The following is a 257,500-nucleotide window of genomic DNA, read 5'->3' as shown; positions in this document are numbered from 1 at the left end:
TTGATGCTTGGCCTGTGATGGAGAGGTCGTCATTGGCGTCGCTATGTGTGCTAGGCTGCAGTCACTGGTTCATTGGCTGGCAGGTAGATAACGTCGTGGAGCCAAAAATGTTGGAGGAGATGCTCTGGTTGACGGTGTTGAAGGTCGTTTGCGGAGCGTGGTAGTAGCTATCGATAGCCTAGTCCTTGTGAGCTGATGGGGGTGTGAGACAGTTGTCGTTCAAGCTGCACTAGTTGCACCGTTGAGCGCCTTGCCTTGAATAGCTATAGCTTGTTGGCTACGTCGTGGTTATCGTGTGATGAAGGAGTCGAGCTACGCTTCTATAGTTGCTCCAGGATGGTTTGGTAGAGGCATGGGAGCCAAGTCACAGGTTGAGTTGTTGATGTTGGAACTGTATGTTGTTCCTGGCTACCAGTTCTCCGGAATAACATTGTATGTGAAAACCGTAGCTCAACTGAATTGAGAAAGGTCCTCTTAAGGGTCCAGAATTCAAACACGCCCTTGGCCTAAATTTTCTTGCAGACGCTTAGTAGTTTGTTGATCCTTGGTTCACTTGAAACTTGAGTTGGTGTAGCTAGGCTTCTATGTAACGTTGCACTTGTACAACTCGATTGATGGAGGAGCTTGCTTGCGTTGGCTGTGGACCTTTGGTCACCATTGTTGAAGTCACGTAGGAGTCTCTATTGCTCCTTGTGTGTCCTCGGCTCTCCCCTTGCATCGGGGCGTTGTGATGCCTTGGGAGCCGTCTAAGGACCCGAACTAAAAGTCTCTATCAGAAAAAATGGAGCTCCTCACAATTTTCTCATAGTGAAAGGAAACCTTACAAGGTTCTAGAACCATTCATGAAGATAAGAGAATGAATTGGACATAAATCTCCCAAAGAACCCACAAAACTTGAGAACACCATAACTTGAGCTTCATGAAGTGGACTGGAGAGCTTCCTCAACCAAAATGAAGAGGAGGATGAACTCTACAAGAAGAGCTAAAGAAGTAATGAAGGTGCCTCAAGGGAAGGGCTTATCATCTCGACAGATCAAGGGCTTGGGCTCTCTCTCATGAAAGTCTCTCACACAAAGAACCTCACGAAGATCTCACTCTTAGAGAAGGAGGATGCCGAAGGCTTAGTGCCTTGACAAGATGCAAGGGCCTGGGAGCACCATTGGCTCTGATACCATGATAAAGTGGGGAGTGAGTGAGAGAGAGAGAGAGAGAGAGAGAGAGAGAGAGAGAGAGAGAGAGAGAGAGAGAGAGGAGTCCACACGATATAGCTACTTGTACACTATGTTGTATTGTACATAAACATCAATATATACATGAGACCCCGTTAGGGTTAGTGTTAGGGTTTTCCATTAAGGTATGGTGCAATTTACACCATCCTTAATAGCTAAGCTTACTAAACTGGCACTTGAGAGGGTTGAGGGATATGCGGTACAAGCGACACGTCTCTAAGACCAATCTAAGGCATTTGAGATGATCATCCCATTTATAGTTGATGCATTAGCCATCAAGGAATACTTCAATGAAATCTCTTAGATACTCCTTAAATGTTGTGATCATCAGTCTCTGGAATGTTGCATGAGTGATCCCAAAGAGCATCATTAGTGAAGCATAGACTCCCCTTTTCATGGGGTAAATGTTGTTTTGTGTTGATATCCCAGGGCTATGGATATCTGGTTGTAACCAGAGAATCCATCAAGAAAGTTGTAGGCTTTTTTTCCTGCCATCCTTTCCAGTACATGCTCTGCAAACGGTAGTAGCGGATAATGGTTGTTTTGTGTGGCAGTGTTCACTTTCTTTAGGTCGATGCATACTCTAATATTGCCATTCTTTTTTAGCACAATGACTATGGGGGATACTCAGTCAGTATGCTTGATCTCATATAAATCCTGTGTCGATTATCTTTTGGATTTCCTCTTTTACAATTGTCGCATATTTGGGATCCATAGGGTAAAGTCTGCCTGATCGGTTTGACATCATCCATCATAAAAATTGTGTGCTATACGACTTCGAGAGGAACACCTTTCATGTTTGTTTACTTCTAGGCACAACAATCTTTATATTCTAGGAGTGTGATCAAAGCATCCTCCTCTGACTGGGTGAGATCGTCGCGTTGATATACCTTGCTTGAGGCTTTGCACCCTCGGGTGCCACGATTCACCTCCTTTACCTTAGTGAGACCATCATAACCTCTATGGCCAGCCTCTTCCTTTATCCGTTTGGCTTGCTTGAAGTGGATCTTACACGTGTTGCATTAGGGTAGGCCTTCCATAGAGGGGTTTGTTACAACTTCTTCCTCTACCCTCTTAGGTACTTGTAGGGTTGTTGCGGTTCGGGGGTTGCTTGATAACTAGGATGTATTGTGTCAGCTCTCTTTCCGGTCTTGAGCCTCTACTCAAATTTTTCTTGGCACTCATGTACAAAGTTAAGTGCGTCTAATAGGTGTTGTTTTTGGACCTAGGGGTCGAGGTATTCTAGATGTCCTCTTGATGTAGTCCCATTGGCTTGGAGATCCCAACCCATTCCTCCTCATTGGGTTTTGGTGGAATTGACTTACCACCTCGTAAGAAGTTCTAGCTCAAAGATGATGATGCAGCTAAAGTAGCCACCTCTTTGTTTGATCCATCTTGGAATATCAATTCATCTTGGCCCTTGCCTATCCTCATTGCATTCTTAGTACTTACACATGTGGCTTTGGTCCCCCAAGGGCCGTGTTGTGCTAGCCTTGTCCCATTTGGCTTGCTTGCGAAGTTTTTGGTTAACGGCCTTCGCTTGCAGTCTAGTAAGGACTTGTAAGGAGATAGATGATACTTGGCCACCTTCAACACTTAGCAAGTTGAGAGGGGTCTATAGTGAGAGTGGAGGGTCGTCTCATTAGACAATATGTGGTCCCCTGCACACCCTGAGCACAATGGTGCTAGTGCATTTGAAGTAGGTGCTACTAGTACCGATAGGTTATCCTTGTAGGGACAATCCTTGAGGAAGTGCGGTCCTTAGCACTTAAGGCATAAGATTGGGCTACCTCATGGCTATTGTTGTCTTGAATGGACGCTTGCTAGCCTTGACAAGTGTAGCACTGCATTGGGGGCTTCCTTGTTGTGATGCCCATATCTCTAGCCTTTTGTGAGATTTGGGTTGTCTGATAGACCAATACAATACGTATTGGTCCTTGTGCAACACATGATGACCTATGACACTGGCCTAATTCTGATATGGAAAATAATCCCCTCGGTTGGAGTCTTGGTCTTGAGCCTCCCAACAACAAGGCACCAGTGGAGGTAATGGAGTGGTTTGGTTCTGATATTGGATCGAATCGATAAGTACGAAACCCTGTGCTGCTATTTCGGCCTGATTGGGTGCATTAGACAGGTGGGTAAACCGAGTTCTGGCCTTGGTTGATAGGATTGCTGGTCCTCTAGGGATTGGCGTATTCACACCAAACATAGGTCTATATAGTGCGTACGATAGTAGAGGATCTCATAGGTGGACCTCTCGAAAAACTACGCTATCCACTTGGATCTGGCACTTGAAAGTCTCGTGGTGGTCATGAATCCAAATGATTGACAATCATTATAAAGTGGGTGCATGGTGGGTTAATTTCCCATGAACCCAGTGGGATCTATTTCCTTGAATACTTGCAGCCCCCCTTCCTAATACTTGCACTAGGATTCTCATGCCTTCTCCATTGACCGTCTGTAGTACAGGAGGGGGGGGTGCAAAAATGTGGTTCCCGCACCATATACAAGTGGCCCTGTGGGAGGGGTCCACTAATTCAATGGTATGAAGGTCAGATTCAAGGATCCTCACACACCCGACATGGGAACGGTGATGTGGGGCCGAGTAGGCCTAGTCTCGATAGGATTGGTGGTCCTCTAGGGATTGGCATATTCACCCCAAACATAGGTCTCTACGATGCAGCCATTGAGTTAAAGCACACCACTCGTTAATTAAGTCTGCTTTGGTAGTAGAGGGTCTCACAGGTGGACCACCTACAAAACTATGCTATCCACTTGGATCTGGCACTTGAAAGTCTCATGGTGGTCTCATGAATCAAATTTACTTCCAAATGATTGACTATCATCATAAAGTGGGTACATCGGGGGTTAATAGCCCATGAACGCGTTGGTATTTGTTTCCCTGAATATGGATTCCAACACCATAGGTGGGGTTGAAATTGGGAGTTGTGGGGCTCTTCATGATCCCTGTTATGCCGAGCAAATGGTTTACCATGTTTGAGGACTTTGATAGTCCAAACCTTCCCATCATATTGGCGAAGGTACCCCTTATTCAGGCTGCTATGGAGGGAGTAGGGGAGTGAGGTGGTATTGAGCTTTGGATGGCGTCTCTGTACACGCTCACTTATTCTTTAGAGCTAGATGTCTCCTCTTAGGGTGGTATGGACACAGAATAGGCACTAAGGACTAAAGCTCTGGAATGGACACACACGAACTAGGTAGACAACTAGATAGAACATTGCTATCTTTTATGTTCCAAGGATCCTACCAGAACTCAGGTGCAAAACACCATGCAAAAGCGTACCTAGCTATCCCCGACAATGATGCCAAAAATGTGTAGTCTAACGGTGACTCACATGTGGTGGTATTGTTGCCGATATGCTAGTGAGCTCTACTCCACCTGCCTCTTGATTGGGAGCAATTCAAGGGATTGTCGACCACTAGTGTTCTCATATAGCACCTTTCGAAGTATTGCAATGTGACTCCAAGAAGAAGAAAGGGGATGGAGAGATGTCGGGGGAGAAGGGGAAGGATGAAGGAAAAGGAGAGAGAGGGAGTGGCACTCATAAGGGCATTACAATGGAACTCAAAAGAACTCATTAAGAGAAAAGAGAGCTTGTATTCCAAACTTGTGCAAACAACAAGCGAAGACCAAAGTCAAAACTTTTGGTCTTATATACATAACTTTTGAAGTAAGGGCCCGCCCTATTATCTTACTTCCACTCTCTCTCTTCTCTCTTTTTACAAGTCACTTGGACCATATGGTTCCAAGGCATAATTCTACTCCATGATCATCCGCAAAATGTGAAGATGTCAAAATGGTGCCGCTGTAAACCAATGTGGTTAATAGCTTGCTCAAAGGATAATCTTGCAAGGCTATTGCTTGGAATGCTCCCCTAAAGCTATGGTAGATTTGAGACTACAATGATTGCAGAGCAAAGGGCGGGGCCACTGATGTTCGAGAAGCTGGTTCCATTGTTACTTCAACAAGAGGCTCGACAAAAGAAATATGATGGAGCAGATGACAAAGCCCTAACAGCTCAACACAATAGCAAAGGCAAGGGTAAGGATAAGCATGGCAAAGGCAAGCCCAAGAAGGAAAAATTTGATGACGAAGCAAACTCTTCAAGTGGACACAACAAGAAGAGGAAGAAAGAGGAAGGAAACAAATCTGACTACTAAAAGAAGAAGGGGGATAGCTCAAAGTTAGCATTTGGAAAAAAGAAAGGTCATTTTGGAGCCCTTAGAGAAATTCACGATTTCTTAAATTTTCTTTCCTCTGAAACAATAAAATATGTCATAATCTCATTGACATACGCTGCAAAATTTGTTATTTCTGACATCGCCGCCACATCCGGAGCAAACCAAAACCCTCGGAAGGACTTTTGAAACGTCAAAAACGAATACGGCTTCTGAAGGCTTCCGTATGTTAGATATAATAAAGTAGCTCAAGTATCCTCATTGAATGCAAACTCGATGGTATTTCTTTATTTTCCTTTTTCTGATCTTTTTAACATTACATTGGCCCTCCTTTGATTGATGAAGGGCTTATTTCCTTTTGGGCTAAAAGGCCCCAAAATGAGCTCTGATTTTTTCTAATGACGAGTCAAAACTAAGTGGTCAAAGAGAAACTTTTCTTGGTGGCATCTCCCAAATTGCTGAGATTAGGTACATGGACCCCAGCGTTACAATAAAGATCTCCAACATTGAAAAATGGTCAAAAGAGGAGTCAGAGACCTTTGTGATGGTGATAGACAATGATGAGTGTTTGGAGCCATCTTGGTACTTGGTTGGTGTTGCTAACATAGAAGGGGATTCTTCAACAAGACTTGAGGACTCAGAGTCTGATAAAGGCTACGACTTAGAGGGAGACAACAGATATCAAGAGATAGAGACCTACGGTCCTCGTAATTTGAATTTATGCTTGGAATATAACTTCTCGAGCATGCTGTTTAGTTGCAGATCTATCGAGATGGAGGACGGGTTGAAACACGCCCTGAGAGTATGGTGCCTAGAGGACTTCAAGCTATTCACCCCTCATCATGGAAACAATTAGAGGATATTGGTACTTGGAGTGCTCGAGTTTGAAGGTAGGCTCAAGGTAGGCTTGTGACTGAAGGAGGTGGTGCCATCAAGTGCTACCAAAGATGGACCTTTGTACAAGGTGGTGTGTGGATGTAGAACCGAACCTGGTGAAGAAGATGAAAAGCCAAAAGGCGACAACACCAAATTGGTCCACACAGCTACAACACGAGAGCTACTAAAACATCTTCATCGATAGATTGGGATCGAACCAAAATGGATCAATGAGGGGATTATAAGTTACCTCCCCATCTATGAGCCCCCAAATGAGTGCATTGGGGGATGTACCTAGGATTTGAGGGATTGCCACATGTGCAACATAGTGGCTGGGTAGTAGTTAAACAAAGGAAAACGCAAGAGGAATACCTAGAAGAGAGCACACCTCCAAGAGGGTAAACACAGGTGCTCTCCACGACTGGAGCAAGCGAGACTGCTCAAGGTTTCAAACAAGTACGGACTACAAAGAGGCTCGTATGACAACACCTACAATACATATCTACGTAATAGTACACACAAGTACGAGCCTATTCAAAGGAGCAAGGTAGGAATTTGCAATAGCAAGTTAAAGGAATCGCAACAATTTTTGAAGACCTCGATCAAGGCGGATTTGATAGGCCTACCTAGGATCAATGGCAACTTGTGACATGGCCAGACTAGGCTAGCCAACCCTCAAAGATACGTGCCCTCACCAAGGGGTTTGTGGGGAGCAGCAAAGTCGGATGGGGGAGAGCTGATTGGGTTAACCCAATTCCCCCTACCTAATCGACATTTCCAAGGAGGAAAATAGCCCTATAAAAGGGCTCCGTTGGAGCAACAAACAAGTAAAAAGGAGCAACAGATCAACCTCTTTTGGACCCAATCTAGGAGGAGAAAAGGGATCACTGGACAAGGAGTCTATGTAAGCTTAGGAGGAGCACACGTGTCAAGAAAACCAGATCAGAGGACCAAGACTCTACATGTCATTTGTATTATATCTGGGTTTGGACAAAAATATCTTGGATATCTTACTAGCTTGCACACACACTCATGGTTGTGAAGTACACACAAGTAAAGAAGTTTTGATCCCGTACTGAAACACTTCCATTGTGTAATTCTTGGGGACACTCTACCAGTCTTCCACTACGAGATATATATTGCCCATTGGTATCCATAGTGCACAAGGTTGAAAGAAAAACAATAAAAACATGATATTATGCAATCTAAAAAGGCAAAAATGAATGAAAGTGGACAAGATAAGGAAGTAAGAGATAACATGATTTATAATCAGTAACAAAAATCAAAAAGTACAAAAATGCCACAAGCTCATTTGGCAACAAACGTAACGTTTTGGCACCTTTTTAATATAGTACGACATAATTATAATGTACAAAATTGAAGACCGGACCTAAACAAATTGTAGGGATTGAAGCCAATAATGAAGAAATTCAATGCTCGATATGAATCTTCTAGACATAAATTTTACCTCAAGTCAATGATACGGTAGACAAAGTGAGCGATCATATATGTATATTTTACACACACGCACACTCACAGAGGCGAGCATGTATGCACACCATTTATTACTTGATAAGTTACATTAATCTCTTACCTTCACTTGCTTTCATTTCGTAGGTACAATTTCCTTGCTAATAAGTTCGTCATCGAAACTTCACTTTTGAATAGAACCATACAACGTCCTCAATAATCTGGATAATTCTTGAATCTAGACAAGTGACTATTTCTTTATAGAAGGGGATACAAAACATACTGCTACTAATATCACATATTCTTTAGAGTAAAGTAACCTATTATTCGCGTCTTCACTTGTACAAGATTAACCAGGCACCAAGGGATTGGTCAGTCTCAAATTCCCTGATTTAGGAGCTGTGGCAAGCAGCACAAAAAGAACCCCACATAAAAACAATTGGTCCCTTATGCCATGATTTCATAGTTTTTAAAAATATATCGTATAATTTTCTGCCTCAATTCAGAAATAATTATTTGTTTATGTCTCACTATAATTTCCAGCAAAGCACCTTAATCCATTAGCTCCTAAGCATTTTAGAAAGTCTTGAACCATCCATGTATCATGCACAATCACCAAGTCGATATCGATATAAATGCACCAGCATGAGCAAACTTTAGTGTATGGCCTCAATAAATTTAGCGCTTCAGTTGCATACAGAAAACTTATAAGACCGTTTACTTTTTGCAAAGATAACACACATAGACTGATCCACATGCACCACACTAACTGTGAATCCTGTGCTTTGATGTGCTTTTTAACCACCACAGCAAGATCCGCAAGCAGGAAGAGAATCTGCAAGATGCATCAATTAGTCTCTCTCTCTCTCTCTCTCTCTCTCTCTCTCATGCATCGATTAGTCTCTCTCTCTCTCTCTCTCTCTCTCTCTCTCTCACACACACACGCACGCACACATATATCTAGATGAATCCAGGAACATGCCCAAACTCATTCTCTAAAAACACAACATGTCTTTCTAAGGAAATCAGTTCGTGATTATTCTAAAATCACGGTGCCTTTTGACCAAACATATTGAAAGGTCGTGGTCGTCAATCCAATCAGCCTATCACCTGGAATGAAGAGTTGAACAAGGCTTTTAATACATTGAAAGTTTGTGTCAAGGACACACTTGTTTTAGCACTGCCCGATCCTACCTGGCCTCATATTTTAGAGGCTGATGCAAGTGATTATGCAATTGGGGCTGTGTTATTCCAAGAGTGTAGAGCAGTTGCTTTTGAGAGTAAAAAGCTTGATGACACTCAATATCGTTGGCCAATACTAGAAAAGGAAATTTACGTAGTGGTGTATGCTCTTAAGGTTTCGAGACACTGTCTTATATGTTTCTAAATTTGTTGTATTGACTGATCATGATTCAATCAAGTATGAAGTGTGATGGGACGGATTTGCGAGGGAGGAAGGCTAGATGGGCAGAGTTAATGATGTCATCAATCGATTTAAGATGGTAATTGCTATGTCATTTACAGAGATATCCTCTGATCTATTTCAATCCTTAAGAGGGCTTTGAGCGATTGAGAGATTTCCATCCTAATTGGCAGAAGTTCCAAGATGGGAGCTCCATGATTGACCAAGACTAGGGTATTGTGCAACCTAGGATACAGGCGTCAGGAGGTCAATGGATGATTCCGAATGAGTTGCTGTTCCGAAATGAAAAGATTTGTGTACCTGATTTATTCCAAGATTCTCTAGGAGTGTCATGATGCACCTAGTGTAGTACATCTAGGGGTACAAAGAACACATGAAACATACTTTTTATTGGCCTAAGATGCGGGAATTCGTTCAAAAAACTGTCATAGGTTGCCGAATTTGTCAAGTCACCAAGGCTGAACGCCTTAGAAATGCGGGTTTATTACAGCCGTTGCAAATCCTGGTAAAAAACGGGAAAGTATTTCCATGGATTTATAACAAGTGTGCCAAGAACACACCAGGGTCATAATGCCTTATGGGTTATAGTAGACTGTTAGACAAAGATGGCTAGATTCTTACCTACTCGATCAACCACTACAAGAAGTCAATTGGCTCAACAATTTGATGACCAACTCTTTCGTTTGTAAGCGTTGCCTGCAGACATAGTTATTGATAGGGATTCTAAGTTATTACGAGTGAATTTTAGACACTTGTCTTTGACAAGTTACATACCACTCTTAGTTTGAGTTCCTTTGAACATGCATAGTCTGCTGGCTAGACAAACGTAGTCAACCAAGTTTTGGAATATATGCTTTCCAAGAGACAGTCTTCATGGGAAAATATTTCAATTTGAATTTGCGCAAATCATTCAAGTACAGCTTTCAGTCCTTTCATGCTCATGTACAGATTCCAACCTAATGGTCGGATTCGAGGGAATCAAAATGATGCTGCCAACAAAATATGCAAGAAATGTTGCAGTTTGCCAAGGAGTCTATTAGACGTGCCCAAGATTGGGAAAGATTTTAATCTAATAGACATCGTTCTTTGAGAGAGTTTTCAGAAAATGATGTTATTTTTACAAGTTCCCCAGGAATCTAAGAGCCTAAGTACTAGAAAGGTTAAGAAGTTATGCCCATGGTCCATAAAAAGAATTTGACAAGTTGCATCTGAACTAGAATTGCCTCCCAATGTAAGAGTTCATCCGGTTGACGATTTAACCTTTGTAGAAAATAAACCTAAACGTAATCTTGGATTTCGTTAACATCAAGTCGAAATAGGACGATCATTGAATACAAGATAAAGTCAAAGGATCGTATTGAGGAGGATTCTACATGAAAGACATTGGCTAACCTCCAAAGACAGCTTCCGACCTTTCTTATGAACTCACGAGTGAGTTCTTGTTCTTAGAGGAGGGAGAGTATGTCATGTGCATGAACCGTATCTGACGTGTGCTTTAAGCGCACAGGACTAGCTCAAGAAGCCTGGGGTGGTTTGGGGCTGGTAGGCGATTCTCAAGTTGAGTTGCAAGGGGACCGATGGAATTGTTAGAAATGACCCAATAGAGGGTACGCATAGCAGAAGACTGATAGTATTGCCCAAGAGCTCACAGTGTGGTGTAGAATCACAAACTTCTTAAACTTATGTGCATAGATGTTTGCAAGCCAGTAAATAGACAATGCTTAGATACAAATATAGAAGCAACACTTATATTTCTGTCCGTCCACAAAGTAGGACAGGATACAATACCAAAAAGGTTCTCCTACTAGATGTCAAGCACTTCTAGATCTTTGAGCCTGCGTGCTCCACCTCGAGCAAATGTAGACTCTCTGTCTAGAGTGTTCTCCCCTGAATGTCAGCCTAGGTAGGCAGCCCTCCAAGCTCAGTCTGCAGCTCTTCCTTCACCTCTAGCTCCAAGAGTAGGTCTCCTGCTGCTCCTGTCTGCCTGTCTTTTGCTGCTCCAGAAGATATGATCTCAGCAACCTTCTGCCCTAGAAGACAGTCTAGGTTCAGCCTCTCCCTGGAGCTAAGCCTGCAGCAACACCTCTCCTTCACTTCCTGTGTAGAGGCCCAAGGATGGTAGATATGCTGCTCCTTTCTTCTCCTCCGGAAGCTGCTAGGCTGGATATGAAATGAGGCCCAGGGCCTCTCCTTTTATAGGGCACAAGGCCCCCTTGAACCAAATGACCAGCCAGCCCTAAATGGGCCAACTGGCTGGTCTGTTTGGGCTGACCAGTCTGCCCCCCCCAACCAGTCTGCAAACCGACCTAGTTGGGGCTGTTCTTGCCATAGGCCCAGGCACTCTGCCCACCTGCTGGCCCTGTTCCCGGCCTGTTGCAAACTCCATACAAGGCCCAAAGGCCCTGCCATGCAGGTGCCTTTGCCTACTGCAGATCCCGCCTTCAGCCAGGACACCAACAGCCCTGTCCTCTATCCGGTAAGCCTCCGTACAGCCCCGTACAGTGGGGCCATACCCTGCTGATGTCATTGCGCCCTTCACAGGGCCCTGTTGCAGGCTGTACACCTGCTCTGAGATTCCGTTTTGCCAGGCCAGATCCAAGGCTACATGCCCCTGCCATCTCTCCTCATGTGGGGGCTTACAAATGGGGAGGTGACCATTCCAACAGGACTAGGGTTCGAACTAGGGTTTTTGCTATTTTTAGCTGCACTGGGTTCGAGCCTATATAGGGAGCCCAGGGGTCCAATTTTCTGGGTGCAAGCTAGAGCTAGCTCAGCTCTTCCTTGCTGGTCTGAATCCTAGAACGCCTTCCGGACCCGCACCTGCTTCCTAGCATAGCCTAAAACCCAGCAGATGATCCAAGGCCCTTGGGTACAACCTGGTGGTATGAGACACCAAGTTGTTTGGGATCTAGTTCGGGGATGTGCCAGCAGTCAGTTCGAGGCTCGGAGGGGACGCCCCAATTCTCGAGTCTTTTCCTCACGGTGGACGTCATGGTTGGGTAGTGAGCAACCATCTATGTTGTTCTTATGGTCGTTTCTTTGTGTTTGTTTGCAGGTTTGGGAGTAGTGGAGGTTGTGCCAGGGGGAGGCTGTTTGGGTCGAACCAAATCCCCCTACCAGGTCAGTCCATATAGGGGCATCCAGTCCCTATAGAAGGGACGCCTTTGGTCCTCATTCATCATCCAATAGAGCAGCAAGTGCCCAACAGATTGAAGCAGTAGAACAGTCTCCCTTGGGCCTACACCTAGGGGAGGAAAAGAAGGGACTGAGAAGCTGCAGACAAAGCTAGGAAGGGCTGCACACCTAGGCTAATAGTTAGGGCATACGGTGTGCCACATGCAACCTTGCACTTCAGTGCAATGTCACGCACTGGCTACATCGACCAGTGCAGGTTAGTTCCCTAATAGGAGATTTTGTCATATGCTGTGACACCTTTGTGAGCCCTTGACCAGGGACAGTCAAGCACAAGCTACGTAAGTCAGTCTCTCAGCCTTAGGTCAAGTCAGATAGTTCGTCCTTGTTCACTGGTACCAGAGAACATTAGGGTAGTGTTTCCATCTTAGGATTAGCGATAGGTCTAGGTCCAGCCTAGGATAGGATCCCTTTTGGGCCCCCTCAAGGGTGGAACAAGTGAAGGGGAATGGGCTGGGGATGTACCAGGACTGCACCCTTGAGGGGCCGACAGCACTCTATTGCTGACCTCATGCCTCCACTGCCTCATCCATCCTGATGTCCTGCTTCTGCTGCTGATGATGATAATGATTATGATGATGTTGATGATGATGATGATGCCGAGATTGATATATGTCGACTATCGACATGACTATGTTCTACTATATTGTACTTAGGACTTAGTACTGCCATTTTGCATTTTTTGCATTCTGCATTGGTGTGGATGCTCGTTTAGTACCTCCACTACCACAGCTCATTGTATCAGGTTTTTCACAATCTCATAGACCCATCGGTCTTCCGAAGACTTTAATAAACTTTCTTTCTTTCTTTCTCTATCTCTCTATCCCCTCATCCTTCTCTCTCTTCCTCTCTGTTAGAAATGACCCAACAGAGGGTACACGCAGCGGAAGACTTATAGTAATGCCCAGGAGCTCACACAGTGTGCGGTGTGGGTGTGGAATCACAAACTTCTTTTCTTAATGTGCGTCACATAGATGTGCAGACTCATCAATAGACAATGAACCAACCAGATAGAGAAACCACCAAAATATATATTTCCGTACACAAATATGGACACAATACAAAAGAGACAGATCCAGAGTCCCACCAATGATGTGGTCCTCTGATCTTACCACAAGGTCCTTCTCCTATCTGCTGGCTATCTCTAGACTCGAGTCCGCGTGCTCCACCTCGAGCTTCTGTAGACTTTCCGTCCACATCCCTTCCACCTTGCTGTCTTTGCACCAGCCTAGGTGGGCAGCTCTTCCAGCTCTCAGTCTGCAGCTCCTTGTCACCTTCTTCACCTCCTGATATATAGGCCCAAGAGAGGGTTCCTTGGCTGCTCCAATCTGCTGGTTCCTGCTGCTGCAAGTGATACGAAGTGAGGCCTCAAGGACCTCCTTTTATAGGGCCCCAAGGGCAGGTAAAAATACCGACCAGCCTGCAGCAGACTGGCCGACCAGACTGGCCGACCAGTCTGTGGCTGGTCCAGCCCTATAAGGGCTCACAACCCGGGGCTTTTATGGCCCAAACTTCCAAGGACTTTGGCCCTCCATTCAAGGCAGGGGTCCAGCCTATATAAGGCATGCCTTCTGCCCACTGACAGCATATTTGCTGCTCCACGTCTGTGCCTGCACATCCTGCCATAACTGCACCTCTGCCAGGCCCTCTCCCAGTTCCGTACAGAGCCGTACACCCTGTAGATGTCAGCGTCATGTGATTGCTTTTTATTCCAGGTTCCTTGTGCTGGCTACTGCTTCGCCTTTTGCTGCTGCAGATCCATCCTAGCTCCAGGTACCCTCCATCTCTTTGATTCTTGCCCACATGGCATCCAATCAGATGCCCATGTGACAGATACTCAAACCCTAGGTTCACCCCCCCATGCTCTCCTCATATGGGGGCTTACAGATGGGGAGGTGACCTTTCCAACACCCCCTCTCACCGACACATATCGGCCCAATGCCAACGCGTCGATGACGATGCTCCAGTAACTCCCTGGTCATAGTCCTCTGGAACTTTTTGGTGTCGAAATCTTTTCTTGGCTTTTCATCCAGTGGTTCCTGCTCCACCAGGTCTGCCGCACACCATCCTGGTACACAGGTCCATCTTTGGTAGCACCTCCTGGCACCACCTCCTTCAGTCACGTTCCCGCCTTCGAACTCGAGCAATCCAGCCGTCACGATCTTCCAGTCGTCCCCCTCATAATGAGTGAACAACCTACAATCTTCCAAGCACCATGCTCTGAGGGTCTGTTTCAACCCGGCCTTCCAGGGCAAGGTCTGCAACCAATGAATATTTCCAGATAACCTGGACCATGAACTCTCGCTGAGTTCTCAAGCAGGTACTCTTCTAACTTCAGTACTCTTTGTCCACCACCTTCTAGCAATCTCCGTCCAAGATTTGAAGAAGCACCAATACTTCCCCTTCTGCCTTCGAAGAAGGCCAATTCCTTCCAATCTCTTATCACATGAGACAAATGAAGAGCAGAGTCTCTCCACAGCATGCTATAAAGGCTCAAATGCAGAATATCAAATACATACCAGACTGTTGTACTGCCTAAATGTTCGCTCTGAAAGCAAACTCTCATTGAGGCACCCACCAAGCGCTTGTGTAATCCTGTACTGTCCCCTTCTGAACTCCAGCATCCATCTGACCATGAGACCCTAGGGCCTTCCATGGAATCCACCCTCGTGTCAATGTCAACAGCCACACACCTGGAAGGTACCAAGCGCTCCATGCTGTCCTTCACCTTCACAAAGGCCTCTGACTCCTCGTCGACCCACATCTCTATGTCAGACATCCTCACTCTGATTTCTGGATCAACATATCTAACCTCAGTAACACTCGGTGATGTCACCAGGAACAACTCCTTGATTACCACATTTGCTTTGGCCTCTCCCTCTGAATCTGAGTCAAACTCCTTTTTGTTTTTCAGATCCGCCTTTTCCTTTCTGCAGTCCTTTGCAAAATGTCCTGGCGTATCACAATAGAAACACTTCTTCCTATGCTTCCTCTTCGAAGTCCCCTAGTCGTCAGAATCGTCTTTCTTGGACTTGCCACCGTTAGGCTTGCCCTTTCCTTTGCCAACGAAATCCTTTGCCAACATCGCCTTGTCGTCTTTGTCCTCGTTGTAGAGCTTCTCCCGAGCTTCCTCCTGAAGCAGTAACGGACCCAACTCCTCAAACGTCAGAGGTTTGGTCCTCTGTCCTGCTGTCACAGCCGTAACAAAGCTCTTGAAACTCCGAGGCAGTCTCCTCAGTACCATCAAGGCCACATGACATGAGTCTGTCTTCTGACCAATTGCTGCCAGCTGATCCCTCACCACCTTGACCTTCGTCAAATGGCTATCTACCGTATCTGCTTCTTCCATATCAAGATTGTAGAGTTGATGCTGAAGAAGCACAATCCGGGAGGCGTTGTCCATCTCTTACAGATCCTTCAGGGTGGCCCACACCTCTACTGACGTCTCGGCCAACTGGATATGTGGAAGAACGGAGTCCGCCGTAGTCCCTATGATTATTGCCAAGGCATGGGCATCTCTATCTTCCCAAGCTTCAAGCTCCTCTCTGTCTACTGCCATGAGTATCTCCCCTTTCCTGTCCACCATGTCCTCCGGCTTCAACTCCACTCCCGTGGTTAGCTTCCACAGCTTCCGAGCCACTAAATGACTCCGGATCTTCACTTTCCAGATCGGGTAATTAGTCCCGTCCAAGTTCCAAGACTCTCCAAAGTTAGGGATAGTGAAAGAGAGAAAACTGGGGGAGGAGGAAGGGAAAGCAGGGGCTGAAGAGGCTGTAGAGGTCGACATCTCTGCTGTTTATACCACACACCAAAGTCAACCAAACTCAATTTCAGTAAACCAGAACTCTGAACGCACCTGACTGAACCTGAGTCACCCTCCTTCTCGCAAGGGCACAATCCTCCAGTCGTGGAAATCGATTCCCTAGAGCTTCTGAATCAGGGTCGTCCTTCAACAAGGTCCCTGCCTTCAGGCTCCCACACCTGTGAGCCTCCTACTTGTGCTCTGATACCATGTTAGAAATGACCCAACAGAAGGTACATGCAGCGGAAGACTTTTAGTAATGCCCAGGAGCTCACACAGTGTGCGGTGTGGGTGTGGAATCACAAACTTCTTTACTTAATGTGCGTCACATAGATGTGCAGACTCATCAATAGACAATGAACCAACCAGATAGAGAAACCACCAAAATATATATTTCCGTCCACAAATATGGACACAATACAAAAGAGACAGATCCAGAGTCCCACCAATGATGTGGTCCTCTATCCAGAGTCCCACCAATGATGTGGTCCTCTAATCTTACCACAAGGTCCTTCTCCTATCTGCTGGCTATCTCTAGACTCGAGTCCGCGTGCTCCACCTCGAGCTTCTGTAGACTTTCCGTCCACATCCCTTCCACCTTGCTGTCTTTGCACCAGCCTAGGTGGGCAGCTCTTCCAGCTCTCAGTCTGCAGCTCCTTGTCACCTTCTTCACCTCCTGATATATAGGCCCAAGAGAGGGTTCCTTGGCTGCTCCAATCTGCTGGTTCCTGCTGCTGCAAGTGATACGAAGTGAGGCCTCAAGGACCTCCTTTTATAGGGCCCCAAGGGCTGGTAAAAATACCGACCAGCCTGCAGCAGACTGGCCGACCAGTCTGTGAGTGGTCCAGCCCTATAAGGGCTCACAACCCGGGGCTTTTATGGCCCAAACTTCCAAGGCCTTTGGCCCTCCATTCAAGGCAGGGGTCCAGCCTATATAAGGCATGCCTTCTGCCCACTGACTGCCATATTTGCTGCTCCACATCTGTGCCTGCACATCCTGCCATAACTGCGCCTCTGCCAGGCCCTCTCCCAGTTCCGTACAGAGCCATACACCCTGTAGATGTCAGTGCCATGTGATTGCTTTTTATTCCGGGTTCCTTGTGCTGGCTACTGCTTCGCCTTTTGCTAGCTCCAGGTACCCTCCATCTCTTTGATTCTTGCCCACATGGCATCCAATCAGATGCCCATGTGACGGACACTCAAACCCTAGGTTCACCCCCCCCAATGCTCTCCTCATATGGGGGCTTACAGATGGGGAGGTGACCTTTCCAACACTCTCCTTCCCCTTCTCTCTTCTCCTCCCTTCCTTCTGCTATTCTCTCCCCATCTCCAAATCTGCCCCTTCCCCCTTCTCTAGATTGGTATCAAAGCTCCGACTCTGGCACCTCTACTTCCCTTTCCCTCTTCTCTACAGGTCAACTCACCATCTGGAAGCCCCCATATGACGAGAGCAAAGGGGGGGTGGACCATAGGGTGATGTGGCTGCCACATGGGCAGCACCTTGGCTGCCATGTGAGCAGCATGCTCACAACAAAACAATTCATGCGGCTGCCACATGGGCTGCCATGTGGGCAGCACAATCAGGGAATGTACCTGGCTGTTAGGGCGGGGTGTGCACAAGGTCGCAGCAACAGCCAGCATGGAAACATGCCAGGAGCAGCCGCCAGATAATGTCAGGCAGTACAGAACAGGTGCAGTCACGTCAGCAGGTGTACGGACGGACCCTGCAGGCTGTACAGACCTGAAGCGTGGACTGGAAGAGGCCTGACAGAAGGCAGAATAGCAGATCCAAAAAGGCAGCACAATATGATTTGTTGGCCTTTGTGGCAGCTAGCCACTCTGGTACATCTTTTGCTTCCTCAAAAGACCTTGGCTCCACAATCTAAGTCAGTAATGCAAAGTTCACAATGGGATCCTTTGATGTTCATTCAGAACATCTTACCTCCAAACTTGATTCATGCAGCCGTACACATGCCTCCCGAAGGGGAAGGCTGGACTGAGGTCAAAAGAAAACGGAAAGGAAACAAAACAGGACCAAAAAAGCCTTCCCATCTACAGCAAGAGACCCCTGTGGTCACCAATCAGCAGCAGCCCGGTAAGGGGAAGGAGAAAGGGAAGGAGAGGATCAGCCAGCCTCCCCCTCATCCTTCACCCCGCCCCCCCCTCCCCCCTCCTCCTCGGTCCCCCTACCTCTCCCCCCTCTAGGATCCCCCCCAGCACCTTGGTTTCAGCCCCCCTCTCTCCCTCGAGCATGATCTCGAGGGAACCCCCCTCTGTCTGCGGCCCCGAAGCCAGCACAGACCTCCTCCGCGCCTTTCCCTCCTGGCCCGGTGGAGGGGAGAGGCCCTTCCCCGCAGATGGCCAGCACCACTCCAGCTTGTTCGACAGCCAGCACCCCTCCTGGTTCCCACACCCTCATCCTCGTCCCCACACCCTAGGGCAGCTCCTAGAGCTCTACCTTTGGAGTTTTACCGAGCAGGACCTTGGGATTATTTGGATGCAGCGGGTATTGGCTCCTTCCCTGCATGCCTAGACATCAGCATCTTCTTCCTCCGAAAGGGGGCAGAGGGTAAGGTGTCTATCCTTGCCTCCCATGATGGTCCTAGCTATTCCTTCACTATCACCAGTGACGGGAATGAGCAATGGATGAACGAAAATGTTTGGGAGACGATTCGAGATCAGTCCCAGGAGCAGGTGCAGGACTGGATCGGTAGCAGAGCAGCGGAGCTTCTTCAGCAGCAGTGGAAGGAGGGTGACGTTCGTCTGAGATGGCGCCACAGCGCCAAACGATTCCGCCTTTTGGTCATCATTCGACCGCCTCTGGAGTGGATCTACGCAGAAGGGCTCCGCCCTTGGAGGACATCAGAGGTAGCGGGCTTCTACAGTATTTCCTTGGCGGAGGCTTCGAGTTGGTTAGAGAGAGCTTACCACCATGGGACAAAGGGCCTCTCCCCTCTGTTGAAGGTTTTAGAGGATGGGTCTGATGATCCGGCCTCTCCTTCGAAACCCTCACAGAAGTGCCTTCGTCTGCTCCCTGGACATCCTCCGACCACCTCGACATCAACCGCAAGCAGACAGCTGTTTGTGGCCCATCTCCCCTCTTCATGAGTATACGCATTATCTCTTGGAACGTCAACAGGTTCTACTCATCAGGAACCCGCGGCCCCAGGAAGATGGTGCTCAGGCAGGAGCTCCAGCCAGCCTTGGTGGGAAGGGTAGATGTGCTCCTATTGCAGGAACACAAGCTTTCGGCTTCTCAGACTAGTACGTGTGGGAAGGTCCTCACACGACGCTCCCACACCTACTAGGAACCTTCGATTGGCGAGCAGGGGAGGAGCGGGGGTGTCTGCCATCTACTCCAGAGCAACGGTTCGTAGCAGGATAGTGGACCTGTGGGAGCAGGATTGGGACCCCATGGGGGATATGGCAGCTCAGGTAGCTCAGGTTCTTGCCGAGTCTAGTCTCATCTGCCAGAAGGAGGCAATTCAGGTCAGGCAGCAGTGGTGGGCGAAGGAGAGGAGGAGCTGTCTGGTGATCATGGGAATCCTCCAACCTGCAGGAATGGCAGCATCGATCTCCGCTCGCCGAGCCTGGATCCCACGTGCCGTACCTACTGTTGCTGCCAGCTCGCCTGGGCTCAACTGGCTATAGACGTCCCTCCAAACCCGGAGCGAGCGCGCAAGCCCACGCGCCCAGAGCGCCCATGGGATATGGGATCTCTCTCCAAGCTGGTGACCTGTATCATCTGTCACCTGGCTGCTTTAGATCAGGGGCTGTCTGTCTATCTCCTCTCGGCAGTTGGGGGGAACCTGAGAGAGGTTGTGCCGCAACTTCCTTCAGACCGAGACGAGGCTACGGAGGAAGGGGAAACGGGGCTGAGTCAGTGGGGCAGAAGTGAAAATCTCGACGGCTGCCAATCACCTCCTCTCTCGGGGATACACGCGCTGAGACCATGCTGAAGCAAGAGCTTCCACGTCAACAAGAACTTTGAGCATCGCTAGGTGATCTCCTCTAGCATGGCTCGGGCTCTAACCTCCTGTCGTCTGAGCTCCTCAAAGCCTGGAGAAGACTGCTGCATCCACTGTATCGAGGCCAGATCTCGTCTGAGACCCCCAGGAGATGAGAGGTGGCTAGGGCAGTTCACACCCCGTGGCATTCCTTTCGTGGTTGCAGGCCTTTTCTCGGACTCCTCGATTCACTTCTTCTCCGTCGTCGATGGTAGTCATCTCCAGAGCAAAGAGGCTGTGATCGACCCGTAGCTTCCCTGGGAGCGCCTTCGCATCATAGGGCTGCAAGGGAAAACGTGGCATATAGACCCCCTGATTATGCAGGACCAGGACTGGAGACTCTGGATTTGGGAGGGCCGGTCCTTGACACAAGTGGAGTGGGACCCAGGGGAGTGGCGCTGGCCACCACTGGAGACCTTAGAGAACCCTACCGCCTTCTTCTCATACAGTGCGTGTACTGGTAGGCGTGCTCTTGGGGCTCTCCAGCGCAGGCTACCCACACAGGCACATAGTTGGTATGCCCAAGGGATATCTCTAGTTTTTTTTGGTTAGCGAGGGCTGCACCTGAGCTAGGACCGGTCACTTGGGGAGCCGTTTGCTGGTGCAGCACCGAGAGGGGACATCACTTGGCTTATGAGTTCTCTAGGCAGGATCCAGTTTTCTTCACCACGCAGGCCACCTGGGAATACATGGACAGCTTCCCTTGGCATCTGACAGAGACAGATGCAGGAGCGATGACTCGGCACCCAGTTTGGGAGATCATAGGGAGTATTGTAGGCTGGCATATCTGGACTTCCAGATGCGCGCAAACCTTAAGAGATCAGGCTTCTTCTGCTACCCAGACCCTAGCGGACATTTGGAGCACGATCATTCACACGCTCAAGGGTCAGTGGGATCAGATTTAGGGGGAGTCCCGCGCAGGGAAGGAGAAGAGACGGCGCTTCCTTCGCGATTGGGACCATCAGAGCTGTTCTTCCAGCACTCTACTCAGAGTCTTCAGTGGCATTACTCCCCCCCACCGTGGCCGTTTGTCCACACTCCGATGATTATGCCCTGAGAGGCTTGTAATTAGTATTTTGTTACCACGGGCTGTATCCGTTTTGTGATTACCTTTAGGCCCTCTTGTACTCTCGTTTTCAAGTAATATAACTAGCACTACTTTTTGCCGGAAAAAAAAATGTAAATGACTGAGTTGACATTGGTTCGGATATGTCGGAGTGAAATACGGAAGGCAAGAGCTGTTCAAAAACTGGCCGACCCAGTCTGCAAAACACTCAACAGGTGTTTGCAGGCACAGACCAGGTCTGTCTCCACCTACTCAACTACCGACCAGGCCTGACTGGTGCTGTTCCTCCACTGACCTGCTGCTGCTGCGGTACTTCCCTACAGCCAGGCCTATAAATAGGCCCTGGCAGTGCAGGCCTTCTGCTGTCTGCAGCCCTGCTGCCACACTGACATGCTGCAAGCCCATTGCAGCTATGCTGCACCAATCTCTCATGCGGACAACCCTCTGAACAGGTCTAGACTGCTGCACAATTCCTGCTCCAGGTAACGCTACCTTCCCTAGTCTCCTCACCCTTTATTCTCCCCATATGGGGACTCAAAGATTGGTCAGTTGACTGTAGCCAGAGGTTATCGATGACAAGGAGCTAGTGGTACCAAAGTAAATACTTTAGCCTAGGGATACTTGCAACCGTAGAGGTTTCTATGAGTATGGAAGTACCTTCTATATCTGACTATCAATGCATAGTGCATATTTTGTCACCATCTTATTCAAATCTATGAGGAAGCTTTGCTGTTGAGGTCAGACTTCACTACAATGGTTATAAATTTTTTTATTTGGATTATGTGTTCGAAAATATTAGTGCAATGTTTATGGATCACTCTTGTGAATTCCTTGTGAGTTCCTGTTACAGGACTTCACACACCGGACCGTTATCTTCAACAAATCCAATATATTTGTCTTCATCAGTTATAGAGATATCTCTTTCCATGGTTTTCACCACGAGACTAAACCTTCCCAACTATGGTGATAGAATCTTTCCCGAGGATAGCCACAGCTGCCACATTTTTCAGCGCTCAGCCACATTCACATTAGGTGACAGGATATTGGAGGCTAGTGCATGAGGTGATTTCACACTAAGTGAAATTATTTCAGCCCGTATTCGATTTCCAAATTACATCCACTTGATCTTGATTATTAGCATGCCATACCAAAATGAAACGCCCCCGACATTTCCGTACCCACTAGGGATTTTACACCCTGCTTTCACTATCTCTGAACTTACTAAAGCAGCCACCTAGTATACTGACCAAATACCGCTCAAAGGGTTCCATCTGATGATGATGATTTTTTCTTAAGAGATGATTTCCTGGCTCAGGTTGTTAATAAGGAGAAAAAAGGGAGGAGGTAAACAGAAAAAGTATACTTTTCTTTGTTGCAGCAAAACAAAAAGCAAACATAGAAGCACAATATTGTAATACTTACTGTGATCAATACCCCGAACGTTATCTAAACCTCTTGGCCCTTGTTTTGGACCTTCACTGAAAGGACCACGCCCTGACCCACCAGGTCCACCAGAGGGTCCACCGCCTCCGGGCCCACCACCCCAACCTCCAGAAGTTCGGCTACTAGACTTCTTTCCGTAAGTATTCGATGCCTCCATCTACCGAAAGTGTAAGGTTTCATGCGTCAGGTCCCATAACATGATTCAGAAACTTACGAACCATATAAAAGACCAGAAGGGTGAAGAAACGCGGATTCCTCCAAAATTTTTAGGGAAAAGCTCTGTAATCCGATTTGACTTACGGAGAACATTGTCTTGACAAAAACGGCAATGAAATTCAATATGGCGCGGAGCACATCGGAGATGATGCTGAGCCTGAAGATTGTTCGCCTTGGTTTAACGTTTCCTTACAAGATCAAAACTAGTCGTCAGGCAAAGCAAAGATCGCAGTGCATCCACCGAAAAAAAACAAAGTTTACCGCGTTGACAGTAACAAAGGCGAGAAAGGATCAAATACCTCCTTCGATATACGCCATGTCGAAAACGGGAGGGCTGAATTGTGTTGCATGCGATAGAAGAGCGGAAGAGACGGTCTTTTCGAAGCGTGCAGAAGAATCCAGAAAAAATTAAACGCAATTGCATTGTATATTTCTCCCCCTATCAAAGACTACCGTCAAGGTCGGAGGTCGGTGGGGCCTACAAAAACAATCGGAAAAGTAACAAGCTGAATTTCATGCAAGAGGCCTGCCCTGAATGATATGCCCTTTGATAGTCTTTGCTGATTGGCTCTAATATGAAGGGCTTATGACATTGAATTTCACTATGTGGAGATTTAACTCTAAAAGGTTTGTTATATATGTATGTCTTTTGTTAGTGGAAACCCCATAGGTTGGTGTGCCTTCTACCTAGGGGATACTATGATGATGTTGGCTTCCTCTGTTTTGGAAGTTTGTGACAAAGAAGTCCACAATTTTCCCTAGGATGCTGCAATGTCTTCATTGCTTGGAATTGGTGGACGTAATACTGTGCTGTTCTCACTAGATCTAAACAAATGAGCTCTATTACAAGTTCTGCAAGCATGCCAATAAGGGTTCCCATAGCTTTTTTGCTTTGCAGTGAACGTGAAGAAGAATGTTAGTGGCCCCAATTGTCTTACCATTGCGAACAGTTTTTATTCAAATAGTGTTTGTAGTCCGCAGAGGTCCCAAGCATGTGAAGTCATGATAGTCGATATTTGATTTCAACTTTTTTTCTATGTTGGTATCTGCAACATCAACATGGACTTGAATGCTTTCACTCTAGATCTGTAACATTGTGTGATATTACAACCCCTAAATAGAGACCATTATATATGATCAAATCATGAACTGCCCCCAACTCAAGTACTTGTCACCCGTATGTTGTCACAGGTGTTGTGTCTGGTGAGTGTCTCACTATCCCAAGCTCTACTGCATCTAGCTCTGGCACTATGAGAGAATCCAATGTAAAATCTAGTAGGCCTACTTGTCTATCTCTTGTGCATGCATTAAAGTCACCAAGAAGAAGGATATCACCCTGCATGGAGAGCTCTATGATGTCATCATATATTGTCTCATATGGGTTATGTCCCTCTGTAGTGACCTCATGTGCATACGATGATGTATCTAGGGGGATATAGCACACTGCAATGAAAATTGGATGTGTATCTAGTAGTTGAATTCGTATCCACATATGTCGAGTGTGCTTCTCTCTCCATACCATAGATGTGAGTGATCTCATGTGTGATTGGAAAGGACAGCCACCCCTCCATACCCACGTACCCCACTGTCTCTCTTCATCTCCTTCCTATGGGCTAACTCCCAAGCACATCCTATCACTGTGGGTAGTCCTCTCTGGGCTCTCATGTGTCTCGGTGTAGAAGATCATGTCTCTACCAAGTGTGTTTATGAGAAACCCCTCGGGTCAGCAGACCAAAGGGTGCCATTGCAATTCCATGCTACCATCTTCAGGTTATTCTCCACCCCCGTCCCCAAGGGAAGACACCATCATGTGCTGTCCATTCCCCCTTCTCTCCTTTCTGTTTTTCTTTCTCTCTCTCGAATGATCACTTTGACATCTCGATAGACAACCCACTTTCTTGTTGCCATTTGGATACACAGCCCACTTTCTTTCTTTGCCATCTCGATACACAACCTACTTTCCTCCCTTTCTTACTACCATTACATAGACCATCCCCTCCCATCGATGCTCTTGTTTGCAAGAGCGTGAGATCATCATCTAGGAAAGTTCTATTGCCCTTCAATGTTGTCCTCATACTCATGAGGGTGGACCTATCTGCTGCCATCTGGAGCCTTACAATCAATGGCTTGGTTCCTTGTCCACCCTCCAAGCTATCTCACACGTCAAATTAACCACCATCTTAGTGAAAAGTGCTTCAGCATTTGCCATAGGGGAGAGAGAGAGAGAGAGAGAGAGAGAGAGAGAGAGAGAGAGAGAGGGAGAGAGAGAGAGAGAGAGGTCCATTAAGAGTCTATTCGTTAAGAGTTTTGTTCATTTCTCTTAAGTGGGGGGAGGGATATAGGAAGAAAATCACACTCTGTAGAGAGAGATACATCCCTACTTCTGAAGTAAAGCCTATCTACACAAACACAAACATAGACACAAACATAGGCAAGTGCCACAGCTTATAGGAGTAATAGCAAGGCACAAAGCAGCTAGACTACACATGCAACTCAACTACGCAAGCAATAATAAGATCTTTTGACACAAAGAGACAAACAACAACAAGCATCACTTTCAAAGCAAAGGGGGTCATCTTGACTAAGCAACAAGAAAGCTTAGAAGCCAAGCAGACTAACAAAACAACATAGACAAGTAGAGATGCAGGACACTCTACCATGACTAGCGACTCACGTGGGGCAACAACATGAGCTCAGATGGCTCAAGGAACTACAAAGAAGTAGAGTCTACTACAACTTTTCAACACACGACAATGAGATAACGACTAAAACAAAGACTCAACATACACAAAAAGACTTCGCCAAGCAACACATAGCCACCAGCCCACAAGCCCCACGACTACACAACACACGTCATTCTACATTAGACATAACTCTTACAAGTAGGCAACCAATAACACATAACACATCTGCACACTCAATAGCACCTAAGCTTCATGCAAGACACAACTAAGGTGCAACAAGCAACCAACAAGGCATCATGTGACTCTACGGACAGTAATTGACAATAGCTCAAGAGTCTAGCAGCTCCAATGATGCCCAAGCACAAAATCTCGACTAAGGGCTAAGCAGCAAAACCACAAGCACATCAAAAGGACTGACCAATAGACATCACACATCATGCAACTAAATGCAGCATTGGTAGATGCACAACGCTTACCCAACACATGGTGACTCAAGCTCACACAGAAGACAGACGCAATAAGGCACACAACTATGCATGATGGAACTAGACAAGGAAGGGATCGAATCTGATAGATTCTATTGGTATCTTACATCATATTCTTATCCCCAAGTTGGATCAACAACCGACACATGGCAAATGTCTTACCATAGCTTGGCTTGGTCGAAAATTCGACACTTGGCACACCTATCTACCATGTCAACATCATCTACCATGCCAAACTTATCAATCATGTCATTTGGCCACCTCAGTAGTGTCATGTAATCAGCAGCAGCTACCTCATCTTCCACACCAGCAAGACATGTCACTCTGACACATCACAAGTCAATGGAAGCAAAGCAATGTCATCATTGCCACATTAGTATAGTGACTCAGTAGCCACATCACCCCAAACACATCATTTGTTACATCATCAACTATGTCATCATTGCCATGTGGCACATAATGCTAACAAGGCACACTTACCTCTCCACAGGCATGCTGTACACTCTGCATGTGCACCCATCTAACACATCATCATAGTGCCACATCACCTTTTTGGCCCTTCCACATTGATCAAGTCAAAGTAAAATCGATCGATTTTTTAGCTCTATATGCTTGTTACCTCACATGCAGGTTTTGACACTTCATCACATAGTTTTTAGCCTTGACAACAGATCCACTTCTATTACATATTGAAGCCTCTTCACCACAATCTAATCCCCAACACCTAAAAGGAACAAAGAAAAAGAAACTATTTCTTGCTTTTCATCACTTGATGGTTGGTCTAGCATAGGTTAACACAGATTATTTTATCCATAGAGGAGACATTTGAATTTTTGCTAGCAGCCAATCAAAGCCATGCCCAAATTTTTTGCCTAGTTCCTACTCAGAAGTCAATCCCTTTGCTCACATGCAATTTCACATCATTACATGTCCTAAAACCAATCGTCTACAGATCATTGACGAGATTTCAGAGTTTTTAGAGGTATTGGTAGATTGTTCAGTGGGTAGATTGCACATCATTTCATTTTGCACTCACATGCTATCATTGTAAAGCTGATAAGTAGATTGTTAAGTGGGTAGATTGCATATCATTTCATTTTGACTCACATGCTACCATTGTAAAGCCTTATCGGCTTTTTTTTGGCATTTGTGCACATTATTTGAGCCTTGTAAAGCCTTTTAGGCTCTTCTTGACATCATTTATCCCACAAGCCTTATAATAGATTCGATTATATTGCAGTTCTGTCTTCATCAGTAGTTCAGATTGCAATTGATATAGATAGTGTTTTTCATAGGCACTTTGAGTACTACATTGCGTCATGGAGGCATCTGCTAAGTTAGACAACTCCGATTATGGTACATGGAAGTATCGAATGGAGACCATACTTGTACTTCATGATAAGTGGGAGTATGTAGCTAGATCTATAGTTAGACCATCTGGTGAACCCGCAACAAATCCCACCATTGTCGAAGCACAAGTAAAAGGCATTACTAGGTCCAAACCTGTAGTAGATCCTACCATTGCTTATGCAAGGGCAGGTTGGGATAAGATACATAAGTATGCATATCATTCTGATCAAGAAAAATGTGCAAGATGTCATGCTTGGACAGCTCAATACAATCAAGACATTCAAAGAAGCATGGGCTATGTTTGTAGCTCTTTATGAATTGAAGAACACTTCCAAAATTTTGACACTCCAAAACCGGATCAAGCCGATTTCTTGCAACAACAACACAATGAGTATGATCATGTTTATGTACTTAGGATCAAAGATTACAACAATCAAAAACCATGCTTATATACTCTGGATCTAATATTACAACAATCAACTTGTAGTAGTAGGAGAGACTGAAAAACCCACAGAGGTAGTTCAAGTCATCCTCAATGGACTAGGAGAGGGATACGAGAATCTAGTTTAGAGAATTGCCATTCAAAGATAAGTTTCAACACTTGAAGAAATATAATCAATGTTCCTTGGTCAGAAACTCAGGACGTAGGCCATCCAAGCAAGGAAAGGTCATTCCAATGATCAAGCATTCACGGTCTTAGACAGAGGCAAAGGAAGAGCATCTCAGAGAACTGGACATTAGCATCAAAATCAATGACAAAATCAGCATCACATCTTAGAGGAATTATTCCAGTAGAGGGATATTTTAAGGAAGAGGGAATGCATCCACCAACATGCTAGGCATTCAGTGCAACTATTATCACAAGTTGACATTATGCACGAGATTGCTACAAGAAGCAGTATGACCAAGAAGGTCAATCTGGCAGCAATAGAGAAAATTTTCGTGGAAGAGAAAATCATCGTGGTGGACATCAAAGTCATAGTCATTATGCCAACGAACCCAACACAATGTATCTTATGAGTGAGGACATGCGGACATAGTGTAGATTGACATTGATTATGGTTCCAAGGGGGAATGCAGTTACCAAGTTGACCATGCAGATCAAGATCCTTGGTACATTCATATTCTCACATGACAAAGAATCAATAATGGTTTACAAAGATGAAACCATTAGAAGGACCCAAGAATGTTATCTACCCTCCAGATAACACACCAAATCTAGTTTAAGGGAAAGGCATTGTCCCTATGAACAATTTTATTGATACAAAAGGATTGGTAAAAGATTTACTTTATGTTCTGAAGCTCTATAAGAATCTTTTGTTAGTTGGGCAAATGGTGAAACATAACTATAGAGTCATCTTTGATGGAGCAATGCACAATCAGAGACAAATTTGGAGGATATCAACTATAGGGGAAAGTATTCAAAGAAGGATGCTTGTTCAAGATTCTAGCTTCAGTAGCATGCCATATCAGCTCAACATCAGATGATGCCACTTTCTGCAATATCGCACAAAAGATATGGACAATGACAATTTCAAAAGTTTAATGCAATCGAGAAATTAGGATATGACACTTGGCATTCCTAAACTTTAGTTTCTTGGAAAATCGTAGCATGTTGCTTTGGAAAATAGAAAAGAGCCAATTTTGGGAGAAAAACCTCTCAAGCAAGAGTTATTCTTAATTTGATACATAAAAATGTATGGGGTTATCCACAGACATGTAGCATCAATGGTTCACTTTACTTCTTGAATTTCATCAATGACTATAGCAAATATTGGTGGGTCAATTTTTTCAGAGAGAAATCTAAAGTCTTTTCAAAATTTCAGGAATTCAAAGCCAGGGTAGAGAACCAGACAGGCAGAAAGATCAAAGACCTTAGATAAGTCAAAGGAGGTGAATACATGTATTCAACATTCATGAACTTTTGCAAAAGTAATGGCATTCAAAGACAGCTCCCATGTGTAGACACTCCTCAACAAAATGCAATGGCAAGAAGAATGGGAATTTAGCAGGTGTGCTAGAGTGAAGCATCTTTCGAATTAGTATTGGGCAGAGGAAATTTACATTGCAAACTACTTGCTTAATCAACTTCTGATCAAACCAATTCAAGGTATGACACCTTATGAGGCATTCATTGAATATAAGCCATGAATTATGAATCTTTAGGTATTTGGTTGCATAGCATATGCCCACATACATGATGATTATCACAGACGGTTGGATGTCAAGTCACATAAATGCATCATGGTTGGCTGCAGGGAAGAAGAAAGCATACAAGTTGTATGATCCCAACAACCAAAAGATCACAATCTCCAAAAATGTAGTGTTTGATGAAGAATCAGAACGAAAAACATGAAATACACAAGAGATGGTCACACTGATCACTCAGTTACAACAAAGGTTGATGAAGAAGAGAAAGAATTGCTAGAGGTTTCCTAGGAAGAGCAACAACTTAAACGGTCGACCAGAGAAAGCAAAACATCAGCAAGGATCACATATGCTCAAAAAGTCAAAGCAATTCAGATTGAAATCACCAATTATGCTCTTATGATTACCATCATGTTATAGAAGAGCTAGTGTACTTTGAAGATGCAGTTGATAAGCCAGAATGGCAAACTGCTATGAATGAAGAGATGGATGCTTTGTACAAAAACAAAACTTGGGATTTATGTGACCTTCCACCAAGAAAGAAGGCCATTGCAAGCAAATGAGTTTTCAAAGTAAAGTATAATCTAGATGGTAGCATTGAAAGATACAACCTTTATCTCTTTTTAGATCGAGGGACAAAGGCTGGTTCTAATCTTATACGTGGACAATTTGATCCTTACCGGTGACCACATCAAGAAGATCTCTCCTATCAAGAGGCTAGGCTACTCATGAAGGAGTTCAAGATGATAGACTTGGGATCTCTCTACTACTTCCTTGGGATTGAGGTCAAGCAAAACAAGGACACATAAGATTGAAAACCATAAACTCCATCACGCATAGCAAGGACTAGCTACTATGACATCCCCACTGACGTCATCAGCGCCCAATAGTACTGTCAAGAGATATTTGAGAAATTCGAGATGAAGAAATGTAAGGAGGCAGTGACATCGATGGAGGCCTGGCAAAAGTTGAGCATTCATGACTCTTCAAATCCGGTGGATTCCATCAAATATCAACAATTGGTGGGCATTTTGCTTTATCTAACCAACACCAAGCCGAACATCTCCTTTGCTGTTGGGCACTAGTGTCAGCTTTCTACCAAACCCAGGGAGAATCACTGAAAGGCACGCCTACGAGTGCTGAGGTATTTGAAGGGTACTTGCACATACAAGATTGCATACACCAAAGGGATTGAGTTAGACAGATTCTGTGACTCAGATTAGGCAGGTAACAGTGACACCAGGCATCTGGCAACATGCAACAATTAAGATGCAACAATAGCAACAACACCCCTTGGCAAGCCCAATTTATAGACTATCCAAGGGGATCAGCCTTCACTAACCAAGCTAGTCAGCCAACTAGTCAAGGGCTGGTCAGTCCAACCCTGGTAAAACCGACCAAGGGATCAACCACCTCTAGGGGCTACCAACCCCCTATAAAACAACCCCTTCCCCCCTCTATTCTCCATCATCCACAAAAGCTATCCAAGGCAATGTGGAGCAAGAGAAGACCCACAAAGAGTTCTCAATTTGTAGCCCAACACTTGCTAGTCCTTTTGTGCTCACTCTGAGTTGTGTTTACCCACTTCTTGGTGGAAGAATAAGATTTAAATTCTCTCGCTCGTGTACTTAGTTCATACTCTATTCTTGGAGTGAGGTATTCAAGTGTGATCTACATCATTGAGTGTGAAAAAGGAGTGCTTAGTTTGTGAGGTTAGAGAGATTCTTTACTCCATTTCCAACACATATTCCCCCTAATGTGAGCACAAAGTGGATCAGTAGAAAGAAATGCCATGGAGCTAGAGATGCAGAGACCACGCACGATACAGAGGGTGACTTGAGAATGTATGATGGAGATCAACCTATCTCAACACTCCTCATAAGGGACCGTTAGAGCTGAGGTATCATTCACATGGACCAACGGATACAAAGATCACGAGAGACCACACTCTTGCCACAACGAGTGAGTGATGACTCGACAAACATAAATACGAGACCTCTTTGCATCCCACCAGAGAGCCACCATGGAATTTTGTTATGTATTTTGAGCACTAGTTTTGAATTTTGAGCTTTTGAGATTATTAGCATAGCACTTAGCAAGGGCTTGGCGAGCCCTTTGCTAATATTAGCCCACAGTGGCTTGTATGAGTTACTTTTTTATTGTAATTTGTCTCATAGGCCCACGAGGCCTCTCGAAGACGTTAACATCTCTCTCTCTCTCTCTCTCTCTCCCTTTCTAATTTCCCCCTTCCTTACAAAAAGTTACATTGCAAAACTATGGAAAGCATGTGGCAATAAAATGATAAAAGAACAAAGGACTCCATCACAATGAACATCTATGCTCAAAGTCAAAGCGCATTGCACAACCCTCAAAAAATGCCAACCATACTAAAGCCAATTACATAGGAGAAAAAATTCAAAATAGAAACACACACAGCACTGGACCATTTTCCCACCAAAGCTAGATTGAATCATGACACCAATTCTGCATTTTGGAAGCTCTTGAGTGCTTTCAAGTTCTATTTTGGTTTCTTGCAATGAGGTTATTTCGTTGTCAATCCAAACTCGTGTACCAAATGACCAGCAATAGCTACAGGTCACATCTGTGAAGTTATGCCAACTTCATACAATGAGTAGCCTATTGGGCTACCCTCAAACCAGAGGACAAAGGTAGCCAAACTAAACTAAATGCAAACCTTACCATCACATTCGATGACAAAGCCAAACACTAGAGTCAGATTTGACATAAACCCTCTAAAGCCTACAGGCTATTTCTTGCAAGCTCCATGCATTCAAAATGGGCATTGTGAGAAACCCATTCTACATGGATTGGGCTAAAATTTGATAAATAAAAGCATATTACATGTAAAAATAAAAGTAAACCTTGGCATTCAACTTAAGAAAGACATGCCTGCCTTTTCCAATAGTCCTTCAACTGGGCCAAGTGAATTAAAATCTCAGCAATTCCCTGTTTGTTCACGCAGCTTGTCATGATCCATGGAGGTATTTTATTGATATCATTTTTCAACCGTTGTAAAAATCCCTGCATATTTTCCTGTGGTGATTTGATATTCCTTGTCCTCCTTTTGTCACATTTTGTAAATACCAGAGTCAACGGTATCTGTAATAGCCACATTGTGAGCAAGTGCCCTAAGCTCAAAATAAGAAACTGTGCAGAGTTGTTCATTTTCAAAGAATTTTAGAAAGGGTTCACCTGCCTTGTTGCTCGTAAGCCAATGGACATAGCCCAAATCTGCAGTTTTAGGTGGAAGACTTGCATCAACAAGAAGTAGGACTGATACTAAATCCTTTCTTGTCAAGAAATAACTCTTTGTGAAACTGTCCCAGTCCATGCGAACATTTGTAGGAGCTTTGGCATACCTGATAACAAGATGCAGCTCATTCAAAAGAAATGCAAAGTAAATAGACAGGCAAGCATCATTCACAGCTTTGCCAAAGCTGAATAACAAGCAAATATATATACTAGAAACTCTAGTAGTCAATAAAAAGATGCAAAGCATGTATTTTTTAAAGCAAGTGCATTGGCCCCATGCACACTCAATGTACTCATATTCAATTGTCTGCTTAAGAGTTGAGAAGAGGTTCTCTGGAAAAAAAAGAAAAGAATTGAGAAGAGGACAGAGGTAAATGGTTACCCGTATCCAGGCAAGTCCACTAAATACCAACTCTTGTCTATAAGAAAATGATTTATAAGCTGTGTCTTGCCTGCACAAAAGACAAAATCCAATAAATGCCTTTAGCTGAGAACAAACAAATAAGAGGCCAACAAGCAGAAGAGAAATATCAAACAGCAGACTGATATGATAGCCCGTACAAGCACATCTCACATTATTTATGATTAACTCTTCTCCTTGACAATGGAAAATATGCTTGATAATTCACAAGTTCGTATACTTGGGACAACTCTTATTCTTGGCAATAAATGTGTTCCCTACTTGAGTTCCGGGTGTAGAAATTGATAATTTAATGGAAGCAGTTCGGTGTACCAACAATATCTATTAGTGTGGGCAAGGTGATGTAAAGCATCTGTGTGCAACATATTTATTTTCACAAGCTTTCTAGTCGAAGGATTTATGACTTAGGGTGGCTACATGCCTTCACACTTTCTCAACATATAGTGGGGTGTGTGTGTGTGCATGCATGTGTGTGTGTGTCATGAGAATGACTTAGATGTATCTTCTTTAGAGGTGTTTCCCACTGTTTTTGATTTTTCAAAATAGTCTGTTTTCCAGGCTATTCTCATTGTAAAAAGCTTTTCTTATTATAAATTCAGTGGTTTCACCCAAAAAAAAAAGTGTGTGCTACCATTGGCTGATATCACGGTTGCATCTGTGTCTAAGGTTTTGCTGCCTCCCCCTTGGGTTTCTTCTCTTCATGCCAATCGCACCTGGTCTATGACACACTCCTCTTGGTGGTGACACCAAAGATTGCAGCACATTTGGATTTCTAAACTCCCTCTTTGGAAAAAGTTCTCAACAAAGGCTTCAGGCTCGTTTTCCCAGTGCTTGCTTTGGCAAGCAATTTTGGCTGTTTGGATTACATCCAGTAAGGCAGGGAAAATGATCTTCTTTTCATTGCGTTCCTTATTGGGCACTATGGAGTCTATGGAAGGACAGTAACCATCGAGTCTTTGGTGACCCCTCCCTGACTAATCATTTTATGATTGTCTACATGCGCAGGATCTAGATTATCCTGCCTTCTTGTCATATAATGATATCTTCTGATGCTTGTACTTGGTGTCCCTTTCTTTGGGAAAAAAAAAGTGTGTGAAAACCCCAAAATGGACTGGATTAAGTACAAAGTGATCCTCCAGAAAATACCATGTGGATGACCTTGCACCCCACCTGAGACTCCCCGCTCTTGTAGACTTTCAGGTCCTGAATGCCTTAAAATGCCCCAAGGGAGCCTTTATATTGGGAGGGCCGAATGCCCTCCCCCTTGCTGTTTTGGCTGACTCAGGGGGGACGCTGACTTGCTTCGGTGGCAGACCAAATGACCAACCAACAGGGTGACCTGGTCGGACCCCATGTTGGGCCTCATACGAGGCTTCTTGCATGCCTATAAATACTGCTCACGACAGTCCAAAACCTGTCCTATTCGGATTGCCAAAAAGGGATCACTAGACACAGCCCTACAGTAGTCATCCTATAGGGGGGATCACATTGGAACATTAAACATATATGGCTCAACTAGAGGCCTGCAAGCAGTCCCAGATAACGTTGAACAAGCTACCAATATCTGGACACTAGGCCCACGCTCTGTGTCATAACTGATGCATCTACCTGTTTTGAAGAGATGATGACAGACCAAAAAAAAACTTATCGACAGAACAAAAGAAGGAAAAAAATAAACTGTTGCACATGTAAGATAGCATGCTGACGTGCAGTGAAATTCAGCAAGGGCTACCACCTCAATCCACGGGACACCTCCTGGCCTTATGGAAGTCTATGGAAGTCCCTTACCAGGTGACGTTCCCTCCCATGTTCTCTCATTGAAGCACAATGAATACATTCTCCAACACATGCCAGGTAGACACAATGTCATGTGCTGATCCGCGTGTCACAAGCATCCATTGTCTGATGCCTGCGGACATAGCTGTATGCTGCTACTTGCACGCATAAGGATTCGGCCCATGATGTGAGCCCCACAAGTAAAGGTAAGAAAAAGCCCTTTACTCACGAACACATGCATCCAATTTAGATTACTTATGGCCCGCCAATAGCCTACTAGGGGCGGTGACTGGCAAAGGTTAACCCCCCACAAACCGCCAACCCTGAAGTTAGTTACAGGTCAGCAAGTTAGGCGCCCATAGTCAGCCTAGGAGCTTCTCAGCAAAATATTTGAACCCAGCCAATGTTAGAGTCCAAATGCTCTGAGCTGAACCTTGCACACACAAAATGTTTGAACAAAACTTATGCAATACTCTGCGTGCTTCTATTTGTATTTCATAGGCACATTCGCAAAATTTTTATCTCCAGAACCTAATGAATTCCTATTATGGCTTGGGCATCTGTGGGCTCACGTTGCAGATCCAGAATGGGACCAGAAAAGCTTGCTCACTGGAGTCCCAACGATTTTCGTAAGTCTACTATATATTTTAGTAAGTCTACTATACATCAGCCCATGGAGGAGATGATTACCAAGTTCTTGAGAGTGAATCACTTGTTTTGTGAATCTCTGTACTATGTAGGCGAAAGGATGTTTATGAGGGAACATAATTCCTTCGAAAGAATAGAGAAGCGGACATCGAACACGGAAATGGATAAAACTACCCGGTGCTACAGAAATTGAATTAAGAACAGGTAGAATGTTATGCACAACGAAGCGCATTCCGACCATGTTGCACCGCAGAGTGAGTGACCTCATGTCCTCCTAAACGAACAAGTAGACAGCTTATCTCGAATGTGAGCGGCAGGGCAAAGGACCTGGCGTTTTGGAAGTTTTTGCCAGATGTCTCTTTCGGACAAGCGCGTTGACGAGAGAAGACTTTCCCACGTTAGACCGTCCAACAAGAGCAAACTCTGGCAAGCCGTCTTTCGGGCAGTCCCGTTCATCGGTGCTGCTTTTGACAAATTCGGCCTCGCTCACCTGCGTTCGGCCAGAATTCGGTCCGATAAATATATTTGAGCACGCTAACCTCCTCAGCCCGCTGACGGAAGTCAGGCCAGGGGGCAGGAAAGCGTCTGTGGCGGTGTCTAGCGAGGAAGTGCCATGTTGAGCAACGGCATCAGAAGCAGCAGCAGCAGCGGAATGCAGAGCGCAGCAGATGCGCCTGGCGAAGAGTGTGCCGTGCTGCTGTGGTCTCACCAACATTCCGCCACTCGCTTCTTCTTTCAATCCCTTTGTTGCGAGCTTTGTTAATGGAATCAAGTTACAATAAATGATTTCAAAACAATGATGACTATCTTCTACATCATAAAATGGTAATTATTCTCAAGATTTGAAAATTTGGCCACGAGAAGGCACAAAATATTGAAAATTCATTAATTCAAATATATAAGTTATGATAATAAAAGTATTTTAAATTTTATAATATTAAAAATTCATTAATTCAAATATATAAGTTATGATAATAAAAGTATTTTAAAATTTATAATGCACGATTTTCAGTGTAATGTGTGTGTGTGTGTGTAGATCATGTCAATCATATGATGCTTATTTTTAGACTATAGAAAATAGTACAATATTTGAAAAGTATATTCATCAAAAGCATGCTTGCATCTCAAACATAGGTCGGATCACTTCATCTTCTTGGATTTTATGTGCATGCATCTAGACAAAACTTGCTCCATACTAATCCATTCATTTGGGTCGTTGTTTACCAACGGTAACACAACATGCAATTCTAGAGCATGAAGCTCTTGATTAAAATCATTAAAAAACCTAGATATCTATTTAAATAACCAGCCCAATGCATAACAATCTAAAGCTATGACCATGAGTTTGTTGCAATAAGCTATCCAACTGAAAAGTATGGTTCGCTTGCAAACCAAGGGAACTTTTTAAAAGAGACATGGCAAGGGTTTATCTTTGCACGAGTCTCCATAATTTAAAGATTTTTCCCAACCAGTCACACTTTTGACACCCTCACCCTTGGTCGATCGGTGAACCCAGTGCTCAGCGTTCAGTGTGAGTGGAAACTTTGGAGGGGGCTTATGGGCCAAAAATTGAATTGCAACATGTCAAAAGGATGCAAGGTCTCCATGAACCTTATAAAAAACAATGAAAGAAAATATGTAGACAAAGTGATAAGTTGTTATTGTTGCTCCATTGTTGCCACCATCAAAATCTCAGGAAAAAATAACCATGCGTGGCTGCTTTGTCAACCTAGAGGTCTTCAGCTTCTAATGGCTAAAATTCAGCTTATTCTTGAGCAAATCAGCCCCAGCATATAAGAGGCTCCCTGGCAATCTATGATAGTAAACAAGAAAGCTCTTCATGCCTTTTATGAGCAGCGGGCCGCTATGAATTGCAATGTAGAGAGCTCTAGCACTCAAGAGTTCAACATCTTCAGAAGGAAAACTTTTGGATAGTTTCCTTGATAGCAAGAATATCACCTTCAGCCAAAAATAATGTCTCTTCTGTAGCAAGAGGGGATGAAGCAGTCTTGTAGTCTCACAACTCAGGAAGAGATGGAACAAAGAGGCTAATATAAGAAAGCCACTAGGTTGTTGATGACCAGCCAACACCTCTGGCAGCAGCAATATGTAGGAGACAAAATAACAGTGCTTCAGTGAACCACAACCTGAGCAAATTAAACAACTTATGGGAATTAAATAAAACAACAAATATGTTGCTATATGCTGAAGAAGTTCATGGATTTGATGCTCCTGAAAACATTGTCGTCACGCTCATGTAAAGGTCTCCAAAGAACCGGTAGCAACAACCTCTTGACTGAATCTCTTGACTGAATAGTAGCATATGACATAGAGCCAATCTTATAGCCAGAAACTTTGATACTTTACTGAGAACAAATACTACCAAACACTGAAGGTTGGAACCAATGATGTACAGCTTTATGTAAGTCATCCAATAGAGATGCCCTTCAGTAAAACGAATAGGGAATAAGACATGCTACTCGTCCCAAAAGACCATGACAAAGACAATAGTTATTTGGAAATTCCAACAAGGAGATAGAGAACTCTTGTCGATCAACTTTTAAGAAACCTTTGACAGCAGGCAGGCAATGAACTAGAAGAAGTGTTGAACTTCTTGGAGAGCTAACACTCTTCGGTAACCATAAAGGGCTCCCATAGCTTCTCTTCCAAAAAAACGATGGAATAGCCCCAAACCAAGGAATATGCTTCCTGAAAAAAAGGCATAGCACTTTACCTCTCTATGATATCACTGATGAATAGCATATGCAAGTTTGAACTTCCTCGATAGATCTTGTGATAGAGTAGTAGCCAAACAAATACGCAAGCAAAAAACCTCCATGAAGAGACATAAAATATGCTACATTAAATTGAGTTAACAACTACCCAAAAAATTGCCACAGTGTAAGAGTTGGGGAACTAAGTAGAGACCAGAGCAATGGCTCCATATGATTGATTTTTATTGATGTGAAAAATATCATTTATTCTTATAAGATAATAACTATAATTGATAAAAACATTTACTAGGCGTAATTGATGAGCTTATGTAGACTTGCAAAAGGTATTCAACAAATATTGTCTACTTTTATAAACTCGGTGGGATGGAGTAATCACCTAAAAACATTTAGATTTTTGGGTAGCCTATGTTATTTATACAACACGTTATACTATGCTTTCATAATAAAAAAACAAATGGAGACGTAACCATGATTACTTGTATATAAAACAAAAGGAAACAATTTAGTTTTCATGGTGCTATCTTTTCATGATGCTAGTTTAAGAGCCTATCCTATAATGCATTCATCGTGATGTGAGTAGTTTAGCGATAGGAAACTTTATATAGAAGCATAGCATTATTAGGCATTTTTAGAAGATTGAGGAGAGGCCTTGATGAAAATCAAGGGGAGAAATATTGAGGGAATATATATGTCATAGGAGTAGCTTTTTCATATGTGATGTGTTAAAGAAATGTCTAAGAGATCATTATATTTGAGGAGACCTTGCATCTTGGAATACATATGTTGCAATGTTTGTTTCTAATTTGTCTTCTTTTACTTGGTCCTTTATATTTAGAGAGAGAGAGAGAGAGAAGGAGAAGAATTAAGAAAGAAATGATACGACCAAGAAGAGGCTCAATTGAGAAACAAAAGAGAACTCATAAAAAGGAAGGAAGAGAGCATTGCGTGGATGTTAATAGATTTTGGACTAGATCAATTTCATTTCCTTTTTTAATGACTAATGAGGGAAGGAAGAGAGAGGTACAGAAGGAAGTATTGCTAAAAAGAAAGAAGTAGCACTCTCCAATGTCTCCTAGATCTTAATATGATTCATGTTGAATTTAATTTGGTTTTAATTTCAATTTAGTCTCTTCACAATGTCGGTTTAAATTTAATCTAGATGTAGTTTTTGTTTCGACTGAATATGAACTAGACTTGGCCTTGATTTGAGTTTGATTGCTATGAAAAGGATGCAATGTTCTATCAAGAAGGAATCTTGAAGGTGATAGCAAAGAGTTGGATATATGTATTCTCTCCTCAATTCTTCTCAATCTATTTCTTCTTCTTCCATCTATATTGATATAATTAAAATTACAATTGAAATTAATCCATTGGAGTACTACTCTTTTTTTTACCAATGATAGTGAAGTTTGAATCAATTGCTACAAAACAGCTTCATGGTGGTAAATGTATACTTTTAAACCAGAAGGTAGTGTGAATAGAGCACCAGTGGTAAATGTATGTTTTTAAAAAGAAGACAAGCATAAGTGATGCTGCTAGTAGTTTTGCTTGAAAGATATGAGTAGTAAGAAGGAAGCATTCAACTCTTTTTGGTTCTTCAAATAGTAGGTGACAAAAGATGTAGAGTTTCTTTCAATTGTATTTAAATCATAGAAGAGGAAGTTCTTTTGATCATTTAGATGATCAAAAGCATTAAATTAAGATTCAATTCACCCCCAACATCTGGTTTGATTCATGTTCTTTTTTGTTATTTTTCAACTCTATGTTTGTATTTACATTTTACTGTATTCTAGATTCGAGCAAGTTTTGTATCAAATCAAATTTGTTATATAATTCAATTCAATTCAATTGTACTCCATCTACTTTGAATTTGGTTTTTTATCTCCATTTGGTCTGATCCATATTCAAACTTGACTTATTCCTTAATCTATTCTAGATTCAAAAAAATTAGGTGACATCAAGCTTTTTCTTGTTTAATCTATTAATGAATTGTTTTTATTTGATCCAGTCTTAGACTTTATCTAAATTTAGATCATGAAAACCCAAATTTGATTGTGTTATAATCTTGATCTAGTCTACTCTATAGTGAGATCAACTTATTTTGAATCTCACATTCCCTTGGTCCAGCATGGTTTGGAGCCATGTCTTGTCTAAATCCTAGATATGAGATAGACATGATAACAAAAGGTGGTTATCTATATAATTTTTTGGCCAACAAAACAAATGACGATTCCATTTCCACAAATTTGATGTAGTTTAATTTGGATGTCGCTCTAGTTTGATTTAATTTAGGTTTGACATTCGAATAAAAAGTAAGTGTTTTATTGATTAGCTTTCATAATGTTATTCATTGTAACTCATTTTTTTCTATTCATACGCATAAACAATACTAGCTAAATAAAAACTATAACATGGAAAGCCCATAGAAGTTTGAGATGATGTATATTTACTTTTATCAACCACACATTCGATTGGAATGGTTGTTATCAAAATGATATAGGCCAAAAATTGCGAGCAACACTCTCAATAGCGACCTAGTAAATGCCTAATTATTCTAAGTTATTATGTATTTATTTAAAGTTGGAATGAAATGATGCATGCTAGCATTTGGTAATTCCAACTAACACCCTCCTCCTCTCCTCTCTAGATGCTGATGAAGACAATGTGATATAGACTAACAATAGTGAGTCATTGACCTGGCCCTAACTAGCTTTCTCTCCCCCCCCCCCCCTCTCTCTTTCCTTATTAGCACATGATGTAGATTCAATCTCTTCTAATTCATTTTAAAGACAAATGTTTTAAATAATACTGTCTTGATTTGATTTCTCATAAAGTTCAAAGAAAAATTCAAAGACAAACTAAAGAGACTACATTTTTAAATAGATATTCATGATAGTATGCCTCCTTATGTGAGTAGCCTTCCTACTAGACTAGGCTAGTCACCATTGGACAGCTTGGTGTACATAGGTTTGCTCTCCAAGGCAGGAATCTTCTTTTGAAACTCCAAACTACAATCCTCAAAGTTCCAAAAAGTTTGAACTGCTTCACTGAATGGTGAAAGGCAATGGTCAAATTGTCATCCTCATATGAAAACTCTTATTCTAGGACAATATGGTTCTTGCCAAGGGATTTACTATCCCCTTCAAGCACTATCACTACCTAGGATAAGAAGTGGTAATAAATATAGTTTGCTAAGCCTTTTCTATATTTATTATAGCTCATTATAATTCAAGTCCTCAAGATTAAAGCCCAGGTTCCTATGCATGAAAGTTATATTAAGGAAAGATAAACTTCTCATGCTCTTAATGGATGTTAGCCAACAAATAAAAGGTAGCTACAAATTTAAGTATTAACATATTCTCTTCTCTCCCAAAAAATAGATTTGTGCAAGGTAGAGAAGGGCAAATTGGGAGGAGATTTAAAAATATTCTGAAGAGCCTACATCTATACTAGAGATCTTATCAAAGAAGTTCCTTGAAGACAGAAGATTTAAGTCTTGTTAACTAAGAGGGGGATTGATTTTTGTTATTTATGTTCATATTTCCTAAGGAAATGGCCAATGCAATAGGGGGTAGGGGCATTTTTTCCCTTTGTTAAGGTGTTCCCCCTAACCCCACTTAGAGGTTGAGTTTGTAGTGACCTAGTCACACCACACATGTTTTGATCCTTATTAGGGTCCTTCCAAGATTTTTGTCTCTATGACTTTCCTAGCTTTGTAATTCATTCTTATTGCTAAATTTCATTTCATATTCTTTCAGCTCTATTCTCTTCCATTTCCACATTTTGAATCAGGGTGGTTTGCCCTTACTTCCTGGCACGTCACCCACACCTATGGAGCAAGTCTATTGTAAAGAACTTAAAATCAATCAAAGCTAGTGTTTGAACTGAAATCACAAGTTAATCTATTATAGAACACAACATGTGCAATGAGAGCACAATCAAGCAATAGTTTAATCAATCTTCTTCATTTCCATCATCTTCCTTGATATCATCTTTCTCCATACACAACTTTCTTATCTTTTCTCCGCTTATCAAACTCATACATACATCATACCATATACCTCATCACAGATATAGCTACATCATATGCATCATCACATACATATCATATATATCAAACACTCCCCCTCAAACTCAAAATGAGCTTGCACATGATGATGAGCTCAAAGCACTTGTCCTCTCCTTTGGAATTGACTTTGTGAAGAATATCTACTACTTGATCATCGGTCTTGACATAGACCATATAAATCTCAACATTTACCACTTTCTCTTTGATGAAGTGGAAGTGCACTTCTATGTTTTGTGTGTGCACATAATGCTATTGATGTTGTCATAGTATATGACAACACTCCCAAGAATATATATCCCTGAACCGTGTACAAGAATTCTCAACCGTGACTCCTCACATGCTATAATAGTGGTGCCACAATACTCTGTGTGTGTAGACAAAGCTATAGTAGGTTGTTTCTTACTAGACAAAGCTACAGTTGGTTATCCCTTGCTACTCTAACTCACTCCTACACTACCAAGAGAGAATCCATATCCACTAGTGGACCTCTTGTCCATAATGCTTCCAACTGAGTTTACCATACATGATTTCCCTTCTCATACAACGATCCATAAGCACGAGTGGCTTTCACATATCACATAATTCTCCTAACAACATCAAGATGGCTCTTGCAAGGCATTTGCATTTGCATGAACACACTAACTATGCTAATACATATCATATAATTCTGCTAACAACATCAAGATGGCTCTTGCAAGGCATTTGCATGAATAGGCTAACCATGCTAATGCATAGCTCAAGTCTCTCGCCTAGTAGTAGTCAAGTGGCAAGTTACCTGTATACAACAAATATACTAAAACTCACAAAAATGACTATAGCTAAGCTTTCATTGGCCCTTTCATGGCTCTGTCCATATACTGGGTCCAATCCACCTTCTTCAAGCTTCTCCTAGAAGCTATGAGTGGCACTCTGTAGCTTCGTGTAGGTGAAGTGGACTAGTGCTCTCAAAGTGAGTTTGGATGATAGGGAGGAGTTTCCTCGAGGGGTAGTCATCAATGCAAGAGCGGTAGTACACAGCTTGAAGATACTTAAGTTGGGCATGCTCAACTCTCCATACTTGCAAAGAGAGTGTCATAAATAGACACAAAAGATAAAAAACCTCTAAGCCTTTTTTTTTCTAGAAAAAGGTTACTTTTATTAATGCTCAAAACAAACCATACAAACAGCTTCCAAAAGGACCTGAAGATGAAAATACAAAGGACATGTTGCTACCTCTAGCCCCCTACTTTACACATGTCATGGCTCACCACCTAGAGAGATTCCAAAATAGGAGCTAGCAACCAGGGTAGTGGTCTATACATCCGGCGAATACCCCTTACGGAAAGGGTGTAGAATGTTCTTGCCAACCATGCCTGGCAAAAACGCTCCCACCTTTCGGTGGTCACTCTCAAATGTAGAGTACTATGCTCCCAAATGGTGTGCAAAGTGAATATAATATCTTTATAGATGGCTACTAAGGTAGCCTTTTGAGAAATCGATTGGCCTCCCATCACCCGACTATGCCCGTCTGAGAAATTGACTGGCCTCCCATCACTCGACTACACCGAGTGACCCAAATGTTTCAGGCAATAATGTTGGATACTATCTCCCACACACTATCCTCTTGTAGAGGGGGTGGATGTGAACAGGCGGGCTGGGATGCATCATGGATCTCTATTCAAGAGACATGCTATCCATGTATCATGTATGTTGGTGAGACAGGATCATCCAAGAAGGTGTGCTCGCCCTCTGTGAGCCAAGCCACCATCCCCCCAGTGAAGTCTATGCTTTGTGTACTAGCCACAATCCTCAAGGCTATATCCACTGTGCAACTTGGTAGCCCCACAGGCAGTGAGATATCGTCTCCAAAATGCCTTCCGCACAGCCAATGCATCTTCCATCTGCCCACATCTGCTCTAGTCATGGGCCAATGGGTAGACCTCTATGAACTTGCAACCATAAGAAATAAGAAATCTTGCACCATCACTAGCTCATCCAGAGACGAGGCCAGAAGCGAGAAATAATCTCTCATGGGACATTGTGCTAAAGCCAATGTTGTTTATCAAAGGGGACCATGTAGTTGCCTCAAGCTATAGGCATCACCCAATACGAGTTGTGTAAGAAAGGAGACCTCATCCACCCGGTCCAATTGCCTTATGCGGGCTAGTTAGGACCACTCACTTGGATGCCACACAAAATCAATGAAGTGTCTGCCCTCCCAAAGCCACAAGCACCATACTGATCCCTCTGAGGTCGATAAAACTATGGTGGGATCAGTGTACTAGGTCCAGCTCAGGTGGCCCACTATCTAGATCCTTTGCCACTCTAAGTCCTCCAAGTCCACCCCTCTGCTTGCAGCGAGCCTCCAAGTCCCACCCTATAAAAACGAGATTGGCAGGATTTGAGGGTCTCACGAATGAAGCGTATCTTGAGTGGTACTCCCGTCTGTGAGAACTATCCAAACCTTTGTAAACCATCCCACCACGAATTGTGGATCACCACCTTGATCTCCAGCATCATAATACATGCCCCCCATAGGTGAGAAAGAGTCTCACAATAGGTATCCATCTCTCTGGGAAGCCATTACCAAGTCCCAAAGGATTGAGCTAGTCCACCATCCCACTGTGCCTAGCCAATGTGGGTTTGCAAGCCTAGCATGCACCCTTTGGGGTCTCTGACCTCAAGGTGCTAAATAAAAGTCTGTCTCTCAAAATCCTCTCTACAAGAAGGTCTAGCTTGAATGAGTCCACCAACCAATCTTTGGCAAAATTTGTACAGACTCTCATCAGTAGAGAACCCTTTCCTGTCAAGAAGATCCACCTAGAGGACTGCTGCCACTAACCACCTTTGCAAGGAGTGTTCCCAAGAAGCCCTCGCTAGAGGACGAGCTTCTCAAGCGAGAGTTTGGTGGAACTCTAGTATAATATCTTGCATCAAACACTCTCTAGGACTCGGCTGAACAATTACTCAGCCGAGATGTAATGCCAACTTGGCAGCCCAGATATCTCACCGTCTCCCCTCTTGGGATCCACCAAAATCCAAAATTAGCTCCCCAATCCCAAGCCTAGCTTGTAAAAACCAACAGATTTGGTCCAATTTATGTCGGCACCAAAGGCCTTGTAGTAAATGGCCAAGGCACCTTAGAGTCGCTCTAAACTAGATACAAAACCATCCACATAGAGAAATGTATCATCTACAAACTCAGAGTCTACAAGCTCCTCCTGGTAGATCGGAGCCCTTGTCCCCATAAGGCCAAGTGCCTGAGAGCACAAAAAGTTAACCGAGGGCCTCTGCTACAATAGGGGCCCAAATGACAACCTAGTCTCATCGAACAAGAAAGAGGAAAGGCCTCTCTTGTGTGTCCCCCAATAATTACCTACCTAGAGCTGCTTGGATAAAGGGATGAGACCCCTCTGATCCATATTTCTAAGAGTCCAAGTCTTTGTGTGGTCCCCTCTAAAAAGGACCACTCCACTCAGTCGTATGCCTTCTTGAATCCAAAAGAAGAATAGCGAGACACTGCGAGTCCTCCTTGTACCAATCCACTATAGTTTTCCTCCCAGAAGGTAAAGATGTCCAAGATGCTACGCTTCTAAACAAAGTTGGTCTGTGTCTCGTGGATGATGCCTGGGAGGTGGGGTCATAGACATAGGCTCAAGGCCTTGGCCAAGATCTTATAAGCAGTGTCAAGAAGGGTGATCGGCCTCCACTTGTGGATGCCTGACCTATCACCCCCTTTCAAGATCGGCATACCCATCTTTGGCTCAGGGAATGTGAAAGGGAACCGAAGTCAAAGATCTCCTAGTAGGCCAATCTGAAAGGAGTGGAAATATGCTCCCACAAGCAGCGAAAGAAGCTCAGAGTCAGGCCATCCTATCCATGAAACTTAGGGGTTGGAAGAGCTTGCAAAGCCTCCAAAGCTCCTCATCTATAAAAGACACCTCCAACCGTCTACTAAGACTCTGTATAACAACTGAGTGCTCCCAAACGACCTCTCTAGCTGAAAAACTCATGGTTGACATCTCTGACTACTAAAAGAGCTGTCGATAGAAGGTTAAGGTCATTTCTAGGATCATCGGTGTGGATAAGTCCCTGTGCATCCTTAAGTTGCTAGAGCTGGATCCCTCAAAATCAAGGTCCCATGACTTGAAAGAACTGTCTGGTCATCCTGTCGCCTTGCTATACCCCATCTAGCCCAAGAAGAGTGATAGGAGAACACTGCTTTATGGACCTCTAGATCTTGTAACTCCAATCGTGCACACTCTAGGCAGTCCCTAAGCCACTGAGATCTTGAATCTTGCTCCTTGAGTCACTCGATAGATGCTTGATCATGTCAAAATGCTCTCTCCCTCTCCTGAAGGGTAGATCCCCATCTGAGTGCTTAGTTCTATAGCTCCTAACTACTACATTAAATCCTATCAGCCACCCATTCTGCCCACCCATCCAGAGGACTATCCTTGTACTGTCTCCAAAGCTCCGCTATCACCTATTGTACCTCCACCTCCTAAAGAAGAACATCCAGTATATGGATCCCCTTTTGGGGGAGTCCACGATGAGGGTCTCAAGGTGAAGAACCGCTGGAGAATGATCCAACATCGTGGTATCTGCTAAAATGTCAGTGGAGCTACTACACAAGTAGTACAACCGAGCTCCCTATGTAGAATTTGTCTAGGTGCTCCAGCAACCCATCTTGACACTGCTATCCAAAGGAGTATTGTAGACTACCTAAAATCTTGGTAAACTCGAGGTCGCACCAAGGATCTTTGCTAATGATTGCAAAAATAAACTCCTCCCAAGTACCCCGATCCCTAGTTAGCATCTCTGCAAATGAGGCTCCTCCCTACTTGTCTTGCATGATCTCAAGGTTGTAAGTCACCTCCAACAATTCAAAGTTCCACCCATTAGGGGAGAAATGGCATCTCAAAAGGGCCTCCAATTAGTGTTTCCTAATTTCAAGGGATTAGAGAGGAATTTAAGCTGTACCAATGAGAGTGCTAGAAGGTGTGGAGCAATGGTATGTTGAGGTGGAGGGTGGGTAGGCCTATAGAGAGCCCCTATTGGTTTCTCCCCTTAGACTAGGGACCACCCAAGCCATCCCACCTCCCCTTAACCCATGTTTGACCCTCTTCCCAGGTGCACCTTCCCCACATGAGCCCAAATATTTTTTCAATGAGCTTGTGAGCCCTTTGTGGCAAGTTTTTCTTCCCCCCCCTCTTTCTAGGTCCTTTGTCCCCATTGTTCTGGTCCAGCCTACCATTCCCTCCATTTTTTAAAATTTGAGGCTACCCTCCCTTGCATTTGCCCTCTTCCCCCTCTTTCTCTACTCCCTCTTGCTCTGGCATGCTTGGTGCAACTCCTCTCTCTCTCTCTCTCTCCTATGCCTATGTTGGTCTTGCTCTGTCCCTCTCCCTCTCCCTCTTTTGTGCCTCTGTTGAAGCTGCATTGCTCTATGTAGAGTCCCATTCTTGCTATTACAATCTCTGCAAGCATGGTGAGGAGCAAGGCTACAAGACCATGCAATATTGTGACCTCTTGTGTCTTCCACAACACCATAAATGCATTAGATGAGTGGATCCCTTGCACCTACAGCTTGAATGATTGGATAGTGATGGAAGGATCGGACAAAGGTCCACATAAGCTTCCCAAGAGCAAGAGAGGTGATATCTTGCATGAGTGGAAGGGCCGCATCTTGACGTTCAAGTTTAGGAAGAAAGGATGGCTCACAAAAGTGCAACATGTCTACATGGGAAAAGATAGGCGACTACCTCCATCATTCAATCAATCTAGGATACCATCACACTGTGAGCCCTTCTACCTATGTACCTTTTTCACTTGTAAGTGTAATAAGTCCATTTGGAAATTTTGTGTTTGGTTTCTAAGAGCTCTTATTCATGGCAGATGTTTTCCCTTTAGACTTCAAGGAGTGGTAACAGTTGAGTCATTCATAGGCAAGTTCATTGCGATTCATGAGGATTTAGGTAAGCAAATACATGCAAGGAGAAGTTGGCCTCCTTGCATCACTCCAACGACATCATCAAGCCATGGCCGTCTACAAAGCATTACACCACCACATTTTCAAGACATGGATTGCAGCATTGTGGACTCAAGGACATTGCAATGGTACAAGGATAAGATTACAAAGAATGTGGGTATGGCCATGAAGTTCACATTTGGATTCAAATGGGCAAGGTTATCTTGGTTTATGCCTCTACACACTTTTGTGACGTGTTGAGAAGTGCATGCATAGTGCCAATTTCATTCCTCCCGCAACTTTGGAGATTGTTAACAATGTTTTTGACTAGTGCAGCATTAAATTTTTTGCCAAATCCTAGTTCTTGTTTCAAAAATGATGGACATTCAAATTGAGGTGTTATTTCTTTTGATGTTTTTTCCCTTTGAGTTCATGATAAATGTTTTCCAAATATTTTGGGGATTTTATAAATTGTTTTAATTTTTAGGGTTCTGATATATATAAAGGGGTAAGAGACATTTTTACATTACATTCTTAGAGAGTCGTAGAAACTCCCACCCTCAAAACTAACTCACTCCATCAATCTTGCTATTTGCCATGGATTTAGCTAGAGCTGCGTTCCATGATTTCATCTCGCGAACTGCATTTGTAGGTCACAAGGAAGAACTATTTTTTGTGTTTGATAGGACTTTAGATGTCCTAGGCACATATATGCAAGCCAAGGATGACTTCATAGATCTCATCCACTACATGCAAGAGAATTTCACTGATTTTGCATATACACTTGATGACTCTTCAAAGAGATGGGTTCCGATAGATTACATCAAGTATCTATTTCTAGATGAGAACCTAAGTTTGTGAAGTGCTTGGCCCGCTTTTGTGATAATCTTATAGAGGAAGGGTTTAGGATAGTAGAAGTGAATGACCTCCTAGAAGTGGGGATCATGGGAAATACAGGCAATAAATTCTTTTCATGGGAGATGACATTCATCTTTCTTCTCTAAGAAGGATATTTAGAGGAAGAAGCCTCATCGTCCAGCATCCCCTCTAGTAGAACTACTGATATCCTCATCCCTAGACTAGACTCTGACATGTACATAGAAGAGATTCTTGACCATGCGAGATAGGATATGGAAGTAGCTGAAGCATTGGCCCTACTCCAAGAGCCCCTAGCAAGAGTAGAGTAAGAATTTGCATTAGAGATTGCTGACCCAGAAGCAGAGTTATGGTTCTTGTCCCCCCTATCATTGATGGAGAAGAGTACGTATTCCTTCATGACATAGAGGTTCTTTTTGGACTACGAGAGGATAGAGCCCTATCTGGGTTCAATGTTGATGCAAGTGTAAAAGATCCTGGGTTTTTAGATTCTACAGACCAGACAATGGAAGACTCTCTCTTAATGATGCTAGAAGCTTCCACCTCCAAGATAGGATAGGAGAAATATTCCACCTCTCAAATGGAACATCACAAAACACCCGGATCCATCAACATTGCAAATGAAGAAGGGATAGAAGCCAATGACACTACAGTGGTAACTTCGAACAATGTTTTGTATTTTGATGCTCTTATAGTATAATTTGTTTTATTGGTCTTCTAAAGTTTGTTGAATTGGTGCAAGTGGCATTTGAGGACAACGAATTCTCATCTCGATGGGGTAATGTTCGTAGTGCATTTGGGCGAGATCATTCTTTGGCCCATTACCTGAGCGAAGCCACAGAACACCTCGTGGTCTTCCATAGTGCCTCATAGTCCAAGTCCTGAGGGTGGGCTCCAAGAGGGCTTCAAGCTTGGGTCCATCTATAGCCGCTTAGCTAGAGCCATGTCCTTGTCCATGACCATGATGCACTTTGCATTTATTGCACACAAGTTGGCATCCTCGAACAGAGGTGGTGACTTGCTCTGCAGCCTCTTGGAGCACCCCCATACCTCTTGTGCTGAAGTGCATGTCATTCTTGTACCCCTGTGCTATCTCTCATACCACATGTTAGAAGGGAGCATCTGGGATTAGATAGTTGGTGCTCTTCTATAGCAGTAGGAGTCAAATCTCCCTTAGGGACCTAGCTCCTGGCTTTTGTCTACATAGCTTCTTAACTCTTGGTGGAGGCCGTATAGGTACCCGAACATGGCTCCATGGCCTTTTGTCTGCTTTGAACTTCTTGCGCTACTCTTCTTTGCATTGATCCTCCTTTAAATCCTCCTTGCATGGCTGACTTGAGCTTACACCTTTTCTAATGTCCTTGTGATGGGGCTTCATCGGCGTTTGCTTTGCCCTGGCCCTAGGCGGTTGCATGCGCACAGGAACTATGTCCATGATGGGCTATATAACTGGGATAGGGATGATGGTACTCGTTCTTGTAGTTTGTTGAATCCTCTCCAAAAGCTTCTTGATATCGGGGAGGTTCTGGAAAACATTCTGCTCATTTGGGGGAGTCCTCTCATGGGGAGGGGTGACCTACCTCTCATGGGGAGAAGATATCAAGGTGGTTCTCTGATGGCTATCAGGGGAGGTCATCCCATGATACTCATCATGAAATGAATCTCTAGAGCCCTCCTAGGAGTTGGGGGTTGGCTCATGGGATTTTGGGGAGGGCTCATGGGAGTTGTTGGAGGACACATGCTCTTGGGACTTGGGGGAGGGCTCACGGGCAGGGGAAGGCTCATATGGAGGAGAATGCTCACAAGACTTAGGGGAGGGGACTTGGGGGAGGGCTCATAGGAGTCGAGGGAGGGCTCACGGGACCGAGGGGAGGGATCACACTCTTCGGAGTTGGGGGAGGTTCTCAAAAATATTTTGCTCATTCCCCTCATAGGTAAGGGTGACTTGTCTCTCATGGGGAGAAGAGTCAAGATATCAAGGTGCTCCTTTGACGGCTATTAGGGGAGTTCATCCTACGGTACTCATCACGAACTGAATCTCTAAATTCCTCCTAGGAGTTGGGGGTTGGCTCTGGGATTTTGGGAAGGGCTCACGAGAGCTATTGGAGGGAACATTTTCTTGGGACTTAGGGGAGGGCTCATGGGGAGGGGAAGGCTCATGCAAAGGAGAAGTCTCACGAGACTTGGGGGGGTCTCACGGGACTTGGGGGAGGGCTCATGAGACTTGGGGGAGGGCTCATGGGAGTCGAGGGAGGACTCACAGGACCCAAGGGAAGGATCATGCTCTTGGGAGTTGGGGGAGGGCTCACGAGAGTTGGGGGAGGGCTCATGAGAGTTTGGGGAGGGCTCATGAGAGTTGGGGGAAGGTTCACGAGAGTTGGGGAGGTGCCATCGAACCCAAAGAGTTTCATGTGCACAGATGCCATAGAGGTCATGGAGCTAGAGGAGGAAGGGCAGACGCGGCGTTCTGTGGATCTCATAATGTTCTTGACTCGTGGCCTCAAATAATGAGAGTTAGGGTTTTTAAAAACATTTTATATAGTCCCATCATCCTTTTAGACCCCTATTAATTACATTTAGGGTTCCATCGCTGCCCCCCCTCCCCACCCTAACCCCTCCAACTTGCCCCTCCTACCATCCCCTCCCCCCCCCCTTGCCATCCCTCCTACCCCTCCCTTCTCTTCCCCCTCCCTCACCCTACCCCCACCTTCCCCAACCTCCTTATCTCACACAGACCCTGGACTCCAAGAGTGAGTACACAAATTGTGGTCAAAATAAGCAAGATATTCATTTCATAACTGTATACAATTACATCATAGCTTCTGTTTCTAGTTGGACCCATTTGCTCCCTTCTCTCACTCTACCTTGCAACCAACGTGTGACTCCTTGAATCCCTATGGATGCTTTCCAAGCACTATGCCTTCTTTTCTTTGAAACACTTTGAATTGCTTTTGCAAGTTCTGATGCCTTCGCCTTTTCAAACTTCAAAGTCCTACCTAATAGTAGACATCTAAAAAACCAGTCGAACATCTCATGCAATGCATTGCTATAGTTGACACCACCACCATGCCTTGAGTTCTTGAAGTAGGCTGACTTAGCTCTATAGTGCGACTTCTCCATGCCTTGTGAATTCCAAATGGACAAAGGGCCACAATTCTGTACAAACCATGGTCCGTGTGCATAGAGAATATGATGCAAACAAGATGAGCATCATTTCAGCAACAAACAATTTTAATAAAGCAATTGCTAAATATTAAGATGGTAACAAGATTACCATGTAATGCGTAATGTTCAACTCCCCCCATTCTTTCACCATTAATTGCATAAACTCTTTCACAACTATCATGAACCTTTCATAATACATCCCATGGATTTGAACGTCGTGAACCAATTTCCTAAATGCATCTACCTTTGTCCATACTTTAGCTGTCAAAGTGAGGATGAGAAGCCTTATTGGTCATGCATTCACACAATGCTTTCCAGTATTCCCAACCCAAGCTACTTTGAGACAATGTATGTTTGTCTTTGTCTAGATTGTGGTTAGATAGGAATCTACTTGGCTTCGCTCCACCCATGGACACTTTAGTAGAAAGATTTTATGTTGCCCCATACATTTTCTTATCCTCCTTAAGTTTGACATGTACTCCATGGAATCCCATCTATGAGAGAAAATTCTCAACTTCTGCAATGCACCGTGCAGATACTTCTTGCAAATCTTCCCTCGTGCCATAGAATTTGACCATTGCTTGTTGCAGTTTCTCAACATCTAAGTAGACATCTAAGTAGACATTATTGATAGCATTCATCTCAAAGGTTTGCAAACCAAATTTATTTTCTCTTTGAATTCATTGTGCCCCTTATGCAATGGTACCCTCCAAGCATTTCTCTTGCACGTTGGTTTGTTTCTCGCCATGCACGCCTCAGAGACCAAGGTGTGGGTAGTGGCACTATAGACTTCTTATACTTTCCCAAAATAGCAGACTTGAAAATTTTAAAAATATATGTGTAAGTTTCATGACTTACACCGGAAGTATCACAAGTTGCAAGCATCTCCTTTGCATCCACAATGTCTTTGAAGTCCTTCATCACCTCTTCAACATCTTGCACACATAGGCGCTTGTGTCTTGGGTCCCTTAGTATCCCAATGCCATCTCTTGACTTTAATAAATTGGCTAGAGTGTATGAACAATCAATATCATCCCCGTTCGTTGTTCCCATCACATCTTCCATTAAGTTCCTGAAGAAGAACACAAGCAAAACTTAGTCGCAAACATTGTAGCACAAAAGAGTGTAATTTCATCGAACCATTTGATAACCAACCTTATAGCCAGATTCTCCTCTTTCTAGCACCACCAATGGGTGCCAATGCATCCATGTTATATAAGTACCTTCTTTTCCTATCCTTCAAACCCAAAGGTGTTTCTTTCATCTTTTGCACTTGTTCTTCTGCCTTCTCTCGTTCCTTCTCTATGACTCGTCGAACTTAGTTGTATATAGATCTTTCCAAGCCTTTTTTGGTTTCAGATAGCTTATAGAGTGACTCTTGCAATTTCTATTGCTCCAAGTCCAATGCTTTGGCTTTATCATGAAGATCCTTGTTCTACCTTTGAAGCTCCTACATAGAGTTATGCATTGCAGTAATGGTGCTATTTCCTAAATGTGCTAGTTGCTTTGCCTGGGCTCTCTGTAGCTCGCTTGCTTTCATAGCCACTATTTGAGCATTGTTCAACCAATTGCAATAACTAAGCAACCTCGCATGTCCATTTCCAACAAACCAAACTAGGTCAAGCATTGTATGAAAAGGAGGGCTCTTTTGGTTGGCAAGATCGAACGGATACAAGGATCCTTCTACCCAAAGGTCAAGATGCCTTTTTTCTTATAAACGAAGACTACGGATGTTGGAATCTCTCTCAATCCCAAACTACATGTGCTTGTATATTCAGCCTCCAACTCTAAGTGAACTTGGTACTTGTTGGATACGTCCTCAAACGGTGCCATGAATAAAGGAGTGTAAGGGAGGCATAGAGAAGGAGAAGGTGTGAAGAAGCAGGCTTGAAGGAGCAGCACACAAGAAGGGGGAGGGCAAGGAGGTAGAGTTTAAGCCTCTCGTGCAATCCCTCAAGAATATCTCGCAAGGTGCCCCATCTGTTTGCACCTCAGACACTGGCCTAGTAAACCTCAGATCTCCAGTCTTTGCCAAAGACGATCACCTCTGGGAGGGTATTGGGACTCTCTCTACCACCAGCCGGAGATGAGGAACCCCATCATCTATCACAATAGCCACCTCTAACTCCAAACGCTACTCTAGAATTGTGCGAAATGCCCATCTGATCAAAGGAAGGATGGCCCTATACTCCCTCGAAAGCCTCGGGAAGCAGAGTGTCATCGGAAAGCAGGGAACATGGTGAGTCAAGTCTATGTCCTGTATTGTAAATCCGTGGTACCAAGGGGTGAGGTGTACACTAAATGGGGGCCTAGGAGAATAGAGCTTCTCTCCACAAGAGCCAGAGCATTTCCGGGGAGCCCAAAACTAGAGGGGAAATACAGCCCGTCCATAAATGGTGACCTCTTGAATGTGGTCGCCATCCAATGCCATGGTGGCCTAGATCCATAGTCCCCCTGATTTGTCTCCTCGAGGGAGTAAGGCCCACTATCTTGGCAATAACTATCCTGTCTTATAGAAGATTCACTACATGCTGTACCTGTTGCTTATCAGTCGGTGATAGAAGAATTTTGACACCTGGGGGAGTCGAGGTTGCTGCCTTGGAGCCCCTCTACAGACCAGGGGTCGCCACTAAAAGCCCAATCACCAAAGAAAGCAAAAAACCTGCACCGCCCACTAAGAAAGAGAAGGTAGCTAGGGAGGAAGAAGATAAAGAAAGCTCTGAAGAGGAAGCTCTGGCACCCGTTCCTAGGTGGAGTGAGAGAAAAGCTCCTCCAAAGTAGATGAAAAGCCAAGAGCTCGCCCGCCCAAAACTGGATGGGAGTCTCTGCTGAATCCTCGGAAGATGATCTGGTTGAGTGTGATCCAAGGGGAGAGATGTTCTTGAAGTGAAGGAAAACCCTCCAAGAGAGGTGAATTAGTCCTGCTCCATCAAATACAACTACAACTAACCCCTTTCATAGTTCCATAACTCCACGAGATACAATCTTCGGCCCCTTGGAGGGTAGTTTTATCTTATCACACACGAGCTTTAATATTCACTATGGTAACCTCACTTTGTCACAAATGGAACGATGTGTGAACGAACATACACGAACGAACGTTGATCGTCAACCAACTCTCTCCACGAATGCACCCAAAACAACCCATTGCACAAATGGAGGCTCAGCGTGTCGGTAATGAGCGCCTGCAAATTCGCACGAGGCAATTGCAACAGCAATTGGGGGCTTTGAATAACCAACTCCATCGCTTAAAGCAAGAGAACCTCGAGCTTCAGAAGACGGAAGTCGACGTGGCGAAAAAGGTTATTCACGTCTCAAACTCGAGTTTATTCTCCGTAATACGTATGCAGCCATCCTTGTAACTCGTTGCCTTCAAAGCTAATTCACGGACGACCGTGATTGAAGTACTGCTGTCACAAATCAGGTGCAGTCGTTGCAAGAGCAAATCAAGACTGAGCGCGACAGATCCCATCGGGTATCTGCTACCCTCTCAAGCTACCGTAGAAAGAAGCAGATCATCCAGCAGGACCAAATTCGATTTTGTCCGGGGCTTGAGTGCTGTCATTCCTGTGGCGAAGGCCTGGCAAGGTACATAAAAATCATGCCTGCTCGGATGAACCAGATCAAACAGAATAGGGGAACTCAAATGCCTGTACTACGGCCCATGCGCTCAACCAATGAGCCGGTAATATCTTACCATCAAGTTTTGGGAGGTACGGATAACTGGCCATGTGAATGACCCTGTAAACAACTTGAAGCAAATACAACTGACTGAGCATTGCACGTAAGGAGTATTGTATCAAGAGAGTAAAGCTTCAGTGCATGCATCCCGTAGGCAAGCAATTTGATTCTAGCCTCGTAAAAGTACGTCCTCGTAAATTTGCAGAAGACGAGGAAGGAAAGCAAGTTTCAAGCCTTAAGTCGGGTGGCTTCTTCGTGAAAGTGGCGAGACGAGAATCAGAAATGTTACCTCATGAATGTATCACTGTAACCGACAACACAAAGACAATGGACTACCTAAGCATCATAAATGCACTGACGACAGAAAATGAGATGCTGAGAAACGATCTTCTTTCCGTGAAAAGGCTAGAAATCAAAGAGCTTGCAGCGCATCTAACAGACATAAAAGAATCGGCCAGGTTTAGAAGTCTCTGGCAGAAATCAACGGAGGGCGCTGTGAACGAATTTTCTAAATCGTTACAAATGCAGGTGGATCCAATAAAATTTTTGGACATGATCCGGGGTATGGAGGATGAAATCGCAAACAAAAATGTTGCTCTTGCGGGGTTAGAATGCAATCAAGCTGAAAGAGCAAGAGGCAGTTTAGCTTGCGTGGAACGTGATGCACCCGATTGGAATTGCCAGCTGAAAGAGCTGTTGAGAGCACTGGCTGCAGAAGTTGTACTTTTGAGAGAGGAGAAGCTGCGGTTAAAGCTCAAAGTCGACGAGCTGACCAAAGCATCTTAAACTGCAAGGCGCATGTTATATGTGCACCGTGTAAGGCCAATTTCTTCGCTTGATTTGCTTCTTCTCTCGATCACTCTTTTGGAATGACATTATATGAGTATGGGCATTGAGATGCATCTATTGCCGAACGTACTATTAAATATCACTATTCTTACAGGCACGACACGAGAATTGGCAGAGGGTGTGGGGGAGGGGGCAAAGGGGAAGGGGGTAATAAAGGGGCAATCCACGTGTCTTCATGGACACGTGTGCACGTCTATCCATGCAAGTCGAGAGAGTTCCAATGCAAGGTCTAAATACCAAGAGACCCCGTCCTCCCTCATAGGTGCTTGGCTTCTCTTGCCACCCATCCTCGCCACCAAGAGGTAGGATTTGCAGCTTCAATCTAGCCTCGCTTCCGCTTCAAGCCTCTGTCCATCTTGCCATCTGCGCACTTTGTTGAACCTTCAGGCCTTTGTCCTTGGCATCCGCACACTTCCATTGGCCACATTCTACTTGAAGAATTAGTTGTCAGCTACTATGATGCAATGATCCAACGCTCATCAGATTCTCGCTCATTTAACAGCAGCAGCATTCAGATCGTGATTGTAGATGACTTCTTGGCAGCTCACAATTGTAGACAGATTGAGGAGGAGTGGTTATGCAAGGAGGTGATTGGCCTGTGGAGGTGGGTAGATGCACAGGGGGGAGAGCAGGGTGGCTGAGAGTGAAAAACATTGTCGAAAAACTCCATAATCTGGATTAAATCACGAGATTACAACAGCTCTGCACGAACAATGATAGCAAATAGAACTCAGGGTGGGCAATGCAAAGGGGAGGGGTTGAGTGGGAGTGAGAGTTGGGGCACGGTGAGTTAAGCAGATGGAGTGAGAGAATCTAATTCATCCCTTGTAAACTTAGGAGCTCTATATTCCAAGATGCATGCATGCCAAGACACAATAACAAATGCAATGTTTTGTGAAGAGTAACAAATATCTAGGTAAATACGTTCTATCACCTTACTTGGCTTGCCATGACATCTTCTTAGTATGTGTAACTAAATATCACTTAAGTTTATTATGGTAATAGGCTCTATATGATGTACAAGTTTACAAAATGTAAAGTTTGCAAAAATACATTGTGTGACAAATGCTAGTATTAGAAAAAAAAAATGTATTATGGACTTGAAAATTGTCATCCTAAAACATTAAGAAACTATGAGAGCTACTATATTACTTTTGATGGCTAAATGGTGAGAGACAAAGGGAGGGCGGGAAGGGGGGGTGGTTTGGTAATCAACGAAGCAAATATCATTTCCTCTATTCTTTTATAAATAGTCAAAAAGAATAGGAAGTTCTCAAGCTTCACATTTTTATGGGTTCTATAGTGAAGGAAGGAGATTGAAATTCCCTTGTGAGAGGAGACTCTTTTACTATGAGTAGCCTACCCAAAAGATCCAAGATACAAGATCATGCATCTCAAAGTTCTTGCACCGACGTTTTTATAGAATGTCATTACTCCAAACAATTAACCAAATTGCCATACTCATGACATAAAATACAATCATTAGGGCAAGTGTGGATGGTGTCATAATCCATCCCAAACATTGCTAACATCTTCTTCGCTTCATCTTTGGAATTGGGCATGGTATTTGGGGTAGGCAACATATTCTGGAGCAACCTATTGTAATTTGCATATCCAAGAAACCTTAAGAATGAGATACTAATTAAAACAATTAGGAACAATATAATAAGAACGAGGACCAAGATACTAAGAACGAGGATCCAAATATGATTTGCACCAACCTCATCAAGGGTGAGACACTTGTGTCTGACCAGTAATACTTTGCCTATAAATTCAAGATCGAGAGGCAAGATCGTAGTTTTGTCATCCTCGCACCATCACACAAGATAGAAGTTTTGTCATCCTCGCACCATCATGCAAGCATGTTGATGCCAAATCTCACATCACGGTCTTATGCTCAGACATCTCACCTCCATCTCTTGTTGTGCCTCCAGAAATAGACTTCATGATGTTTGCCTTAGCCTTGTCGTCCTATAGAGGATCATTTGGCTTGACGTGTGGTGGTGGTGCACGTGCTCCCTCATTGCTCTCCTCATCTTGTATAATGATGCAAGATTAGTGTGTGCAATACGCACGCAATATAACTATTCATGAATCACTAAAATATCATTAGTTTGCCGATGATGCACTAGCATGATGACCAATATTCTCTTCTGGTGGCACCTCTCCATACATCTGCAAGTGGCAAATGACAAGACGACACTGATGACAAACCCCTTGCTTGCAATATGTGCAAGGACAAGGCAATCTCTCATGAAGCCACGGCCCCCACTCCACACTCCTGGGAGGTGGCCCCCCATCTGATGAGTTGTTACTACTCATCCTCTCCACCTAAACACATCCAAAACGACCCCCCTAGTCAAGTCAAACACCCAAATCCCCCAGAAACCCCCAAACCCCCCCTCCAAATCCAAAACCCTAAACCCCCTTAAACCCTCTTAAACCCCCAACACCCCCCCTAAATCCCCTCAAACCCCCCCAAACCCAAAACCTAAACCCCAAACACCTCCTAAACCCCCCTTAAATCTTCCCTAAATCCTCTCAAACACCCTTAAACCCCCCAAAATCCCCCAAACACCCTAAACCCCCAGAATCCCCAAACCCTTATTTTGTCATATGTGCATAGAGCAAGACCTAAAGAGGGGAGGGTTCAGGAATGCACATCACTAGCATGAGTCGACTTTGCTATCACCCACCCCTCATGTGAGATGCCCTACATGAATAGTTAGATACCATGTCAAGGCTTAAGGAGAGAACCTCACCAATGAAGAAGTCTTTTATCTCGCTTGTGAAGCTTCTAAATTTTTTGTCTAAGTACCATCGGGACATATCATGCTATTGTCGAAACATTTTGTTTTTCTGGAATAGACATATGTAGACATAGACAGTTCATGCTTTTGAAACATTTCATCTTTGTGGACATGCACATTTGTAGGTGGCCTTCTTGTGGACATATGTAACCACCATTCACCCTTTCTGTGAACTATCAAGTGTTGTTAGTATGTAACCATACATCTTTTTTTGCCCATGAAATGGAAGCATGACCAAGTGCAGGGTTTTTCTCTTGGTAAATGAATATATTAGACCAATTGTCTTTGGACCACATGTGAACGATGTTTACATCATCCTTGTGATACTAAAAAGTGTCAACGACAACCTTCATATAGACATTCAAAAAGTCCCTTAGTGTCAAAAAATCAAGACTATGAAAAAATCATTCTTTTTGCGCTGCACCAGACCTATGTGTAGATGCAAGATGTGTGGTAGTGTGCATCCCTTTGCAAGCTAAATGAGAATCCACTCTGCATGACTGATGAAAGCCATGGAGCAAACATCGAGGTTCGGCCATCATCTCTTCCAAAATGAACCCCATCCTTTGCATCATCAGCATGGTTCATCTAGATATATGTGATGCATGTTGTATGAGACCATAAGTACTGTCTCTTACCACAAATTGGCATCTACACCCATGCAGAAGGCACTGTTTTCTTTGACAACTTGCCATTCCCTTGCCACTTTTAAGTCAACAAGTAGTTAAGCTGGCGGCTCTAGGTGAAGTGTCACACGGATGCCACATATGCACATCAAAAAGATGGTGGTTGTTACTAGAAAATGAATGTTGGACTTTTTCTGACGACGGAGGTCCCTTTGTGGGCCCCATTTCCATGTGTGAATAGGACATGCTTGGGTGCGCTAGATTTATACTTACCCAACTTTGTCGCCAAGCTTATTTATACACCCATAAGTTGTTTATACTCTTGCTATAGCAAGCCATGTAGGAAAACGACCAAATTGCATCACCACTAGTTTGATTCAAATGCATCATAAATCTAGATGTATATTCTTCCCTTGCTCTTTTGTAGACGCGTACTTCCACCTCTTCTTCACTTGTTTAGTTGAAGAGGTAGTAGGGTTCCTATTTTATATAACTCTTGGGAAAAGCACGATCACTTTTCGATTCCCAAGGCTTTAATTCCCACACTGTTTTCATTTCTTTTTCATAGATACCTATTTAATTCTTTCTATGTTAATAGAGAGTTACCTTTGGATGGTTTTCCATTATATGTCTTCAAAAGCACGAAGCCATATATTTAGATAAGAACATCATTCAACATAGAGTAAGCCTAATACACCTAGCCTTGTTGATAAGAATTGCAACGGGAAACGCTCACAGAACCTGCAAATCCTTGAAAAACATAGCAACACTCTTCGAAAATATGCACAAGCTCTCGAAACTCATAAACGGAAGAGACAGAACAAGCGTGCTGGGTACAAACTATCTTTAAAGGTCAGTATGGGAAAAAACACTCTCTGTAAAATGTAGCTATAGGAAACTATCTCAGTGTCACTATATAATGACCATTCACAAGTCTAGTAAGTGTTGCTATATAGCGACACTTGTCTAAAGTCACTATATAGCAACACTTAACTAATCCCTCTTTGATTATCAATGATTAGTGCCCTGCATGTGCTAAATGTCGATGCTTAAGCATTGGAATAGGGCCCGTGTAAAGTCATACAAAAGCCTCTATGCTTTCCTCCATGCACCCTTTTACAAAAAGCCCATCCACCTTCTAGAATAGCTAGCTTTTTCTAAAAATAAAGCTTTTTCTAACTTTAGTTTATTCACTTAGCCAAGCCACTAATATTCCAAAATTCAAATATGTACATAAGCTTTTGTAATGTTAAAAATTAGGCATAAGCCTTATTCATTCCCGCATCACTGGAGTTGCGCCTACGCGCCCAAAATATGGCGGATCATGCTTGCCAGATGCCATCACCCAATCAATTACTCTTCTCCTGGCTTCACACAATCAATAGTAATGAAATATTTCAAGGATAAGATAACCTTGGAATTAATCATCACAATCAATCAACCTTTCAGTATTATAGCAATGTGAAATCAATAAATCACAAATGAATGGTGCACACATGCGACACATACCATCTCATGATGCACCTGATGCTACACATGAATAAAATCATATGGATGGTGCACACATGCTACACATACCATCATCGCGTAAGTGGTGCACACAATGCTACACACTCATACAGCCCGCAGTCGTATATCCAGCCATGTAGGAGTACACATGCATCACTACGGAACAGCGAGCACACATGCATCAGCTGCACGATAAACATGTTGGTTCTCACTAAACTAAATACCGAAGGATTAAATTAATGGGATAATTCCAATTCTCATAACATCCCTCTTGCTTGAAATAGCAATTGCCCTCAATTGTGCGACAAAAAAGTAGTCAATAAATCAGGGTATTGGCGAAAATATCGCTCGGGCATCCACTTAGCATCCTCAACGGGGTGGTTCTTAAATGTAAGAAGATAAATAGGATATGAGTTTCCATGTATCATTTGAGTGATTTGTTGATCAATGATCTGGTCTGGCTCTAAGAGCTGGGTCTCTCCTTGAAGCAATGGTGCATCGTCTAAAATAGGTTGAACTGGTGGGTCTCCATGGAAAGGTTTCAGGAGGTGCACATGAAAAGAATCATGAATTTTCAAATGGGGTAGTAATTCGAGCCGATAGGCATTGTCATTAATGTGCTCCAAAATTTTAAAGGGACTATAGGATTTAGGGGCAAACTTAACTATAGGGTGTGTCTCAATACTCTTAAGTCTGTGCTTCTCAATACGTAACATAACTAGGTCACCTTCAGCAAATAAAACTCTCTTTCTACCCTTGTTTGCATGTGCAATATATACAGCTTGAGCATGCTCGATATTCTTTTTGACAGTAGCCAAAATGCCAGAGAAATCTTCAGTAAATCAATCAGCAGCCTCTACTTGGTGCTTAAGGCAGGTCAATGGAGTAGGAATGGTCTTTCCATAGACAATTTGGAATGGAGATTTGCCTGTAGTAGAGTGCTTAGTGTTGTACGCAAATTGTAATATGTGTATAAATTTGTCCCATTTGCCTGGATGACCAGACACGTAAGCACGTAACATGTCACAAATAGTATTTTGTGTGACCTCGGTTTGGCCATTAGTTCGAGATGAAAAGTAGTGGAAAAATCTAAATTCGTACCAAGATTGTCAAAGAGCGTGGTCCAGAAGTTACTACAAAATTTACTATCTCAGTCTGACACGATTACTTTTGGAAGGCCATGGTGTATAAAGATGTGCTTGATGAACAAATGAGCAGCTTGAACTGTGGTCAAGGTCTTCTTACAAGGAATAAAGTAAGCCTACTTGCTAAATCTATCAATGATAGTCCAAATCATATCAAAACCTGAGCTAGTTGTAGGAAATCCAGTAATAAAATCCATAGAAATCTGCTCCCATGGGCCATCAGGAATTGGTAAAGGCATAAGTAAACCTTGATATTTGCCCTTGTAGCTCTTGACTTTTTTACAAATAAGACATTGTGCAACAAAAGTTGCAACATCAACTTTAAGCTTAATCTTGAATTACAGCCTGATACGTAGTAGCAATGCCTCTATGTCCCATGTAGGGTGGCTGATGTACCTCTTCTAGTACCAAGCATCGAAATGGTGCAGTGACACACAAGCGCTTTTTGTAGAATAGATAGTCATTATGAATGGAATACAAGGCCATAGGGGTGCTATTAGCTTGCTTAATCTTATCCCAGATTTTTAAAAAATCTCAATTAGTAGGATAGTCTGCCTTCATAGGCTCAAAAGGGTCTCCCTCGATGACTGAGATATTATTTATGCTAGGTCGACGGCTCAATCATCGACAACTACATTGTCTTTGCCTGGTTGATATTGGATCATCGGTTTAAAGCTAATAAAGGCAACCCATTTAATGTGCCAATCCGAGATCACCAACTAAGTAAGGAGATGTCTAAGACTTTGGTGATCAGTCTTAGTAAGTAACACGGAACCCATAAGATAGTGTTTCTAGAGTTTAAGGGCATGCACCACAGCGGCTAATTCTTTATCATACATGGAATAGTTTAGCTCTGCTGGTTTTAATTTACGTGACTCGAATGCAATTGGATGGTTATCTTCCATGAGCACAGCCCCTAAAACCCTGTCCACTAGCATCAATAACCATGACAAAGAAGGGTCTCGTAAAGTCCAGCATGGTCAAAACTTGTGTGTGCATCATTGCACCCTTAAGTCATTGAAAAGCTAAAGTGTGCTACTCACCCCAAGAGAAAGCACGAGTCTTACGCAGTAGTTCGGTCAATGGAAGTGCCTTGTCTGTAAAATTTATAACAAATCTGTGATAGAAACTACACAAACCTAGAAAAGATCATAACACATGGATATCTTTAGGCTGTGGCCAGTTTACTATCACTTATAACTTCTTGGGATCTACTCGAATGCCTTCAGCTGAAACAATGTGTCCAAGATATTCAATTTCAGGCTAGAAAAAAGAACTTTTCTCCAGGTTAGCATATAGTTGGTTCTCACATAAAAGAGAGAAAACAAGATTTAAGTGTTTGTCATGTTCCTCCCGACTCTTGCTATAAATCATGATATCGTCAAAGAAAACTACCACAAAGTCTTGATAGGGTAGGAAGATACGATTCATCATCCGACTAAATGTGGCAGGTGCATTGGTCAATCCAAAAGGCATAATAAGAAATTCATAGTGACTAGTTTGGGATCTAAAATCAGTCTTGAAAATATCGGGCTCAATCACTCTCACTTGATACCCTGACTTAAGATTGAACTTGCTAAAGATTGTGGATCCTTTGAACTTGTCGAGTAGATCATCAACTCTCGAAATGGGGTGTCAATTTTTCACTGTGATTTTATTTAAGGCATGATAATCGATGCACATTCGAAAAGTTCCATTTTCTTCTTGACAAGGAGAACGGGTGCCCCAAATGCTGAGCTACTAGGTTGAATTAGGCCTCTAGCCAAAAGATCTTCTATTTGGAATTGAATCTCTTGCTGCTCAGTAGGATTGTGTCTATATGGTGATTTACACGGTGGTGCGCTACTTGGAATAAGGTCGATCTTATGATCCTCAGGTCTAAATTGGGGTAGGCCAAGGGGTAAGTCTTCCATAAAGCAGTTGTCATAGGTAGCTAGAAAAGGATCCAAAGGCTCTTGCTTAGTTTTCTTAGTCTCAGGGCTAGCCTCAATCTTATTGACCATAACTAGATATGTCTTCTCACATTTGCACAAAGCTCTTTTAGCTTGAGTATGTGACAATATAGGCCAAGAGGGAAAATTCTTATTGCATTCTAGAGTCATAGTCTCAATGCCTTGAGTCACAGTAATGGTGCATTCAAGATAATCAGGTTTAGCATTATGATTGACGCACCAAGGCATCCCTAGAATGAGATCTTGCTCACGTAAAGGAGCAACTAAGAAATCACGGCTCTCAACTAATGGCCGTAAAGTCACCTCAAGATCCTTAACCATTTGCAAACAATTATAATTCGATCCTTGAAAAGCTGATTTGACTTTATATTTTGTTTTGATGGTTGCGAGCCCTACAATCATATGTAACAAAGAAGTATGAAAATAAAATGCACTTTTACCTGAATAACACTTACCTGAGGGGGTGTAGTCAGCATCTTCAGTGTCGTTGTCCTCATCCTCGCCCTCTTGCTTGAAAGATTTATCATGGGATCCATCATCAATGTAGTTGATCCGTGCGGAGTTGTTGCACTGACTATTACCATTGGTACGTCCATTGGTTCTCCCTCCATTGCCTCCGTTGTTGTTGGTAGCATTCTTTGCTTGGGTACCTGTCTTGTGTGTAGCAAGTGGATTCTTTGGACATTCATAAGAGTAGTGTCCCTTCTCTTTGCATTCGTAACATGTGACAAGTTCTTTGGTTCTTCGATTAATACATGACTTAGCAAGTTTCCGATTAGACTTACCATCATATCTACCAACTTTACCTCTTACACCCTCCTGCTTAAAGTATGAAGCATGCTTCTTTGCTCGAGGGGTGTGAGTAGCAAAGCTTCTTCTCTACTTTCTTTCTGACTCTAATGCCAAATCCATAGCATCAGAAGCTGTAGATGGTCGAAGCATACGTACATCAGCACGAATAGTAGGGCATAAACCCTCAACAAAGGTACAACATTGCTCCTTTCGGGACACTTTCTCAATAGTTTGCAATTGAAGTAGAGAGGAAATATATTTCTCAGTGTATGCGTCCACACTCTCAATATCCAACTGCCTCAATCTTCGCCATTGCCTGCGAGTATCCTCTTCAAATTGTGTTGGTAGGAGGCGCTTCTTGATTTTATCTTTGAATGCTTCCCATGTCTTTGGAACATGAGTGCTTTCGACAACCACACTCCACCATAATTGTGCACTGCTTGTCATGTGACTTGCAGTAAGTTTTACCTTCTCAATCTCTTCGTACCGTTCTCCCAAAAAGTATTGATTGAAAGAACTAATCCATGCAAGTAAAGCTTGTCCATCTCTTTTACCATCATATTTTGGAAAAAAAAAAGTTTTGCGATTAATCTTACTAGACTTCTTCTTATCACGAAGCTTGAGTGCTTTCAAGATGGCCTTTCCCATGTTGTCTTCATCGCTGGACTCATGTGAAGGAGTAATGTCATGATTTCGTCGTAGTGAAGTCTTCACATGTCGCTTCTTCTTCCTTTAATGTCTCGTCTTGCTTCTTCCACGCTCACTATCACTAGTATCTGATGATTTGCTGCTTTTACTTTTTTCATCATCTCTGTCCTTCATATGCTTTTTTATGACTTGAGTCATCTCTTTTAACACTCGATTTGCACGTTCTTAATTGGCTTTATGCGTATCGCACATGTTGCGCATGTACTCAAGTTGCTACTCAAGGTCCCGTGCATGATGTTTCCATGCATCCAGGGAATCTGATGCATGCATAGGTTCCTCATCCTCAATCGATATAGGTGGCTTCCAAGTTGTCATCACTTGGCATAGAGCATCTTCAATTTCTTAACGTTGTTGCTTCTCATGCTGATAGCGTTCTTGCCATTCTTCCTCAGTAAGTGTCATCAGTGTTGAACTTCTTCTTGACTGATGGTGATCGTTTTTCACATCTCATCATGATGTAGATCTTCAGGATAACCTATCTACGATTCCAACAAGTGAATCCATGTTGCACGGTACAAAGCAAAGCTCGTGTCTGATAGCACTTGTAGACTACCTCCTGCTCTTGTGAACACTTGCTGTTGAGATTCTCCTCTTCCCGTTGGGTTGCTCCCTTGCGCCTTGAAGGATATCTTTATGACTAGGACCTTCAAAGAATAGAGCAACAAAGTGACTTGACCTAGTGGATAGTCACCAATTGTTAAGCAGGACGAGCTAGAACAATACCGGGATGGGGGACGTCCCAGAAAGTTTTAAGAGCAATATCCCAAGGCTTCCTTGCGTGCAGCCAATGGTGCCAATGGTGCCTTCGGTGTCAGGTATGCCAAGGACTATGCCTTGGTTGCCGCCTTGGTTGTACGCTTGGAGGAGCTAGGGCACATGTGTGTGTTCGCAAGCTTCGACCCGTTTGCATACGGTCGACTTCTTTACTTGCGATTTTTTTCTTCGCCGCACGTTTCCTTACCTCTGATCCGTTCTGCGCTGTTCACTTTTGCTGCTTCGAACTTCGTTGCGCTCTTGTACACGGTGTCCGCAATCTAATGCGTGCTACCGTTTCTTGTTCGAGGATGCAGGGTGCGTGTGCTTCCCGTGTTATGGACGACGAAACCTTGGCTTTGATACCACTGCAATGGGAAACGCTCGTGGAACCTGCAAATCCTTGGAAAACACAACAACACTGTTTGAAAATACGCACAAACTCTCAAAACTCATAAACGGAAGAGATAGAACAAGCGTGCTAGGTACAATCTCCCCCCATAGGAGTGGTGCTCTCCTTCCACCTCCTATGTATTTATGTATATTTCTCAAAAAGCTTTTGAGCAAAAATCACACAAAAGCCTCTGTGCTTTCCTCCATGGACCCTTTTATAAAAAGCCCATCCACCTTCTAGAATAGCTGGCTTTTTCAAAAAATAAAGCTTTTTCCAACTTTAGTTTATTCACTTAGCCAAGCCACTAATATTCCAAAATTCAAATATGCACATAAGCTTTTGTAATGTTAAGAATTAGGCATAAGCCTTATTCATCCCCGCATCACTGGAGTTGCGCCTACGCGCCCAAAATATGGCGGATCATGCTTGCTAGATGCCATTGCCCGATCAATTACTCTTCCCCTGGATTCACACAATCAATAGTAATGAAATATTTCAAGCATAAGATAACCTTGGAATTAATCATCACAATCAATCAACCTTTCAGTATTATAGCAACGCGAAATCAATAAATCACAAATGAATGGTGCACATATGCGACACATACCATTTCATGGTGCACCTGATGCTACACATGAATAAAATCGTACGGATGGTGCACACATGCTACACATACCGTCATCGCATAAGTGGTGCACACAATGCTACACACTCATACAACCCGCAACCGTATATCCAGCCATGTAGGAGCACACATGCATCACTATGGAACAACGAGCACACATGCATCAGCTACATGACAAAAATGCTGGATCTCACTAAACTAAATACTGAAGGATTAAATTAATGGGATAATTCCAATTCTCATAACAAGAATTGTCAATAACTATTTACAAAGGTATTTACATTACAAAATACCTTTGTAAATAGTTATTATACGTAGTTATTGACAATTCTTATAAAGGCTAGCTTTGCCTAGTATTTACAAAGGTATTTGTAACTATTTACAATAACTAAAGGTATTTACTTTACAAAATACCTTTGTAACTAGTTATTGTACGTAGTTATTGACAATTCTTATCAAGGCTAGCTTTGCCTATTTATAAAGGTATTTTGTAACTATTTACAATAACTAAAGGTATCTACTTTACAAAATACCTTTGTAAACAGTTATTGTACATAGTTATTGGCAATTCTTATCAAGGCTATCTTTGCCTATTTACAAAGGTATTTTTTAACTATTTACAATAACTATTTAGTAAATAGTTATGGACATTTCTTATCAAGGCTAGCTTTGCCTTTGTAAAGTAAATACGTTGTAAATAGTTATTAACAATGTGTATCAAGGCTATCTTTTCATGAATTGCATGGGAATACCTTTGTCAATCCATATAGAAGACTTTATTATTTTAATCAAACCTTGTTCATGTGACTAAGGAGTCCTTAAGAGAGATATTAGTCTTTCTCATCTAAAATTCCTCAATTATCATTCCATAGTTGGATGGTAAAAATGTTTTAATTAGCATATATTTATTGTAAAATACCAAGCCATATATTAGAAAAAGGGCTTGAAAATATAGTAGCATCTTTTATATTGTTAAATAATCCTTGAAAATAATTATTGCTAAGGATTATTGTGTGTGTGTGTGTGTGTGTGTGTTTGTATGCGTTTGTGTATGCACATGCAAGTGCATGTGGGTTTGGTTGGTGTGTCTGTGTACACATGTGCATGCATGCATGTGATAAGAGATGTGTCTATGAATTTCTATTGGACATCTCTGATAAATCTATGTGCATGTGCGCATGTGTTTGCAAATATGTGAGTGAAGAGAGATGTGTCCGAGATGTCAAATAGAAATTCTCTAGCTTTGTAGTGTGTGAATTAGTTATCATATATGGCAAAAAATATACATAGGGTGTAAATAACATCATGTTTTGAAACACATATTAAATTCATATAATTGTAGCTCAACCCATGCCTCACTCTATGTTGATATTCTCTCCTAAGAAAAAAAGTCTTTAGAATCCTTACTATAGGCCTTCTTCAATGTGATTCATGACATCGAATTATAAGGTTATAAAATTCATTATTCACGATTGTTACAACAATTTACGTAACAACTCCAACATGTGCGCTAAATGCAACATAAAAATGTTTCCTTGAAATTGCACCCTGCGCCTATAGCTCTTAAGGCTTTGGAAGCTAAGGGAAGTCAAGCCTAAAGAAGATGTGAGACTCCTAAAAGTAAAATCTTTTAGCACTGGAACCACCATGATGCACTCCCTATAGAGAAATGGATCATCAAATCCAAAAGCAATGAAATTTGTTAAGATGGCTCTCTCTATAATATAGTTTATGCTATTGTTGTTAAGCTAACTCATGCTTATACTCACTCTGCTACATCTTATGACAAGCTCTTGCATTATGGATGTTTTGGGTTTTGCTTTATGCAGATCTCAACCTATGCTGCAAACTATGTTAAAAATCCTAGGTGTCAATGAGCTTTATTAAGTTTGAATAACACCATTTAAATTCACATAATGCTAGAAGTGTATCGAAAACATTTTTTATTCCTATAGAACTTTTCAGTACGAACCAACTCGAACTTTTTCACTACTAACTAGATAAAGCTAGGAACGCCAGTCTGCTTTTGCCAATAAGAATTTCTATTTTGCGTATGAAAATCACATTTGATATGTCATTAGAATGAATCTACATACTCCATTTTCCTTTCATAAATAACAGGAAGGTGGTCAAGGTAAAGTTTGGTCCATAGTGTAGAGAATGCTTGAACCTAGTTGTACTACTATATAGCACTTGTGGTGTAACATGTATGCATGCATTAGAATCAACGTGCCCTTGGTAATACAAAGCACATATCATGGTATGTTTAGGAAAAAACTAACTGAAACATAGTCACCAATGCAAAAGCAATGGCACATGACCATAAAGTGCAAAGGACTCTTGAAGATGCTTGTAGGGCTTCTTGGCCATTTTTTTGTGTGGATAATTTTAGAAGTGTTTCAATTTACTTTCATGTATTGTGATTTCTAGATGCATTGAAAATTTGTAAAATAAAGTCCTTGAGCACTTACAAAGTAGAATTTTGGAAAATACAGGCATGGAAGTTTTACTATGCTTACTTTGTTTAAATCTTTCCATGAGCAACAAAATAATTTACTAGCTTCTTTGGTATTTTTAATTGGATCACAAAGTAGGGCTACACTGATATTAATTTGTCTTTTGGATTCCAAAACAAATAGATGGAGATAGCTATGGTTGTATTTTTGTCACACTTGTTGCAAGAATCCTCAAATGCTACACATATGGTGTTTAATCATGTTTGCTCTTGATTTCTGAAAGCCACATGTTTATATTTTGTTATTACAATTTGAATCATGGATTTCTCATCATACTATTGAAGCCCTAGCTCACTGCACTGTATTTTGTTTCTAAATTTTGTTGTTATCACATTTTTGGTATTTTTGTCACTGAAATATTGATATTGTCCCTTTTTGAAAGGTGAATATGTACGGGGGGAAAGTACATTTTGGGAAGAGTTTATATGAGAGAGAGATGGACTTTCCATTAGGGTAATTTATATGGCTCAATCATCTGATGGTGAAATAATGCTATAAAACTATAAGACAAAGCACTCTAGACTGGTTTTTCTATTTGGATTTCTCTAAAATTCAAAAATGCAAAAAATTTGAGACCTAAGGTAGTGGATTTTGGCACAAAGAAATGTAAAACAAAGTTTTAAGGAATCTAAAAATGGCTAAATGTCATCTTATTGACTACTTCTAGATTCTACACTGTTTAAGAGATACTCGGCTCTGAACAGGGTTCTTTTTCTAGTGTACAGAAAAAGAAAGGAACTTGCTAAATCAAAGTAATGGGTTTATTTATGGAAAGCAGGGATGGATTTGGAAAATTGGGATTCACACTTCAAAATAATAGATTTTTGAAGGAGAACAATTTGCTCCACACACAGATTTTTGAAAAGCTTCATGCATGTAGATTTCAAGGCAAATTGAAAGAGGCTCAAAATTCAAGACCAAGTGAGAATGAGACCACGGTTCTAGGCACAGACTTTGAGATTGAGATTGATATTGAGGTCTAGATTGATTGAGATTCAGATTTAGATTGTGATTGTGAATGGGATTGCGATTGAGATACTAGAGGTAGAAAATGGGGGTCAAGGGGCGGGGAGATACATCTCTCTTCCTATGGGAAATGTATCCTTTAGAAAGGAGTGATTTTGGAAAAAAGAAACTTCACTCTTTTCCAGTTACAAATTGTTATTTTATGTGAAATCTCAGCTTTTCTAATGGAATGCCTTACATTCAATCTCTTTTTATCAACAAGATTCTAGTGTAAAAAAAAAAAATCAGTTCTTGCTCGAGTGGTTTATTCTTAAATATAGAAACTAGAATTTCAAAAGGCCTATGTAGCCAACTATGAGATTGCATGGCAAGATTGACATTTTTCATTTGGTTAAAGAAGTTATAATGGAGGAGCCTTTGGAAGCCACAACATGGTGAGGTTCAAGTTCAAAATGGAGGTAGCTGACAAAGAAATATGCATGGCACCAAGAATGGGAAGGTCAAGTGAAAGACTATTGGAAAGCATAATGAAGCTTTGGAAAAGGAGATCGATGAGAATCTTTTTGAAGAAAAAAGAGTGTGCATCGTCTGAGTGATAAAAGTTATCAAAAAGGAAAAATCTTGTAGTGCTCAAAACAATTCAAGAACAAATATCAACATAAGCAAGAAGAAAAGGTCCATGAATTAGAAGTAGAGTGTGTAGAGCAAGAGTCACCCAAAAGGAAGCACTAGCAATAATAAAAACTTGAGAATGAGATAGATGTTATGTTATGGAGACAAATCCATTTAGAGTATTCTTATTCACAAGTTTTTATTTTTATATTGTACGGAGAGGCTTGTACTGAGAAGCCACAAGAAATTCAATAGATTATCCAGGGACAATAAGGAGGAAACATTATTGTATTTATCATTGTATCCCAAAACAAAACATACACAAGTATTTGTTCTTGTAGTTTTTGAGTTCTTAAAGAAAATTAAATTCTTTAGCCATTTTAGACATGTTTGTAATGACGACCAAACTTCATCGTTGTATATATCTCTTCTTTTGCTTGCATTGATGAGTTATATAGACCATTTTAGGACAAATGTTTGCTTTGTCATGTACTGAAATTTGGACACCATTTTATTTTGATAAGCACAATTCATCCTTTTGTGTGAAACTTGTGAAGGTTCAGAAATTGCAATGAACCAAGCCGAATCTTGCTTGAGAGAGTACATGTGTGTTTTTCTAGATATATAACTCTATATAGAAGAGGTCAACCCTGATATAATTCTTTGTTAGTGTCATCATGCTAAACTTGTAAAATGCTTTCATCTAAGACCCAATCACACATTTTTGAAGAAATGCCACCTCTATTTTTGACAACTATAAGAAGATAGAAATAGTTCAATGGCATAATAATAATAAGAATACGAATCAGAGTAAGAAAGAGCATCAATAACAACAAGATCTTATAATGTTGGTGAAATCTTGGCTTCCTTTGTTGATTTTAAACTTGCTTTGTAAATGTGTTATAATGTACGACAATATTTCATCCTTTTCATTCCAAAGATAGTACTCTTTCTTTTGCAATGCTCAATAATGTCTCTGTACTCTCTACGACCACTCTATGTGGTCTTTGAAGGGGACGAGCATTTTCTGAGCGAAATCTTCAAAGCGTCCGAGCGAAGGAAAAAAAAAGCTTCCAACTATGCATAAATGTGGCAAAAATCAATCAGAAGAAAACATAGTTTCACTTAGAAATATGCAAAGTATTATAGCAATGCCTATTTTATACAAAAATCTTTAGGTGAATCTGTAGGAATGGTGAGAGCATAATGGGATGGCTTTTGAAGAAACCCACATGTAGAGTAGACTTCTCTATGAAAATTCCCTTATGATCCTTCTTACAACTTTTACTTAATAGGGGGTGACATTGAAAACCCTCTCTCAACCTATCTTCATGAAAGAGTTTCTTAAAAAAAAACTCATTGAAGCAAGCCATCCAGGTAGTTTCGCCAGCGAAACCCCTTTGAAGCAAGTCTCCCAAGGTAGTTTCGCTGGCGAAACTACCTTGGAGAGCACTTTTAAAAGTGACATAACTTTCATATCCAATGTCCAAATATAGTCAATAAACCACTCAAATTGATCGGAACACCCCATTTGAGCACATCTATGAAGTTATATTTTGGAAAATCTTCCATATATAGTATTAAATATTACATGTATTTTATGAGAGTGATATATAAGCCCAAGTTAATACTTATTTATAGTAATTTAAACTTCTTTAGAAACATGTCCATAAATATACTATAAAAACACTAAAAAGATATTGCCATATGATATAAATGTGTTAATAAGTAATTATATATGCATAGTATTATTACATTGAGAGTGATTATGAGGAATGTTTCTTAAAGGAATCAACACTTTTTTAAGGTAATAACAGGCGTACAAAGGGATGTCTCTAATAAAAGTGTAAAAACCATGTTTCCTAAAGAAAAACATTTTTAAAAATCTCTTGAAAAACACGCTCGGATAAACCTACTCATAGATTTTTGCTCGTAAAATTGACACATCCGTCTTTGAATAAGGGGCACATGTTCATTAGGATTTGGGATCTAAATACTGAGCTCATTGCAAATACGGTGTGTAATAAGTAAGCGATAAAGAATGTTAGTCTTCATTTGCACATTTAAAAGTAATGATCGATCATCAGTTTTAAAATTATCTCGATGAAGCAATAACATGAAATGCAATTTTCACGAAGACCTACCATCACAAAATTCAACTGTATTTTCCCATTCACATAGACAACTAGATTCCAAGAGAAAGCAATGGTAAAGTGATAATTAAGATCTAGGATTGAGGACTTGAAGAAAAATATATTGGCTTATTAGATTTGAAATAATAAAAATCTTACAGACATTTCTTGAACTTGTGGATATTCTCATGGTGCTTGTAATACTTGATTTTGTATTGACCTGCTTCCATGTTAGTACTTAAATGTTTTAAGTAGCCCGATGGTTGAAATCTGTCAGTTAACTATACCCAGTCTAAAGTGCACTAGTAGTGTGCAACAAATTTTAGGATAGCACGGCAGTAGTGTAAGGATAGTACGGTAGTAGTGTAGGATAAGTTATCGCTAGCAATTTCCAAAGGAATTATGAAAAGAACAAAAGACCATTGGCATTTTATATTAGCAACATTTTGTGTAAGTTCTATGCAAAAGTCACTCGCATATAGAGCCCAATAGGTCCCCCCAACAGGGAATTAGAAGGTAAACATATAAATTATTGGGCCATTTCTCCGTTGGATAATACATCTATTGCAGCAAAATAATCCTTAATTATGGTCATAACACCGGGGTTTAGCAAATAAGGAGACTACTGGCCAAAAATGCCTACGCTGTCGTAAATATCACTTAAGTTTATCGTCCTTCGATCCATCGCCACTGCTCGGCCAGGATGGTGAAGGTGCGCATGAACACTGCTGACGTTGCAGCTGAAGTGAAATGCCTACGGAGGCTGATCGGCATGCGATGTGCTAATGTCTACGACCTCTCAGCCAAGGTTCCTTTATACCATCTCATCTTTGGGTTTTGAACTCTTGCGTTCTGCTATAGTTTTTTAACGTTAAAATTTAGCTGCACCATCGATCACTGTAAACCGCTTCTTTTTCCACCGATTTCATATTCTTCAGTATTACTGCTCCAGTCTTGCAACCAAAAGAGCAAGCAACCTTTTAAGGAGTGAGGTAGATTTTTTTGAATGGCATTATCATTGCAAATGGGAAGTTAGAGCCAGCTGCAATCATTCTGAATCGCTGTGCTACTGTACATTCATTCAGAAGATACGAACAAATTGCAGGCTGTGATATATGAGAATAAAGAGTACTACTTAGGCTTTGGGTGGATTATAGAACAGCAGCAGCTTGATGTACAGGATTAAGCCTCTTCAGTTATGGAAAGCTCTGGTTGGCCCAAGGGCCTAAGATTAGCGTCTTGAATGCATTTTCAACCTGTATGTGCCTCTCTAGAACCCCCACTGGACCTTTCCCGTTTTTTGCCTGATCATTGCAACCATAGCGAGGGACAAAGCAAGGGTAAGCTCTACAAGACCTTGGTTGTTCAAAGGGTGAGTGACCTTGTTGGAGTATAGGGTCAATGCCCCACCTGTAAGCCCCCAAATGAGGAGAGCTCATGGGCTGACACCTACACAGGATTGTGGCTAGATGGATCAGTAGGGGGAAGGGATAAGGCTGCCAAGTGGGCAGCAAGCTGGTTGCCATAGCGAGTGACAAAGCAAGGGTAGGTTTCTACAATACCTTGGTTGTTTCAAAGGGCACGGCTCAAAGCTATGGCCTTGTTGGAAGTATAGCTTCAAATGCCCCACCTGTAAGCCCCAAATGAGGAGAACTCAGGGGCTTGATATTTACATAAGATCGTGGCTAGATGGATCAGTAGGAGGAAATGAGGCTGCCACATGGGCAGCAGAACAGATTCCCTCTTCATGTTATTTTGGGGCAGCTAGATGGCCGACCCTGACGCTGTGAGGCTGGAACAGTCCCAGGCACGAGCCCTTGGGGCTGGTGCAGCAGCAGCATCTAATGGGTGGCTGGGGCCATTTATAGGCCTCGGCACCTCTGCAGCTCAGGTCAGCGAGAAGATGCTGCATACAGTCTGCAAGAGGCGACAGACAGAAACAGCAGGGTGGCGCAACAGATAGGCAGCAGGCCTGGCATCCTGCCATGTGTCAGGGCGGCAGACCTGGTTGGGGAGCAGACAAAGTTGGGTGACGGACTGTTCGGCCAGTCTATCACAGGGTTGGCCAATTCCAGCTCAATATATATGCCTTCTTTGAAGGCATTCCATTCGTTTAACAGGTTGAGAGCTGAGCACCCCAGGACACTCCATCCTGCAGACCAGCAACCTGCTGCGAGCATTGTGGAGGGCTGGACTGCAGCAGAGTACCTAGGGATCAATAGTGCCTTGCTGGAGCCTAAGTCACTGACATTTGCAGCAGACCTAGGTGCAGAGCTAGACCTGTAAGAGAGTATAAGTACTGGGTGTTGTCTGCAGTACACATCAGAGCATACTTTTGCAGGAGAACCTAGAGCAGCTACTGAAGTCCATTGGGGACACACGGTGATGTAGGACGAGTCTACAGCTGAAGAATCAGAAACAGAGCCTGTTCGTGGTGGCTTACCTCAGCATATGTTTGGTGATGTTGTCACAGTTTTGGCTATATTTTGTACTTAGAAGACACGACCTGTATTTATGAGATGTGTCATGTCCATATGACTGCCATGTGGCACTTTGATGTTCTTGATGATCTGTGGCAGGGTTCTTAGTTTGTCATGATAGGGCATCTACAAATGTGCTGGCTTGGTTGTTCTATTGATGAAGTATTCTGATCGTGAAAGCAGGAGCTAACTTTGATGTGGACTATATGTTGACAGTATTATAAGTGTCAAGGTGTTCTAAGGCTGAAATTGCTGAATGTTTGCTATCTAACATGCTCCAGGCTATATCTCCTTTTCATCTTTGATAGATGTAGGACTCCAACATGGCCATAAAGTTCACTTAGTCTAAGGTTAGATGCAGCAACCAGATAGTAGCATGTCCATACTACACTAAGGCACGGGCCTATGACATCCCCTCGTGCTAAATTTTGGCAGGGACCATGGCTTGCTTGTATGATATAGTAGCTCGGGTAATCTTGGAGAAGTCCTGATCAAGCTAGATGGTCTTGTGAACTTCATGCTGCTTGAGCTAGGTGCTGTACCATCTTTGCCTTGTGCAATATTACTTTGGGCTCCAAAGCTCCACTTCATCAACTTCTTTGGAGGCTTTTCATCCTCCAGCATCTTGGGATGGATTTACACGCAGCTTCAACCAACCTTATTTGAGCCTTTGCTCAATGATCTGCAAGCCTAATTATCGTGCGAGTAAATGACATTTGCCTTGTGCTTATTTGCTTGCTTCTGATATGACTATTGGCTTTTGAGTTTGATCTTTGACAGACTCTATAACTTGCTCATAAGTCTGTATAATCTTATTTGCATGATAGACTTGTTTTGATGTGTGGTAAGAAGCGAATTGGATTGCCAGCCGAAAATTGCTTCATAAGGTAGTAAGGAGTTGTTTTGGTTGCATTCCAAAATCTGCTTCATAAGGGGTCCTTCCAATAGGTAGGAGAAATTCATCAAACCACAGAAAGACACATAATTCACTTTGAACACATACCACTCCACCTAGCCTAGTCTTTGAGGTGAGTTTCTCCACGGGAATCTAGTAGATGGTTAAGGTGTGTGCAACGGAGGAATCTAGAGATTCCAAAACCCCCAGCAATCCGCTGCCCTGGATGCTCTGTAGTGAGCACAAACTCCCTATTATGGTTGCGTGCTCCTCAGTCAGCTTCAGTGACCTCATATAGTGCTGGTTCCTTGGACAGCACCCTCCCGCAGACTTGTGCTACCCTACTGGCTGTAGGTATGCACCATGAATTGCTCCCAAAGATAAGGGCTGCTTCCAGTCTGAACTCGTGATCCTTTGGTGTCCCTTCTTGCTGCTGCAGACTGTTGTGCATTTCAGTACTCAACCGGAGTCATTTCATCACTGACTCAGACATCTCCTCTCTCCGCTCAGCTCACTCGATCGCCATCTACCATTCAGCCCACCCCTCCGGTTTGGGATCCTGAGAGGACCGGGCTTCCTGTTAAGATTGACATCTCCAGGTGTTCTGTCCTGAGTGAGGGCCTTTGATGTGGGTGTGCCCGCCCAGTGAGAGAGGTCTCAGTTAGTCCGTATTCCGGCTCCTTTTCGACCTCCACAGGACTCGCTCCTGCACAACACCAGCACCCACGAGACAGGGCCGAAGCGGGGGACAGAGGGGGACAGACCAGGCCGACCAACCCAGGCCGACCAGCCCCTGGCCGACCAGCTCCTGGCCGACCAGCTGGTCGGCCCAGTTGGCTGACCGACCAGCTGGTCGGTCTAGGCCAACTAGACCGACCACCTACCCTTGCCTTCCCTATATAAGGGCCCTCCCCCTCCTCATTTTGTTAATCCACTCCAGCAGCTCCTCAGGTCCTCAGCTACTGCCTGCTCCTGGCCGTCCCTACCTGAGCCCCATAGCTGCCCTGTTGGCTGCCCACGCTCCCTCTGCAGATCCCTCATCCCTGCCTGCTGCTGCCCCTCAGTTCAGTCCTCTTTCCTCCTACTTCTCAGCCCGGTTCTACACCCCATCTTCCAACTTCTCTCATTGCCTTGAAGTGCCCGCCTTGCTGAGATTCAGGACAGCAATACTCAGCCCTTCTACAGCCCCTCTTGTGCTCTTCCAGCAGGCTGTACCTCAGGTTTTGTATTGCTGTTATTGAACAGTATTTTACTCCTTTATGAGGATTGTATCCATGTTTTACGGCTCCATTGAGGGCTGATATACAGCAGCTATTTCAGGCTTACTGGTGTCTCTCACCTGTTATATTCGCTTTCCGCTCTATATGTTTTCATGGTATCAGAGCACCAGAATACTCTCTGATCTTGGAGCTCCTGTAGTGATGAAGTAGAAGGAGCTCGTCCTCGTCGGCAACTCTCTTTCCCGCTGACTACAGAGCTCTCTTCTTCCCCTATATATATATATATATTTTGCTGCCTTCCTCTCGTCGGCAGCCCCGTTCCAGATTTCGATCTGCTCACCAGCACCTATTCTCCTGGTCGGCTGTCCTCTTCAGCCCCTGGTTGCTGTCCACTCCCTGTTTCCAGTCATGGCTGCTGAAACAAAGGATTCTGCTCCGGATCTTCGCGTTCCCCCTATGTCCAGCTTCTTTCAAGAGTCCGACAAGCCTGTATGCATCCCCACCCTTCCTACATTTCCAGATGCTCGACAGTTGGATGGGACCAACTATTCCCTTTGGAAAATTCAGATGGCATCCGTATTGGAATCTTATGATCTTGCCGAGTTTGTTGATCCCGGGATCCCTCGTCCGACTCCTGAGGATGATCCACATGCTCCTCTTATCTGGGACAAATTGAATGCTCGTGTGCGCTCGTTCATCTTTCTCAATTGTCAACCAGGGGTTCTCAATCATATCAAGCACCTTACTTCTGCACGTGCTATTTGGGAATTCCTTGATGGCATGTATCTTCGCGTCACTCCCATGAAACGTATCTCCTTGGAAGTTCAGCTTCGTCGCCTCGATCCGGCTACTTCCTCTTCCATACGGGACCACATCAATAAAATGCAGAGCATGCATCAGGACATCCTCCATGCAGGCAAGGCTATCTCCTCCGAAGATATGGCTATTACTCTCTTATCTCATGTTATTACTGACAGTCGATACGCCGCATTCTATTCTTCTCTTATTACCTCTGGCCGCCTCAGCACCATCACTTGGGAGGAACTTGTCCCCATGATGATGGATCAGGAGGAACAGTTCATCAAATCCTCTGATGGCCCTTCTGAGGCTCTTGTGGCCCACCGTCCTAAACCTCGATCCAAGAATGCTCCGTCCTCTGCCGCTAGCCCATCTTCTTCAGATCCCTCCAGCGACCGTTCTGCTCCCAAAGGCAATTGCAATCACTGTGGCACTCCCGGCCATTATTGGCGCAATTGTCCCTACCGCAAACACAAACGAGCCGACGCACCCATGGCCGCTGCGGCTGATGCTTCCCTTACCCCCACCCCTGCATTTGTTCACCTTGAGCTCTTGAATTCGGTACCCCTTTCTGCAGTAGAGTCATTGGCTCTCCATAGTTCCGATGCTCGTGAATGGATCGTTGATAGTGGGGCTTCTCGGCATATGACCCCCTCCTCCTCGCTGCTCCAGGATCTCACTCCTCATCCTGGTCGTGTCTGCATCGGCGACGAGCACTCTATTCCTGTTCATTCAGAGGGCTCTCTTGATATTATTCCTGATGGCAAAGGGGGTAATTGATGGCAAAGGGGGTAAACACTCCTCTCGTGTTCTTTATGTTCCGTCTCTCGGCTTTCATCTCCTTTCGGTTCATCAGATTTGTCAAAACAATATGAAGGTCGAGTTTGAAGCGACCTCTGTTACCATCCGCGATCGTGCTACAGGACAGCCGGTTTGGACCGGCCATTCTACCAATGGTATCTACAAGCTTGTCGCCCTTCCCTCCCTTACATGCACCTCCCTTGGCGACCTTTGGCACTATCGGTTTGGTCATCTACACATTAATGCTCTCCATCGTGCATTCCGTGACTAGCTTGTCCTCAGCCTCCCTAACGTCGGCACTCGCCAAGGTCTCTGTCCCTCTTGTATATTGGGCAAACAACATCGCGAGCCGTTCGCCCGTCATGCCTCTCGCCGTGCCACCGTTCCGCTTGGCCTTGTTCACCTCGACCTATGTGGCCCTATGCAGGTTATGTCACTGGGGGGAGCCTCGTACTACATGCTCCTTGTTGATGACTTCAGTCGCTATTCTTGGATCTATTTTCTTTCCCACAAGGATCTGGCTTTCAGTTGTTTCCAGACCTGGCTGGCCCTGGTCGAGAAAGAATCCAACCACTCGCTCAAAATTCTTCGTGCTGATAAGGGTGGTGAGTTCACCTCTCTCGAGTTTGATCGGTTCTTGAGTAGTCATGGTGTCAAACGGGAATTTGCCAACACAGGTACCCCTTCTGATAATGGCGTGGTTGAACGTAAACATCGTACCGGCGTTGAAATGGCTCGGACAATGGTGACTCACAGTCAGCTCCCTCAGTCCCTCTGGGCTGAGGCCATGATGACAGCGATCCATACTCTTAACCGCTCTCCGACATCAGCGGTTCTAGGCATGACCCCTTATCAGGCTTACTATGGTTCTAAGCCCGATGTTTCTCATTTTCGAGTGTTTGGCTGTGATGCTTATGTTCATATTCCTAAATCTGATCGTGGAAAGCTTGATCCTAAGTCCCACAAGCTCTTGTTTGTGGGCTACAACTCCGTCTCCACTGGATATCGCCTATATGATCCCCGCCGCCGCATCATCTCCGTGAGCAGGGATGTCCTTTTCGACGAGCAGGTCCTTTCGCCATCCTCCGACTCTCCTCCTGTTCTTGGAGATCCGTCTGATGCCTCGGAGCCCTCTACCCCTCCACTTGCCTCGTCCCCCGTTACATCTCCTCCTATTCTCTCTCCTCTGCCTCCTTCTCCGGCCCAACCTCGTCTGCTCCTCCCTTGGAACCCCGCTCGGTACGTGTTCCGCAATGGCTCATTGATACTCTCCGCTCCTCCGGTCTTGAGGATCCCTACTCCGAACCGCACCCTGATGATGGGCCTCGTCGCTCTCATCGCCACCCCCCACCGTCCTCTTCTGATCCCCTCCATGTCAATTACGCCCTTATGGCTCGCATCCTCGCCACTCGCGAGCCAACTACCGTTCCTCAGGCTCTGGCCCAGCCTCATTGGAAACAGGCTATGGAAGCGGAAATTCATGCTCTTCTTCGGAACCACACCTGGGACCTTGTTCTTCGTCCCTCTCACCGTTCCGTAATCGGTGTCCGGTGGATATTCAAAACAAAGTATGCCTCTGATGGCTCTGTCGACAAGTATAAAGCTCGGCTGGTGGCTAAAGGCTATGCTCAACGACCCGGCATCGACTATGGGGAGACCTTTGCACCTACCGCCCGGATGAGCACCATCCGAACGATCCTTGCTCTTGCGGCCCACCATCAGTGGCCCATTTTTCAAATGGACGTCAAATCTGCGTTTTTGAATGGCGATCTTCAAGAAGAGGTATATGTGGATCAGCCACCCGGCTTCATTGATTCTCGTTCTCCTTCCATGGTCTGTCGCCTTCGCAAGGCCCTCTACGGTCTCAAGCAAGCTCCTAGGGTTTGGAATCAGCGTATTGATACCTTCTTCTGCCACCAAGGGCTTCATCGCTCTCTGGCTGATCCCAATCTTTATCTCTTTCATGGAGGACAGCTTCATACCTTCATCATTCTTTATGTGGATGATCTAATTCTTACTGGGAGTCATACCAATCATATCCTTGCCATTAAAGTTGCTCTTCAAACTGAATTTGAGATGACGGATATGGGCCTCCTCCATTTTTTCTTGGGTCTCGAGATTTGGCAGACCAAGAGGGGGTATTTTGTCTCTCAGCAGCGCTATGTTCACGAGCTCCTCGAAACTTTCCACATGGCTGACTGTGGGCCCATCACTTCTCCCATGGATCCCAACTCTAAACTCTCTGCTTCTGGGTCCACTGCTTATCCTGATGCCTCCCTCTACCGCCAGCTTGTTGGTTCTCTTATCTGGCTCCTTAACACTCGGCTGGATCTCGGCTTCTCTGTCGGCACCCTCAGTACCTTTATGCAAACCCCTTCGCTTTCTCATTGGCAGGCTGCTCGTCGTCTCCTCCGCTATCTTGAGGGAACCTCTACTTTCGGGCTCCTATATACTGCCGGTGGCTCCTCTCCTTCCCCGCTCACTCTCCGAGGTTGGAGTGACTCTGATTGGGCTGGCGACCCCGATTCTCGCCGCTCTACCACGGGCTATGTTTTCTCCTTTGGCTCTGCGGCTATCTCCTGGTCTAGTAAACGACAACCCACGGTCGCCCTATCCTCCACCGAGGCTAAGTATCGTGCCATGTGTAGTGCCACATGTGAGGCTGTGTGGCTTCGGCGCCTTCTTCTCGATTGTGGTTTTCAGCAACACGCTCCTACCACACTTTTTTGTGACAATCAAAGCTGTATCGCCCTTGCTCGCAATCCGGTCTTCCATGCTCGGACAAAGCACATCGAAATTCAGTACCACTACACTCGGGAGAAGGTTCTTGACGGTACCATTTTGCTCCTTTTCAGCACCACTACCGACAACGTCGCCGACATTTTCACCAAACCCGTTTCCTCTCCCCTTCTCTAGCGTCATGCCAGCTCTCTGGGTCTTGTGCCACACCCTGGAGCTGAGAGGGGGTGTTAAGATTGACATCTGCAGGTGTTCTGTCTGAGTGAGGGCCTTTTGTTATGCTCTAGCCGAGATAGCATGACCTCGGATAGATCGGTGGGCATTTTCTCTCAGATGACCAACTTTTGTAATAGTTAATGTGCATAATTGAAATGGTCAAGAGAAGTAACTGCCAAGGTCCTAGGTGAGGGTGGAATGGCATTGACTAGGTAGTTGTGAGTGCTAAGGCCTAGGTGCACCTTAATGTGCAATAATGCCAAGGGGCAAGTGGGTTTTAATGTGCCCCAAGAGAGGGGTAAAAATGGTGCACCAAGGGGAGAGGCTAAATTGATGACATTTGGCAAGGATAACTATCTAGGGAAATGAGGGTCTCATGGATAAGCATGAAAATAACGAAGGAACGATTTGATCTGACGATCTGCTATCCATGAGAATTGGCTGGGTGGAACAATCGATATGCCATCGCCCGTGAGCTGAGCTAAGGTAGAAACATGAAATTAGGCGAGAAAGATAAAGTTGCTTTACAGTTGGTATCAGAGCTTAAGGCAAGGAAAGAGATCAAGGGAAGAGCGACGAGCTAGGTGAGGGGAGGATCGTTGGCTGTCCGTGACGAGGAACCCTTGGTGGCGGAAGATTTCGATGAAGGTAAGGGTAGCGAAGTGAGCGTCAAGCAGATCGACGCGGGTCCATACAAACAGATCGACGGAAGCCCGTGAGGCGTTGACGAAGAGGAAAGCATCGATGGCGTTCCAGATTGTCAACGTGAAAGGCTAGTGGAGGTCCCGTAATGCGCTGAAATGCGATTGGCCTATGAATTGTGGGTGCTGGACTATTGCGATGGAGGTCGTCAAGGTTGACGATGTTTTCCCAAGCGGAGCTTGAGCACAAGGGACGTAGCGCAGGTGGGCTACTGTGGCTTATGAAGCATTTAATTAACGAACGGCTGAATATTGGAACAGGCTGTGCGCCGTTGACGAAACTAGGCCATACAGTTGGCAATATATGATTTTGGAGCGGATGATAGTCTAAGTAACGTGAAGGCGTCACGTCAATCAATAGCCCGCATATCCGGTCGCATCTCGCTTGCTGATCTGCAGAAGCACCGCCTCCGAGGCATTCGAAGGCCCTGCACAGCCTATTTGGAATGGACTTCGAAGGGAGACTGTACGTCTGAGAAAGAGCAGCCGGGATCGTTGCGAAACAACCAGGGAGCCCTTTCTTTCCATGCAGTTTTTTTTTGTTTTCATATGGTCCTGTTATTTCTGTACCGTAGAAAAGAAAAAAAAAAACCCAGGAAAGCAGAACAGAAGTGAAGGGTGTATATATTGGTTATTTGGGTTTTAGAAAAGACTGAAAAAAAAAAAAAACCAACCCCATCTTCCATTGTGAACTATGGAGGCAGAGGGGCAGAATTCTAGGGTGAATCCTAGTGAGTCTAGAGTGCAGTCTACACAACAGATGTCACATCAGGCAGCACCTACTTTGATTGGTAGAATTTCGATATTAGAAGATGCTTTACAGCAGATTATGAACCAGCAGCTTCAAGTGAATGCTGGTCAAAATGAGATCAGGGAGATGGTGCAAGCCTTGTCGGCTAGACCGTCTAGAATTGATAAGGGCAAAGCTCCAGCAGAGCCAGAGCCCAGTATACATTCCTTAGAGCGCGCAAGGGTCAAAGTGCCTAATATCGCTAATTATAGACCGGAGAAGTACGCTGGTCGGATGACCGAGCGCAGCTCTGATGTGATCGAGGTTTGGTTACACAAGTGGGAAGAAGCCTTCGCCATTTGTGAAATTAGATCCGATCTAAAGAAAATCTGCGAGGCCACACACCTGTTTATTGAGGCAGCGGACAGATGGTGGATAAAGCAACACAAGGATCAAGTTGCTCCAACCACCTGGGAAGGGTTTAAAGCTGAATTCAAGAAACACTTTCTTCCACTTGATGAAGAATCCCGAGCTTGGGATGCTTATAGAAATCTTCGTCAGAGGAGTCTGTCAGTGGCAGAGTACACTAACAAATTCAGGAAATGTGTCATGAAAATAACAGACCCTCTCCCTATGTCGGTTCAGTTAAAAGACTATATCTATGGACTGAACGACAAGATCAAAATGGAAGTTCGGGCTAAGTATGTGACTACATTAGATGAATCTATTGCAGTAGCCCTGAACTATGAGGATGCTAGAGGCAGATCTGGTGGATTTGTGCAGGCAGGGACTCAGTTTGAGCACCCGAGAAAAGGGGGATTTCAGAGGAAATGGATTTCAAAGACAAGTGTTTCGCAGCCAAGTGGCCAAACCAAGCAGGTGAAGCCGGTTGAGGGACTAGTAAAAACAAGTACCATCGTTGGGGTGAAAAGGAAAATAACTCCAATGGCAGCCTGGGCTTGGTCAAAGTCCTCGTTGACCCCTGAACAAAAAGAGAAAGCTAGGAAAGAAGGATTGTGCTTCGGCTGCCTTCAACGACATCAGTGGAAGGATTGTCCACTGAATAAAGACCGTCGCACGGCTAATATGATAATATCTGAATGCGACGTGAAAATGCAGGAGAGTCCCAATGCGGAACATATGCAGATGCAACTGGCGGGACCTTCTCAGAGGTTAGTACCTTGTTTGTTATGTGTATCTGTTGCTAAGTTAGTGACGAGTGCACCTGATAACATCCTATCTAAGCCCGCAGCAACGGGGTATACAGCCTTCAATGATACGGAGTTAATTAAAATGAAAGGGCAAGTGGCCAGTCATGATGTCATTGTGTTATTTGACTCGGCGTCAACTCACAATGTGATTAACTCCAAGCTCGTGAAGAGGCTGAAATTAAAAACAAGCCCATCTGACTATGCGTATATAGTCAGAATGGCAGATGGAAGTTCAACTGAAGTATGGGACCAAAGGGTTACCCAGTTGGAGCTTCGGATTCAGGGCTATGCTGAGAAGCTTGATTTTGAAATGACCAAGCTTGCTCATGCAGATATAGCCCTGGGAATGGCGTGGCATTCTAGGAAGAATCCAGCCATTGATTGGAAAAAGCACGTATATCAATTCAAGATGAATGATGTGCTTTATGTCTTGCGAGGTGAAAAAGATATACCTCAGGGACCGTTGGTTTCCGTGATGGAAATCAGAAAAGCTCAAGTAGAGTTTTTATTCCTTTGCACAGCATCGGTAGAGCCGGTGGATGATTCTTCGGCTAGCACTGATGTTACGCAAAGTGGTGAGATGGCCAAGCTGGCTAATCTTATAACAGAGGAGTTCTCTGAATGTTTTAGGGATGAACTACCTTATGGGTTACCTCCAGAGCGGAAAGTTCAGCATAAGATTGAACTGATCCCGGGGGCAGAACCTGTAAATAGACCTCCCTATAGAATGAGTTTTACTGAAGAAGCGGAGGTGCGTAGACAACTGGAAGAATACCTCAAGTTGGGGCAGATTCAACCAAGTTTCTCACCTTTTGCTTCGCCAGTGATATTAAAGAAGAAAAAGGATGATACGTTTCGCCTCTGTATAGATTACAGAGCATTGAATAATATCACTGTTAAGCACAGGTATCCGATGGCTCGGATTGATGATTTGCTAGATGCATTACATGGAGCCGTGATTTTCAGTAAGATAGATCTTAAGTGTGGCTACCATCAGATCCGGATTAGAGCCGAGGATGTGCATAAAACCGCTTTCAAGAGCAGGTTTGGTCATTATGAGTTTTTGGTAATGCCCTTCGGACTTACCAATGCTCCAGCGACCTTCGTCATGCTTATGAACGATTTACTACGTCCGTATATCGGAAAGTTCGTAGTACATTTTATTGACGATATCTTGATATTCAGTAAAAGTGTTACTGAGTATCGTGAACACTTAAGAATAGTGTTCAGTACTTTGAGGAAAGCCAGTCTTTATGTAAATAAAAAGAAAACTATACTGTGTATGGTTAGGCTTGAATATTTAGGGTTCATAATTACTCCACAGGGGGTAGAAATGGATCCAAAGAAAGTGGCTGCGATACTAACTTGGCCAATCCCTCAGAGTTTGATCGCGTTGCGATCATTCTTGGGATTTGTCCAGTTTTATAGAAGGCATATCAAAGGATATTCCGGAATAGTATCGCCATTGATTGATCTGACCTCAGATAAAGTACCTTTTATTTGGGGACAGAATCAACAAGAAAGTTTTAACACCATAAAACAAGCTGTGGTCTCAGTACCGGTGTATGATCCCCAGAAACCGTTGTTCCTAGAAACCGATGCAAGTGGCATTGCGGTAGGAGCAGTCCTCCTTCAAGAGGGAAGGCCAGTAGCCTTTGAAAGCAAGAAGCTTTCTCCCTCTCAAAGGAATTGGCCAACTCATGAATTGGAGTTGTATGCTGTCATCCATGCTTTGAAAACATGGAGGCATTATTTGTATGGTTCAGAGTGTGGATGTGGATCATGATACTTTGAAACATTTTTGTAAACAGCCTGACTTGAGGGGCCGCCAAGCTAGGTGGGCAGAGCTCATGCAGGAGTTTAATCTAACGATTCGGTACCGAAGAGGAAAAGACAATAAGGTTGCTGATGCGTTGTCTCGCATTATGCACAACCTGAGTTTCACGGTATTAGAGAGTGCTCTAATGACTGAGATAAGAGAAACTCAAAAGGTGGACGAGTTTGTCCAGAGCTTATGGCCTAAAGCTCATGTGTTAAAACCCGGGGAAAGTGAAAAGGATGACCTGGCATCCAGAAAAGGCCAAACTTATGCAAGATATACCATAAGGGATGGTATGCTAGTTAGAAATGGCAAGGTTGTAGTACCTAGTCAGAATGATCTCAGGCAGAGAGTCATTCGACAATGCCATGATAGCCCGTGTGCGGGACATCCAGGTGTCGAGAAGACATATGATCTCGTGAAACGAGATTTCTTTTGGCCAAAGATGAAAAAGCATATTCATGAATATGTGACACGGTGTTTCTCGTGTCAAGTAAGCAAGGCCGAGCGGGTGAAGCCACCCGGACTTTTACAGCCCTTGGAAATGCCACTAAGTGGGAGAGCATTTCCATGGACTTTATTGTAGGACTGCCTACAACACAAGGAGGATATAATTCTATCCTGGTGGTGGTTAATCGTCTAACCAAGATGGCTTACTTCATTCTGACTAGGGAGTCTATTAGTGCCCTGCAAGTGGCGGATTTGTTCATTAGACATATATTTCGTCTGCATGGATTGCCTAGATCCATAGTGTCAGACCGAGATGTCAGATTTACCGGTCATTTTTGGACAGCGGTATTTGAGACACTGAGGATTGAGTTGGGAATGAGTAGTGGGGATCATCCTGAGACGGATGGTCAGACGGAGAGAGTCAACCAGACTTTAGAGGATATGCTGAGGGCATATGTGTCATTGAGGCAACATACGTGGGACAAGTGGTTGCCATTGTTGGAGTTTGCCTACAATGATAGAAAACATTCCTCTACCGGGTTCAGTCCGTTTGAACTGAACTATGGTTATAGACAAGCAAATCCAACTATAGTTGGAGTACCTCAGAAAGTGTCTAGTGCCGCGAACTTTGTAGTTCAGATGCGGGAGATGCTAGCACTTGCGAGAGCTAATATCCGCCAGGCTATGGATCGAGCCAAGGTGTATGCGGATGAAAATCGGTCTATAAGAGTATTTAAAGTAGGAGAAAAAGTTTTTCTCAGAGTTCCTTCGCACTCGAAGTCGTTGACTTCAGGAGAGTGTGCTAAGTTATCACCTCGATACTGTGGGCCGTGGTTAATTCTAAAGAGAATAGGCAGTGTAGCCTATAAATTAGAATTGCCACAGGGGTGTAAGGTGCACTCGGTTTTTCATGTTTCGCGCTTAAAGAAATTTTTGCATACAGGTGACTCACTAATCGAAGGTGTGGTTTTGTTTCAAGAGATAGAGGATATTGCAAGGCGCAAACCAACAAGAATCCTGGACCGAGGAACAATGCAGATACGAAATCGGAAGATACCCACGGTGTTGGTTGCATGGCATGGTCATCCTCTATCGGAAGCTACCTGTGGGAATTCGTATACTAGTTACGGAGAGTATTCCCAGATTTCATCATCGAGGACGCTGATGCTTGAAGAGGGAAGGAATGTTATGCTCTAGCCGAGATAGCATGACCTCGGATAGATCGGTGGGCATTTTCTCTTAGATGACCAACTTTTGTAATAGTTAATGTGCGTAATTGAAATGGTCAAGAGAAGTAACTGCCAAGGTCCTAGGTGAGGGTGAAATGGCATTGACTAGGTAGTTGTGAGTGCTAAGGCCTAGGTGCACCTAAATGTGCAATAATGCCAAGGGGCAAGTGGGTTTTAATGTGCCCCAAGAGAGGGGTAAAAATGGTGCACCAAGTGGAGAGGCTAAATTGATGACATTTGGCAAGGAGAACTATCTAGGGAAATGAGGGTCTCATGGATAAGCATGAAAATAACGAAGGAACGATTTGATCTGACGATCTGCTATCCATGAGAATTGGCTGGGTGGAACAATCGATATGCCATCGCCCGTGAGCTGAGCTAAGGTAGAAACAGGAAATTAGGCGAGAAAGATAAAGTTGCTTTACACCTTTGATGTGGGTTGCCCGCCCAGTGAGAGAGGTCTCAGTTAGTCCGTATTCCGGCTCCTTTTCGACCTCCACAGGACTCGCTCCTGCACAACACCAGCACCCACGAGACAGGGCCGAAGGGGGGGACAGAGGGGGATAGACCAGGCCGACCAACCCTGGCCGACCAGCCCCTGGCCGACCAGCTCCTGGCCGACCAGCTGGTCGGCCCAGTTGGCTGACCGACCAGCTGGTCGGTCTAGGCCAACTAGACCGACCACCTACCCTGGCCTTCCCTATATAAGGGCCCTCCCCCTCCTCATTTTGTTAATCCACTCCAGCAGCTCCTCAGGTCCTCAGCTACTGCCTGCTCCTGGCCGTCCCTACCTGAGCCCCATAGCTGCCCTGTTGGCTGCCCACGCTCCCTCTGCAGATCCCTCATCCCTGCCTGCTGCTGCCTCTCAGTTCAGTCCTCTTTCCTCCTACTTCTCAGCCCGGTTCTACACCCCATCTTCCAACTTCTCTCATTGCCTTGAAGTGCCCGCCTTGCTGAGATTCAGGACAGCAATACTCAGCCCTTCTACAGCCCCTCTTGTGCTCTTCCAGCAGGCTGTACCTCAGGTTTTGTATTGCTGTTATTGAACAGTATTTTACTCCTTTATGAGGATTGTATCCATGTTTTACGGCTCCATTGAGGGCTGATATACAGCAGCTATTTCAGGCCTACTGGTGTCTCTCATGTTCTTGTTATATTCGCTTTCCGCTCTATATGTTTTCACTTCCCACTGGCTGATCAAAGCATTCGTGTGCGTGGCTGACCCACTTCGCACAGGAACAGGCCCGTTTCACAGAGGAGCAGGTGCTTATTATACAGCAGCAGGCTCGTCTCATTCAGGAGCTCAGGAAGGACATCGTAGAGCTCAAGAAGGAGATGTTTTCTTTGAGCATTGCCTCAGCGGGCACACCAGCAGCTGTAGTGGAGGCACAGATAGCCACCATGCAGTCAGCTATTGCAGAGACATCCAAATGGGTAGATGTGGTGGAACGGGAACCGGCGAAAGAAACCATTTCAGCTACCCTTTTGGAACAGCAGCAGAGGGTCAATAAGGCTCTCAAGATTAGAGTCCGCGGGATCCCACGGTCAGAGTTCACACCGATGGACGACGCCACCGCCTTAGGGGTTCCTGATCATGCTATTGTGGGAGCATGGCGAGTGGGGAGAGATCCCAACAGTGAGCAGCCTCTCATTATATGGTGTAGAGGCACTCAGGTACGCATGGTAGCATTGCGTCGCATATCGACTCTAGAAAGCTATGTCTCGTCCTGTGTATGACTCTGAGAAATTCCCAGGCTTTGACCAAAAGGTACCATCACAGTTCCAAATGGTGCAAGCGAGGGTCTTGGTACACTGCGTCTCATAGACCCCTGTTAGAATTATTATTATAATTCAGCAGTGACCAATGTAATGTAATAAGTAGGTTAGGGGCACTTTTCCCTCATTTAGAGGTTTTTCCCCCTAACCATAGTTAGTTCACTAACTACGGTTAGTGAAGGATAAGGTTTTGTCACTTAGACAAAACCCAACCCACTTTTTGTATTAGTCACTTCTTCTATTGCAAGCACTACGTTCAGCTCTCTTGCTCTCTCTCTCTTTTTGTAACATTTGGTATCAGAGCGAGATCCTACTTTTTGCTTCCTAGCCCGCAAGCTCCCTGTGCCCTGCTCGCAAGACCTTCCTGCTCCAAGCTGCCTGCTTCCGTCCGTACAATTTGTATGGAGTGATTTGGTACAGTAGCCCACACTTCAGTTCTCGAGGTGCCGTACACCCTGCGCCATACGTACTTGCAACGCCGTCAGGTATGTATAGCTGTACAAGCTCACGGAGCTCCCATAGTCCGTACATTTGATGTACAGTCGCCATACATTGCTGTACTAGTTCTATACATTTGTCGTACAACGACCGTACTTGCACGTGTGGACTGCTGTACTGCTTCCGTACACCTTACGCACAGCGACGTACAATTGTAGTACATTGCGCTGTACATACGTACACAGGCCTCCGTACATGATTGCGCTGGTTGTCCGTACTCCGTACAACTACCATCTGTACAGGTTTCTGTAAATCCGTACACGTACGGATTTTCGTACATTTTGCAGGCCCTTGTACTTTTGGTTGGCATCCGCACTTTTGTGCAGGTTATATTCTTGCAGGTACTCGAGCAGTTGTTTTCTGGCAGGCATTATCTGCAGATAGCCATTGTTTGGCTTAGATCTTGCAGAGAATTTGGGGCATTCTGTATTTGTGGGCAGACATTGCAGGTTGTCCAAAATTTGGGGCTTTTGCAGGCTGAGTGCAATTTGTGCAACATTTGGGGCTTTCAGACCATTTGCCCTCTTTTGTATACAATTTCCCACAAGAAATTGGGGCTTTTGCATTTGGGTTGCAATTTTGCAGGTAAAAGGGCATTTTGGAAGTCTGCAAACAGTTTTGGACTCAGTATGAGTCAAATTGCATACTTTTGCGACCTTTTGCAGATTCTATTTGCAGATTTTTGGGCATTGAGTAGAGCATCGTGGTGCACTTTGAGCCTTTGATAGGCTGTGACAATATTTGTCACTGAGGGCAGATTTTCTTTGGCAGATTTTATTTGTGCATCTTACATCCCAGGAAGGGATTTTACTTGTTTAGTTAGCTGTATTTCTGAGTTTATCTGGCAAAATGGCACAGAACAACGCAAATGAGGTGTTCGGGGTTCTCACACAGGAGGATAAGTTGGATGGCACCAACTACTCCTTGTGGAGTTTCATGGTTCACAATATCATAGTTGGCAGAAATCTTTGGGATTATGTCAATGGAGATGAAGAAAGAGTAGATACAACGCCTATACCTGTCACTCCTACAGCTGGAGGCAGGGGTAGAGGTACAAATACAGCACAGGTGATTGGAGCAGCCGCTCCAGGAGCTCCCATAGCAGAGTAGAAAAGATGGGACTCTAGAGATGCACAAGCTCTTTCAGTAATTTCTCCTTCTGTCAAGAGGTTCATTATACCTCATATTCGGTCATGCAAGACATCTATGGCAGCTTGGGTAATACTTGAGAGAATGTTTGCAGCAAGGAACGATGCCAGGGTTTCCTTTCTGAAGCGAGAACTTTCCCATACACATATGGAGGAGGGAGATTCCATGAATTCTCACCTCACAAAGCTTCAGGATCTCAGGGAACAATTGCTTAACATTGATGAAGTCATTCCAGATTCAGAGATGATCTCCACCACTCTGAACTCTCTTCCTGAGTCCTATCTCGGTTTCCACACCTCGCTGAATTTGTCATTGAGGGGGGGCAGCAATCCTCTCTCCTTTCACGAGTTGGTAGGACTTCTGTTGCAGGAGGAACAAACACACATAAATATGGCAACTCGGGCTGGCGAGCATGCTATGCTCTCCAAGTTCAAGCCCAAGGGTAAAGGGCAGCATAAGCCACATGCCCATCAGCCCACACATCAGCATAAAGCTGATTCTGGACAGCCTTCTTATAAGGCACAGGGTGATACAAACAAGCAGAAAAAGAAGGGCATCTGTCATTATTGCAAGAAGCCAGGTCATTATATTGGAGAGTGCAAGAAGTGCATAGCCAAAGAAAAGAAAAGGGATTCCGGTATGGCTGTATCAGATGCATCAGGTCCACATTGCCATGATGGAGGAGATGTTGCAGCCAACTTGGTTGAACAGCACTATGCCTTTTTGACTTGCACTTCAGATTTTTCAGTGGGTAGTTCAGATACTACAGCCACTAATGATGATGACCCATATGCTTTTTTGACTTGCAGTTACGATCCTTCAAAGGATGAATGCTCTTTCAGTGTTGATGAGACACTACATACTTGGTATTTTGATAGTGGTGCTTCAAAGCACATCACTTCCAAGAAAAATCTGTTTGTAACTCTGCATTCTTCACCCACCAAGAAGAAGGTCACGTGCAAATAATTCTTCTTATTCAGTGTGTGGAGTGGGAGATATTATTCTCACATCCACTGATGGCACAGATTTCAGAATTTCAGATGTACTCTATGTGCCAGGTATAAAGAAGAATTTGCTTTCAGTGTCCTCACTCAATAGAGGAGGATTTCAGGTTGTTTTTGATGATGACAAGTGTGCAGTCAGAGACAAAGAAAATGAATATGCTTTGAGGTTGTCTGGCACTTTGTATCGGGGTCTTTTTCAGCTTGATTTATATGAAACTTGCAATATCAGTTAGCACTCCCACTGCTGCGATACACAATGCGGAGTTATGGCATGCCAGGTATGGGCACATGAGCTATGGCAGCTTAATGACACTTTAGAGGCATGATATGGTTGATGCATTACCTCCTTTGGAGTCGCCTCCTCCTCATGCATGTGAAGGTTGCATTCTAGGCAAAATGCATAGGCTTCCCTTCAAGAACGATGGTGTACTGAAAGCTACAAGAAAATTGCAGCTTATTCACAGTGATGTCTGTGGTGCCATGAGGACACCTGCTTTTGGGGGTTATCTCTATTTTATTACATTCATAGATGACTTTATCAACTACACTTGGGTCTATGGTCTCAAAGTAAAATTAGAAGTGTTTATGCATTTCAAACACTTTGTGGCTATGGTTGAGAATGAGACAGGACTCAAGGTGCAGACACTTTGCACAGATCGAGGGGGGGAGTACATGTCTCATGAATTTGAGACATTTCTGAAAGAAAAAGGCATTATGCATTAGCTTACAGTGAGGCTTACACCTCAACAGAATGGCAAAGCTGAGCGGAAGAATCGCACCACCATGGAAATGGATAGATACATGCTCACAAGTAAGAAGTTGCCTCATAGGTTTTGGTTGGAAGGCCTCATGTGTGCAAACTATATTTTAAATCGGGCTCCTACAAAGGCTTTGAAGACAATCACTCCCTATGAGGCATGGCATGGGAGAAAGCCTTCAATGGACCACGTCAGAGTTTTTGGTTGTGTTGCATATGTTCACGTGCCTATGGAGTTCAGACACAAGTTGTCAGATAAGGCACTAAAATGCATTTTTGTGGGATATAGTTCACAAAGCAAAGGCTATCATCTCTACAATCCTGCCACACACAAGATTTTTGTCAGTAGAGATGTCATATTCTCTGAAAATTCTGCACATACAAATGCTGAATTTCAGATTCCGGCCTCTTCAGATGATGTGTTTGAGGGGATGCTTCCTATAGCATTTGGTTCCCCCGCTGAAAATCAGAATTTACAGCAACCTCCGCCAGCTCCACAAGTACAGATTCAGCCCCCAGCTGAATTGGTACAACCTCAGGGTGTGGATGAAGTTGTCAGGCAAGAAATTCAAGAGATACACGCAGCCAAAACAGTCCCGCATTGGTTGCTTCAGACTCTCAGGGAGAGTAGGCTTGAAGCTCCATTGCCTAGCAGAACTCGTAGTGCAGTAAGGCACATGGAGGGAGCTCATTCAGTTGAATCAGCTTATGCAGGTACTCTTCTTGATGAGGAGGAGCCTGAGACATTTGAAGAAGCAAAAGCTAATGTGCATTGGATGAATGCCATGCACGATGAGTTGCTGCAGTCCATTCATAAAAATTAGACTTGGGATGTTGTGGATTTGCCACCAGGTGAGAATGCCATAGGTACACGGTGGGTTTTCAAAGTCAAAAGAAAGCCAGATGGGTCCATTGATCGGTACAAGGCAAGGCTGGTTGCAAAAGGATATGCTCAGAAAAAGAGCATAGATCATGAGGAGACTTTTGCTCCTACATCCAGGATGACAACCGTCAGGTTAGTTATAGCCATTGCTGTAAATTTTGAATGGAATGTTCATTAGTTGGACATTAAAATAGCTTTCCATAATGGAGACTTGTTGGAAGAGGTTGATGTCAAACAACCTTCGGGCTTTGAAATTTCAAGAAATGCACTTCAGGTATGCAAGCTGAATAAAGCTTTGTATGGGCTGAAACAAGCCCCACGTGCATGGTATGCCAAAATTGATGCCTTTCTGACCAGCAAGGGGCTGCACAATAGTCCAACTGAGAGTACCCTCTACATCAAGAAGGATGGGGGGGATATTCTGGTCATCATTCTTTATGTAGATGACATGCTACTCACCGGATCAAATGAGGAAGTAATTGCAGATTTCAAGGCCCAATTGAAAGCTACATTTGATATGTCAGACTTGGGCTTGTTACATTTCTTTTTGGGGATCTAGTTTATTTAAGAGAAACGTGGCATTGTTATGTCTCAGTCCAAGTATGTTCAAAAGCTCTTGGACAGATTCAACTTGCATGATTGCAAGCCTATGTCCACTCCCATGGAGCCGAGGTTGAAGCTTACAATGCATGATGCGGGTGAATCAATTGATGTCACACTCTATAGTCAGGCTGTTGGATGCCTCATTTATCTCTGCAATACACGACCTGATATTCAGTTTTCAGTTTCTCAGGTGAGCAGGTATATGCACAGCCCAAAGATTATGCATTGGCAGGCTGTAAAATGCATCTTCCGTTACTTGCAAGGTACAAAGTCTTTTGGCTTGATGTTTCCCAGGGGGGGTGACTTGCAGATGCATGCTTACAGTGACTCAGATTGGGCTGGAGATTATGATACTAGGCAGTCCACCAGTGGGAATTGTTTCTTCCTAGGACATGCTTGCATTTCTTGGTTGAGCAAGAAATAGTCTACAGTGGCTACCTCCGCATGTGAAGCTTAGTACAGGGCAGCTTTCACAGCGACAGTTGAATGTGTTTGGCTGCGTCGTTTATTTGCTGATCTTCATCTTTCATTGGAGGGTTCTTCTCCGACTCTCATTGATAGTCAGAGTGCTATAGCAGTGGCAAAGAATCCTGTGTTTCATGCTTGCACGAAGCACATTGAGGTTCACTATCACTATGTCAGAGAGAAGTTGCATGCAGGAGAGATCAATATGATCTATGTGTCAACACATGACAATGTTGCAGACATCTTCACCAAAGCACTTCCACGGGAAAAGTTTGAGGCATTTCGCAGTGCCCTGAACTTATCTCCTTTTGGTGATTGATCATTTCCTTGTACATGACATTGGCACTGCAGGGGGGTGTTAGAATTATTATTATAATTCAGCAGTGACCAATGTAATGTAATAAGTAGGTTAGGGGCACTTTTCCCTTATTTAGAGGTTTTTTCCCCTAACCACAGTTAGTTCAATAACTACGGTTAGTGAAGGATAAGGTTTTGTCACTTAGACAAAACCCATCCCACTTCTTGTATTGGTCACTTCTTCTATTGCAAGCACTACGTTCAGCACTCTTGCTCTCTCTCTCTTTTTGTAACAACCCCGCCTCCCTATGTGGAAGAGCAGTCAGATGTCCGATGAGGGCTGATGATGAGGCATCCATCCCGCACTATTGCCCACTTCCCCTTCTTGCGGGCCGTATCCCGCTGCTGTAAGAGGACTCGTCTCTCCTCTATCTGTAGAGGTGTCAAGTCCTCATCCATGGATATCAAGGGGTGATCTTTGATTAGCTGTTCACTGCACGAGGCTGTCCTTCACGCTTTCGCGTACACAACACGATGCAATCGTCCATCGCCTCTTGGGACTGTACCATGCAATAGCTGGTATGATGACCAGTGTAAGGCTCTTCGCCAACAACTTTGATGTGAGACCCATCATGGCCTCCCGAGTGAACTTGACATGATACGTGAGTACAGTTGTCTAGTCTGCCAAAAGAAACGAGCTTTCGTTCATCAAAATGAGGAGGAATTATGGAACATTTTGTTTAGTAACAACTCAAGGACTTTTGGCGGAGGCTCCTTGAACGGCGGTCCTTCTCACTACTCACAGATACTCAGATTTGGCACACCTATGCCCGCATGTTATATGATATCCCCAATCAGCCCACTCCTGATCTCTCGCACATACCGCGACCCACCTATTGCTATGCTAATCACTAAGGAGGGTGTCAAGAACGTAGTAATGAAGCTTCATAATAGCCGAGCGAAAGACCACGAGGGTTTATGCACCGAGTTTGTTGCATACAGGATTGATATCCTAGCCTCAATATTCAATGAAGCAGTTTGCCTCGGTTTCCCATGCACTTGGACCCTCAACATTATCACACCTATTCACAAGACAGGGGAGCCCAGAAAAATACATGACCATTATGATCGGGCATGTCATGTCGAAGATATATGCCTTAGTACTTGACATGGAGGTCAGCCTCTATGCAAAGATGCAAGGACTTAGGGTAGAGGGGCAGGCACAGTTCCGGCGTGATCATGGGACCATGGACCACATACTTACACTCAGGAGTGTCATGAGGAGGCTAGGACGCGGAAGCAACGTGTATTGTTGCTGTGTGGATTTCTGCAAAGCCTTTGATATAGTGCCACGTGCACGTCTCATCAGGCGGTTATAGGAATTGGGCCATGATTAGGAGATTGTCTGGGGCTGTTATGGCATTATACGAGGGGGTTTCTTGTAGAGTACGGATGGACAGTGGATGGACATATGAGATCATGAGCACCATCGCGGTCATACAAGGCTGCCCCCTTTCTCCGACCTTGTTTGGCCTTTATATAGACGAGCTCGAGTCTTTTATGGGGACCCTAGGGGGGGTTGGATGCTCTCTTACTGCTCCTTGATCTAGATTCTATTATATGTTGATGACGTGGTGCTCTTATCTTCATCCGCAGAGGGGCTCCAGAGACACCTAGATGCACTATTGGCTTTTTGTCAGTCCCATGAGTTGAAGGCCAACTTGGGTAAAACCAAGGTTATGATCGTCAACACCTCCCAAGCTGCTATGCACAGAGAGCAGTTTACTTTTGACAAGTCACTGGTTGAGATTGTCTCATCATACACATACTTGGGGGTTCTATTCTCCGGCGCTATTTTCATGATAAGACTGGCGATGCAGGCCCACCTGAGTAGAGGATACGCCTCTCTTGCTCGATTGGAGAGACCGTGCTTCCGCTCACACTTTCAGGACCTACGGACCAAGGTTTGTCCTCTTTGACTTCTTGGTCCAGCCCGCAGGCATGTATGGCAGCCCTTGTTGGGGGCTAGACCTCTCCGATACAGAGTGGACTCGAGTGGAGTGATTACAGGTCCTCTTGCTATCACGGATGATCCGTAGGAAGCCATCGGTTCCCCATCAGATCGTTCAGGCTGAGTTCAGGGCATCTTCATTGCAGTTAGATGCGGCATTCTATACAGTGTGCACGATTATGGCTCTTGTATTGCAGGGCGACGCAGACTCCCTGGTTGGCGCTGTCCTCTTCTATGGCATTAGCAGCCGAGGATGATCATAGATGCTGGTATGCACACACATGCAGATAGTTCGAGAGATTGGGTTTCCACAGATGCCGCTGCCACCCTTCTAGTATAGCATTGACGTCCCATTTGTCCCGTTTCAAGGCAACGAGTTCAACCTGATCATCCGAGAGGACCTTCTAAGCTATACACATTCAAGTCCTCACTGAGAGAGCTTCTTGTGAAGCTCATCTTCTATAGGGATCACTGCTTGCGCATCTTCGAGGAGGGTTTCATTGACCCGCCAAGGTACACTCATATCTGCTTACCACACTCGCTTAGGATTGCCATTGGGCAGTTCCGTGTTTCATCACATCGACTCCTTATTGAGAGTGGACGAGTAGAGGGGATATGAGAGAGAGCCGTATCTGCACACACTGTGACTGACATGAGATCATTGCTTAGTCTACTACGAGATTCGTGGACCATACCACTGCCTCTGCAGAGACGGCTTCGGGCCCCTTTCCAGACTTCTCTCATACCCAGACCAGATGTGCCTCGCTGCTTTAATTCATGAGGTTGCTCGACATAGAGAGCGTCTCATCAGATCCTTATCAGGCTCATCTCAGAGTGTGATCATGGAGTTCTTCCAGCCAGAGCATGCTGCCCCCCTGATCACAGATAGCAAGAGAGGCAGAGATCTCAAGACCGAGTCGCAACACACTCAATAGAGGATAGATGCACAGATCACACTAGTTGACATCTCATCCATGTTCAAACCTGGAGCACAGCTGACATGGGTCACTGTGGAGCTTGTCAGGCGCAGAGCCGTCGCCAGGAGGTCAGGGCAGATTACACTTCCAAATAGCAGACAACGTTCTATCATGAGCTTTATGCCTGCATAGCGTAGCCTGTCACCGGGCCTACTTTGACGTCTCATGCCGTGTGTGCTGTATTGTTTTGGGTTAGGCTATATCTGCTAGGATGATGATGATGTTAGTGAGGACTATGACTATGGTGATATTATTGATGATGACATTCACTATGTCCTACACAGTTTTCTAGCATGGGTTAGGATGCTCATTTAGTAGCTCCACCCATAGACCCATCGGTCTTTAGTAGACTTTAATAAACTCTCTCTCTCTCTCTCTCTCTCTCTCTCTCTCTCTCTTTTGTCACTCATCTTTTTACCTATCGTCAGGAACTCATACACTCCTGACCCCTCTCCTTGAGGAGACTCTTTTTACATTGTACTGAGACGGGTCCCATGGGTCATTTTTGGCCCCCCGAGGACGCTAATAAATTCTACTTCTACTTCTCTCTCTCTTTCTTCTGTTTGCTTTTGCACCTCACAACTATCACACAACTCTCACACGGTATCATATTTCAGGCAGGTTGGCCAAGGACCAAGAGAGGGAAGCCACTAGATGCATGTGTGTTGAAGGCACTACGACATAGTTCTGAGGACATTCCATTGGGCGGCAGTCTTCTTAGCAGGCGCTAGTATTCACGGGCTGTTTTGCCAAGTTTTTTTGGACCTAATTTGAGGTAAGTGGAACTGTTGCGCTCTGCCTACGGCGTCTACTTCAATGCATCCTGCCTTCGAGGTAATTTGGTGGCTGTTGGAGCAGCAAAGCCCATCCAAGGTCCACAAGAGGATTAGCAGCAGAGGTTGGCTGTTTGCTTGGCCTTCTGGTGCAGATCTGTGCCCATCTTGAGCTGTTGACTAGTGCAAGAGGCGGCTGGGTGGCCTACACACGGCGTGGACAATGAAAGGGTTAAGCAATGGGGTATCATTTCGGCCCAAATCGCACCCACCCTTATTGCATCGCATATGGATGAAACCATCGCGTGTGTCTTGACCAAGATCATATAGATCTAGTGGGGGCCTTTTCTTTTGTTAGGATTAGATGTAGAGGTGTCGAGGAAGGAAGAGTTCCAGGTAGATCAAGTTTCTATGGCTCTCGAGTTTCAGGTAGATCAAGTTTCTATGGCTCTCGCGTGCACAAGTAAGGAGGACAACTTGAGTGGAGCGAATTATACTCATTCGAGGCTTCAACTCAAGGTTTGGTTCCTACACAAGGGGCTCTGGGAGCTGGTTCAAGGAGGCGAAAAGAAACCTGAGTGCCCTACGAAGAGGTGGAGTTGACTTGCTTCACACAGGAGCAAGCCTGCTTCACCCAGAAGCAAGCTCGTGTTATACAGGAGCAGGCTTGCGTTATTCAGGAGCAAGCTGGCCTCATTAGGGGCTCAAGCAGGATGTTTCACAGCTCCGGCAGGAGGTCATTGCCATCTATATAGTCCCATGGAGTACATCAGTGGTTGAGTGTGAGCATGCAATCTGTAATTGAGGAGACATCCAGATGGTGGATGTGGCCAAACGGGAACTTGCGAAAGCAACTGTGTCACGATCTGTGACGTATTCCTTTCTCTATACCTTAGACTTATGGATGGTTTGATGAATGGACACTTGTGCCCTTTCGACGGGACCTTCCTATGAGGCACAACCCTTCATAAGAGACATTCTATTGAAGAGACACTCCCATTGTAATGTACCCTCTCATCAAGGGTCACACCCTTCACAAGGGGTACACACCTCTTCATGCACATACACTTTGGAGTACACACCTTTTCATGTGACTATTCACTCTCTATATAAGAGAGGCCCAACTGTATGGATGACACACTACAGACACTCAAGCAATACAAATATTCCTTGTTCTCTGCTATTTTCACTCTTCTTTCTGTTCCTTAGCACATTTCTAAATATAGTAAATTTAGGATTTCTTACAGTGGTATCAGAGCAAATTTCGCTCTTGCCTGTAGGAAATGCCCCCCACCTTCTAGCGCCTATCTGATACATCTTTTTCCGCTAGAAGGATATCCACGCACGTTGTGCATGGAAGAGATGGAGAGAATGAGTGTGAAATTTTTTAGCGCCAACCCCACGTAAAGTCATTAGTGGCCTCTCCATCTCCCTCACATCACGAGTTGATGTGAATGGACACGACAAAAATCGTGTCTCTTGATGTGCTTGGGCTGTCCCAAAACCAAGGGACGCACCTTTTCCACCATCGGACACACCTTTTGATGAAGAGTTTCTGACTCCTCACCCAAGGGACACACCCCATCATGGGAAAAAGGACACATCTTTTCGTGTGGGGACACCCCTTTTTAAAACAGGGTCACACCCCTTCATGAAAAGGTACACCTATTCCAAGGGTCACACCCCTTAGAATAGGCACACCTTTTGGCACCAAGCACCACCCTACAAAAGGGTACCTAGAGGGCCTAAAAAGGGCAACCAGCCCTAAACCTAAGGCCCAACCCAAGATTACCCTTGCATCCAAGTAACCCAACCTTTAATTTTTGGGAAAAGCAAGGCCTAGCAGTTATTGCAGCCTTCACAAATCGGTTTTTGGCGTCTCGTAAGTCGCGCCCTCTTCTCAAAAGTCGCGCCTGCTGTTCCGTACAGTTTATCAAGCCGATTCTGCCCCTCCCTTGCCGGTTTCTGTTGGCCAGCCCTGTTAAGCCAGGCAATCTCCAAACGTAGAAGCTAGGGCCAAACAAGTGGCCAGAAAGGCCAGGGCCAAACAAGTGGCGAGAAAGGCCAAAAATGGCCAACCATTACTGGCCGACCAGAATTGGCCGACCAGAACTGGCCGACCAGGAACTGGCCGACCTCCTGGGTCAGGCCTATAAAAGGCAGTAGCCCCCTGGCTACCACATCACTTTTGGAACAGGTTGCTGCACACCTGTGCTCCAGCATCTTTGCCTCCTCTGCCTCTGCTCCTGCATCCTCTCTAGCATCTCTGCCTCCTCTGCCTCTGCTCCTGCATCCTCTCCAACTTCTCTGCCTCCTCTGCTTCCGCTCCATCATCCTCTCCTGCAGCTGCTCCAGATCAGCATCAACTTACTCCTCTATTGTTGCTGCCCTTCTTTGCAGATCTGCAGCAAACCTTTGCTCTTCTGGCAATAGGTTGCTGACCCAGATCTGGTTCAGTTCCAACTTGTGGAGCTAGTGCAGAGCCCACTTCAGTTGACTGCTCTGGAGGACTGCTGTTCGCTCCCTCCACAGTTTCTTTCGCAGATATCTCTTCTCTTGTATTGAGTTCCTTTGGTGATATATATTTCTTCTTCAGCTATCTTTCGTCTTCAATGTTGTCTTATTTATCTCCAAGAACTTTCTTTTCAAGCCCACGTCAAGTTTGCAGATCTCTATTTGCAGGTTTTTACTCAGCCTTTGGCGGCCTTTCATAGTCTCGCCAATCATGCGCTCAGCCTTTCTATCTGTTTGCCAGCCTCTGCTCAGCCATGGATGCGTTCCATTGCCCTGAAGAGTGACAGCCTAACGCCAATCTTTGCACAGCCTGCTAGATCTCTTCACCTCGCCATCTCAGCCTGCGAACAGAGGCCTTGTTGTACAGCAAATTTCCCACAGCAAATTTCCCTCAGCCTTTCTATCTGTTTGCCAGCCTCTGCTCAGCCATGGATGCGTTCCATTGCCCTGAAGAGTGACAGCCTAACGCCAATCTTTGCACAGCCTGCTAGATCTCTTCACCTCGCCATCTCAGCCTGCGAACAGAGGCCTTGTTGTACAGCAAATTTCCCTCAGCCAGCCCCTCTTGTACAAGAAAATCTCGCCTCTATCAACAGATCGAGCCCCAACTGGTTGATTGTGCTATTGTTGGTGACATATTTCTGCCCACAACCGGAATGTTTGGTCGCTGAACCGCCTCCCTCTACAGCAAACCCTAATTTCGAAATTTGAAGCCTGATTATTGTCTTCTACCAACTCGACATCAGGACCTCCTTCAACTCGCAATTGATGCTGTACTTTTTCCAGCCCGAAGCCCACCGCTGGTACACGCTTTTAGCACAGTCTGGCAGATCTAATCTATTCCAGGTGGATTCTTTCCATTCTATTCCTAAGGATTCTCTTTCATGTTGTTATTTGCCGCTCATTATCAAATTACAGCAAATGGACGTCTCCTCCTTAAAGCATGGAAACCCTTGGTAATGCCTCAGTCCCTTCAAGGACACCTCAGGCATCATCTATCACACCATATCGTGTTCAGATTGCACAAGCAGCCCATTTCGGAGCTTTTGCATCGTGGGTCTTCTGTGTCACGTGCCCTTCCAGTGACTTGGACCACATCCTATACCTTCTGCGTGAGGCACCTCAATTACATTACTTCCTCAGCACAATCCAAGTTGTGTTTCACGAGACACGTAGATACCCAGAACTTGATATTCCTCACGAGTTTGCTGTCCATCTTTGGAGAGACTTTTACCCCTCAGCTTCAGCATCTCTAGGGTACTCTCCACCTCCTTCAGCTCCCAGATATCCTCCTGCACAGGTTGTACCTTCCCCAAGATAGTATTTACACTCTGAAGGTACTCCTTCTCCTGGATATCCTCCACTCCCGACAGCAGCTCCTTATCCCTTCTCAGATCCGTGGACTCTGCAACCTACCCATGTACTCTCACGAGCAGTAACACCCACTTTGGCATCACCAGTGTTACCTCAGATAGGACCTCCTTTACTAGATTTCCACATGTGGTTCCATCCTGCCTCACCTGCCCCCTCCAACATGAGCAACCTCAGGGAGCAGTCTGGATCTTCTTCCAGGAATGGTACAAACTAGAGCGCAGGTTCGTGCTCTTCTCATAGGGACCTCAGATATGTCGCAACGCTCGCGTGCAACCTCTCCGGAGATCAGTGGCTCAAGTCCAAAAAAGACCCTTGAAGTCAACTTACAAGGCGAAGCACTACTTCATCTTTAAATTTCCCAGCTTTAGGACAGCATCTCCAACTTGGTCCAAAAAGTCCAACAACTGCAAGATTCTCGTAGTACCACACATACAGAGGATGACGTGACGCAACCGGACGACTATGTGGACTCGTTCCCACCTGAGGTAGAAAACACTGAACTCTGTGCCCTCTACCGCTTACTCCAAGCTTCCAAAACTAAAAGACTTGACATTAAACTTCCGGAAGCCTACACTGGTCAACGAAATCGCCGAACAGTTGACCAATGGCTCGCAAAACTATGCATGTACTTTGATACCGTTGACCTCACTGAAGGCAAAAAGATTGCCCTGGCAGCCTCCCTCCTCAAGGATATAGCTTTCCTATGGTGGCAATGACGCTTAAAGGACGGCAAAAGTGTGTTAACTTGGGAACGTTTTGAACACGTGCTCCGTAAGCAATTCATACCTACCAATTCGGACTTCCATGCACGTTCAAAACTCCGACAGTTGGAGCAAACGGGCTCCCTGTCTTCCTACATCTCTCAGTTCACCACATTGGTGCTGGAGATCGATGGTTTAACTAATGATGATTGCCTTCATGCTTTCATCTCAGGCCTAAATGCCTCGTAACGCATTGATGTCCTCAAAGCAAACATCACCACCACAGTTGGCGCTATTGCTTACGCAGAGCGCATTACCAATTTTCAAAACACAGGGAAGCAGAGTTCTAATAGAACATAGAAATCTACTATGGCCAAGGGTGCTTGCCCTCAAGATAACCCCAAGTTCAAAAAAAACTCGAGTAATCAAGGTCAACGACAGTCTCAAGATCCCCGTTAGTCTCAGAAATCGTATGCTGGATCCCAACAGAAGCACTCCTCCAAGGATCGCACCTCTTCTTCTTCACAAAGTCATCATTGTCATCCCCAACATAAAGGTGCGGCCACTGACAAGAAGAACAACTCCAGCACAGAAGGACTTTGTACCATCTGTACAGGCGACCATAGATGGTTCGATTGTCCCAAGCGACCAAAGCAAACTTCCAATATGGAACCTAGCACTTCCCAAACAGAAGATGCTACTCCAGCACAAGACAAGAAAGGCAAAGCTGTTCGAATGGCAAATACCATCCACATGAGCCTTGCCAGCAACCCCGAACCTCCCCGGCCACTCAAGTACTTTGTGTCCAAGGATCGATTCGTGGAACAACGGTCACTATCCTCATCGACAGTGGCTGCTCTCATAACTTCCTAGCTAGTTCTATGGTCGATAAACTTCGGTTGACTACCAGTCCTAGTCCCATGGACTATCAGATTGAACTCGCAAATGGAACTACCTTCTTGTGCAACACCAGGATTAAAAACTTCTCTTTTCATATCCAACATTATACGAACAATTTGAACTTCGACATCATGCCTCTTTCTCGGTACAATGTCATACTTGGACAACAGTGGCTCTACGACTATGATCCATCAATTAGTTTTCATAGCCATACTATCCAGTTTGTCCACCAGGGAAAACTTATTGAGCTAACTGGTTCTAGGGACTCTCCTTCAACCCCAGTTGCCTCTGTCCTACAAGTAAAGAAGTGGGTTCGTAAACGTCAAGTAAAGACTTCACTTCTGTTGGTTACGGCAGTAGAGGAGACACCAACAAAGGATCCTCCTGAGTACCTCAACCAACCTTTTTTCCAGCCCTACCTGGATATTTTTCCACAGGAATTGCCAAAGCAGTTACCACCTCGACGACCAGTGGATCACCCAATCGAACTTATTCCCGGCAGTAATCCAGCGTCGAAACCTCCTTATCGGGTTCTTACACTTAAAATGAAGAAATCCAAAGACAGGTGACCGAACTACTCGACAAAGGTTACATTCGGCCCAGTCGCAGCCCTTTCGGATCTCTTGTACTACTTGTGGAAAAAAAGAATAAATCAATGCGCCTCTGCATCGACTACTGAGCCCTCAGTAAGCTCACTACAAAAAACAAGTATCCATTGCCTTGCATCGATGACCTCTTCGATCAACTTCTACACGCAACACAATTCTCAAAGATTGATCTTCGTTTAGGTTATCATCAAATTCGCATACGAGAATCTTTGGGTACAACTCTACTGTTCAGTTCAGCCTACCACCCAGAATCAGATGGCCAAACTGAAAGAGTCAACCAAGTTCTGGAAGAAATGCTTCGACATTATATTCAGTCACGCCTATCAGCTTGGGAAGAGTATCTACCACTCCTTGGTTGCATGGATACTGTGACAGTGACTATGCTGGAGATCATGAGACCAGGAGATCGACACAGGGATATGCATTGGTGATGAAGCAGTTCCTCCTGCAGGTGATTATGTCCCAGAAATTGAAGACGATTATGTTCTCCTTATTGCTGAGCATATTCTGGACCATCGACAGCGAGAGACACGACATCGACTTATCACAGAATTCCTTGTTCTTTGGCGAGATCTAGACGACTCCGACGCTACTTGGCAATCTGATGAAGACTTACAGCAGTACCCTGACATTTTACAGCAGTATTTTCAGAATTTACCGTGATATTTTCTACATCAGTTCATTATCTCCACCAGGGTCTTATTTTGAGTGGGAGGGGATGTCACTATCTGTGATGTATTCCTTTCTCTATACCTTAGACTTATGGATGGTTTGATGAATGGACACTTGTGGAAGGGTATGCCCTTTCGACGGGACACTTCCTATGAGGCACAACCCTTCACAAGAGACATTCTATTGAAGAGACACTCCCATTGTAATGTACCCTCTCATCAAGGGTCAGACTCTTCACAAGGGGTATGCACCTCTTCATGCACATACACTTTGGAGTACAGACCTTTTCATGTGACTCTTCACTCTCTATATAAGAGAGGCCCAACTGTATGGATGAAACACTACAGACACTCAAGCAATACAAATATTCCTTGTTCTCTGCTATTTTCTTTCTGCTCCTTAGCACATTTCTAAATATAATAAATCTAGGATTTCTTACAAACTGTTTCGGCCACTCTCATGGAGAATCAACAGAGAGCAAGTAAGGCTCTCAACATCAGGGTCCGTGGCATCCGACGCACCGAGACCACACCGATGAGCGATGCGACTACATTTGTGGTCACTACTCTAGGGGTAACAGAGCACGGGATTGAGAGGGCTTGGTGAGTGGGGAGAGATCCTGACTGAGAGCAGTCCCTCATTATACAATTGTGCGATGCTCAGGCACGACTTACTGCTTTACGACTTAGGTCAGTCATGCGAGACTAGCCATCGATCTCCATGGGATGAGGATCTCACCCCCCTACAGGTTGAGGAGAGACACACTCTACTACAGTAGTAGGATCATGCCTACAAGGATGGGACGTGGGCGGTGGTACGAGATGAACGACTCCATACATGTCTTTGTCGGGCACCTGCCCACCCCTCCCACGTAGGGGGGCGGGGTCTATGGGACTCAGGCTACCGAGACCCTGTCCTGTACCATTTGGAACTGTAATGGTACCTTATGGTCAGAACCAAGGAACTTCTCAGAATCTTATACAAGTTGTTACATAGTCTTTTATATAGAGACACATTAGAGTCCGGAGCGTCCACTACCAGTTGTCAGTGGGTACGCCTGGGAGGATGCTTACAAAGATGAGACGGGGGACACAGGAGGAGTGCGAGGGTCTGGTGGAGAAGCAGTGCTTTACAGGTCCTCTCTTTTGGGGACCATCTCAGTACACAATCTCTAGATTTCTCTAGATGTGGATTCGATGCACGGACAACTAGGATTTGTTCGTTGTTGTAGTATGCTACTCCCCCCGAGACCTCCCATTTTGCTAGAGATATCCGAGAGGAGAGAGAGACATCACCATATGCAGCTCTCTGTTAGGAGATTGTCGACCTCTCGAGTTGCAGGGAAGTCCTCCTGGTTGGGGACTTAAATGCAAGCATGCCATATGCAGCTCTCTATTAGGACATTGTCGACCTCTCAAGTTGCAGGAAAGTCCTCCTGGTTGGGGACTTAAACGCAAGCACGCCAAGTACTACTTCTCGACTTCAGGGATGACTCTATTTTGCTACCAGTCATTGACCTAGAGAATGCAGGCATGTTGCGAGTCTCAGCTGATAGGCGGGCCTCGATCACATATTTTGGGCAGGCATTGTTAGATCTAGGCAGGATGCATCATCTCATTATTTAAAACGGTCTTGATAGATGGACCTCCTCAGGTGGCTTTACGTGCTTCCCACATGCGGGGGACTCTAGCGTGAGAGTGCTCTCAACGGAAGCAAGAACAGAAGAGGGAGAGTTGAAATAGAGAGCCACACAAGTTTTGGTGGGTGCAGAACACCCTAATCTTCTTTTTCATTCATTTATATATGTATTTGAGTATTGTACATAACCGGGGTAAAGGCACAGTGACCTTTAACCCCCACAAGCTCCCACTTAAAGGACAATGTGCCTTTAAGGGAGAACAACCAGTGAGCATACTATCCAATGCCCATCAATACACGAAAATACTCAAACCGCTGACTAGGTAGACTCTTCGTCAGCATATCTGCAGGGTCATCATCTGTATGAACCTTGACAAGCTCTATGCGCTTGTCCTCAAGTACCTCCCTGATGAAATGGTACCTGACCTCAATGTGTTTGGTCTTTGCATGAAAGACTGGGTTTCGTGCTAGCTGAATGTGCTAGCTGAATAGCACTCATGGAATCACTATGCAATGTCGGTACACCTGTATGAATCCCCAAATCTCCCACTAGCCGATCAAGCCATATAGCCTTCTTGCAACCCTCTGTGGCTGCAACATACTCAGCCTCTGTGGTAGACAAAGCAACGCACTTCTGTGCGCGAGACATCCACGACACTGCACCACCTGCAAAGGTGAAAACATAACCAGAAGTGGATCTTCCACTATTCACATGCCCTGCATAGTCTGAATCTGTGTACCCAAGTACACGCATGTCTCATCTACCAAAGCAGATGCACATCTCCTTGGTACCCTTCATGTACCTCATGATGCACTTAACTGCCTCCCAATGCCTCTTTCCTGAATTAGCCATATACCGGCTAACAACTCCCACTGCAAATGCAATGTCTGGTCTAGTAGCTATCATAACATACATAAGACTCCCAACTGCTGATGTATAAGGAACCTTGGCCATCATGGCCCTTTCCTTATCTGATTTGGGACTATTTGTATGACTCAGTTTCACATATGGAGGCAATGGAGTACTCACTGCCTTCCCCCCCTCCATATTGAAACGCTGCAATACTTTTGTAACATACTCTTTTTGTGAAAGCCAAAGGAGTTTCCTACTCCAATCACGCGTGATGCGCATACCAAGAATATGACCTGCAAGTCCCAAATCCTTCATATCAAAGGCCTCATGCAACTTGGCCTTTAATGCATCTAGCTCATAAGTATTCTTGCTAGCCAATAGCATATCATCCACATATAGTGCCAAGATTATCAGGCTATTATCCTTAGCTCTTTCAGTGTAGAGGCAATGATCAATTTCACTCCTTCTAAAACCCTGGGACCGAATGAAAGCATCAAACTTCTGATACCATTCTCTAGGCGCTTGCTTAAGACCATAGAGACTCTTCTTCAGCTTGCAAACTAAATGCTCTTTGCCCTTTTCTTCAAAGCCTTCCGGCTGCACCATGTAAATTTCCTCATGCAAATCCCCATGCAAGAAAGCTGTCTTGACATCCATTTGCATAAGCTCCATATCCTTTGATGCCACTAGTCCAAGCATGCGTCTAAGTGTGGTCATCTTCACAACCGGAGAGAATATCTCATCAACGTCCACACCCTTCTCTTGCTTGAACCCTTTAGCGACCAAACTGGCCTTGTACCTAGGCACATCATCACCTGTGACCTTCATTTTGTAGATCCATTTACATGGCAATGCTTTCTTTCCATGTGGCAAAGAAACCAAGTCCCAATGCTCACAAAATTCAAAATCAGAGAAACTCAAATGCGGTACATAACCCAAACGGCATAAGAGTTTCATTCCATTCTGGCTCATATGCCCCAACCTGCAATGTCACAAAGAAGTGCTTGGCTGCTCGTGCATTGAATACATTGCTTATAGGATTAATATCCTAGCCCCGATCCTAGCAAAGCTCTTTAATGAAGCTGTTTGCCTTGGCTTTCCATACACCTCAATTGGGAGATGGCATATTGAAGATCAGGCCAGGTATGACATAAATAAATAAGGCAGCCTATAGCCTGCTGATAAAGGGTGGCATCAAATGGTGCCCTCCTAGCCTCAGAGGAGAAACGAAAGCGAGGCTCCAATGGTGTAGAAACTGGCTTGCAATCTTCAAACTTGAAGCGGTCTAAGAGCTGTCCAATGTACTTGGACTGACTCGTCATTATACCTCCTTCAACATATGCAAACTAGATGCTTAAGTAATAGCACAACCGGCCCATATCTGTCATGGCAAAAGATTTTTGCAAAGCTGCCTTGAAATCTGTTATCATCTATATCCGTGAAAGGCATAATAGACCCCATGCTCTGCAAAAATCACGTCCCTATTGACAATCACCTTGCATGTGCTAGGCTGAAACAACTTGTAACCTTTGCTTTGAGGCTGTAGCCAATGAAGATGCATTTCACAGCCTTATCATCAAGCTTCTGCCTCAACTGAGAGGGCATATGCACATACGCAAGAGACCCAAACACTCGCATGTGAGAAATGAAGGCTTACGACCTGCCCATGCTTCATAGAGAGTCATGGTTTTCAATGCCCAAGTGGGTGCTCGGTTGAGCACATAGTTGGCACACATATCGCATCCAACCAGAATGTATTGGGCAAAATCTTTCCCTTAAGGATGCACGTGCCCATTTCCGTTTCTGTTCTATTCTTGCGCTCGGCAAGTCCATTTTGTTGCGGAGTGTAGGCTGCTAAAAAAATGGACTGAACTTCCACAAGTGGAATGGTATCACTTGACATTGTGGTGACGAGTAAGATTGGCTGCCTTTGTATTTGTGACGTTAGCAGCTGGAGTATTTGTGACAACAAGACCTTGCTGTCCTGCCTGTCCCTGCTTCTTCTTCTCGGAAGCAATATGCTTCCAGCACTCAGAGATGTCATGACCTGTTTTCCTGCAATAATTGCAATAATTGCAGCGTTTCTTCTTCTTCCCATCGGTAGGAGAGGAAGAGGATGAGGTACCAGATGTAGGTTTGGGCTTGCTGTAATTTCCCCACCCTTTTTCTTTGCCCCTGTGATCAGTAGCAAAGGCTTGATCAACATGAGTGGAAGCAGCCCTGTTTTGGCGACTTTGCTCCTCCTACAGCAGTAGGGAAACAAGCTGATCAAAAGAATAGCGGTTGGGGTTACCCATGGCCACTAGTCGAAGTGTTGTAGCAAATCCCTGATATGAGTCAGGAAGCCCATCAAGTGTGGTAGACACAACGTGTGAGTCTGGTACAACCTCATCAATATTGATGAGCTGCTCTCTGAAGTCTTTGACCTGTGTCAAATAGGCATCCATGCTGCCCTCTTTATTCATCTTACCATTGTCAAGCTTCCTGCGCAAATAAGCAACTCTGGCTTCATTGCGTATGTGATAAAGACTGGCCAAAGTGTCCCATGCAGCCTTGGCTGTTTTGTAAGACCAAATGTGAGGTATAACAACTCTCTTGCAATTCATGGCAATCACTGCATGTACCTGTGCATCTCGCTGATCCCAACGAATTTGTTCTTGTGTTGGAGGTGCAATGGCAGGCACAGAGGGAGTAGTGGTAGATGAGCCAGAAGTAGCAGGAGTGGATGCATGTGCATGTGATGAAGAGATAGGTCTAGTCTCCGATCCAGATACATTCCCCAAAAGCCAACAGGTGGTGCTCCAAGTACGACCACATTGGATAATTGGTGCCATCAAGCTTGTCCTCAGCAACAAGCATCCCAAAAGATTCATGGTTTGCCATTGCAAATGAAAATCCCCCAAAAAATAAAAGTACTCTGCAAGTGTCACAGCGTCAAGGCTACAATGCAAAGAGCTGGCTGCCCAAGTATCTGACTGCTTGTTGCTGCAAATGTTAGACAAAAATGACAGCAAATGTGTGCAAAGTGTCAATGCTAAGATGGCTGCTCAAATACTGAGCAAAATGCACAAGTTGTTCCCAAAATGACCTGCAAGAAAAGGTATATCCAAGCAAAGGACCCCCTTGCAAATAGCTGTCTTGCAAATGACTAGCTGGGCAAATGTCAAATCTGAGCTGAATCTGTCCCAAATGGTGGCTGAATGCCACAAATGTCAAAGGACAAATAGCCCAAATGAAAGGGCAAATGCGAATAGAACCCAAATTTGGCTATGTCAAGCAAAGAATGCTGCAAATATTAGCAAACTTGGCAAAAGCCCCAAATTTTGAGAGGGCAATTATGCCAAAAAGAGGGAAAATTGGTAAAAGCCCCAAAATAAGCGATAATTTTGCGAATGTGACCAAATCTGCTGCAATTAGGAAAATGTGACAAAAGAACCTGCAAATCTGAAAATATTTCGCAATCTGCTAGCAATAGATCCAAAATCCCAATGCTGGAGTTGAAATGGAGTCAAAAATAGGGCAAATACCGCAAAAGCCCCAAAATTTCATTTTCAGATGCCCAATGTACTATGAGATTCGAGGGTGCTTCTATTCTCTCTTCAGAGACTGCTCTGGGTTGTTACCCTGCTTCCTCTCTTTTCCTGACCAAAGATGCTTGCTTGCCTTCGTTCACGAGGCAGTCAGACACCCCGAGCGTCTACTTAGATCGCAGAGACAGGAGCAGTGCACCCTAGTAGACTCTTCTCGGAGCATTATCACCGAGTTTTTCCAGTTGGACCATATAGACTCCCATCCCATAGGCCTCCAACACAGTCGTGACCCAGAGCCAGTGACACGGTAGCTCCATAGATTACACCTGGGGACATTCCCTCCTTGCTCAGAGTTGGAGCGCAACCGGCAAGGGTCATTGTAGCCCTTGAGCCATGACCAAGAGACGGCACTGGACCGCGCCCACAGGTAGAAGTTAGCATTCTATCTCTGATTTCATCTCTCGTGCCCTCATCACCCTCGACGGAGGGAGATAGAGAGGACCTTAGCTGTGATATTGGAGCATATTTCACTTATATATTGATGACAGATAATTTGATGATAAGGATGATAGTGATGGTGTAGATGATTATTTTGATATGACTATGTAGCATTTAGCATTTAGCATTTTGTATTTTGCATGGGGTGTTAATGCTTGTTTAGTAGCTCCACCCTTTCAGCTTTGCTTGTATCAGGTTTCTCACAGTTGTTGGGTGTTGGAATCAATGCAAGCTAAAAAATGGAAGCACAATGGAGAAAAACGAGATGTTGTAATAGATTGTTGCAAAACTGAAGTGTGGAGGCTCAAGGGTGAGCCAACATAACAAAACCCTAGGGCTAACTAAGTGTCCTGACTGACCTAGATGGTACATAAACTAACTGTACCAATAGTCCTAACTGACTATAACTAGGCCTACAAGGCTCATACCAAGGTATAAGTGGCATCTATGGATAGCCCATGAGATAGCCTACAAAGCCTCCTCCATGGTATGGGCTGAAGTATTCTGGACATGGCTCAGGATACCTAAATATCTAGTGTCATGGTTGCACATGTTCATCATGTAGGATATAGCATCCTATGACTTGTACAGAGTACAACAGATTAAGTTACAAAAGGTACTAAGCTTAAAGCTTGCCGAAAAGCCTCAAACTTAGGTCGAGGTAGAGCCTTCGTAAAAAGATCTGCCAAGTTGCTTCCGAAGCCAAACACACTCCACTGTAGCTGTAAAAGCCGCTCTGTACTCAGCTTCACAGCTAGAAGTAGCAACTGTACTCTGCTTCTTGCTGAACCAAGAAACACATGAAGTACCAAGCATAAAACAATTGGCACTATGTGACACACAAATCACTATCAGTGAATCCATGCATGACAAGTGAAGTATCAGCCCCATAAAGAAGGCCTAAATGCTGAGTGCCTTTAAGATATATGAAAACACGCTTCACGGCATGCCAATGGTGCATAGATGGGCTGTGCATATATCTGCTCAACTGTGAGACAACATACTGTAGATCAGGTCTCGTATGGCATAGGTAAATCAAACAACCAACTGCCTGCTGATAGAGGGTGACATCACATGTACCGCTGCCATCCTTAGAAGAGAAGTGAAAACCAGTCTCTAATGGTGTGGATACTGGCTTGCAATCCTCAAACTGAAAGCACTGCAAAAGCTGTCCAATGTACTTGGATTGTGACATCAAAATGCCCCCCTCACTGCTAGCAAATTGAATGCCCCAGATAATAGTGCAGAAGACCAAGATCAGACATAGCAAATGTTTGCTGCAAATCAATTTTAAAATCTGCAATTTGCTGAGCATGTGTCCCAGTTACAAGCATGTCATCCACATAAAGGACTAAAATCAGCAAATCTGTCCCACGCTTGTGGATGTAAAGGGTAGCCTCTATACTATATAGGGCTGTTCTGAAAGCCAAGTGTGAGCAAATGAGAATGAATTCTCAAATACCAAGCCCAAGGTGCCTGCTTCAATCCATAGAGGGCCTTTTTCAAGCGGCATACCTTGCTTCCAGAACCTTCAACCTCAAAGCCAGGAGGTTGGGAAAGATAGACCTCTTCGTGAAAATGCCCATGAAGGAAAGCTGTCTTAATATCAAGCTGATGTATCTGCCAATGAAAGTGGGCAGCAAAGGCAATAACAATGCGAATGGTAGTGATCCTGGAAGTGGGAGCAAAAGTCTCCTCAAAGTCAATGCCATGCTACTGAGCATGGCCCTTAGCAACAAGACGGGCTTTGTAACGGTCCACTGAACCATCAGCTTTCCGTTTGATCTTGTAAACCCACTTAGTTGCAATGTCATTCTGGCCATAAGGCAAATCACACAACTCCCAAGTGTCATTCTGATGGATAGAATCCAATTCAGTTTGCATGGCCTTCATCCAACAATCATTCTGAAAGGCATCTTGATGACATAATGGCTCTTCATTGCATGTTGTAGCAACCAAAGCATAAGCAACAAAACTAGCGTGCTCTTTCCGGACAGCCACTCTTGTACGGCCTGGTAGAGGAGTATCTTGTTTGCTGTCTTTTAATGTGTCAAGGAGCCAACGGGTTACCTTTTTAGGGCCTGAATTGCTGCTCTTTCTAGGTCAAGAGCCCTGTGCAAATGATGCTGATCAATGATAGGCATATCAGGCTGAATTTCTGCATGCACATGTGGCTGCAAATGACCAACAGATGGAGGAGGGACAACCTCAGATGGAACATCATCCCGACCATCGGATGGAAACAAAGGCATCAAGCTATCAAATATGTCTGGGGCATCAACAACCGGCTGTTTTTGACAGTCCAGCAAAGGCATAGTGGAAGATTCATCAAACACAACATCCCGATTGACAAAAACTTGCCAGCTTATAGCCCCTGCTCTCTGAACTATACTCAAGGAAAATGCATTTAACAGCTTTATCATCCAACTTACTGCATCTCTGTGAAGGCACATGAGCATAAGCTAAGCATCCAATAGTCCTTATGTGGGAAATGCGAGGCTTACGACCCATCCAAGCCTCATAAGGTGTGATAGTCTGCAATGCCTTTATAGGACATCTATTCAAGATGTAATTTGCACACATGACTGCATCCAACAACTTATTAGGCAAATGTTTGCCTTTCAACATGCATCTGGCCATTTCTATCACTGATCTATTCTTCTGCTCAGCCACGGGATTTTGTTGAGGAGTATAAGGCACCGTGCATCAATGATTAATGCCACGGGAAGCCAAAAAAACAGCAAACTCTTTTGACATGTATTCACCTCCCCTGTTTGTATTAATGTGAGCAATGTGCAGCCCACTCTCATTCTCAGCCAAGGCAATAAAGTGCTTGAAGCATGAATAAACATCAGACTTGGATTTCAATGCGAAAATCCAAGTGTACCTTGTGAAATCATCAATAAAAGTAACAAAATAGTAGAATCCCCCACGAGCTGCAACCCTCATGGGTCCACAAACATCACTATGAACCAGATAAAGCTTGCGTGAAGCACCAAGTCTCCCATCCTTCCGTACGGTTTCCGTATAGATACTGCAAGCAAGTAATGTGCAGTAAATGCACCGTTTTCAGTAGAAAAAGCTCGAGAACAACAATTTCTCGTGCCAAAAGTGAAGTTCCCGCGACAGAAATGCTCCAAGAGGTCACAGGTCCTCACAGATGTGTAGAAAACCTCGAAAAACTGAGCAAATCAGCAAGAATGAGGGCTCAAAAGGCTGCCAAACAGCTTGAGAAAGCTGTCAATGGCTTAGGGAATGGATTCTTGACTTGCTCTGATACCACTGTTGGGTGTTGGAAGCAATGGAAGCTAAAAAATGGAAGCACAATGGAGAAAAATGAGATGCTGTAATAGATTGCTGCAAAACTGAAGTGTGGAGGCTCAAGGGTGAGCCAACATAACAAAACCCTAGGGCTAACGGCCCTAACTGGACTAAGTGTCCTAACTGACCTAGCTGGTACATAAACTAACTGTGCCAATAGTCCTAACTGACTATAACTAGGCTTACAAGGCTCATACCAAGGTATAAGTGGCATCTATGGATAGCCGATGAGATAGCCTACAATAGTCTCATAGACCCATCGGTCTCTCGAAGACTTTAATAAACTCTCTCTCTCTCTCTCTCTCTCTCTCGCGCACACACACACACACACCCCCTTGCATATAGGTCAAATAGAAACAAGTACTCTCATGAGGGCGCTCTGCTCCTATTGGAGGGCACCAATCAACATAATTTTTTTGCATACATTGCACCCATTTGCATTCTCGATTTCTAGTTTTTCACATTTGGTATTAGAGCGGTAGCGTGTGTGTGCTTATGTGGCACTGTGCTAATGTGACAGTGTTGACATGGCACTGCCACGTATCAATCAAGTTGATGATTGTGCAAGCATCTGATGATGTGGCATGTATGATCAACAAGTTGCACTTGATAGGGAGCTGGTGATGCTTCTTAGAACAACTTATATGAGCTTTGAAATCTTCTTCGGTTGTATAGTTGGGCAGCAGCACCAGTGATGGTAATCTCAGCTTCAGACGCCTTCAAATGGAGGTGATGCAGTAAACCAGAACCAGAACCTTACAAAGACAGACCTTACACTCACTCAAGGATGCTTCACTCAAACAAACTCTCACAAAGCAATCTATATTCCATCATGCATGATATGCATCTCTTTTAGACTTCCACTTTCAATCTCACATCACTAGAGAGTCGCCTCTTTAGGTAAACCTTAGCACTCACTGTTACTGTCTGAGACATGTTTGATAAGATTTTTTATCGGGTTGAAGCCAAAATCAATTGATGACGTATGTGACATGGAAATTCTATGATTTGTTTTGCTACTTGTAAATAGCTGACCAAGCTATAGTTTCTGCGACATTTAACATATATATATTTTTGGACATAATTATTGCAGACGTATGTTTTCAAGCTGATGAAGAGTAGTGGTATGACCGAATCTGGGGAAAGTGAAAAGATTTTGCTGCTGATTGAGAGTGGGATACGCTTGCACACCACAATGTATGCTAGGTAATGTTGTCTTAAATTATTTTTGTTATGATACGTCATTTAAAAATATTTTTTACTTGTTTCATGTATTCTTGAACTTGGTAACCAATCAGATACTACTAGCTCACCACCTTTTAACAGTATGACTTGCAAAATGTGCTGTGACGATATGGAGAATGATTCATTAAATCAGATTTTGCTTCCTCTCTGCTAGGATCGGCCTGTATCATGTGATCCCTAATTAGGGGCTAATACATCATCAAACTTGAACAGGGATTTTCCTCCCCTCCCCACCGCTCTTCACTCCTCTCTTTTGTTTTCCAACATAAGGATACCCATTTGGTGCAATCTATTAGTCATGATGAGTCATGCATCTATATAAGCCTCAGCTCAAGGATTTTTGGACACATTAATGAAAGGTTATTTCTCTTTGTGACTATTATGTCAGCCATAATAGACGACAGTACAAGGGGGAAATCAGAGGGCTTGATAGTGCTTGCGGAAACGAGGGCTAATACCTAGGAGTATCCCCGTCTATGCATTAATTCAAGGGTGCATAGGTAGGCCCATGAGAGGGCTAATGTGATAAGGTCCTCTTTAGGACACATGGCATCATGGGAGAAATCCATATGTAAGCATTGGGCTTGGAGGGAGGGTTCTGTAGAGAGCTCAAGTCTAGAAGATTGAGAAAAGAAGGAATATGTAGGGTGCTCTTGTAGAACTCATGACTGGGTGGTGAGCCAAGAAACAAGCCCTCAGTGTGTTCGTTGCTACACTGGTATCAGAGCTAGAAACCTTGACCATTGTGGGAGGATGCCTGCTGCATATGAAGTAACAAGGGAGACAAAACATTCTAAATCTGTCCCTTGGTCTGAATTTCATTCTGACCTTGATATGCTATCTCCGCTCAATAATTTTCTTGTCTTACGTTTTTTTGAAGCTCAGTAACAGTGGTCGACTCTAAAGGCAAATTAGAGTGATTCGGGCGTAGGTGATTAGCAGAACTGAGGGAGTTGCTGCTGTTGTCACTTCATGTTGCTGTCAATAGAACAAGGTTTGGGGTTCTACACTGGTGAGCAGGAGAGATGCAGAGGAAAAGCACCATAACATTGGTATAGTGGTGTTTGGATTTGTGATTCACTTTCATGTGGACTAAAGAAAATGAGACCAGGATTTGGAGAATGGGGACTGACAGTGAGAAGCAATACTAATTGGTTCATCCGATTCAACAATGATCTTCAGCATTGTATCATTTGCAATGAGAATCTATTAGCAGTGGAATATTCAGAGAACAAAACAGGTTGTAAAATGCAATACAGAAGGTTCGGCATAGATGCGGTTTTGGCGACTTGCAGAATATACAAACAAGAGATCAAAGAAAGATTCCCATGTCATATGAAGTCCTAAACTTGTACTTAAAAAAATACCACATCGTCAATCTTTTCTATCCCTGCCTTCCTCTCCAAGTGATCCCTCTTTCTCTTCTCTCTCTCTCTCTATATATATATATATACATATATACATATGTATATACATATGTGTACATACATGTATATATGTATACATACATGTATATATATATATATATATATGTAAATATGTATGGATGGATGTATGTATGTATGTAGAGAGAGAGAGAGAGAGAGAGAGAGAGAGAGAGAGAGAGAGAGAGTCTATTAACGTCCACGGGGGACCAAGAGGTCTATGGGACAACATGAAAGCCATCTAGTACATCAGCTTAGGGAGGGCGCAGGGCAGCTCCCAAGGAGTGCAAAAGCAGCTCCATTTATTTAGAGAGTACCTATATTGTAGCCTAGATAAAACATACACCCATATATATAGTTGGCCTTACATCAGTTTAAGACTGAGAGTCTTTTGGTTTTGATTTAAACTCTCTAATGAGTGCTATCCCGTCCCTGTAGACTGCGCATTTACCATCCTTCCTGGCAGCCCGAACCTTTGCTAATTCCTTTGCCTTATCCTTCAGTTGAGCCTTGGTGAGTTCCTCGGCTATCCATATCTTCGTCCCTTTCAGCTTGTGAGATTGTCGCAGAACTTTTATACGTATGTCTGATGAGTTGAACGTAATGATAGCATGGCCATTACGTTGACCGATATGAACTACTTGAGCTTCACTATCATCATCTGGGTTGTCAGGATTGTCATCGGCATCTGCTGTCCAGTCAACAGTAGGCATGGCTGTTTGGACATGTGCTAAGGTATCACTAAAAGATTCATCTTCTTTATACCATCCATCTGGAAGCTCCCCAATTCTGATTTTCAAAGCATTATCCTTTCTAGCTGCATGTTCTTTAATCTCTTCCTGTATATATATGTACCCCAATTCTATATATATATGTGTGTGTGTGTGTGTGTGTGAGTGTGTGTGGTGTGTGTGTGTGTATTAGTACAAGAAAGCTAAAAAGTGTGTGTGTGTGTGTGTGTGTGTGAGAGAGAGAGAGAGAGTGGAAAGGAGAGAGAGAGTGTGTCTGGTGTGTGTGTCGGGAGCAACGTGAGAAGAGGTCGATGCAGAGCCAGGATCCCGTTCACCTCCCTTTCCGTCCGTACGTCTGTACGGACGACGTACGGTTGTACGGCGTTGAACGTACTGTTTTGGCTAATCCCTGCGACGCCTGTTTGAACCCGCTGCTGTCCTCCTCGCTATCGAATTTCTCCTTCTCAACTTCCTTCTGTTCGTCCGTACATCTTTGCTTCTTCCGTACAGTACCGTCCCTTCGTATCAAATCAGGCTCTCCTTTTCGTACATTTCTGCTTATACTCTCTGTTTCAGTATTTCGTACGGGTCAGTCTTCTTCATATCTCCGTACAGGGCCACCGTACGTCCGTACATCCCTTCCTCCTCCGTACAGCTATAGCCCCGTCGTTTCTCCTCACCCCCTCTGTTCCGTACATGTTGCCTTTCCATACATCTGTACGTACCTCACTCCGGTGTTCCCGTACAGTTTCTGCTTGCTCCTCCTTTCGTCAGTACAGTGCTGCAGCCCTCTCTTTCTCTCATCGTTTGATATTGGTTGAATCCCTCAGCCTCCATGGCAGAAGCAAACAAATATTATGTCAAGAGAGCACTCTCTCCTGAACCCAAACGACAAGCACGGGAAACCTCTCCCCCCATAGCTCCTTCTTCTGAAGATGCTTCATATGTGTTTGATATGTTGAATGAGGATTTTCAACAAAGTAGAAGGGAATGGATTCAACCTGCTCCGGAACTCACTTACAAAATGAAGTTGCCTTCTCTTGTGCATCCTTTGAAGAAGCTCTCTCAAACTGCAGTGATCATCTTTTTCCCAGGCAAAATTCCCTCTGCTAATGATGTGGGACAATGGGTGAATTCTCTCCTAGGTGGATGCTATGGTGGATGCTATGTAGAAAGAGTCTATTTTGCCTCGCGAGGATTTTATGAAGTACATCTTTTGGATGCCCTGACAAAACAAAAGATGTTGGAAATGTCTCCTTTATTTTTTGGTCGACAAATGGTGCATATTATGCCCTGGTCCCCTAATAAGGACTATCAGAATCTCATTAAGCATCACTGCCCAGTATGGGTTGAAGTGGTTGATTTTCCAGATTACATGAGAACAGAGCTTCCAGGTTTAGCTATGACATTGGGACAAGTGATCTGTCCTCCTCGTCCCACAGGTAATAAAAATCGTTTTTGCATCTTGTGGGATACTTATCGCAGTTGAGATTGAGGGTGTTAATTTGGGAAAAAAATATTTCACTTTAAAATGGGGCATTTTTGCTGGAGCTTGTTTTTCTTGTCACAAGTTTGGGCATCTTGCTTCAGAGTGTCCCTCTATCCTTCATCCACCTCCTCCAGCAGCTATCCCTCTGCCATCAAATAAAGGAGGTCAGAAGACATATGTTGAAAAGATTGAAGTTAAAGGAGCAAAGCCTTCAGTTCATACAGGGACCCAGGCCATTTCAGCTCCAAATAAGGATAAAGGAAAAAGCAAGTTAGGGGAAAATAACCCATCTTCTCATGAGGGATGGCAGACTGCAAAGAAGACGGTGCCCCTCAAACAAAGACCTCTCCAATCTCGTAATTGGGATGCCTCTGCTCCTTCTCCAGGACAATCTTCTACCTCTCCATGCAACCCCATCTCAAAGGCATGGGTTAATGCAGTCAAGAAGGGTCTTCCCCTTTGTGAAGAAGATGATATTATCAGGGAATTGGATGCTGAGGGTCAGCAAGACCTTGTGGCAATGGCAGAGGCTTGAGGCCTCCTGTACTTTTTGAAGACAGATCATCTCTTGTATATATTTTCATGCGTGCTTCTCTTAAATGTTTTTCCTACAATATACAGGGTCTCTGCAACCAGAATAAATGGAGGCTTTTATGGCATTATATAAATACAACTCATCCGGATGTTGTGTGTCTACAAGAGCATAATCAGCATTTTTTGGCTGGCCAGCATGGGTTTTTTTCTGGATATGATATATTTTATTCAGGATCTGGACAGTTCTCTGGGCTGTGCATTTTAGCCAGACATGATTTGCAACCCTTGATAGCATATAATGATCTTGGTGGAAGATGGATGATTATCCAATGTATGATTAATGGAGAGATTTTTGAGATAGGATCTTTGTATGCTTCTCAAAATTCAGCATCAAGAGCTCAAATGTGGAACTCCATCAAGCAATATCCTTGGTCTTCAAATGCATTACTTTGTGGTGATTTCAACAATTCTCCTCACTGGAAGGACAACACTACACATAAATCCCATATGCTGCCTTCTGAAATTCAGCAATGGGAACATATGACATCATCTCTACAATTTGCAGATTTATGGACAGCAACTCTCCCATCAGTTTTGGGATTTACATATCATCATAATGCTTTCACAGAATATTGGGCCAGGCTTGATAGATTTTATCTTCTTCATGCTCAGCAATATGATGAATATACATGTCAAATGCGGACTGATTATTCACAGCAATTATCTGATCATACTCCACTATGGCTCATTCTTTCCTTTGGTATGCCTTTGGATGACTTGCAGCCCTCTTCAGTCAGAAATTTACAGGTTAATCAATTATATCTATCTCATGAAAATTTCCAGCATATGATCAGATTGGCTTGCAGGCTATTGCTTTCCCACGCTCAGGAGGATCTGGACCTCTTTCATACATCGCATTCAAAATGTCATTAAGGAATATGGAAGATGGTACCTGGCAGAAACCAGACAGCATATCCAGTGGGCAAAATCATACAAGCAATATTTGGTACAGATTAGTCATCAAAGATCTCTATCTGATTCTGAGCAGCATTTATTGTCTTGTGCTTCCTCCATAATTGATGCCAATGATAAACGCAAGTTGTCCAAATGGCAGATCCGGGCCAGAGCTAAACCTATGCTAGATAAGGGCTGTTCCTCGAAATCTTTTTTCCGGAACTTACATGCACATAGACAAAGCCAATCTATTATGAGGGTCAGGAAACCAGACGACCTTTGGACCCAGACTCTATCTCAGCTAGAAAAGCAATGTTTGGATCATTTCCAGCTTCTCTTTTCTCAGCCATCATCTTCTACACCTCAGGTTATTTCAGCCCGTAACAAATTTACTACGTTTGTTTCTCCTATTGTCTCATTGCACAAAGCCTCAATGCTGGAAATGTCTTTTTCGGATGTTGAATTGGATGAAGCTCTTAGGCATTTGGGTAAACATAAATCCCCTGGTTGGGATGGTCTGACGGTTGAATTTTTTGAAGCCTTTTGGCCTGAACTGAAGGGTCCAATTATGCAGTTTATAAATGTAGCCTGGCAGCTTCAACATCTTCCCTCAGCTTGGAAGCATGGTCTGGTTAAGCTTGTGCCCAAAAAACCTCTATGTGAGACTATGGACGACTGGAGACCCATCACTTTGATGCCGGTTATATACAAACCGATTGCCAAGATGTTGGTACATCGGATAAAGGATATCCTTCATGAAGGCCTTCATCCCAGGCAATATGGTTTTGTTCCTAGACGGCACATACATGACAATATCTCTAACACTATCATCGCAATGGAATATGCAAAATATTCAGAACAGGATGTGTTGGTCATGCAGGTGGATGTGGCTAAGGCTTTTGATACAGTACAGTGGGATTATGTTTCTCAAATCATGTTAAAACTTGGTTTTGGGCCAAAGCTAGTTAATGTCATATATTGGCTTTACTCAGATTCCACTGCTCAATGCTTTATTGGTAATCATTTGTCTGAGTCTTGGACTCTCGAACGCTCAGTTCAACAGGGATGCCCTCTCAGTGCTTTGCTCTATGCCATTGCTTCACACCCTTTGCTACTTTATATGGATCACATGGTTGATACTGGACAGCTAGAGGGGCTTCAGGTTTCTGGTTCACGCCCCTTCCTTGCACAGGCTTATGTAGATGATTCATTCTTCATGCCAAAGAATAGTCCTTTGGAGATTCGCCTCTTGATGGATACCCTTTCAGAATTTGGGCTAGCAGCTGGTCTTAAAATTAATTTTCAGAAATCAAAACTCTTGCCACTCAAGCATTGTGACTGGCATGCTATCTTGTGGCCAGGCCAGATTGTTTATCCTGAAAATATAGTAAGACATTTGGGCTATCCCATTGGCTGGAAAATCAGCAATAAGCAACAAATGTCCTGGGTGGCAAACAAAATTCAGAACAAATTAGAATATTGGAAGATCTCCACTTGGCCTCTGCATGTACGGCTTCGAATTGTCCAGTCTATTGTTCTAGCTTATGTCCAGTTCTATCTTCCTCTATTACACTGGTCATCTCGAGATCTCACTTCCTTTATGTCTCAAGCCATGGAGATTTTTTGGAAAACAAAGCTTCATAAAAAAGCTTTACGGCTGCTCAAAATGGATTTGCTCTGCTCACCAAGAATGCATGGTGGTTTGAATATAATCAACATCAAATTTCATGTGTTGGCAAGAAAGATCACTATGCTCAAGACTTTTTTTGAACAACAGCAGCCTTGGTCTATCATGTTGGCAATTTTGTGTGGACAGATGAGCAGCACTAATGTTTATGGACACTGGCTAGTTGATCCATCGGAAGTGGTGCTTGGCAAATTGCAAGGTAAAATCCCTCGTTGTCCATTCTCTAATTCCTTGATTCAGGACTGGAAGCAAGTACTCTCTCACATCAAATGGTCTCCCCATCCTGCTTCTTTAGCTTCTTCACTCAGAATGGAAAGTATTCATTGGAGTGCTGTCTTTTCCTCTCCCCTTGCTGTTCAACAACCCATCAGAGCTTACAATCTTATGAAAATGGGTATCCGGTTCATTGATGATGTAGTGGATATGCAAGGAAATATTCTCACTTTTCCAGTAGCATGTCGACGAAACAATTTGGGGATGCATCATCGACCCATTTGGAAAGCTATTGCTGATCTCTTACTCCCTCTGCTTCCAATTCCGACATTGAATGTCGGAGACAGGCTTCAAGATTGGCACCTTTGCTCTTCAAATACAAGCATATCCTCTAAGCCTTTGAATTTATTGACTTCTATACAGGCTTATCATTTGATATTACCTCCTCCCTGGATTGCACATCATGCTAATTCTCTATGGCATTTGAACAAGTCTTTAGCCTGGTGGAAAGGAAGATTGCATTTGATATGGAAATTGAAAATGCCTTTGAAGCAACGACTCTTTCTATGGCGATGTATTGTTGGTATTCTTCCAGTAGGGGTCAAATTGGCTCAAAGAAGGATAGCTTCGCCCCTTTGTCCAAGATGCCATCTTACATCTGAGAGTATTCCGCATTTACTGTGGTTTTGTTCATATTTCAGAGACCTCCTTGACAGAATCTCCTATTTCTTATCTCTCAGATTCCCAGCTCACAGGTTCTATAGGTTTTTCTGGATATATGGCAAACTATCAGCTTCTTTATCACAGTATTCTCTTTTGTGTATATATGTCCATATACATATATACATGTATTGGCTCGGAGCAAATTTCTTGATCTTGTTTCTCCTATTGTTTCTTTGCCAAAAGCTTCATTGCTGGAAATGTCTTTTTCAGATATTGAATTGGATGAAGCCCTCAAACATTTGGGTAAACATAAATCCCCTGGCTGGGATGGTTTGACGTTTGAATTTTTTGTAGCCTTCTGGGCTGAATTGTAGGGTCCAATCTTGAAGCTTATTAATGTAGCCTGGCAGCATCAACATCTTCCTTCAGCTTGGAAGCATGGTTTGGTCAAGCTTGTGCCCAAAAAACTCCTATGTGAGACTATGGATGATTGGAGGCCCATCACTTTGATGCCTGTTATCTATAAACTTATTGCTAAAATGTTGGTTCATAGGATAAAGGATATTCTTCATGATGGATTTCATCCCAGGCAATATGGTTTTGTTCCAAGAAGGAAGATACATGATAATATCTCCAATACTCTCATCGCAATGGAATATGCTAAATATTCAGTTCAAGATGTTTTGGTCATGCAGGTGGATGTGGCAAAGGCATTTGATATGGTACAGTGGGATTATGTCTCTCAAATCATGTCTAAACTTGGTTTTGGGCCAAAGCTAGTTCATGTCATATATTGGCTTTACTCAGATTCCACTGCTCAATGCTTTTTAGGGAATCATTTGTCTGAATCTTAGACTCTGGGACGATCAGTTCGACAGGGATGCCCTCTCAGTGCTTTGCTCTATGCTATTGCTTCACATCCTTTGCTTCTTTATATGGACCATCTGGTTGATACTGGACAGCTAGTGGGGCATCTGGTTGATACTGGACAGCTAGTGGGGCTTCAGATTCCTGGCTCACGGCCTTTCATTGCACAAGCTTATGCAGATGATTCTTTCTTCATGCCAAAGAATAGTCCTCCGGAGCTTCGCTTATTGATGGATACCCTTTCTGATTTTGGGTTGGTAGCTGGTCTAAAAATTAATTTTCAGAAATGAAAACTCTTGCCGACATTTGGGTTATCCAATTGCTGGAAAATCAGAAATAAGCAACAAATGTCTTGGGTATTCAACAAAATTCAGGACAAATTAGAATATTGGAAGATCTCCACTTGGCCTTTGCATGTTCGGCTTCGAATTGTCCAGTCCATTGTTTTAGCTTATGTCCAGTTTTACCTGCCTTTATTACATTGGTCATCTCGAGATCTCTCATCTTTTATGTCTCAAGCCATGGAGATTTTTTGGAAAACTAAGCTTCATAAAAAAGCTTTAAGGTTACTCAAAATGGACCTGCTATGCTCACCAAGAATGCATGGTGGTTTGAATATTCTAAACTTCAAATTTCACGTGTTGGCAAAAAAGATCACTATGCTCAAGGCTTTTTTTCAGCAAAAGCAGCCATGGTCTATTATGTTAGCATTTTTGTGTGGCTAGATGCGCACAAATGCTTATGGGCATTGGCTAGTTGATCCATCGGAAGTAGTACTTGGCAAGTTTCAAGGTAAAATATTTGGATGCCCATTTTCTACTGCCTTGATTCAGGATTGGAAGTATGTTCTCTCTCGCATCAAATGGTCTCCCCATCCTGCTTCTATAGCTTCATCGCTTCGAATGGAAAGCCTTCACTGGAGTGCTGTTTTTTACTCTTCTCTTGCTGTACAACAACCAATCAAAGCTTACAATCTCATGAAGTTGGGCATCCGGTTCATTGATGATGTGGTAGATACTTAGGGGCATATTCTCTCTTTTCCGGCAGCATGCCAACACTACAATCTTGGGATGCATCATAGACCCATATGGAAAGTTATTGCAGATCTCTTACTCCCTTTGGTTCTGATTCCAACATTGAAAGTAAGAGACAGGCTTCAAGATTGGCATCTTCAGTCTTCAAGTCCAGGATTGTCCTCTCAGCCTTTGCATCTATTGACTTCCATACAGGCTTATCGATTGATATCACCTCCTCCATGGATTGCTCATCATGCAAATTCTCTGGCATCTGAATAAGTCTTTAACTTGGTGGAAAGGAAAATTGAAATTGATATGGAAGTTGAAAATGCCATTGAAGCAGAGGCTCTTTCTCTGGAGATTTATTGTTGGTATTTTTTCAGTGGGAGTGAAATTGGCTCAAAGAAGGATTGCCTCTCCTCTTTGTCCAAGATGTCATCATACTTCTGAGAGTATTCAACACTAATTGTGGTTTTGTTCATATTCCAGAGACCTTCTGGACAAGATCTCCTATTTTTTATCTCTCAGATTTCCAGCACACAGGTTCTCGAGGTTTTTCTTGATGTTTGGCAGATTATCAGCTTCTTTGTCCCAGTATTCTCTTTTCTTTCATTGGATCAGATACTGGGCCTTATGGACCCTCTGGCTATAGCGAAATCATGCATTTTCTGAATTCATCCCTTTAGCACCCTTATGAGTTCTTACGGGCCTCATTGCGGCAGTCCTTATATGATGCCTTGCATGAGGAAGATTTGGATGTTTCTTGCATTCAGCTTTTCTTTTACTGTTTCTGATGGATAGGGCATTGGCTCTTTTCTTGAGCACTGCCCTGTTGTAAAATGGATGTTTCATAATATTATGTTCTTAGTTTCACAAAAAAAAAAAGTATGTGTATATATGTCCTCAATTCTTTTATCTCCCAACCTCTTCAACTTCAATAAAAGGAGACTAGTCCGTGGGAGTTCGACATCAAGAAGATCAGAGATCTGGATTTGGTCGATTGACTTTGAGAGCAGGATCAAAGAATCAAAATCGTGCGTCAAGAGGAGAGCAAATATACTTCAAAGTTGAATTCCAAGGCCTCGAACAAGTAACAAGGTACTAGACATTGCATTGTTTTTACTTAGATAAAGCTTTTTGCTTTATTATTTCTGGGAGAAATTTATTCTATGATGACGAGTCCCGAGCGAAAAAGGATAATTACCGAAAGTGAGGAAAGGGCGAGGAACGGAAAGCTGTTGTTGAAGACGATACAAACGAGGAGTCTTCGGATTTGGAGGAAGTAGACTATGGCAGTTATGGAATTCACAAACTTAGAAAACTGAACCCTTAATATAGAAATTCTGTTGGAGTGTATTAATGACTCATTAGAAACTTGAACTCAAGCAATCTCTATGTTATCAGATTCTCAATCTGTAGCTAACTCCTCCTCGTCAATTTGACGCGTCTACCTCTTGACTTAGAGAAACGTCAAATATTTTAAAGGACCTAAAGCGACCAATTTATAATGGGGAAGAAAAAGAGAAAAGACGACGCTATAAATGCGTTTTGTAAAGATGGAACAATTTCCATGGGGTCAAGAATACCCATTTTAGACAATTATAAGGTTAAGATGAGACGAAATTCTCCTAAAACCTTTGAAGAAGCTATCATGTATGCCCTAGTATACGATGATACAATGGGGAGATCTAGAGGTGGAACAAACTAGATTTGTTCTCAGATTTTTTCCAATTAAAAAAGAAAGGGGTCATTTTTTTTTTTGGGGGGCAAAAAAGAGACTTTTATTAAGTATTAAAGAAAACCGTTATGGCAAGCTTCATATGGGAATACTTGAATACGGGATACACCATGCAATGCATGAAAAGCACAAGAGCCAAAAAGAAAGGATTGGGGTTGATAGTGCCATCTCAATCCGGTAGCAACCTCCAAGAAAAATGGAGAACCCCTCCAAACTCGAAGAAATATAGTCCTCCTAGAAGAGGCTGGCCGTGAAGGGCCTGCATGCTAGCTCATATGGCTATCAAAGTGTGAACCGTGTCACTCCAAATACCCGTGAACACCTGTGATGGGTGTATCTTGGTGTCATCGAAGGCCTCTGTGCATCTGGCTCTCCAAATGTGCCAAGAGGAAATGCTAGCCAAAGTCTCCCAAGAGGTGTCCACTGAACCATGTGAAGCTCTGAAAGGAATATGTGGTACATCCTGAAGAGAGCAGGGCTCTATCACCTGTCGGCGGATCGAGAGTGCCCAAGAAGACGGCTTACCCTCATAAAACACCTGGGGCCCAGTAAGGGATAACCATGCGACCGAGCCCCAAGTCATGAAGAAAGGGAAAGTATGAAAAATGCTGAGTATTCGAGCAACTCCTTTCCAAACAATTCTCGCTTGATCGCAGTCCCAAAGGCAATGTCGCACTGACTCCTCTATAGAATGACAGCGAGGGCAAGTGGGATCAGCCCCAAATCGTGATCTCCACAGGTTCATTGCAATCCCTCTATGAATAGAAAGTCAAAAGAAAAGAGTGAGCTTTCTATTTCTGAGGGATTTCCAGAGCCTCCTCTAGAAATTCCTACGCAAATTTGCGGTGATGAAGAAGCTATCCCAATGGGGGGCTCTGGAGGGAATCCAACCTCTACTGCTCAGCTGAAATCTCCTGGCATTACCAACCGTGAAACGAAAGAAGGGAATCCCGCTCTCTCGATGTCCATGATCTATCCACTCCCACTCTCCTAGGTCCCACTGCAAGCACCTGATAGGTGCACCTCCATATAACCACAACCTCCATGATCCCAGGGCCAAGAGCAGAGGGTCGGGGTCTATGTACCATTGCAAGCCTGCTCCATGGTCCACAAAACCAGCAATTCTGACAGGCTGAAAGGCAACCTCTAGAAGAATATCATCAGTGGATCTAGAGAGTATAACTCCATCCCCAACGTCAAAGACTAGAGCATCTTTCCCGAGATCTCGAAGAGTGATCACCTGTAGAGGAACTGCTGTCCTCGAAAAAGCTCCCATCCAAGTGGTGGAAGTAATAGGCATCTCAACTGTCCAATCCACCGGGATGGCTGCATCTATTTGCTGAATCCTGTGTGCTACCCCTCTGAGGTGACTCATGGACTGAAGCCTCTGATCCTCAGGTAGCCTGATAAAAGCCTTCTAGGTGCCTATTGTGTAGGCAAGGCCTCTCTCCCATCTAGACCACTGCATATAATGGGAAGTGCCCAGTGGTCTGCCATGCTCATTAAGTATACTATCGTTCCAAATGATCGGCTGCCTATCAATCTCTTCAAGGCTAGAGGGTGGAACCGTTCTAAGAGTGTTCCTGAAGCTCCCCCAAGCTTTTAGGATGGCAGTCATGAGAGGAGAGGCAGGAGACCTGAGAGAGGCAGAAGTAATAATCCAGCGAGGGCTGTCCACCCAATCATCTCCCAAGGTAGGTGTGCAAGCTTGAATGCATCCAAAAAAGAAATCCTTGCAAGGTTCCTGCCCAGGCATGAGTCCCCTCACCACCACCTTACAAAGCAATGCCCTGCACTGCAAGTCCGGGTCAATGATATTAAGGCCCCCTTCCCATGTAATGAGAATAATGGTCTCCTAGGCCACCCTCGCTGCAACATCTGCCGTGCCATCAAGTCTACTCCATAAAAAATTCGTGGCTGTCTAATGAGCTGAGTGATGCAATCTCTAGATTGGCCCCAACAAGAACACACAAACCAGGCGGTGGCCAAGAGAACCTGGTTCACTACCACAACTCTAGAGGCAAGGTCGAGCTTGGCTGAGCTCCAAAAAAGGAGCTTTTTTCTTATACTTTCTAGTACTAGGGCAAACTGCTGTGCTGGAGAGATGCCCAATCCTACGTGGCATCCCAAATATATGACAGGAACGCCCTTTTGAATCCAGGAAAAGCCAATGTCAACTCCCTAGCCTGGAGTGTCCTCATTACTGATCCAAAAGCCAAAGGATTTATGCCAGTTAATGTGTGCCCCTGCAACTGAGCAAAAAATATCCAAGGCTGTCCAAAAAGAATCAAGTGACTGTGAAGAGGCCTCAGTAAAAATAGCAGTGTCATTAGCCAAGTCACAGTCAAGAAGCTCCTGCTCCTGTCTCAAGGGCAATCTCAACCCATAAAGCTCAGCCTGAGATCTAAGGAAGATACTCATAGCTTCTGCCACAAAAAGAAAGAGGAAGGGGGCTAAAGGGCATCCCTAACGAACTGATCTGGAAATCTGAAACCTGTCACCCCTTACCCCTCCAATCAAAACCTGGCGGCTGATCTGTAAAGGGAGGCCACCCCTCTAATCCATGCATTTGAAAATCCAAATCGTAGAAGAGTGCCCTCAAGAAAACCCCAATCTACTCTGTCATAGGCTTTCTCAAAGTCCAGGAGTAGAACCGCCAGCCTCCGCTCGCTCTACATAGCCCACTCTGTGGCTTTCCAAAAGGTGAAGATATTATCAAATATGCTCCTGCCATACACAAAGCGTGTCTGAGTATCATGGATGAGGTCTGGAAGAAGGGGCTGCAATCGGATGCTGATGACCTTGGCAAGGATTTTGTATAGAGTTCTCAAAAGTGTGATGGGTCTCCAATGGGATTCAAAATTCCTGTTGCCACCTTTCGAGATAAGGTGTATGAGTCCCTCGGTCAGTGAGTCAAGCATCTCACCCGAGTCCCAAATGCCCTGCAGGGCTGAAGTAATATGATCACCTATCATATCCCAAAAGGTTGTAAAAAAAGGAGTAAGACCATCGGAACTAGGGCATTTGCCCTTATGAAGGGCCGAGAGAGCAGTCTTGACCTCTGTGTTGGTAAAGCGTGCATCAAGTGAGCATATCATCTCTGGTCTGACCAACACAGGTAAACTCTGCCAAATTTCATCTCTAGCCACATCTCTAGCCTGTGTGTCAGGATCTGCGGAAAGAAGGGAGGCATAGAAGTCTGTCGCTAAGTGCATGACGATATCCGGATGAGACTGCAAAACGTTGTCAGAGTCAATAAGCTGCCTGACACTCTCTCTACTATGTCTGGGACCAAGTGTAGAGAAAAAGTGTTTATTGACTCTCCCTCCCATCTGTATCCAAAAGGACTCCCGTGCATGGAAGGCATACTCTGCTCTCTGATCAAGCAATGTCTGCAAGTGAGCCCTTGCCATAGCAGGGCGCTCTTGTACCCAAGCATCTGATGGTCGTTTCTGCTCCTCCCTCTGCAAGGCTGCCAACTGCTGGCGGATACCAATCTCTCGTCTCAGTACCTCACCTCGTCGAGCACTAGCAACGGAGTGATAAAAGTCGCTGATACTGGCAAGTGCTGTGGCCACATGTGGAGGGCCTGCCACCCGCCCCTGCATGTGAGAAACCCAGATCTCCAAGACTGCCTCTGTGAGAGTCTCATCCGTGTATAAGGCATTGGGTATCCTGATACTGTAAGACCGTCCTCTCAGATGGGGCTCTGAGATGGACAAAACTACCGGAAAATGAATACCACCTTCTCTGCCCCCTTGCTTATCGGAAGGTGCCTCAACCATGTTGAAGTCACCTCCAATAGTCCACGAATTTGCAATGTCAGCCCACGAGAGAAACTCTTTGCAAAACAGAACACGGTCCCCTTTGTTATTCGGAGCATAGAGGTTGAGGAAGCCAACCTTACGTCCGTCAATCAGAAGTAAAACCCACTGGGCCCTAGAGGGGGTTATGGTACTGTGTCCAATGATCAGAGGGAGAATGGAATTCGAAACTGATATGCATGTACCTCCTCTAGTTCCCAAGGCAGGAAGCTAAAAAGTCGGGCCTGAAAGCAGCTTACCTAACTTGGAGTAATCTCTGACATCCAGTTTGTGTTCCTGAAGAAAAAGAATGTCTAGCGAGCCACGTGAAACACTTGGATGGAGCTGATTCCTGATCAGGTGTCTGCGACGGCGATGAGGAATGCCGCCCAATCCCTGTATATTCCAACTGGCTAACCTCATCGGCGAAAGGAAACGGGTTGGAATACCTTACCCGACTTGGTGGCGGAAAAAGAACCCTCCACCGGAGCTGACCTCCTGCCATACACATGAGGTCCAAGGGGAGGAAAGTCCATAGGTGTGAGAGAGAAAGATCTCTAAAAAGGGATGCCGATAACTGGCTGTCCGAAAGTGGAAGGTACAAAATCATCATCTCGGAGGTCAGAGAGGTCCTCCAGAGCGGAAAAGGAGTTCCGCTGAGCCAGCAGTCCTGGGGAGGGGGTACGAAGGATTCCTACCGAAGTAGGGAGAGAATGTAAGACCCCCTTCCCTCTATCCAAAGAAAGAGGCACCTGTACTGAGTCCTGATCAGGAAGTGCTGCGGATGAGGTGCCAACAACTTGGGTTGCTAAGGAACGTAGAACTTGATTTTGGGGTGGAGTCGAACAAGGCTCCTGAACACTAGCCTCCTCCTGAGGCTCCAAGGGGGTAGCCTCCGAAGTGGTGGAGGTGTGATATGAAGTAGAGGGCCTAACCTTGACCGGAACTCACTGTGGGCCAGAGGTGGTACGGGGTGCAGGAGGGGCTCGAGTAGCCTCAGGAGGGGGGGGAGCCCGTGTCTGAGGCGGTGCCTGTGGAGCGGTAAGTCGTGCTCCTGCTCTCTGTTGTAAGCTAGTACGAGCTGGTTGCTTTATGGGCCTCTTTTTCTTCTTTGGGCAATCTCTAGCGAAGTGTCCCGAGGATCTGCAAATCTTGCACTGGTCCTGCCGACCTGCAACCTCAAATCTCTGGCGGAAGAAAGACCTATTGGGTCGCTGTAGCATGATGTGGTCATCTGAAATATTAGGGTCTTGGACAATGACCCTAACCCTGGGTACCCCATCCGTCCTGACCGCCTCAGCAGCCGAAGAGGGCTCGCCAGGAAGAGGGGGGATCTCTGCTACCACACCAAACCTCTCGCCAATAACTGAAAGAAGCGGGTGATAAACTGAGGGGAGACCAGGGACTCTGATGAAAATAGAAACTCTCTGCTTGTCCTCTTCAACTGGGTCAAAGCCCAGTTGAAAGGGAAACAAAAAAATCCTCTTGTAGCCTAGAAATAGAAACCCGGCCTATAGCAGGTCTCTCGTGACATCTGGGGAATCTAGGCACACTTGAAAGAAACCTCGTCCCAACAAATGAACATCTTTAATGTGGGGGGCGAGCTCCTGGGGAAGCTCCGCAAGCATCTAATCTCTAGCTTGTGACTTGGAGGCGTTGGAGCCATGGATGCGTGCGAAGAGCGTCGTGGAACACTCATGCTCCAAATCCTTTTGCAACTGCTGCAGCTTGTCTTTTGAGAATGACGGTTCTCGCGGCCGGTGTGGGCGGTAACAAATTGACTGAGTGGGAACCCATTCGTCAATCGAGGTGGGAAAGGCTGGTTCAAACACAAAGAAGAACTCCGTCCGCTTTCCTGAAGCCCAGGAGACCCCGAAAGGAGGATAGGGTACTCCAGATTAAGGGAGAGGGTGAAAGGAAGGTGGGAGAGAGAGGAATGAGCAAGGAGAGGAGGAGTCAGCAAAGAGAGAGGGGGGGCAGCAAGAGGAGAGGAGGAAGGGAGAGGAGGGGAGGATAGAGGAGAGGAGGAGTGGAGGAGAGGAGGGGGGAGGGGAGCAAAGAAAGAGCGGGGGGGGGGGAGGCGGGGGGAGCAGCAGATAGGGGGGAGGGAAGGGAGGAGGCAGTGCGTGGGGGAGGAGGCAGTGCACCGGGGGTGGAGGGGCTGCAGCATTGAGGGAGGGGAGTCGGGGGGAGCAGTAGGTAGGGGGGAGGGGAGGGAGGAGAAGCAAGGAGGGGATGGAGGAGGCGGGGGGAGCAGCAGGAAGGGGGCAGGGGAGGGAGGAGGCAGCGCGCGGGGGGGGGCTGCAGCAGCGAGGGAGGGGAGTCGGGGGGGAGCAGCAGGTAGGGGGGAGGGGAGGGAGGAGAAGCAAGGAGGGGAGGGAGGGAGGAGAAGCAAGGAGGGCAGGGAGGGGGCAGCAAGGAGGGGAGCAGGAAGGAGGGCAGCAGGAGGAGCGGGGAGCAGCAGCCTTGCCAATGTCATTAAAAAGGGTGTTTCTCAGGCATAGTCCAAGAAACTCCAACCACAAAGATATTTCCATCTAAGAACCGAGGAATGTGAAAAAGCTAAGCAAAAAAATCTTTGCTCGAAAAGTTTAGGTGAAAATCATTTCTGCTTAGAAATGCCCTAGAAACCAAAAGTCAGGAGCTAATGCCCTAAATAAACCTAGAGTTTTGTCATGAGGAGAGCACCTATATGTGCTGCCTGTCATTGGCAAAGTGGCAGCCCACCTTTGGTTCTCATGATTTAATAAGGATGCATGGAAATATTAAGAGGGGAAAAGTAAGGATTATGGTTGATGATTGTGCCACTAGCTGAGAAATTGATGTTGGCTATGGCAGACAATGGAAGCTCAGAAATGAGTGATAGAAGAACAAAAACGAGTTGCTGTATTGAAGTGGAGGCTCAAGGGGGAGCCAATGTGACAAAACCCATAACATAAATCTTCTTATTCATAGACATCCCTTTGTACCCTTGTTATTACCTTAAAAAAGTATTGAAAAATAATTCATTTAAGAAACGTCCCTCATAATCACTCTCAATATAATAATATTATACATAAATAATTACTTATTAAACAGGCTAGGGCTAAATGCCCGAAGTGGACTAAGTGTCCTAATTGACCTAGGTGGTATATGTACTAATTGTACCAATAGTCTTAACTGACTATACCTAGGCCTACAAGGCACATACCAGGGAATATGTGGCATCTATGGATAGCCCATAGAATGGCCTACAAACCCTCCTCAATTGTATGGGCGGAAGTATCCTAGACATGGCTCAGGATACCTGAATATCTAATGTCATGGTTGCACATGTTCATCCTGTAGGGATACAAGTGTTATTCTGATGGATAGAATCCAATTCAGCTTGCATAGCCTTCAACCAACAATCATTCTGAAAGGCATCTTGATGACGACATAAAGGCTCTTCGTTGCATGCTGTAGCAACCAATGGATAAGCAACAAAACTAGCATGCTCTTTCCGAACAGCTACTCTCGTACGGGCTGGCAGAGGAATATCTTGTTTACTGTCTTTTAATGTGTCAAGGAGCCAACGGGGTACCTTTTTGGGTTCCCGAATTTCAGCTCTTTCCTGGTCAAGAGCCCTGTGCAAATGTTCCCGATCAATGAGAGGCATATCAAGCTGAATATTTGGCTGCACATGTGGCTGCAAATGACGAACAGATGGAGGAGGTACAACCTCAGATGGAACTTCATCCTGAGCATGGGATGGAAACAAAGGCATCAAGCTGTCAAAAATATATGGGGCATCAACAACGGGCTGTTTTTGACAGTCCAGTAAAGGCATAGTGGTAGATTCATCAAACACAACATCCCGACCGACAAAAGACTTGCCCGTGCGGGGGTGATAGAGCTTGTAGCCCTTAGAAATGCGAGGCGTACAACCCATCCAAGTCTCATAAGGTGTGATAGTTTGCAATGCCTTGGTGGGACATCTGTTCAAGATGTAATTAGCACACATGACGGCATCCAACCACAACTTGTTAGGCAAGTGTTTGCCACTGACCTATTCTTCTGCTCAGCCATGGGATTTTGTTGAGGAGTATAAGGCACCATGCATCGATGATGTATGCCACGTGAAGCAAAAAAAACAGCAAACTCCTTTGACATGTGTGGAGTCTGCCCTTCACCTTCGGAGTGCCGACAGAAACTCAGTACGAAGACTTTGTATAAATGGATGCTCAAGTATGTGTGGGTGTGTGGATTTGTATGTTTTAGAGCATATTTTTATACTATTGTCTACCCCCACTGTTGGGCGCTGATGACGTCAGTGGGGATGTCATAGTAGCTAGTCCCTGCTATGCGTGAAGGAGTTTATGGTTTTCAACCTTGTGAGTGACTCTCATGAGATTGAAACTGCACTATGTTGTGTTTTTGTTTGGGAATGTTCCTGGATTCATCTAGGTATAAACTCCTTGGACATGTATTCACCCCCCCTATCTGTATTAAGGTGAGCAATGTGCAGCCCACTCTCATTCTCAGCGAAGGAAATAAAATGCTTGAAAGCGAAAATCCAAGTGTACCTGGTGAAGTCATCAATAAAAGTGACAAAATAATAGAAGCCCCCAAGAGCTGCATGTTGGATATCTCAAGGTGTATGCCCCAGGCACACCTTGGGTTCTATGTGTATGTGCTAGAGGCACAGTTAGGTGCCCATAAGCACTGTTAGGTGGTGGTAGATGCCACATAGGCTGATTGAGAGATTCTAGGAGCTGATTGAAGAGATGATTGTGGAGCTTGGTGGCTCATGTAGAGGTGTCTACATATGGACATCACCCTTCTTTATTCGATAAGCATTCTCTTGTTTTGTGTTCAGCTCCATGCTTTCCTTTCACTTCTCCAACATGGTATCAGAGCACTATGATCCTCATTGAGCCCATTTATGCCATGTCATCATCTTCTTCCCCACCTCCACCTTCGTCTCCATTTTGCCTCTTTATGCCCAACCACTTGGAGGGCTGAATTCTCCTCCTACAGGCGACCTCTTCTAGAGTCCTTCTGGCTGGGGAGACCCTTCGTACAGACGGCCTTCCACATGCAAGGAACTAGAGAATGATCATCGCTGCTGGTCGCCATTCCCCGAATTCTGTCGAAGCTCTCTTTCATGTATTCTCCTTCTCTGCTCCACCTCTTTCTAATTCCTTTTAGGGAAAGCTTTCCCATACTTTGGACTATCTTGTATCCAAGTTTGAGCAGCAGTGGTTGTATATTCGAGGAGAACAGAGCCAAAAACCAGTCGACATTGGCGACATTCCAGCCAGCAACGCCGCGCGACATTATGCCTGACCTCTGCACTAGAGATTCGCCCATATGTAAGCTTTCATTTGAGCTAGAAAGCCCTCTTTTCTTTTCTTTGAAGAGGGAGATCCAAGCCCTCCAAGATCAGGCCTCTGTTTTGAACAGTTTTGAAAGTATTATGAATTTGGTGCTACATTAGATGCTACTTTGGCATTTCTGATATTTTAAAGTGTTGAATAGCATCGGTACAATTGTGGCTACAACTTTCTTTTAGGTTTCTATACCTGGATTTGCTCGGAATACTTTCATTTAGCCACCTCTATGAAGCATGTAAGTTGAAGTATCATTTCCATTATGATTTTTATTATGGAATTTGGTTACAAGTCTTTTCTACACCAAATGCTTATACTTTGAAGCTTTCCAGTTTTTTCTAGCCTTGTAAGAGAGTAGACACTGCCCAATTCTTGGGTTAGACCCTCTCATGGTTTGCTTATGCAAAATATGTGGAAAGCCAAATCATGAAGCAATGTTTTGTTATGCTACAATGGAAGAGCATGCCAATATGGCTTCCTTGTTGCAGATTGTCAAGATAATGGTTGCCAAGAAGGAAGCAACTACAAAACCAAAAACTGCCAATTTACTTTCGGTTGATGTGCCTCCACAAGATGGGGCCTCCTATGATGATTATGCTTGTTGAACCAGCTCCACATATGCTCCGTATCTCTCTTTTATGTTGAGTCAAGGTACTCTGCCTGGATAGTTCTCCAAAATGAATGGAATAAACTATTGTGTTCTTTGTAAACACCTCTGGTCACCATATGATGTAGGCCATGTGTATGTGTTTACCCTCATGGTACCTCCTGTAGGCATTTTGTGCATGTAGATGCAGGGGAGATAACCATTGGGGGGGGTCTTATGTATCCCTTTGTTTGCCTCACACCCTTGGGAACCCTCGCTAGCATGAGATCCTATGTTATGCTCTAGCCGAGATAGCATGACCTCGGAAAGATCGGTGGGCATTTTCTCTTAGATGACCAACTTTTGTAATAGTTAATGTGCGTAAATGAAATGGTCAAGAGAAGTAACTGCCAAGGTCCTAGGTGAGGGTGAAATGGCATTGACTAGGTAGTTATGAGTGCTAAGGCCTAGGTGCACCTAAATGTGCAATAATGCCAAGGGGCAAGTGGTTTTAAATGTGCCCTAAGAGAGGGGTAAATGGTGCACCAAGTGGAAAGGCTAAAATGATGACATTTGGCAAGGGGAACTATCTAGGGAAATGAGGGTCTCGTGAATATGCATGAGGAAAAGAAAAGAACGAATTAGTTAGAACACATGCGATCCAAGAGAGAAGGCCGGGAGGAAAGAATAGATGCCATCGCCCGTGATCTGTGTGTGTTAAGCAAGAGGAGATAGAGTTTGTATCAGTTGGTATCAGAGCCGAGGCTACGAAGGAGATGGAAGAGGGATCGTCGAACGACCTCAGCGCCAAATTGACGTACTGACTGTTGGTGTAACGTGGTGACGACGGACAAATTGGCCTACGTATCGTTTGGCGTAGACTATCTTGACGGAGATCTCATACGGTCCGTCGACATCGGTACTTGGTGGCTGACCAGATATATACGAAGCCACGGGAAGGAACGTGGTCCGTCAACGGGTACGGGACCTCTTTTAGTCAGCGGATAATCTACCTTGTGGGATTTTGACGTATTACTGCGTGCAGATATTAGGAGGTGGAACGGAACGAAGGCCTGGGGTCATAGTTGACGTAACGAAGACTGTACGGGACGGGACCTGGTTGACGCGCACTTACGTTCAATTACGCAGGCCTCCCTCCATCAGAACGCTTTCATCTATAGCTTACAGAGATCCTGGTTGATTGACGGTGTAACAAGGAAAACAGGAAGAGTCGTCATCGCCATTGTCTGCCAGTTTTTCGTACCTAATTGAAATTACAGGTCCAGAAGGTCGTAGATGAACCGACGCGCATCAGAGGCGCTTTGGTATCTTTAACGGTGGAAGGAAAAGATTGTGGGTAGCCCAGGATGGTTAAAACCCGATCGTTGAACTCGGGATATATATTTTAAAAAAACGAACCAGAGATAAATACGACAAAGAGGACCAATCGAAATTTCGAGGAGAAATCAGGGAGCACCTTCTTTCGATACAGTTTTTATATATGGTCCTGTTATTTCTGCACCATAAAAGGAACGTTCAGAGTATTATATAATTGGGAGTTTAGGGCGCAGGAGAAAGAAAAACAGGAAAGCAGAATAGAAAAGAAGTGTATATATATCTTTTATTTGGGTTCTAGAAAAGACTGAAAAAAAAAATCCATTTTTCCTTTTGAAACTATGGAGGCAGAAGGGCAGAATTCTAGGGTGAATCCTAGTGAGTCTAGAGCACAGTCTACACAACAAATGTCACATCACACAGCACCTACTTTGATCGGTAGGATTTCGATATTAGAAGATGCTTTACAGCAGATTATGAACCAGCAGCTTCAAGTGAATGTTGGTCAGAACGAGATCAGGGAGATGGTACAAGCCTTGTCGGCTAGACCGTCTAGAATTGATAAGGGCAAAGCTCCAGCAGAGCCAGAACCCAGTATACATTCATTAGATCGCGCAAGGGTCAAAGTGCCTAATGTCGCTAATTATAGACCGGAGAAGTACGCTGGTCGGATGACCGAGTGCAGCTCTGATGTGATAGAGGTTTGGTTACACAAGTGGGAAGAAACCTTCGCCATTTGTGAAATTAGATCTGATCTAAAGAAAATCCGTGAGGCCACACACCTGTTTATTGAGGCAGCGGATAGATGGTGGATAAAGCCACAGAAGGATCAAGTTGCTCCTACCACCTGGAAAGGGTTTAAAGCTGAATTTAAGAAACACTTTCTCCCACCTGATGAAGAGTCCCGAGCTTGGGATGCTTATAGAAATCTTCGTCAGAGTAGTCTGTCGGTGGCAGAGTACACCGACAAATTCAGGGAATGTGTCATGAAAATAACAGACCCTCTCCCTATGTCGGTTCAGTTAAAAGACTATATCTATGGACTGAACGAAATGGAAGTTCGGGCTAAGTATGTGACTACATTAGATGAATCTATTGCAGTAGCCCTGAACTATGAGGATGCCAGAGGTAGATCTGGTGGATTTGTGCAGGCAGGGACTCAGTATGAGTACCCGAAAAAAGGGGGATTTCAGAGGAAATGGACTTCAAAGACAAGTGTCTCTCAGCCAAGTGGCCAAACCAAGCAGGTGAAGCCGGTTGAGGGACCAGTAAAAACAAGTACCACCGTTGGGGTGAAAAGAAAAATAACTCCGATGGCAGCCCGGGCTTGGTCAAAGTCCTCGTTGACCCCTGAACAAAAAGAGAAAGCTAGAAAAGAAGGATTGTGCTTCGGCTGCCTTCAGCGACATCAGTGGAAAGATTGTCCACTGAATAAAGACCGTCGCACGGCTAATATGATAATATCTGAATGCGACGTGGAAATGCAGGAGAGTCCCAATGCGGAACATATGCATATGCAATTGGCGGGACCTTCTCAGAGGTTAGTACCTTGTTTGTTATGTGTGTCTGTTGCTAAGTTAGTGACGAGTGCACCTGATAACATCCTATCTAAGCCCGCAGCAACGGGATATACAGCCTTTAATGATACGGAGTTAATTAAAATGAAAGGGCAAGTGGCCAATCCTGATGTCATTGTGTTGTTTGTTTGACTTGGCGTCAACTCACAACGTGATTAACTCCAAGCTCGTAAAGAGGCTGAAATTAAAGACAAGTCCATCTGACTATGCGTATACAGTCACGATGGCAGACGGAAGTTCAACTGAAGTATGTGACCAAAGGGTTACCCAGTTGGAGCTTCGGATTCAGGGCTATGTTGAGAAGCTTGATTTTGAAATGACCAAGCTTGCTCATGCAGATATAGCCCTAGGTATGGTGTGGCATTCTAGGAAGAATCCAGCCATTGATTGGAAAAAGCACGTATATCAATTCAAGATGAATGATGTGCTTTATGTCTTGCGAGGTGAGAAAGATATACCTCAGGGACCGTTGGTTTCCGTGATGGAAATCAGAAAAGCTCAAGTAGAGTTTTTATTCCTTTGCACAGCATCGGTAGAGCCGGTTGATGATTCTTCGGCTAGCACTGATGTTACGCAAAGTGGTGAGATGGCTAAGTTGGCTAATCTTATAACAGAGGAGTTCTCTGAATGTTTTAGGGATGAACTACCTTATGGGTTACCTCCAGAGCGGAAAGTTCAACATAAGATTGAACTGATCCCGGGGGCAGAACCTGTAAATAGACCTCCCTATAGAATGAGTTTTGCTGAAGAGGCGGAGGTGCGTAGACAACTGGAAGAATACCTCAAGTTGGGGCAGATTCAACCAAGTTTCTCACCTTTTGCTTCGCCAATGATATTAAAGAAGAAAAAGGATGATACGTTTCGCCTCTGTATAGATTACAGAGCATTGAATAATATCATTGTTAAGCACAGGTATCCGATGGCTCGGATTGATGATTTGGTAGATGCATTACATGGAGCCGTGATTTTCAGCAAGATAGATCTTAAGTGCGGCTACCATCAAATCCGGATTAGAGCCGAGGATGTGCATAAAACCGCTTTCAGAAGCAGGTTTGGCCATTATGAGTATTTGGTAATGCCCTTCGGACTTCCAATGCTCCAGCGACCTTCGTCATGCTTATGAACGATTTACTACGTCCGTATATCGAAAAGTTCGTAGTACATTTTATTGACGATATCCTGATATTCAGTAAAAGTATTACTGAGCATCGTGAACACTTAAGAATAGTGTGCAGTACTTTGAGGAAAGCCAGTCTTTATGTAAATAAAAAGAAAACTATACTGTGTATGGTTAGTCTTGAATATTTAGGGTTCATAATTACTCCATAGGTGGTAGAAATGGATACGAAGAAAGTGGCTGCGATACTAACTTGGCCAATCCCTCAGAGTCTGACCGCGTTGCGATCATTCTTGGGATTTGTCCAATTTTATAGAAGTCATATCAAAGGATATTCCGGAATAGTATCGCCATTGACTGATCTGACCTCAGATAAAGTACCTTTTATTTGGGGACAGAATCAACAAGAAAGTTTTAACACCATAAAACAAGCTGTGGTCACAGGACTGGTGTAAAAAATAGTTGATCCCCAGAAACCGTTGTTCCTAGAAACCGATGCAAGTGGCATAGCGGTAGGAGCAGTCCTCCTTCAAGAGGGAAGGCCAGTAGCCTTTGAAAGCAAGAAGCTTTCTCCCTCTCAAAGGAATTGGCCAACTTATGAATTAGAGTTGTATGCTGTTATCCATGCTTTGAAAACATGGAGGCATTACTTGTATGGTTCAGAGTTTTATGTGGATGTAGATCATGATACTCTGAAACATTTTTGTAAACAGCCTGACTTGAGGGGCCGCCAAGCTAGGTGGGCAGAGCTCATGCAGGAGTTTAATCTAACGATTCGGTACCGAAGAGGAAAAGACAATAAGGTTGCTGATGCGTTATCTCGCATTATGCACAACCTGAGTTTCACGGTATTAGAGAGTGCTCTAATGATCGAGATAAGAGAAACTCAAAAGGTGGACGAGTTTGTCCAGAGCTTATGGCCTAAGGCTCATGTGTTAAAACCCGGGGAAAGTGAAAAGGATGACCTGGCATCCAGAAAAGGCCAAACTTATGCAAGATATACCATAAGGGATGGTATGCTAGTTAGAAATGGCAAGGTGGTAGTACCTAGTCAGAATGATCTCAGGCAGAGAGTCATTCGACAATGCCATGATAGCCCGTGTGCGGGACATCCAGGGGTCGAGAAGACATAAGATCTCGTGAAGCGAGATTTCTTTTGGCCAAAGATGCAAAAGCATATTCATGAATATGTGACACGGTGTTTCTCGTGTTAGGTAAGCAAGGCCGAGCGGGTGAAGCCACCCGGACTTTTACAAACCTTGGAGATACCACTAAGTAAGTGGGAGAGCATTTCCATGGACTTTATTGTAGGGCTGCCTACGAGCCAAGGAGGATATGATTCTATCCTTGTGGTGGTTGATCGTCTAACCAAGATGGCTCACTTCATTCCGATTAGAGAGTCTGTTAGTGCCCCGCAAGTGGCGGATTTGTTCATTAGACATATATTTCGTCTACATGGATTGCCTAGATCCATAGTATCAGACAGAGATGTCAGATTTACCGGTCATTTTTGGACAACGGTATTTGAGACACTAAGGACTGAGTTTGGAATGAGTAGTGGGGATCATCCTTAGACGGATGGTCAGAGGGAGAGAGTCAACCAGACTTTAGAGGATATGCTGAGGGCATATGTGTCATTGAGGCAACATACGTGGGACAAGTGGTTGCCATTGTTGGAGTTTGCCTACAATGATAGAAAACATTCCTCTACCGGGTTCAGTCCATTTGAGCTGAACTATGGTTATAGACCAGCCAATCCAACTATAGTTGGAGTACCTCAGAAAGTGCCTAGTGCCGCGAACTTTGTGATTCAGATGCGGGAGATGCTAGCACTTGCGAGAGCTAATATCCGCCAGGCTATGGATAGAGCCAAGGTGTATGCGGATGAAAACCGGTCTATAAGAGTTTTAAGGAGGAGAAAAAGTTTTTCTCAGAGTTCCTTCGCACTCGAAGTCGTTGACTTTAGGAGAGTGTGCTAAGTTATCACCTCGATACTGTGGGTCGTGGTTAATTCTAAAGAGAATAGGCAGTGTAGCCTATAAATTAGAATTGCCACAAGGGTGTAAGGTGCACTCGGTTTTTCATGTTTCGCGCTTAAAGAAATTTTTGCATACAGGTGACTCACTAATCGAAGGTGTGGTTTTGTTTCAGGAGATAGAGGATATTGCAAGGCGCAAACCAACAAGAATCCTGGACCGAGGAACAATGCAAATACGAAAGCGGAAGATACCCACGGTGTTGGTTGCATGGCATGGTCAGTCTCTATCAGAAGCTACTTGGGAATTCGTATACCAGTTACGAAGAGTGTTCCCGGATTTCATCATCGAGGACGCTGATGCTTGAAGAGGGAAGGAATGTTATGCTCTAGCCGAGATAGCATGACCTCGGAAAGATCGGTGGGCATTTTCTCTTAGATGACCAACTTTTGTAATAGTTAATGTGTGTAAATGAAATGGTCAAGAGAAGTAACTGCCAAGGTCCTAGGTGAGGGTGAAATGGCATTGACTAGGTAGTTATGAGTGCTAAGGCCTAGGTGCACCTAAATGTGCAATAATGCCAAGGGGCAAGTGGTTTTAAATGTGCCCCAAGAGAGGGGTAAATGGTGCACCAAGTGGAAAGGCTAAAATGATGACATTTGGCAAGGGGAACTATCTAGGGAAATGAGGGTCTCGTGGATGTGCATGAGGAAAAGAAAAGAACGAATTAGTTAGAACACATGCGATCCAAGAGAGAAGGCTGGGAGGAAAGAATAGATGCCATCGCCCGTGATCTGTGTGTGTTAAGCAAGAGGAGATAGAGTTTGTATCATCCTAGCCATAGATTTATCCTTGACTACCATGAGATGGCTTGAGACACTATGTGACTAGATGTATCCTTGACATAGCCTGAGGCATTCCCTTGAGGGGGGGTTTGTTGGAATATATCAAGGTGTATGCCCCAGGCACACCTTGGGTTCTATGTGTGTGTGCTAGAGGCACAGTTAGGTGCCCATAAGCACTGTTAGGTGGTGGTAGATGCCACATAGGCTGATTGAGAGATTCTAGGAGCTGATTGAAGAGATGATTGTGGAGCTTGGCTGTTCATGTAGAGGTGTCTACATAAGGACCTCACCCTTCTTCATTCTATAAGCATTCTCTTGTTTTGTGTTCAGCTCCATGCTTGCCTTTCACTTCTCCAACATTGCAACCCTCATGGGTCCACAAACATCATGATGAACCAGATAAAGCTTGCGTGAACAACCAACTCTCCCATCCTTGGGAAACACAACATGGTGCATCTTACCAAGCAAGCATGGTTCACAAACATGCTTTGAAGGCATATGAATTTTGGAAAGATCAACAACCATACCATCCTTATATAACTTCACCAAAGCTCCAAAATTGAGGTGTCCAAATCTCTCATGCTACAAATGGGTATTTGCCATGATAGAATCAAGAGCAAAGGATGTGCATCTGCAAGTGCAGCATCATCATCTAAACATCTGTCATAAGCATCAAGTCTATAAAGACCTCTAGTCAATGTGCCAGTCAAGGCCATTGTAAAGGCATGTGTATCATCATACACTGCACATCTAACACCATCAAATAGAACTTGAAAGCCACATGTAGCTATGGCTGAAATAGAGATGAGGTTTTTGCGAATGCCTGGAACATAAAGCATATTCTCTAGAGTGATAACACCACCAGAGACAGAAGTAAGAGCAACTTGCCCAATACATTTCATGGTATATGATGCATTATTGGCACATATGACACTGCCCCCTTAGATGTATGCTCTAATGAGCTGAATAACTTCCTGCAGGAAGTGATGTGCTTGCTAGCACCACTATCAAAGAACTAGGCATCATGAACATCTGAAACTGCCATGCAAGCATCATGAACATCAGGATTATACTAACATCTAACCAAGAAAGCCCCAATGCTGGTCTTGTGCAAAATTAGCGGACTCATGCCGACCTTCTGCACTAGAAGAACTAGATACTACAAGACGAGACTCTTTCTTCTTCTTTAATCCGGTTCGTGCATTCAAGGTTTCCTACAATAGTTACATCTCTTCTTCTTTTTGTTATCCCCCGAAGAAGAGGCACCATGAGAATGACCAACATGTGAAGGAGAGGGTTTACAGCTGAAACCTTGCCTTTGCCTTTGTTTTTATGCTGGGCAGCAAAGGCTTGATCACTAGCCATATAAGCATTGCGATTTTCACGACTTTGCTCCTCCGGAAGAAGAAGAGCAACCAGCTGGTCAAATGAGCCTTGATAAGAATCAGGCAACCCATCAAGGGTATTAGAAACAAGCTGAGAATTAGGCATAATCTCATCAATGTTGTCTAACTACTCTTTCAAATCCTTTACATTAGTGAGATAGGCATCCATGTTACCACCCTCTTCAAGCTTCAAGTCTTTCAACAGCTTATGGAGATAGGCAACCCTCGCCTCATCCGCACCTGATACAAAGATGCAAGCTGATCCCATGCTTGCTTAGCTGTCTTACAAGATTGGATATGAGGGATAATAACCCGTTTCACTGAAAGAGCAAACAAGGCATGTGCTTTGGCATCATGACCATCCCACTGAATCTGCTCCTCTGTAGGAGACAAAGTACTTGTAACAGTAGCTGTAGGTGTTCTAGAAGTAGCATTAGAACCCTCACCTGAAGTAGAACCAGAGGCAGTGGGTGCAGCACTAGAAGCGGCTTTACGTGTAGGCCTGGCCTCAGGACGTGAAACAATATGCCATAGATCCTTGGCAACCAAAACATATCCCATCATATATGACCACATGGGATAATTGGTGCCATCAAGCTTGTCATCAGTCTCAAGCATCCCAAACAAATCATCCTTGCTGCTGCTAGTCATGGTGTTGAAATTCAAGACAAATGCACCAACTGGCAAAGCAAATGAGAGAAAGGCAACCTCTCAAAATCAAGTGACAAAATTCTGTTCAAGCTTCAAAGCTTATTGTTGCAAGAGACTTTACTGTCCCAAGGTGTACCTGTTGCAAGAAAAATCCCCAAAAGGCAACACGAGGCCTTCCAAGGCAACACGTGGCCTTTTCAAAATGCAAATGAAGCAAAAATTGGAAAGAACCAATGCAACAACGGCTTACCTAATGATGTAGCCCGAAAGGGCAGCAGTGAAAAGTCATCTAACTCGCCACCTTTCAAAGACAAAATTCTTCACGTCTTCCCTTCTTTTGTCATCTCTTCCTTCTATCAATATCTTCTCTTCCGCTGCCATGTCCTCTTCTATCAACCTCTTTTCTTCTATTGCCATCTCTTGTGCTTCCATTTGCTCTTCTGATGCCACCTCTTCTCTGGCAATGCCATTTTTTATCACACTCTTCTATTGGCTGCATCTTCTTTTGTAAATGAAGAGCCGCTAGCTATTCTAGAGCTTTGTCTTCTTTTGCGCTTGCAAATTGATGAACTTGTTCTCATAGTGGGTGGCACCAATCCTTCCGTGTTCATTTGTGCATCTAAAACATGCCTGCATCTGTGTTCATTCGCTTTGGAGAAGCAGAAACATCGTAACGGACACTCCTTTATTGGAGGTCTCCCTAGCAGATCTCAAGGAACACTTTCACCTTGCGGATGAGGAGATTAGTCTGCATCAAGAAATCGGAGTGGATGACATTGCCATAGTGCTTCCCTTGGTGGACTTGGAAGACGGTCAAAAAGGGTACAAGATCAATGGAAAACAACATTTAACCTTCCGAGTTGAGGTGATAAGAAGCAAAGATTCTTATAGTAACTTTCAAAATGCTGAAGTGAATAGTGTTATTTCACTTATAGAGAAGATGCCTTTGAATAGTTCTTTGCATGTTGCATTAACTTCTTTAGTTGGAGTTGAGAAGGTTGCTGAACTGCCTAAAACTTATGATATTCAGCCCTGCTTAGAGTTGTTTCTTTCCTTACAAGAAGGAATAGTTGGTCGTGAGTGTGTTTTGATGAGTCTTTAGTGATCTTTTCTGAGTCTTGACCCGCACTTGCAGCATGGGAATAGCTTATATTGGCAGGTCTATATCAGATTCTTTTAACTATTTTTGAGTTGTTCATATTCCATGCAATATTTTATGCTGTGGTTATTTTCGGGTTGTAGGAGAATTTCGAATTGTATGCATTTGTAGTCTTACAAAATTAATTTCCAACAGAGTTATCATAGCAGTTGTCTAGTTTTGAGGGTTTGTGAGATTTTCGTCAAGGTCTTGTGAGGTGTGTGGAATCGGTTGAATCTTATGATTGAAAGCAATGGATACATGGTCTAGAATCGAAAAGTCTATGGACAGTGGGAAAAATGAAGAATCTACATTGATAGAATAGTTTACTTTGTTGGAGATTGTCACGTCCAAGCTCATTGGCAAAAGTTTCCCCTCCTGGCAATTTGGAGGTCAATTTTATTTGTATGAGATGGAGACATGTATCTACATCGAAGCTGAAATTGTTGGTGGATTGGTGCAGACGGATGTTCTTGTGATCAATCTTGAAGATGACTATGCTTTCTAGAGTCCTGTTCGAGATTTAAGTTTCATTTTGAGGATTGGTTTTTACCCTGTGGTGTTGGAAAGGTCACCTCCCCATCTGTAAGCCCCCATATGAGGAGAGCATGGGGGAGGGAGACCTAGGGCACGTGCCCAAAAGAAAAGGTAAGGGAGGGGGCTGCCACATGGGCAGCACCTCACAGGGAAAGGACAGCCATAAGGGGATGCCACATGGGCAGCACATGAGCTGCCATGTGGGCAGCACAGCAGCCTGGCAGAGGCACTTCAAGGACTGTCTGTACGGGCTGGAAGGGCCCCGAACAAAGGCACGATGACATCAGCCACTGTACGGATCAGTACGGGCCGCTGCAGGGCAGTGCACGGAAGGTATACGGGCAGGACATGGTGCCGGCAAGGGGCTGCAGCATGGCACAGCAGAGGCGGGGCATTCCAGCATGACAGGTCGGCCACATGGAGGCCTGGTGGAGCAGCAAAGGAGGCTGCTATGAGGCAGGGACCTGCCTTTATATAGGGCTGGGCCCTTGCCTTGATTGGAGGGCCAGATTGGAGGGCCAAGGTCCTAGAAGAGTGGGCCAAAAAGGCCCCAGTTTGTGAGCCCTTGTAGGGCTGGACCTGGTCGGCCAGAATGGGCAGGCTGGTCGGTTTTTGTCAGCCCCCTGGGGGCCTATAAAAGGAGGGTCTCCAGGCCCTCATTTCACATCTTCTGGAGCAGCCATTCACAAGCAGTTTGGAGCAGTGGAATACTATCTTGGGGCCTACATTCAGAAGGACCAAGAGGACCTGTGTGCTGCAGACAAAGCTTGGCAGGGGCTGGCTACCTGGGTGGCAAGGTTGAGAAGAACACTCTAGGTAGAGAGTCTACATACGCTTGAGGTGGAGCACGCGGGCTCAGAGATCTAGAAGTGCTTGACATCTAGTAGGAGAACCTTTTGGTATTGTATCCTGTCCTACTTGTGGACGGACGGAAATATAAAGAGTTGCTTCTATATTTGTCTCTGAGCATTGTCTATTTACTGGCTTGCACATCTATGCACATTAAGTTAAGAAGTTTGTGATTCCACACCCCACACCACACTGTGTGACCTCCTGGGCAATTCTATCAGTCTTCCGTTGTGCGTGTTCTCTGTTGGGTAATTTCTAACATGTGGGTGGTGACGTTATCTGGTGTTTGATTTTTAGTTGATCCTGTGAGGATGGCGGTGTTATGTTTTCTTTCCCCCTACTTGGTTTAAGGGGGGAATGTTGGCATTCCTTTATGTTCATATAAACCTTTGTAGGGGGCATGTTAACTCTTGCTAAGGTTTGAGAAGGCGCGGAGTTTCCGCCACATTTCGGGTGGTCATGCAAGCAATTCCATGGTATTGTCAAGGTTCTTGAAAGGTTGGTTTTTCCCATGTGGTGTGAACTTCAAGCAGGCGGTGATCTCTTTGCCTGGCTCCACGAAAGTCTCGTGTATTTTGGGTGATCTTTGGGCTGCCTTTGAGCCCTGACTGAGTAGTTTCTTTCCTTATAGGAATTAACAGTTGGTCATGAGTATGTAGTCTTTTGATGAGTCTTTAGTGATCTTTTCTGATTCTTGCTATGAGTCTTTAGTGATCTTTTGTGTCTTGTAAGCTGCGACAAGCTCCGTAGGGGTGAGCAGCCATCAGGTCTATATCAGAGTCTTTTTCTAGTTAATAAAGTGTTTTTGAGTCCACAACAGTGTCGCCTGATCTCAGGTGTTCATATTCCATGCAATATTTCATGCTGTGATTAGTTTCAGGTTGTAAGGAGAATTTCAAGTTGTATGCATTGATTTCCAACATAGGAGCCATGATATGTAACTGCGACCAAGTCGGCTCTGAGGGCATCCTTCCAGCTGCTGAAGCTTAGGAGGAGTTCATCGTATGGAGTGCCATTTTTTGTGATGATTTTGTTGCAGCCATCCACCTTGGACGGCCTGCCTACATGGAGTCTATTTGAGCATTGACGTGGGGAGTTTCTCTTTTGCCTAAATAGTCTTTTGGTTAGGTCCGCTCTTGTGGTTTCTATGCAGAAGTTTCTACACTTTGTCTTGTCTGACAACAACCGCATCGAGCTAGGGAAGTTAGGATCTCACCAAGGGCAAAGCTACCATGCAGTAAGCCTTGGTGTCCCATACCACCAAAAGATACCCCTAGGGTGTCTTCACATGAAGCAATCCTTGAAATGCAAAGGTCTATTAATGTTCTAATTTCTATTAATTAACAAGATAATCATTTTTCTTGTCATGACATTGCTTTCTGCTTGGATGAGCAGAAGCCCTCTTTTAGAATCTCTCTTTCCTCTTTCTATTGCATATGATTTCTCTTTTTACTTTTGCATTTGCATTGTCTATTAATTAACAATATAATCATTTTCCTTGTCATGACACTGCTTTCTGCTTGGATGAGAAGAAGCCCTCTTCTAGAATATCTCTTTCCTCTTTCTCTTGTGTATGATTTCTCTATTTACTTTTGCATTTGCATCGCCTCTTTATAATCTGCAAGTATTTGTGGAAAATGTATAAAGAACTCTTCTTCCATCCCTTGTGCATCACTGGCTGGCTGATACAAATATTTCTTTTTTCCACGGGTACTCTTCTTTTGATGGTACACAATTTGTTTTGGAACAAGAACGTCAATGCCATATTCAAGTTTGGGTTCCTCTTGATGCTGAATGTCCAAAAATGTTGAAGTATCACTGTGGTATCTCTTCAAGTTACTCACATGAAAGACATTCTTCATGCACCAGTGAAATGGTATTCTCAATTCATATACTCGGGATCCTTCTTCTGGATACAAAGCTGCTGAAATCTGAAATGGACCATAAAACTTTGGTGCTAGCTTAACATGTCTCGTTCTTCCCTTCACTGACTTGATCCTTAAACAAGACCCAATCATCCTTGTCATAATAAACGTCTTGCCTCTTCTTATTGGCTGCCTTGGATTGTTGAACCTAGGTCTTCTTGATATGTTTTGTTACCTGCTCAATAACCTGTAACATATTCTCAGCAAACTGGTCAGCAACGAAAATTTTCTCCCCCAAATGTGTTATTGGAGTGGGTAAAGATTGGCCATAGATGGTTTTGAATGGAGCTTTCTTGGTGGAAGTATGTTTCGTATTGTTATAAGAAAACTCTAGTATGGGCAAGATTTTTGGCCATCTTCTAGGTTGGTCATGGACGTAAGCGAAGTAAGGTGATCATGGTTTGAGTGGCTATTCAGTTTGACCATCAGCTTGAGGATGGAAGGCTCTAGCAAATTTCAGTTTGGTTCCGAGGTTTTCAAATAAGGCTGTCGAAACGTTACTAATGAAACGGCCATCATTATCATAATTACTAGGTTTTGGCAAACCATGTAACCTGAACATTTCCCTAATGAATAACCTTGCTGTTTTAGGAGTAGATAACTCCTTTTTACAGGGGATAAAATGGGCTAGCTTACTAAGCCTATCTATAACGCTGAAAATTTGCTTAAACTGACCAACCTTGGGAAATACTGACACAAAATCCATTGTAGCCTTCAATGCAAATATCTTTTAGAAACTTGGAATAAGGAATTGAAAGTATGATACCTTATATGCAAGCCACTTTGAAGCAATTAAGGGATGGAGTGTTTTTGGAGAAATTCCCAATTCAAAGTTTGACGTTTAAAACCTTTCAAGACAGGTATTCTTAATGCATATGCATATGCTACTTGGTGTTTTTTGTAAATATTCTAACTCATTAGCCAGGTCTCCTAACGATTTGTCAAATCATGGAGTACTTTGTGCAAAGTTTTTATATTCGTACAGTGGTTATTTTCACATATTTGAGTTTGACTTTTACATATTTCACATATTTCTCAAAGTAATTTGAAAGTAATTACTTTCACATATTTGACTTTAAAATGAATTTCTGTGGAATTAGGGACAAGAGCTCAACTCCATCAGGCTTCACATTAAAATTACGGAAGCACATACGAACAAAAAGGCTCGAAGAAGTGCGACAGCTCGGGATTGATCGGGTAATTTTCTCTCTTTAATATTTCATGTGGCTGTTTTCTTCTTGTCCTAGGATGGAGTTATCTTGGCATTGCTTTCTTTATTATGTATATTTCTTCTTTATTAGTCTAAATGCAATTTTTGAAAGATAGTAATTGTTGTTTCCTCATAGATGCATGTTTAGACGGTGTTATGGTTGGCTATGGTGCTTTCTTCATTATATATTATATTTCTTCTTCATTCGTCTAAAGACAAGTTTGAAAGATAGTAATCGTTGTCTCCTCATAGCCACATTTTTGGAAGGCATTGTGGTTGGCTACGAATATGTTAAGTGGACTCTTCCTATTTGAATTTGTATGTAGGGCTGGTTTCTTCTTTCTTTTTTTCAAAGAAAGGAACCTTCTATTAATGCTTGAAAGATTTCATACAAGACAGCAGCCCCGAAGGTGTTGATAATGGAAAAAAGTGGAAAAGGCTGAAATAAAGAAACCAGCCTCTTCCAGAGAAACCTAGCTCACTGCCTAGGGGATCTCTGGAACTAGGGCTAACAGCCAAGTGGGGGGACTATATAGCCAGCGAATCCCTCGCGGAGTGAAGATGTAGAAAACACCTACAGGCCAAGCCTTGCAGAAACGAGCACGCCTCTCGATAGTCGCCCTGGAGCTTGGAGTCCCGCGCTCCCAGGTGGACCGTAGAGTGTAAATGATATCCTGCCATATTGCAACTAGGGTAGCCGCGGGTGGAACCAGGTGCTCACCCATCACAAGACTATAGGGAGCCACCCATGTTCCAAGCCGTGATGGGCTACCACCTTCCAAACACTGTCCTCCTTAGGAGAAGGAGGAGCTAGACTGTCAGGGGGGACTGCCTCGTGGAGTGCAATCCTTTGAATGCTCTGACCCTGTATCTGGTAGGCTGGGGAGATCTCATCAATCTGAAACGCGTGCCCTCCCTCTGTCAACCAAGCCATCATCCCCCAGGTGTAATCTCTATCAAGACTCTGCATACGTGCCATGATCTTGAGGGCTCCCATCCAGATCCTTGATGGGCTACGATAGCTCCACATGCAATGCGGGATAGTCTCCAGGACACCATCGGAACAACAATGGTACTGTCCCTCCACTCGCATCTGCTCTAACCACGGTCCGATGGGCAAGCCTCCGTGGGCGGCTAGCTAGAAGAAGTAAGAGATCTTTCTCAGCCGCAAGTTGGACCACGACCGCATCCAAAACCTGGAACACACATCTCGGGGCACTCTCTGGGTCACCCAATGTCTCTCCCTCGAAGAGGTCCACCTGGACGAGTCCATGTGAAGCCTCGTGCCAATCCGTGTGGTGTAGGAGAAGAAGGGCACCTCATCCACCTGCTCAGCTAAGCCGCCCTTGGAGGGCCAGAACGACTCTCCCAGATCCCATTGGACCTCAAGGGTCTACCCTCCCACAGCCAAAAGTGCCATCTAGAGGCGTCCTGCTCTGAGATATTGGGAGGGTCAATGTGCCACTCCTTCCCCAAACGTCCCATCACTCTGATCATCTGCCAGTGTATCCCATCAAGACTCCCATCCATCTCGGGGTCGCTCCCAGTGAGTGGCTGAAGTAGGCCTCCAGGTCCTACACGGAAGAAGTCGGGGTGCGTGTTGCCGCGCTGCATCAACATCCTCAAGGGAACACTAGTATGGGAAAACTATCCCAACCATCTGTTGTCTCTCCAAGCGTGAAGTCCCTTCCACCAGGACTTTGGAATGGCTAAGTCAATCTCGCCCATCCGCTGCGCGGCCCCTTGCAAATGCGCTAGGGCATCAAGCCTCGCCTCTGTCTCCATAGGTAGTCTGCTCCAACGGCCAAAGGACCCTATTGGACCACTGTCCCAATGTGCCCAACCAATGTGAGTCTGCTGTCCGAGCATACGTCCCTTCTGATCCCTGATCTCTGGGTGCCATATAAGGGGCTGCCGCTCAAACTCCTCTCTGCATCTGGGCGGAGCACGGATGAGACCCCCTGCCAGTCTCTGCCATACCCTGTGAAGACTCCTCATCAGGGGGGAGCAGCCCTTCCCTGTAAGGGGGACCTCTGAGAAGATCCATCTATGTGAAGGTTGCCATTGTCCCCCAGTGCATGGGGTGTTCCTCAGAAGCCCTCGCTGTAACAGGAGCTTCCAGGTCTCTGCACTAGGGGTGAGGCCACGGACCACCAACTTGCCCAGTAGGGCCCTGCTCTACATCTCCGGGTCAATGACACCCAAGGCTCCCAGTGCCTACGGCATGATCACCGTCTGCCAAGCTACTCGGGCCCTAGTGTTCCTCGTGCCGTCTAAGCCTGCCCAAAGGAAGTTCTGTACTAACCGTCGTAGCTGCCCAACGCATCCTCTGTGAAAGCACCAGAGTGTAACCAGAAACCGTGGAACATGGTGTGTCATATCCATGTCCTCCACTGTGAACCCATGATACCAAGGAAAGAGGTAGACAAGGTGCGGGGGGGCTTTGCTCCACAAGTGTCGAGGCGGTGTCGGGGGAGCTCAACTGGATGAGGAAAACGCCTCGTCCATAGATGGTGACCTCTTGGATGTGGTCTCCCTCTAATGCCAAGCTTGATTGGATCCACTCTCGCACCTATCTCCGTGTAGGCGTGAGGCCCACAATTCTATCCACAAGCGCCGTGTCGTGGAGGGACTGAATTGCCTGTTGTACCTGTTGCTTGTCAGCTGGGGAAAGAAGAACCTTAACGACTGTGGGATTCAAGGGTGCTGCCATAGAGCCCCCCTCTGGCCAAACCAAGAGTCACCACCAAGGTTTTTCTTTCGCCTTCACAAGCACAAGTGCATCCGCTACAGGGAGAGAGAAGAAAAAAGCGGGGAAAAAGCGTCAGAGGGGGAGGCGGAGACGAGGCAGGGCGAAGGAGGGGGCAAGGACAAAAGAGGAAGAATGAAGGCAAGGAGTGTTGGAATTATATCTATAATTCAGCAGTGACCAATGTAATATAATAAGTTAGTTAGGGGCACTTTTCCCTCTTTTAGAGGTTTTTCCCCCTAACTGCAGTTAGTTCACTAACTATGGTTAGTGACTACTAAGGTTTTGTCACTATGACAAAACCTTATCTACACTACTTTGTGTTGTACTCTTTTACACACTCTATTGAGCAACTACAGCTTTCAAGCTTACGTCTCTCTCACTCTCTCTTGCTCTCACTCTCTCTATCTATCTCCATTCCTTCATATGGTATCAGAGTAGGTCCAAGAGTCTTGTGCTCCTTGCTCCCTCAAGCTTCAATCATAACCTCGACTTTTCAGCCTCAACAAATCAGACCGTACAGTCCGTACGACTGTACGGATTTCTATCGCCTGCCGTACGAACAGCTTCCCGTACGATTCTGTCGCCTGCCGTACGATTTCGCCTAAGTACATCGCAGTACATCGTACCTGAGTACATCTCCGTACGATTCTGTCGCCTGCCGTACAAATCCGTACCTCTACGCCGTACTTCGCCGTACAGCGCCGAATCTGTCAGTCGTACTTCGCCGAATCTGTTCGTCACCTGCAGTCGTACTTGTTGTACCTGTAGTCGTACTTTGCCGTACCCTGTGACCGTACACCGTACAGCGCCGTCGATCTGTACTGCATTTGCTTTTCGCTGTACCAGCAATCTGTACTTCGCTGTCAATCCGTACTGCATCTGCTTCAGTACAGCAGCACGGATCTTCTTGGTTTTGGACAAGAAATCTGGCAGGCTAAGTTTTTGGCAGGTCATCTTCATTTTGGCAAGTGATTTTTGACAGGCTAAGTTTGCAACAGCCATTGTTTGGCTAAGTATTCTGCTAGAATATTTGGGGCATTTTGCAGATTGAAGCCATTGCAATCATTGGGCAATTTTGAAGCTATCACAAGAGCAAAATTGCAGATTTATCTGAAATTTGGGGCTTTTGTATTAAAATTGCAGATTTGGGGCTTTTGACATTTTTACCCCTTTCTGGCTGCAATTTCTAGCTACAAATTGGGGCTTTTGTGTTTGGAGAGCATTTTTTGGAGTATTCAGTATATACTGCCTTTATTGGAGTGTTTGGAACACTTTTGGCAGATTTTGGAGAGTGTTCTATGCTTGGACAGATTTCTGACAGCTCAAGTGCAGAAATCTAAGTTGCTTATACAGCCCGTGTTTGGGTGTGGTTTTTGGGAGTTGTGCATTTTATTCCCAGTAAGGGAATTCAGCTTTGTATCTGCTTCAATTCTTTTTTCAGATATGGCCCATCAAAATCAGAATGATTTTCAGTTCGGTGGTCTTTCTCAGGAAGACAAATTGGATGGTACCAACTACTCCCTCTGGAGTTTCATGGTACGTAATATTCTGATTTCTCGCAATCTATGGGATTATGTCAATGGGGATGAAATCCGACCAGCAGATATTGCACCTGCTACCCCTCCTCACCAAGGAGGTGGAAGAGGTCGTGCACAAGGTGCAGCTGCAGGACAAGTTGTTGGTGCAGCTACAGTTAATACTCCTGAACAAAAGAGATGGGATTCACGGGATGCCTTAGCCTTGTCTTGCATCTCTCTTTCAGTGAAAAGATCAATCATTCCGCATATCCGGTCGTGTAAGACCTCCAGGGCAGCGTGGGATATTTTGGAAAGCATGTATGCAGCACGGAATGATGCCAGGGTATCTTTTTTAAAAAGAGAGTTGAGCAATACACATATGGAGGAGGGTGACTCCATGTCAGCCCACCTCACTAAGCTACAGGTTCTCAGAGAGCAGTTGTTAAATATAGATGAAATTATTCCTGATTCAGAGATGATTACAACCACTCTGAATTCTCTTCCTGAGTCTTATCTCAGCTTTCATACTTCGCTGAATTTATCATTGAGGGGGGGTGCAAATCCTCTTTCTTTTCATGAGCTGATAGGACTTCTGCTTCAGGAAGAGCAGACCAGGAAAAATTTGGCTTCACGTGCAGGTGAACAAGCAATGCTCTCAAAATTCAAATCAAAAACAAAGGGACAGGCAAAAACAGCAGCAAATCAGCCTTCCAGTGGGTCAGGACAGCCTTCACAAAAGGCTAAAAGTGATGCAAGCAAGCCCAAAAAGAAGGGTTTCTGTCACTACTGCAAAAAGCCAGGTCATCACATAGCAGAATGCAGGAAAAGGATTGCAAAGGAAAAGAAAAACAGCTCAGGAATGGCTGTTTCAGATTCAGCCCCTTGTGCATCTGACAGTGGGGATGCTGCAGCCAACTTTGTTGGTCAAGATTATGCCTTTTTATCTTGCATTTCTGATTCTAGGTTGGCTGTTCCAGATGCTCAAGCTAGTACAGCTTCATGCAGTAATGATACATATGCATTTTTGACTTGCAGTTTTGACTCTCCTTCAGATGCATCTGCTTTCAGTGTTGATGAAACACTGAACACATGGTATTTTGACAGCGGTGCATCCAAGCACATCACTTCGAGGAAGTGTCTCTTTACTTCCTTGAATCCACCCCCTGTTGGTAAGAAAGTCACTTGTGCCAACAACTCCTCATATTCAGTACGTGGCACAGGAGACGTTGAGCTCACTGCAATTGATGGCTCAATTTTCAGACTTTCTGATGTTTTATATGTGCCTGGCATAACCAAAAATCTCCTTTCAGTGTCCACTCTTAACAGAGATGGATTTCAGGTCATCTTTGAGGATGACAAATGTGCTGTCCGGGATAGGGAAGCTAACTATGCCTTAATGTTATCTGGTACCCTGCTGCGTGGGCTTTTTCAGCTTGATATTTTTCAGAAAAGAGCAGCTCATGCTTTGGCAATTTCTTCCCCTATAGTTGCCATGCAAAATGCAGAATTATGGCATGCCAGATATGGCCACATGAATTACAACAGCTTGATGACACTTCAAAAATTTTCAATGGTTGATGCATTGCCCCCTCTTGAGATACCTCCTCCACATGCCTGTGAAGGGTGCATTTTAGGTAAAATGCATAGATTTCCCTTCAAGAAGGATGGTTCAGTTAAAGCTGTTCGCAAATTGCAGCTTATACACAGTGATGTCTGTGGTCCCATGAGGACTCCTTCATTGGGTGGTCATCTCTACTTTGTCACATTTATTGATGACTACTCCAATTTTACTTGGGTTTATGGGCTGAAAAAGAAATCTGAAGTGTTCACAGTGTTTAAACACTTTTCAGCCATGGTTGAAAATGAAACCGGGCTCAAGATACAGATATTACGCACGGATAGAGGTGGGGAATACCTATCTGCAGAATTTGATGCTTTCCTCAAACAAAAGGGTATTATGCATCAGCTCACAGTCAGGCTGACCCCTCAGCAAAATGGCAAAGCTGAGAGGAAAAATAGAACCCTCATGGAGATGGACAGATGTATGCTGAAAAGCAAACACATGCCTCATAAATTCTGGTTAGAGGGTTTGATGTGTGCCAATTACATTTTGAACAGGGCTCCCACTAAGGCTTTAAAAACAAAAACTCCTTTTGAGGTGTGGAATGACAGGAAGCCTTCAGTGGATCACTTCCGAGTCTTTGGATGCCTTGCCTATGCACATGTGCCAGTTGAATTTAGGCACAAATTGTCAGATAAAGCCATCAAATGCATATTTGTTGGATACAGTGCAGAAAGCAAGGGGTATCGTCTCTACAATCCTGCTACACGCAAAATCATTGTAAGTAGAGATGTGATATTTTCTGAAAATTCAGCTTACACTCAGGCTGATTTTCAAATGCCTTCACCTTCAGAAGATGTATTTCAAGGGTTGCTACCCATTGCTTTGGGTTCCCCTGCTGATTTTTCTGATCCAAATCAGAATTTACAGCAACCTTCACATGCTTCAGTTCCGCCACGGGATGTCATGCCTCCTCCAGAGGAAGTGGAACAAGTGGTACAGCAAGAAATTGCAGACATACATGCAGCAAAAACAGTCCCAAACTGGCTGTTACAGACTCTCCGGGAGAGTAAACTTGATGCTCCGTTACCTGGCAGGACTCGCAGTGCAGCAAGGCACATGGAAGGTGCTCATTCAGTGGAATCAGCATATGCAGGTACTCTCCTTGATGAAGAGGAGCCTGCCACATTTGAAGAGGCACAAGGTAATGTGCATTGGATGAATGCCATGCACGATGAGTTGCAGTCCATTGCCAAAAATCAGACTTGGGATGTTGTGGACTTGCCACCGGGTAAACATGCTATTGGCACACGATGGGTATTTAAAGTCAAACGGAAGCCAGATGGCTCCATTGACAGATATAAAGCCAGGCTGGTTGCTAAAGGCTATGCTCAGAAAAAGGGCATAGATTATGAGGAGACTTTTGCTCCTACATCCCGGATGACCACCATCCGCTCAGTAATTGCAATGGCTGCACATTTTGAGTGGAATGTTCATCAGTTGGACATCAAAACAGCCTTCTTAAATGGGGACTTGCTGGAAGAGGTGTATGTCAAACCACCTCCGGGTTTTGAAATTACAGCAAATGCACTTCAAGTCTGCAAGCTTAATAAAGCTTTATATGGGCTGAAACAGGCCCCTCGTGCATGGTATGCCAAGATACATGCATTTTTGACCAGCAAGGGGCTGCACAATAGTCCTACTGAGAGCACCCTCTACATCAAGATGGATGGGGGGGAAATATTAGTCATCCTTCTTTATGGTGATGACTTACTGCTCACAGGGTCCAATGACGACAAAATTGCAGATTTCAAAACTGATTTGCAGACTCACTTTGATATGTCAGATTTGGGGCTGCTTCATTTTTATTTGGGGATCCAGTTCTCTCATGAGAGACGTGGCACTGTTATGTCTCAGTCCAAGTATGTTCAGAAACTTTTGGACAGATTTAACATGCAAGAGTGTAAGCCCATATCTACTCCTATGGAACCGGGGCTGAAACTCACAATGCATGATGCAGGAGAATCAGTTGATGCCACACTTTACAGTCAAGCTGTTGGATGCCTCATATATCTCTGCAATACTAGGCCTGATATTCAGTTTGCAGTATCTCAGGTGAGCAGGTATATGCACAGCCCTAAAACTATGCATTGGCAGGCAGTTAAGCGCATCTTCCGTTATTTGCAAGGCACCAAGTCTTTTGGCTTACTATTTCCCAGGGGGGGTGACTTGCAGATGCATGCCTACAGTGATTCAGATTGGGCTGGTGATTATGACACTAGGCAGTCCACTAGTGGCAATTGTTTCTTTTTGGGAAAATCTTGCATTTCATGGCTAAGCAAGAAACAATCTACAGTGGCTACCTCATCATGTGAAGCTGAGTACAGGGCAGCTTTCACAGCAACAGTGGAATGTGTCTGGCTGAGACGTTTATTTGCTGATCTTTATCTGTCTTTGGAGGGTCCTTCTCCAATTCTCACTGATAGTCAGAGTGCCATTGCAGTGGCAAAGAATCCAGTGTTTCATGCTCGCACGAAGCACATTGAGGTTCACTATCATTACGTCAGAGAGAAGTTACATGCAGGAGAGATCAGTATGATCTTTGTGTCCACACATGACAACGTTGCAGATATCTTCACCAAAGCACTACCACGTGAGAAGTTCGAGGCATTTCGCAGTGCCCTGAACTTATATCCGTTTGGTGATTGATCAGCCTTGTACATGACATTGGCACTGCAGGGGGGTGTTGGAATTATATCTATAATTCAGCAGTGACCAATGTAATATAATAAGTTAGTTAGGGGCACTTTTCCCTCTTTTAGAGGTTTTTCCCCCTAACTGCAGTTAGTTCACTAACTATGGTTAGTGACTACTAAGGTTTTGTCACTATGACAAAACCTTATCTACACTACTTTGTGTTGTACTCTTTTACACACTCTATTGAGCAACTACAGCTTTCAAGCTTACGTCTCTCTCACTCTCTCTTGCTCTCACTCTCTCTATCTATCTCCATTCCTTCAAGGAGGGCGGAGGGCGGAAGAGGAAGGAGGGCGAGAAGGCGAAGGGCAAGAAGGCGAGGGGGGAGAGAAGGAGGGGAGGAGAGAAGAAGGCGAGGAGAGGCAAGAGGGCAGAGAGGGGAGATGGTGGGGGAGAGGAGAAGGGCGCGGGAGGCGGAAGAGGTGGAGTTGGCGGGGGCAAAGGTGTAGGAAGAGAAGGCGGAGGCGAAGGGAAGAGGGGTGGCGGGAGGCGCAGCGAGCGGAAGGGGGCGCAGCAAGCGGGCGGGGAGGCAGCGGAGGGGGGAGAAGAAGGGGCAGGCGGGGTGAGGCAGCGGGGAGGGTGGGGGAGTGCAGAGGGGGCAGACGGGGCGGGGCAGCATCACGGGAAGCAGCCCAGTTCTGCAATTTCTGAAAATTTTCACCAATAGTCCGTAGGGCTGCTTTCTAATATCACATTTATTGAAAGGACTTATTAGCATTGGTATCCACAGCCATGGCATGGATGCCTTTGATGGCAGCTTTGCAGCATTGCAGCCCACAGGTACAATAGCAGCCAAGCATTACAGAAGTCAGCAGATGACAAAGCAAGTCAAAAAAGCATAGGTCAAAAAGTCAACATGGTGACTTTTTTGGTAAATATTTGACTTTTTGGCTGACTTGGTCAAGGGGTGGCATAGAGGGATGACCAGTCCGACTTGGAGTGGTTCTCAGCCTATAAAAGACCCCAAACTCCTCATTTGGGATCGGGCCCGAGATCTTTAGCGAGCAGTCCTGCTCCAGCCATAGCAAGTTCTCAGCCTCAGCATGGACAACAACACTGAGAAGAGCAGAGGAGCAGCCTGCGTCTCTTCATCTCCATCCTCACAAGAAGGGTCTCGCCCACCGCCTATGGGCAATAGTTGTATCCGCCTAGCAATAAATATTAAATAATCTGTTTGGAGGAGGAGGCTGTTCCAACCCAATCCCCACCTCATTCTCTTTTTTTTTTGTGGGAAGAAATCTTTTATTGCAGTAAAATAATTACATTCATAGCTACTTCAAAAACGAAGTAACTACTACTCAACTAAAGATCTCAGTATAAGCTGTATACACATCCTGATCAATCAAACAAACACCACCTCATTCTCACATATGCTTATTGCAGCACATGCATATATTGTGTCTCTTTTTCCTTACAGTTCATGCATTCCGCTTAGTAGAATATAACATGCTAGAGAGAGGCAGATCATTTACTTTTACCACCGACACTGGTGCACAGGTGAAAGGTAGATAATTGTTTAATAGCCAAGTTCTATGTTGATCTATTTAATACAACTATGAAATTTCTTCATGGGATGCAGATAGACATTTAGTGGTATGTGGTAGTTTTTGCTCTCAAGGGTACGATGGTGCATATGTTTATACTATGGTCTACACTCACTGTTGGGTGCTGATGACGTCAGTGGGGATGTCATAGTAGCTAGTCCCTACTATGCGTGATGGCGAGATTGAAACTGCACTGTGTGTTGTGGTTTTGGAGGATGAATGTGAGCATGTTTTTGGATTCAACAAAAAGCGGGGAGCTGAATAGCCCGTTTTTCTTGTAGTTTCAAAAGAGAGTTTGATTGAGTATGCTTGTGCTTTCTGAGTTAGGAATGTAATTTTGCCTCTTTGTAGGAAGCGATACATAAGTGTAAAGGGTCCATTTAGCTTTTCATGTTTTAAATAAGAGAGAGAAATAAAGAAAGAAAGAAAGTTTATTAAAGTCTTCGGAAGACTGATGGGTCTATGAGACTGTGAGAATCCTGATACAAACAAACTGTGAGCGTGCAGCTACTAAATGAGCATCCACACCAATGCAGAATGCAAAAAGCTAGTGCTAAGTACTACATAGTCATGTCAGAGTGATTGACTACACATCGTCATCGTCATCATCATCATCATCATCATCATCAGCAGTTCATCCTGGTGGATGAGATGGCGGGAGCATGAAGTAGGCAATACAGTGCTGTCAGCTGCTCAAGGGTGTGGTCCCGTGTGGTCTCCTGATTATAGCTCTACGTCTAACAAGGCTGTTGGTCGAGCTCCAACTCTGAACAGAGAGGAGATATCCCCAAGTGTAATCTATGGGTCAATCCTCTGTCCGATCTGTTGTGTCGCTGGCTCTAGATCCCGGTCATGTCGGGACCTCGTAGTGTGGGGGTCCACCTGCTCTGGCTGGAACAACTCCGTCATCGAGCTCTAAGAAGGGTCTACCAAGGAGGAGGTCTGCTCTTGTCTTCGTGATCGAAGCTCGCGATGCCTGACTGCCTCATGGATGAAAGCTGCCAAGCATCTCTGGTCTGGATAAGAGAGAAACCGAGACAATACCCCAGAACTGTCTTTGAAGAGGCAGTAGAAGCGTCCTCGGATCTCACAGTAAAAAGGGACATGAAAATGAAATGCTCCTCTGACTCGACCTCCTGTGTGTCACATAATATGGGTTTTTGGAAGGCATTGTGCAAGTGTACCACAAATTTAGAAGATAATCCTACAACCTTCCATGACTGAAAATGGTGGATGGATTTCATCACCAAGGATTGCCTCACCAAGTTTACGTAAGTCATGGTGGATGGATGAGGTGAAATACACATTACCCATTACATGGTATACCAAACCTCACCTATTGAATTCAATGCATGTAATTTTCTTTGGTTTTCAAGTGTTTACATGTTGGTTGGAGCACATTCTTTACACTGACAGTCCCTAGAAAAAGTATGGTTCTTTGATTGTTGGGAGTGCGCAAGGTGTGGAAAAGTTGCATTATAGAGCACGAGGTGCATATTTTGCCATGCTGTTGAGAAGATGTGCTTGAATTTGACCCAAGTGGTAGGTGCTCTGCCTTGCAAGAGGAGGTTGGTCCACCATTGGAGTGCATTGCCCTTCAAAAAGGTGGCTGCCTTTCGGACTCTGAAGGATTGTGTGAAGTGTCCACCTGAGTAGGTAGCATCAAACTGTAGCACGAATATCAAAGCCTTCAATCTGTCCTGCATCCCATTGAAGGTCTCAAACTTGACATTTGCCCCTCCCTCCTTGTAATCTTTCAATTTGCCTTTAGGGGTGAGATTGTCATAAACGGGGGGCTGTAAAAATGGTGGGGGCATCACTGTTCCCGCATTTTGAGCCATTCCACCCATACCCATGGTGAGGTTTGGCATTCCAGGTCCTATTCCCTGCATCTGTGGCATATTCCAAGTATTGCCCATTGTCCCAGGCATACCTGTCTGCATTCCAGGTTGCATCCCAATGTTCGAATACATCATATTGGCATTTGTAGGGGGCATTCCACCCATCATAGGTTGCTGGAAATTCTGCATTCCGGGCTGCGTGCTGCCTATAAAGCTACTTGGCATTCCGGGTGCCTTTGCGGATGGTGCCACCACTTCTTGAAAAACCGATCCCCCTCCAAAATATCTTGGATGCATCGTGGGCTGAGGAAGGGCTTGCTGTCCCTGATTGACTGAATGAAAGTTATTGGCATTACCTGCTACAGGGGTGATTGAGGGCATCTCTGATGGCTATCCACTGAAAGAAACATGCCTTTGAGTCTTCCTATGCTTCCTCTGTTTCTTCTGAGTTGATGTTTTGCTTCTAGGGGAAGCAACCATAGGGGGAGGAGCTTGCATAATCTCCGTGACAGCATGTAGCAACTGCGATAGGGCTCCTGCTACACTTTGCATTCGCAGCTGAAAAAGAGCATTAGGATCAAGCTCCTCTGCCACATTTAGCTCATTTTGTGAGTCCTCAGTGGCATGCTCATGAGAAACTGGATGTGCCCATTTGTCTTGCTGGTCATGACCCCCACTGATACCGTGCTTCTTTTCAAAGCTCTCTGATGCTCTGCCTTCGTCTTGCCCACCCTACTCAGAGATGGTCAATGACCTCTCACGGTGTGACATGCTTGCTAAGATTGATGGCTTTAGCAACAATTGCAATGAAGGTGTCCTTCACCCAACACTACCAGGGCTCACCTCTATAGGAAGATGGTGACTATCCGGCAATGGAACCGTTGAAACCGGCCTTAAATAACTAAAAGGGCAATGATCTTCTTCTACTCAGTCATAAACTCCATAAATAACCACAAAGCAAGCTTCAGTCACTTCAACCACTTAGCACAACTTAGAAACAAACTTCAACAATAAAAAAGGTGAGGCTAGAATGATGGTGCCGGAGTGCCCCTCCTCGCTTGGATGGAGGACATGCTCTTTATAGAAGGCCACAAAGCCATCTTTGGTTGTTTTGGGGATATCCTTGTTCAGTGGGTATAGACTGGGCCATAAGTCTTCTTTGATGTCCTAGTGAATTTCCTACTGTGTCAAGCGAAATAAGGGAGTATCAAGGGAATATTGATACAGGGGTTAGGTGATCCATTGACATGTGATGAGAATGGAAACATCTAGTGACCTTTGCATACCATTTGAGCTCATTCCCATCGTTACAAGTTGCGTAGACAATGAAAGTAACCTCTCTCTGCCGGCATTTGTCATGCCATATTGTCTAATTAGTGAAGATATGAGATGATCTTATGAGGCATCATTGGTGCCTTTTTTTTTTCCGAATCATGTGGGCAAGAATTATGACATCTAGCTTTTTGGAATGGAGCCACTGGTCCTCTTTAAGGTTGTGGCCAAGAAAACTCTGTATATGTGATAGTTGGTTTGACTAGAGAATTGAAAAGGAGGGATTAAGTATTGACATGTTGGAAGTGTGCATGGAAACACTATCCTTCCAATCTATTTGCTCTAGTTAATCATGCTTGTATTGCTGGTTTCGTGGTGACCTTGGGGTCGTGTGAAAAGTAGATGGCACTTGGCCATACATATGAGACACCCAAATCTGTAGAGCTGCCTCTGTTTCGCATACAAAGCATCCGGAATTCGGATACTGGCAGGGCAGCCTCTCAAGCAAGGCTCGTAAACTATCAAAACCATCAGAAAGTGATCCCACATGGAAAGCCTTGGTGAAATGCATACCGAGCCAGCTCTATCTAATGCCCAGTCATAAACATTAAATCTGTCTATTTGCACGTGGATGGGCATCTGACGTCTCCTATTCGACCATGAGAATAGGAGTGAATGAGGCAGAGTGTGAAAGGCATCATCTGTCCAAAATTCTTTGTCCGGAACTTGAAAAGGAAGGCATCGTAAGCTGCTCTCTTAAGAAAAGGACACTTTCCTCTCTATTGTTGGGGGCATAGAAGTTTAGAAGACCATTCGTACAGCCCTCATTTATAAGTAAAATCCACTGTGTTCTAGAGGGTGTACCGATACCGTCTCCGACTAAAAGGTGAAGAAAAGAATATGAAATTAAGATGCATGTTTTTTTCCTACTGTGCAAGGCTGGAGACCAAAAGGTGTGACCAGAGAGAAGTTTACCTGATTTTGCACAATCTTTAACATCTAGCTTGTGTTCCTGAATAGAGAGAATGCTAATAAGACCCTAGTGACACCGGGATGATACTGATTAGATATCGGTTGCCTTGGGTGGCGATGAGGTATGCCACCAGGGTCTTGAATATTCTAGCTAACGATCCTCATTGGCAGGAGGAAGTAGATTGAAAAACCTTACCCAAATATTCTATCTAACAATCCTCATCTGTGGGAGGAGGTAGATTGGACAACCTTATCCGACCTCCTCTTCTGAAAAAGATCTCTTGGAGTAATGGAGAGTAGGAAAATCCATAGGGGAAAGGACCCCCATACTTGGAAGTGGATGCTCTATGGGTAGGAAGGGGAAGAAGAACGTCACCAAAGTTAGAGGGCACAAACTCTGCTTCTTCAAAATCAGCCAGAGCAAAGAAAGGGGTCCCTTTGAACCAAACACGCGGCACCTGAGTCCTGAAGAGCCCTGCTTGCAAGAGAGAGGCAAAGGCAAGAGCCACATCCTTCCCTCGATCAATAATAGGTGCTTGTAGCACTGAAGTGGAAGTTGGAATGCTAGGAAAGAAAAGGAAGGCTAGGATGGATTTGAAGGAACATCATCCTTGGCCGGAGGGACGAGAAGGGGCCTTTTGATCTTCAGATGGTGGAGGAACTCACAATAGGTGTTGTGTAAGAGGTGCCAATGGAGTGTTCTGATGAGGAGGGGCCACACTAGAAGACTTCTTGGACCTTTTTTTTTTTGGGCAAGCTCTAGCGAAATGCCCAAAGGTCCTGGAAATCCGACATTGATCTTGCGTGCCCGTGATCTCGACTTTGTCACCATTTGGACATTGGAGCATAATGTGGTCATCGGATATGTTAGGCTCTAGGAACCCCATTAGACCTAATTACTGCCGTTGTGGAAGAGGGTAAACCAGGGAGGGGGGTTTCTCTTTGACCAGCCTAAAAGATGCTTCAATCATGGCAAGGAGTCGATGATAGACCTGAGGCAGACTAGGGAACCTGATGAAGAGTGGAGTGCGTCGAGATTCTCTAAGACAGAGGGAGACCCTCCTTCTAGGCACCTTCAATGCACCTATGGGGGACAGTAGGTTAGGTTTGCTTCGGATCCTCGCAAGAGTGCTAGTGATGGACCCTACAGAGCTTGGGACAATGAGGCACTCAAAGGATGCATCACATGTGACAGGCTATGGATGACACTTATTGGAAACGGGTGCAGTGCATGACTTGATCATCTACAACGGACTTCAGAGATGGTTGTTATCCAGAGGGCTCACTTGTTTTCCACATGGAGAGGGGACAAGTACAATACACTACTTGATGGGCTCCAAAACCTGTGTCAAGTGTACACAACCTCATTGTCCCTCCCACCATACATGGTGCCCACCACTTCGATCCAACTTTTAGCATCTCGATTACCATGCTAGCCCGGCCATGTCTAGATACATTTCGACCATGCCGTTGATGCAGTATATATGAGCCATTTGTCACAAGGACGTGAATTTATGGGAATTTTGATTGGCGGCTCCCGTAATTTTCAAATGGTGCATGAAAGGGACTCGGTATTCTGGCTCTCATAGACCCCGTCTGTAACTGGCCTTCAGTTTCCTAAAGAGCAGTAGACCATAACTTGCATTGCATATTCATTATTCACAGCCACATTGCATCATTTCCAACCACTTAACTTTAAACAATACCACTTAGAAACAACTTGAGAAATAACTAGATGGAGGCTAGAGTGCCCTTGCTCAATGAAACCAAGTACAAGACACCACACTGGCCCCAAACACTTGGCGCCCCTTCCGGTATTTATTTATTTCTTTAGGAATGAAATTGGTACATACAACAAGGGCTCTCCCTTGTGCTTTGCCCCATGGGCAATGCCACTATCCAAGCCAAACCTTGGCTATAACCTGCATTCCATCCTAGTGTACACACTAGCACCCAAGTGCCAAGGCAAAGCTAAGGCATTCACCATTTGTCCATGACCAACTGTAAAAGTATCCAAGCATTCCACCAAGACTGTAACTGTTAATGACCAGGCATCCAGACACTTCCCAAAAATCTTCAAATGCAATCACATGAAAAGGATAGCGACAAGAGAACTCAAACCAGCTTCAACTGGCTTCAATCCAGCTCCGAAACACCTCCAGAAGCAACACATCCAATGTTGAGGCTAGCAGGAGTAACAGGCAGCTAGGAGAGGGGAAGGAAGAGAGGGATTACGAGCTGGAATCAGAGAGAGAGAAAGAGCAGAAGGATCACGGGCAGGAAAGAGAAGATAAGCAGGCCGTACAGCAAGGGGAAGGGGCCGTACAACAGGAAATAAACGTCCGTACAGCAGCCTTTGGAATCCGTGCGGCAGCAGCAAATTAGCGTCCGTACAGCCAGCAGATTAACGTCCGTACAACCTGCCCTAGGAGTCGTGAAACAGCCCGTACAGCAGGTACAGCAGCGATGGAAGCTTCGTGCAATCAGCCTTGGGATTCGTGGAGTGCATTTGTCTGTACAGCCAGCAATAAAGACCTCATACAACAGCGTTGAAAGGACTGTACAGCAGGCACATACTCATTCAATGCAGTTCCTACAGTCCATACAGCCGTACGGACTGCCTTGAGATGTGTGCAGGCAGCCGTACGGACTGCCTCGAGATGTGTGCAGGCCAAGAAATGCAAGGAGTCAAGTCTTCCTTGGAATTCGTACGGGGTGCCCCTTCACGTCGGGATGCGTGAAGAAAGAATAATCCAAATAGAAAACGTACCTTAGCCTTGGAAGGAGAGGAAGAGCGTAGGTATGCATGAGGGAATGCCACGTGGCCCCCTCATTAAAGCTCTAACCCTTGCAAACCAATGGAACATTGGTTTGCCCCTCACATTAAAATCCTAACCCCTTTTAACCAATGAAACATTGGTTTCCTTGGGCCTAACTTTAAGACCCCTCTAAAACTTGCCTTGCCCCTAGCAAGTAGGCATAGTGTGTGCACCTAGGGACTTCTGGGAAGTGTCTCTTCCCCTGGGCTAGCCCCATAAGCAAAAGTTAGTCACGGTTCATAACTTCGCGTCCCCGTGACACCGTCTCCCTATGCGAAAGAGCGGGAGGGTGCCCAATGGGGGCCTGTCAGAAGTCGATCGTCTCGGACCACAGCCCACTTCCCCTCCTCGCGAGCCACATCCCGCTGCTGTAAGAGAACATGCCTCTCCTTACCTGCAGGGGTGTCAACCATGGATATCGCTGGGTGAATACGCAGGGCCTGTTTACGTTAGAGCGTTGCCAGTCGTGCCTGGGTGTCTTAAAAGCGTATGACAAGGTGCTGCTCTCGGTTGGGATCTCTCCCTACTCGCTAGGCCCCCTCGATCCCATGCTCTGAGAACCCTAGGGTGGTGGCCACAAAGGTAATCACATCATCCACCACAGGAATGGTATCTGTAGGTGGAATACCAAGAACTTTGATGTTGATGGCCTTACTGGCCCTCTGCTGCTGCTCCAAGAGGGTGGCTGAAACAGTTGCCTTTGCAGGCCCCCGTTTTGCCACATCTACCCACTTGGTAGTCTCTGCGATGGCAGACTGCATAGTGGCAATCTGAGCCTCTACAGCCTGTCTATGCGGTACATCTAGGGGCTGTCCTTAGGGTGGTCACCTCCTCCGTGATCTGTGTGATGTCTCGCCTGAGCTCCTAGATGAGGTTGGCCTGTTCCTGTATGACTCGGGCTTGCTCTTGTGCAAGCGCTCGAATGCTATGTACCTCTGTGAGTCTCAAGAGACTCCCATGCAGCAGGCGGCTCGACCTTGGGATACTCAGGAGCTGGAACTGGTAAGGGGCTGATATGAATGTATGGGGATGTGGCTGAAACGCAGATGGTGATTGAGTGAGCTGAGTGAGGTGGAGAGATGTCTGGGGGGATGTTTGAGCGAAGGCGAGGGATACTGTATCCCATGGTGGGTGGCTGCTGATAGTGGCGGGGCAGGTTTACCGGTGGGAGTCAACTCTGCTGTAGTCGTAGTCCAGTTTGCTGATGTAGAAGTGATGCGGTAGTTGCTAGAAGCAAGGCAGATCCCTTGTGTGTCGCTGTGCTGTCCACGTGGAGCCCACTACGATGTGAGCATTTGTTCACATCATCAATCCTTGTCTGCTTCATGACTTTCTTGTCTTTTTGGATATTATCTTTGCGAGTTTCCCCTTCGCCATAGTTTCTCTTCTTGTTTTTTGCTCAGTAAGGAAAATTCAGATTTGAAAAGAAAACTGAGTTCACTGATTTTTGTACTTTTCTTGCAGGTCCTTCTTGTACTGTTCCTATGGAATTGACCACAGCCTTTTAAGCAATCCGGGTGTTTGAGTGGGGACAATAGCTCACGGGGAGGACCTGGGGCCCCTAGTGCAGTCCAGCTCAGTTCAGGGGGGTCTTTAGGCCCCATCACAGGTCACAAGGGGCCTGTGTGCCCTTGGTACAGGTCGCGGGGGGCCTAGTGCCTCTGGTGCAGGCCACGACAGGCCATGGAGGCCCTGGTACCCGAGAGAGAGAGAGAGAGAGAGAGAGAGAGAGAGAGAGAGAGAGAGAGACAAAGTGCACAAAAAAGTAGACTCATACAAGCTTTAGTGGACTGGAGCAAAGGGTGCGCTAGGTTAATCTATGGTAGCAAAATCATAATAATCATAATCATCAAACAAGTACAAATTGAATCAAGTCAGTCACGAGCTGAGATTTAGAAACCGAAGCCCGGCACAGGGATGGCTCTCTGGTGAGCTATGAAAATATCTCGTATCTGGGTCTGTCAAGCTGTCACGTGCTATGGCAGGGGGGATGTGGTCTCCTCGATCTGTGAACTCTCTGGGCTATGTCCAGAGTGACCCTTGGTCTCTGTCGGCCCCACTTGAGGAAAGCCGTGATAGGTCGGAACTCAATAGAATGTGCTTTGGGCACTTTGTCTCGCGCGTGGTCTCTGCGTCCCTCTCTTGCTGGCACTGTGTTGGCTCTCTTTGCTGATCCAAGCTGCCCTCAAATCAGCTAGCTCCTCCTCCTCTACTCTGCTGTGTCTTGGAGCTGACTCAAATGTATAGAAGTTTGTGACACGACGCTGTGCTTGGTCAACCTTTATGTCTTGTGGTCTAGCCGCCTCTTGTTGCTCTCTGATTTGTCGCAGTAGTGTCTCCCTGTGCCGATGCATCTCGATCAGATAGAGCCCAATGCAGACCAAGTCATGGAAATGGATCAGTCGTGATAGTGGGCCGAAGCCACTACTCTCCAGGTAGAGATAGTGGTAGCGTCCCTTGATCTCATAGTAGGCTGGGCAAGTCTTTGAAAGACCAAATGGTCTATGAGCCTTTAAGCGAACATCTACACCCAAGACAAGTACAAGATAAACTTTTTTTTTTTTTTTGGGGTAAATCCATGATTATATTATCAGCAAAATTTACATGAGGGTCTCAAAAAACAGAGAGCCTCAACAGGAAATCAAAACCAAAGAGAAACTATTTCCAGGCATGACTGAGGAAGATCTCCTTGATGGCAAGCATCATAGATAGATTGCCGTAGGGAGAGTCTGAAATATTCATAAGATTGCAAGAACGGATTCCCAAAATATCTCATGTTGTGATCCTGCCATATGGTCCAAAAAGCCCAATATCTGATCCAGTACAAAAATAAAGAGTAATGGACCAGGGTTGTAGGAAGTCTGCCAAAAAGCCAAAAATATTTCCCAAAAGGAGAGTTAGGGAAACGAAGGCGAAGCGACATGGAAATCTTGTACTTGTACTTACTCATATGCAAGTACAAGATAAACATAAAACACTAGTACTAAGTATTTGAATCCATGAAGAGGATGACAGCTATGGTGTGGCGTCATTGTGTTGATCCTCTATATGCTACCTGAGTAACTAATGGTGTAGAGGGCTGCAGCGGCATAAAACCCATGGTAGAACATTGATGTTGGTCAGTATGTGTGGTCTGCTGTGGTCACAGAGCTGTGGTCACAGATAAGTGCCAATGGCACAGCCGTTGGCCGTGCCTCTAGTCTAGTGAACATGGAGGAAAGATCCCCGAGCCTGATTTGTGCGTCAAATGTGGACGGGTCTGTCGTGTCTATTGCTCCGAGCCTCGGTTACATTGTCTCCTTGGGTTTTCTTGTTTGTGCTATCCAACTGGGAAAACTTTGTGATCACACATTTGGTGGAATCTGGCTGAGCACCCTAATCTCATCTGTGTGCCCTGAGCAGTTGGTCTCTGTGTTGTACAGCATGTATGAAAGTCCCAAATGTCCCCAATACGGGTGAGATAAGAGGTTGGAGAGGGGTCCGAATCCATCCCTGAAGAGATAGTAGTGATGACCTTGGATCTCATAGTACATAGGGCGTCTGAAAGCAAAATGCTCCTCTTTCTCAATCTTCTGTACATCACATAAAGTGCAAATGTGGCCCTCTCTTGGTATTCCCTTAGCCCGTCCAGTCTCAATGCACAGTCGGTATGAGGAGACACGGAACTATCCAATCGAAATCCTCGATGAGTAGGGGAGGTGGATTCGTGTGTAGCCTGGTGGATCGATGAATCCCTCCTTTGATATCCGTGATCTTTGTAGAAGCTGAGCTTCACCGTAAGCTCGCTAGGGGCTAACAAGGTTCTGAATATGTGTAGCTGTATGGTATCCTCCCGGTTAAACTAGTTAGCCTCGTCGTAAGTAAGTGGAATAGAGGGGGCCTCAAGGCTATATTGAAACGGGGCAATCTATCCATATGGAGTCCCAAGCTCTCAAACCATCATAACGATATTTCTATCCGAGCCAAAAAAATAGATGAAGACGCTGGTAGTGTTAGACATGTACGGGCATATCAACACCTCTGGTCGCTCTCTGCTGCTAATGCCATGTATGTGGATAAGGCTCGCCATGGTAACGTGCGTCGGCCTGAGGCCGAGGAAGCATAATCTCTGACTTGGTAGAGGTATGTGATCCCCTAGAATGCAGCGTCCCAACTATAGTGGGGGTACCCCAAACTCATCCAGAATGATTTGGTGTGTGACTTGCGGGGTAAGGTGGATCATCTGTGAGTTTTGTGCCATAATCAATATGATACATACCATTGTGAGTAATTGTATGCAACTATGTCAGCAATTAAAGATGAAAGTAGAGGGATCTAGGGAATCTTTCTCATAAATTGTTTAAGTTGTGAAAGCTTGGTTATAAGCTCTGGAATGTTCAAGTGAAAGCTCGGCTAATGCGCTTAGTGAAACTAGGTAATTGTTTGCAACTATGTCTGCAATTAAAGATGAAAGACTCTTGGAAATCATTATCATAAATTGGTTGAGTTATGAATCATTGTTTATATGCTCTTGAATGTTCAAATGAAAGCTCATCTACTGTGCTCAGTGAAAACAGGTGGTTGACTTTCAGTTTGGCTTGGGTGAAGGCTCTCATCATATCATTTTAGAGCTTTATGCACAAGGAAATATCTTGCTTACAGATGGTAGATATAACATCCTTACATTACTCCGGACACACAGGTAATGCATATAAACTTCTTGCATCATAAGAATTGTAGGGTTCCAGGTTATATACCTTGATTCATATTTCTCTTAGTCATGTATCTGACAGATGCAATCTTGAGCCTGTTTATTTTTAGTTTGTCCTGTGGATTTCTATTTAAAGCGACTGCATGAAGGTTGAGTCAGTTCAGCTTTACGAATGGGATAAAGATTTGATTCTTTTATAGGGGCCTTCATTAATGATGTATTTGAGTGTAAGACATATGCAAGGAATATTCATATACCATAATGATCTGTCACTGTTCGCAATCTTTTTCTGTGTCTCTTTCTGTCTCTCTCTGTCTCTCTCTTAGCAGCTTTGTATGTGAAAGTAAAAGAGCAGGAAGCCATAGAACAAAATAAGAGAATCCTACACATTGGGGGGACTGCTAGATGGCCCCCTTGGTGACGAGGAAGGATGCATAGAAGATGAAAATTCACATGCCTCAAGAAGGAAATACCACAAGTCAAGTGGGATGAGAATGATATAAGCTGTATCACTAAAAAAGGGAACACAAGTGCAGGTTTATTTCAAAAGAGAGGGCAGCAAGAGATAAGATTCTCAGACAAAAAGGGAACACAAGTGCAGGTTTATTTCAGAGAGAGAGGGCAGCAAGAGTTAAGCTTCTCAGATAAACAAATAAGCTGAAGGGAACAAGGATCTAGATGTCTAAGGAGCTCACTCCGACCTATCTTCGAGATCATGCATAATCATTTTTCCCAAAAAAGTATGTATGAATATACTTATGCCACAAGGTAAAAACAAAATGCTCATAATCTGTTGAATTGTAGCCATATAACTCATAATTGTTGAATTGTTCCCATATAACAAGTGGTGTAGATGTATGGTAGGTATTGGAACACTGAATGCACTAAAGTGAAGGATGCACGTAAAGCGCACAAATGGGCTGTCTACTGAGACGGGCAAGCATTAATTAGGGATTTTTAATCCAAACCCAAAGACCCTCAGTCTTAAACTGATGTAATGAAGGCCACTTTTATGGTAGGACTAGAACATAGATGTGGGCTATAATAAGTTTGAGCTGAGATGCCATGTGCACTCCTCGACTCGCTGATGCTCGGAGCTGTAGTAGCTTCTCTTTTTGTGTCTCATTGGCCCATGAGACCTTCCAAAGACAGTAACCTCTCTCTTTCTCTCTCTCTCTCCCCGCCCCTCCCCCCCCCTTCCTTCCCTCCCTCCCTCTCTTTCTCTCTTTCTCTCGCCATTCTCTCTTAGACGACAGGAGTGTTCATTGAATCATGCTACTTTCCCCCACAGACATCCAACTATGACTAGACTGCCTCAAGGAGATTGCAAATTTCACAATTCCCGGCATTGTATTGAGGAATTCAGAGGTACATGTAGCAAGGAGGTCCTACTCATTGCGGACTTCAATGCCAGGACCAGGGACACATAGGCAAAGATGTTGATTTCCAAGATGCCTTAGCACTGTCAGATCTCTAGGTTGGAGTTTTTAGACGCAAGTCAGAGGACACACACATTGGGTCTGTAGTCAGCCAGTATGGGAGATATTTGCGGCACATGTGTACTTCTCATGAGCTGCTCATATACGATGGGCTACAGAAATGGTGAGGGGCAGAGAGGTACACATGCTAGCCACATGGAGGTGGTCACAGTGTAGTGGACTTTGTCATGGGATCTCCTCCCTTTGTGTCACAGATTTCTGACCTTATAGTGCACCCACTCATGCCAAAAGTAAACCATTCCCACCTATCCTTTGATATGACAATCCGTTAACCCATACAAGACACACCCACGCCTTACACATACCACTAGTATGATTTTGATGACTCCCTAGATAACATCAATGGTAGTTACTTTGCCACTGTCCCAAAGCACATAGAGGATGAGCCAGATTTCAACACCAGCGCCCTCTTCCTCACCGATTCTCTCCATGTAGCAGCCCAACTGTCCTCCCTCTACGTAGTCAAAAACACATGATAGCCACGTGAAGGGTGTGTACCCCCGAATGACGATTAGTACGATGATGAGTGCAAAAACGCTATTACTTTGAGACCAAACAAGGACACCTAGATAAGGATCGTACCGAAAAGAGTCCCAGGGTTTAATGTGGTGTCCATCACAAACAAGAACGCCCGAGTATTCTATATATAGTCGTAACTCCAAGAAATTTGGGTGAAGCTTGTGGAAAGGTGGTCATCGTTTCCCCTCCCGGACCATGTTTTTGAAGAGACTATGAAGATACTCTGTACAACGTACCAATCCATGCCACCTGGAAGACATACCCTGTCCCACTACACTTCACAATTTTCAGCATAGCCCGCCTGAAAGAGGCCATCAAAGCCTCTGTGGATACTTCTTGGGAGATTATAGCGAGCATAGCAGCCTGGCATATCTGGAGATCCAGATGCACAGAGGCTATGGAGGGTACTCAGGTTCATCCCTCGCACACATTGGCTAGTATCTGGACAGACATCGTACACACTCTGATGGCCGTATGGACGGGTATGCAGGGGGACTCCCGTGCAGCCTCAGCTAGGAGGGCTTCTTTCTTCAGGGAATGGAAGGATTCTCCTTTCTTCTCTGAATCTACTACAGGGTTGAGATGGCACTTTCAGCCTCAGCCTTGGTTTCTTTCCACCTCACTCTGAGGGGGTTTTTTATTATCCTCATGATTTCATGATGTATTCCGCTTTGAGCTTGCTCTCGCGGGTTTTTGTTCTTACTTAATAGAAGTCTTTTTCATGAAAAAAAAAAAAAAAAAAAAAGAGGCCATCAAAAAGCTGCAAGATGAAAAGGCCAAGGACTAGGAGGGCCTTAAGGGGAACTCCTAACCCATCGTTGGGAGGTGCTTGCTCCAATCCTAGCCAAGCTGCTCAATGAAGCCGTCTGTATAGGCTTCTCCACTTCTTGGACCATGAACACCATCATACCATTCACAGGGTAGGAGATCCCATGGATGCAAGCAACCATCAGGCTATCATGGTGGGTCACTTGATGGTCAAGGTGTATTGATTCGTCAAAGAAACCTAGACCCTTGGCTAGTTTCTTCATGCAGCGCAAATAGAAATGGATAAGGTTCATGCAACAGAAGAATCTTGAGAGAAGAGAAGGGATTGATTTGATTCAAACTTCAAACTATCTGTGTCCACAAGAAAGATTTCACTAGCACCAAATTCAGAAGATAGACAGCAGTAGAACAGTGCAAAAAATCTCAGAGTATACAAACTCTGAGTTAAACACCCCTTACAGAAAGCTCACCAGAGATCCAAAACATGCAGCAATCCCCTGACCGGGACGCTCTATGGTGAGCATAAGTACTGCTCCTGCTCCTCAGTGAGCTTTGGTCACCATCTGTAGTGCAAGTTTCTTCAACAGCACCCTCCAGCAAACATCGTTCTCCTACTGGCTGTAGGTGTGCACCAAGTATTGCTCTTAAGTGGGTGAGGGCTGCCTCCAATCTGAAATACTGAGAGCCTCCACAATGAAGCTTTTTATAAAGGGCTCCAGGTCCTCCTTACTGGCCAACTAGTCTGTATAACAGACCAACCAGCCAAAGACTCGATCGTCGACCCAGTCTGTGCTGGTCCTGCCGACCTGGTCAGGCCTTCATAAGGCCTTGTCTGCAGATTACTTGCTGCTGGATCCTGCTTCGAGCCCTGCTGCAGCCATCATGCCATCTTCTGCACCTGCTGGCACCTGAAATACTGCTGCTGCCGACCACCTATTTTTGCTTCCTATGACAGTCCTTTGCTGCCTCAAGCAAGAGCTCTTAATCATCCTGTATAGTAGCAATTCCAAAGAATTTCGGATGAAAATCCTAGACAGGAGGTCACCATGTCCTCTCTAGGATTGTAGGCCTTGGAAAGCCCATGCATATACATTTTATAACATGTCTGAACAACTCATGCCCAATCTGGCATGGGTACACCACGGCCCACCTCAAAGAAGCCATCAAGAAATTGTAAAAAGGAAAGGCCATGGATTAGGAGGGCGTTCAAGCAAAATTGCTGAACTACGGATGGGGAGTCCTTGCTTTAATCCTGGCTAAGCTCTTCAATTAACCCTTCTGCAAAGACTTTTCTACCTCTTGAACCACGAGTACTATCATACCCATTCTCAAGCGTGGGGTCCCTTGGCTATGGGCAACCACAAAACTATCATGGTTGGCCAGTTGATGGCCAAGGTTTATGGATCAGCTCTTGAGATACATATAAATGTGTGCACAGAGATGTAGACATGCAGGTTTCAGACGAGATTGGCCCACACTGGACCAGATCTTCACCCTTAGAGTCCTCATCGACGAAGCCAGACACCAGAAATAGAGAGTACAATGCTGATTTGTGCATTTTATAAAGGCTTTTGATTTAGTGCCACAGGCTTGCCTTATCACTGACTTTGAGGCCTAGGTATTGCACACGATGTTATTTGGGTGGTCATGGCTTTGCATGAGAGAGTCAGAGGTAAAATGTGCACCATAGGAATTGTCAGAGGAGGTAAGCAGCATCACTGGGTAACAGACGTATGCCCCTTATCTTCTACCCTTCTTGGTCTCTATGTTGATGGCCCGACTTCTATTTGTGGGCATACTAAGTATCTATAAATGTGGCATTCAATGGGGTCTCAAGAACATGCATATCTGTTGTCCCTATGCTGTCACAAGCATCTAAAGAAGAGAAAACCTTTTTTATGAAAGCAAATGCAAAGTGTATGTCATCATCTTAACAAAAGTTGCATGACCATTGACCCTCTGTTTTGGACAGATCTGACTTTTTTGTAACAAGATCAGTATTACTGTGTGAAGAGATTTTCTTATTCTCACTGCTTGGCTGCAATTCTCTTTCTGTTCTCTTTGCAATGAAGTGCACATATTTCTGACAGTAGTTGCATTTGATCTTTTTAAAACCAGATTTGACTTCCCATCCTTACCTCTCGATTGTGACTTGTGTGTGTTAGCTTTAGCATTTATATGGTGTGTGTGGTAAACTGCCAAGGGGTGGTGAAGAGCTCTAAGGTTTGTGGAGGGGTGAAAAGGCTAGTGCCACGTGGCACTATCCCATGCATGCTCTTACATGGTGACTCCCATCTTGGCTGGACGACTCTGAGGCTTAGTTCTCCCATGAGAATTGGAGCCCCAAGCATCCATGAAGAGGGCATCTATGATGTGTGGAAGAAGCACCACAATGGAGGATTGGTTTGAGGCTGCTGGCGACTTTTCTCTTCCTCCTCACGACTTCCTGTGGCTTTCCATTGACATCTTTACATTCAGATTTATTCTGAACAGTTCGCGTGTTGTATGCTCTGTGTGTTTGGAGCGCATGGTGTCTTCCTTGTATCAGCCTTTGGCTAAGTGATAGGTGCAATTGTAAATGATGCAACAAGCCCCATAGGGATGCGCATCTGTTAGTGGAGTGTTTTCAATTTGAGAGACTTCAATAAGGTTTGCTATCATTTGTGCTGAGTTTCTACAGAGATTACTGTCTTCATATTTCGGAGGAGGGATTCATCACACCACCGGGGTACACTAAGCTTCATATGCCTCACTCAATACGGATCTCTGTCGGACAGTTTCGGGTATCATCACACCGCCTCCGCATAGAGAGCGGAAGAGTAGAGGGGATTCCTAGGGAGCATTGCTTATGCATATTGTGCGACTATTAGGAGGTTGAGTCGGAGGAGCATTTTATTTTCAGGTGCCCAATGTACTACGAGATCCGAGGTCACTACCACTGCCTCTTCAGAGACAGCTCCGGGCTCCTTTCTAGATTCCTCGCCTACCCAGATCAGAGATGCCTCGCGGCCTTCATTCACGAGGGGGTCCGACACAGAGAGTACTTACTCAGGCGACGGGGCTTGGCCACATCATCAAACACCTCTCAGAGCAGGATCACAGAGTTCTTCCCATCGAGTGACATTGATCGTCCAGTCTCTAGCCGCAGACGTGACAGAGACCCCGACCCCCGACGATCGCAGAACGACACACGAGACATCGAGGGGACACACAGATCACTTTGGGGAATATCCCGTCATTGTTTAGACCGGGATATGTCCCACGGGAGTCACGGTGGCTCTAGTTTTGCGTCGAGCCTCGTCCAGGAGACCGAGACGCACGGCACCCCTTGACGGGTGCCAGCGTCCCATCACCGGCTATGCACTAGCCAAGGCGACATGACATACGGAGGATTCCGCTTCGCTCGAGTCCTTTTCTTTTCATCGTTACATCCAAATGTATTTGATTATGTATGATCAGACTTAGGATTTAGCACGGGTGATGATGCTCGTTTTAGTAGCTCCACCCTTACTGTGATTTGCATTAGGTTTTCTTTCAGTCTCATAGACCCATCGGTCTTCCGAAGACTCTAATAAAATTTCTTTCTCTCTTTCTTTCTCACTATCCTCTTTGCCAGTTCCGATTATTTGAGTTGTTAGTACTGCATACATTTGTATCTTGGTTTGCCAACAATTGGTATCAGAGTATTCCAGAGTGTTCGTGAGGATTTGCGATTCCCGTCTGAGAATTATTAGAGGGTCCAAGAGGATTCGTTAACAAAAGACTTGGAGCAGCTGAGGAGACATTGAAGATGCTCTCAGAAGGTTCGTGAAGCATATAGCAATCACGTGGCGCAGAGCTGAAGCCGCCAAGGGAAGTCTGTAGATGTTGGTACTCTGAACATGAGAGAATACGATTGTCTGCCCGACAAACATGAATCTTATCACACGAAGGTACTTGATCGTGGTAGGGAAAGGGACACTTCATTGACAGTCCCATGCATTGCTCTTGCTTCTTGCTCAACCATGAGACATAGCTAGTCGGTAGCATAAAACAATACCCCGAACTAGACCTTTGGGTGTCCAAATCTCCTGCCCAATTTGAGTCATAGAAGTGAGTGAGGACGTCTCCTAAGCTGTATCCGATGCCGTATTGCTGAGTATCTTGTGTACCTCAGAACTCTGCTCCCTTGGTTTCGTTGATAAATACTGACTTGGATCTTTTTGATACAGCTTTGATTATTGATCAATAACAGAGTTGGATCTTTACACACAATTTTTTTTGGGGGGGTGGAGTCTATGAAGCTTTGTATTACAAAGAGGAATCCCCAGATAGGGAACATGCAATCACAACATTATTGTATGACAAGTATGTGGAATAATCTATTTGATGAGCATGCAAACAATTGGAAAACGATTAAGCAGTGACATCCGGAAGAAATGATACTCAGCTTATAAAAAGAACTCCCCATAGTGACATTATTCACTGTGATAGAATAAGACTCTATGGTAGGGACTTCAGTGTCCCTCAAAGGACTTTTTCAAAGAAAAGTGGATGGCTGTTACAGATATGCTTGATTGAGTGAATTGGTAAGTTGCGAAGATCGCGAGGCAAAAGCAATGACTTTGAAGATTGCAAGCAGCCTTGCATTGATGGTGTAATTCTTTTAGTATGCAAGAGTATGAAATCTTCCCGGGAAAAGGAATAGGGAAGACAGGCGGAGGGAGGGGGGATGTGGACAATCAAGAACAATACATGGGATCAAGTGAAACTTTAAATGAGGAAAGAAAGTGTTTCATGCAAATGATTCCACCAGGTTGAGTATAAGGCGGATCAAAGCATGGACAAGCAACAAGAAAATGCTCTTAATGATGAAACATTCACTCCAACTGCCAAATTGACAACCGTAAGGACTGTGGCTGAAACCGGCCTTCAATAAAATTATAGGGCAGTTGAACTAACAAATAACCAGCCAACACTGTTACATCAACAATTCAGCAAAAGTAAAACCAGCACAATGGGAGCTAGAGTGCCCCTAAGACAAAGACACAGATTGGCCCCAAACCTTGGCGCCCCTTTTTGAATTCCCTCCTCACTACTGAAGTGCTCCAACAGACCAGCCCTTTGACGACCAATGAGATGCACCAAGTCGAATTCAAGACCTCAAGGCAGTCTCATTGTGACCAGCCAGACCCTCTCTTTCCATGACAAGTCACAAAGGCATCAGATGAGGGTTGGCCATGCATGTACAACAGATGACAACAGCCACGGGTCAGCATGCCTTGCTCAGCCAGCCTATGACCATGGTGCTGGCCTTTATGCCTAGCTTGCCCCTCTCGAAAGTAGTAATTGCAGCCAAACGGACAGCTCGACCTCGAGTCCTAGGTCACGTACTCCAGCTACGTACGGGCTCCAAAACACCAACAATTCCTTTGACTAAGGCTTCAAAGGGCATCGCCTGCACCTAGCAAGCTCCCTCGCAGCAGCTCGCCATCCCGAGTATCCTCCAACAGTCGAGATCTCTTCTGCTAGCGCCCAAGACTCGCGAAGTCAAATGCCACTAGTCGAATTGCGTGTGCCATATGACGTCCAGCCAGCCCCAACAATGTGCTCCCCTGTGCCATCTCTAGCAACCGAGATCTTTGAGCAGGATCACCACCCAAGCCAGCCAGCCTTGTCGTCCCTTATGCATGCGCCATCTCTCTCTTGCCTAGCCCGTCTCTGTACGTCAACTTGCCAGGAGCTTTCCAAGGAATTCCTTTCCAAACACGTTTGCATGGGCTAGGCACGTGGCAGCCCACGATTCATTTGCCCTTTGGACCTAAATTTTCCCCTAGGCCTTCTAAGTGGTCAACACCAATGGCCAACTTAAAGTGCATTTGCCCCTTGCCCCTTCTATGGGGACCTTCCCAATGACCCAACTTGAAAACTAAGGTACTTTGCCCCCTTCTTGGTCCAAACCACAAAATTCACCCCCGAGGCACAATCAGTAGGGGTTCTAGCACATCAAGCAACCCATGACCGTGCTCTTTGTTTTCCCAGGGTCGTGCCCACATGTAGGCCAACATGCATGCACCAGAAATCACGCTCTCGTGACAGTGGATGCATTGTCAGCTCTTTATTGATGGAAACACATTAGATGAATATCAAGCTGATATCTTGTAATGTACTTAAATATAAACTCTACATGGTAAAATTAAATTGATTTTTGAGCAGCAATGGAAAAGAACAACTTATTCTGAATTGAAGTAGGTCTCAAATAGGCATTGAGAGCTTGAATATTTGTAAATTGATGAGCATTTTCAACAAAAGGTCTTGCCAAAAGTGATGCAAATCAAGATTGTCTTTATTGAAACACCAAAAAGAGCATTCCTTGATGGTGCACTAAATGTGGAAGATGCACAATATGAGGATTTGGAACTTTAGGGGTGTCATTGCAGTGAGGGCATGGTATTCCCAGATTGATAAGCATTTCTGGTAGAAAGTATTGTATGGATTCACACAGATCCAAATCTGTATTTGTCGAAACACCAATATGATATGGTTTGTGTGTTTTCTTGTATGTGGATGACCTCATCATTGAGACAGTGATATGTAATGGTGGATGAAACCAATGATGATTAGAGACATTTTGATATGTTTTATCTGGGTCTGGTGCTGATGCAAGATGGGGCTATAACATTGGTAATTGAAAATTGACAGTGGTATATTGTTTCTGTTAGGCACATCGGTTCTTGCATCGTGCAGTAAAGAGTGGCCTGCCATTATTTTTCTTCCATAAAATCTGAATACAAGATTGTGTTGTGGATGCAAGATGTGTACCTGATCAGGAAAGCAAAAAATTTAAGGGCGTACCTACAAGGTTTTGGAAATTGAAGATACAATCATCTTTTGAGACAACAATAGTTGTATAGTCTTTCCAAAGATCCTATCATTATTGCCCGTACAGAACACGATAAGATGCATCATAATTTAATTCAGGAATGGATTCAAGATGGAATGGTTGATCTTCTGTTGCAAAATCAGAGGATCAGGCCATTGGCTTTTTCAAATAAGGCTCGATTCTCAAAGGCTCTATGCTACATAGACGTTTCTATACTTCACATCTCATATAGCTTAGATTCAGTTAGCATTAAGCATTGAGGGTGAGTGTGGATTAGGCTAATTAGTGTCTAATCTTGATGCATAAGTAGATAGTATAAGTACTGTGTTGTTTTGGTGGGAATTTTACTACTGCATGCTATTTGTGCAGTCGCCCTTGACTTCTCTTTCCTTTGCTCTCACTGCTGCATGTTGCTTTGTTTCTGCCATAGTTCTTGGACAGGATCAACAGAGTGTTGTTTTGGTGTATAAGAGATTAACCATGTAAAGATTGATTATTCAAGGCATTGCGTGCTCAATGAGTTCACAATTGCATGAAGAAGGATAAAGATCAATTGTTTCCTAACCTTTTGTCATGCTATTTTTTATCTTGTTCTGTCTGTTTAACTTTTAATGTCCAGTTTGTACAATTTTAATGTTTTTATTGAGTTGTTCTATAATCATTTAAAGGGCTGGATGAACAGAGATGATGAAAAGGGGTTAACTATGATGGCGCACCATCAATACCCTATTGATTCCTGTCGACTTTGGGAAAGAACATCATTAAAGAAACTGGAGGTTGCATTGACTGTCTCTAATACCACTGAAAGCAGTGGCCCTCAAGAAGAATCAGTCAAAAGGATAGACAGCCTCTCTGCTACTGATTCCAAAGGGCAAGCAACTCACCAAAGCGGGATGAAGGAAAAGAAAAGCCAACCACATATACTTTCTGGGAAAAGAAGCGATGGTCATGCGAAGGTTGACAAAGAGAACTTAAGAACTATAATTGGAGAAAGCTTGGGGTATGGCCCTGCTCTGAGTGAGCATATAATTCTAGATGCAGGGCTTCTCCCTCCTTTGAAGATTTTCTTTCAAGATGAGAGTGGACATTGTATCTCTAACATCTCAAAAGAGATGATAGAGCAATTACATGCAGCTGTGATGACTTTTGAAAACTGGCTAGAGGACGTCATTTCTGGTGATCAGCTTCCAGAAGGCTATATCTTTATGAAGGAAAGGGATAGAGGAAAATGGAAGACAACGTCCTCTGAGAAAGAACAGTCAAAGGTGTGTTGTCAGGATGAACAAAATGAAGCAAGTTTGTAAGATGATTACAAGTTCTTGATTTGTGCAGTCAAATTGTCTTAAAATCGGGTAAATAGTGATTTGCCTGAAGTTTGATTCTGTTCATGGTATTGGAAATCAATTTTATATATTTTTAAAAAGGGCTTTTTGTTGAATTTTGTCAATTGGTGTTGCAGTTTTATGAAGAATTCTCTCCCCTGATGTTTAATCAATATAGAAATGGGGAGGTCATGAAGATATCAAGTTTTGATGCTGCCATGGATGAGTTCTTCAGTAAAATTGAGGGCCAACGAGCAGAGCAACAACTGAAAACACAAGAAGGCTCAGCATTTCAGAAACTTGACAAGATTCGAAAAGATCAGGTCACTCGTTTAATTTCTTTTACACACATGCTGGCATCTGACACCGTCTTTTAGTGACTGTTTTTGTGCAGTTAAAGAGTACGATATCAAGTTCATAAATGATTAAAACGTCACTCTTTTTGTCGAGTTTGAACTTCACTCTTAAATCTAACTTCTTTGGATTCCTAGTTTGTCTGTTAGTCACTGTATAATCCAATATATACTCTCTTCACAGTTTGTCTTTTGGCCCTTGTATTATACAGTATATTCTTGAGGCTAGATTTGTCATGTCAATTCTAGATTTCGACTATATCCAATCTGCATCTGGGCTCCTTTGGATAATTGGATTGCACAGCTGGTCATCTTGTTCTATATAATGGCGCATTTGATTGTTAATTTATTTGCTGAGGTTGTTAGTGGAGCTTAAATATAGACAGAACATGGCAGGTTTTACCTTTCACCACTTTCACCAAAAAAAGGTCAGTATAGACAGACTTTACCTAGACTGATGAGTGTGCACATAGACCAGGCCTGGCCTTTGTGCTCATTTGTAATGTCTTGGGGTTCAGGAGTTCTCTCCAGTTGACACCTCAAAAGTTTATTCTGTTTGGCAGATTCAAATCAAATGGTAAGGGGCTTCTGATTGACAATTGTTAATGTACTGCTCTCTGTGCCTTCTAGATTCCAGGCCTTGCATTCTGAAGAGCATTCCAACTAAAGTATGCACTATGCATATGGAGTTTATGGTTTTCAACCTTATGAGTGACTATCACGAGATTGTAGGGTGGCTTAAATAGTGGCGTTTCATTTGTTCCATTTCTTTAGGCATTTTGCGATGGCTATAAAATGAGAAAAACCTCGGTCATGCGCATATTTGTATATTAAAGGATGGGGTCAAGAACAGATCCTGACTCAGAGACCCCAAAGCCTCATTACTACAAAATGGACTTTGAATTCTAGCGTATGCGTAGTCGAGGTGTCCGTTTCATACAAAGATTGGGTCGTGAAGAGGTGAAATCTAGCGTTTCATAAAGAAACGTAACTCTCCTAGTTGGAGTAATTAAGGGGATGGCTTCCCTGGGCAGGTGCGAGTACCTCTGGAATTTCTCCGGTAGGTATCATGTTGCACCTCCAGGAGCCCAGACAGCTCTTTAATTTACAATAAAAGCGCGGTCTAGTCCAAGCCTCACAACATGTGAGCAATTGCTACCACTACAGTGGCTGCGACACTTGAACCTGCAACTACAGTTATTGTGAAAACATCGAACTACTAGATTATCATTGCTTTGGCTGCAGCATTGTATAATAAAAGATGATCGAATGTGACTCACTCATCTGCAACTGTGACTGATCTCTGTTCCTAAAAGGTTCTTTGGTTTTCATCTCATAAAGACTTTTTCCTCATATATTCCAGGCAGGATCACTGAAAGCATGTTTCTACATTTTGTTGCAGGCAAGCCGTGTTGAGGTCTTGAAGAGGGAGGTTGATCATTCTGTTGCTATGGCTGAGCTTATTGAGTACAATTTGGAGGATGTTGATGCTGCTATCATTGCTGTTCGTGCGGCTCTTGCCACTGGCATGGATTGGAATGATTTGGCTCGAATGATCAAGGAGGAGAGGAAGGCGGGTAATCCAGTGGCTAGTATAATTCATAGTTTACAGTTGGATAAGAACCAGATTACTTTACTCTTGAGCAATAACCTTGACGATATGGACGAAGATGAAAAGACTCAACCTGCCACTAAGGTGGGGCTATGTTCTAAAGCTTTTGGACGTGACATCTCGGATTCTTTCGTTGCTTCTTTTATCCACATCTATTGAGCACATGCATCTACTAGGCTTGAAGTTTATTGCTACAGCCCATAGTGAAAGAATCGACAAAGTATTTGTTTTTCAATCCAGAAAAAAAGGAGCAAAAAGGTTGTATGCTCTCTATCTATCTAAAATTGCTAGCATTCTCTGGTAATTTTTATCAGTGCGAGAAATCATGATGCAGTCCACACCACAGGTAAATTTGTTTTCTTAGAGAGCGCAATCTTAAACAAACTTGAGCTCAGAAATCGAGAAATCTGCCTTGATGCAGCTGTCAGAAGAAAGTTCAAAATGTTTTGTGGTAAAGGGCTATATGAAGCAAACTTCAGCATTGAAACTTTCTAGTTTAAAATTCAAATGAGTCTCTCTGGGGGAGCTTTCTTGTGTATGTGTTTTGGGGGGGGGGGGTGGTGAATTTTGTGTTTTGAAATGTATAAATCTTTCTAGTGCTCATCTGCCAACAATGTTCATGGATGAGAGACATGGTTTGCAAGGACATTTTTGCAGCCACACGAAACCCCTTTCCTTCACACATTTGTTAAATGATTTGTTATATGCGCTTGTAATCTTTCGTCAAACATGCAACATATTTTGTGCTGGTATTGGTGGACATGTGATGTATGATGAAAGTTGCAAAGTCATTCAAATAAGAGAAATGAGAAAGCCCTATGTGCCAGCAAATTACTAGGTTCAAAGTTTGTTTCCTGAATTGAGCTAGAAAGTTCTTAGTGGAGCATGAATTTGACAATGAATTACAGAGGCAGGCATAGAGTTCTTGTAATGAACTCAGGTTCTCTACAACTGAACTCTCTTCATTTCTGTTGTCCTGTTTTGACCTTTGCTTTACTACAGATTCAAGCAGTACCTGCTTTTTGGGGTTGTAGGAAATCTTCCACTTTAATTGCTAAGCACACCAAGTGGATTCTGACAGGTTTTTTCTCTGTATCTTTTCTGCTGATTTCATCCCTTGCAATGATGACCAGCAAGGAGGTGATTTCGTCCTCTTGATTCAATATCTTCCTTATAGGAGTGATTTTGACAAAGTGTCTGCACCCAGTCGCTTTGCCAATACTGAAATCAGGATGTGTTTTTATCTCTTGCCTCTTGAAAAACACATCCCATCCACCTATTCTCAATGTAGGAGAAGGCTTTACAAACTAAGTGGCAAGTAGACACTTGACACACCCCCAATCCCTTGTAGGTTCCATCCTCATAAAGATATCACCTAAGGGTCATCTCATAATTACCTCTAGCCATTTGCTCATAGGGTGTAGCACTGACTAACCACTTGAACCTTTTGGATTAATTGCTCACAAGCTCACTTCACCATAATTTTCCTCGTGCCAATCTGAGGTACGTAGCTAAATTATCCCATCTTTATGGTCATATAGCTTCTTTCCCTTTAATAAAGGCTCACATTCTTTAAAATGCCATTTTGGAAACCTTTTCTCGGCTTTGACTTATTCCCATGATGCAATTTCTTTTGGTGTATCCTTCCAGTTTGATTGCAGAGGTGAGGGCTTGAGATAGTGCCCTATACAGAGAACGCTTGATGGGAAAAATGTGAATAGAAAAGGTGGGAATGAATGGAAAAGAGAGTTTTTTTCATAGCTCATCTCGATTTGCAAAAAATGACATTGACAAAATTGTGTCGATGGAGTTGATGGACCCTGACAGAACTGTGGATTTTCTTTCAGTATTTACGCTGAACCTTGTCCATCGTGAAAATAATTCAGTAAGGATGACAAGAAGTGGGTCATGAAGGCATTGAAAGAGGCTTTTAAGAGGATGCCCTCATTCCCAATGACAAGACCAAAGAGGTGTGGGCTTTCAATACAAAGCGAAAGGAATGTCTGGCCACATGCATAAACAGAACTGACAGCAAACGAGATGCATTTGATGCAGTCAAAAAAGAAGAGGAGGGCCTCAAACACACTTTTTCTTTTAGGTGGAATCTATAAACTTTATATTATAGTTAGCAGTTCCCAGAAAACAAACATGCTAATACATCAGAAAATGTCATTACAGACAAGTATGCAGAAGCATCTAACTGACGAGCACACAGACAATCATAAAATGATTGTTGTAGTGACATCTGGAAAAAGCTAAACTTAGACAAGGTGGGATCACCAAAGACTCTATGATTCCTATGTTTCCATAGAGACCGGAGTCCCCAATAACAAACCCATGTGAAGAAGAGATCAAAACCAGATCGTTGTGGCTAGATTCCAAATAGCCAGAAATGCTTTCCAAAGCAAGCAGTGGGAAACCGTGCCTAGAGACACTGAAGAAACTATTAAAAATCCCTTGAAGCCAAACATCTGCGACAAACTGTAGAAGCAATATGTCTTCGTGCCAAGAGTTGACCATCACTCTCCACAAAAAGACCTATTGACGAAGAGGCAATTCGGAGTTCCAAATTTTGCCGCAATCTATTCCGCCACCACTTAAGATTATGATTCATAGTCCATGTACAATTAGCCCTATTTGAAATTCAGGGTGGAAGCATCAAAACGCTGTATAAGCTGGCTACAGTGCTGTCAGCCAATAATAATGGGCGACTGCATGAACCCTGACGATGTAGAGCCCAATCCTTAAGCCAAGAAGTGAGCTCCAATTTCGGGACTGGTAGGAAGCATTGAATCATTTGAGAAAAGGGCATCAAACACACTTTTTCTGGGGTAATACTCATATCACTGCGTGGGAAACCTCAAAAAGAGGTACAAACCCACCATGAAGTGCAAAACAGCAAAATACAAGAGCAACATCTGTCTAGAAGAGACACATGAGATGAAGATAACAAAAACCCAAAAGGAAAAGGAGGCAAATATACATTTATGCGCCTGCAGGGGTGACATAAAGATAATATCCTCCAAGGTGATCCCGTGTTGAACCAAAAAACCATTGAGTAAAGTAGTAGTGCCATCATTAAAATGCAACTTCTTTTGTATCCTTGTGATTCTTCTTGACATAAGCACACTGACGGAATTCTTGAATCACGGATCAAAAACTTGCTAGAGCATAGGATGCATATTCTCAAGCACGAAATTGCTCTTGGGTTTATTAGGATCTACCTGAGTATTTTGTTTTCTCAAATCCACATTATGTTCCACAGTTTAATAATCTACTATAGCCGAAGAAATGCAAGCTTTGCCCAAAAAGAAACAATTACCACTTGTGGACTGCGTAGTGTCATAGTCTTTAGCCCAATCTGAGTCACTGTAAGCATGCATTTGCAAGTCACCCCTACCGGGAAACATCAAGCCATAAGACTTTGTGCCTTGCAAGTAACGAAAGATGCGTTTTACAGCCTGCCAATGTGTTGTCTTTGGGTTGTGCATATACTTGCTCACCTGAGATACTGCATACTGAATATCGGGCCGTGTATTGCACAAATAAATGAGGCATCCAACAGCCTGGTTGTTAAGTGTGGCATCCACTGATTCACCTGCTTCATACATAGTAAGCTTCAGCCCTGGCTCCATGGGAGTCGCCGTAGGCTTACAATCTTGCATGTTGAATCTATCCAAGAGCTTTTGGACATACTTGGATTGAGACATAACAATGCCACGCTTGTCTTGTATGAATTAGATCCCCAAATAGAAATTTAACATGCCCAAATCTGTCATGTCAAATTCAGCCTTGAAATCTGCAATTATTTCCTCAATTGACCCTATGAGCAGCATGTCATCTACATAAAGAACGATGACCAAAATATCCCCCCTATCCTTCTTGATGTAGAGGGTGCTTTCAGTGGGACTATTATGTAGCCCCTTGCTTGCCAGGGAGGCATCTATCTTGGCATACCATGCACGAGGGGCTTGTTTCAGCCCATATAAAGCTTTATTCAGCTTGCAAACTTGAAGTGCATTGCTCGGAAGCTCAAAGCCAAGAGGTTGTTTGACATAAACCTCTTCCTGCAAGTCCCCATTAAGGAAAGCTGTTTTTATGTCCAATTGATGGACATTTTAAACAAAAGTTGCAGCCATGGCAATAACTGATCTGATAGTTGTCATTCGGGATGTAGGAGCAAAAGTCTCCTCATAATCTATGCCCTTTTTTTGAGCATAGCCTTTGGCAACCAGCCGTGTCTTGTACCTATCAATAGACCCACTTGGCTTCCTTTTCACTTTAAAAACCCATTTGGTACCAATGGCATGTTTTCCTGGTGGTAAATCCACAACATCCCAAGTCTGATTTTTCTCAATGGACTGCAATTCATTGTGCATGGCATTCATCCAGTGCACATTACCCTTGGCTTCTTTGAAAGTATCAAGTTCTTCTTCATCAGAAGAGTACCTGCATAAGCTGATTCAACGGCAAGAGCCCCCCTGCGTGCCTTGCTGCACTACGAGTCCTATCATGCAAAGGTGCCTCAAGTATACTCTCCCTGAGAGTTTGTAGCAACCAGTTCGGAACTGTTTTTGCTACATGTATCTCTTGAATTTCTTGCCTAACAACATCATCCACTGCCTGTGGAGGATTAAAATTAGTAGGTGGCTGAATCGGGGCATGTGGAGCAGGAGGAGGCTGCTGTAAATGCTGATTTTCAGCATGAGTATCAGCTGGGGAACCAAAAGCATTAGGAAGGAACCCCTCAAAAACATGATCTGAAGAAGCTGAAATAGTGAATTCAGCATGCGTATGAGCTGAATTCTTTGAAAAAATCACATCTCTACTCGCAAAAATCTTGTGTGTGGCAGGATTGTAGAGACGATAGCCTTTGCTTTGTGCACTATATCCAACAAAGATACAATTTAGTGCCTTATCTCACAACTTATGTCGAAACTCCATAGGCACGTGGGCATATGCAACACATCCAAAGACACGAAAATGATCCACTGAAGGCTTTCTCCCACGCCAACCCTTGTAGGGAGTGATTGTCTTCAAAGCACGTGTGTGTCTTGCTGCCATGTGTCTCCAAACCATGCAAAGCTCATGTGTACTAATGGCGTAAAATAAAGCACTAAGAGAACAGCGTTGCCGTATCGAAGAAAAAAGAGTCCGCTGATCAGTATTATCTTCGCCTAAGTGTCTCTGAATAGTATAATGAGAGGATGCTCTCTGTAGGGATCTTTCCCCACTTGCCTTGCTCCCATGATAACATGATCAAGAATCCCTAAAGTGGTTGCAACAAAGGTGGTCGCGTCGTCCATCAGTGGGACCTTAGTCTATGGGATCCCGCGGATTCTATTGTTGACAAACCTTATTGGCCCTTTGCAGCTTCACCACATCTACCCATTTGGATATCTTTGCAATGGCCGACTGCATGGTGGCTATATGGGCCTCCACTGTTGCTGCTAGTGTCCCCCGAAGTAGTGCTCAAAGAAGACACCTCCTTCTTGAGCTCTGCAATGTCCCGCTTGAGCTCCTCAATGAGACTAGCTTGCTCTTTAATAATAAGCGCCTGCTCCTGATGAAGCGGGCCTGCTCTTGTGTGAAGCGGGTCAGCTCCACCTCACGCGCATGAATGCTGTGTACCTCTATGAGAAGAGACTCCCAGGCATCCGGTGGATCGGCCCGTGGGAAGCCGATCCTCTCGGGATCTCAAACTGAAAGGGAGCTGGTGGAGGGGTGGGGCTGGATGGTAAGTGGCGATCGAGTGAGCTGAGCAGAGAGAGGAGATGTCTGAGACAATGATGAAGTGACTCTGGCTGAGTATTGGAAGGGAGGTTGGGTAAGAGAGAGGGGTGAGAGGAAAGAGGAAGAGTACTATGGGCCAATGTACGTCCCTAGAGATTGCAAGGTAGGCAGTGAACCTGGTGTACCAATTGTAGTAGCAATCGATGTGGATGTCAAAGCCGAGGAGCCTGAGGTGGATGTTGATGATGCTCGTTATTGCTTTTCTATCGATTGAAACGTGTGTTCACATCCTCCAGATTCAATTGCTTTGGATTCTTGTGCTCTTTCTTGTTTTCCCCCTTGTCCTTGTCATTCGCCATTTCTCCTTTTCCCACGTTTTGGCACCGATATTTGTATTCTTTTTGGCAGATATTTGAAGCAGTATATCTAGGGGGAGCTGCAGCCCCTCATAGGGCCCCATGAAAACATTCTTGGGTACACCAAAAGGATGAGAAATGGGGAGGTTGCAGCAGCAACCAGGTAGAAGAGGATTAGTAGGGAGGAGGCGGGTGAGCTCGAGGCGGAAGCAGCAATAGGGGAGGCGGGTAAGCAGGAGGTGTGGTGGGGACAGCAAGAGGGGTGGCGGGTGAACAGGAGTGGTGCCTGGGTAAGTAGCAGGAGATGCGGAAGCAATAGGAGGGGAGGTGGATGAGCGGTGGGTGAGTAGGAGAGGCGAAGGCAGTAGGAGGGGAGGTGGATGAGCGGTGGGTGAGTAGGAGAGGCAAAGGCAGTAGGAGGTGGGGCAGCAGGAGGGGTGCGGGTGAGCAAGAGGGATGGCGGAAGAGGAAGGAGGGGTCATGGGTGAGCAAGAGGGGAGGCGAAGGCAGAAGGATAGGCGGTGGAGCAAAAGGGAGGGGTGGCGAGTGAGCAGGAGGAGAGGTGGAGCAGTACGGAGGGGTGGCGGAGCAGTAGGGTGGTGTGACAAGTGAGCATAGAGGGAGGCGGAGCAGTAGGGAGGGGTGGCGGAGAAGCATGGAGAGCAAGTGTAGACCAAAGAGTCCATGACCAAATACAATATGCTGAATGTGTGGATCCTCTAAGCGGGCATCTACACCCAAGGCAAGTGCAACTTGAACATAGGAACACTAGTACATAAAATGTTTTGAGTCCATAGAGAGGATATGTCAGGAGGACATGAAATTATGGGACTTTTGATTTGCGACTCCCGTAATTTGTGCGTGACTGCCTTGAGCCTCTGGGGTGCGAGGGTCCAGCCATGGGGAATTAAAATTCCCTAGTTGGCCCTTGCAAATAGTGAATGTGCGCCCAATTACTAGGCAAGTAATTCCTAGGGCTAAAGTGTGCAACAGGGGGGCCAAAAGAGTGGTTGTGCTAAAATTAACAATTTTTAATTGCGGACTCCAAAAAGAGCTCAGAGCTCTTCTTTTGGGCTCAGAAGGCAAAATCAGTTCTAGAAGGAGCGAGATCATCAATTGGGAGTTGCCAGAGCCTGCTAGGTGCTGCTAGAGCCAAATCGTTATCTGCCAAGAGCTTCTAGAGCTTGTCAGGGAAAATCGCCATGAGCCAGGGCCAGCTCCAGTGCATCCACAGCGTGCAAGAGGAAATCACACCTGATCCAGGAGCCTGTTGCAGATTGCAATTTCAGCCAGGGTGTCTTTTCCAGATTGCAATTTCATCTCCAAGTCTTTCGGGCTATGCCAAGTGACTGTGATTTGTTCCAGGGCTGTTCTAGGTGTTTCTAGGCTGTCCAGGTGGTTGTAGAAGATTGCGATTTGCTTTTTTAGGCTTTCTAGGCTCTCTAGGAGATTTCGACCTGATTTCTGGAGCCTTGTGGGTGGTGCTGCTCATTTTGGTAACTTTCCAAGCGTGGGTGTTCGCTTCTAAGCTGCTCTTGGGGCTGTGCCAGGGTAGAATCATCTTTTTTTTGGAGGATCTAGGGTTTTCCAGCCCTGGTGACCTTGCTTTTGTGGATACTGGGTAGAAGAGGGCTTGTCTTTGCCTGCTGTTGCCGTTCCCTGATTGGTTGCTGGCTAGTTCTTTGCTCATGAAGAAAGGTTGATTTATACTGTTGGGCAGTGGTTGGAGAGGCTATAGATTGAGGCAACCTGTTGGGAAGTACTTTGTCGATTGGTTGCACCAGAGTTTAGTTGTTGAGGGCTCTATCTTGCAGTTGTTCAGCCGTGTTTGGCTGGTTGGGCACTAGGTTGTGCGGTTGCAGGAATGGCTCAGACAGTGGATGCTATTGGGGTCTCTATTGCATGCTTTGGTTGGCTGAGGATACATGATTGTCTAGTGATTGGATGCCATACACCGTTTGGAGTTGACCATGGAATTACAGGGTGGGCTGGACGGGGAGTCTGCGGGTGTTGGTTGCCTGTGTTGCAGCTTCCCAGAGACCTTTGTAATCAGCTGCTTGGCTTCAAATGAATGTTATATAAATACTGCAAGGGCCGCCAACGTTTGGGGCCAATCGGTGTCCTTGTTTCTGAGTAGGAGCGCTCTAGCTCCCCTGTGATTTGTTTTGTGGTGCATATTTACTTGTCAATTTACCTTTTATTCTGTAATTAAGTGGAGCCTACCACCCTTTACGTTGTTGAGGCTGGTTTCAGGATGGAAGGTCTGGTGTGGCATCACTGCTACGGTCCTTTATGGCGACGGAGGGGTCAGGTAGGAGGCTGCGATGGTATAAAACCTGTGATAGAGCGTTAGCAACGATCAATAATGTGTGGTCTACTGTGGTCTCCCAGCTATGCCTCTGCGTCAGTTAAACCTTCCGGTCTAGTGAACATGGAGGGAAGATCCCCGAGCCTGATCTATGCATTGGCCTGCTTGTGGGTCTGTCATGTCTCTCATTCCGGCCCCAGCGACGCCGTCTCCCTAAGGCTAGTGGATCCGTGCTATTTGGCTGGAAAAACAGTGTGATCATGCTCTAAGTGGAATCTTGATGTGCACCCTGATCTCGTCTATGTGCCCTGAGCACATGGTCTCTGTGAGCTTCTTGCTTTGATACTCTTCCATTGTTAATCGGTTTCTTTGACATGGGCCTTTTTGCAGGGCTTTGTAGACTAGCGATCAAGTTGGACTGCCATTTGCTGTCTACATGAGACCCATAAAATGGAGAGGTACAAGGATTAAGAGGAATGGCAGTTCTATTCCACTTGCATGCCTAACTATATGCTACCCTCATAGGCAAAGATGAGCATGCTTGATACGATTGAATTCAACTGTTTTCTAAATTGCAGCAACCTTCTCTTTCCCACAGACATCTGATTGCTCTTAAAATTCATAGGGAGGGGTCATATTTCACCCTTCTTGGCACTCAATCAGAATATCCGGAAATATTTGCAACAAGGAGAGATCCTATCTCTTGGGGCTTCAACGTTAGGACGAGGGATACACATATATGTTCTATTTTGGATTTAGGAGGATGCCATCTTGCTCCCACAGCCAGACACTATAGGGGGAGTTCAAATGTAGCTCAGATGCCAGCTCCACAGTCACACAATTGTTAGAAAAACCTAGTCTTTGTGGCTGGTTTTCTCACGCGGCAGAATATAGTAGATGGTTATGGTGTGTGCCACAGAAAAATCTAGAGAGGAGCAGGGAATGCTGTAATTCAAAACTTCTGACTATGTGTCCACAAGATGGAACACACAAAACACGAAACTCATTAGAGAGACGATGGGAGAGTAATTCACAAAATGCCTCAGACTATCTTGCAAAATCAGAGACAGAAACAAGTTTCACAGGAGATCCCAAAACCTGCAGGCAATCCGCTGCCTTGGATGCTGTGTGTGTGAGCACAAGCTTTGCTCGTACTTCTGTCCTTGCACTCTCTTTGGTTGCATGCTCCTCAGTGACCTTGTGTAGTGCTGATTTCTGGGACAGCACCCTCCTGCAGACTTGTGCTACCCTACTGGCTGTACGTTTGCACCCTCTACGGCTTGCAAAGGTAAGGGCTGCTTCCAACGTTTACTAGTGATCCTTCAAGGTCCCTTCTTGCTGCTGCAGTCTGCTGCACAATCTCTGGACCACGGCCACTGGATGTGGACCTACTTGCTGCACTTCTCGACAGCCTGATTCGAGGCCCAACTCCTGGAATGAATGGATACTTAGCCCCAAGGCTGGGGGCTTTATATACGAGGCTGTAAGCCCTTTTCACTGCCTGACTTGGTCTGTGAGCCAACTGACCCAGTCAGCCAATCATATTCTCACAGGATCGGCCAACCTAGTCTGGTGGAAGCTCTGCAGCAGATGGCTGTGTTCTTCCCTGTTTCCCCTGCTTGGGTGCCCCAACCTGCTCCTTTTCTGTTTTCTGTGCAGGTCTGCAGCCTATTGCCATAGCCCAAACAGCTCTGCCTTTCAGTCTTTGCAGACCTACTGCTGCTCCAGGCCGATGCAGACTTCATCTCAATCATATGACAGCTTTCTCTGCTGTCCTTGCTGCCAACCTCTGAAGTGAGCCATGTGGATTTTTTAAAACACCTTGATATGCCCATGTGGCATCCATTTTGATGTCCACACAGCAGTCTCTCAAAACCCCCCAATCTATTTTGGTATCATCCCCCCATGCTCTCCTCATGTGGGGGCTTACAAGTGGGACAATAGACCCTAATTTCCAACAGAGCTAGTTGTCGGACATGTGCACTAGTCATAAGATGATCATATATAATGGTACGTAGTCATACCTAGGGTTGGTGAGTTATACATGCTGCCCACATGGAAGGGGTCAGACTGTAGTACTTGTACTGTCCAAATCCATCTATAACTAGACGAATAGCGAGACACAATATAGATACTAGTTCACACAGATACCTCGCAGGACTACATAAAAAAGAATCAGAATGCCATGTCTTATCTAAACAGAACTCTTTTTGTTGCAAGTAGCGAATCTGTGGGCTGTTGTTCTATGGTGTTTGAAACTTTACATTTGTCCTGGAAGACCTTGAAAACGTAAGGAAAATACACAGCCTTACAATCCTCCACGTCCTTTCGAAACTTTAAACCGGTAGCATATTATGCTCCATGTTTTGGGGTGCACTCAAAGTATATCAACCTTTCTTTCCCTCAACAAAATATCTTGATATGGTCAAGGTCCTATAAAATCCTACGTAGTCTCTTCATAGAGGGATGCTCTGTTTCCAACTTGCATGAACTTGGTACATTGATTTAACAAGTATAATTGAATAGATAATCTACCTTTCTTTGGACTTCAACTATAATTGAATACTTAATCTACCTTTCTTTGGACTTATAGTATAATCTTTGGACTTCAATTTGCTGAGCTCTTTTGAGGATTTAAAGTTTAAACATTGCCATGTGAATAATTAGTCACATTTTTATATGTAAAGGTACAAATTCATGGTTTGATGGTGCGCGCTCAGTCATATATCTTTGTTTTCATTCAATGTTACTTTGTTTGCTGTTTGGGAAGTTCTTGATGACTTCTCGAAATCCATATGTGGATATAGTTGATGTCTGAAAAAATGCGTAAAACATGTCCTGAAGTTTACTGGAAGATTGATGCATTCGAAGGAATGATGTTGAACATAAGCTTTGATCTATTTTAGGTGGAATTGGATCTCTCCCTTTCTGCTCATGCAAATGCAAGACGATGGTTTGAAATGAAAAAGAAACAATCATCAAAACAGGAGAAGACGGTTGCTGCGCATGATAAAGCATTCAAAGCAGCAGAAAGAAAAACACATCAACAACTAGCTCAGGTAACTTTTTGTTTGGCTTACAAGTTGATGTTTGCATGATTTCAGGTATGATGCTCCAGTTACGTGATAGCAAACAATGCCTATTTTGTGATACAAGAAAAGATGTACGTGTTTATGCGTGTGTGTGTTTGTGCGTGTGTACTCAAGTCCCTCCTGCACCCCGCACTACCTTTGGCCCATGGTGGGATCCGGTTGTAGTTAGGCCCTCTACTTCAGATCATACCTCCACCGCTTCAGAGGCTACCCCCTTGGAGCCTCGGGAGGCTAACGCCTTGGAGCCTAGTGTTCAGGAGCCTTCTTCCACTCCACTCCAAGATCAGGCTGTACCTCCCTCAGCAGCCCAGGTTGTTGGCACCTCGTCCGCAGCACTTCTTGATCAGGACCCAGTATAGGTGCCTCCTTCCGTGGATAGAGGGAAGGGGGTCTTACATTCTCTCCCTGCTTCGGTAGGAATCCTTTGGACCCCCTCCCCAGGACTGGCTCAGTGGAACTCCTTTTCCGCTCTGGAGGACCTCTCTGACCTCCCAGATGATGATTTTGTACCTTCCACTTTCAGAGAGCCAGTTATCGGCATTCCTATTGAGAGATCTTTCTCTCTCTCACCTGTGGACTTTCCTCCCCTTGGACCTCGTGTGTATGGGAGGAGGTTAGCTCCGGTGGAAGATTCTTTGTCTGCCACCAGGTCGGGTAAGGTATTCCAACCGGCTTCCTCCCGCCAATGAGGATAGCCAGTTGGAATATACAGGGATTGGGCGGCATCCCTCATCGCCGTCGTAGACAACTGATCAGGAATCAGCTCCATCCAGGTGTTTCAGGTGGTTCCTTAGACATTCTTTTTCTTCAGGAACACAAACTCGATGTCAGAGATTGTTGCTCCAAGTCAGGTAAGCTGCTTTCAGGCCCGACTTTTTGGCTTCTTGCCTTGGGAACCAGAGGAGGTACATGCATATCAATTTCAGATTATATTCTCCCTCTGGTCATTGGACACGGTACCATCACCCCCTCCAGAGCCCAGTGGGTTTTAAAGAGAAGAGTGATATATTCCATTCAAAACAAATCATACAACAGGTGGGAGAGAAAGTACTCTATCCCTAGCCTCAACAATGTGGCAAAAAAGCCATGGTGGTGGACTAAAATGCCATGACATCCCAAAAGGGGTCAAATGATTGACGGATGTACCATCACCCCCCCAGGGCCCAGTGGGTTTTACTTTTGATTGATGGACGTAAGGTTGGTTTCCTCAATCTTTACGCTCCGAACAACAGAGAGGACTTTGTTCTGTTTTGGAAAGAGTTGCTCTCGTGGGCTGACATTGCAGATTCGTGGATTATTGGAGGTGACTTCAACATGGTTGAGGCACCATCCGATAAGCAAGGGGGTAGAGAAGGTGGTATTCATTCCCTCGAGAGAGCAGCTTGGGATGCCTTCTTGTTGAGGTTCAGTGGCAGAGATGTTTGGTCAGATGATGCATTTTATATTCAGTCTCAGTCAAGGGGGGACAGTTTGCATTGCACTTGGTGTTTCCACTTCCGACCATTTTCCGGTAGTTTTGTCTATCTCAGAGCCCCATCTAAGTGGTGGAAAGGTCACCTCCCCATCTGTAAGCCCCCAAATGAGGAGAGCATGGGGGGGGTGAACCTAAGCACAAAATCATGGTACCCAGGTGCTAGTGAAGGGCCTGGGAGAGGCAGCTCAAGGCGCCTTCATGGCGGGATGCAGTCACGTAATAGGTGACCCGGATGGCAAGGGTTGCAGGCAGGATCTCGACCTGCAGCAAGCCCTGGACAAGGCACAATGACATCAGCAGGAACAGCAGCGCTTTGGGCCTTGGAAAGTAACCTGGCAGGAGGCGATACATGCACGGCTCATAGGCGCCTACTAGAAGCACATGCCGGGCCAGCACAGCAGGCTGGAACAGGCCTCACATGGAGGCAAAGAGTGGGGCAGGGCCACGTGGCAAGGCGGGGGGGCAGAGGCCAGCAAATGGGCTGGGAAACCCCCCGGGCCTGGTCAGTAGGTTGACCCCAAGGGGGGTCGGTTTTGGTCGGCCAGGGGCAGGGGGCTGAACCGACCAGCAGTCGGCCCTTTCTAGGGCTGCTGGGTCGGTTCGCTGGCCAGGCTGTAGGGCCTATATAAGGAGGGCTTTTGTGCCCTCATAAATCATCACTTGCAGCAGCAGTTCAGGGAGCAGGAGCAGCAGAACAGGCACTTGTGGGCCTTTATCTAGGAGGATTCAAGTGGGCTGTAGAGCTGCAGACCTAGCTCAGAGTGCTGCCCACCTAGGCTGGTGCAAAGACAGCAAGGTGGAAGGGATTTGGACGGAAAGTCTACAGACGCTCGAGGTGGAGCACGCGGGCTCGAGTCTAGAGATAGCCAGCAGATAGGAGAAGTACCTTGTGGTAAGATCAGAGGACCATACAATTGGTGGGACTCTGGATCTATCTCTTTTGTATTGTGTCCATAGTTTTGGACGGAAATATATTATTTTTGTTGTTTCCCTATCTGGCTGGTTCATAGTCTATTGATGAGTCTGCATATCTATTTTATGCACATAAGTTAAGAAGTTTGTGATTCCACACCCCACATCACACTGTGTGAGCTCCTGGGCATTACTATCAGTCTTCCGATGTGCGTACCCTCTGTTGGGTAATTTCTAACATGGTATCAGAGCCCAAGTAGGAGGCTCACAGGTGTGGGAGCCTGAAGGCAGGGACCTTGCTAAGGGACGACCTTGATTCAAAAGCTCTTGGGAATTGACTTCCACGACTGGAGGATAGTGCCCTTGCGAGGAGGAGGGTGACTTAGGTTCAGTCAGGTGTGTTTAAAGTTCACGGTCCAGGTTATCTGGAGATGTAGTTTTGTTGCAGACCTTGTCAAAGGAAGGACGGGTTGAAACAGACCCTCAAAGCGTGGTGCGTGGAAGACTCCAGGTTGTTCACTCATTATGAGGGGGACAACTGGAAGATCGTGACGGGTGGATTGCTCGAGTTCGAAGGCAGGAATGTGATGGTATTGGTGGTGATAGGAGCTGCTACGAAAGATGGACCTGTGTACCAGGATGGTGTGCGGAAGCGGAACCAGACCTGGTGGAGCATGAGCCACTGGATGAAAAGCCAGGAAAAGATTTCGACATCGAAAAGTTCCAGAGGACTACGACCAGGGAGTTATTGGAGCATCTTCATCGACGTGTTGGCATTGGGCCTGGATGTGTCGGTGAGAGGGGGTGTTGGAAAGGTCACCTCCCCATCTGTAAGCCCCCAAATGAGGAGAGCATGGGGGGGGTGAACCTAAGCACAAAAGCATGGTACCCAGGTGCCAGTGAAGGGCCTGGCAGAGGCGGCTCAAGGCGCTTTCATGGCGGGATGCAGTCACGTAATAGGCGAACCAGATGGCAAGGGTTGCAGGCAGGATCTCGACCTGCAGCAAGCCCTGGACGAGGAGCAATGACATCAGCAGGAACAGCAGCGCTTTGGGGCCTGGAAAGTAACCTGGCAGGAGGCGATACATGCACGGCTCATAGGCGCCTACTAGAAGCACATGGCGGGCCAGCACAGCAGGCTGGAACAGGCCTCACATGGAGGCAAAGAGTGGGGCAGGGCCACGTGGCAAGGCGGGGGAGCAGAGGCTAGCAAATGGGCTGGCAAACCCCCCGGGCCTGGTCAGTAGGTTGACCCCCAAGGGGGGTCGGTTTTGGTCGGCCAGGGGCAGGGGGCTGAACTGACCAGCAGTCGGCCCTTTCTAGGGCTGCTGGGTCGGTTGGCTGGCCAGGCTGTAGGGCCTATATAAGGAGGGCTTTTGTGCCCTCATAAATCATCACTTGCAGCAGCAGTTCAGGAAGCAGAAGGAGCAGCAGAACAGGCACCTGTGGGCCTCTATCTAGGAGGATTCAAGTGGGCTGTAGAGCTGCAGACCTAGCTCAGAGTGCTGCCCACCTAGGCTGGTGCAAAGACAGCAAGGTGAAAGGTATTTGGACGGAAAGTCTACAGACGCTCGAGGTGGAGCATGCAGGCTCGAGTCTAGAGATAGCGAGTAGATAGGAGAAGTACCTTGTGGTAAGATCAGAGGACCACACTATTGGTGGGACTCTGGATCTCTCTCTTTTGTATTGTGTCCATAGTTTTGGACGGAAATATATTATTTTGGTGGTTTCTCTATCTGGCTGGTTCATTGTCTATTGATGAGTCTGCATATCTTTTTTTATGCACATAGGTTAAGAAGTTTGTGATTCCACACCCCACATCACACTGTGTGAGCTCCTGGGCATTACTATCAGTCTTCCGATGTGCGTACCCTCTGTTGGGTAATTTCTAACATGGTATCAGAGCCCAAGTAGGAGGCTCACAGGTGTGGGAGCCTGAAGGCAAGGACCTTGCTAAAGGACGACCCTGATTCAGAAGCTCTTGGGAATTCACTCACATCACACTGTGTGAGCTCGTGGGCATGACTATCACTCTTCCACTGTGCGTACCCTCTGTTGGGTAATTTCTAACATTGAGAGGACGGTCTCACAGTATCAGGATCCCAAATGCCTTATACATAGATGAGACTCTCACAAAGGCAGTCTTGGAGATTTGGGTTTCTCACATGCAGGGGGGGGGGTGTCCGGTCCTTCACATGTGGCCACAGCACTTGCCAGTATCAACGACTTTTATCACTCTGTCGCTAGTGCTCGGTGAGGTAGAGGTACTCAGGTGGGAGTTTGGTATCCGTCGGTAGTTGGCAGCCTTGCAGAGGGAGGAGTGGAGACGACCATCAAATGCTTGGATACAGGAGCGCCTTGCTGCGGCAAGGGCTCACTTGCAGACATTGCTTGATCAGAGAGCAGAGTATGCCTTCCATGCACGGGATTCCTTTTCGATACAGATGGGAGGGAGAGTCAATAAACACTTTTTCTCTACACTTGGTCCCAGACATAGTAGAGAGAGTGTCAGGCAGCTTATTGACTCTGACGGTGTTTTGCAGTCTCATCCGGATATCGTCATGCACTTAGTGACAACTTTCTATGCCTTATTTCTGCAGATCCTGACACATAGGCCAGAGATGTGGCTAGAGATGAAATTTGGTAGAGTTTACCTGTGTTGGTCACACTAGAGATGATATGCTCCCTTGATGCACGCTTTACCAACACAGAGTTCAGGATTGCTCTCTCCGCCCTTCATAAGGGCAAGTGCCCTGGTTCCGATGATCTTACTCCATCCTTTTTTACAGCCTTTTGGGATATGATAGGTGATCATATTACTTCAGCCCCGCAGGGCATTTGGGACTCGGGTGAGATGCCTGGCATGGCAGGAGCATCTTTGATAATATCTTTTCTTTTTGGAAAGCCACAGAGTGGGGTATGCAGAGAGTAGGCAGAGGCTGGCAGTTCTACTCTTGGACTTTGAAAAAGTCTATGACAAAGTAGATTGGGGTTTCCTCGAGGGTACTCTTCTACGATTTGGATTTTCAAATGCGTGGACTAGAGGGGTGGCCTCCCTTTACAGATCAGCCCATAGCCAGGTTTTGATTGGAGGGGTAAGGGGTGACAGGTTTCAGATTTCCAGATCAGTTAGTGAGGGATGCTCTTTAGCCCCTTCCTCTTTCTTTTTGTGGTAGAAGCTATGACTATCTTCCTTAGATCTCAGGCTGAGCTTTATGGGCTGAGATTGCCCTTGAGATAGGAGCAGGAGCTTCTTGACTGTGAGTTGGCTGATGACACTGCTATTTTTACTGAGGCCTCTTCGCAGTCACTTGATTCTTTTTGGACAGCCTTGGATATCTTTTGCTTAGCTGCAGGGGCACACATTAATTGGCATAAATCCTTTGGCTTTTGGATCAGTAATGAGGACACTCCAGGCTGGGGAGTTGACATTGGATTTTCCTGGATTCAGAGGGGTGTTTCTGTCAGATATTTGGGATGCCAGGTAGGATTGGGCATCTCGCCAGCACAACAGTTTGCCCCAGTACTAGAAAGTAAAAGGAAAAAGCTCATTTTTTGGAGCTCAGCCAAACTTGACCTTGCATCTAGAGTTGTGGTAGTGAACCAGGTTCTTTTGGCCACCACCTCGTTTATGTGTTCTTGCTGGTGCCGGTCTAGGGATTGCATCACTCAGCTCATTAGACCAGTCAGGAATTTTTTATGGAGTGGACTTAATGGCACGGTAGATGTTGCAGCAAGGGTGGCCTGGGAGACCATTATTCTCCCTACATGTGAAGGGGGCCTTAATATCATTGACCCGGACTTGCAGTGCAGGGCATTTCTTTGTAAGGTGGTGGTGAGGGGACTCATGCCTGGGCAAGAACCTTGGAAGGATTTTATTTCTTGGATGCATGCAGGCTTGCACACCTACCTTGGGAGATGATTGGGTGGACAACCCTCGCTGGATTTTTACTTCCGCCTCTCACAGATCTCCTGCCTCTCTTCTCATGACTCAGAGCAGCAGGACAGGCCGGATTCTGGGGTGATCATGGAACCATGGACCACGTTCTGACGCTCAGATGTATCATCGAGGAGGCGAGGCCATGGAAGCAGAGGGTTTATTGTTGCTTTGTGGATTTTCGCAAGGCATTTGACACGGTCCCGAGAGCCCGCCTCATATGGCGCCTATAGGACTTGGGTTATGACTAGGAGATCATTTGGGCTGTCATGGCACTTTATGAGAGAGTTTCTGGCAGAGTTCGGGTAGGATCCGGGTGGACAGACGAGATCATGAGTACCATCGGGGTCAAACAAGGATGTCCTTTGTCACCTACCTTGTTTGGCCTCTACATTGACGAGCTTGAGACAGTGATGCAAACACAAGGGGGTGTAGTTTGCTCTCTTGTGGGCACGTTGAACCAGATTTTTCTCTATGCAGATGACGTGGCTCTCTTGTCTTCCTCAGCAGAGGGGCTTCAGAGACACCTAGACGTACTACAGTCCTTTTGTGAGTCTCATGATTTGAAGGTCAACCTGGGTAAAACCAAGGTGATGATCTTCAATACATCTCGAGCCATCATGCGTCAGGAGCAGTTCACATTTGCGGGGTCATCTGTTGAGATAGTTTCATCATACACTTATCTTGGGGTTATCTTCTCCGGACCGAGCTCCACTATGAGACCCGCGATGCAGGCCCGCTTGAGTAGAGGGTATGCCTCATTGGCCAGGCTAGAGAGGCAGTGCTTCCACTCACACTTTCAGGATCCACACACCAAGGGGTTGCTTTTTGACTCCTTGGCTCGCCCAGCGGGGATGTACGGCAATCCTTGTTGGGGGCCAGACTTGTCGGATAAAGAGTGGGCCCGTGTGGAGCGGCTACAGGTTCTCATGCTATCACGGATGATTCGTGGTAAGTCATCCGTTCCTCTCCAGATCATTCAGGCTGAGTTTGGGTCACCCCCTTTATAGCTAGATGCTGCATTTCAGGTCATCACATATCTGTACCGAGTTAGGGAATATGGGGATTATACCTCGGGGCGTAGCAAGCTACCATGGATAGCTTTATCCTCTTCTATGGCACTTGCAGCAGGAGGAGATCAGAGGTGCTGGTATGCACGTACAGAGAGATGGTTTGAGCAACTGGGGCTCCACATGGATAGACTACCTCCCTTCCAGTATAGCATGGATGCTCCGTTCTCTCCCCTCTTATCACACGAGGTCGACCAGGTTATCCGTGAGGATCTACTACAGCTACACACTTTTCGGACCTGGTTGGAACCGAGTGAACTCCCAGTGAAGCTTAGCGCTATTCTACAGAGATCACTTCTTACATATCACAGCGCAGGGTTTCATTGATCCACCAGGATACACACAGATTCACCTACCCCACTCGATGAGGATCTCTCTTGGGCAGTTCTAGGTCTCTTCACACAAACTTCGCATCGGGAGCGGCAGAGCAGAGCGACTACCCTAAGACGGCGCATATGCACACTATGTGACATACAGGAGGTTGAGACAGAGGAGCATTTCATCTTCAGGTGTCCTGTGTACTATGAGATCCAAGGACGTTTCCACTGCCTCTTCAGAGATAGTTGTGGGATTTTAGCCTATTTCCTCTCCTACCCAGACCAACGGTGTTTGGCAGGTTTCATTCATGAGGCACTTAGACACCGCGAGAGGATACTCCGAGCACGGAGACATGAGCAGACTTCTTCCTCGGTTGATCCCTCTCAAAGCTCTATCACAGAGTTCTTTCAGCTAGATCACATGGATCCCAACGAGACGAGGCCTCGACATGACCGTCACCCGGAGCCCGTGACCCGACATCTCAGACAGAGGGTTGACACACAGATCACACATGGAGACATCTCCTCCTTGTTTAGAGTTGGAGCCCGACCGACAGGGGGTCATAGTAGCCCTGGTTAGACGCAGAGCTACAACCGGGAGACGTGCTAGGACCGCACCTCTGAGTGGCCGACAGCGCTCTATTGCCGACTTCATGCCTCCACTGCCTCATCCATCCTGATATCTTGCTGTTGCTGGGGATGATGATGATATTGATGATGATGCTGAGATTGATATATAGTCGATCGTCGACATGACTATGTTGTACTTAGGACTTAGTACTGCCATTCTGCATTTTTTGCATTTTTTGCATTTTGCATTTTGCATTGGTATGGACGCTCGTTTAGTAGCTCCACTACCACAGCCCGTTGTATCAGGATTTTCACAGTCTCATAGACCCATCGGTCTTCCGAAGACTTTAATAAACTTTCTTTCTTTCATGACTGCCATCCTGAAAGCTTGGGGGAGCTTTAGAAACACTCTTCGAAGGGTTCCGCCCTCTACCCTCGAAGAGATTGATAGGCAATAGATCATTTGGAACGATAGTATACTCGATGAGCATGGCAGACCATTGCGAACTTCCATTACATGCAGTGGTCTAGATGGGAGAGAAGCCCCGCCTACACATTAGGCACTTGGAAGGCTTTTATCAGGCTACCTGAGGATCAGAGACTACAGTCCGTGAGTCACCTCAAAGGGGTAGCACGCAGGATGTAGCAGATAGATGCAGTGCAGGGCATTGCTTTGTAAGGTGGTGGTGAGGGGACGCATGCCTGGGCAGGAACCTTGGAAGGATTTCTTTTTTGGACGCATTCAGGCTTGCATACCTACTTTAGGAGATGATTGGGTGGACAGCCCTCGCTGGATTTTTTCTTCTGCCTCTCGTCTCATGACTGCCATCCTCAAAGCTTGGGGGAGCTTCAGGAACACTCTTCGAAGGGTTCCGACTTCTACCCTTGAAGAGATTGATAGGTAGCCGATTATTTGGAACGATAGTATACTTGATGAGCATGGCATACCTCTGGGCACTTCCCATTATATGCAGTGGTCTGGATGGGAGAGAGGCCCCACCTACACAGTAGGCACTTGGAAGGCTTTTATCAGGCTACCTGAGGATCAGAGACTACAGTCCGTGAGTCACCTCAGAGGGATAGCACGCAGGATGCAGCAGATAGATGCAGCCATCCCGGTGGAATGGACAGTTGAGATGCCTTTTACTTCCACCACTTGGATGGGAGCTTTTTCGAGGACAATAGTTCCTCTACAGATGATCGCTCTTTGAGGTCTCGGAGAAGATGCACTGGTCTTTGACGTTGGGGTTGGAGGTATACTCTCTAGATCCATGGATGATGTTCTTCTAGAGGTTGCCTTTCAGCCTATCAGGATTGCTGGATTTGTGGACCATGGAGCGGGCTTGAAGTGGTACATAGACCCCGACCCTCTGCTCTTGGCCCTGGGATCATGGAGGTTGTGGTTATATGGAGGTGCACCTATCAGGTGCTTGCAGTGGGACCCAGGAGAGTGGGAGTGGATAGATCATGGGCATCAAGCGAGGGGGATTCCGTTCTTTCGTTTCACGGTTGGTAATGCCAGGATATTTCAGCTGAGTAGTATAGAGGTTGGATTCCCTCCAGAGCCCCCCATTGGGATAGCTGCTTCATCACCGCAGATTTGCATAGGAATTTCTGGAGGAGGCTTTGGAAATCCCTCAGAAATAGAAAGATCACTCTTTTCTTTTGACATTGTATTCATGGAGGGATTGCAGTGAACCTGTGGAGATCACGATTTGGGGCTGATCCCACTTGCCATCGCTGTCATTTTGCAGAGGAGTCAATGCGACATTGCCTTTGGGACTGCAATCAAGTGAGAATTGTTTGGAAAGGAGTTGCTCGGATACTCAGCATTTTTCATACTTCCCCTTTCTTCATGACTTGGGGCTCGGTCGCATGGTTATCCATTACTGGGCCCCAGGTGTTTTATGAGGGTGAGCCTTCTTCTTGGGCACTCTCGATCCGCCGATAGGTGATAGAGCCCTGCTCTCTTCAGGATGTACCACATATTCCTTTCAGAGCTTCACATGGTTCAGTGGACAGCTCTTGGGAGATTTTGGCTAGCATTTCCTCTTAGCACATTTGGAGAGCCAGATGCACAGAGGCCTTGGATGACACCCAGATACACCCATCACAGGTGTTCACAGGTATTTGGAGTGACACGGTTCACACTTTGATAGTCATATGGGCTAGCATGCACGGCCCTTCACGGGCAGCCTCTTCTAGGAGGACTGTATTTCTTCGAGTTTGGAGGGGTTCTCCTTTTTTCTCGGAGGTTTCTACCGCATTGAGATGGCACTATCAGCCCCAATCCTTTCTTTTTGGCTCTTGAGCTTTTCATGCATTGCATGCTGTATCTCGTATGGAGCTTGCTCTAACGGTTTTCTTTAATACTTAATAGAAGTCTCCTTTTGCAAAAAAAAAACACACTTTTTTTTGTGAGAAGAAATCTTTTATTTCTATGGAATAATTACATTCATAGCTGCTTCAAAAACGAAGTAGCTACTACTCAACAAAAGATCTCAGTATAAGCTGTATACACATCCTGATCTATCAAACGAGTCTGAAAACAATCGTAGAATGATTGTTGCAGAGATCGTTTGAAAAAAAGAAAGGATGAAAATAGTGGATCACCAAAGACTCTATGATTTCTATCCATCCATAAAGTCCATAGGGTCCAATATCGCACCCATACAAAAAATAAATCAAAACCCTGTCTCTGGGGATGAAATCCAAACAACCAGAAAAATCTGCCAAAAGTAGCAGTAGGAAATCGTTGTCGAAGCCTCTGTCTGATGAGAGCAATGAGATCAAAAGTGTTTGGACAGGACCAAAAGATATGGAGCACTGATTCAGTAGAGTGCGAGCATCTGTGACAAACAGCTGAAGCAATATGTCTGTGTGCGAGTAACTGTCCAGATGGAAAAATGCCAAGGAGAACTCGCCATAGGAAAAGCTGTTGTCGAAGAGGGATTTTGTAATGCCAAAGGAGATGCAGCCTTTTTCTCCACCACTTCATTGGACGATCCATATGCCAAACAGTATTTACTCTGTTGGAAATCCAAGGTGGAGGTAATAACACTTTATATAGTGATGACACTGTAATATATGAAAGCTTCAAAGGATGGACATATGAGGAAGGAGAGCGTAAAATCCAATCCTCAAGCCGATGCTGAATTTCTAAATGAGGTAACGGCAAGTACAGTTGGAGCATTGCTGAAATTTTATGCCATAAAGGACGATAATGACCTCCCAAGCCATATTTGCGAGCAGCCAAAGAAAAATATAGAATTGTGCCATCATCCTGAAGTACATCCGCCACAGATGAAATGCCTTTGAAGGAGAGAAAATAAGAACGTCGGGGTTCTTGTATGGCCAAAGGTGGATGGAATACTTTAGACCAAAAGAGATTCTCTGCCCTCAAAGAGTTGCCCGAGAGAGAGTCCCTTCCTTTCCATTCCAAGTGGGATAGAATATGTTTCCAATCAAGAAGCAGAGAAGAGACAAAAGGGCATCCTCTGATCTTGCCTTGGATAGAGCCAAATAAAAATTCCCACTGAGTAGGCTGCCAATTCCCAAAAGCAGATGTATGAAGATGTAATAAGAGAGAGTGGATCATAAAAGCCCAAGGCTGATCTCCTTGTAGAAACTGCATCATCATTTTCCCCCTGTGAGCAAGCAAATGCATTTGAATATTGAGAATGTTCAGACCCCCGTGCATCTTTGGAGAACAGAGACGGTGCATGGAGAGTAATCTGAGACTTTTCTTGCCATGTTTTGAACGCCAGAAAATTTCCATGATAGCTGACATAAATGAAACCAAATCTGCCTTAGTGAACATAGTGAGAGGCAGATAAAATTGTATGTATGCTATCAAAATAGATTGTGTAATTCGTAGACGAACATGTAATGGCCAAGTTGCAAGCTTCCAATATTCAAGTTTTGCCCTTAACTTTACTAGCACCCAATCAGTTTGTTGTGAACGGGTAAGTCCCCATCCTAGAGGATAACCAAGATGTCGAATAAATTGAGAAGCAGGGACAATTTCCCCAGGCCACAAAAGATTGTGCCAGTCCTGTGCATGTAAAGGCAGCAATTTTGATTTTTGAAAATTGACCTGAAGGCCAGCAGCCAATCCATATGTAGAAAGAGCATGCATAATCATGGACAGATCAGCCCGAGTATTTTTTGGAGTAAAGAAAGAATCATCAGCATATGCTTGAGCAATCATGCTGCGACTGCCAAGAATCTCCAAACCGTGCAGCTGGTCAGTGTCCAAGAGGTGATCCAGATATTGAAGCAGTGGATGAGTGGCTATGGCAAAAAGTAAAGCACTCAGTGGACATCCTTGTCTGACAGAGCAAGCAAGAGTTCAGGATGGAGAAATATCTCCTGAAAGTATACAGGCAGCTTCACTATCTTGATATAGCCAATTAATGAGTTGCTGCATTTTTGTGCCAAAACCCAAAGCCTGCATAGTCGATGAAATGAAATCCCACTGAACTGTATCAAAAGCTTTGGCAATATCAACTTGCAATAACAAAACATCCTGCTGTGTGTATTTGGCATATTCAATTCCAATGTAGGCATTGGCAATGTTATCGGTGATATGCCTACACGGGACAAAGCCATATTGTGCAGGATGCAACCCATCATGTAAAAACCCCTTTAGCCGAGCAACAATCATTTTGGTAGTGACTTTGTAAATTACAGGCATAAGAGTGATAAGTCTCCAGTCTGCCAAAGACTCACAAATTTGTTTTTTAGGAAGGAGTTTAACAAGACCTCTCTTCCATGTGTCTGGCATTTTCTGATGTTGCCATGCAGCATTCACCATATATAGTAATGGATGCTTCAAAATAGGCCAGTATGCTAGAAAAAACTCGACTGTTAAACCATCCCATCCGGGGGATTTCCATCTGCCACATGATTTGATTGCATCTGACAGTTCCCTCTCAGTAAAGGGTTCCTCCAATTCCAAAGCTTGAGTAGGGGAAATTATTGGAGAAACATTTTGCAACAGTGAATTCCGTGCAAGCAAAACCTGTTGCGAGGGCGGAGCTGCAGAGCCAAATTGCTGGGAGAAGTGATGCACACAAACAGAGGCAAGCTGTGACCGTGAAGTAGTCCATGATCCATCGGGCATAAGCACTCTGCAAATTTCTGTTTTGATTCTCCTCTGATGCAAACTCTTGAAAAATTCTTTGGAAGAGCAACCTTTATCTGTGAAGGCTCTTTGTCTTGCTCTAGTCTCCCATTTTGCTAGTTTCCTGTGATCATTTAGTTTAAGACAATGTCTAGCCTGACATAGTGTGGTTTGCTCATGCATGGACAATGAACGATGATGACTGAGTTCAGTGAGGTCTTGACAAGTAGACTTGGCTTGAGTAATGGTTTCCCTCAGAGTCTTCATGTAAGACTTGACATAAGCTCTAATCACCATTTGCATTTTAGAAATAAAAGAAGCCCAGGCATCATCAGCATGAAGATAGCTGCTAGAGGAAAGACAATGAGCTGCTTCAGTAACCATTGCCCTGAATTCAGCATGTTGCAAATAACTATTGTTGATGATTAGATGTCGCCTTTGTGGCAATCTATCTTCTGGCATCTTATGAAAGGATAAACGCAGCCATAGTGGTGCATGGTCTGAATGCACAAAGGCATAGTCAATCCACATTTTGCATGCGAGATCCCCATTTTGTTGGGGAGCGACACTATACCAACGATCCAGTCTTGCCTGATAAGCGGAAAGAGCATTATGTTGAAAAGTGTAGCCCGGTGACAAAGGCTGCAATTCCTTTCAAAGGTCAACCAGATTTAAATGCAAAAGTAGTTGAGACCATGCATGCCTTTCAGGAGATAACATATGATCGTGGCTGGAAGTGTTGTCTCCCTGTTGTGGAGCATTATTGAAATCCCCACATATGTAGGCATGATATCTCCACGGGTATTGTTGCATAGCATCCCAAATTACAGTTCTGTCTCGAGATGACTGAGATGCATAAACTGAAGCAAATTCAAACACCTCTCCTCTAATAATGCATTGGAGAACAAGCCATCTGCCTTTGTTGTCATTTAATGCAATGACTGGTTGAAGCTCATGTTTGATCAGAAGGACAACCCCTGAGAAAGAGTGCTCCCCAGCATAGAAAATGTCATACCCACAGAAGTGTCCTGTCTTGCCTGCATAAATATGTTGGTTGTGCTCTTGTAATGCCACTATGTCAGGCTGAAATCTGTTGATGTACAGCCACACAGATTTCCATTTCCTACTGTCACACATGCCCTGGACATTGAGTGTAAAACATGTGATGTGAGCAGTCATATATACAGATATTTATAGTAATGTAACAACTATGTACAGCAGCAAAAAGTATGAGGTCAGCCTTGCATTTCTATCTCAGGGTCGAGGCCTCGCCCCTGAGAAGAAGTAGTCACCTGAGAAGTAGACAGCAAAGCAGAACCTCTTCTTCAGGGAAGAGTGTTCTGCTGGCTGTTACTGCAGCCCATGTAATCCCAATTCCTATATTGATCTCTGGGGTGTTTCCGCTAGAAGATGCACCATTCCAAGTGCGGGGGGGTGGAATTCTTCGAGCAGAAATAACTTTTCTTGGGCTCTGCCAGCCATCAGTTGAAGGTTGCTTTCCTCTGGGCATGGATTGAGTAGCAGGAGGTGAATGTGAAGTGAGATTCACATTGGTAACTACTGAATCTTTGCCTTTATCCCGACTTCCAGGATGCTGTCTACTGCTTTTATTTTTGTTGGCAACTGGAGTAGGAGCATCTTTGGTGGGCATGTGTACTGGCAAGGTGACATGAGGCATTTTATGTGGGTTCAGTGGACACTGTGAAGCCATGTGTCCAAAATTTTTGCATTCAAAACAGGCCCCTGCAAATAAACCCCATTTGAGTTTATAAAATGCACTCCCCATGTTCACATTATTCACCGTGACTGAATAAGAGTCCGGTGTGGGATTATCAGTATCCCAGAGAATGCAAAATCTGTTTGAATTGCCATTTGGCCGTGGTGGGCAGACCACTTTACCTAAAGAGGCTGCAATTTTAGGCAAAAGTAAGGCCATGCATTGGGGGAAATCAACTACTTCAACCCAGACTGGGCATCTGTGTCTGATTAAAGCCTGAAAGTCCCTTGTGGGAGACCATGGCAAGACATGCACCATTTGCTGCCCAAAAAAGAGAGGTGAATGTTCCAAAAGCATTTGTCTGTGGATCTCATCCACCATGATAACCTCGAAAAAGCCCCTGGCTGCATAGTGTACTTTACGAACAAAAGAGCCAGCCAATGTGCATGTCAGCCAGTTGCCTATCTCTGCAGCAGGTGGCATCCGGCCTGGAAAGAATAATATAACTGCATTCTTGGCATACTCTCTGACTGGATCCACAATTTCATCGACCTCAACCATGAGGCCAACTGAGGGAACCGAGTCTTTCCAGTCTTTTCTCGTATCTGCAAATCCTTCATGCATTACATCATATACTAGTTGAGCCTCAAGTGTGTCATGCATTGGGTCATGCTGACCCTCAACCTGCTTTTGCTTCTTGCAGGGAGCCGAGCGCTCCTTTTGAAATGTTTTTTCATATGAATACTCTGCCATGACTTGGTAAGGAAAGGAGCTTGAGGATGAAGTACCTGTAAGAGGGTGGCGAAAGCCAAAAAAAACAGTCCCAAAGGAAAATTAGAGGAAGCCCACAAGAGAGAAGAGGAATTGTATGACTAGTAAGGAGTGAGCAAAGAGATAGGTAGGAGTTGGCAGAAGACCAGCTAGGGAAAAAAAGCGAAAGGAAACCCCAAAGAAGATTCAGATTATACGGTAGGGCTAGGTTTGTACGGGAAAGTACGAAAAGCGTACGGTCGCCGTACGATGGCCGTACAGGCGTACGGACGAGGATGGTGCAGAGATTACTAACAAGAGATGATGATGTTGACGGAAGGCGATCTGATTGAGATGTACAGAAGTGTACGGATGCACAAAGTAAGGTTATGGAAAAAGGAAACGATAGCGACGTGCACACACGCAGGGTTGGAGCGAGATCACGCAAAGATTTGCAGAAGGAGCAGTATAGTCGTACGGGCTGTCCGTACTGGCGTACGGTACCTGTACGACAGCCGTACATGTGTACGGGGCAGACGGGGAAGCTGTACGGGGCTCTCACGACCGGATTGTCTTTCTCTCCAAGCGCTCACGCTCCCTCTCTCTCACACACACACACGAACACACACACACACACACACACACACACTTGTTTGTGATACAAGAAAAGATGCTTTATGTGTGTGTGTGTTTGTGTGTGCGCACACATTTTTTTCTATTTGGGTGAAAACTTTGAATGCTCTATATTACAAGATAGCTATCCCAAAACTGGGAAGCTCAAAGATTACAACATCAAGAGAAAATCTCAGTGTAGGAAAAATATGCATCATAGTCTATGCATTGAGTTTGCTGACAATCGAAGAGGGATGCTACAAAGATCGACGAAAGAAAACAAAAGTAGAAAAAATAGGATCACCAAAGACTCTGTGGTTTCTATCTTTCAAGAGAGTCTAGAGTGCCTAGTAGCGAACCTAGGTAAAGAACAACTCAAAATCCGGCCGTCGAGGATATATCCAAAAAAGCCAAAAAAGCTTTCCGAAAGAAGCCTGAGGAAATCTCAGTCACAATCCTGCCGAAGGATGCCCAGGAAGCCCCATGTCTCGGGGCAGTGCTGAAAGATATGAGACACAGATTCCCTTGGAGCCAGACACCTATGACATAGCCGGAGCAATACGTCCGCATGATAAAGCTGTCCAGACCAAACAACCCCCAATAGAACACGCCATAAAAAGACCTGTTGTCGAAGAGGGACCTTGGAGTGCCAAATCTATTTAAATCTTGTCCTCCACCATTTGACTGGAGGATGCAAACACCAAATCTGATTAGCCCTGACGCCCAAGGTGGAGACAGTAGAGCTTTATATAAAGATGAAACTATAATAAGACAGCTTCAAAGGACGAATGGATGAGTGTGCTGCAAGAAGAGTCCCAATCCTGAAGCCTGTCGGGCCTACCCTCCCAAAGTTAGAGGCGCCATCTGGGGGCACCCTGCTTTGGGATACTCAGGGGATCAATGTGCCACTCCTTCCCCAAACATCCCACCACTCTGATCATCTGCCAATGAATCCCATCCAGACTCCCATCCATCTCTGGGTCTCTCTGAGTGAGTGCCTTGAGTAGGCCTCCAGGTCCTACATGGAAAAAACCGGGCTGAGCGTTGCCTCGCTGCATCATCATCCTCAAGGGTGCACCAGTCCGAGAAAACTGGCCCAACCATCTGTTGTCCATCCACACGCGAAGTCCCTCCCACCAGAACTACGGGATGGCTAGGTCAATCTCTCTCATCCACTGCCTGGCCCCTTGCAAATGCGCTAGAGCACCAAGCCTCGCCTTTGCCTCCATGGGTAATCTGCTCCATCTGCCGCAAAGGAGCCGGCTGGTCCACCGTCCCACTGTGCCCAACCAATGTCAGTCTGCTGCCCCAGCATACGCCCCTTCTGATCTCTAATCTCTTGGTGCCAAACAAGGGGCTGACGCTCGAACTCCTCTTGGCATCTGGGTTGAGCACGAATGAGGCCCCGTGCTAATCTTTTCTAGACCCTATGGAGGCTCCTCATCAAGGGGAAACCCTTCCCTGTAAGGGGAACTCTAAGAAAATCCATCTGTGTGAGTGCTACCATTGCCCCCTCCAGTGCAGTGGGGGTTCGTGAGAAGCCCTTGTTGTAAGAGGAGCTTCCAAGGCTTTACACAGGGGTGAGGCCACAAACAACCAACTTGCCCAACAGGGCTCTGCTTTGCATCTCCGGATCAATGATACCTAAGCCTCCTAATGCATGCGGCATGATCACCGTTTGCCAAGCGACCCGGGCTCGGGTATTCCTCGTGTCGTCTGATCCTGCCCAAAGGCAGTTCCGAACCAACCGTCGGAGTTGTCCAATGCACCCTTTGTGAAAAGACCAGTACGAGGCGACATACCAAGTCATGGCAAGAAGGACCTGGTTTGCCACTAAGGCACGGTTCGCTAGGGAGAGTTTGGCCGAGCTCCAGTCGAGAAGCTTGCGCCGAACACTCTCGAGGACCGGGGGAATCTGATGCTTTGCTCTAATATCAATACCCATCTGGCATCTGAGGTATCTCGCTGTCTGGCCTCGAGGTATCCATCGGAAGCCAAAGTCACTCTCCCATTCTCGAATCTTCTGTGTCTCCTCAGAGCGTGTGAAGAAACCTATGGATTTTGTTTAGTTGATCCGCGCACCCGAGGCCTCATGGTAGATAGCCAAAACCCCCCTGACTCTCTCCAAACTCATTGTGGTGTCCTCTACGTACAAGGCCGTGTCATCTGCGAACTTAGAGTCTAGCAGCTCCTCCTGTCTGATTGGGAGCCTCAACCTTGTGAGGCCCGGCACCTGTGATCTCAAGTAGTAGCCGAAAGCCTCCGCCACAAACAAGAAGAGGAAGGGAGCGAGGGGGCAGCCCTGGCGGACCGAGCAAGAGAGAGGAAAGGCCTCGCCCGTGTGTCCAACGATAAGCCCTGGCGGACCGAGCGAGAGAGAGAAAAGGCCTCGCATAGAGCGCAGAAACTCCTTTGATCCATGTGTTTGATAAACCCGATTTCCACATAGTACCCTCCAGGAAAGACCACTCCGTTTGTCATAGGCCTTCTCAAAATCCAAGAGAAGGACGGCCAACGGCTGTGACTCCTTTCTGGACCAATCCATTGCCTCTTAGAATGTGAAGATGTTGTCCAAGATGCTGTGCTCTTGAATGAACTCGGTTTGTGTGTCGTGGATGATGTCAATAAGATGGGGCCGTAATCGCAAACTCAAGACCTTGGTGAGGATCTTGTATGCAATATCAAGCAAAGTGATGGGTCTCCATTGCCCGATGTCTGACCTATCTCCCCCTTTCGGGATCAAACAATTCCACCCCCTACTTAGGGACTGAGGAAGGGAGCCCTTGTCGAAGATCTCCTGGCAAGCTAGGCGGAAAGGGGTGGAGATGATCTCCTAGAAGTTTCGAAAGAAGGCTGGAGTCAAGCCATCCTCGCCAGGACACTTCTAGGTCGGGAGAGCCTTGAGGGCTTCCCGAAGCTCCTAATCCATGAAAGGCTCCTCTAGACTAGTGTGTAAATCCTGCGAGACTACCATCAGAATGTGATCCCAAACTACCTCACGGGCCACAAGACAAGCTGGAGTCATCCTCTCTGTCTAAAAGAGCTGGCTCTAAAAACTTGTGGTCAGGTCTAAAATCTTTTGCGGGTCAGTGTGCATGATGCCCTGCGGATCCCGTAGACGTTGCAACTGCGTGCCTGCCGATCGGGGTCCAATGGTTTGAAAGAACTGCTTTGTCATCTTGTCGCCCTGATGTACCCACTGGTTTCGGGAGGAGTGATAGGAGAACTCAGCCCGCCGAATCTCCGTGTCCTGAAGCTCAAGGCACGCACTCACAAACCTGCCACTAAGCCACTGAGATCTTGGGTCTTGCTCCTTGAGCCTCTCTATGGAGGCGTGATCTCTCCGCAATGCCCACTCACGCTCGTGAAGAGCCCTCCTCCGCCTAAGGGCATGAGCCTGCAACTCCTCACTGCTCCTCTGGATCGTGTTGGCCACCCATGAAACCCAGCCCTCGCAAGGTGCCGTCTCTAACTGTTGCCAAATCTCTGCCATGACCTACTGAATATCCTCGTCTTGCAGGAGGTCCTCTGGAATGTGGACCACCTGTTGGGGAAGACCTCGACGGGGCTGCTCTAAGTGGAGTACTGCTAGAGAGTGGTTTGACATTGTGTTGCGTGCCAAAATCCCGATAGAGCTGCCTCTGTGCAGTGCTCGGTCCCCAACGCTAAAGCGGTCTAGCCTCTCAAGCAACCCATCATGTCTCCTCTGTCCGACAAAGAAGAGGAGGCTGTCAGGTATCCTATTGAACTGTGGCTCTCGCCACGGGGCTCTACCACCGATCATGAAGATGAACTGCTCTCAGGTCCTCCACTCTGCTGCTGGCATCTCAGATAAGGAGGCACCGCCCTGCTTGTCCTCCCCAAACTCCAGGTTGTTGAAGTCGCCTCCAACAATCCATAAGTCTACATCTGGAAGACACTCTGTCAATCTCCTCCAAAAGACCGGACGGTGCTGTCTGCACGCTGGGGCATACACGTTCAGGATCCCAATCTTGGACTCTCCCATCCTAACTCCTTGGACTGTCCCATCCTAACTCCCATCCAAACTACCTATTCTGGGATAAGCTCGCCCTGATCATAAACCTCTGGAGCCATTGTCTGTGAGACTGAGATGCAGACCCCACCGCTCCATCCTACTGCAGGGGACCACACCTCTGGGCCTCTCCTCGGGAGGAGGTGGAGTCTCCGCCTAATGTCTGATGTTGAGATCATATGCTCCTTAATCAAAAGGATGTCCATTGCCCGCCCTACCATTGCTCTTTGCAACTCTTGCCGGAGGATCAGGTACTGCGGTTGACTACAAGCACGGTCATGGAGCCCGTGCATGTTCCAACTCACTAGTTCCAGCTCATGAGGACAGGGATGCAGAAAACAAGGCTCTCCTGTGAGTGGGTGCTTGTTCCAGAAAGACTGCCTTATGTGACTTTGTCGGGGGTTTGAATGGCGAGTAGTCTATGTCTGTACGTTGACATACTACGGTGGACACCGGCTCAATGCCAATCTTTCGTGCCCACTTCATCATGAAGGAGACTTCCACCCCAAACAACTCCACACACTTTTGAAGTGACCAGTAGTATGCCTTAGCAACCTTTGCCTCAAGCGGCAATTTGATAGCTCCTATCGCCAAACCATACATCGGCTTCTCTCGTGCAAAGCACATCTGAAACCACACATCGGCTTCTCTCGCGCAAAGCACATCTGAAAGTTCACCTCAGCACCATAGGTGTGTCAAAGGTCCAGTCCCTGCGGCCCCATCCACTCGTCTATCATGCGTGAAATCTGATCTCCCAGCATAGCATCAAACACCACTGGGGACCACCTCTCCAACCCTGTGGAGGCGAATTGGAATCTCCAAACTGGGTGTGTCTGGGAGCCCGCTACGCTGATTGAACCCCCTTTTCGGGGCTACAAGATCACAGGCGTAACCTCTAGGGGTAAAGGGTAAGAGTCCAAAATCTCTAGATAATTCCAAGGTCCCAATCTCCAGAAGTCTCGCTATAGGGGATGCCCAAGTTGGCAATCGGAGCCACTGACCAAGAGGACGAGCCCATGTCCTCTGGCTCCCCTCCCGAATGGAGAGAGGGGACGTGATGCTGCGATGAGGAAGCAAAAGGGGGCGCTGTCTTACCCTTGTCCGTTGGCAGGGTGGTCAAGGCAGGGGATGGGGGGGAGGCTGAAGAACTTGCTAAGGAGGTGGAGAGGGGGGTAGAGGGGGAGGGATGGGGGGGGGAGGCGGAGGGAGAGTTTTTGGTGGTGAGGATGACCATAGCAGGAGGGGCGAGGGGGGGGGGGAGGGGGCGGGGGGAACCCAGGAGGAAGGGGGGGGAGTGGAGAGGGAGAGGGATCTGGGGGGGAGGGGGGCGGGGGGGAGTAGGGACGACCACAAGCCCTTCTGCTGATCAAGCTCGTCGGGGCTTTGAATACACTCCTCCTCAACCAATGCCAGGCGAACGTCCGTAGCTTTTGCCATCGCAGCATTAGGAGCTCTTGGGGCTTGTTGCTGATACAAGGGTGAATGCGAACGTTGGACCTCCATCATGGGAGGATCACCTGGTTGAGCAGTGACCCCTACCGCCGGGGGGGTGGGTCTCCACGTATGGGTCTTGCTGCTGCTGCTCCTCAGGTGTCTCTCGAAAAACACACACACACACACACTCTCTCTCTATGTCTAGCCCTCTGCCTGCGGCACTTTCAAGCCTGTTTGCTTGGTTTCTTTTTCTTTTTAACCTGGGTCCAGTCCCCTTCTGAAGGGGTCACCCAGGGGGTCTGAGACTGCTGTTGCTTCTGTCTGGGGGGGGGTTGGGCTCTGGCCTACTGACTCTGCCTGCTCTGCGGGGGAGGGGGGGAGGAGCTCAGCCACGGGGGCAATCTCTGGCTAGGTGACCCATTTGTCTGCAGTGAAGACATGGGCATGGTAATCCAGAAATCTCCATTCGCTGGTGAAGTGTACCCCCTTCTAGGGCCTCTAGGAGGATCAACTCGGGGAGGGACTTTGGGCTCTCAACCACCAATTTGATCCTGGGGATTCCGTCATCTGCTACCACTGATGCAGCCGAATATAGCGGAGACTCCAGCATAGTGCCAAATGCTCGACCAATGGAGGGGAGGATGGCTTTATACTCCTTTAGGAGCCTTGGGAAGCGGAGCGTAACCGAAAAACGGAGAACGTGGTGTGTTGTGTCCATGTCCTCCATTGTAAAGACATGGTACCAAGGGAAGAGGTACACCAAATGTGGGCCAAGGATGATGGGGCTCTGCTCCACAAGTTTCGAGGCAGTATCGGGGGAGCTCAACTAGATGAGGAAGACGCCTCTTCCATAGATGGTGACCTCCTGAATGTGGTCACCCTCTAGTGCCAAGCTTGCCTGGATCCACCACTCTCGGACTTGTCGCCTTGTCGGTGTGAGGCCCACAATTCTGCCCACGATCGCCTTGCCGTAGAGGGACTGAACTGCTTGTTGTGCCTGTTGCTTGTCGGCTGGAGAAAGGAGGACCTCTGGCCAGACCAAGGGTCACCACCAAGATCTTTTTCCTCTAAACAAGCACAGAAAACTCTCGCTGCTAAGAGGGAAAAGGACAAAAAGGGGGAAGCCACCTAGAAGGTGGCCAAGGAAGGAGGCGAAGAGGGAGGCAGAGAAATGGATATGAGGCGGGGGGAAAGGTGGGAGAAGGCGGGCTGAAGGGAGGGAGAAGGCGGGGAGGGATGTGGAGATGAGGCAGGGAACGGCAAGGAGGAGGCAGAGACGGGGACGGGGAGGAAGAGGTGGAGAAGGAGGAGGGGGGAGGCGAGAAAGCACGGCAGGAGGTGGCGGAGGGAGGAGGCAGCAGGGGAGTCGAGAGTGGAGGAGAGGAGGGGGAGAGGAGGCGGGAGGGGCGGAGAGGGGAGGCGGGGAGCAGAGGCAGGAGGTGACAGGGAGAGGAGGCAGAGGAGAAGGCAGGGGAAGGAGATGACGGAGGAGATGGGGGGAGAAGGGGAGGCGATGGCGGAGGAGGAGATGGGGGATGGATGTGGGAAGGAGGAGAAGGCGGGGAAGGGCAGCGGGAGCAGCCAGGCTCCAGTAAGACATTTTGACCTTGCCTTCAATACTGCCCTACAGAAAATCTCACTGAGTAGGTTGCCAAATGCCAAAAGCAGTAGTAGTAATTTGAAGAAGTAAGAAGTGCATCATAGCAGCCCATGTAGGAACTGTAACGTCATTTTCCCTTTATGAGCTAGAATGTGCACATGAATGTTGAGAATATTCAACCCCCCATGCAATTTTAGTGAACATAATTGCTGTTTTGGAAGCAAGCACAAGCTTTTCCTGCCATGCTTTGAATGCCCAAAAAAATCCATAATGGTGGACATAAAAGGATGCAAAGTTGCACCAAAGGGAGCAACTTCTATTTGGAACTAAAAACATGAAAGAGCGTCTAATTGGGCCGGAGGAAGATCTCCTTGTGCATGCGCATCCTGAAGAGATCGATGCAGGGAGGATCAGTAAAAACCATAAAGATTCACAGAGGAAAATCCATAAAGGTGAGAGTTTCGGGCATGATTCAGCGTCCATAATGCCTAGTAGCGATACCATGTAAAAACGCAAGCATAATCTGGTAAAGAGGCATTTCTCCCAAATAGCCAGAACCACCTACCAAAAGAAATGCTAGGATAGCGTGTATGTAGAAAACCCTAGTCTAGGAAGAAAATCTCTTGCAATTGGGCAGGTCCAAAGCAGATGCAGAATCGTCTCCTTGTAATGGGAAGACGGGCAAGTTGATGATGCTATACGCCTAGCAACCAAGAGAGAGCCCAGTGGTAATGCGCCTTACCAAACATGCCATAAGAAAAGCCGTTGTTGGAGAGGAAGTTTACCGTTCCCAATTGTTGGCGCAGAACGTGCCACGTGGCAGCATGAGGTGTGTCGAGTATGGGGATTCCACTCCCCCGCCTCCTAGCCATACGATGGCCTCTCTCTCCTCCCAAAAGATCCTGGGAGGATGAGAGAAAGAAGGGAAATGAGGCCTTTGTATCCAAGGCCCTTAAACTTACACACATGCTTATGGGATTATTCCCATCTATTTGCCACATGTCATAGCTGCGAGCCTCCCCGTGAGAAACCACTCTCCACACAAGAGAGGGGTTAAGGCCACCACCTCTAACACCCCCCTGTGGTCAAACCCCGGAGTATAGCTAATCAACAAAACAAGGTGGGGCCCCGGGCCAACCAAACAAGGCAAGTCAGACTAACCAAGTCCACGTTGCCAGAAACCGAACAGTTTGCGACGGGTAGCTAACCCCCAAAGTCCAAGGAGGGAACAAACACTGGTCAAGGAGTTAGGAGTGCCGCCGCAGTAACACCAAATCAGCCACCGTGGGATCACGACACCTCCGTCAGTGGATTGCACGGGTCCAACCCAAAAATTGCACCACCGCGACGTGTCACGCACGCTACATATTGCACCAAAAACTCTTTCTTCTCGGATAGCATGTTGGCATAGAACGCACCACGTGGCAGCATGAGGTGTCGAGTACGGGGGTCCCACTGCCCCGCCTCCTAGCCACGCGTTGGCCTCTCTTTCCTCCTAAAAGATCCTGGGAGGGATGAGAAAGAAAGAAAGATATATTAACGTCCACGGGAGACCTCGCGGGCCTATGGGACAAAGCGCATAGAAAAGCGAACTCATACAAGCCTCAGTGGGCTGAAGCAAAGGGTACGCTAGGACCCTTGCTGAGTACTAATCTATGCTAACAAAATCATAATCATAATCATATCATATCAATCAATCTATCCAGGCGCTGGGACGAAACCGAAGCCTGGTACAGTGATGGCTCTCTAGTGGGCTGTGAAAATATCTCGTATCTGCGTTTGTCGAGCTGTCTCGAGTTGTGGCGGGGGGTGCGGTCTTCTCGCTCTCTGGACTCTCTGGGCTATGTCTAGAGTGATCCCTCGTCTATGTCGGTCTCGTCTGAGGAAAGCTGTGATAGGTCGGACCTCAATAGAGTGTACTCTGGGGGCTCTCTGTCGCACATGTGGCCTCTGCGTCCCTCTCTCGACGGTACTGTGCTGGCTGCTCATCCAAACTGCTCTCATATTGGCTAGCTCCTCTTCCTCCACTCCACTGTGTCCGGGGGTTGACTCAAATGTATAGAAGTCTGTGACGTGCCGTTGTGCTTGGTCACCCTCTATGTCTTGTAGTGGTCTAACCAACTCCTGCTGCTCTCTGATCAGTCATAGAAGCGCCTCCCTGTGTCACCACATCTCCATCAGATAGAGTCCGATACAGACCTGGTCATGGAAATGGATCAGTCGTGACAAAGGACCGAAGCCATTCCCCTCTAGGTAGAGACAGTGGTAGCATCCTCGAGTCTCATAGTAGGCTGGGCAAACACAAAGGAAATGCTCCTCTGTCTCAATCGCCCCAGGGTACATAGCGTGCAGATCCACTGCTCTCGTGCAGATCCACTGCTCTCTAGGTATACCCACTGCTCTCCCTGCCTTAATCCTCAGCTGATGGGATGAAACCCGCATCTGACCAATGGCAATCCTCAATGCATGAGATACTCCTCTATCCTCGAGATACTGGGGTTTGATAATGAATCCCTCCGCTGATACTCACAGGAAGTGGTCGCGATAGAACTGGGTCTTGGTGGGGAGTTCCTGGTCCTCCCCCCAAGTCCGGGATGTGTGAAGCTGGAGGAGGTCTTATCGTATAATACGGTTGATCTCATCTTGCGGGATCAACTTGGGAGGTGCATCCATGCTGTACTGAAAGGGGGGAAGCCTATCCATCTGGATACCGTGCCTGGCAAGCCATGTAGATATGCGTGCATACCATGTGTCTACCTTGCTCTCTACGAGTCGTTTGGATGACTCTAGGGCCAATCTCGAAAGTTTCCAATGGGGTAAGTCCCACACCCTGTGGATGAAAGTCATTGTCTGAAAGATGGCATCAACCTGGAGAGGTGTCATGGCGAACTCTGCCTGTACTATCTCATGTGGAATTAAGGGCTTACATCGGATCATCTTGGATCCCATCGTCACTTGTAGCCGCTCGAAGCTCCTCCAATCTGTCCTCAGAAGATCGCACCCCCAGAAAGGTGCTGCATACATGACAGTCGGTCGCACTAGTGTGTCGAAAAGCCAGCTCTTCGTTGGTGGATCCTAGAAGTGAGCCTGGAAACACTGCCGCTCTAGTCTAGCCAAAGCACTACGCCCTCGTGTGAGTCGTGCTTGGGCTGCATGTTTCATCGTGAAGATGGGTCCTGTGAAGACTGCTCCCAGATATGTGTATGACTGCACTATCTCCACTGGTTCACCACGATAGGTGAAAGTGAGTCGGTTAGTCATTGCTCGTGAGGTGTTTAAGATCATAACCTTAGTTTTTCCAAGGTTGACCGTCAGATCTCTCTCTGTGCAAAACACTCTAAGGCCTCCAGATCTCTCTGTAGTCCCTCCGCTAAAGAGGATATGAGGACTATATCGTCAGCATATAACAGTATCTGTATGAGGAGATCCCCTAGTGATGAGCCCTCACCACCTATGCGATCTATGAAAGATGTGATCTCATCAATGTAGAGTCCAAAAAGAGTCGGTGAGAGAGGGCAGCCCTTCTTCACCCCAATGGTGTTCTCGACCCACTCCGATAGGCCGCCGGGAAATAAGGTCTGTATATCCAAGACCCTCAAACTTACACACATGCTTATGGGATTATTCTGATGTATTTGCCATGCGTCACAACGAGGAGCCTCCCTCTGAGAAACCACGCTCCACACAAGAGAGGGTAGAGGCCATCACCTCCAACACCCGGTGAAGAGAGATCTTCCACCAAGGTAAAGGTTTGTCAAGATAACAAATGTGAAGCCCACGCTCTTGAATCCATGGTTGTGGAAGAAAGAGAAGATAAGCATTCTTGGTAGGAAGATCATCAAATGAAAAGGTGGAATAACCTACAATGCCTCGATCAAATTTCCAATCCATCAAGGAAAGCATAGCAAATAGGCGGGCGACAGGCTGAAAAGGTAGTAACATGGTGGTGAGAATGTGCCAAATAGGCCTATAATCCATGCCCAAAATTATCTCTTGGCCTGAGGAAAAGACAGCATGAGACCTCGATCATCCACCACATCAGCCAGGTAGGGATACCCAATCTATGCAAAAAAAAGGGTTTCTTGACTGAAGATGAGCCAATGGAGGATAAAAAACACGGCTCCAATTAATGCTCTGTAGGCGGATAGTATTGCTAGGATCTGGAGGATGGCCCAACCAATGTAGATGTTCCAGAAGAAGCTGGCAATCATAGAGCAATCTGGTAGAAAAGGGACAGCCAGGTATGCGACCACGAAGGTGCCCAAAAATCACATCCGATATGCCAAGAATCCAATGTCCAAAAGCATCAGTGCGAAGCGAAGAAATTAGACAGGAAAGCATGAGCGTCTATGGCTGAAGCTGTTCCAAGAAAGTAAGCAAAAGGGTGGCCTTACGGGCTATCACATGCATGTGAATGTTTAAGATATTCAAGCCCCCATGCATTTTTGGCGAGCGAACATAATCATGATGAAGAAGTCGAAGTGCTTTCTGATCAGTTTTAGTACGCCAAAGGCATTCCATAGCCCTAGAGGTAAAATTTTGAATAACTAAAGAAGACCAAGGGATGAGTGGCAATGAACTGCACATAAGCAATAATAATAGATTTGCACAATTCGGAGACAAACGTGCAATGGCCATGTAGACAATTTCCAATGATCGATCTTATGAAAGAGCTTTTGTAATACCTAAAGTCTTTCTTGTGGCAATGAAATGTGCCAACCAATGGGGTATCCTAAACGATGCACAATCTGATAAGAGGGTAGTACAAGCCCAGGCCATAAGATGCAATGCCAATCACGCTTGTGCAATGGCAAGAGTTTGGACTTTGCAAGATTCACTTTTAACCCAGCCGCATGACCAAACAAGTCAAGAGCTTGCATAAGATGCCAATCATTCAATACATAATTCCTCAGAAAGGAGGAGTCGTCATATGCATAGGCCTGACTGACAACTGGAGCACCTCCTTGATGTTGAATACCCTGTAGATGGTGTGACACCAAATCATCTATATACCTCAAAAGTGGATGAGTGGCAATGGTGAAAAACAACGGACTGAGGGGGCAGCCCTGATGAGCTGAGTGTCCCAATGTCCATGGAGAAGAGAGTGCATCGGATAAAAGACAGGATGCAGCGCCACCCTCATAAAGCCAATAAACCACTCTTTGCATCTTTGGTCCAAAACCAAACCGCTGCATGACATGAGCAATACAATCCGATCTCACAGGATCAAAGGTTTTTTCAATGTCAATTTGCATCATCAAAACATCCTGCTGTGTATACTTAGCATATTCTATACCAACATAAGCATTAGCAATGTTATCCATCATCTGTCTATGAAGCAGGAATCCATATTGCGCAAGATGTAAGCCTGTGTATAAAATATGCAATATATGCATTACTCTAGCACTTTAGAAATGAGTTTGTGAACAATAGGCATCAAAGTAATGGGGCAACATGGATGTGCTCAAATTCAAGGTTTTGTAAGCGGCTTCTAATGATCACAAAGTGGAGGTATAAGATTTTGGATGAGGCTATAAAGTATGCTTCGATATTTGATAATACCATAGTGAAAGCAAAAGGAGATAATGAGAGCAAAATGGGAATTAGATCCAAATAGGGACTCAAACCATGGTTTGTACCAAGGCCACCTAGTTTTCCTATGGAAAGAAGAAAAGGGCCATTCAAAAAGGAAATTTCTCTTGCATTTCCTAAGAAATTAAATAGGAAGGATACCCATTCCTTAAGCATTTGAGGAAACAAAACAAGAGAAATTATGTCATTTTATCTGGAATTGTCCTAAATGCAAAAAGTGGAGGCTAATATGCCTGATTAATCTCAGCAAAAGCAAGTACATATGGTGCACGTGTTAGTGTTACACGCCACTAAAAGATACAAAGTGAGGTGGTGACATATAGTATGTGTACTGGCTCCTTAGTCAACAAATTAAAGTTGCGAAAAAGCGTAAATGAAAACAAATACAAGGACAACAAAGTTTGGGGCATTATGATATATGGCATCAAGGTGAAAATCCAAGGGTATAAGGATGACCTAGATTCTCAAATTGTGCATCTAGACGGATAGGTGTTGTCCGTGTAAGGGAACCGATTTATAGGTTTGGACATAGTTTAGAGAAAGAGGGCAGAATTATCTGAATTCAAGGAGAACGTGATATACCAAACTCTCCACTCAGTTGTTTGATGAAACTGCAATGATTTCTGCAATAAAAGGAATACGAGGTATTCTTTTTATTTTAGTTTTTATGATACTTCTGTATCTCATGCTATTGAAAAAGAACATGGTTTCTCAAGTTCTGTTCAAAAGCATCTAGTTTCACTTGATGCCATTGGTTGAATTTAAAGCTATTTTTCCAAGTGATTTGGCTGATGATTGCCTCCAAAGCCAAATTTAGATCATAGTTCCAGATCTGGCCCTGCTTGTAAAGCCCCTTATAGGATCAGTAAACTTGAAGAGGAGGATGAAAAATAACTAATTGTGTATCTTTTTAAAAGGCAAATTGAACCTAGTAATTCTTGATGGGCTTCACTAATCATGTTAGTGAAGAAAGAAGATGATATTATGTGCCTATGCATAGATTACGGGGCATTAGATAAAATCACGACAAAATAAATAGTCGATGCCTTGCATTGATGAGATCTCTGACTAGTTGCATGGAGCAAAGTCCTTTACTCAAATCAACTTTAGATTGGAATGTCGAAGTAATGCCATTTTGTTTGAGTAACGGTCCAGCTTGGTTCATAGCGCTTTTGAATACTGTCTTGAGACCTTATCTGGGAAAATTTGCAGTAGTTTTTTTGGATGATGTCTTGATTTGTAGTGAAAATAAAGACAGCATCTTTAACACGTGAGGCAAGTATTCCAATCGCTCAGAGAACACTCTCGTTTTGCAAAAGAATAGACGTCTGAATTCTTTGCAAAAGAAGCAAAGTATTCGGGACATATTGTAGGCCAAGATGCGATTGTGTGGATCCTGATAAAGCTACGGCCATATTAAAATAGCACCTCCCACTAATCTAGACTCAAGAGGAATCACAAATATTCCTAGGTTTATCAAGATTATACTATCGCTTCATCAAGGACACCATGCTGATGATGGATCAGCTTAAGGGAAAGGAAAAGACGTCATTTGGGATGAAGTCTAAAATTTTTTTTTTGAGAAGCTATAGCTACAGCTCTAGCGTTGAAAGTAGTAGATCCCACTTAACCGTTGATGTTTGAGATGAATGCTAGTAACTTTACAGTCTGCGTGTTGCTTTTGGCAGAATGCTCAACCAATTGCTTTTGAAATTAAGGTCAACCAATTGCTTTTGAAATTAACAAGTTAGATCCTATTTAGTAAAATTACTTAACATATGAGGAGTTGGGTGCTGCTTTAAAAAAGTAGAGGCATTATTTATATGGTGCCAACTTTAAAATCCCATTCGAACAGAAAAGTATCAAATGGATTCGGAACCAACTAAAGCTTAAGGGAAGGATAGCTTAGTAAGGCTAAGACTTTCACAACACATCCAATGGCAATAAATTATCAGTTGAAGTATCAAAAATTAAAATTTAATGTGATAGCGAATTCCCTTAGCTCTACCAAAGCCTCTTTGTACTTCAATTCCTTGGTGACCTTGGTTGCTATTTTCTTCTCTTCTTTTCAATGAATCCCACTCACCCACCAACGAATCAGAACAAAGAGGTTTGAGAAGGCGTAATGTTAGTCAAAATGATTTCCTGGAATGTTGCGCTCTTACTCTCTACAAGTTACAAGTGCCTACTTCACTCCTTCATCCCTTGAAGAGTGCAAGAGTATCAAGCAGTGTGCATGCAAGCACATTGGTTGTGCAAGGAAGGCTATTGACATTCAATAGAGGAGAGCATTTTTGCCAAAATTTTACCTTCAGTTTTAGCCTGATTGGGTTGTTTATAATCAGACCTAGATGGTCTCTCTCTCTCTCTCTCTCTCTCTACCTTTAAATATTTGGGAATTGACATACCAACCGATCACAGATGGTGGCAATGTGAACAAAGAAGGCTGGATACAGGTTGGGGGAAGTACGATTAATTTGAAAACAACTGTAGGCACACTGACACCCGGAACTGGAAGATTCAGAATATGTTGTTTGATGCATATGTGGTTCAAACAGTGTTATATGGAGTAGAAGTATGCGGGGGCAACATCTCTCTCTCCGCATGGAATGAGATTGAAAAAATGCAGAAAGCTTTCCTACGAAGACGTCTAGGAGTCAAGGCAACTACCCCTTATTCAGTCCTCTTATTGGAAATGGGCAGGTGGCCAATTGAACTCCATGCACTGATGAGAGTGATGCAGTACCTAGTGGAAGTACAACAAATGCCAAAAGAAAGATTGCCACATAGAGCATGGACTGCTAGTATGAAACTTCAAAAGAATCGTAAAAGCAAGATCATCTGCACAGGATGGGGGATGGATATAAGGAAATGGTTCAGCAGATGAAAAGTGGAATCATACCTGACTATGCCCCCTGAAAAGGTCAAGATTCAAGAATTCTAATTGTCCCTACTATGCACTCTACAAACCCAATGGTTGACAGCAGAAAAGAGGACCAAGCTAGAATACTATCAAGATCAAATAAATCCTTTATGCTGGTCATCTTTCATGACACCAGATGCCCCTGCTCAGCCATACATCAGTACTCCCATACCTCTTCTCTATCGCAAGAATATTGCCAAATTCTGCACACGGTCACATCCCTTGGCAATAGAGACAATAGCTTGGCTAAATCTGCCGCGACATGTTAGAGTTTGTAGATTCTGTGATTCGCAGACAGTAGAGACAGAGGAACATATAGCCCTACACTGCCCCCGATATGCACACATCAGAGATGACTATCAGCAGATACTGGCAGACACCACTCAGATCTCGTCAGTTCTCTCCATTGCCTCTCCGGCAGCATTGGGATCTTTTGTCACTCGTCTTTTTTTGTACCGTCAAGAACTTGAAAATTCTTGACCCCTCCACAGCGGAGGAGATTTTTGTACTGAGGATTAGGTCCCATGGGTCATTTTTGGCCCCCCGAGGATGATAATAAAATTATACTTCTACTTCTACTTCTCGGGTACTAGGATTTGGATATGTGAAGAGCTCACTCCGACCCAACTCAAACAAAGGGCAAATGAACTTATCAAAGTGAAAGAAGCAAGGAAAGAAGGTAAATGGGTGGTTTATCGAGACGGGCAAGCACTCATTAGAAACTTTAACCTAAACCCAAAGACTCTTAATCTTAAACTGATGTCATTCAGACCACCCTTATTATGGTACTTGAATGTAGTTATGCTATAATAATTTGGGGCTGAGCTGCTGTACTCCCCCATAGACTCCTAGTCTCTAACTGATGATGATGATTTTGGTGTGCATTCTGTCCCATAGACCCGTGAGGTCTCGTGCGGATGTTAATCTCTCTCTCTCTCTCTCTCTCTCTCTCGCTCTCTCTCGTAAACTATTCTTGGCTAAAGATTGCTTCTGCTGATGTGCACTGGATGCAGCCTAATTCTATCACAGCTCTCTGGTAGTCAAAACATACTTTTTAAAGGAGATGTAAGGTGTAGTCTTCCTGTTCAAGGCAGGCTTCCTTTCTATCTTAGCAGACTTCCCAAAACAATAATATGAGCATTGTGTATAAGAGTTACTTTTGGTATTGTAAGAGCAACTGTCTGAGAAGGTGATGACTTTGAAGGTATTATCGATAATTGAGAAGCGGCAAACGAGAAAAATAACTTACGATGCAATAACACTTATGCCACATTTACTGAGTCCCGGCTGGATTGTCGTGTAGCATTTACTGAGTCCCGGCTGGATTGTCGTAAGTTTCCCATAAGAGACTATGCCTACCATTTACTGAGTCCTGGCTGGATTGTCGTAAGTTTTCTGTAAGAGACTATGCCTACCAAATTCTGCAAAGACAGAGGCAGGCCAAAAAAGAAGGTAAGAGAATCGTTTCTGATTCTGTAAGAACCCGTAATGCTATGCTAAGCTGCCCATTACGCCAGGCACATAGTCCGTATACCCTATGGAAGAATTAGCTTCATTTCTACAGCTTTTTGGGATTTTTCAGTTGACAAACCGGGTTAGAAATGTTTAAAATGAAACCTTTGTGGGCTATTATGAAGCATTTATTAGCACAAAATGCCTTGAGTGTGGGGGACATGTTTCTAAGTTATGAATATTTCTGAAACCAATGCTTTTGTTGCAAAAATCTAAGAGCAGGGCCTCCAGCCTGTTGGGGTTGCACTGGTTAGGCTTCTATTCTTCAGCTAGTTGCAGTGGATATGTACTGTGAAATCTTTAAAATGGGTTTCTTTGTGGGGACAGCACGTCTGATCTCCTTGATGTTCTCAGGAGAAAACTGTTGCTGCCATTTCACATATTCGAAAGGTACACTGGTTTGAGAAGTTCAATTGGTTCATCAGTAGCGAAAACTTCTTGGTGATTAGTGGCCGTGATGCACAACAAAATGAACTATTGGTGAAGCGTTACATGAAGAAGGGAGACCTGTAAGTGATTTTACCTGTTTTCAGACTACTAGACTGCATCCACCTTGTGATGTGCAATTACATCGGTAATTGTATGTCAAGCTATTTAGGGTGACATTGGGAAAGGGCGCTGTAGACATTGTGCATTTATGTCTCTACATCAAAGGATTTCTCACTGAAGGTATCATCACATTGCAGAAAATACACGTCATGGTAGGTGCTATTGTGCTTTAAACATGCTTAAGTTTTGTAGGTGATTTTTTGCATGCGTGAATATCATGGCTGAACACGCTCTGTGGTAGACTGTCCCACTAAGACGACAGAGACAAGAAAGAGTTCTGTGTCTTTAGATTATTCAATCTCTGTTTGGAATCTGTCTAGGATAGAAGTTCATGCCATGCCATGTGGGAGTACAGAATCTGTGCCAACGTTGCTTGGCAGATAGTATCTTTCCTCAGCAGAGTCGGGGTGGGATTTGTTAATCTGAAGATGCAGTTGCACTGCCCTTTTGGGCAAGCTCATTGTCAGGGACCTTGCCCCAAGTTCTGAGCCTCGGAAGCTCTTGTTGTGAGCCAGGGGCTCCTAAGGAACACACCTTGCACAGGGGGCCATTGGTAGCTGTTTCACTAGTGGATCTTTATAGATGTCCCTCTCACAATGAAGGGGTCACCATTGATGAGGAGTTCAATGAGAGTGTCGTGGCATTTCTCAAGAAAATTAATCATAGGAAGCATGTTTTTAATGTAAGTTTCAATCAAGCACTCCCATGAGCTTATTTATTAATGTAAAATTAATTAAATATGGAAATCAATGAATTAGATATGGTTGAGGGGGACTCTTAACGTAAGAATAAGGAAATTTTCTCTATGGGATATCAAAGTGAATGAGAATCACCTGTGCTTATTTTTGACCGCTGTTCTGCCGGATCGTTAGAAGCAAAACATGTCAAATAAGTGAATAGTATGCTGAGGTACAAATCAAGTTGTTTTAGTGTTTCTGAGGTACTTCTGATTCAAACTCTATTGATTATGGTACAGACACTAAGATTTGGAACTGCATGATTTTGCCTACCAATATTCTCAGGTATGTTCATGCAGATCTGCATGGGGCTTCAAGCACAGTGATAAAGAGTCATGATCCCAAATGTCCAGTTCCACCTCTCACGTTAAATCAAGCTGGATCATTTACGGTATGTTGTGCTTCACCTTGAGGATCTCAAACACAAAGCATTCTGCCATTTTGCATGCAAAATATGTTTCTGATGCTCGTTGGAAGCGTTTCTGATTCATTAAGCTAAGGCTATTCTGAGGGAGAGTCCTTTTGGCTAGAGGTATTATTGAACGGATACAGCTAGTTTGTTTGAAAAGCATGGATGTGCAAGTGCATGCATGCATATACACACACATGTGCGCATCCAAAAGGTGTGCATTGACAGTAGGTAGTTTTTAGTGGGAACCACCAGTCTTTGCTTTGATCAACCAGGCTGATGTGAGTACAGGCAGTCTTTTTATCTTGTAACTGAGCTGATGAAGTTTGTTCTGTTGAGATGCACATTGAAACCACGTCAATAAATCTTGAGAATGGTGTTATATTACAGCACTACTTTTAGTATCTTGCCTTATCTCTTCTGTTCGTTTAGTTGAATATCATCTTTTTATTCACCTATTATCCCCAAAGGTTTATTTTTCCCCGCATGCGGGGGTTGTGCGAAAGCAATTAATGGCTTGTTTCTGTAGGGATGTGTGCTCAGTGAATTTCAATAAAACAACTGAAAGGATTTGTTTCAATTCTGTGCACATTTATTCCTGGTTATTTCTTGAATAATAAGGATTCTAAGAGGAGATGATCATTTGACTTTAATAGGTCTGCCGCAGTCAGGCTTGGGACTCAAAGATTATAACAAGTGCCTGGTGGGTATATGCTTATCAAGTGAGTAAGACTGCACCAACTGGGGAGTACCTAACTGTGGGGAGTTTCATGATTCGTGGGAAAAAAAACTTCTTGCCACCTCATCCACTTGTCATGGGTTTTGGCATTCTGTTCAGGCTGGATGAGAGCTGCTTAGCAGCTCATTTGAATGAGAGAAAGATGAGAATTGAAGGGAGAGATGATGTTGTGGGATCTCATGGTGTAAATGAAGAGCTTTTAGTGGATGAAGATAATGTTGGTGAAATATCTGATGTCTCAAGGGAAGATATGGACTCCCCTTTACCAACCACAAGTAGCTTTGCACTGTCTCCACATGGTGAGTTCAAGGATAGATCTAACATCACAGGTGAGTTGCCACAATATGATGCAAACACAACGGCATCTAAAGATTCTCTTGTTTTTGAGGAACTTATGGACACAGCGCTTGAACTCTCATCACACCTTCATTGTGACAAGTCCAGCAGAAAGTATGGTCTAGGTACTTATCCAGATCCCGCATCAACTGACAGGATTGATGAGGATGGCAATGTGGGTGTTGCATCTGACAAGGTGATGCAGAGAGAACGTTCTTATTTGTCAAAAGCTGAAAGAAGAAAGACAAAGAAGGGTTTAAAGGAAGCTTCAGAGAATGAGAAGTGGACGGATGTGGTTACAGAGAGGATTGTTTCTGCACTTGCAGATACTGATAAGCAAGCAGAGATAATAAATGATAATGAAGTGGCTAGAGAAGCTAGAACAAGTGGCAGAGATCGGACTAGGCCGGGAAATCCTCCAGGAGCAAAGGTCAGTCGAGGACAAAAAGGCAAATTAAAAAAAATCAAGGAAAAGTACTCAGAACAAGATGAGGAGGAACGCGTACTGCGCATGGCACTTCTGGCTGTAAGCATTTCATGCCTATTTACTGCAAAGAGTATTAGGCCTACAATTTCTTTAGTCTCATATTTGTTTCAATTTTTAATTTCTGGATGTACGCCATATCAGGAAAATGGAAGAAAACAGAACATTAGGCTAAATGCAAGCGGGATAAAGTTCACAACTCTCATGGTGCACTCGTTCGTGAATGTACACATCATATTTACATAACTGGCAAATGTGATAAAGGATGGGTCTATACACACTGAGATAGTCATCTAACAAGGTTTCAAAATAGAATATATAAGATGGCACCATATTGTAGCTACTTTCTGGCTTCCTTAGTATGACCCTTTCAGCGGTGAAATACCAAAGCTTCCTGGAAAATATTATTTTTTTGGTCTGAATCATTCTGGGAAAGGGATACTCACCTTGCGATCTTCTTCCCATTCTCCAATGTTCTTTAAAAACTGTTTACTCAGGTTGGCCATGAGTTGGTTGCTCATTGTTGTGTTGTAGTTTCGTGCATTCTTTTCTGTGGATGGTGTAAAATTTGGTACATTGGTTGCTCTGCCAAACTCGTGAAGACCCTCTATTTGTTCACTATGAATGTGATCCTCTCTCATAGTGTTTCCCTTCCCGCTTACGCATCTCAACTCTAGGACCTTAGAGGTTTGATGTTTCCCATTTGCTACCTTCTTTAGCTCCTCAATGGAGGGGGTAGGACCTCGCTGTGTTACCTCTCTGTACAGTTTAACAATTTTGTTAAAATTAGATAAATAATATTAAGAAAACACAGAGAGCCTTAATTGTCTGACCATTCCAGTCAGGAAGATCTCTTGATGAAGCTTTCATGAAAGAACTGTGTGTGTGTGTGTGTTTCGAAATCATAGTCTTTGGTGATCTACTTTGTCCACTTTCCCTTTTTTCCGACGCTCTCTGCAGCAATCTTTCTTTGATTGTCTGCAAACTCATTAGACTACAATTTATAATTGTCATATACTGAGATATTCTGCTGATGTAACGCTGAGCCCCCTATTTAGGGGAAGCTTCTGTGTAATATAAAGCATAAAAAAGTTCACCAAAAAAAAAAGTGTTTGTGTGGTTGCTTACATTCAGTTCTTCTATGTTTGATAAGAAAGATATTACTTCTTTCATGTCCATTCTTATTCAGACTTTTTGGTGCTCGAAGCATGGCCATAAGAGCATTAGATTGCTCTCTATGGAGTACCTTTGTTCGCCAAAGATGCATGGCCGTTTGCTTTTGGGCACTAAATCAGATTTGGTCTCCAAGCACGTAGGCATATTGCTCTTGCTGTTGTCACAAATGCCCGGCTCCAAGAGATTCCTTGCTCCACCTTTTCTGGCATTGCTCTATGACTCGTGACTTTCTGGTTTTTCTACATCAGCGTCTCCGAGCCCTGTTTCCTATTGCTTGCTTTGGCAAGCTTTTTGGGTTATTCAGGATTTACCCACGGAGGCACAATGAGTTTGATCTTTTTTTCATTGGGTTAATATTGGGACTTTGGATTTTGTTGAAAGATAGAAATCACAGTCTTTGGCGATTCTACCTTTTCCAAGTTTCGCTATTTAGAAGTCACTCATGCAATCTTTTTATGATTGTTTGTGTGTTCTTTACTTGTCTTACACTGAAATCTTTTGATATTGTAATTGCTTATCCCTTCTTTAGGGACTGCTTCGTAATATAAACATACATTGTTTCCACACAAAAAATGTGTGTGTGTGTGTGTTAAGAGAGAGAGAGAGAGAGAGATGTATTAACATCTGTAGAAGGCCATGCGAGCCTATGAGACAAAGTACAAAACCAAAAAGTAACTCATACAAGCCGCTATGGGCTGAAGCAAAGGGCTCACTAAGGCCCTTGCTGAAAGCTAAAGTGCTAAACTAGTATCAAGTGCTCAAAGCTAATGCTCCTAGTACACACCGAGGTTTCATATATCCAGGTACTCTGGTGGCTCTCTCATGGGATGTGAGGAGCTCTTGTATTTGTGTTTGTCGAGCTGTGTGTGGTCTCCGTGATCTCTGTATCCGATGGGCTACGCCAAGGGTGGCACCTCGTCTTTGACGGTCTCCTGTAAGGAGGGTTGAAATAGACTGGACCTCGATAGTGCGTGCTCGGATAGAGAAAAGAAAAGAAAAGAAAGATGTATTAACGTCTGCAAGAGGCTTGCGGGCCTATGAGACAAAGTACAAGCCAAAAAGTAACTTATACAAGCCACTAAGGGCTGAAGCAAAGGGTTCACTAAGATCCTTGCTAAAAGCTAAAGTGCTAAACTAGTGAATGAAGTGCCAAAATACTAGAGTAGCAAAAGCAAAATAACAGAGAAGTATCAGATGCTCAGAGCTAGCACTCCTAGTACATGCTTAGGTTCTGTATATTTAAGTAACCTAGTGGCTCTCTGATGAAAGTGAGGACTGAACTTCGATCATGCGTGCTCTGGTCCCTCTCTGTGTCGCACGAGGAGTGTGTGTCTGTTGTTTGGCAGCATCGTGGTGGACACTCCCACTACTAATCCATGATGCTCTCACCTCCTCTAGGGTGAAAATGTGGTCCAAGGTGGAGTGTTGTCTCCGAAAACCTGCTTGCCCAAGTGCCCGTTGCCTGTGACCCTCTGTGTGGCTGTTGATCTCCCTCTCTAGTACCGACCCATATATCTTAGCCAAGTGTGGCCGATCATAAGAGTGCGGTAGTTCCCGGTGTCCATGGGGTTACCTGCCTTGTGTAACAGTACTATAGTGGTGGTGCTGTAGGTAGGTGGAAACCCATGGCATACGGCATGGTTGAACCAGGGGTTTTAGGGCATCTTCCCATCTGGGACACGTGAAGATCGTGTCGTGGGAAAGGATCTGGTGGCAACATCTTGTATCACTAAGATAAGGGTATCTGATGCATGTACAAGGTCCATCCCCTCTCCAAGTAATACTAGAAGCTTAGAAGCCAAGTTGCTCCCGTACACTGGTTCAAGAGCACGGTCAAAATGGATCTGAACATGAGTGGGTGGTGGGGAGGCCCTCCTCATGGTTGGCATGGCGACCGATATATAGAGAGTAAGGTATCAGTGGTCGGCCCCGAGTAGAGGAGGAGGCATAGTAAAATCTGTGGGGCAAAGGCTAGTGGACCGAGGAGGTAGTCTACCGTACTACTCCCCCCTCCATGTGGCAAACAAGTGAGCCCGCCAAATGATGGCCATCTTCGGAGACCACTATATATGATCAAGTCATGGATAGCCCCCAACTCTAGATGCCTACCAAATGATGTCACTGGTTTATCTGCATCTGCCGACTACCTCACGATCCGCAGCTCTACTGCATCCATCTCTGGTACTATGAGGGAATCCTCATCAAAATCTAATAGGCTCTGTTCCAGTACATGCATTGAAGTCACCAAGGAGGAGGGTATCCCTGTGTCTGGAGAACTCTGTGATGTTATCATGGATAGTCTCATAGGGGCTCTGGCCATTAGCGGTGACCTCTCGCGCATAAGATGATGTGTCTGGGGGGAAGTAACCTACTGCAATGAAGATCGGCCGTGCGTCTGGTAATTGAACACAAATCCACATGTGCCGTGCATGCTTCTCCCCTCGTATCAGAGAGAGAAGTGGCCTCAGAGGTGATCTGAAGAGAACATCCACACCTCGAGATCCACATAGCCCACTATCTCTCAGTTCCCTCCTATGAGCAGATTCCCATGTGTATCTTGTCACTGTGGGTAGCCCTTTCTCTCGGCTCTCATGTGTCTTGGTGTAGAAGATCTTGTCTCTGTTACTTTATGTCTCCAAGAACCACCCTCGATCAGACTAGAGGGTGCCATTACAATTCCACACTGCCATCCTCAATTTGATTTGCATACTCATCCCATTGTTCAAACACCATCATGTGATGTCCCCTTCTCTTGCATCTCGTACTTCTTTTTCTGCTGTCTCTTGAATGATCACCTTGCCATCTCTGCAAAGTGCCCATTTCCCCTCTTGTCTTGCAGCCATCACCCACACCATTCCTTCTCTTCTATGCTCCTGCTATAGGAGTGTGAGATCTTCATCCAAAAAGATCTTGGTCCCCTTCAGTGTTGCCCGTGTACTCATGAGGGTGGATCTATCTATGGCTGTTCGTAGGTTTACAACCAAGGGCCTCGTCGGTGCATCTAATTTATCCACTCTCCAGGCTGATTCTCAAGTAAGGTTGACTCCCATCTTGTCAAAAAGGGTTTTGGCATCGGGCATGGGTCTTACCAGCACATTCATAGTCTTGTTGCTCCGTTGTTTCTCTTCTTCAAGTGTTTCAGAGATGAACTCCCTTTTCTTTGGTGTTGTTTCTTTCTTTAGTATATCTTTCCATGCAAGCATATATGCCTTCCCTTTCGTGATTTGCTGTATGAACCCAGCATGTTTCCCTTGTACTGTTGTTTGCAAAGCTGCCATTTCCTTTTTGAGCTGTTCATTCTCTGATTTCAGCACATCAATGATCTTGCATCCTTCCTCTGACATCCCCTTTGCATCTTTGGGCTGTTGCATTTGTTCTTTAATGGGGTTCAGCTTCTCGTTTAAAGGTGGCTGAAACTCCCCTACCTCCCAATGTGCACTTGCCTTCAATTTGTCATTCTTATCTTTAAGGGTAGCAACATGGGCTTCCAATGTCTCAATCTGAGAGGCCAAATGACTGGTTTTTCCACCTAGAACACGAGTCATGTCCTGCAGCATTTTATTTTTTTTACATGTCCATTCGGTGTGCATATCCTCTTGCCATTTCTTCATTTCATCTTGCATTTGGGCTCGGAGAAGACCCGCAGAGTCTCTTGGGCACTGATGCCGACCTCAAGTAAGGTTGCTTTGCTTGCTAAGTATGTCTTCCTTTTGTTTTTCATAAAAGTTTTTGTCTACCTCTTTTTTCTTCTCTTTCATTTTCTCTTTTATTTTCTTTGTAGATTTTTTATCTTTAGAACAACAAAAATTCTAAATTTGTATGATTGGACTTATTCTAGTCTTACAAAGGTATATATATATACTTCCGGTCCTTCTCACCCCTTGTTTTCTGGTCTGGTGAGCTCTCTCTTGTCCCCATATTGGCAGCCTGCTTGTGTGTGGCTGTGTGCTGAGGGCGGGATTGAGTTATGAATGTCTGGTACAAGTCGATGGGGCTGGAGAGTGCCTCCTTGCTGCTTTCTTGATCCTTTCAAGAGGGATCTTATAGTCTTCTTGAGAGTATTTTTGCAGGTGCAGATTTGATACAGACGGGAGTCGAAAACTGAGGAGGGAGTGGGGGGTAAGTAGGCCTTGAGGTCTTGAGGGGCTGGCCACCATGGTCAGCCTCGATATATAGCAGCCCAAGGCTGCCTCACAAGCAGCGCACAGCTGCTAGGAGCCACAGGGATCCCTATGGCGCTGGCTGGTGCAGCTGAGCAGCCCATGGGGCCATGCTTGCAAGCCTCGGGGCTCACACAACACCTCGGTAGCAGGCGCTAGAGTCCCGCGACTGAGGAGGGGGGATTGAGAAGCCCCACCGACAGCCTGGAAGAGGCTTGAGTGCAAGCGACGGCCTAGAGGGCTCTCGCGATGGTTTGGAAGGGGCAAGCGACGGCCTGGAGGAGTAGGGGAGAGGCTGGGTGGGCATGGCGGAGGGAGGGAGGGAGGGAGGGAGGGAGAGAGAGAAAAGAAAGAAAGAAAGAAATATTAACATCTGTGAGAGGCCTCGCGGGCCTATGGGACAATGTGTGGAAAACACCAAAAAGGAAAAAACTCATACAAGCCACAAAGGGCTGGAGCAAAGGGCGCACTAGGCCCTTGCTGAGTACTATACTATGCTGAAATAAAGAGCTCAATAGCTCAAGAAAAAATTGAATACAAAGCATGTCGTATCATATCATATCATGTCATGTCATATCATGTGCTGTCTGAAGTAGGAAGAAGAGAGCTGGAGCTAGAGCTAGAACTCAGAATCTAAAACCCGGTACTGTGGTGGCTCGTCTATGAGCGGCGAAGATGTCTCGAATTTGCGTCTGCCTGGTCTTCTCATGCTGTGGTGGCAGAGGAGGGCATGGTCTCCTCGATGTGTGAACCCGCTGAGCTATGTTTAGAGTGATCCCTCATCTCGGACGATCTCTTCTGAGGAAAGCTGTGATAGGTTTCGATGCTCTTGTTGTAGGAGGGTGAGGTCATAATCTAGATAGATTCTGGTCCTTTCAGAGTTGCTTTTGTGCTCATGAGAGGCTTCTCATGGCTGTCCTGAACTTCAGCACTAGTGGCTTTGTAGGTCCTTCAGGTTTGCCTACCCTCCAGGCTGTCTCGCATGTGAGATTGATCCCCATTTTTGTGAATAGTACCTGGGCATCTGCCATCGGTGTGTCGCCCATTGTTAAACCCCTCACAAGGACATTTAATGCCTTGCTGGCACTTCTCTTTTCCTCCTCAAGTGCCTCTGATATAAATTCTTTCTTTGGGGCTGTTGTACCCTTTTTTACCACATCCTTCCATTCCAGCATCTTGGCTTCGCCTTTGCTGATTTGTTGCTTCAATTCAGCGTGTGTGCCTTGCATTGTTTCTTGCATGGCTGCAATCTCCTTCGTGAGAGTGGCATTCTTTGTTTTCAGCTCTTCCATTGCTTTGCAGGTGCCTTCCGGGGTCACTTTCATATCCCTCATTTGCTGTACTTCAAACTCCAATGCATTTACTCTATCTTGGAGCTTGTTTTGTTCAGATATCCATTCAGCCTTTTCCTTTTCCCATTCTTCTTTTTTGGTCTTTTCTTTTCTCCACTCCTCTTGCACTTTTCCTCCTACATGTGTCTTCTCTGCAAAGAGGGCTACAGTTGTAGACTCTTAGTCTTCGGGAGACCAAAGGGTCTCAAAGTGAAGCGCTCCTCTGACTCAATCTCCTGATGATTGCATAAAATGCAAATGCAGCCCTCTCTGGGTATGCCCTCTGCCCAAACACTCTCAATGCGGAGGCGGTGTGATGAGATGAAAAAGTCTTCGATCGATATCCTCCAGGAGTGGGGGAGGTGGATCCGTGTGTTCGATGTGGGACTGAGGGACTAATGCTCCCAACTTAGCGAGGGCTATTTGATGTGGGACTGAGGGCTTACTACGGCTCATCCGTGAAAGCATGACAACTTGAAGCCTCTCAACTTAAGCCCACCCTGTCTCTAAGAGGTCTGGCCACCAACCAGGAGTGCCATACATGACTTCAGGTCGGACCAAAGAGTCAAAGAGGGGGGTTTTGGTCCGGGGTCCTTGAAGTGAGAATGAAAACACTGCCCCTCAAGCTGGCAAGTGCGGCATACCCCCTACTCAAACGAGCTTGTAGTGCAGGTCGCATCGTGAAGATCAAGCCGGACAAAAGGACCCCCAAGTAAGTATAGGATACAACCACCTCCACCGACAACCCTCTCCTAAGGTGAAGTGCTCTCTGTGCATGTGGCACGTGATCATCATCAGGACATCAAGGTGGATGGAGCAATGGAGGCATGAAATCGGCGATAGAGTGTTGTCAGTAGCTCACGGGTGTGGCCCTGAGACGTCCCCTAGTGGTGGCTCTGTGCCTAATAAGGCCAACTATGACCCCTATCAGCCAGGCTCTGACTCTGAAGAGAGAGGGGATATCCCCAAGTGTAATCTACGTGTCAACCCTCTGTCTGAGCTGTCAAGTCACTGGCTCTGGGTCACGATCATGTCGAGGCCTCGTATTGTGGGGGTCCATGTGATCTGGCAAGAAGAACTCCATGATAGAGCTCTAAGATGGATCCGCCAAGGAAGAATTATTCTTATGTCTCCGTGATCGAAGTAGCCTCTCGCGGTGCCTGACTGCCTCATGAATGAAGGCCGCCAAGATCTTTGGGCTGGATAGGAGAGGAATCAAGACAGAACCCCAGAGCTATCTTTGAAGAGGCAGTGGAAACGCCCTCGGATCTCATAGTATATAGGACACCTGAACATGAAGTGCTCCTCCGTCTCAACTGCATGCATACTAAGCATCTCTGTGTCACTTCGTGCTAAAAGTGCCATAGATGAGGGCAATCCTTGCCATGGTAGTCTGTTGTGCCCAAAATTGTAGTCCCCGTGCTCCCTGACTCGATATAGATACATGATGACCTGAAATGTAGCATCTAGCTATAATGGGGATGACCCAAACGCAGACTGAATGATCTCGTGAGGAAGGATGGCTTGCCGCGAATCATCCGCGATAGCATGAGAACCTCTAGCCGCTCCACACGAGCCCACTATATATCCGACAAGTCTGGCCCCCAGCAAGGGCTGCCATACATCCCCGCTGGGCGGACCAAGGAGTCAAAAAGCAGCCTCTTGGTCCGTGGATCCTGAATGCGAGCGGAAGCACTCCCTCTCTAGTCTAGCCAATGAAGCATATCCCCTGCCGAGGTGGGCCTACTTCGCGGGTCTCATAGTGAAGATGGGTCCGGAGAAGACAACCCCAAGATATGTGTATGATGAAACTATCTCAACAGGTGACCCATCAAACATGAACTTCTCTTGGTGCATGACAGCTCAAGATGTATTGAAGAGCATAACCTTGGTTTTACCAAGGTTGACCTTCCAATCATGAGACTCACAAAAAAATTGTAGTGCGTCAAGGTGTCTCTGGAGCCCCTTTGCTAAGGAAGACAAAAGTGCCACGTCATCTGCATACAACAATATCCGGATCAGCGTGCCAGCAAGAGAGCATTCATCCCTCCCTTGTGTCTACATCACTGGCTCGAGCTCATCAATGGAGAGGCCAAACAGGATAGGTGATAAAGGACACCCTTGTTTGACCCCAATAGTGCTCATGATCTCGTTTGTCCACGGAGACCCTACCCGGACTCTACCTGAGAGTCTCTCGTAAAGTGCTATGACAACCCAAATGATCTCTTGGTCATAACCCAAATCCCGTAGGCACCGGAGGTGGCAGGCTCTCAGAACCATATCAAATGCTTTGCGGAAATCCACAAAGCAACGGTAAACCCTCTTCTTCTGTGCCCTCGCCTCCTCGATGATACACCTAAGCGTGAGAATGTGATCCATGGTTCCATGATCCTGTCCCCATGGCTTACATATTGTCATTAAGGTTTGTCTTTTCAGCTTCCCATGTTGCCTTCTCCTTCTCGCACTCATCCTTCTTCATTCTCTCCTTTCTACATTCATCTTGCATACGCCCTCCTTGTTTCTTGATTTCACTGAGTGTTTTGTCAACATGCGCTTTCTCTGTTATCAGTGTCACATTGGTGGTCTCGAGGTTGTCCACTTTCTCAACCAAGGCCATACAGATCTTGCTAAGGTGAGTCAAGACCTCTGAGGTATTCTTGGGTGGTGTCCCTGCCATGTAAGCGTCATTGCAATTTCAAGAGCTTTTATATAGCTTCGTGTCGTCATTATAACAGTGTATGAAGCTGCTGACTGTTTACTGAAATGAAAAGGTAAGGAAATTGCTATCCTAGGGACCTCCAAATGAAACCTTCTCCCTTTCTTTGATTTCGTAGTGTCACATCCAATGGTGGAGCATTCCTCTCTTCAAATCCCCCCCCCCCCCCGGTTGGTGTTGGTAATGACTTTCTCTTGCTGTCCTTAGCAGGTTCGGAGCTGGTGTGGACTGCTAGTTCGAATTTGGTGGGAGCTGCAGGTTCTCAATTGGATGGCGGGGTCTCCCGGGGCATGCGAGGCTGTGAGGATGTACGGGGGCTGAAGACAGCCTCCCCACCTTTCTGCGCCAGTGGGTGGACTAGAGGAGCCCCCGTGAGCTGCAGGCGCAGCGCTAGGCGCCAGGAGAGGGGGCGTCGATGGCGAGCAGGGTGGGAAGCTGCTTCATGGCAGCAGCTGGCAACGGGGGGGCTGCAGGTGAGGCCAATGGGCCCGCGGCAGTAGGTAGAGGTGCTGTGAGGAGATGGAGCACTCCCACGAGGAGGAGAGAGAGAGAGAGAGAGAGAGAGAGAGAGAGAGAGAGAGAAAGAAAGAAAGAAAGTCATATTAACGTCCTGGGGAGGCCTCACGGGCCTATGGGACATTATGCAAAATGTCAAAATGACCTACACAACATCTGGATAGACCAGAGAGTCAAGGATTGCTCATGGCAGCTGAGCTCGAAATTATTGTACCATAACTACATTTTAAAAAGTACTACTTTGAAATCGGTCTGAAACACTCTTGAGCTGCTCCTCTCCCCGTGAGGAACCCTCACCCTCACCCTCGCTGCCCCCCCTCTCCCTCCCCTCACTGCTCCTCTCCCTCCCCTCTCGCCTGCCCCCCCTCCCTCCTCCCTCACTCTCTCTCTCCCCTTCCTCCTCCCCGCCCTCCCTCTCCCTCCCCGCCAGCCCAACTGCCCCCCTTCTCCGCCCTCGCCCCCTCCCTCCTTCTCCCTCACCCGACAGCCCTCCCCGCCCTCCCTCTCCCCCACCCGACAGCCCCCCCGCCCCCCCTCCTTCACCCCCATCCCCTCCCTCCCTCTCCCTCCCCGCCCTCCCTCTCCCCCACCCGCAAGCCCCCCCGCCCCTCCCCCGCCCTCCCTCTCCCCCGCCCCGCTGCCCCTACCCCGCCCCCTCCCCCGCTCTACCCTGCCCCCTCCTCGGCTCTCCCCTGCTCTCCCCCCCCCCCCCCCCTCTTTCCCTTCCTCTCCGCCCCCTCCTTTCCTCTCCCCCGCCCTCCCTTTCCCTCCCTCCTAACCCGCCCCCTCCCTCCCTCCTAACCCCCCCCCTCTTTTCCTCTCCCCCGCCCACCCTTTCCCTCTCCGCTTGCAACCTCCCCCTCCCTTGCCCCCCTTTCTAACTCAGCTCCCTACGCCTCCCCCCTCAACCTACCTCCTCTACCCCCCTCACTCTATACTCTCCTTCCCTTCCCCTCTCTCCTACCCTCTCCTTTCTCTTCTTCCTGCGCTCGTGTTCGAGGGCGTCATGGGCAGTATTTTCACGGACGGACCTTTTTCAGTGTTGGAATCGGCCTTTTCACTTTGATTGGCGAATGGATCCCCATTCAGCCAATCTCCATCCACCTCCACCGGCCGCGAGAACCATCATTTTTTCAGAAGACGAGTTGCAGCAGCTCAAAAAAGATGTGGAATTAGAGGACTCCACATCACTTTTCGCCCGCATCTTTGGATCACACCCTTCCAGATCACAGGCTAGAGATTGGATGCTGGCGACGTTACCAGGAGATCTCGCCCCACACCTCAAGGATATTCGACTTCTAGGACGTGGATTCTTCCAAGTGATTTTCGACTCCCACGAGTCCACGACCCTTGTTCTCAAAGCTAATCCCCTGGCTTTGGGTTCGAGGAGGATCTTTCTTTTACCCTACACCTTGGGCTTCGATCCGGTCGAGGAGGACAGGTAGGTCACATCATTGTTCATTAGATTTACTGGTCTTCCTTAGGTCTACTATCGACTGCTTGCCACTATCGGAGCCACATTGGGAGTGGTCACTGAGATCCCCACCCTTCCTGGCATGCCTTCCTCTTCGGCAGAGGTAGTCAGTGACGGGGTGCCTTGTGTTAGGGTCATTGTCTCTGACCCTAACATCTCAAATGACCACATCATGCTTCAGCATCCAGATGGCTCTCTCTTTCGACAAAGAGTCAAGATTTCAGGTAGACAGGACCAGTGCAGGATTTGCAGGACCCTCGGGCACTTTGCTAGAGACTGACTAAGGAAGAGAAAAAGACCCAAGAGGTCTTCTGGTGCGGCTCCTTCACGTACTACCCCGACTGCACCTCCCAGCACCTTGTACCACACACTCCAGGATCACCAGGAGCAGCAGGGCGCCCTGCTTCGCGCACCCCAGGACCACCAGGGATAGCAGAGCGCCCAATGCCCGCAGCACACCCAGTACCACGGTGGAGAGCTATCAGAGTCGCTCCCTTACCTCAGAAGGAGACCTTTGATCCTGTTCAGACAGACGCCTTCTAGACTTCAGAGGTGGATGTTGCTGCAGCCCCAGACACTACAGTTCCACATCAGGAGGGGCCTTTAGATGCACTAGTCTTAGTCACCTTGGTTGCTGACCACAAGGGGGCTACAGGCCTTTCTTTCCCGCAGACTGTTCATGCCACAGTCAGGACGACCGAGAAAGTGCAGGCATAGATGAGGACTCTAGATTCCTCTTCAGTCCAACCTCAGGCCTCCTGAGCACCCAGCTCTAGTTTTGCTGATAGAGGCCTGGCAAGTCCTTCTCCTCCATCTTCCAGGAGTGCAGGTCTTCTTGGCACTCCTCGGCCAGACTTTCTTATCAGGAACTCTTTTTCAGCACTGGCAGATTCGGCGACTTTCATGGATGAGGAGTTTGTGCCCTCCACCTTAGGGGTCTTGGTCATGGGGATCCCTTTTGATAGGGCCTCCCCTTCAGCAGGTGTGGGGATCCTCTCACAGCCTTTCCATCCATCATCCTCTCGTCGATGAGGATAGTTAGCTGGAACATACAGGGCCTAGGCGGAGTTCCACACCGTCGCCGTAGGCAGCTGATCCGGAATCAGCTTCATCTAGGTGTCACTGGAGGTGCGATTGATATCCTTTTTATCTAGGAACACAAGTTGGATGCCAGTGATTGCTCTATATCGGGCAAATTGCTTTCAGGACATACCTTCTGGTCGCCTGCTATGGGCACAAGGGGAGGTACTTGCATTTCGGTCTCTCCCTCTATTCTCCCCTTGGTTGCTGGTCATGGTATTATTTCCCCCTCTAGAGCTCAATGGATCATTATTTTGATTGGAGGGCGTAAGATTGGTCTTCTCAATCTTTATGCTCCCAACAACAGAGGGGAGTGGATCTCCCAACAACAGAGGGGAGTGGTCTTCTCAATCTTTATGCTCCCAACAACAGAGGGGAGTGGAAGGAGTTACTCTCTTGGGCCCCCATTGTAGATTCTTGGATCATTGGTGGCGATTTCAACATGGTTGAGTTGCCATCAGACAAAAATGGAGGCAGACAAGGTAGAATTCATTCTTTGGAGAGGGCAGCCTGGGATGCCTTTCTTTTTCAGTACAGTGGCAGGGACACTTGGTTGGATGATGCCTTTCATGTTATGCCACAGTCGCTCTGGAGAATACACATGCCCATCCATGCACGTATTGACAGATTTTATGTAGACGATTGGGCACTTGACAGAGGAGGATCCGTATGCATTTCTACTGGGGTTTCCACCTCTAATCATTTTCCAGTGGTGTTGCAGATCCTTGAGCCTCATCGGAGAGGACGTTCTGCCAGTGTCAGGATTCCGGATGTTTTTTATGCAGAGGAGAGCCTCATGGAACATATTTTATAGATTTGGGTTTCTCACATACAGGGTGGAGCTGTCCGCCCATCTCAGGTAGCTGCAGCCTTATCCGGAATTAGTGACTTTTATCATACAGTCGTTGATTCCAGGAGACGTGAGATTCTCAGACGTGAGATTGGTATACGCCAGCAGTTAGCATCCCTTCAGAGGGAAGAGCAGAAGAGGCCCACATATGCTTGGATTCAGGAGCACCTTGCTGCAGCAAGGGCTCATTTTCAGACATTGTTGGATCAGAGAGCAGAATATGCCTTTCATGCACGGGAATCCTTTTGGATTCAAATGGGTGGCAGGGTCAACAAACACTTTTTCTCTACTCATGGGCCCAGACATAGTAGAGATAGTGGCTCGCAGCTTGTTGACTCAGACGGGGTGTTACAGTCAGATCCTGATGCTATCATGTGTGTAGCTTCATATTATTTTACATCCCTTCTTACTGCAGATCCGGGCACACAGGCTATAGATGATGCCAGAGAGGTTATTTGGCAGTGTATCCCTGTACTGGTGAAGGATGAGATGCATTTTTCTCTCGATGCATCTTTCACCAATGCAGAATTCAAGACTGCATTACTTGCCCTTGACAAGGGCAAGTGCCCAGGTTCGGATGGACTTACCCCTTTCTTTTTTATTACTTTTTGGGAGCAGATTAGTGATCACATTACATCAGCCCTGCAGGGCGTGTAGCCGAGGGGAACAACTTTGTCTTGGGGAACTCCATAATGACCTGTGCGATTATTCTGCCCTTCGATTAGCATTAAACCGCGAGGACTAGGCCAAGGGCTCACCCTAGCCTAGGGTCTGGTTTAACTCTAGGTTTTCTTGCTGGCAGGTGACGGCAAAGCTACAGAGTGAAGAGGTTGGTGGCGGTGCTTCTGGCTGGTGGCGCTGGCGGCGCTTGTGGTGTTGCAAGCTATCTAGTAGCGGAGCTAGCAACTAGCAACTAGCAGTTGCTAGGTATCGAGCAGACCACGTTGTGGGCAACGAACTGAGCGAGCGATGGCCTAAGAGGGTTGAAACGGACTGAACGACGAGAGAGAGAGAGAGAGAGAGAGAGAGAGAGAGAGAGAGAATTTATTAGTCTTTGAAAGACCGATGGGTCTATCAGACTGAAAGAAAAGCTGATACAAATCACAATAGGGGTGGAGCTACTAAACGAGCATCATCACCCGTGTTGAGTCCTAAGTCTGATCATACGTAATCAAATACATCTGGGTGTGACAATGAAAAGAAAAAAAAAGACTGGAGCGGAGCGGAATCCTCCGTATGTCATGTCGCCCTGGCTGGTGCATGGCCGGTGATGGGACGCTAGCGTCCGTCAAGGGGTGTCGTGCATCTCGGTCTCCTAGAGGAGGCTCGACGTAAGACCAGAGCCACCGTGACTCCCGTGGGACGTGTCCCGGCTAAACAATGTGACGGGAGGTCCCCCAGAGTGATCTGTGTGTCCCCTCGATGCCTCGTGTGTCATGCTGCGGTCGTCGGGTCGAGGTCTCTGTCACATTTGCGGCTAGAGACTGGACGATCAATATCACTCGATGGGAAGGACTCTGGGATCTTGCTCTGAGAGGTGTCGGACCCCCTCGTGAATGAAGACCGCGAGGCATCTTTGATCTGGGTAGGCGAGGAATCTGGAAAGGAGCTCGGAGCCATCTTTGAAGAGACAGTGGTAGCAACCTCGGATCGCGCAGTACAATGGGCACCTAAAAATAAAATGCTCCTCCGACTCAACCTCCTGACAATCGCACAATGTGCATATGCGATGCTCCCTAGGGATCCCCTCTACTCTACCGCTCTCTATGCGGAGGCGATGTGATGATACCCGAAACTATCCGATGGAGATCCGTAGTGAGTGAGGCATATGAAGCTCAGTGTACCCCAGTGGTGTGATGAATTCCTCACTGGAAGCTCCCTCGGCTCGAACCAGGTCCTGAAGGTGTGTAGTTGCAAGAGGTCCTCTCGAATGACCTGGTTGGTGTGTGGCCTGATCGGGATGGTGGGTGGGAGTACCGGAGCGGCATCCAAACTGTTTTGAAAAGGAGGTATCCTATCGACGTGAAACCCTAGTCTCACAAACCATCTGTGAGTCCGTGCATACTAGCATCGCTCGTCTCCCTTTGTTGCCAACCTCATGGAGGAATCGAGAGCCGACCATGGCAACCTCTGTCCCCCTAATGTGCAGTCCTCATATGATCTAACCCGGTGTAGATATGTGATAGTCTGAAAGGCTGCATCTAGCTGGAGTGGCGAAGCACCAAACTCGGCCTGAATGATATGATGTAGTACAGATGGTTTACCCCGAATCATCCGTGAGAGCATAAGGATCTGCAGGCGCTCCACCCATGTCCACTCTATCTCTGACATGTCAGGTCCCCAACAAGGGCTGTCATACATACCGGCTGGTCGAACCAAGGAGTCGAAGAGAAGAGCCTTGGTCTGAGGGTCCTAGAAGTGGGAGTGGAAGCACTGTCTCTCTAGCCAAGCCAGTGAGGCGTATCCCCTGCTCACTCTGGCCTGCATCGTTGGTCTCATCGTGAAGATCGGGCCGGAGAAGATGACCCCCAAGTAAGTGTATGAGGATATGATCTCAACTGGTGACCCACCGAAAGTGAACTGCTTTCGGTGCATGTTTGCTCGAGAGGTGTTAAAGATCATGACCTTGGTCTTGCCAAGGTTGACCTCCAAATCATGGGATAAACAAAAAGCTTGTAGTGCATCCAGGTGTCGCTGGAGCCTCTCGGGTGTGGATGACAAGAGTGCCATGTCATCTACATAAAGAAGAGTCCTGATGATGATCCCGGCAAGTGAGCAACCAGTCCCTCCGGAAGCCCCCATGAAAGTCTCAAGCTCAACGATGTAGAGGCCAAACAGGGTTAGTGATAAGGGACAAGCCTGTTTGACCCCTATGGTACTCAAGATCTCATCTGTCTAACCTGCGCATGTCCGAACTCGGCCTGAGACCCTCTCATAAAGTGCCATGACTGCCTAGATGATCTCCTAATCAAATCCCAGTTCCTGCAGGCGCGTGATGAGTCAAGCTCGAGGTACTGTGTCAAAGGCTTTGCGAAAATCCACAAAGCAGCAATATACCCTCTCCTTCCGTGATCTGGCCTCCACTATGACACTCTTGAGCGTGAGTATGTGATCCATAGTCCCATGGTCTCGCCTAAAACCGGCCTAACCCTTTGCTCTGAGGCCTCTCATCTCTACAGACAGGTTGACCGACGCATCCAATACTTTTGCATAGATCGTGGACATCACATGTCCAATCATGATAGTCCTGTAGTTACTTGGGTCCATGGGATCCCATGCCTTGTGGATGGGGGTGATGGTGTTGAGTATCCATTCTTCGTCGAAATGAGGAAAAGCTGCTGAACATCTTGTACAACAACTCTAAGGAATTTTGGCGGGGATTCCTTGAGCGTAGGTCTCCATCACCTCTCACCAACACGAGTTTGGCACATGTATGCACGCCATCTTTATGTTGTCCCACACCAGCCTACTCCAAATCTCATACACACACCTTGACCCACCACTTGCATGTTGTTCACTAGAGGGGGAGTCAAGGACGGGACATTGAAACTGCACAATGGCCGAGCTAAGGACCATGAGGGGCTATGCATTGAGTTTATCGCATATAGGATTGACACGTTAGCCCTGATCCTAGCAAAGCTATTCAATGACGTTGTTTGCCTTGGCGAGAAATAAACCAATGTGCAAGAGAAATGCTTGGAGGGTACCATTGCGAAGCGAGGCTGGATGAGGCGATGAAGGGTGGCTGACTGAGAGGTAGAGGGGATACGAGGGAGAACACCTGTGGAGCCGTGGTTGATGGGGCTAGTGATGGGGCTACTGGGGAGGAGGCCTGTGATGATGATGCAGGAGAGGGGGAGGAGAGAGGTGGCGTAGATGATACGGCGGATGCGGATGATGGTGGCGAAATAGTGGTGGTAATCATAGAGGTCAAGGCTATGGTGAGCGGCATGGGCTTCGAGTGGGCCCCTTTCTTCTGAGCCGCGGTGCTGTCCACTGTCAAACCGCTCTGGTTGCTGTGTTTGTTGAAGTCCTTCAAGTTGAGTTTCTTTTGTGTTTTCCCCTTGTCACCGTTCCCCTTTCCCATCTCCTCGTGTATGTAAATTTGGATCGAAGGGTCTCCCGCCTAGTCCCCTGTTTTCATCCCCCTTTGTCCTTCATTATGGGGGAGAGAAGGCAGCAGGCGGAGGGGCTGTAGGGGGCTAGGCGGGTAGGGAGGAAGCTATAAGCGGCGAGGCTAGGCGTGTAGGGAGGGAGGCTAGGCGGGTAGGGAGGGGGGCTAGGTGGGTAGTGAGCGGGTGAGGCGAGGCAACGAGCGGGTGAGGGCAGAGTGGGTGAGTGCAGGAGTGGAGCGGAGGGGCAGAGCGGGAGAGGGAGGCGAGGGAGCAGGGGGGAGGGGCAGAGCAGGAGGGCAGTGTGAGAGGGGCAGAGCAGGAGGGCAGTGCGAGGGGGGCAAAGTGGAGGGCAGAGCGAGAGAGGGAGGCTAGGGAGCAGGGTGAAGGGGCAGAGCGGGACGGCAGCGAGGGAGGGGCAGAGCGGAGGGTAGAGCGGGAGAGGGAAGCGAGGGAGAAGGGCGGAGAGGGAGGGCGGAGAGGGAGGGCAAAGCGGAGGGCAGAGAGAGAGAGAGAGAGAGGAGAGAGAGAGAGAGAGAGAGAGAGAGAGAGAGAGAGAGAGAGATTAACGTCTGCGAGAGGCCTCGCGGGCCTATGAGACAAAGTGCGAACGCAAGAAGTACCTCATACAAGCCATCGAGGGCTAAAGCAAAGGGTTCACTAAGACCCTTGCTAAGAACTGAAAAACTGAAAGCAAAAGCTAACATGCTAACATGCTTAACTAGTGAGCAAAGCAAAACACTAGAGTAGCAAAGTAACAGAAGCGTAGCAGGCGCTCAGGGCTAGCACTCCTAGTACGTGCTCAGGTTCCATATATCCAGGTAACCTGGTGGCACTCTGATGAGATGTGAGAGGCTCTCATATCTGTGTCTGTCGAGCTGTCGAGCGGCGTGGGGGAGGGTGTGGTCTCCTCGATCTTTGGATCCGGTGGGCTACGTTAATGGTTATGCCTTGTCTCTGGCGGTCCCCTCTGAGAAGGGATGAGATAGGCCGGACCTCAATCATGCGTACTCTGGGCTCTCTCCGTGTCGTACATGGAGCACTCGTCTGACCGCATCTTGGTGGACAGTCGTGCTACTGATCCACGATGCTTTCATCTCATCAAGCTCCTCTCCCTCAGCTACACTGGCATGTGACTCCGATGCATAGAAGTCTGTGACAAAATTCTGTGACCTGTCGATGGTGACCTATGGCATCAGTCCATGCTGCTCTCTGGTTGGTCGCATCAGTGTGTCTCTCTGTTGGTGCATCTTAAGCAGGTAGAGCCCAACACAGACCTGATCATGAAAATGTATCGACCATGTATGTGGACCAAAGCCATGCCCCTCCTGAAAGAGAGTGATATCATCCTCGGATCGCATAGTAGACTGGACAGACACATAGAAAATGCTTCTCCGTCTCGATCCTCTACGAAAAGAATCGAGCACCTCATCCATCCTGTGTATGAGGAAAGCCCGCTTCTTACACTATGTCACTCGGCGTGAGATCCGGTGTGCCTCTGGCGGAGTCAAATGTCCCAGTGCTATCTCACGTGTAAGGTGGGCTCTCATCTCTCTTCACTCATCATCAAACCATAGATTTTGGGGCATCTTCCCATCTGGAACACGTGCAGATCGTGTCGTGGGAAAGGATTTGTTGGCAACATCTTGTATCAGCGATATAAGAGTGTCTAATGCATATGTGAGGTCCATCCCATCACCAAGTAGTACTGGAAGCTCAGAAGCCAGGTGGCTCATGTACACCGGGTCAAGAGCACGGTCAAAATGGATCTGAACACGAGTGGGTGGTGGGGGGACCCTCCTCATGGTTGGCGTGGCGACCAATATGCAGAAAGTGAGATATGAGTGGCCGGCTCCGAGTGGGGGGGCGGCACAATAAAGTCATGTATCTGTGGGGCCAGTGCCAGTGACCGAGCACGTAGTCTACCGTACCACTCCCCCCTCCATGTGGGAAACAGGTGAGTCTGCCAAATGATGGCCATCTTTGGAGACCGCTATATATGATCAAGTCATGTATAGACCCCAGCTCGAGTAAATGTCTCCCATACGCTATCACTGGTGCATCTGCATCTGCTGACTATCTCACGATCCCCAACTCTACTGCATCCATCTCTGGCACTATGAGGGAATCCTCATCGAAATCTAACAGGCCCACTTGTTGGTTCCCAGTACGTGCATTGAAGTCACCAAGGAGGAGAGTGTCCCCGTGTTTGGAGAACTCCTTGATATCGTCATGAATAGTCTCATATGGGATGTGCCCGTCAATGGTGACTTCACATGCATAGGATGATGTGTCTAGGGGAGAAAGAAAGTTTATTAAAGTCTTTGAAAGATCGATGGGTCTATGAGATTGTGAAAAATCTCGATACAAACAAGCTATGTGGGTGGAGCTACGAAGCGAGCATCCACTCCAATGGAGAATGCAAATGATAAGTGCTGAGTGCTACATAGCCATGTCAAAATGATAAGTACTGAGTGCTACATAGTCATGTCAGAATGATGATCGCCTACACAACACTAACATCCTCATCATAAGAGCGTCGAGGGGGATGAGGTAGTGAGGACATACATTCAGAGATAGAGTGCTAGCA

At 45.3% G+C, this 257,500-nt stretch overlaps 4 protein-coding genes across 4 annotated transcripts; 2 read left to right on the top strand and 2 right to left on the bottom strand.

Annotated features, from left to right (window-relative positions):
* Window positions 1-8,090: 8,090 nt before the first annotated feature.
* On the bottom strand, window positions 8,091-23,383 carry LOC147897244 (glycine-rich protein). Its single transcript, XM_087380747.1, has 4 exons — window positions 23,227-23,383; window positions 23,012-23,115; window positions 22,691-22,868; window positions 8,091-8,613 (listed from the first exon to the last, which is right to left on the bottom strand). The coding sequence occupies exons 1-4, from the start codon at window positions 23,243-23,245 to the stop codon at window positions 8,576-8,578; spliced, it is 339 nt and encodes a 112-aa protein (XP_087236873.1). The 5' UTR covers window positions 23,246-23,383; the 3' UTR covers window positions 8,091-8,575.
* A 9,154-nt stretch (window positions 23,384-32,537) lies between these two features.
* Window positions 32,538-36,508, bottom strand: LOC147897243 (GTP-binding protein At2g22870-like). The gene is made up of 4 exons (XM_087380515.1): window positions 36,040-36,508; window positions 33,250-33,319; window positions 32,808-32,974; window positions 32,538-32,714 (listed from the first exon to the last, which is right to left on the bottom strand). Exons 1-4 carry the CDS (start codon window positions 36,425-36,427, stop codon window positions 32,683-32,685), a joined length of 657 nt encoding a protein of 218 aa, XP_087236641.1. The 5' UTR covers window positions 36,428-36,508; the 3' UTR covers window positions 32,538-32,682.
* A 38,709-nt stretch (window positions 36,509-75,217) lies between these two features.
* Window positions 75,218-237,741, top strand: EMB1441 (zinc knuckle (CCHC-type) family protein). The gene is made up of 13 exons (XM_087380832.1): window positions 75,218-75,385; window positions 118,762-118,874; window positions 154,405-154,501; window positions 176,106-176,230; window positions 186,570-187,152; window positions 187,347-187,532; window positions 188,965-189,258; window positions 200,478-200,630; window positions 234,596-234,750; window positions 235,813-235,918; window positions 236,593-236,974; window positions 237,005-237,537; window positions 237,640-237,741. The coding sequence occupies exons 1-13, from the start codon at window positions 75,281-75,283 to the stop codon at window positions 237,739-237,741; spliced, it is 2,934 nt and encodes a 977-aa protein (XP_087236958.1). The 5' UTR covers window positions 75,218-75,280.
* LOC147897242 (uncharacterized) lies at window positions 125,796-141,170 on the top strand. Its single transcript, XM_087380817.1, has 3 exons — window positions 125,796-126,582; window positions 126,686-126,765; window positions 141,015-141,170. Exons 1-3 carry the CDS (start codon window positions 125,796-125,798, stop codon window positions 141,168-141,170), a joined length of 1,023 nt encoding a protein of 340 aa, XP_087236943.1.
* Window positions 237,742-257,500: the final 19,759 nt, after the last annotated feature.

This window comes from Dipteris shenzhenensis, chromosome 10 (assembly GCF_047967505.1).
Source record: "Dipteris shenzhenensis isolate YYH24624 ecotype China chromosome 10, Dip_SZ_1.0, whole genome shotgun sequence".
In the NCBI taxonomy this organism is placed as follows: domain Eukaryota; kingdom Viridiplantae; phylum Streptophyta; class Polypodiopsida; order Gleicheniales; family Dipteridaceae; genus Dipteris; species Dipteris shenzhenensis.
The sequence above is the reverse complement of the archived record's forward strand: the minus strand, read 5'-3'. Positions and strand labels throughout refer to the sequence as shown.

Coding starts and splice junctions, on each gene's coding strand:
- LOC147897244 (XM_087380747.1), bottom strand. Junction 22,869..23,011: donor TTGTCAAGACAATGTTCTCC/GTAAGTCAAATC, acceptor CACTTTCGGTAG/ATGGAGGCATCGAATACTTA. Junction 8,614..22,690: donor CGTTCGGGGTATTGATCACA/GTAAGTATTACA, acceptor TGCATCTTGCAG/ATTCTCTTCCTGCTTGCGGA.
- EMB1441 (XM_087380832.1), top strand. CDS start 75,281: ATGGTGAAGGTGCGCATGAACACTGCTGACGTTGCAGCTGAAGTGAAA. Junction 118,875..154,404: donor CACACCACAATGTATGCTAG/GTAATGTTGTCT, acceptor CTGTGGAATTAG/GGACAAGAGCTCAACTCCAT. Junction 235,919..236,592: donor ATCAAGCTGGATCATTTACG/GTATGTTGTGCT, acceptor TGACTTTAATAG/GTCTGCCGCAGTCAGGCTTG.
- LOC147897243 (XM_087380515.1), bottom strand. CDS start 36,427: ATGTTGGTGAGACCACAGCAGCACGGCACACTCTTCGCCAGGCGCATC. Junction 33,320..36,039: donor AAAAACTTCCAAAACGCCAG/GTCCTTTGCCCT, acceptor TCTTTTGTGCAG/GCAAGACACAGCTTATAAAT. Junction 32,975..33,249: donor GTGGACTTGCCTGGATACGG/GTAACCATTTAC, acceptor TCTTGTTATCAG/GTATGCCAAAGCTCCTACAA.
- LOC147897242 (XM_087380817.1), top strand. CDS start 125,796: ATGCTCAAGACTTTTTTTGAACAACAGCAGCCTTGGTCTATCATGTTG. Junction 126,583..126,685: donor AAGGATAGCTTCGCCCCTTT/GTCCAAGATGCC, acceptor CTTATCTCTCAG/ATTCCCAGCTCACAGGTTCT. Junction 126,766..141,014: donor ATCACAGTATTCTCTTTTGT/GTATATATGTCC, acceptor TACTGCGTGCAG/ATATTAGGAGGTGGAACGGA.